We start from the raw sequence: 243,793 nt of genomic DNA on the forward strand, positions 1-243,793 counted from the left end.
TTACTAATTTAAATGTATTATTGTTTGCTAGACTATAACAGAAGATTTTACATAGTTTAAAGAATTCATTGTGCAGTGTTTTCTATATGTCCACAAAAGTTAACTTAGTTTAACATGTTTTCTTGATAAAGTATATAACATTCACCTTAGCTCTAAAACAATCTACATTAACGGAGAGGTGTACTAGATTGAAATGAGCTAGTTCGTGACCAGGGTTTTCGCAGCATTTCTATGATAAGGTATAACATGCACAAAGGTCTTCTTGTCTAGTGCTAGTGTTTTTGTCTTGCTGCAGAGATTTGAAACAAAGTTAAGCGGTGTAACATGATATGCGCTGCCTGTCAAATTGATATGTAATAACCAGATCACTAAACATCTTAGGCTATAGAACATAACAGAAGAAAAAAAAATGTTTTGACTTAAGCCAACAGCTTAAGTTACGGAACATAAATCGATAAGAAAGTACATGTTTATGGATATACGATTAAATGCATCTAAGTGAAAGAAAGCAAATTTTAAGAAAGTAGCTGTTACTATTGGGAAAGGCTTTATGCAACACATTTAGTCAAATGAACAAAGCCCGATCGCATGGTTCAATATATAAGCTGTATTTTAAAGTCCTTAGTTTTGATCTAGAAATACAACTATATTCAAGGAGTTGCATAAGACAACTAAATACGACAAGCAATGGGTTTGCCCGTCACTCAGTACAAATGGCGACGTCTATATGTAAACAGCAATGCACCAAACGGCCGCAAAGTTCCTAGCACTAAACAACAATGCATGTCAAAGTACAATCTAGTCATACGCAAAATGTTTTAAACATGAAACCGAGATAGTACTTAGAAATTTTAATTTACCAGAAAAATATCTCTTTGCCCGTCCGAAACAAATCTTCAACTTTCAACTAATAAGTCCGCACGGCGAAACCATCTTCGAAAATTAAACAATTTGACAACAGGCTAATTAAAGACTTTCCTATGAATCTATGATTTAAACTTAAGATATACTTTATAGATGACAGTAAATATACATATGAACTGAACTGTTATTTTTTAAAAATCGATTTAAAAAAATAATCGACTAAACCGTATGAACCATTGAATTCTAAAAATAACTGGAAAACAAGTTCTATATTGTTGCCGAATCATACTTGATATAACGTACATGCGGAATGTCTATTTGTGTAAAGAAATGGCAAAATGAATAAATGATTCGCACCGCATCAATATAGAACTGTCAGAGGAGTGGGATAATCACGCCATATACATATATTTCAATTTTCATCTTATCAACGGAAAAGAAGCTTAACGCTTCATTCTATTTCTTTTCCTATTGTGGCATTCATATGACTGGTTTGCTATTAAGATTTAGGTCTAACAACTCTCTATTTTAAGACTTGAGTGGTAGTGCAAAAATCTTGATATGAAATAGACAATGACCATCTCAGTTCTTACATGATATTATATACATGTTGATATATGTCAAAAATTACTAGACGGTCTTGTTTTCTTTCGTATTCTTTCATTTTTGTCAAAACAATCAAACATTAATTGTAGTTGTCTTCCATACTTTCAAACCTAAAGCATGTGCGATTCATGTTCAGGAAGATAATATGTTTTTACTTTAAAAGAAAATACATGTATATTGTCAAACTGTCCTCTGTTAAACTGTCCCCTGGTACAATGAAAGGTGTTGGAAGGTGAACTTCATTAACTGAATGGAGAGGTAAACACGAGTTATTTTGTACCTAGAGAGGGTACTGTACATACTAGTAGTATATTTAGCGGTCATTTATTATAGACAATGTAAGATAAAGAATTAAACTTTGCAAAAGTAGTGAAATAGAAATTTGCCGAATGTAACGTGACAGTTCCTAACACGCGTGACTTAGTTAAATAAAGATTAAATAAACATGATTTACCCTATCCAGCATTTGAAAAAAAATCTCTTAGTGCAAAGGTTGACTACATTTATCAAAAAATCAGAATAACGACTCCCCAGTGTTTGTTTGTTTGTTGTTTTTTTTTCAGGGAAATAGCGGCAGAGTCCGCCAGGGCGAAAAAATCACACAGCACCGGAGAATATTTGCGTCGTAAATCTATAATAGATATAGAGGCACATTGTCAAGAAACTTGCATTTCCAATTTTAATTCAGATGAGTTGAAGTAGATTCCCAATTTAGACAGTGCATTATTTCATATCATATTTTCACGTGTAGATGATAAGCTGTATATGCTTAGGTAGAAAATACAATTTCTGTTTGTTCTGTTCTGTTCTTAAATCTAATAAAACTCATCATTGAATAAACTGTTAGAAATACAAGTTATTTATCGTTATACTAGACCCCAGATTTATCTCGGTATATGTGTCACAGTAAAAATTGTGCTAGCTAGGACTCGGACCCGAATCCACAGATCTCATATACCGTTCAATATGCTCTCACGACTGAACGCTACCGCGCCTACAATTTCTCCTCACGTTTAAATATTCAAGTTCTATACCGTGACATATTTCCACCATTTTGAAATCGTCGTCATTTAAAGGTACTTTATATATAACCAATCAGGTCGGAGACTACAGTGTAATGCCGTCACGGCCCCACGTTGGGCGCCAAATGTCACAGGGTGAGAAAAATGTGCAGCCAGACCGGGACTCGAACCCGGGGCCTCGGAATACCGTTCCAATGCTCTACCGACTGAGCTACCCGGCCGCCTACACATTTTCTCCCCGTTTAAATATTCAAGTTCTATACCGTGACATATGTCATATATATATTTTATAATTTGTCAAGTAAGCATTAAAGCCGAACCATAATACTTAATTCAATGACACACCTATATAAATATCCAACAAGATATCTTTCACTCATCCACCCACTCATACAATAACTCATCATTCACGAGTGAAACTCGCTCACTCCTACATTCACACTTGCACCGAAAAGCCGAATACGTGTTTCTTTAAATTATCATTCCTATGGTCTAAAATGTATTTTTAAGATTTTTAACCAAGTGTTGTATTTGTATAGCATCTCTGGCATTTGTGTTTAGTCTATTAAACTCATTAGTGAGTGGCATCTGTGTACCATGTTACATATTGTGTATGTAAATTTATGCATGTATGTTTTTATGCCCCCGAAGGGAGGCATATTAGTTTTCAACTGCCCGTCCGTTCGTTAGTTATTTAGTTCGTTCGTCACAACGTTAACTTTTTGCATGAAGGCACTTTACCCGCGAACCACTGAACCCAGAACCTTCAAACTTTACATGCTGATAGTTCTTATTGAGTACACGACCCCTACTGACTTTGGGGTCACCAGGTCAAAGGTCAAGGTCACCAGGTCAAAGGTCAATGCGCTGTGGGGGCGCTTGTCACCATTAGTGACAGCTCTTGTTGTTATGTGTATCTTATTAACCCTAATTCATTGTTTTCAAATATTCTGTTTTATTCCGCAGCATTTTTGAGAAATGTTGTCTAGATTAATTAGGGTATGCCTTTATTGCAATTAATGCACATGTATACAGTAGTTATAACTCAGGAAGTGATTATTTAGACTTAAAGTTTCGAGACAGCAATTTTGTGAAGATTCCTATTTAAGGTCCTATGTAATGTTTTGAAATGAAATGTTAAATCAGAATCACAAACTCTTATAACATGTAAATGTTTTGTATGTAAAATCCAGTATAAGAACATAAAAACTGTTTCTTTGATATCTGCCTCAACCGAACTGATATAGTATCAGTCTGATCCCTGGATGTTAATTTTGTTACGTTTTCATATTTGTATAGTATTTTCTTTTGTGTGGCACTATATAATCATAAAATCATAACTGCTTTCTGTTCATTTGATATTTCATATTTCGTTGATGATATTTCGCTGCAGTGAGTAATGAATCTCCTGGGAATGATAAATTTAACAATTTATTATTTTATACTGTTATATATCTGAATAATGCAAAGAAGGGAAGGGTAGTTAAAAAACGAAGACATTTCCATACCTGCGTTAAGCAGCCAGTAAAAGGAACAGCACTGTCTGGCTGCTCAACTCTGCTTATTAAATGTTTTGCACCTTGGTGAAATTAAATCGGCATAAAATGAAAGATAGCTTTTGTGTAAGTATGGTCTTGGATGCATATGGGAAAACCAGCAAGATGTTAAAGCTTTTGTACCTTATTTTAAAATAACGTAAAATCGTCTGTTATTTTCAAGACATGAAAACCGTCTTTTGACTGTACAAATACATACACACAGAATCTGGCTATTTAAATCTTAATACGACAAGATTTTATAGACTGTAACTGACAAAACGTAGACTATATGTGTCACAAATTGACATACGGGCCTTATTTTATATGTAGTGTAAATGCAGGTATTGCATCATCTTTTTGTAAATTTTTGAGTTATTGAGGTAAATGTCAGATTTCACGCATGAAATACCTCTCATGTTTTTCTGTATTTCATAACTTAAATTTCCATGTAAATTTCATTAAATTCTGTTCAGTAATAAGAAAGTTGATATTTTATAAACTTCAGTAATTTATGTTTTTATCCCCAAAACCACTATAATGGGCCTCAAATTGTCAATTTAAATTCGCGCCAAAGTAGTTAGATTCCCCGGCTATATCGTGAATCCCGTGAAAATAGAAATAGTAAGAGTCCACGGCTTAGCCGTGAATCCTATGAAATTTAGTATTTGGCGGGACATTATCCTTTAAATAGACTGGACTAGATATGCCTTGCGCACACCACCTTACGACTTTATAGACGAATCTATGTCTGAATTATTTTCTTGCTAGAAATTTATGCTCGATCGAGGTAAGAAATTTATTTGTTAGATTTTTGTATGATTTTTGCATTACGATTTTTATTTGATAAATTTTTGTTCATTCTACAGAATTCTGTAACATTTACTTTTTGGCACATGATTTTGGCTAGTTTCGGTATGTCAGGATAATTTATTAAATTTTTCAGACTTCTGTAAATTATTTACAAAGAGGAGTCTAAATGTTTCATTTATATAAGATGTTAAATTTATACTGAAATTTGTATCGTGATAATTGTAAAGCACTGTTTCAAAAACTTATGTCAAACATTTTGTTAATTATGGAACGCCATTACTGCATTGTATTGTTATGTATAAATCTATATGGCAAGTCTAGTACTGTGTATGTAATATATTATTGTAATTTGTAATTGTGTGCCAGTCTATAGCACATCTAATTAATGTCCGTTGTAGTGTATGGTATTAGATATTATATGGATGCCAACTCTCATATAACGTTTGATTTACATTGAATTTTGTTAATTTGTAGTTGTAAATAATAGCTGCAGTTTATCATTTCCATTTCTATAATGTTTCATCATATACTTTTCATATCTTTTTCATACTTTAACTTTAATCTTTAAGTAAGTAATCTTTGTAATAATGGAAGTAATAAGTGACGTACTTTAATCATGTGACGTTTGAACTTAGTAGCACATATGTTTTGTATAAGTAGCACGTATTATTTATGGGAGCCTACGGAGGTATGGTGTACCCAAAGGAGCAGTTTTATGCCCTGATTTTTTTGTTTTGCTATGGTGCTTACCATATGTTATATATTTTAGCTTCTTCCGCCAGACGATTTTTCCTGGTGATGTCATAACCCGGAAGTACAATGCCCGAGGTTCACTTGTCTTCACTCGCCTGGATGTGATATTCCCAGCGCAGAGCTTTCGTCCCATGGTTGTGCCGTAAACCGCAAAGACGATGATTTTTGTTATCCTCTGAAGTCAGCTCAGGGATGCAATCACCTACCACCATAGGGAGCCAACACGGAATCAACGTATTCACGGTTTAAAGGGACTGAATTTAGAAATCTGTTTTGTTTGTGCTACTTAAAGTTCACAATTACATTAAAGACCTGTGTCACGTCAGATTAGAATGGACTATAAGAACTTTTGTATCTAGAGATACTGAACTTTCTTTTTTTTTTCTTTCTTATAATCAGTTATCTTTTCTTTTCATATCTATTCATTGTTAATAATCATCTTTTGTAAATAAATTTGTAAATATTGTAAAGGGTGTTGATTTGTTCTGATGGTTACTGTCGCCGGTACGGCCTTTCCTGTCACAATATGCACATAAAGTGAGAATAGAAACTGGTTGTTATGGCCGAACCGTAAAGAAATGGACCTAAGTTTTTATCAGTCGTGTGAAAATCGCGAATACAACACTCTCGCTTTAAATACTGAATTACAAAAACACAAAAACGTTTATATCTTCCAAACAATTGAAACTTCGAAACACGCAGCAAAAAATTAAACTAATCAGCGACCTTTAAGAACAGGTCAATTTCAGTAAACTCACAAAAATTGGCTCTGGCGCTGTCAATCAAACTTGACTAATTTCAATTGTCTACCAATGACGCATCATGGTTAAATATTTTTTCGGCGACACCGTCTAAATTCGTTTTCGTTACCTATGCCACGTGACTTCTGTTTGCAAATCAAACTACTTGATAACGCATTATAGATAATTTATCAAAATGGAAGATTTATGTAACACTCTGCCTGATTGGACGAGAGTGTCAATTTCTTTCACTCTGTTGATTGTGCTACGCTGAGTGATATGTAGACAACGCGTTTATCCTAAACGACGCTGTTCACAGTTTTAAAGCTAACTTTGGCTCAGTATATTTAGCAAGAATATTGATATATCTCATAATGATAAATAAGTTTAATAAATATGATAAAAACCTGTTCAAATACCATCATATATCAAATTAAAGAAAGAGCTGAATACGGTCTTCGTATCACATGAATAAGGGTGTGATAAGAGTCTTTTATGTAGAGAAGTGCTTTTTAAAAGATTTTCCTTGTTACAATTGTCGTCTGTATATGAAAACGTTTCTTGCTTTTGTGACTTATTCAGATTGCATATTAAAATGAGTACTTGTTTGCTTTGATATATTTGTTATAAATTATTTAACTGATTTATTATATATGAATATTTTTCTTTAGTATGGTATGCAAATATTGAACTCAGTTGAAATCTGTTTTATTATATATATGCTATATAATGACTGAATCTCATTACACTGAAATGAAGGTACGCTGCGTACAGTTCTATGTGATATGACCTCGGTCAAACTTTGCTTATGAAACAGAAATATTGAAATAATTACAATTGTATGTTTTGCTTGACCTTCACTTTTTTATAGGTGTGACGTCATTGTCCAAAGATTCATGAATAGCGAATATGCTATTTGTTAAAGCGGGATCAGTTGGCCTATTTTAGAAATAAATAAAAATAATAAACAAAAAAATCCTTTTATTGATTTTTTCTCATGTATTCTAATCAAACTTGATTTGTAGCATCTTTATTAGGCCCGCAGCCAACTTTGTTCAGCTGGGACATTTGACCCCTTTTAGGGGCTGCTAGAGGTAAAATTAGAAATGCCTTTATACAGCGTCTCATGAACAGCTTGGTGGATCTTTGTCATACTTGGTCTGGACCATCATTATAAGGTCCTCTTCCAAATTTATTTAAATAGGAACTTGGGCCTTATGAGAGACCACTACAGCTAAACGTAGATATGCCTTCCTTCGCATTAACGACTAAAATGTAATGGATTTTTATCAAACTCGATGTGTAACAATATCGTAAGTTCTCCTGCTATTTTGTTACAAATGGGAATAGGGACCAATTTAGCTAAAAATATAAACACGTTTAATGACCTCTTCTCATGAACCGCTTCATGAATTTTCATCAAACTACTGCTGTAATTATTCGTCTAAGGACAAACGAAACAAAATTGCAACCCTACGAAACCTTTGCGAAAAATTAAAAGAGAACCATTTAAATTGTTAAAGTACGGTGTTTAGTTTTGCACTTTGAAAAATGTTAGATGAAAGATGAATGTTAGATGAAAAATTCATAAACTTTTTTCCTTATTACATTTCGCCGACCATCATTTTTAAAGATATTTCTTGTTTATATGTGGAATTTTGTAAAGTTGTTATTTAGGAAGGTATATTATGTTTAATAAATTGTTGTCCTCTGACTATTGTATTTAATAAATTGTTGTACTCTGACTATTGTATATTGCTATGTTAGAATTGATTATTTATACATATATGATATTGCTCTTGTATTGGTATTAAAGTACAAACTGAGTGTTATGAATAAAATCTTGAACCAAGACTTAAGTCTTGGCACCAAGATTTTTTTTCATAATTCATTTTTCAATCATCATACATTTACAAATATGATGACATGGAAAAATAGAAATAGAACATGTATTTAATGGTCATCTAAACAAATCAAACATTTGTATTATTAGATGTCAAAGAAGATTTTTTATGTATATATGCTTTTAAGTGAAAATTTAGAGAAAAAAGTTTAATGTAAGAGAAAAAAAAAACCCGTAGATGTATGGGATGTTTAGATCGTCTCCAAGTTCATATGATTATCTAAAATTGTAATGGTTATTTCTGCTACAATCATGTAAAAATTTGTACTCACACCTTCTAAAAAGTGTCATTTTGTTGTGTAGATGAAGAGTAAAATATATAAGACATTTTCTTGCTTTTTTTAAAAGAATTACAAGCGGCAGCATCTACATTTATACCTCAGAACCAGACCATTTGATATTATGCTGGTTTATTTTGTCATTTGATAATGCAATTTCTTTTTCAAGTTTTATCCTGATTTTAAGATATGATATGAAACTTTCAAAACTGAGTGTCTGTTTTCTATTTTTCATTTGAAATATATAAGATTACGTTTCTTTCAGCGATACCAAAATTGACTACCTCTAAACTGAATTGTGTTTTTAGATTTTTCTTGTCAAGATAAATATGTAGTTTATTCCATAGTAGTTGTACGCAGTTACATTCCCGAAAAATGTGTTCTAGTGTTTCAACATGCATATTGCAGAAATAAAGCACCAGGTATGAAGAACCCTATTAATTTGTTGAACGTTCGAAATTATCTCATTTCATTAAATTCGTAAGAATTTGTGCACTGTGTTTTTAAAATACGTGAGAATTTGGTGACTTCATATATATTTGTGCAATAGAAAATAGTAGTATGTTCATTACATCATTTATAATACAAAGTGTAACTACCTTCATTGATTCACTTCGATTTCAATTTAAATATGACTTTGGTTTTGTATGTTGTAATTTACATATTTTGGATCAGGATCAGAAACAATTAAAATCTTAAATAAAATGTATGTTCTGTTCTGTTTTTAATGCAGGTGGCTACATAAGGCAATTTGAAATTAGAACAAATTGTCAAGTTTGGAAGTTAGCTGTTTATGGCAAGCGGCTGCTCAATACAGGTGACTGCTGCGGCAGGTTCAGCTGTTCTAATATCAGTTATAATATATTTTTTTTACCAAATATAAAGAAGAAAAAACCCACTGAAGTTTAATTTGTGGGAAATTTTGATAAGTATTTCTCATTTTACATATTTAATTGTCTAAGTTCGTTAATAAAACTTCAGCTAACAGGAAGTACAAACAAAAAAAATGTACAAAAAAGTATATAAGGGTTTTCGTTTAAAGTACAAAAATGATACAGATATATTTGAAATATTTCTTAAAAACTAACTTTCATTGCTTATCTTTAATTATCAATACAATTAATCCCTTCATTTAACAACAAAACTTTTACATTCTATCTTTTATAACTATATATAGATTGATAATCAAATTTACATGTACTTATATTTTCATGAAACTAATTCGTCATCTTTATTGCTATTTATACACTATTAATACACTACGTCAAGGTTATTATACTTGATCAACAAACACATTTAAAAACAAATAAAATTACTAATATTACAAAAAAACACTTACCGCATAAAAGAAATATTACCAAGGTATATGACAATTGCATTTTAGATAAAAGGCCTTCACTTATGTCCAGTTTATACTTCAATGAAATTCAGTAAATGTTTGAAAGAACTGAAATATTTCATTTGTATTTCGAGTGAATGATGAATGGGGCAACTACTGTATTTATATAGAAACAGTAAACCCAACCTTTTCGTAATAGCAAAATCGTTTTTATTCCATCTCCCTTTACCAATTAATTCGCGAGTATCAAGTTAAAATTGAAATTTCTAAGAAAGTGTGTGAATTGACGCGCACACAAGAGACACGTTTCTGAATTGTTATATTATATGTTTTCTAATAACTGCATATACAGAGAAAATGAGTATTACTCTGCTTGTAAAATGACAATTATTTTGTTTAATGTATTGCTTTTGACAAAACTGAAATAATAAAGGCTAACATATATTGGTTATTGCAAGATATCACCTTCTGTTTCCAAACAAATAAATCTAAGAAAAGCACAGAAGTTTTTCTCTCTATGACGTTAAGGTTGCAAAGTAGGTCTCCCTTGGTATACTTTTGAGATACTGAAAAAGCTGAAAATACTGAGCTACTGTACAACCAAGGGCACCTAACTTGTGGGGTCGAGGCTAACTCGGGGTATTGAATTCTTCTGTAGATGTCTCTATATTACATTCTGGTACTTATAACATGTGTAAGTGTTGAGTTCAGCTCAACTCGGGGCTAGAGGGCGTAGACGGGCTTGAACTTCCACTTCCTCCATGGACAGGCTCAATCAAACCGAGTCTACAACATTTTCGTTTATATCGTGTTGGGCGACCTATGATTTTTCACTTTTTTCATGGTTCTACCCAGCTTTCCGCTTGTGATGAAACATTGCACGTAGGCGCACCTGGAGTCTTCCTCCACCATCAAAGTAGGGCAGTCGCCATATGACCTATTATTGTGTCGGTGCGACGTTAAACCAAACAATACGAACAAACAAACTAAACATAGTAAAATGCCCTTGAAGTTGTTTTTTCTCTATAAAATAAATTCTTAAAATAATCCTATGACATTCCTCAAGACGTACGAGACGTTGCAGGTTTTACTGGTGACAACGCAAGAAATTGGTTGTTGTCTTAGGTTATATTCACAAAACAACACTTCAGTACGTATTGTGCCGTGATTTTGATACATCCTTAATTTTTGAAATTATTTATTTATTTTGTTGAGTTTATCGCCACACCGGAACAATTATAGGTCAAATGCCGACTTTCCAGCTTTGATGGTGGAGAAAGACCCCATGTGCCCCTCCGTGCACTATTTCATCACGAGCAGGCACGTGGGTAGAACCACCGATCTTCCTGGATGGCTTCTTCACATGGCGAATTCAACGCCCCGAGTGAGGCTCGAACCCACATCGATGAGGGGCAAGTGATTTAGGTTAGCGGGCCGAACCACTCGGCCACGGAGGCCCCTCATTTTTGAAACGGTTTTCTATGGCAGAAATTTCGTCAAAGTGTGTGTATAATTTAGTTTTTGTGACTTATGTCAACAATTCTTTATTCATTCATTTTACTTCCCTGATTTTAAATTTTACCCCATATGCTGTTGTTAACTTTATTAAGCAGGTTGGGGAGTAAATCCGTGAAAATGTAACTGACTAAGTTAACTTCAATTTTTTTATACACGGTTATACACTATAGCTTACTTCAATTTTCTTTCCTGAATAATGATGATTTATACAAGTAACCGCAAGTGTGATGTTATCATTACTAATTTTGTTGTCTTGTACCAGGTTAATTACCTGTTTATGTGTTAAGGGACATTTCTGACGGTCTGGAAGTGTATGCCTGAATCCCATAGAAATATTGTGACCGCGATTTTTTTCAGAGTCCCACAAATATTTTGTGAAACGTTCTTCAACAATTTTTGTATTGCGTTTACCACACTATTTTTTGTAGATCTCTGCTTAGTATAAACGGCCAACTTACCTTCTGTCATGGACTCTAGCCACAAAAGTCTCGAAATTTGAAAGATATGCTTTATTCGTTTCCTCCTTTTTGGCACTGAACGTATCAAATCAAGAAACATTTAATACTTATTGCATTTTCAGTAGTACTTTGGTGTAATGATATCATTTATTTTATGTTGGGCTCTGACAGTTTGCGTCATTTTATGGTTGCATTGCGAGTGTTTAACTGTAAACCTGTATGCGGTTTGATCAAATACTTTCACTGATTCACTTCAGAGGTTGTAAATGTTTTGAACTGAATAAATTTTAGAAAACTGTTAACGGGTCTTTGTGGTGCTTTCTTAGTTTTAATTATTTTCCAATTGTCGTTTTACTTTAGAAAAAAGATGTTGAAGTCCAAACACTAGAAAACCATTTATGTAGATCCGTCCGATGTTTTAACATACTGAACAACCTGAAGAAATCCAGTGAGCAAGCTACAGATGTCCAGTCATGTTGAACATTCTATGGAGAACCAGTCACGTTGAGCATTCTACACAGCACTTCAGAGTTGCAGTCACGTCTCACGAGTAAAGCGGTCAGTGGCCAAGTCTCGTTGGGCGCTGCTGATGGGTATCAGTCACGTCTACCAGTCTTATGTATTCAAAACCTGACCCATCGGTCCAGTCTAGATCTGTCCAGTCAAAGACCACATCCGAGGGTTTATTAAAATCTTAAAAGACTTGTGTAATTTTCATTTTTTTCTAAACAGTCTGTAAACCTATACATTTTATGAAGACCTTTCAAAAAGTGTATACGTTTATACATAAACATAATAAAACGATAAAACCGCTTGATATCTTAGCGAATAAAATCATTTATCACATGTTTGACGCCGCGGGAGTGTTATAAAGCCATTAAATAAAAATGATAATACACTAGTGTAATAAAGCTTTCACGTCGACGTCGTTTACCGTATAGGATACGTTGGTCAAATTTACTTGTTTATATAGTAAAAGAAAGTTGAATTTTTGATGTTTCGGCAGGAATAGCTAACATGTGATAAAAAGAATATTACATTTGTGACTTTCCACATTTAATTTATTAAACTCGTTGAATAAAATTGATAAAATGCTCGGCAGTACCTCGCATTTTATCATTTTATTCAACTCGTTTAATAAATTCAATATGAAAAGACACTCATATAATATCCTCTATTTATATGTCACCTTGAAGCATCCAGAAACTACAAACCATAATGTACCAAGTAAGAAATTTATCGCTTAATTATAGAGAAATTTATCTCGGATTAAGACATACAGTCCAATACTCTATTCAGCTATTTTTGTAAAGAATCTCAGTACTGTTATTCAACTGACCAGGCATTTGACGTTTTTATAAAGGCTCCTTATATACGACACTTTCTTAAAATACAAATATAAATCTTGTCTCTCCCAAACAGGTCAATAATGTATACAGGAAAGCCAATTCAGAAACGAAACCTGTAAATGAATGGAAAACGATTAATCTGAAAATGCTAAGCTTGATTTTATTAAGAGTTTAGTTATTTAGGTGTTACGTTCAATGGTTACTTGGAGTAGAAGTATGGGTTGTTTTCTAAAATTAAGTATGCAAACTGGGAATTTACAGATCTTTCTACACCTGCAAAATCATTTAAATAATTCAAAACAAACACACCGATACTAAACAATAAAATGATTCTTTGAAAATATTCAGAATAATTATAGTACATATAATGTATCGTTTTTTTTTCAAGCTATGAGAACTAGAACACCAATACCTGCAGTTCACAGAAGGCAAATTGTAATAATAGCACATACAAGACCAGAGCTTTGTTAGACAAAAAAAATGTTATAAAACGGTATAGACAGTCGAAAGAGTTTTGGTACCTGCACTTTGCTTTCTCTCAATGTTCACTTTCATTGTGAAAATAACAGGTGAAAAAACTTGATCTCTTGAATAGGTTTTCAGTTATGTCCCGGACAAGCCTAATATAGCATGATAAAGGAATATGGTTTCTTGGCGTGCAAGTTTTCTAAATTTACTCCTTATATGCACTTATTCTTGTAATGATTTGTTGGAAATCTTTAAACATAACTGGAAAAGGTAAGGCTAGCGGAGAAAATTGCAGGGACACACAGAGTGATAGTTGTTTCAGTTAATGTAAACTATCACTGTCTTGACCATTTGAAGAGTAATGCTTTGGACAAATAAATTTGATAAAGGGAGATAAATCAACAAGTGTGTGCGTGTGTGCGTGCGTACGACACAGGATTCTAAGACAAAATACCAAAAATATAAAAGATATGTATATATACTTTTGTGCGGATAGGTAAGGAGGGTAATGTTGGCTGCGGAGATGATGATGTGATACTCAGAGGCAATAAGATAAGACAAGATAAGATAAAATTTTAAAATTAAACACTTCCGGTCCAATGGGCCGGTAAGTCGCCAGGAAATGCAATACAAAGAACATGCGTTATGTCAAATGAAAAGAATATTCTTTTCTGAAAGCTTAAACAGAGATAATCAATAAGTTCAATATTATACCTAATTATTATAGGCAAGTACTACGTAGTAATAACATGTGGGAAGCACAGTTTGTCAAGCACTTAACAAATGTGAACAGTTATCACATGATCATAGATGTAAAACACATAAATATAACGAAAATGAATAAATTTTCTACTTATATTATTTGGTTTTTATTTAGCTGGGTGTTATATATTGCTTTTATCCTCCTAAAATAGCTTTTAACCTTTTCTAGGATACCTGTTTATGAGATGTACCAGCTTGTCGCTATCACTGAATATGGTAAAGTTACAATTGTTTAGTTGGTCACTAAACACTATATCAGTTCATTCGTCCCTATAATCAGAAAATAAATGACATTTGTATTCAATTGAATGTCACTGATCTATCCGACGGGTGTTCTCCAATGTACCGCCCAGTTTCGATTCAAAGGACAGATTTCCACACCTAAATTGAGCGAGCATAGAACATTTTATATTTTCTATGTATAATTCTCAGCCTTAAAATGTTCTTAAACTTAGCATATGTCATTAGTTTATATACATTCAGTAAACTGTCTCTCCATATGTCGCTGAAGTAATAGTATCAGGCTCAACTTTTTCACTCACTGTCTGTATATTAACGGCGCTTTTGATTTCGTAGTAAAAATTTAGGTCTACTTTGATTAAAGCGTCTTTTGATATTGCGACCGTTTGTATTGTCAAATTTGAAAACAAGTTTAGTTATTAGTTAATCGATGGTCAACAAAGTTTATCAAAGTTTATCAATCTATTCCAGTATCGAATCATGCGGGACGTAGCTTCTTGACAGTTCCTAAACCGTGCGTGAGAAAGATGTTAATTTCGAATTTAAGCAAACATGATTTACCCAATTCATCGTTTGAAAACTATTTCTAGTGGTGCAATGGTTCGCATGGGAATCACGAGTATTCAACAGGAAAAGGTCAAGGTGTAACGACTAAAATAGGGCAAAGTTGTGTCGTTATACCAATAGTATCTTTCAATAGTATGTTACACACTTTCTAGAAGGAAATGACATGAAAACACATTGTACACCAACACAGTGTTCAGTTTCAGTTGGGATGAGTAGAAGGCAGATCAATTCCCGATTTAGGCAGTACCTTATTTCATATAAGTATTCATAGATTGACATTGTCCCATCGTAAGATAATAAAGAGCCTTATTTCAAACATATTTTCTATTTATCATGTTCTTTTGAAGCTTTGCATAAATTCTAAATGATACAAATATTTTTAGAATATATCTGGGGTACAATTTTCCTGATAAGATTAAGTTTATACATAAAAAATACAAGCTACACGGAAAAATCAGAAATAAGAATTTAACAACTTTAGGCAGATCATTACCAAATTAAAATGTTTAAATATAAACAGTGCTAATCATACTCCCTTTCCTCGTGCCCTTTCTCAACAGCATCGTGTTTTCTTTTACTCTACCGTGTTTCAGTATGTATCACTTGGTATTCTATCGAAATCGTCATGTCCCAGTAAAAATAGCAGTGTAAGAATTTTATGTCTCGAAAAGATAAATTGAAAGAAGCGAAAAGCAGTAAACGTACTGTAGTTTTCTTAAACATCCCATTTTCCTTTTGTTTTTCTAAAGTAGCGATATAATTCTTTATGGGAATATAAGTTTTTGAAAATCTGATATCCTAGAAAATGTCGAAAACCGTTTTAAAGTAAATGGATTTTATATTAAATAAATAGCAGTCGGATTTAGTGGTGTTCAGCCCATAATGCCAATGATTTCAGACACAATATCGTTTATCAAACAGTCACGGAGAACATACGCCCCGCCCGAGGATCGAACTCACAACCCTGCGATCCGTAGACCAACGCTTTACCTACTGAGCTAAGCGGGCGGGCGTTTATTAGAAAACTAATCCACTAATCCGCAGTGGGAAAATAGCGTTTTGAAATTATTTTAAATATTTTTCTGGTTTGCTTTTTTTCAAAACGTCTGGTCATTACCGTAATAACAGTTACAATATCCTCTAACTAGAACACACTTAAAACTGTCTACATCATTGAAAACATTATTTTGCGAAACAATAGTGTCTCAAAGATTCAAAGATTTCGTAAAATGAAAATTATTTCCACAGAAATTGTAAGAGATCTGCTCACAATCAGCGTTACGGAAATGACATACTACGATTAATAGGCGCTATGTTTGACGGTAACATTTCGTTTTAAAAGTAAGGTTACCAAAAATATAAAACATAGATTACAGAATCGTTTACTGTAATGAAATCTATGTTTTAATAACAAAATGTCATTTCCATAATGACAACATTATGTGAATGACAGTTTCAAAAATGACAAATTGTTTAAATTTTGTCACATTACTGCTATATTTACTCCAAATAAGTATTTTAATTCAAGATGTGGAACCATGTTTTGCTCTTAAATTTGGCTATAATAAGCGTAATAAGCGTTACGGTAATGACAAATAAAAAGTATTTTTTTTTTTTTTGGAATTAACGTTGCACCGACACATGATAGGTCATTTGGCGACTTTCCAGCTTTAACGGTGGAGGAAGACCCCAGGTGCCCCTACGTGCATTATTTCATCACGAGCGGGCATCTGGGTAGAACCACCGACCTTCCGTAAGCCAGAATTCAACGTATACTCACTAAAAATAAAACATGTTGACCATTAAAATATACATATTCCATTATATTTTATAAAATTTATAGATAGTAACGTCACGTTACGTTGTATGTACACTGATGAGCCGATAGGCTAAACTAGTTTGTATTTTTATAATTAAATACTGTTGGAAAGGCATGTGAAGTCATTTTATTTATTTGATTTATAGACTTCCATCTTGTGCCGAGTCTTTTCATTGTCAAGTATAGGTAGCAAATAAATAAAATGACTTCACATGCCTTTCCAACAGTATTTAATTATAAAAATACAAACTAGTTTCGCCTATCGGCTCATCAGTGTACATACAACGTAACGTGACGTTACTATCTATAAATTTTATAAAATATAATGGAATATATATATATATATATATATATATATATATATATATATATATATATATATATATATATATATATATATATATATATATATATATAAAGTTCTTAAAAGGAAACATCACAGCAATCTTTTATGACACCCCTTGAATGATAATAAATACTTATTTATTTAGATATCACAGGGATTCCACATGTGTTTTGGAAATGACGGAACATTTAGGGACAGATAAAAGTCATATTTTTTTAATATTCTTATGCCAGTTATATTTATAATGTTACTTGCAGGTAGCATATAAACTTATGTCAAGCAAACAAGTCCACTGAAATTGGCAAATGACTGTTGCATGTATGCATCAAATCGATTTGTTGAAGTTGCGCCCGGTTGAGGGACACCGTTGTTTTCCTTATCCCTGGTCATAATAAAAAAGTTTAAAAATTTAAATAAACAACTGGTATCTGTCACATATGTATTACTAAAGGTAACCAACATGCTTTATATTTATTTTGGTCATTACAATTTAAAAACAATACTTTAAAAGTCGGAGGACTGGGGTTTTCTAAAAAGTAGAGTTGGAGACACCTATTAAAGTAACCGGGCAGATTCAAGGTTCAACATGGATATTGTCCCCAGGCTTTTGCATGCCGACCCTCATTTGATGATTTTTAGGGCGCTTCTATCGTTAAGACCACCTGGTTATTATTATGTAAGTATCAAATATTGGAATTAAAAGCAAAAGAATAGGACTAACATAGTAATGGAAATAACATTTTTTAAAAATCTGATATGGTGCCAGATTTTCCCAGTGTTTTGGGAGCCAGACTTTTTGTCCCAAAAAGTTGAAGACCGAATGTTTCTTAAAGCAAATCAGAGGTCAGAATAATTTTATTTCGTTAAATTCCCCGGACCCCACTTCGAATATCAAATTGTCGACCACTAAAACCGACTGTGTAACAGAATTGTTAAAATTAAAATACCGCGGAATTATGGACATATGTAAAAACGTAGTCAAAAGGAATGATAAAACAACAATAGCAAACACAAAAATGAAAAAGAAATCAAACGAATAATGAATAAATAAATAAACAAACAAATAAATAAATAAATAAGAAAATAAATAAATAAATAAATGTACTTACTTGTGATTATAAATAGTAACAGGTTATATGAAAACTGCATTATGATGAAAACAGGTGTTTCTGTCCAAACTATTTCTAAGGAAAATCGCTTTATGAATGGATACACTAATATATAGCCTTTGACACCCAATACTTTCACAATAAATGATACGTTCTATTTATATTCATGTTTCGCCTCTACCACAGATATGATAACACCTTAATAAATGGAATTGGGAACTGCGTTAAAGATGCCACGAATTTCATTCAAAACGTCAAAAAGAATTCAGTACGAAGGATAATTTGCGAACTGAGAGTTCCTCTATAGGTGAAATGACAAAAACAACAATTCTTATATCTCCTTATGATATCTGACACCATAAGAAACTGAATTTGCCTAGAGGTCGGGATGAATCAGGATCATCTCAAAGTATTTACCGAAAGTATTAAATACACACGCTTAAGTCAAACGGCAGTATTCGAACGTCACCCTAGTGAGAGTCCACAGATGCGCAAAACAAATTTCAAGGTCATTTTAAAATTCCATTTTTTTCCTACTATTTATTTTGAAAATAATCTACGCAATAGAGTGTCATGTATATGCACGTTAATCAACATTTGGGACTGAGACATAGTTCAACTCTTCACTATTCCCGAACTAGCACAATGCCTCGTATGAAGCTGGTAGAACTTTGTGCTCAAAGCCATTTTCTTTAGTTTCCAGATCGGCCAGTATTTTACTCATGGCAATCATATTGCATGTGCTCAAAGACTGGATCAAAGCTCTCTTCACATGATGACAAATATGTAGACTACTGTAGGACATACCTTTTGTTTCTACGGAAGCGTGAATGTGCCAAAATCGCAACCAGATCCACGCAGTCTGGTCAGGATCCATACTGTTCGCTTTCAAACCCTATTGCAATTAGAGAAACCGTTAGCGAACAGCATGGATCCTGACCAGACTGCGCGGATGCGCAGGCTGGTCTGGATCCATGCTGGTCGCAAAGCCACTATGTTGGTTTTCTCATGGCGTGGCTCATATGAAGTTTCCGCCTAAGCTGATGCTAAGGATATGAGAAGTATTGCATATTTATTACATTTCATGAACCGACTCAATCAAAGTGTTTGAAAGTTGGTGCTGGGGATGTGAAGAGTACTGAATATTAATTTCCTCTCATGAACCGATTCTATTAAACTGCCTACTTGCTGAACCTGGGGAGGTGAGGAGTATTGAATATAAAAATAAGTGCAACATCGAAACATACAAATATCATACTCAGTAAAAATGGAGACAAAGAATGTTATATGTGCTACAGCGAAACTTTCGCCTTATAATGCAGTTGTATACATGCTTATTGGTTTTCATTATTAATCGATTACAGATATGGATTTGTAAATATTACCAACTGTCACTGAATGCGTCACAATCTTTCTAAATTTGTTAGAAACTGTTATCAGTGTTATACATTGTAAAGTTACATTGCCGAACCGCGGTTTAAGAATTATGAAATATCTCATCAATATAAGACAGTTGTCCGCACTTTTCAAATCAGTCTAACACGACCCTATCATTTCATTTCCCAAATTTCTAAATATATTCTGCAATTCTAAAAGAACAGGGTTTAATCAAATTCTACATTGTAGAAAAAAAATCATCCGAACGTTCAGAACTACCTCAAGAAATTCAGTTCCGAGACTAACCGTTTCCGGACCCCATATATAGTCATTGGTGGTTCCCGGCATGGAGACGAAGGACATTATTCATTCATTTTAACGTAATATTGGGGGCAAATGTATTTTTAACCTGTTTAATATACATGCTTTATAATATCAGTGCGAAACCCAAGACTAAGTGAGGTCTCGACAATACCTTTGACATTATAAATATTGGGGACAAATTTATTATTAGCCTGTTTAATATTTATGTTTTATAATATCAGTGCAAAACCCAAGACTAAATGAGGTCTCGACTATACCTTTCACATTATAAATATTGGGGACAAATGTATTATTAACCTTTTTAGTATTTATGTTTTATACTATCAGTGCGAAACCCAAGACTAAATGAGGTCTTGACTATACCTTTCACATTATAAATATTGGGGACATTATGTTTCATAATATCAGTGCGAAACCCAAGACTTAATGATTTCTCAACTATACCTTTGACATTATGAACACGTTACAGAGTCTAATAAAATAATAAAATCGTTCCCTTTTAAAGGTGTATCTGTCGTTTTTGCATGGATTTTCCAGGTACTGCAACAGCTATGACGAAAAAGGCACGTTTGGTGTAACACTGTACATAGCATTCAGTTAAAGACCACGCTAAGCTGGTGAGTAATGCACAATGGCATAATGAACTCATTTCCATCATAGCAATCACAAAACGTAAGGTCCATGAACCTACCTGGCCTCCTCATATTTCTAAGAGTGCATTGACTTCACATTTACTTTTTGATTCAATGCTGATATTTACGACAGCTGAGGAAAATTAATAAACAAGCTAAAATAATTTCTTTGGGCATTATACTTGTCTTTATAGATATTTATTATTGTTCCATTCAATTTGTTTTATTTCCAAGCAAATATATTGATACATTTTTAGTGAATTCCTTACGCTAAACATTATATATAGAAACAAACATACATACAACTGATGTATGCGTATAATAACTGAGCTTAAAAAAGTCGTCTAACAAGAAAGGACAGCGTTCACTTAAACCTTCTATGGCATACACAATATGGAAAAAATCGAATTGGGGACAATTCAAATAATATAAATTGTGTGATACCAGAATTACTATTTTATTTTATTATTTTATCACTGAGTTTTACTGGAATCACAGGTTTTTAAGGAAATATGTGCTATTGCCATATTTAGATCATATCGGAGTGATTTTGGTAGTGAGCAGAGTTAAGGACCACAAAAATATTTCACATCTTGTAAGGTTAGTGTTTGGTTGTGGTCGACATCTTGTTTCAAAAATTAATACAAAAATGAAGTTTTCCAATATTTTTTTTTTTCATTTGCTTCAGATTTTTTTTTCAAAATTGCCAACTATTGAATTCAGTTTGATAAAACAATAGTTGTCAAAGAGATGAAACATTTGGACAGTTTTAGATCGACTATACGAAGTCTCGACTATCCTACTGCGTCAATCGATGCATTTTAACTTTTTCTCTCTCATTACCTGACGGCTTTGATCCAAACTTATAAAAAAAATCGTCATCATCACACACATCATATGACAGAAGAGTAACAACGCTCGCACTATATTTCATGAATTATCCCCATTTCTACTTAGAATTTATGTCAAAAATTCTATTGCACTTTCGCTGTATATGTCTGTCATTACAAAATAATTTAGATTCAAACTTAAAATAGTTGTTCTACATTATTACCTACATTATATGACGCAATGTCCATATATCTGGCACCAATCATTGATGAATTATACCTCCTTTTTACGAGGATGGGATCAAAAGTAATGCCACTGGCTATTGATAACCGCTATTTTTAGCGCGAGTACAAAATTCACGCCTTGCACGTGTTCCCCGTTGTAGTAGCTTTCAATCGACATATAAGCTATACATGTAGACACAATATCTCGCTCACAATTCACATTTGCACAAACTCTACTCGTAGGCGGTTAGGCAAAATGGTTGGTAAAAGTGTAAAAAAAACGCGAACGAAATTAGGTCTTACATTAAGACTTGTGCTTCACTCGGAAGAGGTTCAAAGGACATTTATGCTGACATATGTGCTGTTTATGGTAGAAATGAAATGTCCTTTTCCACATACAGTTTGCAGATGGGTTAGGAAATTTTGTGCAGGCGTGGAGTCTGTCAAAAAAGCGCCTAAAACTGCACGACCTTAGTCTGCAAGTATTCCAAGGATTGTTGAAAAAATCAAACAAATAGTACTTTCTGACGCAAGATATACTTCTCAGCAGATTGCGGACATAGTTGGCATTTCAAAAGCATCTGTGTTGCGCATTCTGCGAAATATTTTGAAATTGAAGAAGAAAAGTGCTAGGTGGGTCCGGCATTTGCTCACTAATTAGCAAAAACGCACGCGCGTGAAGATGGCGCGCAAGCTTTTTAAAAGGTTTCCAAGATACGATCAAAAACCATTTATGAATGTAGTAACAGGTGATGAGTCTTGGATACATTTCTTCGAACCGCATCGAAAAATTAGTAACCCAGTATGGCTCACCAAAAATGCCAGAAGGCCTTGCATTGCCAAAAGGATTGCAAGTGTGAAAAAGTTTATGTATGCCATATTTTTCACTACTAAAGGTCTCGTCATCCAGGTTCCTGTACCTAAAGGCAAGTCAATGAATGCCAAGTTTTATAAGAATAAAGTTCTTAAGGTTTCGAAGTAGGCCTTGAGAAACAAAAATCAAACAACACCAAATCATAGAAAGAAAGAGTTGTTTGACATGAAAATTGAACAGCATGTAAAACATGTATATTATTTTACGAAACAAGTGTCAGTATACTGATATAAACTTTGAATTCCAGAAAAAGACTGCCTATATGGGCCCCACTTCCGGACAGTCAAATGCCTTTAAAACTCACCATTTTCAAAGAACTGTTACACATGTTCGTTTTGATGCATTTGCAATAGCGTGCGAGTGGTGAAATTTCACATAACAAGGTGGAACATAGTTTTCAACAATTGTTTATCTTTATTTCTTTACAAATGGCATTCATTTTCAAAGGGAGACAACTTTTTCTAGCCGATTACTTAAAATAATCGGAGAAAGTTGTCTCCTTTTGAAAATGAATGCCATTTGTACTTAAAATAATCGGAAAAAGTTGTCTCCCTTTGAAAATGAATACCATTTGTAAAGAAATAAAGATAAACAATTGCTGAAAACTGTTTTCCACCTTGTTATGCGAAATTTACCCACTCGCACGCTATTGCAAATGCATCAAAACCAACATGTGTAACTGTTCTTTGAAAATGGTGAGTTTTTAAAGGCGTTTAACTGTCCGGAAGTGGAGCTCCTTTATGCAGTCCTTTTCCGGAATTCAATGTTTATATCAGTATACTGACACTTGTTTCGTAAAGTAATATACATTTTTTACATGCTGTTCAATTTTCATGTCAAACAACTCTTTCTTTCTATGATTTGGTGTTGTTTGATTTTTATTTTTCAAGGCCTACTCGGAACCTTAAAAAGCTTCTCGAGTATTTCCAGAAACGTCGACCAAAGACGGGTATCCGAGGCATCCATTCGTTACATGACAACGCCTCGAGTCACAAGGCTGGGATTGTGACGTCGTTTTTGAATGAACAGGGAGTATATGTTCTAGAACTTTTGATCCCACCCTCGTAATTACGAATTTAACTTAATTTTGACACACTTTCACTATTTCTCTGTTATTACAAACGGCTTTGATTCAGACATTGACACTCGGACCATCACTCTCTCATCATTATTTCATGAATTATTCGTCCTTTTTACTTAAACTTTTAGGTCATATTTTGATGCATTTCCACTCCGTTATTACAAAATGGATTTAACTCGAACTTAAAATAGTTCTTCCAAATTTTCATCCGCATCATATAACACAGGGACAATGACCATTACACCGATATGCCATGGAGTATGCCCCATTTTTACTTAGGATTTAGGTTAATGTTGATGCACTTGCGCACTATATCATTGTTAGTACATATTGAATTTCATTCAAACTTTATATATAATTCAGATTATTGTCTTCTTCATATGACATAAGTTTCACAACTCTGGCATAAATATTTCATAAATTCTGTTCCCTTTTTATTTCGAATTTCAGTTAATTATGATGTTTGTTTCCCCATATCTTTGTTGTAACTAACATTCGATTTTGATGCATATTCACTATCTTTGTTTTTACTTTATGAATTTGATTCAAAGTTAAAGTTTAATTGTCACATTATCACCCACATCATATGGCACAAAGCCCATAACTCTGGCATCAATATTTTTTTATTGAAATATGCACTGTTTTTACTAAGAACTTCAGGTTAATATTATGACGCACTTTAACACTATCTCAGTTATTGCCGAATGGAGTTGACTCAAAGTTAAAATAATTGTTCCTTATTTATAACAAAATGATACAAAACTTAAATTTTACAGAAATATTCATTGAATTATATCCTTTTACACTAAGCTAATGTTCTGATACTCTTCAACAACAACCTCTGTTATTACTAAATACATGTGTATCGTCCAATGTCGCCGTCCACATTTGAATTTTAAAATACTCCAGTAAAAGCTCCAGCTTCCTCGGTTGTGACCGATTTCGCAATCCAACATCGATAGTGCCGAGGACGCTGTTTTCCCTTGACAGCTCTTGTTTGGCCATTTTATTTTATTTTATTTTTTGGCAAATGTAAACCTTCTGATTTCGAAAAAAAATGTATATTTGTACCGATTCAGTATATTTAATTGCCTGACACGAAGACTTGGCTAACAATATTCATGTATTCGTGTTTTCTTTTTTTTAAAGAAGATTTAGCATATTATTAAAAAATGTTAGAAGTATAATCTAAACGTAAACCGAATTTTTTGGCAAAACATACTCTATTGTGAAACATGACAGAATATATACCTTTATGTGTACAAGTACCAGCAGAAAATGATGTTTGCTTGTTTTAATGACAATAATTTCAAAAGAATACAATATATTTTTCTTTTGCTATGTGAATGATATCATATTTAGATGCTGTTGTATGATTTCTGCCTTCAATGTAGACGCATCACAACAGCCGAAGCAATAACATGAATGCGACAATAGGATATAGCAAAATAATTGTTTCAAATAGTCTTCTATTTTTCTCGGTGGAGTGAAAAATGACTTATTATTATTTAACTGCCGGTATCATTGGCACCAGACCAGACAAAATGCTATTGTACATGTTATACCCTACCCCTAGGTATACTATAAAAACCATAGTCCTCAACGGAAAAATATACTATCCCATTTTAATTGTATAAGAACCATGGTCATCAACGGAAAAATACACTAACCCATTTTAATCGTTCATTTCTCACCTAAAACGCGTAGTTTGGTAAATGGGTACTATGCATACTGAACTAGTTGTAATTTATCTTCCATCGTGTACCACCGCCTCGGTAGCCTAGTGGTAGAGCGTCCGCTTCGAGTTTGGGAGGTCGTGGGTTCGATCCCCGGCCGCGTCATACCGAAGACGTAGAAATGGTACTAGCAGCTTCTTCGCTTGGCGCTCAGCATTAAGGGGATAGTGCTAGGACTGGTCAGCCCGGTGTCAGTATAATGTGACTGGGTGGGGTATCATGCCACGTGTCTACGGCGTGATATTCCAGTGAGGCAGCACTATAAAGTTGGGCATTGTGCTCACTGCTACAAGTAGACACCGTCGTTTATATGACTGAAAAATTGTTGAAAAAGACGTTAAACCCGAACACACACACACACACACACACACTCCATCGTGCACCAGTCAGATTGTCTCAATATTTCATATCACATTTACATTCCGCATATTTTATGCTTTCGTAAAAGTAACAGAAGAAATTTGGTGAACTTATTTGTGATATTACAATGGATACAGGCACTGGTACTAGACCAGACTAAAATGCCATTGTACATGTTATACCCTACCGTAAGGTAAACTATGAGATCCATCGTTCTCAACGGAAAAATATACTAGCCCATCTGAATTGCGCAGTACTCGCCAAAACGCGCAGTTCGGCTTTTGTGCACATTCAACAATTGTTGATTTTTCCTCTATCATGCACCAGCTACATTTTCTCAGCTTTTCTTTTCGCATAAACACCCAGTGTATTTTAAGTTTTCGTTAACGTTTATAGAAAAATACCCCTATGAAATTGAGTAAAATACCATTTGCCACAACGTTGTATAAAAATAGGGTAACATTCATCGATTGTCGTGCATTCGTCTGCAATTATCCAGTATCCAGTGATAAAACCCGAAACATGAGCACACATAGGTAGTCTTTCAGAGAATAGTATCGTCTTCAAGTGTCTCATACATCTTAGTAAAATAGCACTAAACATTGGTCGTATATATTCTTCTTTTGGTATCATTAAATTACCTACTGACACCAAAGTTGTGCCTACAGCTTTGTTTTGTACAAAAACATATTCATTTTGCATCAAGGAATAAGAGCTGTCTTCATTATTATATGTTTCGACTCCATAGACAATACGGACAGACGGAAAAACTATTACATCTGCGTTTATAACTAGGTATATCTGGAAATGAACGTCTTTGTATGTACTTCAATATAAATGATATAAATGATGAACTACTTTGATGATCTCAGACGCAATTATATTAAACGATATTTTTATAATAGACCAAGTATGTATAAGCTAAAATTAAATTGTTGGAGTGCAAAGATAGAAATACTCTTGTCAAGCTAAGTAAATTTATTAAGCTTTCTTTCAATCGTAGAAATTTGTTAATTCAAAGGTAATATTATTGCAGTAACTAGTTCATCTTCTATTTAATATTGTGTGTTTTTTTATCTATTCAACTCGTGACAAGTTGTATGCATTTGTTTATGCATTGTATGCATACGGTTATTTAACGATGTACACGTTGTACAAGTTAATACAGATTATGTTCTGCTCTGTGCTGTTCTATAACATCCTGCATTGGCATATTTCTTTGTTCTATTTTTGCGACCTCTACCTTTCTTTGAAGTCTAAATGTTTTGTTTTTATTTAACAATTAAGTTACACCACGTTAAATTTGTTGCATATGCATACATATATCATTTTTCCATGTAATAGTAATGATTTTGCTGCATTTTAACAAAATTCGCTGTCTGTAAATTCTACACAAAAATGTACATTTTTGGTGATTTTTTTTTTCAAATTCGGTTTCTTATGGTTAAACGTAGTGCTGTCGTAGGTCTTAATTTATTTAATAAGAGAGTGAAATTCTTCTTGATTTATTAAGTTTAATAAGACCACAATGCCGTCTTTCTGTTGTCTTAATTTAATAAGAGCGCAATGCTATCGTAAGTCTTTCTTTGTGTTAACTTAATAAGAGCACAAACCTGTCGTAAGTCTTTCTTTAGTTAGTAAGAGCACAAACTTGTCGTAAGTCTTTCTTTAGTTAATAAAGGCGCAAACCTGTCGTAAGTCTTTTTTTAGTTAATAAGAGCGCAATCCTGTCGTAAGTCTTTCTTTAGTGAATAAGAGCGCAAACCTGTCGTAAGTCTTTCTTTAGTTAATAAGAGCACACACCTGTCGTAAGTCTTTCTTTAGTTAATAAGAGCGCAATACTATCGTATGTCTTTCTTTGTGTTAACTTAATAAGAGCACAATCCTGTCGTAAGTCTTTCTTTAGTTAATAAGAGTACAATCCTGTCGTAAGTCTTTCTTTACTTAATAAGAGCACAAACCTGTCGTAAGTCTTTCTTTAGTTAATAAGAGCACACACCTGTCGTAAGTCTTTCTTTAGTTAATACGAGCGCAATACTACCGTAAGTCTTTCTTTGTGTTAACTTAATAAGAGCACAAACCTGTCGTAAGTCTTTCTTTAGTTAATAAGAGCACAAACCTGTCGTACGTCTTTCTTTAGTTAATCAGAGCACAATCCTGTCGTAAGTCTTTCTTTAGTTAATGCGAGCGCAATACTATCGTAAGTCTTTCTTTGTGTTAAGTTAATAAGAGCACAAACCTGTCGTAAGTCTTTCTTTAGTTAATAAGAGCACAATCCTGTCGTAAGTCTTTCTTTAGTTAATAAGAGCACAATCCTGTCGTAAGTCTTCCTTTAGTTAATAAGAGCACAAACCTGTCATAAGTCTTTCATTAGTTAATAAGAGCACAATCCTGTCGTAAGTCTTTGTTTAGTTGATAGCAGTGCATAACTGTCTTAAATCCTTCTTTTTAAGAATTGCGACAGTATTGCGTTTAACCCTCTTTATGACAGTCGTTAAACAAAGGCAAAAGAAAGGGTAATTTGATTTTATTGAAACATCTATATGTTTGTTATTAATATACTGTTCCAAACATATGCCGGATTCTAAGATTAAACTTTCTGTAGTTTTAAAGGTATTGGAAAACTGTCAAGTGTTGCGCTAGAAGATATATTATGTTTATTACCTGTGATATTCTTGAATTCAGCTTCAAATGTGTAAAAAGATGACTGGTGGGCAGATGGCTATAGTGTGTGTTATTTACTAACATTACAACCTTTCCTTTAGCTATAGCCCTAATTTAAGTTGTTATATTAGAAAATAGCACTCAGGAAAGGAGAACAACACATTTGGACAATGATAACTCACTGTCATTATGATAAAATTTAACACTATCCTATATTTAGACAGCGTCAATAGTAATTGTTAGATTTTCTATCGAATATATTCTTTATAAAGGTGAAAGATGTTATATCAAGTAGTAATTAAAAAACTGAACAAAAGGAATTTTGTTCTGTAAAAGAGGCACAGGTAAGGTGGCGATTGAAATACTAGTGTAGTGCAAACATTTTATTCCCACTCGATAGCAGTTCCATTCACTATAGCCACACCTAATGCAGTGGGAGTGTCTTGTATTCACGTGACATTCAAACTAATATCATATAGTAAAACTGTTTTATTTAAATTTTGCATGAGACTGGATTTAATAAAATTTATGAAATAATATAAAAAAATAAAAGGTAAAAGTAGAGTTCCCAGAAGCACTGTTACAGAGAAATGCATCGCAATGTTGGCCCGAAACAAAAAGAAACTATAACGGAAAAATAGCAAACGGGTTATAAAAATCCAACAATTTAATTATATGCAAAATAAAAAAGGTAAGGGGTAGATGAAAGGGAGGGGGTGTTCAAAAGAAGTACCAGTATAAAAACTTGTTACTATTTTGTTGAGCATAGAAACAAACTTCATTGCTATATATGCATAATGTGTCAATGAATTCTTGATTTGTGCATATTTCCTCAAACAGAAATGTTTAGTTACTGTTGTTTTGCGTATTTCCTTAAACAGGAAGAGAAACAGTGAAAGTACGTTTGTTTGTGGATTTTGCAGAAGATTACTGTGTAAACACAGCCAGCAGAGATTCTGTCAGCCGGCATTTCACTTCATACTATTCGACATCCATTTTTAAAATATGTTTCTATTGTAGAGAGACAGAGGTTTCAGAGGAGGTATGACTACCATGGCGTGAAAATCTATAACTGCGTGTTGTTATTGTAACATTTATATGGAATAAAAAACATTTTTTTTTAAATTCGGATATGACCTATCATGCACTTTCGGGTCAGAGGTAAGAGATTTTTTTTTCGTCTGTAATGAGAATTTCTTCAAAATATGGCAGAAAATAATTATTTAACCACATTAAAACCAGGCTTGAATTGGGAAATTGGGTATTTGAAAGACCGGTGTTTCGGGTGGTCAAAAATGGCCAAAAATAAGGCAAAATTACAGCCAAATTTCCCTTCAGTGAAAGTTCCGAGTATTATTATGTACCCAGATTATTTTATATGTTGTTAAAATGCCATAAAAAGGCAAAATTTAACATTAAAACAGTACAATCATTATAAAGCAATACAAGACTAATGAATTTCCGAATTGTAATATATGGGCGACCAAAAAACCGCCAAAAGGGAAACCGCCGCCCAGAGAGACAGACTGTGACAAAATGTGGATGTTGGCTTAGCCCGAGACTAATGGAAAGGGAAGTTAGATTCTAGGTGAAAAATAAGGTACCATATGCGATAAATGTGCTATACACTTAGTTTAATCGCCGTCACAAGGAAGACAAAGGGTATAAAAATGTATAAAAAGTAAAATGTTATCGGCATAATATATGAGGTACCTGCTGTAATGGCAAGTTTTATACAAAACAGTAAGTGCAGTGTGCCTTGAACAAACTCCAATTAAATATGGATACAAATGATGTAAATGAAATAATACAAATATTTACATGTTTATAGTGCCAATGCTAATTGACAATGATTACCATGTTAATGCAGTGAACACACATATAGTAGTGAACAACATATTGTTGTGAACGATAACAACCTAATGCAGACACAAAAGACTAAAACAAAAGCCTTTTGACCTTAATGTAAAATATTAATGTATCAAAAATACTGCTATAGCAAAAACATATTTACAACAATAAACAAATGCTGACAATTATAATTGTGTCAAGTCATTGAGCGGTGACTTAGATGTGAACCAATTAATTTATCGTACAAATATTAATACATATTGCTTGTAAATACATATGGCTTGTCCTGAGAGAAAAAAACCCGACTTCAGCAAATATGCCGTATACATACAGTTTGAAAATGGCTTTACTGAGAGATAAAAATTATGCAACACATAATGTTTTTCAGCTCTGCTACAAACAGATGCAACAATAAGGTGTACTATCATATTGAAAATGACTTTGCATACAAACAAAATAATGTTGGATGTAGGCCAGCACCCTTGTACCATCGATCCTTTCTTAAATATAAGTTACAGGTAAAAGTTATAATACTGCAAAAACGTTGCTTCAGTTTGAAAATTTCGGCTAGGAATTATATAAATTATGACCATGCAGCAGCCTTATACCGTCAGATCTGTATTAAATTTTTTGTTTACTACAAACCAACATAATATCCTCGGATAATATAACCGTTCAAAATTGACAAGGAAGTAGAATTATGCAAAATGTAGATCTGCTGCCTTGTGCCGTCAGATCTTGTTGGCTACTGACAGAATTATATGTAATCATAAGTTAGGTCTGCTGCCTTGTGCCGTCAGACTAACACAATCATAGCTATTTACAGGTATAAAAATAAAGTAATATAATTCCAAAACAAAACGTATCCGTAAGAGACAGCATAATTATGCAAAATGCAGATCTGCTGCCTGTGCCGTCAGATCTTGTAAGTACACGTGGCTAGTTACACACTAGCATAACAATAAGGTAATATCATTCAGTTTGAAAATGACATTGTAGAAAAAAATCGATCCAAACGTGCAGAACTACCTTTGTAGAAAGTTTCTTAACTTCAGATTTTTCACGTTCCATTACGTTGCTTTTAATATATGATTGTGGGATAGTTTTGCTCTGTTGTTGCCGTTTTAACTAGTTATAATGCGTACGTTAACAAGGAGGTTTTGTGTACTTAAAACACGTGTTCTATGGCGAAACATTCGACTAAGTGATCGTTTATTGAAGCATTTCATTTAATTAAGCTTTTTATGGTTTTGTGTTGTTGTTGTGTGTGTTTTGTTTTCTTTGGCGTTATTGCAATATAGCAATTGATGATATGTTGGTAACTGAGCACAACCTACCCCTCTAGATTTAACAGAGGCTATGACAGGAACAAAAACATACGTTATCACTACATTCGAATGTAAATGATCTTGTAAATGACTTCATAAACTCTACCTCTGATATGTGTCATGGTATTCTAAATGATTGAACATATATAAGCAATTTAAAAGATCAACGGAAAACATTTACTTGAAAGATGCTACCAGACTGACAAAAACGCGTACGAAAGTGTCATAAATAGTTACACTGCTGCCATAATAACATCGAAGAATAAATGATATCAGTCTAAAATCAGTGAATTAGAAAGTTATGTAAAGAATCTGTACTCCCAGTCTGCTCGGTCGCATGAAGAACAACCCACTGCAACCACATTCCAGTGGTGTTACTCTTGCCAATGACTCTTTGCGGGTTTTTTGCGGATAAAATTACCAGGCTGAGAAATGACTTAGATAATATAATTCCTGGAACATCAAAGATAGAGTCCCAAATGTTAAACATGCCAGTGAATGAGTCAACAACATGTGAACTTGATGTTTTTCCAAGACATAAACAGAAGGAACATATTCAATCATTTGCTTCAGTTATTACTGAAATTATCAATAGATCATTATCATCTGGTGTGTTTCCATGTGAGTGGTTTAGTGCAATGATAAGATAATCGTTGAAGAATGGTCTCATCTTAGAACATCAGAACTAAAGACCTGTGTCAAACGTGTCATTTCTATCAGAAGTACTCGAGAAATAAGCCCTGAAACAAATAACTCAGCATATTAAAGTAAATAATCTACTTCCAGCATATCAGAGTGCATATTGAAAAGGTTATGGTGTAGAAACAGCAATGGTTAAAAATCGTATTTGACGGAAAGAACAATGCGAGTGAGTGGTTGTTGATAATGCATTTTCAAACATGGAACCATTAAAATTTGGTGTGTCTCTGGGCTCCTGTAGTGGTCCCGTCATTTTTACCATGTATATCGCTTCCCTCAACAAAGTAGTTAAGAAATACTCAAATAAATTGTATAGATATGCAGATGACTATAAAATGGCATTCAGAATTCAAGTTGGAAATGTGCAGAATGAGGCAAGTGTTCTTCAGCCACAGAATGGATATCTTAATGATGTGATCTTGTGGATGAAAAAATTCGTGTAAATGAACAATTCAAAAATTTAGATCATCATATATGGTACTAAGCATCAATTAACAAAAGTGAGCATCTCAACTGTGAATGTTGGTGGATGCACAATGAAATATGTTGATCATGTTAGAGACCTGGGTGTGATCTGTTCTCTTAATTTCGATATGCATATAACAAAGAAATATCAAACCTCGCATATTCAGCTAAGAAATCTGAAAGACATTCGTAAACATCTGTGAGATCATGGTGCATGGACTTATTCTTTCTCAAATTGACTTTTGCAATGGTCTTTTCGCTTATATCACTGCCTATCAGATCAGAAAAAGGTTCCGATGTGTATGTATTACCCTGATGAAGCCTATCGGCGAAATGTCGGTATATTTAAATTGTAATATTTTTTCGTGTTTGGTGGTATTTTTCTACTATGTGCCTATCAGATCAACATACTTCAGAGAATGGAAAACCAAGCAATCAGAAATGATACCAATGCTCGAGATGGTCATCCTACAACAGAAATTCTAAAATGTCTTCTTTGGCTGCCTGTAAGGGCTAGCATTATGTTCAAAGTTCTTGTTCGTGTATTTCGTACTGTGCAAGGAAAAGCTTCATCTTATCAGAGTATTTTGTTTAAGTGTGCTCAAGGAAAATACAGATTAAGACCTTCGAATGACATTCAGTTTACTGTCCCAAGAACAAGAACGAGAATCGCTGATAGATCCATTGTTGTTGTTGTTGTTGTTGTTGGACAAAAATGGTGGAACAATCTCCCTAGTGATCTTAAACATATGAAAAATGGAAATCTTTCAGAGAAGAACTGAAAACTTGCCTCTTTAGAATGTTTTACGGTTGAACTGCTTAAATTTTTTTATGTTATAGAATGGAATTTGTAAATACCCCAAGCTACGAACTATTGTAAAAATGTTTCTACATTTCAGATTATATTTACTTCACAACAGCGGGTGTTAAGTGCTGTGTGGCGGCCGCAAAAAGTCGCCCTGACTTCATCTCAGTGTTGATATATTTTCTGGTCCTTCGGGGTCATTGATTTCAGTTCATTTAGATTTGAAGATTGAATACTGTTTAAGCCAGTGCTAGGGGGCGCGGGCAGTGTTGCATTTTCCATTACTGCTCATGAACAGACTCAATCAAACCGAGTCTGCAATTTTCACTTTTCTGTGCTACTGAGAGATCTGCTTTTCAGATTATATTATATATCGTGTAGTTTGGTATATTGCTACGTATTCATGTTCTCGAAAAAAAAAACTCGACGTCTCAATAATCTGACTAAGATAAACCGTTTTTATTTAAAAATTGACAGATATCCAACTAGAATATTTATGTTTCAAGAGCACAGCTCCCTCGAACTGCAATCTACAGTGCATGCAAATATTTGGTAACATATTAGCAGACGGTGCGTATATACAGAAAACCCAAGAGTATAAATACAAGAAAAACTGCAAAATATATTGTAAAAGCTTTCTTGTACAGACGAAAAACTTTATACGCCGCTTAAGTACAACTAACAGCTTATGTTTATCTTATGGCCATACATGTGTAAAGAATGAACAATATTGTACATGCGCAAAAAAAAGTACTCGATAAATTATAGGTGCCAAAAACAAATGGAAAACTGAAAGGAAAATAGTGGGACACCCCCTTGGTATGGTCACTGCCAAAACACAACTAGTTAATAGTTAAAATCATATTAATGCATGTACTCAATATCTTTTTAGGGCATCCAGAGAAACAGCATTAAGTGTCGAAGCGGCTCAGTCAAAGTTTATTTGTGTAATAATTGAAAAAGCATCGTGGTATGTTTGCAAATAAAACGCATACTAAATCGAGTACCACCAAAATATGTATACTACATGTACATGACTTCCAAATTAGGTAACATAATCTGGCGTCGATGCTTTCCCAGTTTTTCGTTGCATTCAGTAACCAGAGTTCAGCAAATTTTTATTATCTTCGTAAACTTTCTGTAGTTTAATAAACACATGTCATATTGATTTTGCTTTGTGAACAGATTTTGTTCATCACATTTCATAAATAAGCTCGATCCTCAAATATATTCAAGCTGAATCAAATATGATACTCATCCAGTTTAGGTTTAATATTACTATAACTTGTCACACCTGCGTCATATAAAAAAGCAGTACTAACTTCGTAAGTTATGTGCAATACTATGGAAAAGGACATATATCACAAGTATCACGCTTTGTGACCCTTGTTTTATTCACGGTTAATTATTCTGTTCTGTTTTTAATCAAATACACGTATATTCGCTTACAAATATTGTTTCTGATTCTTACATAAGTCCTTTAAAAGTCATTGATTTTGGACCTTCTATAAGTCCTTCCGAAATATAGCTCTTTAACCTTAGATACGCCCACACATAACTCTGTTTTTGTACCATGCAGAGGTATTTAAATGTCAAGAAATTTACTTTTGCAAAATATTTACTAACTTTATTTTTATCCGGTTCGTGCCTACCATAATCACGAAATTCGTTTTTACCTGGTAGGCCGCTACCTTGAATCACGAAATTCATTTTTACCCGGTACCCGGTACGTCTCTACCTTAATCGCGCCGCGACATTGATCGCAGTCCTGACCAAGGGTCAAAAGGTCAAATGAGGTTATACTGTTTTCGCACAAACAATTACTTTACTACTATTGTAGATATGCTTTTTCTAAGTGCTACAGTATATTTAAGGTAACAGAACACAAGATATATAGTTAGTTTGTTCGGTAACGTAAATTGTAACTTAATTTGATATATTTATACGTGTTTTAAGTTAAACCTTCAGTTTGAAATGCAAAACTACACTGTTGAGAACAGAATTATATTGTTGTTGTATTTTTCAACTGATAAAGTGTGTTTAAAAGAAAATGAAGACATACAATATAATTTGTATGTTTGGTAACGTAAAATGTAATGTAGAATTCAATGTAAGACATCTTACAAGTTAGAGGCTTGTTGATAAATAAGTATATAGTTGTATTACATGTAACTAAAGAATGTCAATATAAAATTGATAGAACATTTTAATGAAAAACATGTTTGAAGTAGGTATGATTGAAAATTAGCATAATTTGGAAGAATGACGTTACATTTTAAGAATCGCTAAAAGTATGCTTTCCCTTAACTTATACTAGCAATCTATATATCATTGTTTTTGCTGAACTTTGAACTTTTTAATAGTAACTTCAATTTCTAATTAACTGGTCATCTAAATTTGCAATAAAAACTTCATGTCAAAAATGTTGTTTTTTTTAGGGTAACGTATCTTTTTCTGATATTTTTCTTCTTTAAGATCACATTTTAGATATTAAAATTTAATCAAATTGCAGCATCTAGTATACACCTTGTAATAAAATATGCAAACTTGAAATGATTTACTAACATAATGGTACCATTTGTCTGTAAAAATTGATGAAAAAATTATTGGTTTTGAGGGTAACGTATTTTAAGGTGTTGTTACGGAGAAAAGCCCCACTCGCCAGTTGCAAACTTTATGCCAAAATGTTCACCACACATTGGAGTTTCAAAAAAATATGGTCCACAAAATTCCCCCTGGGGGGGGGGAGCAAAACCCCTTCTGGCTCATAGTCTATTATTACTTTTCAATAAAGGCTTGATTACATACTTAAACCATCGCTTTGTGTGGCAATGCATCTATAGCAGAAATATCATTTGGTCATTTGCAACTGGATGTGTGCACATGCAAAAGTCCCGTATATATCTCGACATAAAAGCAAGATTAAAGAAAGATAACCACGACGCCAATAATCATCTATTCGACGAAAGTGATAGAGGGTTTTCAACTGTAGCAATGCAAATGTATACAGACATCGAAAAAAGAAAATGAAGTGCTAGCTGTATTTAAGGCTTTTAAATATTTCTTTTAGTGTCGAATTTTTCTCGACAGCTCATTGTTTTATATTACTATGCTTCTGTGTCATGAAAAACGAGACAAACTAAATCAAACATCGCACAACTTGTCCTTGCCACAATTCGGGGACCAGACTGGCAAATACGGATTCTAATGAAAATGCGCACGAAAAACTCGGGATCACCAGTGAATGTTTTATTGTTTGTCTTTCTACTTATTTTTCTATCCCGTGAGCGGTAATGCCATGCCATACGTGATCAACCGTTTGTTAAGTTCGTGGAATTCGGAAATTGTAAATAAACATTTATTACTGTACATGTAAAAACATTGATATTCAAATAATCATGTACTTTTAAAGATGATTACACTCATCCAGAATCGGGTTCCAATGGACCCCACAGTCATTTCACTGTAATCCCCATAATCCCCAGACTGGAATGGAACATTCATTACTTATTTTATACGCGTGTATACGGCATGTAAAGCCGGGGTTTGACGTGTCTTTCATTCCTTTCCATATCATCTGTGATAAACATAATATAAACAAAACAGGAACAATAATAATAATAATAACAACAGCAACAACAAAAAAAAAAGAAAAAAAAAATAAATAAAGAAAATTAGCTTTTGAACACATTGTCATACCTTATCGTATTCGAAAAGCGTAATACGCAGTGTATTTTTCATATTAGAGTTTCAACTAAATTGATCCCGCAGTGTTATTTTCAGTGCATCGAATGTGCTTTGTGAGGTAAAGATTTAATCGTTTGTTCAGTGACGTAAAGTTTACTTACGTTTCTGCCGTCCTAAAAAGTTCACGTTATTCCAAGCGAACGTCGCTTGACTTCCGGCATATCAAAACCAGCCCGTACAAATGAGTCTTGGTTTTTCTTAAGATGGATAATCAGATTTTGGCCATGTAACGGATTTGTTCGAAACTTTAGCATCTGATCATTTACACTCATTTATGTTCACTTAACACTTAATGCAAATTAGATTTTCACTGGAGGTATTTTTAAAATTTCATTTTCCTATCCTGGTTGCCCAACCAAGATAGAGTTATTTTATCATAAGTATAAATTTGATAAACATACTTTGCCTAAGGAAATGTATAAATATTAGACATATTGTAATATATTTGTAAAATATTTGCATTAAAAATTATGTATTTAGATGGAATTCATTAGAAACGCAAGTTTGAAAAATTATTATTACCTCCCTTTGCCTAACTTGGTTGCGCAACCAAGATAGATTGGAAATAAATGAATTCAGAAGCTACACACAGCTTTTAAACTTGCATTTTGGTTCAGATTGTTCAATAGTTGATATGTCTATCAAATGCAAATGTAAAACTAGACATTGTATCGAAATAAAAAGAAATACCCAGCTTTTTATATACTTTCATATTAAAGGGGAGTGATTACAAAATTTTATAAAAATAATTAAATATACATTTCAAGTAGTAATCTAACTCTATGTAATCGGTCTTTTTGTTCCTTAAATAATTCTCTACCAAAAAGTAAAAAAATGTCATTAAATGTTGTTTAAATGTGATTGACCACCTTTAACATCCACAAGCCGAATTATTTCCTTTTTCGCTTTCTCGGTCTCGCGTTTAAGTTAGAACTTGGTTTTTCCCACAGCGGCCTCTATTTCTGAAGGATGATTAAAGACGCACTAGGATGACGTTTTTGTTCTGATAAAGACATCATTATCACCTCTTCTCTGTTTTCTCTTCGTCCCAGTAACCTTCTCGTCTGTACACGAACGGGATATTAGGGTGTACAAGTTCTTTGGGGTATCCTACGGGTTGCAGAAACACGTTAAATATGTAATTATTCAACATTTGGTCAGAGAGCGGTACCCGTTGTACGGGACATTTAGATTGGACGGATAAGCCCTATAAATGTCAGCGAAAGTAATTGTTTTGCCTTCCATCGCTAAACGTAGTACGGGATAAATCGAACGGTTTTAGGTTTTAAATCGCCTTTATATAACACCAATATTAGGCTCTACCCATGCCGTTCTCGACCGATAATGCACATGTATCAATAAATGATCAGCCAGATAAGGTCTACTGACATATACCAATTAATGTCAGATTCTAAGTAATTTGTATCATTATAATCTTGTTAGTACCCGAAAGTCATAGTCAAATGTTAGCAAAGGGTACATTGAGAATGGTTGAGGCTGTGCGTAGCATTGTTATATTGTTTACGTCAATAAAGTAGTTCGACTGTTAGTGATGGGCAAATCGGTTAGATTTGCCAAGTTAGCCAGTTTTTATTAGTATTTTATTATATTCTGATAACTTTAAAGATGCGTATGCTGATCTCATCGATAAAAGTGTACAAGTCAATGTCTTTTTGTTCTTCCTTGAAAAAATATTGGTTATGAAAGTCCCATAAATATGCGCAGTTTCTCTTGATGATGTATACTTAGTTTCTTTCAGTTGCATGGAACTAGCATGACTACGCAGTGTTCTGAAGTTGTTGTAATATTTTAAAGTTATCTGCGTTTTGGACTTCCATTGTATTGATTTATGGCAGGACGAAGTCGCAATATTTCCGGCAAGCGCTTGATAAAGGTGATTAAATATGTTTCAATACATTCAACCCATGTCGTTCAGCCAACAGGTTTAACAAGCCAGTGGACAGAAAGAAACATTACAGGCCTCTGTATAAAACTAATTGCCAGTCGATATTCGACCTTTTTAAAGATAGTTCGTTGTTTTTTTTCTCTGTATATATCAGATGGTCTGTTAATTATTTTTTTAAAACAATATGCACAAAAAGATTATTTTCATAACAAAGTTTTATACATTTACATCATACATATCAAGGAAATGCAGAGAAGGAAATGAACGTATGTATTTTCATTTTGATTGGTATATTCATGAATATATCTATTAATATTTAGTAGATGTTTTCACAAAGAATAGGTAACATTTTGTGCTGTTTTCAAGCACCATTCCGTATTCCATTTGTTAGATATACTAAGTATCCTTATCACCATTTGAGACAGTATTACTTTTCTGTAAAGGATTGATTACATTTTTATATATTGCAATATGACAGGACAGAATTTATTTTCAAATGGGTCATTTCTTATTATCATCATTAATATTATTTCTGTTTTCTTTTTTTTACATTATGTTAGAAGAGCAGTCATTATTGTAATAATCGCACATTATTGCTATTGAAAGCATGAGAAAATTACTCCGGAGAATTATTATAGGTCTCGAAAAGTAATAACATGTATGATAAGCGCACTGCTAAATTTAAGCACGATGCTAAATTTGTCCTATTGAAAATATGGAATGGCGGAACCATTCGGAATATGTTTTAGAAAGATGTGGACCGCGTAAATTATACTGATAGAATATGATTTTGTTATACTTCTGTTTAAAAACAAATACATCCATTTATTGCTGGTTTTTATTACTTTGTAAAAAGAGAGTTCCCACATTATTGACGTAGAAAATTAATCGTTGCTATGACAGTTTGATTGTGTATCTATCAATTTTTCTCTAGTTTTAGTGACTTTTACTAAATTGTAAAGGGGGGAGATGTTTAATCTGACTTTGATGATAATTTCTTCTTCTTTATTTTCATTTGCAAAAACCCTTACGGGTCTCTTCTGCTCTTGGTCGGCGAAATGGCGTAACCTTGGCTACCTTAACCAATGCGGGGCCAAGATATTGTTCTTCAAGGGTCCGTTTGTTTGCTTCTCTTTTCAAGCATACAATTTTCATTCGGTTGTTTTCCGTAACTACCACTTGCGTATTCAACGGTAAATCCATGAGTATTGGCTTAACCTTCTCGAAGAGGGCATCGCAGTAGTATAAAAGTGGTGGGAGCAGAATCCACAATTTTGGAGCCGGATCCACAATTTTAGAGCCAGATCCACAAGAGCCACCCTCCACAATTGAAGTTAAAATGTAGAACGTTAGCAGACTATTATAGTGGGGGACTACTACATAGGATATTTTTCGTACTATGAGCAATGGGTTGTTTCCCTTTGCTTATAGATATATTAACCTGGGGGGTGGAGGGTTTACTCAAGTTGAATTTCACCTTTGATGGGACTCGAACTCGGGTGATATATGAGCACTGAATGATGTCTAGAGCGGGCACCTTTTGCTCTGGGATATTACCTTGACCAGCACAAGCTATGGAGTCATACTTTATCTTCTGGAGTATGTCCTTAAATAGGACAGTGTGTGTAGTCTTACATTCATTCAATTGAAATCAGTCAGCATGAATACGTCTGAAAAAGAGGAGCTATTGAAGAAATACTATTACAACGCCAAAATCCAGCATCTTACAGTGGTGTAGCTAAATTGTTTTATGCACTGAAGAATGATTATCCTGGCGAATTCAGTCTTCAGTTTTATAAAGACTGTTAGATAAGCAGGACTCTTACTCCCTTCAGAAACAAGTTCCTCATCAAATCAAGAGGGCTCAAGTTCGTGTGAGTCATATAAATGAAATGTGGGATATAGATCTGCTTAGCATGGAGAATTTGTCTAAAGAAATGATGGCGTGCGCTTTCTACTATTCTGTATTGAGTGTTTTCCAGAAAGCTACGGGTTAAACCTTTAAAAGATAAAACTGCGAAGTCAGTGACAAAAGCGATGAAAGAAATTCTTAAGGATGTGAAACCATTAAAATTCGTTCAGACAAAGGGTCTGAATTTGTAAATCAGTGGTTTAAAAAGCTCATGAAAGAGAAGGATATATATTTTTTTACTACGCAAATTCACCAAAAGCTAACTTCGTTGAACGCAGTCAGAGAAGCATAAAAACCCGGCTGTACAGAATGATGAGACAAAGACGTTCCTATCACTAATAAGTGATCTGAATAAAATAATAGCCAGCTATAATGACACGCCTCATAGGAGCTTAAACAATTAACGCCCAATCAAGTCAATAAAGAAAATGAAGCTGATTGTGTGGGCTTACATGTACTTGAAAAAATCTGGTGTTCATAAAAAGGCGAAGCCATGTATACAGATTTAAAACAGGTGATCTAGTGCGTATATCTTTTGCTAAGCATCCATTCGCAGGGCCTATCAAGAACAGTATACTGCGGAAGTCTTCAAACTAAGTAGAAGATTTCTACTGCAGGGCATTCCTATGTATAAGTTGAAGGACTTGAATGATGAATCAATCAAGGGTAATTTTTACACGTCCGAATTAACAAAAGTAGACAAAGACATTGACAGTCTATGGTTTATTGAAAAAATATTAAAACGTAAAAGAAAAAACAAGAAGCTTTATTTTGTTCGTGCAGTGGGAGGCTTTCCAAAGCATTTAATAGTTGGATTCTGGCGGATGAAGTCAAAGATACCACAGGAACCTCGGCATAAACACAATGGATCGTTATGTTTATATTAAAAGTGATGAAAGTAACGACTACTTTCCAGATAATGAAGTGTATAAATTTAAGATTGTTTTACCAGCTAGAATGTCCTTGCAGGGTATGTGGAAAGTAGCACTCGTGGAATTTCAAGCGAGTCAAAACTCTAATCGAAGAGAGTTATAGATGATCAGGCCCTTTACATTTAATAGATATATGTGCTGAAAGTGTAGTCCATGGACATAGACTTCCTTTATTGAGACGACTTGAAAAGACAAAAAAATCGTTATGGCAATATAGATTGATTCACCATTCTACCTTCCTATTAAAAGAAGGACTTCAAAGAGATCGAAGTGAATATAAAACTGGCGAGTGATAAGATCCATCAGATTTGATTTCACCTTTGTATATGACACTTCATTTTAAACAGTATCCTTTCTTCAGTGATTATGAATCCTTCTAAACTATATGTACCAAATCCACAAAAGTGGGTCTCATTTTTTGATAAAGTGAGTAAGGGCCTAACATCAGTTAACCAATCAGGAGGCGCCAGACGAGCTCGAGTGATATCAGTGGAGTCTTCAAGTGGGAAACAAAGTACTACTCAATTGCCTATAAAAGTAGTATCACCCTCAGAACAAACTGTACAGCAAGCCAAAAGTGAACTAGAGAGAGAGAATATAAAACCATCTGCTGTAGTAGATATGATTCAGAAACCAAAAAACCGTCGACAGCGAAGGACTGCTAAGAAAATCAAAAAGATTGGCAGACTACAAACGGGAGGTGCTAAAAAGTGGAAACAGAGGACAAATAAAAAGAAAAATAAGACAAAAAAGAGTGGTAGGAAATCTACAACAAAAAAGAATAAAAAGCACAAAACAAACCGGAAGATTAAAAACTCAACTATCAGAAAGAAGGACATCTTTGAAATTAAATTGATTAAAAACAGCAGTAAAATAATACAAAAGAATAATGGCAGTGTTTAATCCTGAAAGTTTTCACGAGGGACTTGTGTCAGAACTGGCTTTGTTTGATTTACCCAGTACACAGACTGGTGTCACAGATATCTACTATGAAGAAATTCGACCCATCTCAAGTATCAGACGGCATAAGTCCTATTGAGTTTAGAATAAGTGGACAAAACTCTATGGACTATTTAGACATGAAAGGCACACAGCTGCATGTAAGTTAAGAGTAAAAAACGGCTGCAAATGCTGCCTTAGTGGCTGAAAAAGTAGGACCTGTGAATTTATTTCTCCAGGCCCTGTTTTCATCCACTGAAGTCACCTTACAGATAAGGCCACAATAACATCAAACTACAATCCTATAGGGCCTACATTCAAACGATTTGAATTATGGACAAGATGCCAAGTCCCAGCTTCAGTCTCAACTCTTTTTCATGGACACTGCTGGAACCTATGGTGTCACAAATCCTGGCGGGCAAATAAAGGTCTTTTGAAAGGGCTAAACGTATAGCCACTTCGAAAGTATTGGATCTTCAAGGGCCAATATTTCACGATATGTTTTCCATGTCACGCTATATGTTAAATCAAGTGGACGTCAAATTAAAGTTCTACAGAAGTTCGCCAGAGTTTTGTTTAATTAGTGATGAAGCATCACCAGCCTTCAAAATAGAGATAGAGGACATTTATATTTTAGCCAAGAAAATACGCGTGAATCCTGCTGTCATTTACGGTCATGCAGAAATTCTAAAAACACAGAATGCAAAATACCCGTTCAACAGAGTAGAATGTCGTACTCAAAGCATACCTAGCGGAAGCTCTAGTTTCAACTATGAGAACATGTTCCCAGGTCAAAGACCTAATAAGGTCGTTGTAGGCTTTGTAAATTCAAAAGCTCTGTCTGGTGACTATAAACAGAATCCTTTTAACTTTCTAAACTGTAACATTCGAAGCATATGTCTATACTGTGACGGTTTACCAGTTAATGGAGCTCCTCTGAAACTTGACTTCAACTCAACCACTGGCGTGACGGATGTGCGGGCCTATGTAAACGCATTTACATCTACGGGGAAATGGAGAGAGGATGAGGGCAATATGTTGACAAGAGAAGGATTTAGCTCTGGTGTAACACTATTCGTTTTTCAGTTGGAACCAAACTTCTCTCATCACGGGGAGTATTTGACACTAGCAAAGACTGGTACTGTGAAATTGGATGTTCAATTTGCTAGCCCCCTTTCAGGTGAGAAAATTATCAAAAACATTATTTATCCACATTGAAAAATAGCTGGTTTTTAAAAAGTTACTAAGTGTAATACTTAAACAGTTATGTTTTTATAAAGATATTACCCTGTCCTATATTTGTTAAAAAAGGAATATTTATTTTTGTATTAATAGATATTGTTTTCATTTATATTTTCCAGACACTATCAGCTGTGTGGTCTTAAGCGAAATTCCTTCCTTTTTTCAAGTGGACTCTTCGAGAGATATTGTATTGGAATAAACATTTTAAAAAAGCAATGGATACATCAGAGCTTCAGTGTTGTATTAGTTGTGATCCTGTTCTAAGTGTAAATGTACTAGGTGTATATGCCGCTGATCAATTACCTGTAGGCTTTTCTACATTACCAACTGCGTTTATAGCTAATAGTGATATACATAGCAGAGAAGGGACACATTGGTCTGCATTTTATATAGACATAAATAGACAAGTGGAATTTTTTGATTCTTATGGTAAAAGTCCAGTCTACAATTCTTCTTATTTTGATAAGTGGATAAAGGACAATGCATCGAGTATAAGATACAATGCCATGCAAATACAAAGCAATTATTCCAATGTTTGTGGACTATATTGTTTATTTTATCTTCGTAATAAATTCAATGGCATGTCATTAACAAATATACTCAACTTTTTTAGCCATACTAATTTTTCTCTTAATGATTATTTTGTATATAATCATATGTCACGCATATATTCAGATTGTTCAAAAAATAATTGTGTGTATAATCAAGTGTGTAAACCTCTAATAAAAACTATATAATTTTAAATGGTTTTTTGTTAATTTATTGTTTATTTAAATCCCATATTTACATAAGCTGTGGAAAAGAAAACAAGAAAAAAGACTATTCATTTTCTATCCTTTTAATATAGGAATAAAGTGTAATCTATTCTTTTACATAAACATATTTTGTATTAGCATACATTCAGTTTATGATATTTTATTTAAATGTCACGGGTGTGACACTACAATCTGCTATAAAAGATCTCTCGTCTTCAAGCAATGTGGGAGTACTTGTCAAATGTTCCAATTTGTATGTCAAAGGTGTGACCTTACAATTGTCTATAAATAAACTTCCTTCTTCTGGTAATATTGAAGGAGTTCTTGCCCTTTCTTCCTCTACCTGTGACTGTCTCAAAGAATAATGACCATAAGCAAGACTGTCTGTAGCATTAAGCAGATACCGTTTGTCATCAAACGAGGACAGTCCAATTTTTTTCATTTCATTACAGTACAACTCGTGATTGTCATTTCTAATTGACGTTATTGTTACAACATTCTGACCTTCTGAAAACAAGATATCTTTATAGTTTGTGAATCTAAGGTCTCTTTTCAAAGTGGCTTTTGCAATTCCTTTTGCTCTTTTCTCTTCTTTGTTATTATCACACTTAAAACTGTACACTTTACTTCTGAGACCAACAAAAGCAGAGATCGGAATTCCAGACATTTCATCCTTCATACTACCCACTTTTTTCTTATTCTCCTCACTATATAGGAAATGATTTTGTGGGTAGTCCGACGTATCAAACAAGTGAATATTTTCTTTCATATACTGGTAAACGTCAAATGATTCCACGTAAAACAAAATAGAATCAGTGTCAGTGAGACACATGGTCATCTGCTCACCAAATGTGTTTTTCAATTTGTTGTAATAGAAGTCATACATGGCCCATTTACTCAAGTCTGCAAAATAGAAAAAAAATGATACATAAATGTAAACGTTATTTAAACTGGGGAAAAGTGAGCCAAATCGTGTCTAGATTATGTAATTCAAGACGATAAAATATCAAAAACTATTTACCTAATATACACATGCCACTGTAGATTGGTTTATTCATTAACACCCTCACTCTATAAAGTTCAACGGCTGTAAGGTCTTCGTTGAATATTGTTGTAGTTTTATAGGTTGATTTTGAACTCAGTTTCAAAAGACGTCTTTCATTATGCACGAGCTCAATGTTTTTATGTTTTCTGACATTTTCCATCGTCTGTTAAAATAGTGGGGAGAAAAAGATAAATAAGAAGCTCAATAGTTATATATTAAGTGTGATAAAAAAAATAATATTTATTAGCGAAAGTCTGTTTTATATCTATCACCCGCTCTTTGAATATCTAATTATAAACACAATGTTACATGTTGCTACAAACTTTAAATTACTGAGGTAAGATCATTGCACTAATCCCTCATTGTTTTAATCATTCTAGTTAAACACTTAAATTATTTTTTTTCGAAGAAATGAAAAGACGAACAAATATACAAACCTTGCCAAAACAGCTGTTATTCATGAGCTTGTAGAAGTTCTTGGCAAAGGCAGACATAGCTTTTTCTTTGTGCAGTGTTGAAGTCAATGTATGGTCTCATCCAAGCAGATTGCGTAATTCAAGTACTCTATGAATTTCCATTATCTCCAACCCCAGCTCTAGGTAAAGCTGAAGATTTCTGTAGTGTACCACGTACTCTCTTTATCCTCTAACGATGTAATCAGTTTTTCAACTTTAACTCTCGGTGGTAATGCTTCATTTTCTGTCTTGTTATGCAGTTTTTTCCATAAGTTTGTGCATATGGGGAAAGCATATCATCTGAGATAGACTTTTCTTTCCGGTGCTAGTGGATAGTCGTTGTGTTTGTCATGAAGTTCAGGGGATACCTCAAATTGACTTCAAATATGTAACCTTTCTCCCATCCGCTGGAATATTCCTAATGTCTAATTGATTTATTTCTCGTTTCTTTAAAAATTGAAAATCTGATGTTGGAAGTGGTTGTTGCATGGCGAATCCATACAAATTGCACATATCTAAATATAGAATATGTGATAATTTCTTTTCACTATCATAATCTGAGAGAAGTGGATTATTTGCTTGTTTATATCTATTCGAAATTTGTGATATTCCACCTCGTATGCCTTTTTCAATGAATAGCACTTGATCTATGTCCGTCATCAGCTCTAGTTGCACACCCGTCATCTTCAAACAACTAGCCCAACTTAAGCCGGGACTGGTATAAAAATGGCATGGATCCAAACCATATTGCTCCATACACATACTTCTAAACGTTTCAAATACGCAACACAGAAGTATTACATCACATTTCAAGTAAAGGTCGTGATAAGACCCCATGCTTGTCATTTCAAAATGGGCAAACACATCACAGGCGTGCTTGTAATCCTGCTCAGATATATGTTGTTTGGTTAAAGCGTTATAAAATGCTTCTGCTGGTGGTAAACAATGTTCATCAAATTTACTTTCACGATCCATATAATCATACGGATACACCCCTTTTCGTAATAGCAACTTGACATCATCAGAATTTGGGAATTCCTCAATAAGGTGTTCAAAGGCATCCTGTCCATCACACTTTAAATTTTCCACCAAACTTTGCAATGAAGAGGGTAGAAACTGTAAGCTGTCAATGAATCTCAAGTTACCTAGGGAAAAACTCACATAGTTTTCTGTACTTTGAGCAATACATTTTAGATTTTCACCCTTAAACTCACCAATACTTTGACAGATGATGTGCGCATCAAACTTCTTCAAGTTGTGAAAAATGACGCACGTATGTTTCGCCTGCTTGCATTCAATGCATTGGTTGTGAGCCATTCCAATAAAGTCTCCCGTTAAATGATCATGATGTCTTACTATAGTGGAGTGCACTTTTTTCATATGGAGATGAAGTCCTTTTGACATAAACAACACTGCGAAGCGCGACTTATTTCCTCAAAATCGTCACTCGTAATGATCATTGGTTCTATATTAGAGAGAATATTTTCAATTTCTTTTTGCTCTCGCAGCAAGCTTGTAATAAATTTTTGTGATGCATCACTCCCCCTATACACCACCGTTGGTTTAGTATATCTATTGTCCGCACAAACTACCTTGTACGCGAAACCGCAAACTTCAAGTTTTGTGGTAGACGTGGTGCTCGAGTGTGTAGGTTCTGGAAGACATGTTGAAACCCGTCTATTTAAAGTTTCAAAATCTGCATAAATCGTGAATGAAACTTTAAGTTCTTTTTCAAAGTCCTTAAATTCCAGTATAGCACTGTCACCGACTGCAGGTAGTTCCACCTTTTGAGCTTCATTTGTACTACAGTATGTGATATGCTTTTGCAGAAACTCATTACGTACAAAACCATGCAAACAGTATGGGCAGAAAAACATTCTTTGGTTATGTGACTTGCTTCTAAAAAGAAAAGTATTCAAGTCTCTTATGAGAACGTAATGAGAGACTTGACCATATTTGATCCATAGCAAATTCACATGATGTAATCTACGTGGATTTGATGTGATTTTCAATGGAACAATTTCATTTTCTTCAAAAGTGAATACGTTTACTGAAATATGTTCGTTTTGTTTTTCAAATCTATCGATTTGTGCTAAAGATACTGGATACTGTATACCACTCATGTTCAGTTCATTTGTAAAGGGACAATAAGTTTCAACTTTTACAGCATTCCTTTCTGAGGGATGTAAAGAAGCTAAAATGCACCACAGGAAACACTTCTCATCCTCATTTTCAATATTAAGCAAACTTGAGTTGTAAAGCAACGTCCTAGGTAAAGGTAGATAACTTGAGCCTGATAACGGTCGATACTTGATGGTGTGAATCTCAAGTTTTAGCACTTTTCTGAGAAACCAGCCAGAGCCATCTCGCATATATTTCTCCAAGCTGGCATACATTTTCTGTAATGCTTCATTTAAATCATGTTCGTTTAAACCATCCAAAGTCAGTGACATATAAGTTCTACTTCTGAAAAAGGGGGTGCTCACACTGCTATCTCCCCCATTATCAGTTCGTTCCATTTCAACCTGAACGCATAAGTTCCATTTAATGCCTCCCATACTTCGTATTCTAGACTGAAGGTAGGTGAGAATTCTGGACCTCACATTTGCAAAAAATGTTAACAAATCATATCTTTCACCACCCCCCGCTCCTGGGAAGGATAATTCTATTTTGCACTGAATTTTGTAAAGCACTCTCATCTCGCTCATTGTCTGTATTAATGAGTCTTGATTATCTTTGTTTTCATTAGACAATTCTATGTTTTCATCATTTCAGACTGATTTGTATTTTGAGTCTCAGCAGTTGATTTGCTTTCAGACTGAGGTGATGCATTTTCAGACTGATTTTTTATTTTGATTCTCAGCAGCTGATTGCTTTCAGACTGGGTGAAGCAGATCTATTAAAGACTTTTCTATTCCCCTATCTCTAACCCCCACTTTGATTGAGTGGATGATTTTCCATGACATGAGCAAACAATGCAGAATACTCCCCAAATTCACTCTCACAGTATCTACAAGTAAACAAATGTTTTTGACCTTTATTTGAATCTTGTTTATGCACAGTGCGCATTTGTCGTTTTAAATTATAAAATTTGTTAAACACTTTATCACAAATGTTACATTTCACGTCTCTCCTTATTATTATCTCGTCTGTTCTCATTATGATGTGTGCGCTTGTGACGTTGTAGACTATCTTGTCTTGAAAATGAGCCACCACATTGCTCACACTTCACCACAGATCTGTGTGAAATTTCATGTCTGCATAAATTTTTGAGTAATGTGAAACGTTTATTACAAACTTTACAAGTGAAACAGTTTTGTTTTTCATTTTTATTATCACTTGTACAATCCTCATTGTCAGTATTGCTGGAGCGTATTTTCTTTTTGTCTTTCTGGCTTTCAAAATCATCCTCACTATCATCATCGCCTGTCCTGTTTTGTCTTTTCATTGCTTCCCCCTTGTTTAATCTAGGAAAGGAAATGAGAAACATAATGTGCATTATTTTCATTTTATTGATATTAAAAAAAGTATAAAAGTGTTATGTATAAAAATAAATACAGCTCACTCAATCACACACTTTACTTGGACCCCAGCTACAGTATTTTAAAAACCAGTTTTAATTCTTACCAAAAAAAAAAATGTTATCAAAACTGTGCTTACATTTCTTTTTTAAATCGAATAATTTATCCACTTCAGCTTTCTAGATTTGTACGATTTATTTTTCCTTTTAATTTCGCCGTTGAAAGGCATTTTTGATAGCGGTTTCTCCACGAATAACTTTGTTTCTACTGTTTTTACATCCTCCTTAGTTTTATCCCCTTCCTTTGCAGAAGTAGGTAAATCTTCTTCCATTTTGGGGGTATTTTCCTTGCTTGTTTCTGGACTTTTTAGATCTGATATACTATCCAACTGCCTTTCACCACCTGTTTGATCATCCTGTGTTTTCTCTTTTATTTGCTTGAGTAGTGACTCATACTTCACTTTAGGTATCAGCAAAAATTCTTTGGCCATGACTTAATACACCTTATTTATAATTCGTTTTTGATAACTTCAATGAAACGTTTTATAATATCAAAGTGTTTTTTCAAAATACGCTTCTTTGCTCGGAGTGTTACTCCTTTTCGTACAAATCGACGAATGATCGTCTTATGCTTCTCTAGCTTTTTATGATACTTGGTGATATAGGTCTATTACCCATCATCACATTATACACAATTTGAACAATTGCCTTAATCTGAGAGGGCTCTATCGTGGTTAATACAACCATGCGCTGCTTATGCGTTGATGATAGTAGAAATTTCAAGAAATCTCCGTGCTTTTTCTTAATCACATTCATGTCTGCCTCTCGGGAAGATATATTAACATTAACTGATGGGGAAAGATGTGTGTACGCAGTTTATATTCCACATCAGAATGTGGACTGATATCAATGACAAGATATCCATATTTTTTAGAGCAATGCTTTTCTATAGGCACTCATTATTACTGGGGCCTGTCCAAGCTGACGAGCTAATGTTTGTATTGTAATTCATCCCTTTGGTTTTTAAACAGAATGAAATAGTGTGTGTTTAAGCTTATTGTACGAAATTCCTTTGTACCATTATATAGGTTTTGACACAAAAACCAACAGGTATATCCTAGATGGTGACTATATTGACAAAATATGTCAACAACATCCACACTTTTAACTCCTTTGCTTAGAAGATCATCTAGTAAAAGCATTTTGTTTTGACCTGGTGTAAATCTGACCAGTTTGAAGCATTTCAATTGTGGGCAATCCTTCATAAAATTCTATATTTGAAATAGCTTCTTTCATTTGATCATACATAGCTGGTAAACGCCATAGCATAATAAATCATCACTGGTGGTTCTTTAAAAACTCCATTAGCATTTTTAAAAATTTCAAAAACGAAGGAAGTTTTGCCAGCTCCAGAGGGGCCCACAACAAGACACGTTGAAGGGGTTTCAAATTTTATTAAGCTTTCCATACTCATCATCAGTCAACTACTCATTAGCAAATGAAAACCTAAGATATAAACTACGTTGTTATAAATAGAAAAGTAACAAATAAAATACCTTTATAATTTTTTTTAAATTCCATATAGATATGAAGATACACACAATAGTCACATTCCTTTTTTTCCCACATACACTGTTGTAATGATACATATGATATATTAAACAGTCTTGTTATTATATAGAAAAGATCTAAATAGTACAATACAGGTCCTATGAATAACATATATAAAAGATTGTAGGTCCTATAAATGAGCCTATGAATAACATATACAAAACAATATAGGCCTCATAAATGAGCCTATGAAATAACTCAAATAATATGAACACACTTTTTTGGTAGTATCCTTTACCTAAAATTTATTTTCTAAATTGGAGATATCACTTGTCATACGCATCATTTTACGTTTAAAAGAAGGAGTCCTTAGTTCAACTGCACGCCAGTCTTTACATTTAAGTTTCAATTGATACATTGCTATGAGTTCTGGTGAAACGTCCAAACATATCACATTGCGATACCAACGATAAATGAGGTCCTCCTCGTCAATTAATTTTAGTATTTCATCAAAATATAAGTCCAACAACTCTGTTTTCCTTCTTGATAGGCAAGAGTGATTCCTTTGTGACAACAGTCCCTCTTGACATCCAACACATTTTCTTTTAATTACGATGGACGCATTTTTTAAAATTTCCTGTGCATAAAGTACGTTAAAATAAGAGTCCAGTAAACTCACACCATTCCTTTCCATGATTTTACTTCTTTTTTTTTAATTTCTCAACTTTATCTAGTTTACGTATGATTTCGTTGATTAAAACTAAAGCCTTGAGATGACTGTTTACACCCAATAGTATTTGAAAAAGATGTTTCATCAAACAGGTCCTTAGTTGAAGAAGATTGTCCAATCATTTTTAAGTAAACACAGTCACGTGACCATTTTCTATGCTCTTTTAACGCAGTATCAGTACAGTTCCACTGGCATAATTCAAGTCCACACATAAAACATTTCACCAAGTCACTTTGTCCCGTGTAAAATAATCCAGCATATGCTAAATCTTCTTTAGACGGTGATATCTGTTTGGGCCATGTTAAAAAGGTAGATAGCCTATCGTCATAATATATGTAATTCTTACAACAAGCACGTGTAAGAGCGACACTATCTGAAACATTCATTGCTTTCTCATGAAAGTTTCACATTGAAATAAGAATATGAAGTCCATGCAGTCATATTTTAAGAGCTGTAAAAACTAGAAATAAAAAGTTTTTTTAGGCCTATTTCAAACGTTTGCCTCGCTTTTTGCTTTCACTCACTTCACAAACAATGCAAAATGTGTTTTTAACATTTGATCTTTTCATTCTGTTCTAAAAAAGATAACAAGTAAGAAATGCTAATTTTTGAATCGCATATGAAATTGAACAGTTCTATTGGTAAAACAACGCGTTTGGTACCCTTTTCAATAATGACAACAGAACTCTGTCTCCCACGTTTTAATATTAATGATACCTTTTGATTTAAAACGCAAGTAATGTTCTTCTTACTACAATCAAAAACTATGTTCTCAAAATCATCATTTACTAGCTTGATTCGTTTCTCGTCAAGTTGCGCTTGTGTCATGTTTTCAAAAAAAGATGTTATTCCAGTTGTGTTTTTTTTTTCTTTTTTTTTCCAATCAATATGTAATTGTCTTAATATTATTTTGTTTTCTTTTCTAAGTCAAACGTCCGTAGGTTCATACAGAAGGTATTTTTCAATAAACAGTACAACTCCTTAATAGAACCTTCACAACAGTCACATTTCAAATGAAAGTCACTTCTGATTAATTTTAAAACTGTTTTTGAGTTTTTCAGTATGGTTTATATCTGGAATATGTTGTGTTTTTATTACCAGTTTTCCCTTCTTTGAAAGCAGCACTGGTGTTGATTGTAGAATAAGCAACAGTAGAGTTGGTTGTAGCAGTTTCGTTGACTTCAACGTCTTTCTTCAATGTGATTCCCTTTTAAAATAATTGCTCAAATTATTCACTGCCACATGTTTGTTAAGATAACAAGATTACATATGGAAAAAAAAATACTATAAGTAAAACAAAACTTTTATTAAGCATAAAAAGTTGTTTTTAACTGATTAAGCTTTGTAAAAAGAAAAGAAATGTATTGGAGAAAAAAAACACTTACCTCTTCAGTTATCACAATTTGTCGTTCCAGCGTGTCAATTGCTCCCCTAAGGTTAAGTGTTTCACTCCACTTTAGCCATAAAGATTTAGATTTTTCTTTTATAAGTTCTCCGTTTTCAAAAACGTTGTCGTTTATGTATATATTTAAATATTGTCCATTTTTTTCGCTGTTATACTTTTATTGTATCCAAAATTTACTCTTATAGGTTGGTCCATAATTTAAAGAAGTTGCTTTTGTTTAAAAAAAATATAGATATTCTAACCTGCATTAACAAGTTCCACTTAAAAAAGTGTTTTGAGCCGTGGCTCAGTTATTTCTCCTTACTCTTTATATACCTTTTTTCACGCCTATGAATTGGCTTAAAGCCAAGTGATTCTAGTTTCAACAAGATGAAGGCAGTTAAAACTGGTTAAATCCAGTTTAATTTTACCTAGTCAGCAATTTTACCTAGAACAGGTTATTTATTAGAACACCATAAATTAAAAAAAGAGAGAAAATTTGACACATGTGAGCAATCTAGAACAACATTTATCTTTTGTCATCATTATTATATTCGCCATTTTCAGATTTATACATTTTTTTACAAATTTTTAACACAGGCTTTTACTTAAAGAATGAATATGTTTGAAGAACTTTGGGCAGAAAAATGCAATGTTTGTTTAGAAGAAAAAGAAATATACTTTATAAATAAGTGTAGTTGTAGAGGACATGTATGTAAAACATGTTTTGAACGCTTAGATAAGTGCCCATTTTGTAGACAAAATTATCATTCGCAGTCTTCTTCCACATGTCTTTCTAATGAAGCAAATGGATATGAATCAGATTTGGCACAAGCTTTGCCATATGGAGCTCATTATATGGTTTTCAATCAAGGTTAAGTGGGGTGAACGCTAAAAGGGCTAAAAAGAACTGGAACTATTGGTTCCACTACTACAATGGACTTGAAATAATGCGCCCACATGTTTCTTTTTTGGAAAACCATGATAGCATTCATATGGTGCTAGGAACGGGTAGATTTGATGATCCTATTTCTGGAGGAAGTGCCTAGTTAACCTCATCTCTTCAGCGAACTTGATAACCTTTTTCCTTCATACTCTATGTAAATGATGCAATCGGGTTAGGAGGGAATTTCAGAATCGTTCTTGAGGAACGTTATCGAGGTAGAGAGATATATTAGGTACACCGATTTAACATTTTTAACTGTTTATTATTTAAACCTTTAGGAGACACATACTAAATAACAGGCATGTTACTAGGTAGCTTAGCCATGCTATGGTACTGAAAACTGATTCAGTGTTTTGAAAATCAGCCAAGGTTACCATCGATAGTTATACAACTCATGTACAGATGTCATCATTTTGTTCAATTAACACTTACATGTAACTACAAACTAGTTTATTATTAAATTTATGTTATGTATTATTTAGTTCTATAGGGAACTGTAAGTTATTGGTTTAAGTATACCCTCCCTCCCTCCCAATAAAATATCATTTTGTGGAATTCCATTTTAAAACTATTTGAAATGCTCTTGGTATAAACAGGTTGCAACCCTGTTAATATCAACAAAGTTTAAACAGTTTAGGAAAGTATCCATCCTTCGTAATATATTACAGTGTTTTTAAATTACTACTTACTTATTATTTGTTACAGCTTATCAACGATGTAACATCATACTACATGTAGCAGTCTACACGCTTTTTCCCCGGTCATTATATATATAATATATATTGTACTTTCAGTAGTGCAAATATAGAAATCGTGTCAAGTTATAATAGTATCAAATATTGGACTTCCTATTAAATATAGTAACAATCCACGGTTCATAACTCCTCATATTTGGTAAACAAGCACGGGTACTAGACATGTACATTTTTACGCAAGTGCCAATTTGATTTATACATAGTAAACTCTTAATAAATATGTAAATAAAGACATTTCACAAGTTAAAACTTTCTTTAATATGACTAAGAGATACATTTTAACAAATATATACTGAAATTTGCATCTACATATTTGTGTATTTATCATTTATTTATATGACATAGTTGCAAAATTAATTCAGTATTGCTGCAGCGAAAAGCAGTTTACGTAGATAACCAATTAAGAAATGTTTTGATTAAGACCTATCATAATATTTTTATGTATAAATAGAGAACGATAACAAAAACATTATTGGAAAAGTCGATTATGTCTTTATTGCTAATTCAGAGTTTTTTCTATAGTCAGAAATAGTACAACTATTTTGTCACGGATAATGGTTTCACTACCCGATTCCCTTAAACGGTTTGTCATTAGTCAAACAGACGTAGCATGATACAGATAAGATTTAACAGACGATAATCTTTTTTTCCCACTTAAATATAGGTTTAATGTTTTGCTACGGGTAATTGGCCTTATTCACTCGACAATGCGATTAACTAAATAGGCGGGTAGTTTGTAGGATATTTTGTAAACGGGGTAAAGAGGTTTCAAAGTGTTATTCTATCTTTCATATTTGACAGGTGGCACGCGCCAGTGTCCTTTTATGGTTTAAACATTCAAAATAACAAGACTGGATATAGTTTATGTCAATATATTTACAAGATATTTACAAGACAAACAATACAATACGCAAGCTATACAAAAGAGCTTCTGTTTAGTAATCAAAATCTGTATATACAATATGTATGTAAAAATCACTGCAGGTCATTAGCTTTCACCCAGCTGTTGAACTTTTTAAGATAATATCTCCATTTTACAAAGTATTGTTTTATACTGTCCTTTGCCTCTAGTTTTGAGAATTTGTTCTATTTTAAATTCCTGGTCTGGATCACAGTCCACTTTCTGTAATTCACTCTGATAAAATGTTCCTTCAGTTTATACATGGGTATGCCCTGTAGTAGAAATGTTCTGCTTAGTTTGAAGACTTCCGCAGTATACTGTTCTTGATAGGCCCTGCGAAATGGATGCTTAGCAAAAGATATACGCACTAGATCACCTGTTTTAATCTGTATACTGGCTTCGCCTTTTATGAACACCAGATTTTTTCAAGTACATGTAAGCCCACACATCAGCTTCCATTTTCTTTATTGACTTGATTGGCGTTAAATTGTTTAAGCTCCTATGAGGCGTGTCATTATAGCTGGCTAATTATTTTATTCAGATCACTTATATAGTGATAGGAACGTCTTTGTCTCATCATTCTGTACAGCCGGGTTTTTATGCTTCTCTGACTGCGTTCAACGAAGTAGCTTTTGGTGAATTTTGCGTAGTAAAAAAAATATATATCCTTCTCTTTCATGAGCTTTTTTAAACCACTGATTTACAAATCAGACCTTTGTCTGAACGAATTTTTAATGGTTTCACATCCTAAGAATTTCTTTCATCGCTTTTGTCACTGACTTCGCAGTTTTATCTTTTAAAGGTTTAACCCGTAGCTTTCTGGAAAACACATCAATACAGAATAGTAGAAAGCGCACGCCATCATTTTCTTTAGACAAATTCTCCATGCTAAGCAGATCTATATCCCACATTTCATTTTATGACTCACACGAACTTGAGCCCTCTTGATTTGATGAGGAACTTGTTTCTGAAGGGAGTAGAGTCCTGCTTATCTAACCAGTCTTTAATAAACTGAAGACTGAATTCGCCAGGATAATCATTCTTCAGTGCATAAACAATTAGCTACACCACTGTAAGATGCTGGATTTTTGGCGTTGTAATAGTTTCTTCAATAGCTCCTCTTTTCAGACGTATTCATGCTGACTGATTTCAATTGAATGAATGTAAGACTACACACACTGTCCTATTTAAGGACATACTCCAGAAGATAAAGTATGACTCCATAGCTTGTGCTGGTCAAGGTAAATATCCCAGAGCAAAAGGTGCCCGCTCTAGACATCATTCAGTGCTCATATTCACCCGAGTTCGAGTCCCATCAAAGTGAAAATTCAACTTGAGTAAACCCTCCACCCCCCAGGTTAATATATCTATAAGCAAAGGGAAACAACCATTGCTCATAGTACGAAAATATCCTATGTAGTAGTCCCCCATTATGATAGTCTGCTAACGTTCTACATTTTAACTTCAATTGTGGAGGGTGGCTCTTGTGGATCTGGCTCTAAAATTGTGGATCCGGCTCCAAAATTGTGGATTCTGCTCCCACCATTTTTATACTACTCATCGCTTTCATTTTTATTTCGTTTTTCTGCGCCGAGTACGCAACTTTTTATAAGATCAGCTGGGGTTGTTGTTGTTGTGGTTGTTGCCGGTGTGTAAACGCTGTTGTTGAGTTTTCAGCCATTTCGAATCGTTGCGATTGTGTCGATGAACAGCAGGCATACCCTTTGTATGCGGGTCAGGTATTGAGAAATCATTCCTGACATGACATCTGCAAAAATTAATTCACTCATTAAATAAAAAATCAAACAGTTGAGTGACACTCGAGTAGTTGTATGTCACATTGTACTATAGAAGCTGTCAGTAAACAAACAAATTCACGCGTGCAACGTATATATCACACTTCTACGAGTCAGTCGGTAAGACAAATATCCACAGCTTGAACGCTCAGCCTTACGTTATGAGAAAAAAATCAAACAACACCAAATCATAGAAAAAAAACAGTTGTTTCACGTGAAAATTGAACAACATGTGAAACATGTAGATCTATATTTGTTTATTTTTATTTCTTTACAAATGGCACTCATTTTCAAAGGGGGACAACTTTTTCAGAATATTTTGAGTATTCGTCGTACGGGACAGTACAAAACATTGGTAAGGATGTTCCTCGTTTATCAAGTATCTCTGTGTTTTGATGATGTACTCATAAACCTGAAGTAAAGTTGTTATTCCGATAATAGTAAAAATAAGAATATATACAAATAAAACTGAAAGACAGAAGTGAATATGGAAGAAGATAATTGTTTGCTGTTGCTGGCTTATTTTTCATGATGAACCAGGCGATACTAAAGTGCCGCCGAACATCGTATGTGTTTAACTTTTAATCCTCGGAATGCAATTTAACCCGATTCCGTTGTATCATGCATTGTTGATGTTATCTTTTTTCATCTACTTTACAAAGAGATGTTTCTAGATATTGACTGAAAAGGGGCTATAAATTCTAAAGATATCTTACATCCTCTTATTTCTAATCTATTTTCAGTCATTACTACAATGTCCAGTATCGCAAGCAAAAGGGAAAACTGTCGACAATTGTTTATTCATTACAGCACGATTAAGACATATTTTAAGTTATCAAAGAAGATGTACGGATATTGTTTATATCGCAGATCCTTTAATCCCTTAATGTAATTCGTAATCTCTAATAGATTAGCTCGCACACGCGTAGCATGGCGATTAAAAATTCCAGTAACAGATTTGCATTCCTTGTGCATTATCGTTTGCAGTTAGCATGTGGTTGATTAATAAATAATAAGTTATTGTAACGATATGCGATGTCCCACGGTTCCATACGATTCTGATGGCGGAATTGTAATTTATGCAACATAAGCAAAAATATGAAAGACCGGGATGCAATACTATTCAAAACCGGAGATAATCACAGATCTGCAAATTCAAACACATATATGGCGTGGGTTTGTTTCTAAACGTTTTCGCTTGTCAGTAACTGCATAAATAGACGAAGACATGACCCTTAAACTGTTACTAACACTAGATCAACTAGTTTTCATAGGTCTACGTACAGTGGCAACGGCAAACGAACACCACTCTACAATTTATTCTTGAAAAGTACACATCGAAAATCCAAATGGCTAGTTTTCTTCAGTGTTTTATGTCTGATTGTGCTGCAAAATGTCTGTTTCGATATTTCCTTGCAACAGATGTAGATTGGTCTGTGAAATGTCATTTTTTGTTGTTGTTGTCTACAAGTCTAGAAACTCCTTTCTTTATCTGGACCACCACAACAAGATAGCTGTCGCATGGCGCCCAACACTATATACATATAATTGCGATTAACGGAACGCACTCCGTTCATACAACGCCTTAGCAGCAGAATATCTTTTACCCAACAAATCTTCACATTGTTCTCATCCGCAACTATGCGCTCTCGCAGAGTTACCCGATATACGACGACTGATCGATTGTTATCGTTTAGAGCCTAAAACTATATGCATAATACTCGTGGTAAACTGAATACAATTTTCGGTCTATACTCTACGTGGCATGGTTTATGCTTCATTGTGTCTGAAAGCGCGGATAGACCGTCATTAAACTTAAACACTGACTGACTGAATACAAATTCTACGTACTGCACCTATTCAAGCTGGTAAATGACGGACAGTTTTTTAGGTAAAACGTTTGAACTAAGCTTGTGATCCGAGAGATAAGATCGATAATCAACGGTCTGAATTGATCCGTTATCGTGGCATTATCGTATACCTGTACGGCTCTGTGCTGTGTTACGCGTATTGAAAGCTTCATGACTATGTTTTGAAAACTGATCAACAATGTGTATGTCAGGCTGTGACACAAAGAACAAACAAATTCAAAACGTCACAAGAATGGATCAGCTTGTATTGCAGGCCGTCCAAAAGTAGATCACAATAGGTTTTTCGTTCTTGGCCCTGGCCTCGTTATCTGAGCGGGATGGATTCGTTTATCGGTGATAAGCAACGATAAATAAACTAAGCGCTGAGCTACATTTGCATATCTTTAAGCTTAGTTGCACGCGTTCTAACATAAAATCAATATCACACGTACAAATTGATATGCCTAACGCACACAGCGGCCTCGTCTTAGCTAGCAATGCGTACGTTTCTTAGATTATAAATATGTAGCTTAGTATTTATTCTGTCAAATAACTTGAAAGTATTATGATAACTTTGGGCGAAAAGATATCCATGAAGGAGCTAATCGCTGTGAAAGTTGAAAGGGTATTATATAGATTTCATTTTTAGTATGATTATTCATTTTTAGTTGCAGTTTTCTAGCGAAAGAAGCCGAAAGCATGAATTGGCATGAGTATGTTTGCTTTCCCCTGAGGTTAGCGTATACAGCATGATAAATGTCAATATTTGCCACCAATTCTTCCATAGAGAAGGTGTTTGTTAGTGAAAGGATGACCAGGTTCTACTTTTTAAGACAATATCTGACGTCTTCGGAAAATACTTTTTTGACTTTCACAAAGTTTACCTCTTGTAAATTATTGTAACTGTATAGTAATTTGTAAAATAGAAAAGCTACGAGGTTACTTCAACAACAGTCCGTGCAGTGTTTTACATATTGTTCTTGTCTTCTACAATATAGCGGAAATTTTTTCTAATATCCGAATGTATTGCATTTTACAATACAACGCTTAATAAAATGTATGCACTCTGGATGATGAAATCAAAACTTAAATTGAATGAAAAGATGTTGTTAATATTTCTATAGGGAGGCATAAAATCTATAAGTAATAGATCTAGAAATGAAACATTCAATGCGTTTTTGACATTTTGTTTTAGTTAGGTTGCGCTGTACTAAATGTGTTTTTCAGACAATCATATAAATGCCACTGGCAAATCAGGTGATATCAAGAAAAGGGATATATATAGGTTTCCTCCGAGGCAGACTTTTTTTGTAAAAAGGCTCGAAAAGCAACCTGTAAGGTCTTAACTTGGTAATACTTAAAGGTATATCAGCTCAAAATTTCGTATTTAAAAACATGAACAATTACTTCCTATAGTTTTATGTTTGTATTAACAGCACTATGCATTAGCTTTAAACTTGTACACACTGGATACATGTATAGATAAATACATAATAAACGTGTACAGCCGCTGAAATAAAGGCTTAATTATGTCTGTGGCTCAATATGTTAACATACAAACTTAATTTGTATTTTTAGTAAAGTTAAATACATTTGAAGCTGATTTTATATATTTCAAGTAAATAGAAAATATAAATGTGAAAGACGGCCATTGGATATTTTTAAAATGTAAGCAAATGACACTTGTTCCACCTTAAACGAGACAGTCATATTTTCTTAATTGTGAACATTTCCCATCAACCAATTATTAAATCTGTAAGAATATCAGCTTAAAACATATAACGCAACCAAGCAATAATAGCAGACACGTCGGGTGGAATCTGAGGTAATAATATATAAGTGCACCATCCCGCATGGCCCGTAATGTTTATCAAAGACGTCATTATGCATATTAAATTATCTTTTGAACAGTTAGTTCGTTAAAGAAACATGTGTTGTTTTTTTCTGAAATCCACATTAAGATTCACGGTAGTCCTTACATTTCACTTTTAACAGAAACATATCTATAACGCTTGCGCATACATGCCCGAAACGTTAAATTAACTTTTCATCATCAGTTTCGTCTATTATTTCGTCGAAGTAAGTGAACAGCTTATCTAAATTCCTGGTACAGCTATTATACTCTCCCACGCTATTGTGAACGTTCAAGCAGGTATATGGTCCCTCTGTGACAGCCAGCCTTCAGTGCACCCGAGACACTTCCGCCAAGCGGAAACTACAAGTTTAGCATACTTTAACTGTAAAGAAAATTCTAATATACAAACACTTTGGCGGTGTCGCAAAACAAAATGCGACCAACCTTCTCCGACTTGTTGGTGATCGCTTTGGCGTAATGTATTTGTGATGAAAACTCTAGCATGCAGACGACCCTTTGCTGAGCTACTTCTAAACCTTTATCAAACTCCGCTGTTGCCGACTCCATGTTTTCTGATCGTCGCAAAATATATTTAATATATAATTACAACTAGTAGCGGCCTGTCCGCAGTCAATTTGAACAATCGATCAGTCAGTAGTCCATTCATTTAATCACTACACGTATTAGCTAGCCCCCTTTGTTACCTGGGATACACAATTCTAAGTATTAAACTTGATCATTTAATCCGATGATTGTTCAATAATGTTTTGATCAAATATTTCAAATTTGTTTGCCAATTGTTTACTAAGTAATCAGCTTTAATTTGCGCTTCAATGGCTACTTAAGTCTCCATGGGGATTAAGTTGCGCAATCAAACCGACTAAAGTGATAATCCGCTTATAATCCGCTTCTTAAATGCGCAAAGCGAATATACGCGTGTGTAGTCTTACAACACCTTACCAATTTGGTACAGTTTTCCCAATCTGAGCATCATCTGAGCAATCCGGGATACACTTCTCTGCCAGCTAACGCTTTTCATAGTTGTCTCCCTGTAATCTCTGCATCTTTTTTTTTGCACGAACATGTCCAGCACGGCTCGTTCGAACCCTGTGCATGTCTATGAGTTATACCAGCTCTCGATTACACGCTCTTCGTCTTGTATTCCCAGAACATCCCAGAAGTAGTGATCGAGTTTGCCCACGTGACTTGGCACGATGCAAGAATGATCGCGCTGCGATAGGTGATTGTACTTGCAGCCTGGACTTGTTGGCGATCGCTTTGGCGTAATGTATTTGCAATGAAAACTCTAGCATGCAGACGATCCTTTGCTGAGCTACTTCTAAACCTTTATTAAACTCCGCTGTTGCCGAATCTATGTTTTCTGATCGTCGCAAAATGTATTTAATATATAATTATACAACTAGTAGCGGCCTGTCTGCAGTCAGTTTGAACAATCGATCAGTCAGTAGTCCATTCATTTAATCACTACACGTATTAGCTAGCCCCCTTTGTTACCTGTGATACACAATTCTAATTATTAAACTTGATAATTTAATCCAATATGATTGTTCAATAATGTTTTGATCAAATATTTAGAATTTGTTTGCCAATTGTTTACTTAGTAGTCAGCTTTAATTTGCGCTTCAATGGCTACTTAAGTCTCAGTGGGGATTAAGTTGCGCAATCAAACCGACTTAAGTGATTAACTAACCCCCCTTTGTTACCTGGGATACACAATTCTAATTATTAAACTTTTTTAAACTTTATGATTTAATCCAATATGATTGTTCAATAATGTTTTGATCAAATATTTAGAATTTGTTTGCCAATTGTTTACTTAGTAATCAGCTTTAATTTGCGCTTCAATGGCTACTTAAGTCTCAATGGGGATTAAGTTGCGGAATCAAACCGACTTAAGTGATTAGCTAGCCCCCCTTTATTACCTGGGATACACAATTCTAATTATTAAACTTTATGATTTAATCCAATGATTGTTCAATAATGTTTTGACCAAATATTTAGAATTTGTTTGCCAATTGTTTACTTAGTAATCAGCTTTAATTTGCGCTTCAATGGCTACTTAAGTCTCAGTGGGGATTAAGTTGCGCAATCAAACCGACTTAAGTGATAATCCGCTTACAATCCGCTTCTTAATAGGATTAAGTTGCGCAATCAAACCGACTTAAGTTATAATCCGCTTATTAATAGGATTAAGTTGCGCAATCGATTACGTCATAATCCGTTTCCTTTTCTGCACATGCACACAAAAAAACGCTTCGACACCCAAACACATCTACTTATAGTGTATGAGGGTCATTCAATATATAATAGAAATTATTAAAAAATATCATTTAATCTGACTTAGTCTTTCCAATCAATTTTGTTCAGTAATGTAAATTGACAAATTGACTTTTCACCATTTTCACACTGTTATGTACGGCGTTCCGTTTGGACAGTCGTGACTTTTTACTTAATACTACACCGCGATGCACGATGGTACGATGATACACTTGATACATATAAAACACTAAAAAATCAAACCTGGGAGTAACAAAAGGGTCATGTCGCAATAGGTATTACAGTATTTTCTCTAGCCAGGGTAGCTAGAACCAATGGACATCTCGGATGTTCTGGCTGTTCTGGCTAGCTAAAGTAGCCAGAGCAATTGCCATCCTGGTTACTCGGCTACTCTGGCCAGCCAGAGTAACCAGATTTCTGGCTACTCTGGCTGAACTCTGGCTATTCTGGCTAAACTCTGGCTGAACTCAGGCTACTCTGGCCAGCCATAGTGACCAGAGTTCTGGCTAATCTGGCTACTCTAAATAGCCATTTGAAAATAGTTATTAACTTGAAATTCAGTTTTAAACATGCTATTTAGATAGAAATGACATATGAGTCGCGCCATGAGAAAACCAACATAGTGGGTTGGAGACCAGAATGGATCCAGACCAGCCTACGCATCCGTGCTGTTCGCTAACAGTTTCTCCAAGTCCAATACGCTTTAAAAGCGACCAGCATGGATCCTGACCAGACTGCGCAGATGCGCAGGCTGGTCTGGATCCATGCTGGTCTCAAAGCCACTATGTTTGTTTCTCATGGCACGGCTCAATTATTAGATTTCATAATCAAATTCAGCTAAGACTGAAAAAAACTTTTGTGAACATGGGACCTGGTTACTCTGGTTACTCTGGCTAACCAGAGTAGCAAAAACATGTTAAAATCCTAGAAACTCTGGCTGCTCTGGCCAGCCAAAGTAACCAGAGTTCTGGCTACTCTGGCTGAACTCTGGCTACTCTGGCCAGCCAGAGTTATGTCTTCTCTGGCTGAACTCTGGCTACTCTGGCCAGCCAGAGTAAACAGAGTTACGACTTCTCTGGCTGAACTCTGGCTACTCTTGCTAGCCAGAGTAACCAGAGTTCTTACTTCTCTGGCTACTTTGGCGAAACTCTGGCTGTACTCTGGCTGAACTCTGGCTACTCTGGCTAAACTCTGGCTGAACTCTGGCTACTCTGGCTGCTCTGGCTAATTTCACGCACATATATTTAAACCTTTTCTCTTATTGTCTTCAAGCTGTTACCATGGCAACGATGATACATGGTCAAATTTCAAAGCAAAGATATATATGTTAAGATTAAACTTGCATCAGGTCAAGGCAAACATAATATAAATACCATACATTTTTGAGAAACATTGAGGAAAGTTAATATTAAAATCAATAATTAAAGCAAATCTGGGATTACTTTCTATTTACCCCACCCACTAAAATGATAATAGACCAAGAGTCAGCCGCATCCTTATACCATAAAAATGATATCAGTGTAAATAGAACTAAATATTTTACACTTTAAACTACAAAATTGTAAATATGACCGAAACTATAAATATGAGCAGTGAAAATATACAGCAGCATCAATTTTTTAGTCTTTTTTTGCATTCTTTTGAGGAACATTTTTCAATTTTTTCAATAAATGTACAAATCATTGAGAGAAAATGACTTAAATGAGTGGCAAAATGTGTTTGCTACATTTTGTGAACATCAAGATTAAAAACTATCCGAATTTCTGTTAAACTCTGACTAAGAAATGATAAATAGTGCTTTTTCATAAATTTGGCGGCCATCTTGGACGCCATCTTGGATTTCTAAAAACGTACCATGATGCGGCAAGTCCACCCTAATTTTTCTGACACTTTCTGACACGGGAGGTCCCCAGGGACTGGAGTACAAAGCACCGGCTTATCTTTAATATTGTTTTATTGTTATTATTATTATTATTATTATTATTATTAGTCTAAATGTCATTTCGTGTTTACGAAAGAAAATGTAATATCTAACATAAAAGCAGACTTTTTTTCGCAGCGAAATGCAATAACGAAATATTATGTTATTCCATAAAATGTGTAAAACTACTAAATAGGGAATCAAGCGGAATTTCCCGGCTGGTCAGATAATGCCTCATTTTATTGCCAGTTAAAACGGCATATTCATGTTTTTGTAAGGTAATTCCTGTTTACATTTCATGGCAGACCTATACCAATTCGTACTAGATGGTAAATGCATTTTGTTCTTTGCATGCAAACTTTTAAAGCTGTCGTACATGGTAATACCCATTGTAGAAAAAGAAAGCGTGCTTGCCAAAATGGTTATGTATACATCCACAATGAAATAAAACTGCATGTAACTGCTTTTAAAAGACATTCAGAATGACACTTTAACTAAGAAAATGAGGTACAATTACCTGCCTATCAGGAAGTGCTGCTTTTTTGTTTCATATATCGATTGAACTATCCGTGTCCGTCTGTACGAACAAGATTTTACCGTTTCACCTACAGCTCTCATTAATGACCCGATTTTGTCCAAACTCACCCTCAACAATCCTTGTGGCAAGACCTACAAACTTACCTGATATAACTGACCTTTTACCTCATATGACATTCACCTTCGAATTGGAAAATAAGAAAACAAGAATTCATTGTCCTAATGCACGCATAAATGACCCAATTTAGTTAATACATAGATGACCTTGACCATTATTTTTAAATTTGAAACCTCAAAAACAATACTTTAGTTCACCTGATTTCGCCGTTTCGCCTGACAGCCCACCGTAATGACCCGATACAGTTCATACATTCAACAACCATTGTGACAATGTCTACAAACTAACCTATATATAAATGACCTTGACTCTCATAAGATCTTCACCTTTAAACATAAAACCTCTAAAACAACATCTTTGGTCATACACCCGGGATATGATTTCCCTATTCCAAAACGCAGCTACTTGTTCTATCAAGTTCCGTTTTTATTCTATGTGGGAGTAATAAAGAATGGGCTAATCAAAACAATTTAGGCGACGATATGAACTGCTTATAGACGGAAATGTAATATGATTTTATTTCATATCATAAAGCAGAAATTGCAAACTATTTTATCCGTAAATAGGCAATAACAGTCGTTGAAAATGCAATAAGAAAGTTTATACCTAAACCGTATAGAGTTTCATGTGCTGGGTGGAAAACAATTGTAGGCAGAGGTCAGTGCCGTAGTTAGGAACTGATTTACCGGAGGCAGAATTCCAATGTTGGTCCTTGCCCTCCATTTGTCCGTCCGTCTGTCATTCCATCCGTCCATCCGCCACACGTTTTGTACTGAACACCACCTACAGTTTTCATCCACTCCAAATGAAACTTGGAATACACCATCAACATGATGTGGAAATGTGCAAATTTTCTGTACTTTCTTGTCCGGTTTTTATTATTTAAGACATGCTCCATTTTGGACTTAGCCATATTTGAATCTACCCTTTGCCTTATTAACTCAAATTCCATCCAGTGCAAACGAAATGTGGTATACACCATCAGCATGAAGCGGACATGAGTGTACTGTTGGGACTTTCATGTTTGTTAGAATTACGAAGGAACTTGGTATCCATCATCAATATAAAGCTGGTATTCACATATTATTAGGACTTTCATGTCAGATTTGTTTTAGCTTGCCCATTTTTATGCCCCCTACACTTATGTGTGGGTGTGTGGAGGGGGTTGGGATATAGCGTTGATTAAAAGTGCAAACCTCTCAACCTGTCATTCTCCATGGCGCTAAAAATGTTAAATGAACTCCATAATCCTAAATGGTCAGGTATATTACAACACTGAGTCCAAGTACATGAAGTTTGTTTGCCACTTTGTCTCTTATTCCTGTAGTTTGTTAAGGCCATCTTTTAGTGACACTACATTTTGTTTCGGCACAGAAAACAGTCACCAGTGAACATACTGACTGAAAATGAAACGCGGGGGTGGGTGGGGGTGCAGGGTGCAGGTCATTTGTGTATATTATTTAACGTCGCTTTGTGACACAATTAACATAAGCTCTGTAGAGCTTTTGAGCGACCCTATTTTAAGAACAATTAAAACCAATTATACCTTATCCCCAGCAATTTGCTGCTACCCATTTACAGCTGAGTCAACTAAGGCAATCATGATAAAGTGCCTTGCCCAAGGACACACTGCAATGGGAGTAGCCAGGATTCGAACCAGGGGCCTTCACCTCCGTAGGAAAGCATCTTAGCCCTCTCGATCACTGCGTCCACGATACGTCTACGTCCGCAATATTAGGAATAGAAGAAAACCTAATACTGTTTCCAGCGGGATTTTAGTGCGTTCAACACTACTGCTGGTTCCTGTTATTATTATTATTATTATTATTATTATTATTATTATTATTATACCTACTAATAAACTTTGATAATGTGGCAGTTGACATCAGTACATCGACACTGTTAATTTTCCAATACAGGTAAATCCAATATTTGCTTTACAATGGATCTATGACGGATTATCTTTGAACACCCCTGGACTTATTGGACTCAACTGTCACGTTATCAAAGCTTATTAGTAACTTATATAGCACCCTTTTCATAAAAAATATGTACGTTCAAAAGTGCTTTACAAAAACATAAAGAACACATACATACACACACATACATGTAAACGCAACCAATCGGGGATGTAAGCTACAAACCTACCAACTGGGAACTTCTTTATTACTGTAGCTACAGTTATCATATTTCTATCAACTCTTATTCTAATGATCTTAAAATTATCCGAGGCTTTAGATTAAAGCTATCTTCAATTGTTTAGCAATGAGATTTTTCACATTCAGAGCGGGGAATTTTGTGTTTAAACCAACTGAGGTGAATGTGTAACAAACCGGGTGTTTGTGTATAGACGAAATGTGGAATTGTGTGTTTCAACAAAACGGGGAGTTAGTGTAAAGACTAAATAAGGTACAAGTGTATAACTAACCGGGTACGTGTGTAAAGTTGAAACGAGGAACTAGCTATTAAAATGGTGAATGCGGAAGCTCCTGTTACATATCATATATATGAGGAAAGACAACCGAGGGACTTAATTTGATTTGATGGGTTTTTCGCCATTTTAAACACTATTTCAGTTATGTCAGGTGGGCAGTCCCAACAATCGTTCCTGGAAAGATCAAGTACTAGTACTCAAGCTGCCATCTTTCTTACATAAAGAGACCTGGTCGGTAGCAAGGTCTGAACCCATGCCCTTAATCAGTGAGTACTTACGAGTGATTTTAAGTCAGCGGTTCTAACCACCCGAAAACAGAGGCGGTCAGACAAGAGAGAAAGTTCTATATTCTGTATGTAGGTACATGTAGCACATCAATCATTCGACATTCAATTAAAAATTGTCTATGTCAAATGTTAACATTAAAATAACTTTTTATGACAAGACATAGAACAATCGAAGAACAAACCGGACTCATGATGCAGAGACATGATAAAAGCACAAAACAGTATCTGGTTTTATCAGTTGTGTGCTTAAATCACTTTCCATTGCCTTCAGCAACTTTTGAACTTCGATATTATAAGATTCTTTCATTGGTTGTAGGTATAGGAATATCCGGCCTCGAGGGTAATTGTTTATGCGGTAACGAGTCTCTCTGCCGAGTAACCGCCTAAACAGTTATCCAAGAGCCGGATATTTCCATCTGCACCTATAACCAGCGGTAGAATCTTTTTCTTGCATACCGGTTTCAAGAAATAATAATAAAAATAAAATCAATTGAACAGCTTTCTTTTTTAGAACTATTTCTTATGGCAGTGTATTTAAACAAAGCGCGGGAAACCAACGTCCGTAAACAGGAAAGATGTCATGACGTTTCAAAACAAACAACAATGTTTAGTTCCGATTTTGTTTAACCAGTTGCAGCGTAACATTATGAATTTTTGATAAAATAACGTGATTTGAATCGAGAAATATACTATCAGGAACCAATAGGAACTGTCAAGGTATTGAATTTTTATTCCGTTTTTTTAAATAGAATATAAATTACTACACAAATCTTTTACATATATGTAGTTCTTATACGTCATTTACATCACGAGAGTCATCTTACACCGCCCCGGGGTGTAAGATAGACTTTTCCAGCACCGGTAAAGATACCGGAAATCCCCGTCTGGTTTGCAAGAATAAGTAATATTGTATGTTTTAGTTCCTTCTTTATGTTTTAATTAAAAAAAATAATTAGGCATTCACAAATCTCCGGGCGGATACAGGATTTGGTGTAAGGGGTGCAAAATATTTGTAGTAGAACAACTAGGAGGGTCCGTGGTCATGTCCCCATCATCCCCCTCCCCACCCCACCGGAACATTTTGAAAACAATAGATCCATCTGGTGCATTCTTAGCGTTCTGAGGTGCTTTTTTGGTATTGAAAAAGGACAGGTTTTAAGATAAAATCAACCCAAATAACATGCTACGTATAGTCCATGCTTTAATGGCTCGTCAGACTTATTCTTGCTTAAGGAGGTAGGTTACCTTCATATTTGTATGTGCGCATGTCCAACCGGAAGCTAACGTGACGATTTACGACGACGTTTACGACAAACTAAATGTGTTTGTATATTCTTTCTTCTGAAAACAAATCATGAACCTGTCTTCGATCTGATGCTTTATGGTTTAATAATGCAGAAATAATGAATAAATTGCCGCAGAAACGCTTCAAAACAATGTTGCCTTAAAATGACGTCATTGACGTCATGACGTTACGTGCCAGTTACCGCGCAAAATTAATAGCTTTTTACCTTGAAAGTACGTAACTCTGTGCATTTTCTTTATTTTAAACTATTTTCAAATAACCATTATTTGCTGAAATATTTTTTATGAGTCTTTTGCTCTGAATAATAATCAATATTTTGCTTCTTTTTATGTAGTTATATTGAAATATTATGCGGAATGTAAGAAAATGGATGATGATAAGCAATGTTATTTGGAATATAGTTGGGTGAAAGGTTACTTGTTACGGCCATTTTCAAATAGAAAATCTAGCAGTTTGATTTGTAATACCTATTTTTCAGGTTCCGTTGATAATTTGTTACTTATGTACTAAAACTAAGATCTAAAATTCTCCAAATTTCAGTAGAAATTGTGGTTTCTTGAATTGAATTGATGTTACCATGGAAACGAAGCCCGTGACCTATGTATCTAAATGTAAAATTTAAAAGCGTTGACACTGGTCTATTTAAGAAACACAGCTTCGGCTTTTTATTTTCATTTCAACAATATCCATGACAATAATAGCAGCATGCTGAACGATTTTTCCATGAAAAATTCCAGACGAGGGGTACTGCTGTAAGTATTCTAAGCTGTGAAATTTGTTTGAATAAATGCAAATAACACGAAAATATAACTTACGTTAGAAATAACATGTTTTAAAGCTACATCAACTAGAAAGACAATCTAATTCAATACTTTTTAATAAGAAATTACGACAAAAAGCAAGATATAAGCTATTTTAAACATCTCTGTTGCCATGGTTACTTTAAACTTTAAGAAAAATAGGGTACCATGTAAAGTGCTTGGTATTTTGCTAATAATATTACCCAAATATTCCATGTTGGTCATTAACAGAATGGCACTGAAGCCGTCGAAAACCCCTATTTTTATACATAGTTGTTTAAAAATGAGAGAAAATGCGTTACCATGGAAACACGAGCCCCGCGACATATACATTTTAAGCTTATATTAGAAAGCTAACGTGCATATTAGTAAAATTATCAATTATGCAGACTTCTACGGATATCAATGAAATTAAAATACACTGAAATGTGTTAAATATCCGTATTTTCCTTCTTCTTTCAATATGAAATACCTTTGGAGGGTCATGTTCTTCAAACCTGGATAAAAAATGAACTTGAAGGGACAGAGACAAACAAAATTGAGATTGTAGCAGTTAAAACTTCATATTACACGAAATACAAAAGAATGCTGCGGTTCAACTAATTTGAATTTACCCTTGTAACAAGGTAACCTACCTCCTTAAGTGTCTCGGAATGGACTTTCTAAGCTCGATTTCTGAGGATTTTTATGGGGAGGGGTTACTAAAGTTTATTAACGTAAAATAAAAAGTTTTATAGTAGCTCATGCCAACTTGTCGGACTTTTATTGTGCGAGCGTAGCGAGCAAGAAAAAATGCATTGTTTTACCCAAACAAAAGACAAAGTGCCTATGCGAGCATAGCGAGCGAGCGAGAAAAAATGCATATTTATATTTTCACCCAGAACAAATGATGAATTACCTATGCAAGCGTAGCGAGCGAGAAAAAATTCCCCAATCCCTGGATCTACCCTTGAATCTGTGTTAAGCAGACAGTTTATTTTTCCTTCAATTCTACTCGTTCAAAAGACAGAATTAACAGTCAAACATATAAGTGTGGTTCCTTTAAAAACCATTCGGATTAACGAAATCATGCATACAACAAAAACACAGACAACTTATTTGGATAATCTCCCAATCGGCGTAATATTCAGTATATTTTTCAGTTGTTGTGTTCCTACATTTAAACTGTGTATTATTATATATACATTGTATACATTATCATGATTTAAACTATAGTACCGTTTGCTATTTAATAATGATAAGTTTCAAAAAGATAAGGCATTACAAAAATGACGTTCCCAGAGTAGGATATCAACTCATGACTCAGGCTTGAGACGAAAACAATAGTAGTAGGTAATTAATTTGAATAAGATAGAACTGAGGCAAACACATGACTCTAAATCACGAAGAATGACAGAAACAAAGCATTTATTTTTATTTGCGCTTTTCTCTCCGATAACAGGTTAACGAAAACTTGAATTTCTTAGAAAAAAGAATTTTGCGCTTATTTAAATGCATTTAATAAAATTTTAGGTTCGATATGCGGAAACAGGAAATAAAAATCGGGGAATCTTAATTCAAACTCCACAATGACTCGCAGTCCCTGACTTTTGCATGAAAATCGTTATTTCTTGCCCGGGAAAATAGCAATCAATATTTAAAAAAGACTTAAACAAAGTTTACAGCATTTCCAGTCATAGTTATTTTGTTTCCAAACTATTTTTCAATATAAAGGTTTTGTTTTTATCTTTTTTTAGAAAACCAGGCTTCAGTAAAACGTTGACTTTACATAGCTAATTTTTCAAAATTTGTGAAGGTCGTGTGTTCGAATCCCACACTCGGAAAGTCTTTTTCCCAATTTTATGACGATTTTTCCCTTAAGAAACTGAACATGATTTAATTGCAAACAAAACTATCTAGAGTTTCGATCACGAAAATGTATATAAAGTAAAACATTACAAAGATAGGAGAATGAAAACTGAAGCAACAGCTGAATTTACTGCAAAGTTTATCAGTACTCTTTCAAAACAAAGTACATGCAGAAACGGAATGCTCGTGTAAAATGAAATCAGTCATATATATTTTAAATTCATGATATTGTTGTTTAAACCAAAACATTTATATCGTAAGTATTTTTATGATTATTATATATTTGTGTTTCCATCAATGCTATTAATACCAGTAAATCATACGTATGCCACTGTCAAAACTAAAGATAAATATACTTGCACCCATAATAAATACTGCGTTAATGTGTCACCGAATAGGGAAATGTCTTATTTTGTGTCGGTCAGTTACATGAGTGAAGTATGAAATAACCATATATGTAACAATAAAATCCTACAATCGCAATAAAATTTCTCTGTTTTCAAGTTTCAATCAAACGATTAGTACATGTATAATAAGTTGTGAATTCATACGATGCGTTACATATTGTATTTTCTAATACCTCGGGAACTCATCTGTAGAATACTGTGATTGTTTCTATTTCATCAGCACTGTCAGTTCAATCATCAATAATTTTCGTTCTTTATTTCCCCTAAATACCACATAAAATGCTACCGCAATAAACGCACGGTGTGATATATCGCTGAATGAACAAAACTGATAAGCAGGTGAGTGAGGTCGTTCCCACCCCGTCCAACAAACAAAATTTCTTAAAACGTTGTTTTGATCAAATTGAACTTCTACGGACCTGAAGTTGAAGAAAATACCATGCGCAGATATAATTGTATGTCATACTCATACTTATTGTAGAATGATAGGAATGTCAGTGACAGAAAAAAACTCCTTTTGGTTAATGAGCATATGCATTGTAAAAATTACCCTTGGTATGTCAGTAACGCACTGAGACTTTGAGCTTTCAAACTTTACACGTCAATGGTTTAACACTTTAATAACTTTTATAATGCTAAAAGGGACAGTTTATGAAGATAAGACGCTTATTAAAATATAGCAAATTCATGATATAAGTTTTAAAATAGTGTGCTTCAGGTTGCAGAATCTGGGGACAATTTTTCTGTAGGATATATCTGTTCGTTATGTGAACATCAAATTTTATTTTATTTATTTATTTAATCTGTTTTTGCATGAGATTGTTTTGCTGTGATTCCCATGTGTTTAATTGATGTCTCACAGTTTCTATATTTTTTGCCAAATGATCCTAAACCCGTGCAGCCGCAGCATTATCATTTTATTTGTACCGTCGTAAACTACAATTATTTCGGACATGTACAACACACTTTATAGCCTATGCTTTGTTGAAACATTTTTCTATCTTGAATTTCTAGACTTGGCGTTCGCGCAAAAATAGCATGAAATTCCCGTGTTAAGGTAAATGCACGAGTTAGCTATGATCTAGGCTTTAGAATTTCCAAGTGTTTAAACAGTTTTAAGAATGTATTGGAGTCAGATCCTTGTGTCATTTTCTTTGATGTGTAGTAGATAAAATCAATCAGATAATGTACAAATGTTATGATTAATGTGGTCTCTAAACTTGACAAATACTTAATAAAATAAAACTGTATTAAACTATTTAGGCTTTGTAGTATTAACTACTCTTCAGCATACGTAGATAATTGCGTAACAAGTTGACAGCTGCTTATACATGTATAAACATCGTAGAAGGTAATGACATAACAAATGCTTTTTCAAATGCAGCACATGTGTTTGAGAGGTATTAGTATCATTTTTACTTTTGGGACATTTTTACATCATAGATTTCAACACATTGCGATTGCTGAACAAAATCAGCGCGAAAATAGCATGAAAATCCTGTGTTAAGATAATTGCATGAGTTAGCTACTGTATGATATAGGTTTTATTATTTTCACGTGTCCTTAATCAGTATTTTAAACGTACTGGAGACAGATCCTCAGGTGCATTTCTTTGATGTGTAGTAAATAATATCAATAAGTTAATGTACAAATGTTGTTGTTCTTTTTTTACAAATAACGAAACTGTATTAAAATTCTCCGGCTTTGCTGTATTAATTACTGCTGAATTTACATAGGTAATTGCATTATGAGCTGAACATCATTGGAGGTAATACTACATTTATTTTTTCAAATGCAGCACGGTAATTCAAAAGGAATTAGTATATTTCAGCACCGCGCCTGAAGTTGAAAGTTTGTTAAATGCGATGAATATATATAGAATGTATATTTTGAGTAGTGTTCCTGTGTATCATAATATTCTCAGTTTAACATAAGTATTGTCAAATCAAGTCATTAACTTAGAAATAAAAGCGCATAACACAATAAGCCGGAAAAGATATGCGGTAACATAAATATATAATACTGTCTTGTGAACGTAAAAAGATATTTAATTGATAATTGATGAATTAATCAACATAATCTTTTCACTCATAAGCTTATAATGACGAAATTATTATGTTAAATTAGTGAAAATAATTTAAACCTTTGTGTGTATGTACTACGAGTTGTATACAGGTAAACTGGGGAACTGCAGTAAATAGCGAAAGATACACACCGTTGTAAAATTCTGATTGTGTGTAAGATATGTGTATGACCAGAACCGGCGTACCGGGGAATAAATTTCTATCGCTCAGAATCAGCTCAAATTTCGAGATATGACTAATTTGAAGGTCAGGAATAACATGAACTGGGGAATTCCCCGGTTCGAGGCGTATCCCCAGTACGTTGGTGTGTATTCATACGAAATTACCCAGTTGGCAGCGTTTACAAACTCATACATACATGAAATATATTGGTAAAAGTTTAAAATGAATAGTAATTAAACAAGATCTTCCATAAATTGTGTTCAACGTTAAATTACATTACGAGACCAATCCCTTTTTAAACACGAAACACGAAACAAACCTTTCATGGGTTTTGGTTTAACGCCATTTTCAACAGTATTTCAGATTTTGTTATTTATGTATAATATATGTGAATGTGATTTGGTTTAACGCCATTTTCAACAGTATTTCGGATTTTGTTATTTATTTATAACATATGTGAAAGAGATGCGTTTTCAAAGATTTTTTTTAATGCGGACAGTGAGCTTCAATCTCTGATGCTTGCTGGGAGGGCATTCCAAAGCTTTGGAGCTGCATGCTTGAAACCTCTGTCACCATACTTTACTGTTTGACTCCTCGGTACAACTAAAGACACCAGGCCATTTGCCGACCTTAAGTCTCTACGAGGCTTGTACATGTCCAGCATATCGACAATGTACTTAGGAGATTCATTGTGCATGGCTCTGTATGTAAGATTTTGAACTCAATGTGGTGCAGAACCGGAAGCCAATGCAACTCCTTCAAGACCGGCGTGATGTGTTCGTATCTTGGAGTCCTGGTTATGATGCGGGCCGCTGTGTTTTGTACACACTGAAGTTTTTGCAGTGAGTCTTTGGAAATCCCATACAGCAGCGAGTTACAGTAGTCTGCTTTCGATGTAACCAGAGAGTTCACAAGAGACTTGGTAGCATCAGCTGTGATGTACTGCCTGATGTGGCCAATTTGCCGAAGTTGTGCGTAACTTGCTCTACAGAGAGTGTTAACATGCTGTGTCATGACCATGTTTGAATCCATTCTAGCACCGAGATTCTTCACACAAATTGATGGTTTAATCTGAGAGGGTCCTACTTTCACGCAGATATCTTCGGGTATTTGTGTGTGATTTGTGTGAAACAAAATGACCTCAGTTTTGTCAGTATTGAGCTTCAGCATGTACTGATGCATCCAAGAGACTATGTCGTTGAGACAGATTTCAATCCGAGATAGGGCTTCGTGTTGGTGGGAAATATTTTTGGCTTAAAAGATAAGTATAGTTGTGAACTTGTGAGTCACCGGCATAAAAGTGATGATTCAGTCCATGGCTTCTGCTGATTGAACCAACGAGTTTTGTGTACATGATGTAGTTTTTCGGTCCTAGGACAGTTCCTTGTGGTACACTGTATTTCATATGGACTGGAGTAGATAGTTCGCCATTTACTGAGACTGTTTGGTAGCGGTCATTCAGATAAGAAGTCATCCACTGTAGTGGTTTGCCAATGATCCCGAAGTCCTTTTCCAAGCGTTTAAGCAATGTTTCTTAATATAGTTCTCTATCCGGTCAAGAGTATGGTCTCTAATACCATTCTGACAGGTAGTGAGGTACTTCGTCGAAGATTTTGTCAAATCCAAAGAGCTGCATGTTCAAACGGTTAACCGACTGCAATGTCATGGAAAGTGTTGATTAACTAGGTCCCGCGGGAAAGTTCTTTTCCTACGGGGTGTTGTTGGTCACGGAGAATGTTGTTAAGTTGCAGAAGCTTTATAAAGTGGCTGTAGACAATATGGTTCGTGACCTTGCAATAGACTGAAGGCAATGTCAAATGTGGTTGTATACTTTATATTTTTCTGATCCACTTATCTCGCGCAGGTCCAAACTCCAGATTTTTTTCCACGCCGTTTTTATAGAAAGAAGAAAAATCACAGCTTGAGACGGGATTGAAAATGGTTGTTGCAGTCTTCTTTGATGAATGTAGACGAAAACTAACTGTTTAAGATCTCTAAATTCTTTGTCTTTGGTGTCCGAAGATGTTATTTTAACTTTGTTCAATGATAAGACATTCAATGTTTTATGTAGTTGTAGAGTTTCTTGTTTGCCCATGCACCCGTGATGAAATAATGAACGGAAGGGCACCTGGGGTCTTCCTCCACCATCAAAGCTTGTAAGTCGCCATATGACCTATAATTGTGTCGGTGCGACGTTAAATCCAACAAAAAGCAGGTCGATTTTGTCTCTCTAAACATTCTTAAATATTTTCCAGTCTGTTTGCATCTCTGATGTGCGAGATTTCCAGCAGTCTTCGATTGCTTCGTTTTCATCAGGATTGGTTGTAGTGGGTTGATGAAATATTTGAATGTACAAAGGTGTCAATTGGATCTATGCATTTCTTTTATAATGTAGTTCATAGAGTTTTAAGAGGTACAGAGATGTTGTTCTGCTCAAAGAAGGTACTTGAAAAAAAATGACTTCGTTGACATGATTAATGTTTCTACCTTTTTCCAGAGGATTCTGACTGTCGAGTAAGACATGGAGGTCTATAAGAACAGTGCCTTGATTACTGCTACCACATCGGATGGTAAGAACATATACGAAATTGCACCATAGTGTATCATTGAAGGTTCTATGTACACCGGTGTATGAACACATCTGCAGATGACCCTATATTCTATTTTATTACTTGTAACATATTAAAGAACATGTTGTATTCTGGTGCTAAATGGCGTAGACGGTGCCATGCATTTCCACCACCGTCCACGATCAGGCTCAAACAGAAACTGCAAAATTTTCATTTTTGTTTTGTTGGGCGACCTGCATAATTATTGTTATTTTGAATTACCGTACAGTTTCAGTACAGTACGGACTTTAAATAGTCTCAACGGAAGTGTAATTTAAACTGACTCACCGTTTGACGTGTGGATTTCGGCCATTGTGTAGCAGCCGAATAAAATTTATGTTTATTTGCGTCATAGGCAGTTTTGTGAAACACTAAAACAATGGTTTGTGGGGGGTTTGGTTGTTCCAAGAATGCGCTAATTACACTGAATGTATTGTACATAGTAAGTTTATATTGTACTTTCTATTTTGTACTTTCAGGAGCGTAGGATTCTGTAAAAATCATTTCTATTTTGGTATTGATTACAATTTATTTCAAACTATTGATTTTAACAAGTGATATTTTTTAATTGAGTGCTTAAAAATGATAAGTACCTAACAGGTCCAGAGCTCTCCTTTTTGAAAAGAGCACGGTCGGACCAATGGTCAGCATAAAATCACAGGAGCCTGAAATAATTTCTATCCAAAAATCACGAAGTCTGATTTATCCATATCAACATTATGGATAAAATCCTGTTTTCCGGTATTAACCACCATTAAATGCCCGTTCCCGGTTTTACGGTGAGGAGGGTATCGGTCATTACGCTACATGGAGGTAGTGTTTAGATTAGGCCTAAAAAAATATATGTCTGTTTCCTGTAACATGATGAAAAAAGGTGGGTCGGTAGGTAGGAATTTTTTTTTTCTTTTTTTTTTTTTTTTTAGTAGGGGTCAGAAATTTCAGTGGTTTTTTTCTGCTTTTTTAATATAAAAGGTAATAGGGGTTGAAGTCCTGGCAATAGTTAACAAATTGTGCTAGATGTGACTTGAGATTAGCAACCACAGCTGATTTTTCAAAGTAGCTTGACCAGTGTTTTAATAACATATTCATATTCTGCTTATCTGCTTAAATAATCAAACAAAGAACTTTTTAAATTTTTGAAATATCTTAAAAAATAAAAAAGTTATCAAGATTTGAAATTTCTTAAAATGTCATTTTTTCTGGAATTTTTCCTCTATATAAATAATAAGGAACCGATTCGCAGTCGCGGACCATTAAAACTCTTATGTTTACATTAATGTTTGGTCTTCCACTCATTTTAAATGATAAGTAGCTGAAATTTGGCATACTTATGGTATTTTTCCTGTAGAATACATTTCTGGTGTCTGTTTTGGCATAAGGTGTATAGTTGCCTTTATATTTCACTTACAATGAGACATGTTTACGATTTTTAAAAAAAAATTCTTGTTATATCTCGACCAACGCTGTCCAAGTTCAAGAATGTTACCATATTCAGGCCCTTCCCCAGAAATTTGTTAAGGCGCTGGGGTAAAGTTTGCGTGGCGGGATAAGGGGTGGGTGCGGGAGGGGTTTCCCCTCCCGTGTTTGATTTAAAAAAAAAATCAAACCCAAATGGTGCTTTTTTAAGTATACCATATGCAAAAAAAACACAACAACATGTATTTCATTACTTCTACATTTTCACATAGTCATATAACCATCAATATATCATATACACTACACAGATGTCCACTTATTTTATAAGTATTTTCGAACAACACATGTCCTTCCACTTCTTTTGTACTAACACTAACAACACATCAGCGATTTTTTTTGCCATTTTGGGAAAGCGTCCGCGTCCGGACGATTTGGGAAAAATAGCGTCGTTTTCATCCTAATTGGGAATTTTGTGTAACATACAAAATTAGAATAACCCCTTTCCTGGATCTAATTGAGTTACACTAGAGCTAGTGTTCTGACCATCACAACATGATACAGTGGCCTGACTCTGAGATAACAAAGGTTGTTCTAAAGGCACACACTCTGGCACAAATTCAACCAGAGTTACACAAGAGTTCTCCTGACTCTGACATGAAAAAGACACCGGTGTCGACGATTCAACGGATGTTTCCTCAGTCAGAACAGGCTGTGAAGATGCCCGTGAGAATCTGAACTCCACAAGGTTTTGCAGCCAGCAAGCTTGGATTTTGTTAGCCTTTGAACATTATATTTGCTGTTGTGACTCATTGTTCGCACAGTTTGTCACTGGTTCTACAGAAAAAGATCGTGGAAACCGATTACCGAAAACAATACATGGTGCGATTGATTAAATTCGCGCTTGTGATGACAGAGAACATGTTCTGAATTTTAATCGGGTATTTGCCCTTTGGTCAAAATTAGGAAACACTCGATTAAAATTCGGAACATATTTTCTATAATCGGCGAATTTCACGATGTCGGGACAGCAGCCGTTTCAAAAATGTTTGTAGGTCATTTTTGGGAATAATTTGGTCTGAAATTGGGAAAAATGGTCATTATTTTCAATTGGGAAAGGGTCCGTAAAACGGACCCTATTAAAGAAGGAAAAAAATCGCTGCACATAGGCATTTTTTTTTCATATAAGTGTCTGTCTTTGGCACTGTGCCATTCCTTTACTGCACCACTGAAATTAAAGTCATTCATTTTTTGTCCCTGCATGGACACCATGACAGGGCCCTCTCTACATTTTGGGGGATTGGGGCCGGGGCCCTTGGAGGGGGGAATTTCGCGTCGTTTTCAAGGGAGGGGGGAATTCATTCTGGAGATATGACATCTGATCATAACCCCTTAAATTAAGGTCAGTTGAGTATTACAGATATCAAACTAATGTGAATATATCTGAAGTATTGTACAGAACATAATCTATTGAAAACAGGCAACTTTTATTTTCTTTTATTAAATCAGTTATGTGACATCCAATCGAGGTTCACATGTCGTCATTATCGGTAGCACTAGCAGTATCCACGGACATTGTCTCAGCAGCAGCCGGAGCAGGGCTTCCCTTCATCGTATCTACCTGATTGTGCATGTCTGACCCTGATGAAACAGCAGTGTCCGTGACAGTATTTTTTTTTTTTTTTTTTGAGAGCATGCTGCTTTAAAAGCAAATCTATTTTTGCGCATTTCGCCCCTGTTGCATCCATGATCTTTTTACAGTATGATGTGCATTATGCGACATTTTTTTTCAAAGGGAAGTAACTTTGCATACACGCATCCAGGGAACTGAAAAACACGCGTATTATACGGATCAGTAAAACCAGGGGTTCCACTAGACCTGAAAACCCAAGAGTCCCGGGACCCTTGGGTCCAAATTTTGAAGGGTCATTTTTCAAAATACAAGAGTCCTGCCCCAACACATCGATACAATTGACTATATTTTCTTATAAAATAATACTAGGTAATTAATAGCTACTACAACCAAGAACATGTTACAGCATAATAACAATTTCTGTTTCAGGTCATATAATCTCATATTGTAAATAAATTTTTATCAAAATTCATTTTAATTTGATGAGGTTTTTCTTCAATTTTTTTGTTTGTTAGCAGAAAAGTGCTAAAACACTGTAAAAATGTATCAAAAAACGTACTATCCGGATACTGGTACACTTTTGGAATGTCGTCTGAAATGTTGTTTTTGCCAGTTAACTTGGTCCACTAAGGTAAACCAGAGATAGTTCCTCAAATAATGATGCTACTTTTCATTAAAAATTGCATTGAAAGTCAAGTTTTTGTAGTGAATTTTGGAAAAATTGCATATGTCATCGGGTGTAATTAGAATCGTGAACGGACATTCTAATCTTTTTTTGTACTTTCCAAATTCATTTAAATTTGTGGATTTTCTCGTTGATATTAAGGTACAATCATTAAACAATGATCTAATTTAAAGTTTGCATGAAGAAATGATGCAGGACACTTTTCACATGCTCGGTAATCAGCTGGTCGCTTAATTACGATAATAATTGGCGCCTTTTTTGACAGTATGCAGGCTCAATACGGGCAACGCTTTATCAATTAATGTTAACACTTCATTGATTCTCATTACCTATGTTCACTCGCCGTGACGTAACTTGCTGATAAAGAAAAATCAGCGTGGCATGTCCACAGGATAAAGGGCGGGAATTTAGCAGCAGATCAAAGGCAGGAGGGCATGACCGCCAGTGTTTATTTTGAATACACGTGTTTATCGTGGACATAGTTTTACTGTAGGAAATGACTGGTAAGAGGAAGGATTATCAAAGGAAAATGTCTCCGGGTCCCGAGTGACGCACGGGTCCTTTGAGCGTCTTTTGAAAATCTCCCGGACCCGGGTTCCCGGGTCAAATGGAACCCGAGTAAAACTTTATCAGGTCCATTAAGTTACGAGACGCTCCTAAGACTATCGGGTATCGATTTTTTTCTTGATTTTTTTTTTTCGAGGGGGAATTTTTCTACACTTGGGGGGGAAAAAACATACTATTTCGAGGGGGGAACGGGGCCGAATTTCGGCCCCAAAAATCGGCAAACGAGGGCCCTGCATGAGTAAGGCATTAAGCACTTTCATGCTCACTGGTGAATGGTGGGTGGTTTTTAGCTCATCTAATTTTTTGAAAAAAAATGATGAGTTATTGTCATCACTTGAGCGGTTGTCTGCGTCTGCGTCGGCGTTGCCTGGTTAAGTTTTATGTTTAGGTCAGCTTTTCTCCTAAACTATCAAAGCTATTGCTTTGAAACTTGGAAGACTTGTTCACCATCATAAGCTGACCCTGTATAGCAAGAAACATAACTCCATCTTGCTTTTTGCAAGATTTATGGCCCCTTTTGTACTTAGAAAATATCAGATTTCTTGGTTAAGTTTTATGTTTAGGTCAACTTTTCTCCTAAACTATCAAAGCTATTGCTTTGAAACTTGGAATACTTGTTCACCATCATAAGCAGACCCTGTACATCAAGAAACATAACTCCATCTTGCTTTTTGCAAGAATTATTGCCCCTTTTGGACTTAGAAAATCAGTTTTCTTGGTTAAGTTTTATGTTTAGGTCAGCTTTTATCCTAAACTATCAAAGCTATTGCTTTAAAACTTGCAACACTTGTTCACCATCATAAGCTGACCCTGTACAGCAAGAAACATAACTCCATCCTGCTTTTTGCAAGATTTATGGCCCCTTTTGAACTTAGAAAATATCAGATTTCTTGGTTAAGTTTTATGTTTAGGTCAACTTTTTCTCTTAAACTATCAAAGTTATTGCTTTGAAACTTGCAACACTTGTTCACCATCATAAGCTGACCCTGTACAGCAAGCAACATAACTCCATCCTGCTTTTTGCAATAATTATTGCCCCTTTTGGACTTAGAAAATCATTTTCTTGGTTGAGTATTATGTTTAAGGCAACTTTTCTCATAAACTATCAAAGCTATTGCTTTAAAACTTGCAACAGTTTTTCACAATCATAAGTGGACATTGTACATCAGGAAACATAACTCTATCCTGCTTTTTGCAAGAATGATGGCCCTTTTTTATCCCCCCGCCAAAGGCGAAGGGGATATTAGAAATGCTCTCCGTGCGTGCGTGCGTGCGTGCGTCCGTCCGTCCGCAACGATCTTTGTCCGGAGCATAACTCCAAAAGTACTGGAGGGATTTTCTTCAAACTTCATACACTGATAGAACACATTGGGAGGAAGTGCAGTGTGCAAGAACAATAACTCTGCCTTGCCTATTTTTTGAGTTATTCCCCTTTATCATATTTTCTTAAAAAAAATTGTCCGGAGCATAACTCCAAAAGTACTGGAGGGATTTTCTTCAAACTTCATACACTGATAGAACACATTGGGAGGAAGTGCAGTGTGCAAGAACAATAACCCTACCTTGCCTATTTTTTGAGTTATTCCCCTTTATCATATTTTCTTAAAACATTTTGTCCGGAGCGTAACTCCAAAAGTACTGGAGGGATTTTCTTCAAACTCCATACACTGATAGAACACATTGGGAGGAAGTGCAGTGTGCAAGAACAATAACTCTACCTTGCCTATTTTTTGAGTTATTCCCCTTTATCATATTTTCTTGAAACAATTTGTCCGGAGCATATCTTCTTCATGCATGGAGGGATTTTGGTATATCTTGGCACAAATGTTTACCACTACGAGGCGGAGTGTCATGCACAAGAACCAGGTCCTAGGTCTAAGGTCAAGGTCACACTTAGAGGTCAAAGGATACAAGAATGAAAACCTTGTCCGGAGTATTTCTTCTTCATGCATAGAGGGATTTTGATATAACTTGGCACAAATGTTCACCACCATGAGACGGAGTGTCACGCGCAAGATCCAGGTCCCTAGGTCTAAGGTCAAGGTCACACTTAGATGCCAAAGGTCAGATACAAGAATGACTTTGTCCGAAGCATTTTTTCTTCATGCATGGAGGGATTTTGATGTAACTTGGCACAATTAATTATACACCATCATGAGACAAAGTGTCATGCGCAGTTCCCTTCTTTAGAATTACTTCCCTTTGTTGTTACTATAAATAGCTTTTATTGTAACTTTTTCATTACTAGTCGTAGGGAAAAATCGAGACCACTTTTCTGTAGTACAACATGCATGCTATATCCAATTTTGAGGTGTATTTTGACCAGTTTCTACCTGATAAAGATTTTTGTGTGGACTTGCATTTTTTTTTTTTTTTTTTTAAGATTAACTTTAAAGCCCCTGATGCGGACCACAACTAAACGGTTCTTCAAAGCTTTCCCCAAAATTAATACTTTCCGACACTAACTTGCCAGGAACTTTAGCCTTCAATTATAATATGCCCGGCGGGGGGATTAGCCATGTGTAACATGGCTCTTGTTAGACTTAGAAAATCATGGGTAGGACAATATTTCTATTATACAAAAAAAATCAGATGAGCGTCAGCACCCGCAAGGCGGTGCTCTTGTTACACTTTCAACTGCTGAGACCTCTCTCACAATCTGAAAGTACAAAAAAAAAAGTATTTGTTATTTTTCAGAGCAAGGATGGATTTGTATTGTAAAGTTCCTAAGATTTGACATTTATCTTGTGTTCTTCTGCACAATGAATTGCAACAGTATTTCTGTTGAATATTTTTGGGTGTTAGCAGCTTTTTTACACACACAAGCAGGTTCTTTATTTCAAGTTTAACTATGTATTTTACTGCAAGCAGCAAATTTCAGAAAGAACATGTATACACACCAGCTGTGGAGGTTGGTAGAAGCAGTCCCACAGGTTTGGGTGAGACTCAGACAGATTACCAATAATCCACTCCATTGTGCTCAAAGTGTTCATCTGTGGTAAGGGTGGCTTTCGCCTGTGCCCATTCATAAACCGCCCAGTCTTCTTCAAGGTAGAAGTGTGATGAAAGAGCCTGAAATGAAACATAAGTTACAATGACATTTTGCAATGACTTGACAAAATGAATCATAACTTTTTTTGTTGATGATAATTTTTTTTATATTTTCTTCTAAAATTCTTTGGACCATACATGATGCTGTAAATATATTCAGTAGATTTCTTAAATAGAGATTCTAAATAAATCAATGTTTATTTAGCATCTATATATAGAAATATTGACTTCCTTGAAATACAGCAGAAGAGAATTCATTCATCCCTTTTACCGACTAGCCCGGTTCTTTACGTGAGAAAGTAGGCAGTTTATTTGGAACTGGTCTTTCCCAGGAACGATGGTGAGGTAACCTGCCCTAAATTTTTCAGTTCATCCGGAACAATGATTTCAAACTTCAAACAGTCAAAGAATCACTGGTCATTTTAATACAATTGCCTTTCTCTGCTAATTATTACTCGATAACAATTAACTTACCCATGCATGCCGCCACCAACTGTTATCCCATTTCTTTGCATAGGCTAATTATAATCCTTAACTAATTATTATTCCAATCACTCCTGTTCCAAGTAACCGCATACTTGTGAAAACACACTTTCATCAACACGTGTCGTATTTAAACCCTTATCAGTACACGGTAAACAGCTAGCTACACTGTGTATTCCATAAACTACCCCAATAGATTTTACCTGAGGTATCTCACGGGGATGAAATCGCTTACTGATTTAAGACGCTGCGCTAATAATTGAGGCACCGCGGGATATTTAAGCGCTGCAGGAAGCTATATTTCGTGTTTTAAGCGCCGCGGTAGCGCGGCGCCTTATGCGGCTGGAGAAGGGCCTGATATTCTCACTGTTTTTTTTCACAAGACATACAAGACATAACGTATAAGACTAGGATTCTAAAATAAAGCATATAAAAACTAAATCTATCATTTTAATTAGGAAATTTAATGAAATAGAAGGGGGGTCTTTTTTCATATTGACCATATCGACATTAAGGATAAATCCTGTTTTCCGGTATTTCCGTAAATAGGGTCAGGGGGGCTGGCGAGATTAACCGATATAAAGACCGTGTACAATATTAGCGATTATTTTTGCCAGAAGATAAGGATTTAGGAAAGTTCTTACTTTCTCACAATGGAAATACTATTCTACGACCTTGGCAACATTTTTTTTGCAAAAATAATCTTTTTACCTTGAAAAATGCGAATAATTTCACACCTTCGGTATTGAGCCACGGAAGCGGCAGTGTAGAATAAAAGATAAAATTTCAAAAATAAAGTAAACTTTGAGGATATTTTTGCTACATCTTAATTACAACAATGTTTAATGATAATCTGCAATACTTTTTTATTCATTTTCTTTGTTTAAAACTTGAAAAAAGGATAAGGCCTAAAAACAAGAGCTGTCTGATGACAGCGCGCTCGACTATTTGAAGAATTGATTGAAGAATGGGGTCAAAATATTTCCACGGATATTTAGACAAAAGAAATAAATAGATTAGACAAACAATGTTCCTGTATTACTTTGATTTCGATAAGTCTTGCACTAAATCGCAATATATGAGCCAATTTCAAAGTCCAAAACGGGCCATAATTCAGTCAAAATAGTTATGTACTCTTGCCTACAGATGGAAATCATAATGATAAACAAGTGTTCGAAGTTTAAAAGCCATATGTCAAATAGTTTTGACAAAACATGGACTTGTATGAAAACAGAACCAATTTCAAAGTCCAAAAAGGACCATAATTCAGCCAAAATAGATGACAGAGTTATGTTCTCTTTCCTACAGATACAGACTATTACAGTCTAACCTGTACTAACGGTCACCTCCGATCAGCGGTCACCTCCGTTCAGCGGCCATTTTATGACGCCCCCGACGGATTTTCCTCTATTTTATCACTTTATTCAGCGGCCACCTGCCGTCCGCGGCCAGCGGCCACCGAAATTGCCTCCCGACCGCCATATCTGACCCCTTTCAGCGGCCATTTTTCTTCCAAAACCAATTATTTTTAGGCAATAATCGCTGAAGATACCAGATTTTGAGAAGCACGTGGTTGCTAAGTTTCGCGGGACTTCACCACAAGAACGACAAAATGACATGAGCTTCTCAATTAAAACTGATAACCAAAGGTGTAATCCCCTTTTGTTATGATCAAATGGCCAGTAATTATCGGTAATTAGCATGTCACCTCCTGTCAATTTTGTTGTTCACAGTCTGACCACGGTTAAAGATATTACTCAATAACTAATTAGTAGCATAATATTTGTGATTTTTTTAATACTTCTGTCATCAAAATACTATTAAATTTATACGAAATTAATTGTGTTTGAAGAAATATATAAACCACTCTATCTTTTACGGAACGTAACGGCAATCTTAGATTTAGCGTAGACAATAAGCGCCGAGAGTAGCTTCCCTTACCAAAATGGCGAAAATTGTAAACAAACTTGTTTTGAAGTTGGAAAATTGTCTGTAACAATTTTTGTAGTAAAAAAAAAAACACGCCGGAGTTTTAGATTGCTAAGAAGACCATTCGTATTGCGAAGGCAAATGCACGTCATTGTATCCTGGTAAAATAATAATGGAAAACCCAAAAAGAAACGGGCCTAAAGGCTATAGACTGGTTAGAAGTCTGAAAAATACATATAATGGCTGCACCTCTGGTCAGCAGTCACCTGGCTTTAGCGGCCAAATTGTCTGCTTCCCTTGGCTGGCTGCTTAAGACAGGTTAGACTGTATCCTAAACAAGTGATAAAAGTTTCAAAGCCATATGTAAAACACTTTACAAAAAATATGAACTGGTACGAAAAACTTAACCAAGATTTCTAAGTCAAAAGGGGCCATAATTCAGCCAAAATCCTTGATGGAGTTATGTACTCTTGCCTATAACTGGACATGGTAACCCTAACCCTAACCCTAAATCGTGGTTAAGTTTTTCGTACCAGTTCATATTTTGACAAAGTCTTTTGAGATAAAGCTTTGAGACTTTCAACACTTGTTAACCACCACCATGTCCAGTTATAGGCAAGAGTGCATAACTCCATCAAGGATTTTGGCTGAATTATGGCCCTTTTTAACTTAGAAATCTGGGTTAAGTTTTTCGTACCAGTTCATATTTTGACAAAGTCTTTTGAGATAAAGCTTTGAGACTTTCAACACTTGTTAACCATCATCATGGCCAGTTATAGGCAAGAGCACATAACTCCATCAAGGATTTTGGCTGAATTATGGCCCTTTTTAACTTAGAAATCTGGGTTAATATTTCGTACCAGTTCATATTTTGACAAAGTCTTTTGAGATAAAGCTTTGAAACTTTCAACACCTGTTTACCATCACCATGTCCAGTTATAGGCAAGAGTACATAACTCCATCAAGGATTTTGGCTGAATTATGGCCCCTTTTGACTTAGAAATCTTGGTTAAGTTTTTCGTACCAGTTCATATTTTTTGTAAAGTGTTTTACATATGGCTTTGAAACTTTTATCACTTGTTTAGTATACAGTCTAACCTGTCTTAAGCAGCCAGCCAAGGGAAGCAGACAATTTGGCCGCTAAAGCCAGGTGACTGCTGACCAGAGGTGCAGCCAGTATATGTATTTTTCAGACTTCTAACCAGTCTATAGCGTTTAGGCCCGTTTCTTTTTGGGTTTTCCATTATTATTTTACCAGGATACAATGACGTGCATTTGCCTTCACAATACGAATGGTCTTCTTAGCAATCTAAAACTCCGGCGTGTTTTTTTTTTTACTACAAAAATTGTTACAGACAATTTTCCAACTTCAAAACAAGTTTGTTTACAATTTTCGCCATTTTGGTAAGGGAAGCTACTCTCGGCGCTTATTGTCTACGCTAAATCTAAGATTGCCGTTACGTTCCGTAAAAGATAGAGTGGTTTATATATTTCTTCAAACACAATTAATTTCGTATAAATTTAATAGTATTTTGATGACAGAAGTATTAAAAAAATCACAAATATTATGCTACTAATTAGTTATTGAGTAATATCTTTAACCGTGGTCAGACTGTGAACAACAAAATTGACAGGAGGTGACATGCTAATTACCGATAATTACTGGCTATTTGATCATAACAAAAGGGGATTACACCTTTGGTTATCAGTTTTAATTGAGAAGCTCATGTCATTTTGTCGTTCTTGTGGTGAAATCCCGCGAAACTTAGCAACCACGTGCTTCTCAAAATCTGGTATCTTCAGCGATTATTGCGTAAAAATAATTGGTTTTGGAAGAAAAATGGCCGCTGAAAGGGGTCAGATACGGCGGTCGGGAGGCAATTTCGGTGGCCGCTGGCCGCGGACGGCAGGTGGCCGCTGAATAAAGTGATAAAATAGAGGAAAATCCGTCGGGGGCGTCATAAAATGGCCGCTGAACAGAGGTGACCGCTGATCGGAGGTGACCGTTAGTACAGGTTAGACTGTAATAGTCTGTATCTGTAGGAAAGAGAACATAACTCTGTCATCTATTTTGGCTGAATTATGGTCCTTTTTGGACTTTGAAATTGGTTCTGTTTTCATACAAGTCCATGTTTTGTCAAAACTATTTGACATATGGCTTTTAAACTTCGAACACTTGTTTATCATTATGATTTCCATCTGTAGGCAAGAGTACATAACTATTTTGACTGAATTATGGCCCGTTTTGGACTTTGAAATTGGCTCATATATTGCGATTTAGTGCAAGACTTATCGAAATCAAAGTAATACAGGAACATTGTTTGTCTAATCTATTTATTTCTTTTGTCTAAATATCCGTGGAAATATTTTGACCCCATTCTTCAATCAATTCTTCAAATAGTCGAGCGCGCTGTCATCAGACAGCTCTTGTTTTTAGGCCTTATCCTTTTTTCAAGTTTTAAACAAAGAAAATGAATAAAAAAGTATTGCAGATTATCATTAAACATTGTTGTAATTAAGATGTAGCAAAAATATCCTCAAAGTTTACTTTATTTTTGAAATTTTATCTTTTATTCTACACTGCCGCTTCCGTGGCTCAATACCGAAGGTGTGAAATTATTCGCATTTTTCAAGGTAAAAAGATTATTTTTGCAAAAAAAATGTTGCCAAGGTCGTAGAATAGTATTTCCATTGTGAGAAAGTAAGAACTTTCCTAAATCCTTATCTTCTGGCAAAAATAATCGCTAATATTGTACACGGTCTTTATATCAGTTAATCTCGCCAGCCCCCCTGACCCTATTTACGGAAATACCGGAAAACAGGATTTATCCTTAATGTCGATATGGTCAATATGAAAAAAGACCCCCCTTCTATATAATAAAAAACTACAGGAATGAAACACATTCACTCCCCACCCACCACGAGAAAACAATAGAATTTCAAAGTAAGCAGTGCAAGTGTTCTCGGGTGGCGTAATTATCTAAAGGCAACTAAAATATATGCGTGACTGTGCTTCCTGGTCGCTTCACTGTATTAACTAACACGAAATCAACAATTTCATCAACATTTTGTTCATCGTCCAAACCATTGCGTGACGTCACACCTTCATGTATATTTCCAGAGAACACTCGCACTGCTTACTTCGAAATTTTCTTGTTTTCTTGTGGTGGGTGGGGAGTGAATGTGTTTCATTCCTGTATTTTTTAGCTCGACTTTTCGAAGAAAAAGTAGAGCTATTGTACTCGCCCCGGTGTCGGCGTCGCCTTTGGTTAAAGTTTTTGATAAAGTCAAATATCTCTGTTACTATCAAAGCTATTGACTTGAAACTTAAAATACTTATTTACCATCAAAGTCTACACCAGGAGAAACAATCCCCATAACTCTGATTTGAATTTTGACAGAATTATGCCCCTTTTTAACATAGAGTTTTTGGTTAAAGTTTTTGGTTAAGTCAAATATCTCTGTTACTATCAAAGCTTTTTACTTGAAACTTAAAATAGTTATTTACTATCAAAGTCTACACCAGGAGAAACAATTCCAATAACTCTAATTTGATTTAGACAGAATTATGCCCCTTTTTAACTTAGAATTTTTGGTTAAAGTTTTTGATAAAGTCAAATATCCCTGTTACTATTAAAGCTATTGACTTGAAACTTAAAATACTTATTTACCATCAAAGTCTACACCAGGAAAAACAATTGCAATAACTCTGTTTTGAATTTTGACAGAATTATGCCCCTTTTTAACTTAGAATTTTTTGTTAAAATTTTTGATAGAGTCAAATATCTCTGTTACTATTAAAACTTTTGACTTGAAACTCAAACTAGTTATTTACTATCAAAGTCTACACTAGGAGACACAATTCCCATAACTCTGATTTGAATTTTGACAGAGTTATGCCTCTTTTTAACTTAGAATTTTTGGTTAAAGTTTTTGATAAAGTCAAATATCTCTGTTACTATTAAAGCTTTTGACTTGAAACTTAAAATAGTTATTTACTATCAAAGTCTACACCAGGAGACACAGTTCCCATAACTCTGATTTGAATTTTGACAGAGTTATGTCCCTTTTTAACTTGGAATTTTTTTTACTGGCAAAGCTCTAATTCAGAGTCAAGCACTGAGAAAAGTCGAGCGCGCTGTCTTACGGACAGCTCTTGTTTATTATATAGAAGGGGGGTCTTTTTTCATATACAGACTTTTCGTGATTTTTGGATAGAATTTCAGGCTCCTGTGGTAAAACTGACAAATAATATTCTGCAGTGCTCTAGAAACATTAAGAGTCAGTGTACCCGGTTTCGCACAGTACGCAGTTTCACACACCCAGCAAATTCATGTACTTTTTGAGGATAAAGCAGAAAATTCAACAATTCTTTGTTATTATTTCAGGAAACTGAGTTATTCCCTACATAATTTGACACAAAGGGTCCAGTTTGGCATAGAATGTTTATATGTCACTGAAAAATGATAAAGTGGGTGAAAATAAAAGTTAGATATTGGTAAAAATGCAAGAATTGTAAATTTTCTGCATTTTAATTCAATATGTTGCTGAAAACATTTCAAAATTTCATCAAAATCAAGCTATGTCAGCATCTTTACTTCTTGTACCACTTCATACCATATTAAAAAAAAACACAAAAAAAACCACTAAAATGTCTAGAATTTACGAACTAGCAAAAAATATTACGGAGGAAGAAAATGACAACATTTTTGTTGTGCCCTATAGGAACGGAGCATTGATTATTTAAATCCATGAACGCCACTTTTAACGTAACTGCTGGCTGTATCAATCAAATGATATGAACTTAGGTGCTACCTAGAAGGCAGAGCTCCCTTGAAAAATCACCAGTGCCCCTTGAAAATTAAAGGAGTGCTGCTGGAATTATCTGGAATTATGGATCCGTTTTAGGAAGTTTATTAAAATTTTAATTCATGATTTCTGAATGAATGTCTTAGAATGCATTAAGATTAAATCTTGACCTGCGAAAACTCTACAAATATGCTATATACGAACTAAAGAAAGTTACGGTTCTTTTTAAAAGGAAGAATGTGTCCAACTTTAAGGCAAAAATACTGCTATGATAGACGTATGGTATGGGAGAATGAAAATCATTACATGTACAAAGCTTGTTTAAAACCCAAAAGACTTTTAAAAGTTAGTGATGAGAATTTTACCCAGAGAAAATCACTGTTTTCTGAAATTCTCGAAAACTCCTGTTTTATTTACTGAACTGCTAAGTTAACAGTCTATGACATTTTTAGCCCACCATCATCAGATGGTGGGCTATTAAAATCACTCTGCGTCCGTGGTCCGTCCGTCCGTTAACAATTTCTCGTTATCGCATCTCTTCAGAAACTACTGGGGGGGATTTTGACCAAACTTTGTCAGAATGATGTATTGGTACCCTAGTTGTGTCCCCCTGAAAATCAGACTGGTTCAACAATTTATGAGTGAGTTATGGCCCTTTGTTTATTTCTATATTTTACATAGATCTATATAGGGAAAAACTTTGAAAACCTTCTTATTCAAAACCACAGAGCCTAGGGCTTTGATATTTGGTATGAAGCATCATCTAGTGGTCCTCTACAAAGATGATTCAAATTATTTCTCTGGGGTCAAATATGGCCCCGCCCAGGGGGTCACATAGTTTATAATGACTTATATGTAGGGAAAAACTTTGAATAACCCCTTGTCCAAAACCACAGGGCCTAGGGCTTTGATATTTTGTATGTGACATCATCTAGTGGTCTTCAACTAAGATTGTTCATATTATACCCCTAGGGTTAAATATGGCCCCGCCCTGGGGGTCATATGTTTTACATAGACTTACATAAGGAAAAACTTTGAAAATCTTCTTGCCCAAACCACAAAGCCTAAGGCTTTGATACTTGTAATATAACATCATCTAGTGGTTCTCTACCAAGTTTGTTCAAATTATCGCCCTAGGGTCAAAAATGGCCCCGCCCAGGGGGTCACATGGTTCATATAGACTTATATAGAGAAAAGCTTTTAAAATGTTCTTGTCAATAACTAAAACATTCAAATTTGGACCACATGAATATTTTTGAGTGGCAAGATGAACCTTGACACGAGTTGACCTTGATTTTGACCTAGTGACCTACTTTCACATTTCTGTAGCTACAGCCTTCAAATTTGGACCACTTGTATATTTTTGAGTGGCAAGATGAACCTTGGCATGAGTTGACCTTGATTTTGACCTAGTGACCTACTTTCACATTTCTGTAGCTACAGCCTTCAAATTTGGACCACATACATAGTTTTGTGCACTGGAAAAAACTTTGACCTTGATTTTGACCTACTGACCTACTTTCACATTTTTGAAGGTACAGGCGTCAAATTTGGACCATATGCGTAGTTCCGTGTTTCAAAATGAAATTTGACATTGATTTTGCCCTAGTGACCTACTTTCACATTTCTCAAGCTACAGCCTTCAAATTTGGACCACATGCATAGTTTTGTGTGCCGAAGAAAACTTTGACCTTCACATTGACCTAGTGACCTACTTTCACATTTTTAAGGTACAGGCTTCAAATTTGGACCACATGCATAGTTTTGTATTCCGAAATAAAATTTGACCATGATTTTGACCTAGTGACCTACTTTTACATTTCTCAAGCTACAGCCTTCAAATTTGGACCACTTGCATAGTTTTATGTACCGAAATGAACTTTGACCTTTACATTGACCTAGTGACCTACTTTCACATTTTTAGCTCATCTGATTTTTTGAAAAAAAATGATGAGTTATTGTCATCACTTGAGCGGTTGTCGGCGTCGGCGTCGGCGTCTGCGTCGGCGTTGCCTGGTTAAGTTTTATGTTTAGGTCACCTTTTCTCCTAAACTATCAAAGCTATTGCTTTGAAACTTGGAATACTTGTTCACCATCATAAGCTGACCCTGTATAGCAAGAAACATAACTCCATCTTGCTTTTTGCAAGATTTATGGCCCCTTTTGTACTTAGAAAATATCAGATTTCTTGGTTAAGTTTTATGTTTAGGTCAACTTTTCTCCTAAACTATCAAAGCTATTGCTTTGAAACTTGGAATACTTGTTCACCATCATAAGCAGACCCTGTACATCAAGAAACATAACTCCATCTTGCTTTTTGCAAGATTTATTGCCCCTTTTGGACTTAGAAAATCAGTTTTCTTGGTTAAGTTTTATGTTTAGGTCAGCTTTTATTCTAAACTATCAAAGCTATTGCTTTAAAACTTGCAACACTTGTTCACCATCATAAGTTGACCCTGTACAGCAAGAAACATAACTCCATCCTGCTTTTTGCAAGATTTATGGCCCCTTTTGGACTTAGAAAATATCAGATTTCTTGGTTAAGTTTTATGTTTAGGTCAACTTTTTCTCTTAAACTATCAAAGCTATTGCTTTGAAACTTGCAACACTTGTTGACCATCATAAGCTGACCCTGTACAGCAAGCAACATAACTACATCCTGCTTTTTGCAATAATTATTGCCCTTTTTGGACTTAGAAAATAATTTTCTTGGTTGAGTATTATGTTTAAGTCAACTTTTCTCATAAACTATCAAAGCTATTGCTTTTAAACTTGCAACAGTTTTTCACCATCATAAGTGGACACTGAACATCAAGAAACATAACTCTAACCTGCTTTTTGCAAGAATGATGGCCCTTTTTAGACTTAGAAAATCATGGGTAGGACAATATTTCTATTACACAAAAAAAATCAGATGAGCGTCAGCACCCGCACGGCGGTGCTCTTGTTAAGGTACAGGCTTCAAATTTGGACCACATGCATAGTTTTGTATTCCGAAATAAAATTTGACCATGATTTTGACCTAGTGACCTACTTTTACATTTCTCAAGGTACAGCCTTCAAATTTGGACCACTTGCATAGTTTTATGTACCGAAATGAACTTTGACCTTTACATTGACCTAGTGACCTATTTTCACATTTTTAAGGTACAGGCTTCAAATTTGGACCACATGTATAGTTTTGTATTCTGAAATAAAATTTGACCTTGATTTTGACCTAGTGACCTACTTTTACATTTCTCAAGCTACAGCTTTCAAATTTGGACCACTTGCATAGTTTTATGTACCGAAATGAACTTTGACCTTTACATTGACCTAGTGACCTACTTTAACATTTTTAAGGTACAGGCTTCAAATTTGGACCACATGCATAGTTTTGTATTCCGAAATAAAATTTGACCATGATTTTGACCTAGTGACCTACTTTTACATTTCTCAAGCTACAGCCTTCAAATTTGGACCACTTGCATAGTTTTATGTACCGAAATGAACTTTGACCTTTACATTGACCTAGTGACCTATTTTCACATTTTTAAGGTACAGGCTTCAAATTTGGACCACATATATAGTTTTGTATTCTGAAATAAAATTTGACCTTGATTTTGACCTAGTGACCTACTTTTACATTTCTCAAGCTACAGCCTTCAAATTTGGACCACTTGCATAGTTTTGTGTACCGAAATGAACTTTGACCTTTACATTGACCTAGTGACCTACTTTCACATTTTTAAGGTACAGGCTTCAAATTTGGACAACATGCATAGTTTTGTATTCTGAAATAAAACTTGACCTTAATTTTGACCTAGTGACCTACTTTTACATTTCTCAAGCTATAGCCTTCAAATTTGGACCACATGCATAGTTTTGTGTACCGAAATGAACTTTGACCTTTACATTGACCTAGTGACCTACTTTCACGTTTTTGAAGGTACAGGCTTCAAATTTGGACCACATGCATAGTTTTGTATTCCGAAATACAATTTGACCTCGATTTTGACCTAGTGACATAGTTTTACATTTCTCAAGCTACAGCCTTTAAATTTGGACCACTTGCATAGTTTTGTATGCCGAAATGAACTTTGACCTTAAGATTGACCTAGTGACCTACTTTCACATTTGTAGCTACAGGCTTCAAATTTAGACCACGTGCATAGGATTGTGTACTGAAACAAACTTTGACCTTGACATTGACCTGGTGACCTACTTTCACATGTCTCAAGCTACAGCTTTTGAATTTGGACCACATGCACAGTGTTGTGTACGGAAATGAAATTTGACCTTGAGGTAGTCAGTAAGTCTTGAAATTTGGAACACTCAAAAATGGCACATTGGTGGGCGCCAAGATCACTCTGTGATCTCTTGTTATGTTTAATCTTTTAGCACTACTGGTATAGAATAGGAATGGTAGTAGGAGCCTTTTTGATGATTATTGGTAATTCATAGCCAATAGTTTTTTTCCTAGTAATAAACTCTGGTCAGTGATTTTTAAGCTTGTGGATGAAATATATGTGAATGGGGAGAAGAGCATTATGTGCTTTTCACAGTTCAGTGCCTGTATATTTTGATCCCAAAACCTTTTTTGAAAATAAGTTTTATCTACAGACAGTAACATTGGAACCTGACATCACTAACAAAACACTTGTTAAATTTCACATGAATGACTTTACTTTTTACAAAGCTTTCAAAACTTATAATAAATAAATAAAAAAAAACTGAAATAAAAAAGAATTTAAAAAAAAATGCTTCTGGTGAGGATCGAACTCTCGACCTTTGGTTTTCAACGTGAACTCGCTAACCACTACACCAATATGGAAGTATGACGTCATCAACACAAATATAAGTATATATAAATTTAGTTATGGCAGCGTGACGAAAATTGTTTCGCATTGAAAATATATTGTATTTTATCTTTTTTTTCTTCGTAGAAAATGTATTTAACACTGAATTCTTATCATCAGACGCTCATTTACATTTTTATTCAACGTTCAAAGCAGTAAGCGAAACGCTTTTGTCAGCTGTAAACAGCAAGCGTCTACTGACATCTTACTGATTAATTACTATGAGCATTATGTACTGGAAGAAACCCGAACAACACCGATTCCAAAAAAGTACCCAATTTTCAACTCGATAGTAATTCTATACACAGCTTTATTCATTTTCTTTTTCACACGTCTAACTGTAATGCGACGCTGTTGGTGCCGCAAAGCGGGGCAGGTAGTTCTGCTATTATTATGTCTCCCCCAGGAGACATATTGTTTTTGCCCTGTCCGTCCGTCCGTCTGTCCATCCGTCCGTCCGTCCGTCACACTTCATTTCCGAGCAATAACTGGAGAACCATTTGACCTAGAACCTCCAAACTTCATAGGGTTGTAGGGCTGCTGGAGTAGACAACCCCTATTGTTATTGGGGTCACTCCGTCAAAGGTCAAGGTCACAGGGGCCTGAACATTGAAAACCATTTCCGATCAATAACTAGGGAACCACTTGACCCAGAATGTTGAAACTTCATAGGATGATTGGTCATGAAGAGTAGATGACCCCTATTGATTTTAGGGTCACTCTGTCAAAGGTCAAGGTCACAGGGGCCTGAACATTGAAAACCATTTCCGATCAATAACTAGAGAACCACTTGACCCAGAATGTTGAAACTTCATAGGATGATTGTACATGCAAAGTAGATGACCCCTATCGGTTTTGGGGTCACTCCATTAAAGGTCAAGGTCACAGGGGCCTGAACATTGAAAACCATTTCCGGTCAGTAACTTGAGAACCACTTGACCCAGAATGTTGAAACTTAATAGGGTGATTGGTCATGCAGAGTAGATGACCCCTAACGATTTTGGGGTCACTCTGTGAAAGGTCAAGGTCACAGGGGCCTGAACATTGAAAACCATTTCCGGTCAGTAACTTGAGAACCACTTGACCCGGAATGATGAAACTTCATAGGATGATTGGTCATGCAGAGTAGATGACCCCTAACAATTTTAGGGTCACTCTGTTAAAGGTCAAGGCCACAGGGGCCTGAACATGGAAAACCATTTCCAATCAATAACTTGAGAATCTCTCGACCCAGAATGTTGAAACTTCATAGGATGATTGTTCATGCAGAGTGAACGACCCCTATTATTTTTGGGGTCACTCTATTAAAGGTCAAGGTCACAGAGGCCTGAACATTGATAACCAGTTCCGATCAATAACTTGAGAACCACTTGACCCAGAATGTTGAAACTTCATAGGATGATTGAACATGCAGAGTAGATGACCCCTATTGATTTTGGGGTCAGTCTTATAAAGGTCAAGGTCACAGTGGCCTGTTCATGTAAAATCATTTTTTGGAAATAACTTGAGAACCACTTGACCTACAATGTTGAAACTTAATAGGATGATTGGACATGCAGAGTAGATGACCCCTACTTATTTTGAGGTCACTTGATCAAAGGTCAAGGTCACAGGAGCCTGAACAGTGACTTGAGAACCACTAGGCCAAGAGTGTTGAAATTTAGCGGGATGACTGGACATCCCAAGTAGATGATCCCTATTGCAGCCAACCATCAGTGTCTCTTTGATTTTTCGCTCCTGACCCCTATTGACTTCTTGCCTATAGGACTTTGCATTGGGGGAGACATGCGCTTTTTTACAAAAGCATTTTCTAGTTTTTATCTGCTTTTTTTTTTCAGATAATCTCAATAATCCTTATTGGTGTGGCAGCGTATTCACGCCTGGCGGCCATTGTTGTCAGTCTTGGTCTGATTGGTGGAATTATTGCATGTGGTGTTTTCCTGTTTTTCATTGCATTGGTTGGGCTGATTGGAGCTGTGAGACATCACCAAGTGTTGCTCTTCTTTGTATCCTTCCAGAACATAATCTGTTTTCTTTATAATTTATTCTGAGTGTAAAGTACAATCATACTTTTTAGCTCAACTATTCAAAGAATAGCCCAAGCTATTCTACTCAACCTGGCATCGGCATCACACCTTGTTCAAAGTTTTGCATGCAGGTAGGTATAGCTATCTTTTAAGAGCATATAGCTTTGAAACTTATTTTTTCTTTTTCTAGGCCAATTACCACTGCTTCGAGTGTGGGAGGTCGTGGGTTCGATCCCCGGCCTCGTCATACCAAAGATGTAAAAAATGGTACTAGCAGCTTCCTCGCTTGGCGCTCAGCATTAAGAGGGAAGTGCTAGGACTGGTCAGCCCGGTGTCAGTATAATGTGACTGGGTGGGGTATCATGTCACATGTCTACGGCATGATATTCCAGTGAGGCCAAAATTAAAAACTGTTTGTTTGTAGTGCTCTGACCAACCCATCAAAATAGTCCCGACCCAAAAATTTTTTTAGGCAATCCAGGGGGCAGAATTTTCCCACTTTGGGGTGGGGGGGGGGGCGCATATAGATTTGCCCTTGTCTGTCCGTCCTTCCGTGCCCGCGAAATGATGGTTTAGTGACTTCATAACGGTACTTTCTCTGATGTCATTCATTCTGTTCTGTTTATGTGACCCTTTTTCTTTTTATGTGACTGATAGAACAATAGAGAGAACAATGGGGGTGTTACATAAATACCGTTTCGTTAGAACGTCCGTCCGTCCTTCCAAGAATGTTGTGTCGTGCCTAGCTCCAAAAGTATTTGACGTAGAGTCACAAAACTTTACAGGAATGTTGGTCAGCATGTGTAGTTGTGCACCTGGGGTTTCGCGTCCGGATTCATTCAGTCATGTAGAAGTTATGGCCCCTGACTTTGTAAAAATTGGTCATTTTAGTGTTGTGTCGCGCCTAGCTCCAAAAGTATATGACTTAGAGTCACAAAACTTTACAGGAATGTTGGTCAGCATGTGTAGTTGTGCACCTGCGGTTTCGCGTCCGGATTCATCCAGTCGTGTAGGAGTTATGGCCCCTGACTTAGTAAAATATTGGTCATTTTAATGTTTGTCGCACATAGCTCCAAAAGTATTTGACCTAGTCACCAAAGTTTACAGGAATGTTGGTCAGCATGTGCAGTTATGCACCTGGGGTTTCGCGTCTGGATTCATTCAGTCTTGTAGGAGTGATAGCCCCTGACTTAGTTAAAAATTGGTCATTTTAATGTTGTGTGGTGCGTAGCTCCAAAAGTATTTGACCTAGAGTCACCAAAGTTTACAGGAATGTTGGTCAGCATGTGCAGTTGTGCACCTGGGGTTTCGCGTCCGGATTCATTCAGTCGTGTAGGAGTTATGGCCCCTGACTTAGTTAAAAATTGGTCATTTTAATGTTGTGTTGTGCGTAGCTCCAAAAGTATTTGACCTAGAGTCACCAAAGTTTACAGGAATGTTGGTCAGCATGTGCAGTTGTGCACCTGGGGTTTCGCGTCTGGATTCATTCAGTATTGTAGGAGTTATGGCCCCTGACCTGGGAAAAAATTGTCATTTTAATGTCATGTAGTGGGGGCATCTGTGTCCCATGGACACATTTCTAGTTTTATATGTTTTGATCCTTTCAGATGCAAGATGCAATTTCTGCAAAATTTAATTTTTTCCTTTCCGTATTTTAATATACAGCAGATCATTCAGCATTTAGTGACCGCAGTCACAGACTGTCGACTTTGTGTGTGTTTCGAAAGTCATAAGATAGGATCCAAGTGAGAAAGTTGCTCAGACCTTCTTGACATAGCCTTTCTTGCATGACCTTTTACGGTGACCTTTGTGTATTTGATAATCAATTTACCAATAAACAATGTCGTCTGACATGTTGCCACGGACCTGACCAATGCATCAGTCAGCATAACTACAGTCTAAAAATTTATTCTCATTTCTGTTTAAAAGTTTATAAATGAAAACAGACATCTAAATTTTTGATCATGCAACGGAAAATCGGCAACTTAAGTGATAAGTATTCACACTGATTTGTATTAAATTAATTGAGACCTTTTTCGAACACTTCAATAAAGCCACTTACCAAGATATTTTTTTTTGTAAATTCTTATTTTCCTGTATTTTCAAACATAATTTAACTTTTAAATCCCAGTATTATCTGACATATGTGGTGACAAAATTACATTAACATCTTGAAATAAACACAGGCACATGGCGGCTGAAGTTCAAAGGAAAGGTGCCGATTGGCGTTTGGCCATTGATGTAGGATGAAAGGAAGCCTTGTTTGACAGCTAAATGTTGTGATGTATGTGATGTAATTTGACCTAATTCTACAAGATCTGTACAATTTGTGTATTACCTAATACACTTTTGATTTAAAAGGACTGCCATGATTTATGGATTTGCATAAGTTGAAGTTCTGTGAACTTTGTTTCTTTTTCCTTACTTTAAGGAACTAAATCACAATTTGACATGCATACACATACTTCAGCTTGTGTTTAAAAGTGAAGCCTTTCAATTTTCAAGCCTTAATTTTCACCAAACAAAGACTAAAGAAAATAAGCATGAGAAGCTCCACAGCTAGTCAAAGTCACCTCGTCTACACAGACCTGGATTCAAAGGTGTGGAGGAGTGGGAGGCCTATGCCGCTCCCCTGCCCCTAGTGGACAGAGTGGTTACCTTTATTTAACAAAGTGCACCAGAACCCTACATTTCACACTTAAAAAATTCCTGGACCCTCGATCTAAACCTACCACCAAATTTTGAACTGTAAGGTGGCTTTTATATGCATCCATCACTCCCTTTGTCCAGATTAATAATATCTAGGTACTTGGAATTTAGACAAAAGGTGTAACAGTTGCCACCATTTCATTCCTAACAAAGATGTAACACAGGCCACCATTTCATTTGGGAGTGTCAAGATCGTTTGGTGCATTCTTGGTCTATATCCACAGTTACTAAGTCTACTGTCTGTAGTCTCATTCAGTTTTACGAAAATTTTGATCAATTATAAAATGAAAGATCTGGTTTAATAAATGTCTGCAGTCATACAAGTTTGTGCTCTGTGAAATTCCTGGTAGAATTTGTCTGCCATGCATGTTCTTTCTCTCTGAGATTCATGAATCTGTTTCAGTGTCTGCTGTAAAAATTTGTGTTTACTGATTTTCCAAAAAAAAAAAACTCCTAAAAATCTGGGTCGGAGCACTAAAAACAAAATTTTTTAATTATGGCCGAAGGCAGCACTATAAAGTTGGGCATTGTGCTCACTGCTACAAGTATACACTGTCGTTTATATGACTGAAAAACTATTGAAAAAGATGTTAAACCCAAACACACACACACAACCTCACTGGGTCAGATCTCTTAACTGTAACATGTATTTTGGCCAAATTACGCCCCCTTTTGTATTGAGAAAATCTTGGTTGAAGTTGTGCATGCAAGTACATATATAGCTATTATTTAAAGGCATATAGTTTTGAAACTTACTTTTTCTTTTTCTAGGTCAATAACCAACCTTACAAGATCAAGTCCCATAACTCTGAAATATATTTTGATCAAATAATGTCCCCTTTTGTATTTAGAAAATCCTGGTTGAAGTTTTGCATGCAAGTTTTTATTTAAAAACCTATACAAATATTGAATTGAAACTTCACACGTTTCTCCAGGTTTATAAAATTAGAAGTCATATTTGCAAAAAAGGACAAAAGAAAACTGATAATTTTTCTTAACATTTACTTTAGTACATGATCATTCTGTTTCTGTTGTTCTTGTTGCAATTTTCTCTTGGCTGTGCTTGTTTGGCTGTGAACCGGGAACAGGAGATCAGTCTTGTACGAAATGGATGGCGCGCAGCAGACATGACTTTTAAAGATACCATACAGAACAAATTAATTTGCTGTGGATTTGAAGATGTAACTTTAAACAAAACAGACCCACTTGGCCATCCATCCTGTGATGCAGTAAGTCTCTTTCTAAAATATTCTTAACTTGTCTTGTATTTCTCACCCCATTTTTCTTTCATTATGCTACAGTAGTAATGCATGTGTGAATTTTGATTTTGTTGTCTGTGAAGCAGAGCTGTGTAAGTTTAACCCTTACCTTGCTAAATTTCTGTAATGAACTTGTCCATCTTAATTGGACAGTACCAGTAACTGTTAAAAGGGGTGCTTACCAAATAGATACTGACTGAATGGCGAACATTGCAGATCTTGATCAGACAGCACGGATATCCAGGCTGATCATGGTCTACACTGGTTGCAACTCAGAATCAATTGGCTTAAGCGGAACTCTATTACACACATGTTGAATGAACTCCATGATCCCAAAGGACCAGAAAATATAACAACCCTGAATCCAAGTACGGGGAGACTTTTTACAGCCGCCACACGGCACTTGAAGATTAAGACTCTTTCTGTATACATTTTCTTGGCTGAGTGGTAAAGGAAGCAGACTTGTAATCGCTTTCTGTCACAGCTGTGGGTTTAAAACATCACTAGTATGGATGTACAATTCATTCTTTGACATTTGGTGGTTTTACCCGGTGTCAGCCTGTTAATGAAAAATGCCCGTAAAGGAACCAGCTTTTCCATCTAGTCAAAAGCCTGAAAGTTGTTTTATATCCTCAAAATGTATATATGGGACTTTTAACCCCTACACAGCAAAGTAAAAAGAAAAGATGCATTTTCACTCTTACTGCGCTGAAACATTCTTAAAGTACATTGTAATATTGTATATTGTCAGCTTTCAACAATCTCTGATTGGAAAATAATGGTCCATTTACTTTAGTGTATTGTTTTATTCTAAAATTTTGGAGGTAAAGATGTCATTTATAATGCTAATCAAGCTGACACCTTATTACATGTTAGTGTAGAATTTCTTCAGAATGAACTGGATACCTGCTGTGAATATGGAATTTTAAGCATTTTAGACAATAGCGAGGCAGAAATTAAATCTTGGCATAAATGTCAAGTCAGGCTTTCAAATGTTAGATATGTCACAGAATTCTGAAATAGTCTTATTTTTAGCTCACCTGAGCCAAAGGCTCATGGTGAGCTTTTGTGACTGCTCAATGTCCGTCGTCCGTCATGCGTACGTCAACATTTTCTAAAAAAATCTTCTTCTTGAAAACCACTGGAAAGAATTACATCAAACTTCACAGGAATGATCCTTGGGTGGTCCCCTTTCAAAATTGTTCAAAGAATTGAATTCCATGCAGAATTCTGGTTGCCATGGCAACCAAAAGGAAAATTTTTAAAAATCTTCTTGTCCAAAACTGCAAGGCATAGAGCCTTGATATTTGGCATGTAACATCATCTAATGGTCCTCTATGAAGATTGTTCAACTTATGCCCCTGGGGTGAAAAGAGGCCCTGCCCCGGGGGTCCCAAGTTTTAAATAGACTTGTATTAGGAAAAAACTGTAAGAATCTTGTCTAAAACCACAAGACCTAGGCCTTTGACATTTAGTATTTAGCATTACCTTGAGGTCCTCTACCAAAATTGTTCAAATTATAACCCTGGGGTGAAAAGAGGCCCTGCCCTGGGGGTCTCAAGTTTTACATAGACTTATATAGGAAAAAGCTTTAAAAATCTTCTTGCCTGAAACTGCAAGGCCTATGCTTTTGACATTTGCATTGCCTTATGGTCCTCTACCAAAATTGTTCAAATTATGCCCCTGGGGTAAAAAGAGGCCCTGCCCTGGGGGTTCCAAATTTAACATAGACTAATATAGGGAAAAAAATCTTCTTGTCTGAAAGTTCAAGGCCTAGGTCTTTGATATTTGGTATGTAGCATTGCCAAGTGGATGTCCAACAAGAATGTTCAAATTATTCCCTCTGGGTAAAAAGAGGCCCCGCCCTGGGTAATTATCAGATCATATTTCCTAGACTGTTTAATTATAATTACCTGATGACCCCAAGTGATTAGGGGTCACCTGACTGTGACCTTGACCTACTGACCTACTTTCTTGTTTTTTATGATACAGCCTTGAAATTTGGAAGACACGTACAGTTTTGCACACCAGTCGTAAAACTGACTTTCATTGACCATGAATATGACCTTCTGACCTACTTTCTAATATTTTAACATCAGTATGCCATTTTAAACATGTGGCTCACATTACTCAGGTGAGTGCTTCAGGGTCATCATGACCTTCTTCAGGGTTTTTTCTTGCTGTTTTGGGAACATAGCCTATACCCCCAAAATTGGGAATTTTGACGTGTAAATGTTCCAGATTGGGAAATAGTCCCATAGAATAAAGTAAGGATGTGTTTAAGCACTTTCTCATACACTTGTTTCACATTGTACAACCTCTTAAACATTCTGTCATTACAAAATTGTCCATAATTTGGTCAATGTTTGTGCAATTTTGATGATTTTTTTTTCAGAATGTAGATTGGGAATTTTTGCACTCATTTTGGGAAAAAAACATACTATTTGGCATTGGGAATATAGCCCAATAACGGCTATAAAAACGGCCGAAAAAAAACCCTGCTCTTGTTTATGTTAAGTAATTACTGTGAAATGAGTCTTAAAATAATGCTATATAATACTGTATTTGGCTTTGTTTACAGCATTTCATTTTGTCATTTAACTAGCTTTGAAATGCGTTACCATAAATGTAAAGGTTCATGACCTTTGGGAGTTCTGCAAGAGTAATATGATCTTGGCTACCTTGTCATTAATTACCCACAGGAATGTAGCTGGACCAATTCCCAAATTACCAAAAAATGCCTAGTTCCCAGCTGTTTGTGTTAGTGATTCAGTTCTTCCCCAGTTGTGATGTTTTTATGACTAATTGTTAAGCAGCAGCATTCTCCTGTAAGCATATTCGGTTGCTTTCTTCATATCATGAAATTTACTGATTTCAGTAACCATAATTGTACTTGACTAAGACTGTAGGAGAGGGGCCTCAATGACCGAGTAGTTACACTTGCCCCACACTGATGTGGGTTTGAGCCTCACTCAGGGCATTGAATTCTTCATCTGAGGAAGCCATCCAGCTGGCTTACGGAAGGTGGGTGGTTCTACACAGGTGCCCATGTGATGAAATAATGTATATAGGGGCACCTGGGGTCTTCCTACACTATCAAAGCAGGAAAGTCACCATATGACTTATAATTGTGTCGGTGATGTTTCACCAACTTCCATCTCTTATGAAAATATAATGCTTTTGTAGGAAATAAATAAATTAGAATTCCAGTTGGTATACACATTATTTTTATGCCCCCGAAGGTGGGCATATTAAAATCGCACGGTCCGTCCGTGCGTCCAGTATTCTTGTCCGGGCTGTAACTCTTCCATCCATAAAGGGATTTTGAAAGAACTTGGCATAAATGTTCACCATAATGAGACGAAGTGTCATGCACAAGACCCAGACCCCTAGCTCCAAGGTCAAGGTCACACTTAGAGGTCAAAGGTTAACATGGTCTGTTTCGTGTCCGGTCCATAACTCTGCCATCCATGAAGGGATTTTGAAAGAACTTGGCATAAATGTTTACCATAATGAGACGATGTGTCATGCGCAAGAACCAGACCCCTAGCTCCAAGGTCAAGGTCACACTTACAAGTCAAAGGTTAACAGGATATGTTTCGTGTCCGGTCCATAACTCTGCCATTCATTAAGGCATTTTGAAATTACTTGGCATAAATGTTCACCATAATGAGATGACCTGTCATGAGCAAGACCCAGACCCCTAGCTCCAAGGTCAAGGTCACAATTAAGGGTCAAAGGTTAACATGGTCTGTTTCTTGTCCGGTCCATAACTCTGCCATTGATGAAGGGATTTTGAAATTACTTGGCATAAATGTTCCCTATAATGAGACGACTTGTCATGAGTAAGACCCAGACCCCTAGCTCCAAGGTCAAGGTCACACTTAAAAGTCAAAGGTGTTTCTTGTCTGGTCCATAACTCTGCCATTTATCAAGGGATTTGAAAATAATTTGACACAAATGTTAACCATATTGAGAAGATGTGTCACACTTATGACCGAGGCCTCTTATGTCAAGGTCACAAAATGGTATGTGATTTTTTGTGAATACAACTGTGGCATTCTTGGGCCTACTTCGGGGGCATTTGTCACCAATAATGACAGCTCTTGTTAGTTTGAGTCATTCTTTAAATTGTAACAAGAGCTGTTCAGTAATGAATCATGCTTATTTCCAGGGTTTCAGAAATCACATGTCTGGAGCCCGGGGTTTACCAAAAAATTTTGTCTGGCTACAAAAAAATTTTTCAGAGCGTGCCCACCGGGCTACCTTGAAACTGTATAGGGTAGCCAGGAAATCGATTCTCTAGTCTTAAGGTATTAGGTCACTAATAGTAATGTTTACAAAATGGCCTTTGCTTGGTATATTCTGAAAGGTAACCGTGTTTTGCACTATTTTGCAAATTTTAAACAACTTTTACCGTGCCGTTTTTAAAATTTTTGGAATAACTTATGGTATCTCCTCAAGCTCAAGTAGAGACAAATTTCAAAGTGATAGCCACTATCCAAAACGTTTGCAGATAACTCATTTTACCATTAATTTCAATAGAAGAAACATCAAACTATTGGTAAACAATTATAAAACACAATATAAAAATGTGAATATCATTTTTTCTGTGGTGCCTCAAGTAAACGGATTTAATGAGACAGAATTCATATTTCAACATTGAAAAAATAGGGTCGAATGATGTGTTTCTGTTTTGAATTTTGCTTACTCCATTTAAAAATAACCTTAGGGAAGACCTAAAACCTACCTAAATTTCTTCCACAATATATAATCTAAGAGTGAAAGCAAAATAGAGAACTTTCACCGTGCGTAACTCAATATTTTTAAAGATTTGTAACTCTACCCCTTCTGTTTAAGTAGTAAATTCTCTTTGAACACCAAGAAATTGCTTATAAGATTCATCTTTGTCCATTTTTGTACAAAACATCAATAATAAGTCTTGAAAGAAGTAAAAACTTACTAGTAAAAAAGGAAAATAAGGGGGAAAAAATTGGTCCCAGTAGGGCTTGAACCTACGCCCCCCTAAGAATTGCAGTAAAAGTATGTTTATGGTAGGAATTGAATACTCTTCAAAAAGGAGGCTCTCTATTAGTGATCTAATACCTTAATGAAGGCAACGTGAAGCATAGTTTTGACAGTTGTAAACAATCCCTTTGTTATCGAGTGATGCACATTGAAGCATTAATTATCTACCACCTATTGATACAGTCTGAAAACAATTAACTGTTTAATTGTACCCGGAGGCAAATATTAATTCAATATTTTACACCAATCAAATATCATTATAGTTATTGATCCATAATGTTCAAAACAATATAATCAAACCAGTCTGAAAATTACATCATTTTACCGCCACCTGCCTAAGTTTGAACGTGTACTTTTGTTTTCGCTGACATCACTATCGAAATTTGAGAGGAAATACATTGGAATCCTTGGATTAAAGACATTAAGTTTAAATAAGTACTTACATCAAGTTTATGCTTTTTAGCTCGACTATTCATAGAATAGTAGAGCTATTGGACTCGCCCATGCGTCCGCGTCCGCGTCCCGATTTGGTTAAGTTTTTGTATGTAAGCTGGTATCTCAGCAACCACTTGTGGGAATGGATTGAAACTTCACACACTTATTCACTGTGATAAACTGACTTACATTGCACAGGTTCCATAACTCTATTTTGCTTTTTTACAAAATTATGCCCCTTTTTTGACTTAGAAATTTTTGGTTAAGATTTTGTATGTAAGCTGGTATCTCAGCAACCACTTGTGGGAATGGATTGAAACTTCACACACTTATTCACTGTGATAAACTGACTTACATTGCACAGGTTCCATAACTCTATTTTGCTTTTTTACAAAATTATGCCCCTTTTTCGACTTAGACATTTTTGGTTAAGGTTTTGTATGTAAGCTGGTATCTCAGTACTCACTAATTGGAATGGATTGAAACTTCACACACTTGTTCACTGTCATGATCTGACATGCACAAAGCAGGTTCCATAACTCTGTTTTGCTTTTTTACAAAATTATGCCCCTTTTTTCGACTTAGAATTTTTTGGTTAAGGTTTTGTATGTAAGCTGGTATCTCAGTATCCACTGATGGGAAAGGATTGAAACTTCACACACTTGTTCACTGTCATGATATGACATGCAGTGCAAAGGGTCAATAACTCAACTTTGCATTTTACAAAATTATGCCCCTTTTTAAACTTAGGAGTTTTGGGTTAAATTCTTATATGTAAGCTGGTATCTCAGTACCCACTAAAAGGAATGGATTGAAACTTCACACACTTGTCCACTGTCATGAGCTGATAAGCACTATGCAGGTTCCATAACCCTATTTTGCTTTTTTTAAATTATGCCCCTTTTTCGACTCGTATTCATTCAGTCGACAAGGCTGTTGAATAGTCGAGCGTTGCTGTCCTCCGACACCTCTTGTTAGCTCACCTGTCACAAAGTGACAAGGTGAGCTTTTGTGATCGTGCGGTGTCCGTCGTCCGTCCGTCCGTGCGTCCGTAAACTTTTGCTTGTGACCACTCTAGAGGTCACATTTTTCATGGGATCTTTATGAAAGTTGGTCAGAATGTTCATTTTGATGATATCTAGGTCAAGTTCGAAACTGGGTCACGTGCCATCAAAAACTAGGTCAGTAGGTCTAAAAATAGAAAAACCATGTGACCTCTCTAGAGGCCATATATTTCACAAGATCTTCATGAAAATTTGTCAGAATGTTCACCTTGATGATATCTAGGTCAAGTTCGAAACTGGGTCACGTGCCGTCAAAAACTAAGTCAGTAGGTCTAAAAATAGAAAAAACCTTGTGACCTCTCTAGAGGCCATATATTTCACAAGATCTTCATGAAAATTGGTCAGAACGTTCACCTTGATGATATCTAGGTCAAGTTCCAAACTGGGTCACGTGCCTTCAAAAACTAGGTCAGTAGGTCAAATAATAGAAAAACCTTGTGACCTCTCTAAAGGCCGTATTTTTCATGGGATCTGTATGAAAGTTGGTCTGAATGTTCATCTTGATGATATCTAGGTCAAGTTCGAAACTGGGTCACGTGCCGTCAAAAACTAGGTCAGTAGGTCTAAAAATAGAAAAACCTTGTGACCTCTCTAGAGGCCATATATTTCACAAGATCTTCATGAAAATTGGTCAGAATGTTCACCTTGATGATATCTAGGTCAAGTTAGAAACTGGGTCACGTGCCGTCAAAAACTAGGTCAGTAGGTCTAAAAATAGAAAAACCTTGTGACCTCTCTAGAGGCCATATATTTCACAAGATCTTCATGAAAATTGGTCAGAACGTTCACCTTGATGATATCTAGGTCAAGTTCGAAACTGGGTCACGTGCCTTCAAAAACAAGGTCAGTAGGTCAAATAATAGAAAAACCTTGTGACCTCTCTAAAGGCCGTATTTTTCATGGGATCTGTATGAAAGTTGGTCTGAATGTTCATCTTGATGATATCTAGGTCAAGTTCGAAACTGGGTCACGTGCGGTCAAAAACTAGGTCAGTAGGTCTAAAAATAGAAAAACCTTGTGACCTCTCTAGAGGCCATATATTTCATGAGACCTTCTTGAAAATTGGTCAGAATGTTCACCTTGATGATATCTAGGTCGAGTTTGAAAGTGGGTCATGTGCGGTCAAAAACTAGGTCAGTAGGTCAAATAATAGAAAAACCTTGTGACCTCTCTAGAGGCCATATTTTTCATGGGATCTGTATGAAAGTTGGTCAGAATGTTCATCTTGATGATATCTAGGTCAAGTTCAAAAGTGGGTCATGTGCCCTCAAAACTTGGTCAGTAGGTCAAATAATAGAAAAACCTTGTAACCTCTCTAAAGGCCATATTTTTCATGGGATCTGTATGAAAATTGGTCTGAATGTTCATCTTGATGATATCTAGGTCAAGTTCGAAACAGGGTCATGTGCGGTCAAAAACTAGGTCAGTAGGTCTAAAAATAGAAAAACTTTGTGACCTCTCTAGAGGCCATACTTGTGAATGGATCTCCATAAAAATTGGTCAGAATGTTCACCTTGATCATATCTAGGTCAAGTTTGAAACTGGGTCACGTGCCCTAAAAAACTAGGTCAGTAGGTCAAATAATAAAAAAAACTTTGTGACCTCTCTAGAGGCCATATTTTTCATGGGATCTGTATGAAAGTTGGTCTGAATGTTCATCTTGATGATATCTAGGTCAAGTTTGAAACTGGGTCAATTGCGGTCAAAAACTAGGTCAGTAGGTCTAAAATTATTAAAATCTTTTGACCTCTCTAGAGGCCATATTTTTCAATGGATCTTCATGAAAATTGATCTGAAAGTTCACCTTGATGATATCTAGGCAAGTTTCAAAACTAGGTCACGTGCGGTCAAAAACTAGGCCAGTAGGTATAAAAATAGAAAAACTTGTGACCTCTCTAGAGGCCATATTTTTCATGAGATCTTCATGAAAATTAGTGAGAATGTTCACCTTGATGATATCTAGGTAAAGTTCAAAATAGGGTCACGTACCTTCGAAAACTAGGTCAATAGGTCAAATAATAGAAAAACCTTGTGACCTCTCTAGAGACCATATTTTTCAATGGATCTTCATGAAAATTGGTCAGAATTTTTATCTTGATAATATCAAGTTCAAAACTGGGTCACATGAGCTCAAAAACTAGGTCACTATGTCAAATAATAGAAAAAACGACATCATACTCAAAACTGGGTCACGTGGGAAGAGGTGAGCGATTCAGGACCATCATGGTCCTCTTGTTAATTTGAATACCAGCATTATACGAAGCATTCAAAAATCAATCATTCACATTGTAGCAAAATTCGGCAAGTTTGTATCAGAAACCATACTGTATTACGGACAATGATAAATTCGGATAAGACTTAGTGAATGTACAGTGCCAAAAAGTGAGAGACGTTTATATTTACTTGGGTTTAGTCCTTTTATAAAACTACTTGTTAAACTATGTTAAGAATCATACAAAATTGTTTATCGAAATTAATTGATTAATTTATTAATTAAACGATTTTATAAGGTGCATTACAATTTGTACTGTAAGGGCTTTGCAAGTTTATAAAATTTGACTAACAATTCTTATTTTATCTGGGGACCAAACGCCGCTTTTCATGGAATTACACGCCACAACCCGTGTATCAGTGAAGGTTCCATGTTCACCGTCGTTTGAATACATCTGCGGATGTCTCTAAATTGCTTTTTGTACTTTTAGCATGTGTAAATGTTGAGTTCTGCTCAACCCGGGGCTAGAGGGTGTGGACGGTAGCATGCATTTCCACTACCGTCCATGAACAGGCTCAATCAAACCGAGCCTGCAACATTTTCATTTTTGTCGTGTTGAGCGACCTGTGAAGTTTCCACTTTTTCTTTTTTATATGATCATGTCATTTAGCAATAATAAAAGGGAGAAGAATTCCCAAATTTCTAAACTCAAATGTAAAATACAGGAGAAAAACTGAGTAATGATGATTGCTATTTTAGAGAACATAATCTATAATAATATATATATGCTTATTGTGAAAATTATGTAACCCTATATTGATTTATGCATTCTATCTGAATGTAGTATACAAGCACAAAGCAAATTTTGCCAAATAAATACATAGAATAGTTAAGGTCAAATAAATCAAAGTGTTTAGGCTACCAAAATTTTTTTTTAGATTTCTGAAATTCTGTTATATCACAAGTGCGTCTTCAGTAAAACACATAATTTCTTCTATCAAAACATCTTCCTTATGACAAGTCTAAAAGTAAATCAAGAAAATTTATTGCATAAAAATGTTTATTTGTACAATATTCCAATGTCGGCAAAATTTTTTATTCAATTTCAGGTATCATGTTGTACACATGACAATACAGATGCACCTTGTTGTAAAGGTGAGGCAAGTGGTGTCACAGATGATCCAGTGAAATGTCCATGTCCAACATGCTTAGAAAAGTTTAAGCCTAGAATACACGATGCATTTTCAATAACTGGTGGAGTTGGCTTGTTTTTTAGCTTTACAGAAGTAAGTTTATTATAGTATTATTTAAGGTATGGGTCTTTCAAATGTTTTAAATTAGATATTTTGGTGTTGCTTTATATTGCAGATTTGCCAGTGAACAGTCTTGTTTGTTTCTGGAGAATTTTGGTATCAAAGCTATATTTTATTTTGGTTTTCGTCAAATTTGTTTTAAATAGATTATGAACATACTGATAAATTTCATCTTACAAACTCAGAGGGTGTTAACTGTAACTTTTAAGTTTTTATATCCCCAGGCATAATATAGCGATTGAACTGTCCGTCTGTCCGTAGGAACCAGATTGCCTACAGCCCACATTAATGACCCGATTTAGTTCATACTCGCACTCAACAATCCTTTTGGCAAAACTGACCTATATATAAATGACCTTGACTCACATATTACCTTCACCTTCAAACTTAAAACCTTAATAAACAGCGTTTTTGGTCCTACAGCCCAGAAAATGACCCAATATTCTGTTTCTTTTGTCCTTCATGAATATAAATTTGTGTTATAGAAGTGCTATTTATACATACACATGTCCATATCCATCTGTCATCAACCCAAAAACAAACTGTCACCCACCCACATTATCCCCAAGTTTCTTGGATGAGTCTGTATGTTTTTTTATGCCACAGGATATATAGTGATTGAGCTGTCTGTCCAACCTTCCAAATCAGATTTGTAGCAGGGCAAACTGACCTATATATAATGACATTGACCCTCAAATGACTTTAACCTTCAAACTAAATAAAACCTTAATAAACAACATTTTTAGTCCTACAGCCCACATAAATGACCCATTTTAGTTAAGGTATTGGACCCCTAATAGTAATGTTTACAAAATGGCATTTGCTTAGTATATTCTTAAAGTTGACCATGTTTCGCACTGTGTTGCAAATTTTAAACGACTTTTACCATGCTGTCTTTTGTAAATTTTGTATAATTTATGATATTTCCTCAAGCTCAAGTAGAGACAAATTTCAGTGTGATGTCCACTATCTAAAACGTTTGCAGAGAATTCATTACAGCATTAATTTTGATAAAAGAAACCTCAAACTATTGTTAAACAATTATAAAACACAAAATAAAACTGTAAATATTATTTTTTCTAAGGTGCCTCAAGTAAACAGATTTAATGAGACATAATTCTAACTCCAACATTGAAAAACTAAGGTTGAATCCTATGGGTCTTTTTTGAATTTTGCTCACTTCATTCAAAAATAACCTTTGGGCAGAAGTAAAACCTACCTGCATTTCTTCAACAATATGTAATCTAAAGAATGAAGGCAAAATAGAGAACTTTTACCGCATGTAACTTAGTATTTTTAAAGATGTCTTACTCTACCCCTCCTGAGTCAGAGGTAAATTCATTTTGAACTATTAAAAATCGCTTATATAATGAAAATTTTCCACTTTTGTACAATGCATCCATAATAAGTCTTGAAAGAAGTGAAAACTTACTAGAAAAAAGGAAAATATGGGGGGGGGGGTGGAAATTTGGTCCCGGTGGGGCTTGAACCTACGCCCACTGAAAACTGCAGTCAAAGTAGGTTTATGGTAGAAATTGAATACTCTTCAAAAAGGAGGTACTCTATTACGGGTCCTTAATACTCACACCCAACAGACCTTGTGACAAGACCTACAAACCCTTCAAAGACCTTTACCTCCATATGATCTTCACCTTTACACTTAAAACCTTGTATAAAAAACAACATTTTTGGTCCTACAGCCCAGATAAATGACCCAGTTTAGTTAATACACTCAGCATGCCTTGTGGCAAGACCTACAAACTGACCTACATATAGATGACTTTAACATTCATGTTATCTTTACCTTTAACATATTTGGTCACAAAAGTGGTTGGGGTGGGGTGGGGTGGGGTGGGGGTAAAATAAGGATGGAAAATGTAACTTTTAAGTTTTTAGCTCACCTGTCACAAAGTAACAAGGTAAGCTTTTGTGATCGCACGGTGTCCGTCATCCGTCCGTGCGTGCGTCCGTAAACTTTTGCTTGTGACCACTCTAGAGGTCACATTTTTCATGGGATCTTTATGAAAGTTGGTCAGAATGTTCATCTTGATGATATCTAGGTCAAGTTCGAAACTGGGTCACGTGCCTTCAAAAACTAGGTCAGTATGTCTAAAAATAGAAAAACCTTGTGACCTCTCTAGAGGCCTTATATTTCACAAGATCTTCATGAAAATTGGTCAGAATGTTCACCTTGATGATATCTAGGTCAAGTTCGAAACTGGGTCACGTGCCTTCAAAAACTAGGTCAGTATGTCTAAAAATAGAAAAACCTTGTGACCTCTCTAGAGGCCTTATATTTCACAAGATCTTCATGAAAATTGGTCAGAATGTTCACCTTGATGATATCTAGGTCAAGTTCGAAACTGGGTCACGTGCCATCAAAAACTAGGTCAGTAGGTCTAAAAATAGAAAAACCATGTGACCTCTCTAGAGGCCATATATTTCAAAAGATCTTCATGAAAATTGGTCAGAACGTTCACCTTGATGATATCTAGGTCAAGTTTGAAACTGGGTCACATGCCATCAAAAACTAGGTCAGTAGGTCAAATAATAGAAAAACCTTGTGACCTCTCTAAAGGCCATATTTTTCATGGGATCTGTATGAAAGTTGGTCTGAATGTTCATCTTGATGATATCTAGGTCAAGTTCAAAACTGGGTCACGTGCCTTCAAAAACTAGGTCAGTAGGTCTAAAAATAGAAAAACCTTGCGACCTCTTTAGAGGCCATATATTTCATGAGATCTTCATGAAAATTGGTCAGAATGTTCACCTTGATGATATCTAGGTCAAGTTCAAAAGTGGGGGGGTCACGTGCCGTCAAAAACTAGGTCAGTAGGTTAAATAATAACAAAACCTTGTGACCTCTCTAGAGGCCTTTTTTTTCATGGGATCTGTATGAAAGTTGGTCTGAATGTTCATCTTGATTATATCTAGGTCAAGTTCGAAAGTGGGTCACGTGCCTTCAAAGACTAGGTCAATAGGTCAAATAATAGAAAAACCTTGTGACCTCTCTAAAGGCCATATTTTTCATGGATTCTGTATGAAAATTGGTCTGAATGTTCATCTTGATGATATCTAAGGCAAGTTCGAAACAGGGTCATGTGCGGTCAAAAACTAGGTCAGTAGGTCTAAAAATAGAAAAACCTTGTGACCTCTCTAGAGGCCTTACTTGTGAATGGATCTCCATAAAAATTGGTCAGAATGTTCACCTTGATGATATCTAGGTCAAGTTTGAAACTGGGTCAAGTGCCTTAAAAAACTAGGTCAGTAGGTCAAATAATAAAAAAAACCTTGTGACCTCTCTGAGGCCATACTTTTCATGGGATCTGTATGAAAGTTGGTCTGAATGTTCATCTTGATGATATCTAGGTCAAGTTTGAAACTGGGTCAACTGCGGTCAAAAACTAGGTCAGTAGGTCTAAAATTATTAAAATCTTTTGACCTCTCTAGAGGCCATATTTTTCAATGGATCTTCATGAAAATTGATCTGAATGTTCACCTTGATGATATCTAGATCAGTTTCGAAACTGGGTCACGTGCGGTCAAAAACTAGGCCAGTAGGTATAAAAATAGAAAAACCTTGTGACCTCTCTAGAGGCCATATTTTTCATGAGATCTTCATGAAAATTAGTGGGAGTGTTCACCTTGATGATATCTAGGTAAAGTTCAAAACAGGGTCACGTACCTTCGAAAACTAGGTCAGTAGGTCAAATAATAGAAAAACCTTGTGACCTCTCTAGAGACCATATTTTTCAATGGATCTTCATGAAAATTGGTCAGAATTTTTACCTTGATAATATCTAGGTCAATTTCAAAACTGGGTCACATGAGCTCAAAAACTAGGTCACTATGTCAAATAATAGAAAAAACGACGTCATACTCAAAACTGAGTCATTAGGGAAGAGGTGAGCGATTCAGGACCATCATGATCCTCTTGTTTAAAATATACTAATTGATTCTGAATATTATAAAAATATTTTTAAAAACCGAACAGTTTTTGGTTGCGGGTTTATCCCGCTACCAAAGTTAAGTGTATTTCTGACAATCATGTAGCATCTTTTTTTGATTCCAAATCACATCCAAAGGAATTTGTTCATGTGCTACACAAAGTAGTCCCATTCATGAACAATGCGGATGAATTATCGGTGATCAAGCAGTTCTTATTCATCCTCTATCCATTCACACTGGCCATTTAGATTATATAAGATCTGTCAATGATTAGGTATTCCAGCCCATGGTTACATCACTGACTTCCAGCTGTTCATGTAAGGTCAGGTAGAGTTTATCTTAGATATGAGGCACATTAGTATTTGTTTCTTAAACATGTATATTTATAGATTGGCATTTAAAAAAAAAATAACTCTAGCAAAACCCTCAACCACCAGACATCTCAAGGCTTTGATTAGAATTGCAATTCAGGCTCTATTTATTATACACCCAAAGGGAGTCTCTTATGTTATGACACCGGTGTCCTTTCTTCCGTTAGCAATTTCGTGTCCACTCTGCAACTCTTGAACCCCTTGACGGATTTCGAATAAAGTTGACACAAATGTTCACCACAACAAAACGATGTGCAGAGCGCATGTTTTGGATGGCTTGCTTCAAGGTCATGGATTGACTTGACCAAGAAATCCATGAAAATTAGCCCCATATGATACGAAAACTAATGAATTGACAGTATTTGCCATGATAACTAGTTTTACCATTTATTGTATAATTTGTATGCCACCCTGGCTTGAGGAACAGTTTACAATGCATGTTTACCAGTACTGAAAGGGTATCCTCTGGTATTGCATTATACTGAAATAACTAACAACATCTGTCAGAACCATATCATGATAAATGTTTCCTGATTCCTTGAGATTTTCAAAATTTTGTACAGTAGAAACCCTCGTAATTAAACAGCCTCCAGTCTAGAGTAGAGGGGTTCTGGTTTACAGGTGTTTTTAAAATGAAATGAAGACCAGTTTAAAGGGGCTTCTGGTATTCAGGGGTTCCGGTTTAGAGGGGCTTTTGGTATTCAGGGGTTCAGGTTTAGAGGGCTTTCACTGTATATTTGATTACTCGCATTCTTTAACCTTTAAACTGTTGTTAATTTATATTGAAATTATGTTGCATAACATCATTTTACTGCAAGGGACATTTCTTCATGACCTGGTTTGAAAGGTAGACTTGGTTAGCAGTTGATTTTGGGAATGGTGAAAATAGCATGCATGCATTTGACATCAACAGTCTGTCCACTCAGTCCCCTACTTAATGCCATACTCTGTCTGAATGAAGGAATTGCAATAATTGGCATAAATCTCGAGGCATGCTGCTTTTACCACAAGTGTGAATTGTTTATGAGAGGCTTTTTCTTTAAAACCTTGAAAGTAGTGTTTGAAATACAGCTTACAATATACCGAGTGGTGGAACCAATGCTCAAAATCTTGATGAATGTTTCTTAAACGTGAAACTAACTTTATAAAGAACTTTCTTTTTCATTGGAAATTTCAGTGTCACATGACTTTTGAAACTTAATGAAAATGTAATTATACCCCCACAAAACGAAGTTTGGGTGGGGAGGGGTGGGGGGGGGGGGAGGGGTATATAGGAGGTTCGTCGGTCGGTCCATTGGTTTTGCATGGTTTCCGGATGATAACTCAAGAAAGGATTGACCAATTGAAATAATTTTTGGTACACAGGTGTAACATCAGAAAACACAGGTCAAGTTCGAAATTGGGGTCAGTAGGTCAAAGGTCAAGGTCACAGTGACCCTCAACATTTGAACAGTTTCCGGATGATAACTTGAGAACGCTTGGACCTAGGATCATAAATTTTGGTACACAGATGTAACATCATGAAATGCAGGTCAAGTTCGACTTTGAGATCTGTAGGTCAAAGGTCAAGGTCACAGGGACTCGGAACAGTTAAATGGTTTCAGGATGGTAACTTGAGAACGCTTGGGCCTAGGATCATAAATTTTGGTACACAGGTGTAACATCATGAAATGCAGGTCAAGATCGACTTTGAGGTCTGTAGGTCAAAGGTCAAGGTCACAGTGACTTGGAACAGTTAAATGGTTTCCGGATGATAACTTGAGAACGCTTGGGCCAAGGATCATAAATTTTAGTACACAGGTGTAACATCATGAAATACAGGTCGTGTTCTACTTTGAGGTCAGTAGGTCAAAGGTCAAGTTCACAGTGACTTGGAACATTTAAACGGTTTCCGGATGATTACTTGAGAATGCTTGGGCCTAGGATCATGAAAATTGATAGGGAGGTTGGTTATGACTAGCAGATGGCCCCTATTGATTTTGAGGTCAGTAGGTTACAGGTCAAGGTGACAGTGACCCGGAACATTTAAACAGTTTTCGGACAATAACTTGAGAATGCTTGGGACTAGGATCAGGAAACTTAATCTGGAGGTTGGTCATGTCAAGCAGATGACCCATATTGATTTTGAGTTCCAAAGGTCAAAGGTCATTTAAACCTTTTACGGACAGTAACTTGAGAACGCTTGGGCAGAGGATCATGAAACTTCATAGGGAGGTTGATCATGACTAGCAGATGACCTCTGTTGATTTTGTGGTCAGTAGGTCAAAGGTCAAGCAAGTTCGGCTTTGACATTGGCTTAGTTCTGTGACATGGCCATATTGTGGGAGTATAATTCGTCACTCTTGTGACAACTCTAGTTTGATTAGGTCCAATAAATATTTTTAAAAAAAAGGCAATTTTGCTTGAATTTATATTGTGCAGAGCACTAGAATACGCTGTGTATAGGTTCTGCCACTCAATTTTTTTTATATATATCTATTTAGGCTTTTGTTGTAATTTGCAATTGACATATTTGTTTTCAGATCATTGGAGTTTGGGTTACGATTCGCTACCGTAACCAGAAAGATCCAAGAGCTAATCCGAGTTCATTCCTCTAATACTAACACATTCAATAGGTTGTATTCTATGTTTAACATATTTTATTTGGGTTCATGGCTTTTTCCCCTTTATATGTTACTATGTTGATGCTTAGTTTTCAGTTCCTCACAAATTGACTGTGTTTATATATGTTGAGTTAAAAACACAGTTATTCCTCTCTGGTGTTATAGTGGTGGAAATTTTATGCTTGTATTTGTACTCTTATCAGCAGAGGAAACTTTTATGTTTCCCACTCAGAAAGTAGGGGAAAACCCTAACATTGTTTTCTAAATGGGAAGTTTCCCGTACTGCTTATATGATTTTATTTGGGAAATAGATTTTAGTTTTGCATGCTTTGTTGGAAAATAAAACACGGTTTTGAGTTCAGATGCATGGTAATTAATCACGATGGCATCTGAACTCAAAACCATGTTTTATTTGCCAACAAAGCAATCAAGCCTAAAATCTATTTCCACTCTAACACTTCCAAACTTCACCAGGAAGGGATACTAATCTGAAATCCTTTTTAAGGTGTAAATGGATGGAGTAAACCATATTAGCCAAAAGTAGGTCATTTTGCGAAATATGTTTAAATCGACAAGACAGTACACAGTAAAATCCTTTTTAGCTCGACTATTCATAGAATAGTGAGCTATTGCACTCGCCCATGCGTCGGCGTCGGCGTCGGCGTCCGCGTCCCGATTTTGGTTAAGGTTTTGTATGTAAGCTGGTATCTCAGTAACCACTTGTGGGAATGGATTGAAACTTCACACACTTATTCACTGTGACAAACTGACTTACATTGCACAGGTTCCATAACTCTATTTTGCTTTTTTACAAAATTATGCCCCTTTTTCGACTTAGAAATTTTTGGTTAAGGTTTTGTATGTAAGCTGGTAACTCAGTAACCACTTGTGGGAATGGATTGAAACTTCACACACTTATTCACTGTGATGAACTGATCTACATTGCACAGGTTCCATAACTCTATTTTGCTTATTTACAAAATTATGCCCCTTTTTCGACTTAGAAATTTTTGGTTAAGGTTTTGTATGTAAGCTGGTATCTCAGTACTTACTAATGGGAATGGATTGAAACTTCACACACTTGTTCACTGTCATGATATGACATGCAGTACAGAGGTTCAATACCTCTACTTTGCATTTTACAAAATTATGCCCCTTTTTCAACTTTTGTATTCATTCAATTGACAAGGCTGTTGAATAGTCGAGCGTTGCTGTCCTCCGACAGCTCTTGTTTTTTTATGTAATAGAAAATCTTAAAAGTGTTAAAATATTAATCTTAAGCCTTTGATGTGTCGAAATTCACTAACCAAATTTACATAACCAAACTGTTCTGTATGGGGAGTGGGGTTGAGGGGGGGTGGGGGGTGTACGTGGAATGAATTATATATTTATTACTAGTAATACTTGCAAATAGATGTGTTGAAATTACAACCTCCCTGATACTGATGTTAACAGTTTGAAGTACTTCCAGTGTCAGACTTTTCTAACTTTCTAAGTTAATGACTGAGAAAATAATTTCTAGCAGTGAATTTATCAAATTTGTACCTATTTTTGTGTTTTGTATGATAACTTTCTGAATTCGTTATAAAATCTATTTACCAGTCACTAAGTAAAGAGATTGAGGTACTTCAGATGTTTTGAAAAAGGCATTGGTTACATCCCTTGGACAAAAGAACCTATTAAACCATTTAACCCACTGCTATAGCATTTAATCAGATCATACTAGAAAAAGCTGTCCTGCCATCAGCAGCCTCATTTGAACTATTTGTAGACATCTAGCACCCAGTTGTGTGCATGCTACATGAAAGATTGTCAGACTATTTTCAGTGGAATTTTAATTATTAAATGAGAAATGACAATACATATACCAAGTCACAATATCCAAACAGGAATTTATTGCATGAATTAAATATGCATGCAATATTACACTTGAAAGCTTTATTCCATATTCTTTGGACACCAGCCCACAGCAGAAATTGAATTTGCAACAAGTGTGGGATGAATCAGGACTGTGTTTCAAGTAACTACCTTCCCTCATTTTCTTGGTGATACCATTTGTTCAAATGAAGGCACTTGGCCACTTTTAGGGACCACTAGAGCTAAGAAGAGAAATGCCTTCTTCCCATTGCTTGATGGATCTTCATCAAACAATATGGGCACTTTGTGTCTTATAGGGGGACACCAGAGCCAGAAACAGAAAAGTATTTAAACAACTTCTAATCTTCAAGTTTGTCTAAAGTTCTAAATGCATTTGTTTTGGCTGTCACAGCAAAATATTGGAAAAAAAAACCAAAAAACCTTTCAGTAACTTTTATTTTAATGAACTATTCACCAAACTTGGTCAGAAGCAAGGTCATATGGTCCAGTTCCTCTTCAGGTGAGCGCCTTAGGCCCATTTGGGCCTCTTTTTACAAGATTTATTTGATTACTCGTAAACATGAAATGAGAACTGTTCAACAACTGATAATGTCACATATTTGAAATTTTGCAATTTCAATGATTTAGTAGTGGTTGACATTTAAATGAATGTTTAGCGGAAATAATGGCAATATTTGTTGTTGTAACAGTTTGAAGATGGAGCACAAATTCTTTATTGTTGCGCTGTCTGAGTTGTTGCGCACATGTTTTGGACCTCAATGAAAACTTAGAAATATTTTTTTATAAATTAATTTCTTGATAAAGATAAAATTCTAGTTTCTTCGAAATAGACAATTTATAATTATGTCTTTGAAAAATAAGTACAATTGAATAAAAATGATTTATGCTGTCTATATTTTTTTTTGGACAGCTCTCCCTATATACAATGTAACATCTTTAATTAACTTTTAGATATCCTGAACTGGCAGAATGCCTCATTTCAAACTCATTTCAAGCTGTTTACATTTGTTCCCAGATTGGCCAGATTTATATTTTCTGCAATGTTAGAGAACAAAACTTGGTTAAGCCCTGTTCTCATTTTGGAAGCAAGTATATGACTAGGCAATAAAAGATGTTTCTATGGAATTGTGAAAACACAAGTGGTTAGTATGTTTGAATATGCTAAGGTGTCCAAAGGATACAGCATGAGAGATACATGTGATTGTTGTGTAACATTACCTGTGTTTAAGTTAATTTACAGCTTCTGTTAGTGCAAAATTGTGCATTAGCATAACAAAGACTGCATGGCATCCACAGCATGTACTTACAGTTATATTACCTTTAAAAACTTTGGGAGAGTTTTGCATATATTGTAACCAAGAATATTTTAACTGGATTTTTACTGTGCATTAGTGTTAGTTCACCTAGTAGGAATGTGAGAGGGCATGTGATTTCTTTGATAACTGAGTCGTTTCAGCTTCTCATTCATTTCATGTTACAAAGTATAACTTTAAAAAGCCAATTATAAGTCCAGTGTTCAGGATACTACACCTTACTTACCTCAGTTACTGTTGAAAACATGGTAATAAATAAACGTTTGCTTTAGGTATTGTTGAACAGAAGTATGGTAGGAACAGGTGTTTGCAACACCCTTTCACAGAATGCAGTAAAATGTCAGACAGTAAGATCTGTTAATAGTAAAAATAAACAAGAAACATGTTGCTGTGACTGATGCACCTGTTTGGGACAGGAGTTCTTTTCTTTTGTTCAATAAAACAAGTTGTAAATGATCTATATAATTATATGTTTTGTGTATCATATACAAAGTTGTAAACTGTCAATATATATGTTTTGTGTATCATATACAAAGTTTGTCAATATATATGTTTTGTGTATCATATACAAAGTTTGTCAGTATATATGTTTTGTGTATCATATATCAAGTTGTAAACTATTTATATGTTTGTTATGTATATCATGAAGCAAGTTGTGAATGAATTATACATTTGTTATGTGTAACATACAGCAAGTTGTAAACAGTCTATAATCATATTTGTTATGTGTCACATATCTGGTTGTGAACTATTTATATGTTTTATGTATCTTATAGCAAGTTGTGAACAGTCTATATATTTCTTATGTGTATCATATAGTCATAGAGGTATTAATCGTCTACAGTAACATTATGTTGTTTGTAAAAGTCACATGGAAAATGTAATGTAAGATGTCTGAAAACTCTAGAGCTAACATCAGTATTCTTCCTTTTAAATCAAGGCTTTTTCAGTAATTGTTAGTTGCATTTCAGTCAGACATAATTCCAGTCAAAGTTTAAAGTTAATGATTGTAACTGAAACATTGTACATAGTGTTAATTGGTCCCTCTGAAGTTCATAATGTTCATAATAAATTAATAGTGTCCAAAATTGTTTACAAAACTTGCTTCACAAACACTCCTCTTGTATTGTAATTTTTTAATTTTTCAGAGTGGTTTTCAAAAAAAATGAGGCATTTGATTTAACATCAGGTCAAGGAAATACTGCAGCCTCTTAATGTATATAAAAGTCAGAAACTGATCTCAGTTGTCTAAATATTGATTCAAAGTTTATATGAACTGAAAAATAACAGCTAAACATATGGTCACATTTGACCCAAGTGCAGTGGAAAAAGTGTGACATTTTAACTTCCATTTCAAATTTACTGTTCATTTTATTACTTGTATATAAAGCATTTGTTTAAACACAATAAGTATGTCAATTGCTTTTATGGGGCATTCTGACTTACATGATTTATTATGTATATCTGTTATATTACAAGTATGAAATGCATTTTAAGAGAGCTAGGGCTAAAATGTCCCAGTTGCAACACATTAAATGGTATGTATGATGGTATTAATGTTATCCAGGAATGGAAAAGGTATTAGAATATAATGCATAAATATTTTATAAAACTCGCATGATATTGATCAAACTAACAGTGTAAAATAATGGCCATTCAGTTGATCTATTGTTCAGTTACACATGCAGTTGATGAACCTATTGGATACTATATTTTCTGAAACATCTGTTACTATGACTGAGTCACCATGTCACATGTTTATGAAACAGCTGCGGTTAACTCAGTTTAGGCCAAATATAACTGAATATTTGTGTCACATGTCGGAAGTTATTATAACTTTGTTCCTGTCTTCAACGTCAATGTCAGGAGTGACATTATGTTGATTTATGCTGCATTTTTATCTAGAACTTCATTTTGCTCTGACATATCGTTATTTAAATTCACAGAAATATTATTCATTCAATTTCAGCAGAACAAAGCATTTTTATTTCAACAGTAAACTACTTAAAATGATATTAATATTATAATGTAATATAATGACTGGTAAAGTACAGTGTAGTTTCATTTGAAATTATATAAGAACTGGTTCACAAGATATTTAAGCTTGATTGAAATTTAGGTAACTTATTCCAGGGTTTTAAAATATGTTTCAGTTGGTTGAAACTGTAGTTTAGTTTATCAAGAACTGATTTTTTGAGATTTTGTATATATCTGTGTTTGCAAATAATGGCAACTCTTGCCTCAGCTAGGTCTGTATCATGTACATACAAACATAGATGTTTTTAATATTAGTTTAAATATATTTCATTTCAGAAATTCATGAAATATTAGTTAAAGAATTGGACAGAAAGCTATAGCTTATAGTTGTCCTCTCCTTGATATTAGTTTTAATATTAGTTTATTTCCCATGCAAAGTGCCTTTTAAGGGGAAAATGAAAACAGTTTTAGACATGGTATTATATACAATTTGTTTTCACAGCAAAGGTAAAATTTTAGGATATATTCAGCTTTGTTATGATCTACCTTTCCATCACTGCATCAGGTGTTTTTGTGAGGTTGTTACAGTAACATTACTCAGTATTTTATTGTGAAGATACTACATTTCTGCATGTAACAAAATGTAGCATTTATGAACAGGTGTTATAATACATATGTCAAATTAGTGAAGGTGTAATTAATTAATTATAATGATCTGTAGAAGTACTATTCCTGCATTAGACTGTTTTTGGGATATTATGAATATAACTACTAGTATAATGTGAACTTGGATTTCAGTAATTTTGCTGCAAAGTTATAAAGTTTAGTTTAGAGATTAGTCCTAAAATGCTGCCTTACCATTGGTTGATTTCAAGAATTGTACTCTGAAACAACCAGTCGGATACAAGAAGCTTGAGACTGGTCTGCAAATTCAATTTTACAACTTTGGAAGTCTAACCAAATGTAAAAATGTATTTATTTAAAACTAAATGTTATATATTTTCAGATATTAGGTGTATGGCTGGCACTGAGATACAGAAACCAAAAAGATCCAGAAGCAAATCCAAATGCATTCTTGTAACAGAGACTACAATAGACAGTTGTCATGTATATATACAAAATGTGTGAATAGATAGTCATTTTATCATTACCGAGAAAAAAGGTTTTGTGCAACAAGCTTGTTGAATTTGCATTACCTTAGTGTAAAAGTATTGTAAATGTTTACAAAAATATCAGGCTCTCACACAAGCGGTTAAGGCACACCAGCAAGAAATATCCCAGAACCTTTATTACACTCTTTCTCAGTGTTTGTTCTCATTTCTAGTTATCATAAGCTTTCGGTATTGAATAGTACTCACTTAGCATGTAGAAAAGAATTCATTAGCAAACTGAAAATATTTTGAGCAGTAAACAGAAAATGTCCATGGTAATATGCAGTTTTTCTGTGAAGGACCACTGTTGCCATGTTAAGGTTGCTGTTTTTAGCTTGTTTAACCCTCATGTGGGGGTGAAGAATTTTTCATGCGAGAAACCATACAGCTTGCTTATGATTAGAAGGTTGATGGTTCTGCCCAGGTGCCCGTGTGTGCCTGAAACAATGTCCAGTGAGGAACTTGGTCCAAAAAAATAAAAGAAAAACATGTTCTGTGGTAAAGCCTGAAAATACAAGCAAGGCATGTACACTATTTTTACACTAAGATTTTGAATTGTATTTATTTAGCTTACTCAAAAATGTTATTTTTAGCTCACATAAGCACAATATGCTGCAGGTGAGCTGTTGTGATCACCTTGTGTTTGACTTTTGTGTCTTCAAAAATTAGAGGCAATGTTTTTGCCTGACTTCATGAAGCCTTAATTGTCAGAATGTATTTTCTTATGAAAACTAGGTAAAGCTAGTAACTGGTTATCTTGCATCTGAAATTAGGTCACTCGGGTAAATCCTAGGAAAACTTGGTTAAATCTCCAGAGTTCATATTTTCGACCAGACATACATGAATCAGATCAGTATGTTTGTCCTGGTGGAATTTAGGTCAGACTGAGAACATGGTCATCTGGGGTAAACACCAGGCAATATGAGCAATACAGGGCCTTAATAGCCTTTTTGTAAATTTTTCAGCCATATTCTCATGTACATCAACAGGTGTTTACATTTCATTTTGTAATTATTATGAAGTAAAATGTCCATAAGGAAGGAATTATTATTCAAAATGCTGTTAGATATTTTTGTTCATGTTGTTACTTTGAAGGATCTGTTTTTAATGCTTTGTCTGCTATATTTGCAGAATTTCATACAAGAAGAAAGCTGATGTATATTTCATTGTTAGATATTTATATATGTATTATTTTAGGTTGTCAGGGTTTGAATGTAATATGAAATATAATAATAGAAGTGTACTTGTTTAATGTAATTTACTTACTTACTTACTGTAGAGACCTGTTTTATTACAAGACTACAAAAAATGCTTTAAAACTGTTGATACAGCTGTAATCAGTGGTTTCAACTATTTTGATTTGTTTTGCCAGTATAAACAATGATTTATCAGATGATGATAAAATTTCAACAACTTGTTCATAAGTTAAGAGCATTTCCTTATTGTCCTAGTGTATGAATAATTCTAACAAGACTTGATTCATTTTCCTATAAAACAAAGAAGGCTGAAAGTTGTGTGTTATTTTACAACAATTCACTGTTCTTACGTCATAGTTATTACATCATAGCGTCAAACGGCATAGTGGCGCGTTGAAAAAGAAATCGAAAAAAAAAAAGCAAATATTTGACGGACGTCTTCAAGGATGTACTTAAAAATCCTTGCTAACGTGTTAGAATAGAAATAATATATCTCATTTAGTGATTTGCTCTTAAATAAAATCATTGTCGTTCAGATGTGTATTATTATATCACTCGGGCGCAATTCCTTTGCACCTGAACTCCAAACAATAATTTTATTCAACGACAAATCACTGGATTAGATATATTATTTCTTAAGTAACCACTATCACCCATGGACAATAAATCTTACTTTTTCATAGGTAGCTAAGCCAGTCCTGAAAATAATTTATCTGGTATTCACCCAATGAAATATATTTAGACCTAACTAAAAACGAACGAATTCCTCATATAGTAGAAGACATTGTTGTAATATTTGCAAGTTATTCATGGTGCATTGTATGTTGTGTTTTCCTATCCAGATGATATGATCTTGTGTGTGTAAAATATTTCTACAAAAATTAAGTGCAATAAATTTTGCCAAAACTGTGCCAAGAATATAAAGTATACCCAGATAATTTACATATAATTGCAAGGACTTTTTTCCAGCATTTTCCAAGTATTTCATACAGTGAACCATGTACTGCTGGTGGGGGTTCATTGTCTGATGAACCACTGTGACCATATGCTTGGCATTTTTTACAGACACAAAGATTTATTATTCATTTTATTAGTTGAATTGGATACTTTGGTCATCTTTTACAAAGTGTGAACTTTACTTAAGGTTTTATGTGAAAAGAATGCATTTTGATACAATGTTAGGTTCCCTGCTACAACACATAGGGCAATTTTTACTTTAAAAATGAAACATGTTGACTTAAAATACTGGAAATTAAACAATATCTGTATATGTTCCTAAAAGGAATGATACGGTATTACTGAACCTGTTTTTCAGTGAGATATAAAAATATAATTTATTTTGTTCAAATTAAAAATGGAGGTCTGTGCTCTCTACTCCTAGTGTGAACCCGCTAGATGTTGTTTACATCTTTGGGAACACTGAAATTTTTTTTTTGCTATCATGTTATTTACCCTTTAGTTTTTAAATGTCAAAGTTAGACAGATTCAGATAGTATTGATCAGTATATAAATAGTGAATGCTATATAAAGAACATTAGCAAATCTTGTTACTGTCAATAGTATGTTTATGATTATATTTTAAATGTGGGAGGGAATTTATCATTTAAATGTGTGGTGTCAGTTATATTATAGTGTTCTTTTTTACATTTTCCCTTGGTTAGTTTACAATTGTTAATTATTAGTGTGTGTATATATTTATAAAAGTTGTTGTTGCTGTTGTATATATATATATAATTCAGTTGTATGTTGCTTTTTAAGTTGTGCAAGCATTAAAATTATAAGCATTAGCAATACTCCCTTGTGTAAATGGAAAAACTTGTTGAAAACATCTATACTGTGAAACATCATGGTAGTTTACAACAGTTTCTAACAGTAAATGTCCCAGCTGACAAGTCAGTTTTTTTTAGGTCCACATAGAAATAAATCTTGTCATCATGAACAATGTGAAGTTAGGAGAACTAGTTTCACAACTTCCTTGCAAATGAATGCAGTAACATAAAATTATAGTTAAAACTGTCACTCGGGGCCTCAAAATTGTGCACTGTCCTGTCAATCAGTATATCCCCTAAGTATCATGAGAAAAGCGATAGTTGGTAGGGATACAGTTTGAATAGAGATATGAGTTTTTGTATTTTAATTTTTGAGAATAAACTGAGTGGGAAGTCTATATGTTCATTGGTACTAAATTTCTTGGATTTATGTAACAATGAAATCCACAAAAAATAGTCCCCACAAATATTATTGATGTAACATGTACAAAACGACAAGTGTTGTGAAAAATTTATGTTGTATGATATCATCATGTCTTACCTAGAACATTTTTAGCTCGACTATTCAAAGAATATTGGACTCGCCCCATTTTGGTTAAGGTTTTGTATGTAAGCTGGTATCTCAGTAACCACTTGTGCGAACACATTGAAACTTCACACACTTATTCACTGTGATAAACTGACTTACATTGCAATGGTTCCATAACTCTGTTTTGCTTTTTTACAAAATTATGCCCCTTTTTCGACTTAGAAATTCTTGGTTAAAGGTTTGTATGAAAGCTGGTATCTCAGTAAGCACTTGTGGGAATGGATTGAAACTTCACACACTTATTCACTGTGATAAACTGACCTACATTGAACAGGTTCCATAACTCTGTTTTGCTTTTTTTACAAAATTATGCCTCTTTTTTGACTTATAAATTCTTGGTTAAGGTTTTGTATGTAAGCTGGTGTCTTGGTAACCACTTGTGGGAATGGATTGAAACTTCACACACTTATTCACTGTGATAAACTGACCTACACTGCTCAGGTTCCATAACTCTTTTTTGCTTATTTACAAAATTATGCCTTTTTTTTCGACTTAGAAATTCTTTGTTAAGGTTTTATATGTAAGCTGGTATCTCAGTTCTCACTAATGGGAATGGATTGAAACTTCACACACTTGTTCACTGTCATGATTTGACATGCACTATGCAGGTCCCATAACTCTAATTTGCATTTTTTCAGAATTATGCCCCTTTTTCTGACTTGTGTATTCATTCAATTGACAAGGCTGTTGAATAGTCGAGCGTTGCTGTCCCACGACAGCTCTTGTTATTTAGGTTTTTGTAACTATGGACCCTTATACACGACAATTATCACAGACCCTCAACATCTATTACATGCATTGAAAAAATACGCTAACATTTCTTAAGTACTGTTCTACTTACTTTGTTTTAATGAGCAAAAATATTTTCTTTTGTCTGTCTGTCATATTCAGTTATCATTCTCCAACTTCATAATTATATGTCTTTAGAGACAGTTGAGCCAGAGATGTAAGCTTCACTTGCAGGATTCCTGTGAAAGTTAACTAAGTGTGAATTAGTTCTTGATCTGGCATAATTTCATGTTTTATCTTACCAGTAGTTTGGATCTGGCAATTCCATGACACTGCTTGTTGGTAAAAAAGCAAGCAATGCCAAAAGCTTTTGTGAAAATTTTGCACTTTCTGTCCATATTGATATGTTGTGTTGGATATAATATGTTGTAAAGCACAGGCAAAAGTCTTTAAACTGATACAGTAAGTAGTCCAATTTGTTGAGGCACACACAAAACTCGACATGTCTGAGTAACACATAATTTAAAAGAATTTATCTGTGAATCAACACCTATTATTCATAATGATTAAGTATCAGTTATTGTACAATGCTCCATCCATATTCTGTTTTCTAATACATTATAGCTTCATTTCAAAGGAGAAACTAACACTTTATTATCTTGCCATTTAAATATATTCTATAAAGAGAAATAAAAAAAAAAGAGTTTATGTTGAAGGTTGTGTGCCTGTTATACAGCTATATATATGTAACTTTTAAATGAGAAAAGTACATGTTAATTTTACTTATATTTAACAATTTGTGTATCCAAAATTTCTGTTTCCATAAATAAATTCAAATGTTTTCAAAAACGGTTTTGTCCATACTATGGTCTGGTTTAAACTCTTAATTGTCAGACATAGTTAAATATTGTGTGTCTCAAGCACTAGAACTGTTCCTTCTTTAAGCGCTGTCTAAATTTCAAAACAGCTTTTGAACTGTCTTACCCGACATTTACTAGAAATTTAAGTGTTGTCTTACTAGAAAATATAAGTGCAATTTTTGTTTTTAAACCATGAATACATTTAGAGCAAATTTCACGAAGGACAAAAGATACAGGGTGCCCAGTAAAGATAGTAGTAATATCTTAAGCGTAACAGGGTTTCATAAAAAGCTTATAATTATGTAATAGTAAAAATCTTTTTAGTTCTCTGCTTTTCCCCATTGTGTTTCTGATTTGGTCACTTTTAATGCACTTTTATAAGGTAATCATTCCAAATAAATTCTCATGAAAGAATAAAGCTGTCTTTGTTTACTTTGTTGAAATGCAATGAATATTTAACTTTCCTAGACCAAATGTACTTTACTGAAGCCTGTAATAGATATCTGTATTATAGGCTTCATTGGTTGGAACAGTTTTTATCCTCAGTATGTCAGGTAATTCAGAGGAGGTAACAAAGGTATTGATCACCAAGAGGTAATTCTTGATTACCTGCGGCCTTCAGGCCGCAGGTATATTGGAATGCAACAAGTAGTAAAGCACATGGAGACTAGGTGATTTCACGTGATATTTTACCGATATGCGATTGGCTTATCGGATTTATGGAACGCTGTTATTGCAATAAAGCTGGCACTCTGTATGATATATATAGAGAAAGTCTTGTGACCTGAATTCCTCATTCATTATTTCATATAATTTATTCAAACTTTCAGCAGTGATCAATATTGATACCTAATTGTGCATAAGGGATTTTTTAGATTCCTCTTTGTTTAATTTCTTGGATTATGGTCTTGAGTTGTTTTGTTTTGCTCTATATGTCAATTAAGTCCAGGTGAAGGCATGAATCACATTTGTGATAGCTCTAGTAAAGTATTTCAATAGTCAAGGAATGTGGCCAGTTGAGCTAAAAGTTATGTCATACATGAAAGGGAAATATAGTTACTTTTGCTCAAAACAATAACTTTCAGAATTAAGAAATATATATTTCATAGGTCTACTTGTACAGCATGTAGAATGGAGTTATTTTTCCTATGTAAAGCGTAATGGTATGGTAAAAAAAAACAAACAAGCACTCATAAGTTTCTTTTTAGCCTGGTATAACTTCTGGCCGCAGGAAATCTTTCGACTTGTTATGTACTGACATGCTGCACTATAAGCTATCTATATAGTAAGCTTTATCTAATGTTGCTATATGATGGACAGACAACATGAGCTACATGGCACCAACAATGGATGTAGTGGTAATTCTTAAACCATTGGCTGCAATTAAGTGAAACTTCATAGGAAGCTTCCCTGCCAAGATATGCACATATTATCCTTGTGTACCTGTTGGATGAATTTTCACTGAGTTATTGCCATTTGATTATTCAACATCAGTATACTATAACACTCTTTCAGGAATATTCTTCTGCAACCACTCGCTGGAATTCGGCCAAATTTCATAGGAAGCTCTAAAAATTGCTCCCAAGAAATGCATGTAATATTTCAAGTTCCTGTCAGATGATTTGTCACTGAGTTATTGTCCATTGATTATTCAATAGTTGTAAACTATATTGCCCTCCATGTCTGGAGTATATCTCGGCATTTAGATAAACTTCATAAAAAGTTTCACTCGCAGTAGGAGGTACACGCATTATCTTTATGTTCCAGTTGGATGAGTTTACACTGAGTTATTGGCCTTTGTTTATCCAACAACAGTTAACTTTAGATTCATCCTTGCGTAGATTATTTCAGGGCAACCACAGACTGGAATTCAGCAAAGCTTTGTAGGATTTAGCTCCCACTCTTCAGGTGTGAATATTATCCTCTTGTTCCTGTCCAATGATTTATTTTTTCACCAAATTATTGCCTATTTGATTATTCAACCTTTGTAAACTATAGTGCCATCCTTGCCCAGAGTATTCCTCGGCATCCGCTGGCTGATGTTTAGAAAAACTTTATCATAAGGAAGCAATTCATTCATCTGTTTTACCGATATTTTCTTGTGTTACCTCTTTGTACAGTCCTTTCAGTGCTAAGCCAGGCCATCTGTACAAATTTGATATTCTGATTACAGATAACTAATTGAATTGAATTGAACTGATCAATGTAGCATATTTTTATGCCCCCGGCATCTACTGATGCGGCAGGCATATAGTGAATGTCCTGTCCGTCCGTACGAGGTTAACCAAATGGGACCGTTTCGTCTAGCATAAATACCCCTTACTAGAATGACTTGATACTAATGCAGATGTAACCTGTGACCATTCCTCATCTTCAGACATCACCTGATCACAGTTTGACCTTGACCTTGACCTCATTTTGGACTTTCGCTGCTTTATATGGGCCATCTCTTGGTTAACCAAATGGGACCGTTTTGTCTAGCATCAATACCCCTTACTAGAATGACTTGATACTAATGCAGATGTAACCTGTGACCATTCCTCATCTTCATACATCACCGGACCTCAGTTTGACCTTAACCTTGACCTCATTTTGGACTTAGGCTGCTTTATATGGGCCATCTCTTGGTTAACCAAATGGGACCGTTTCGTCTAGCATCAATACCCCTTACTAGAATGACTTGATACTAATGCAGATGTAACCTGTAACCATTCCTCATCTTCAGACATCACCTGACCTCAGTTTGACCTTGAACTTGACTTCGTTTTGGACTTTGGTTGCTTTGTATCGACAAGGATGCCACCGGGGTACATCAAGCGTTTATTGAACGCAGCTTCTTGTTTAGTATTAACACAATAACTTTATTTGCAAAAACAATATTTTAAGAAAGACCTAGGGGTTTTTTTTCTACCAAGCTTGTGGGGACCGTTTCTCCTGAAAAATCGTATAGAGATTATGGGAAACGCTTTGGTCTTTTAAGCAGCTGTCTGACAGGTGCTTATAAGTTAGAAAAATTCAGATAATAATGATCTGGGTACTATACCTATCTTCCCTATCTTCGATAACTGTTTTAACACGGGTGGTAAACGCGCAATCCTATTCCCACTGGGAATACGCTTAAAAATGGGTTGCGCGACTTCCGGTGCTGGTGTTGCGCATCAATATATACAAAATCAAGGTAGGTGGGTTTTTGTTTTTGTAAATAATGACACATGAGTGTTTTCGAAAAAAAGCAAAATGCTATTCGACCCAAAAATGAATAAAGATCATATGTTTGAAATATCAAATTATTAATTTAAGAATCAGCCCTGATATCACGAAAACTCTGCTGGCTCGATCTGTCAAAAAAGTATGTTTATTTATTTTGTTGGGTTTCACGTCGCACCGACACAATTTTAGGTCATATGGCGACTTTCCAGCTTTAATGGTGGAGGAAGACCCCAGGTGCCCCTCCGTGCACTATTTCATCACGAGCGGGCACCTGGGTAGAACCACCGACCTTCCGTAAGCCAGCTGGATGGCTTCCTCACGTGAAGAATTCTACGCCCCAAATGAGGTTTCGAACCCACATCGATGAGGGGCAAATGGTTTGAAGTCAACGACTCTAACCACTCGGCCACGGAGGCCCCCAAAAAAGTATGGAATCATGAAAAATGCAAAGGGGGGGTCGTAGTTAGGTGTCTGCGCAAAATGTTTTTTGATTTTATTTATACTTTGTGGTAATATACCTACATGTATTAAGTTTCATTAACAAGTGTTACTGTTACCAGTTTTGACTTACTTTTATAGATATTCACATTTAAAGTGGGTGGGGTAATCTGACATGTGACCAGCCAGGAACACAATTTCTGTTATTTTTTTAATAATGGTTCTTACCTTTTACCTGAAACTTTCATGATAAAATAACTATGCAATGGACGTTCACACAATATGTTGCATTTTAAATTGTACTGAATACTTTTTTCATCACAGAGCCACAAAGTGGTCTAATCAAATTTACTGATTTTCAATGGACGAACTTTACCAGAAAGCTAAAACATTTTTTATAAGTTGAGATATTAAGGTGTTATTATCAGCAGATATTGTAAAACTAAATAAACATAAAATGACAGTATATCAGAAATACTCTGATTAATATTGGAAGAGTGGTACACTCTCAAACTGGGAAAAAGTGGGTGGGGTAAATAAATATTCGAAGCAACACTATAAAAATTGTGCAGTTGTTACAAAATGACCTCAGATTGTCTATTACTATCTTAATTGTGCCCCCCATGAATGGTTGGGGCATATAGATTTGCTCTTGTCCGTGCGTCCGTCCGTCCATCCGTCCGTGCGTCCGTCCGAAGTTCGTGACGCGCCTAGCTCAAAAGTATTTGATATAAATTGATGAAACCTTGCAAGAGTCTTTATCATGATATGAAACTGCGCACCTTCTATTTTTTCGTCTGACTCCGCCCCCTAATTTTAGAGTTACTGCCCCTGAAATAGTAAAAAATGCACATTTCACCTTGTGACACGCCTAGCCCAAAAAGTATTTGATATAAATTGATGAAAATCTTGCATGAGTCTTTATAATGATATGAACTTGCACACCTCCTATTTTTCGTTTGGCTCCGCCCCCTATTTCTAGAGTTATGGCCCCTGAAATAGTAAAAAATGCACATTTTCACCTTGTGACACGCCTAGCTCAAAAAGTACTTGATATAGATTCATGAAACCTTGCCTTAGTCTTAATCATGATATGAATTTGCGCATCTCCAAATTTTAATCTGGGTCCGCGCCCTATTTCTAGAGTTATGGCCCCTGAAATAGTCAAAAATGCACTTTTTCACCTTGTGACACCCTAGCTCAAAAAGTATTTGATATAAATTGATGAGTGTTTATCATGATTTGAACTTGTGCACCTACTATTTTTTATCTGGGTCTGCCCCCTATTTTCAGAGTTATGGGCCCTGAAATAGTAAAAAAATTCACACCCTGTGTCCTACAGACACATTCTAGTTTTATTAAATACAGACTTGGTTGATCATTTTTAACAATACTTTTTTCTCTTTAATAAGACTTTATACATGTGTGCCATGGAAAAATCAATGCAGAAAATTGAATGTTAATTTGAACAATAGCTTTCCTCAAAATATACTGCCTCAGGCAAAACCTTTGTTAAATACTTGAGCTTTCAGGTTAATTTGGTTTGTCTACATGTCATGTTCAAGGTCCATGCTTTTTCCATGACACACATGTATAAAGTGGGAAATTTTTTGTTAAAATTTATCAATCAATGCTGTATTTAATAAAATTAAGATAGTAATAGACAATCTGAGGCCATTGCTTAACAACTCCACAATTTTTGTAGTGTTGCTTCGAATATTTATTTACCCCACCCACTTTTTCCCAGTTTGAGAGTGTACCACTCTTCCAATATTAATCAGAGTAAACTGATATACTGTCATTTTAATGTATATTTAGTTTATAATACCTGCTGAAAATAACACCTTAATATCTCAACTAATGAAAAATGTTTTAGGTTTTTGGTAAAGTTCGTCCATTGAAAATCAGTAAATTTGATTAGACCAATTTGTGGCTCTGTGATGAAAAAAGTATTCAGTACAATTTAAAATGCAACATATTTTGTGAATGCCCATTGCATAGTTATTTTATCATGAAAGTTTCAGGTAAAAGGTTTGAACCATTTTTAAAAAAAAATAACAGAAATTGTGTTCCTGGCTGGTCACATGTCAGATTACCCCACCCACTTTAAATGTGAATATCTATAAAAGTAGATCAAAACTGGTAACAGTAACACTTGTTAATGAAACTTAATACATGTAGGTATATTACCACAAAGTATAAATAAAATCAAAAAACATTTTGCGCAGACACCTAACTGGGACCCCCCCCCCCCCCCCCCCCCCCCCCTTTTCTAACTCTTGTGCCTTCTTTCTGGAAACGTGCCGCTTCTAATGATCAAACATGTGTAAAACAGTCATGAATATTACATACACTTGAATGAAATGTTGTTTGGGGGGGGGGGGGGAGAGATTGCCAAAAACAATCGGGAATGGGGTTGCGCCACGGAAATGGAGTCGCGCGTATACATTATACATTATGATGTATGCGAGCAACTCCATTCCCGGTGCGCAACCCCATTCCCGATTATTTTTTGTCAATTATGTCCCCGTAAGCAGGATTTGAAGCAAATGATTTTGAAATCCGGTACTTCATAACAGTTGAGTTATCATAAAAAGCATCAGATGTCCCCAGATTAGGCATATGAGGTCATAAATGCCATTTTTGTTGATTTCATACTTTTTTCACGCTTTGTGTCGCCAGAGTTTTTGGGATAATGGAGCCGAATCGTAAATTACAAACCAGGTATTTTACATCTATGATGTATCATCGTATTTGTGTCGAATAGCATTTTCCTTTTTTCGAGAAAAATTATTCTAGTCTCATACTAAGCAAAATCATAACTTCACATACCTCAATTTCGTCTTTGTTTACGTGCAACACCAGCACCGGACGTCGCGCAACCCATTTTAAGCGTATTCCGAGCGGGCATTGGATTGCGCGTTTACCACCCGTGTTTAAACTCCGTTTTGGGGGTTTATTAAATGTGCAGTCAGTGCAAGAAAAAAATTAACTACAGAAGTATTGACGATAGGATGACAGAAGTGAGAATGTGGGACTAAAAACAGAAGAATTTAATATGTCATAAATTAGTGAAAATTTGGGGTTAATCAAAGGGGTCCGGCCCATGAGTGGATTGAGTTTAATGACTTATTTTAGTGTCCTAAAGCCATAATTATCAAAAAAAAACTCTAATATTAGTATGGATTTTTTATAATTATGGCTCTAGGACACTAAAATAAGTCATTAAACTCAATCCATTCATGTGCCGGACCCCTTTGGTTAAAATGCACCTTGCTGCAACTAAATGTATGTATCATTGCATACTGCTTTTCAAGGACTCAAACAGAAACGGGAAAACTTTCAGACAGGAAGTTGTTCCACTGGAAAGAATGAAAAAATGTAATAAATGTTCACTGTATGAATTTGCCTATAAGCTTATTGGTATGCATGTCAGGTCAATATCCTTAATCTTTCAAAATAAGATAGTGCAGGGATAGCTACTATATGGTGACAAATTTATAAAACATTATCAATTCAGCGTCATAAAGCCTATTCTATTCAGTAATGTCAGGTAATTTTGGATATCAGATATTGGAGGTCTACACTGTCTTGCTCTATTTTGTTGACATTTATTGGAGAATTCGTCAGGCCTTGACACTAACTTTTTAATTCCCTGCCACAAGTGGTGGGGGTTATAGGAATGGTCTCCGTCCATCCGTCCGTCCTTCTGTCCTTCCGTCTTCCGTCCTTCCGTAACATTGTGTGTCCGCTCTGTATCTCCTAAACTCCTTGAAGGATTTTCATGAAACTTTGGTCAAATGATCACCTCATCAAGACGATGTGCTGAACCCATGAGTCAGCCATGTCGGTTCAAGATCAAGGTCACAACTCAAGGTGAAAGGTATGAGCCTTCCATTTTGTGTCCGCTCTGTATCTCCTAAACCCCTTGAAGGATAATCATGAAACTTAAATCAAATGATCACCTCATCAAGACGATGTGCAAAACCCATGAGTCAGCCATGTTGGTTCGAGGTCAAGGTCACAACTCAATGTCAAAGGTTTGAGCCTACCATTTCGTGTCCGCTCTGTATCTCTTAAACTTCTTGAAGGATGATTATGAAACTTGGATTAAATGATCACCTCATCAAGACGATGTGAGAACTCGTGAGTCAGCCATGTCGGCTCAATGTCAAGGTCACAACTCAAGGTCAAAGGTTTGAGTCTTCCATTTTGTGTCCGCTCTTATTCTCCTAAACCCATTGAACGATTTTCATCAAACGTGGGTCAAATGATCACCTCATCAAGACGATGTGCAGAATTGATGGGTCAGCCATGCCGGCTCAAGGTCAACGTCACAACTTAGAGTCAAGGGTTTGAGCCTTCCATTTTGTGTCCACTCTGTATCTCCTAAACCCCTTGAAGGATTTACAATAAACTTGGGTCAAATGATCTACTCATCAAGAACTCATGAGTCAGCCATGTCAACTCAATGTCAAGGTCACAACTCAATGTCAAAGGTTTGAGCTCTGTATCTCCTAATCCCCTTTTAGGATTTTCATGAAACTTGGGTCAAATGATCACCTCATCTAGACGATGTGCAGAATTCATGGGTCAGCAATGTCAGTTCAAGGTCAAGGTCACAGCTCAAGGTCAAAGGTTTACCCTTTCACTATCCATACCTGTGGCGGGGGATTTAGCTGTCTTTCAGACTGCCTTGTTTCAGTAGTGTCCCAGAGGGCTCTCTACCTGTAGAATTTGGTGTCCCTCACCAATACATGGGATCCCTTCAGTTTGAAAGGATGAAGATGTACACACCCAGAATCTTAAGATTTAGCATTTTTTTTGTGAGATGAAAGCAACAAGGGTTTCATTTTTTTTTTGGTCAAATATTCTGTTAGAATTAAGAAACCTGAATGTAACCCAGAATTTAATGTGGCTATTACACTGACATTATTTAAAATAGCTTTGAATAATGGATGTCCCTCGCTAGAATTTGGGATCCTCGGGATCCCGGGACACTGTTAGTGTCGAGGCCTGACCCTAGCTCTTTCAACTGGACCCTTTGGTGGCTTAACATACTTGATGCAAATCTATCTATCTATCTTCCATAACCGTCCAACCCCTTGCGGGGACGTAGACGTTTTGCGCGTCAAAATCATAAAGAGAAAGAATATAGTGATACAAATTTAGAGTGGAAGAAACTAAAACAAATAACTTTGGTGAAATAAAAGGTTGAGTTAGCAGGATAACCAGGGCGAGACATGTTCAAGGCTGCAAACTGCGGCACTGAACTGCTCTAGGGTAGGGAGGTGGGCGACATAGGGGGGAAGTTGGTTCCAATGGTACACCGTTCTCGGAAAATAAGAAAACTTGTAATAGTCAGTGGTTGCAGTAATTAACCTGTAACTTATCATTGTGTTTTAAGATCATGTGGAAGACACTCAAGGCCATCTTAGAAATTTCCATTGCCAGTGACCAGGATTTGAGACCACTCGGGTTAATGTATCCATGGACTAAACAAGATGACGACAACATTAGTGGTAATTCGTATGGAACGTAGGAAGGCCACGTAATTTTCCATAACTTCCGGTTTCGCAAAAAGTTTTGTTTTCAAAAACACAAAATGAAGTGGTTCGAAGGAAAGATACCAGATGCCATTCAAATATCAAAACAGAAGGCTTCTTTGTTCATAGTTTATGTATATGGTAAGTATCTCGCTACAGTATAAGCTTCGAAATATCAGAATATAATATAATTTCGCGACACAAAAATATAAACAGGCTGGTAACATTGCCCGATCGGGCTTTAGACATAAAAACTAATGTTTTTTGAAAAATAATGAAGATATTTTTTTCAAACTTGGTCCATCAATTAAGCATAACATATGACACATACTAAGTAGAAATAACTTTGTTGCCTTCAATTTTGTTAGTATCGTCGCACCACGTTATTTTACGCACACCTATTTCGACGCCATTTTTGTTTTGACCTCGTTCTCGATTAACTTGGGGTTTCCGATGACGTAATTACTCGGTGTAATTGCAGAAAACATCATGGTTACTTTTACCGATAAAAAAGTTGGAAAGTTCAGGATTTGAAGATATTGATCAACTTACATTTACCCTATACATGATTTTTAGTGTTTCTACTAATGCAAATTTTCATCCATTTTAAAAACGTCCCAGTGGAAGCTTAGATTAAAAAAGTTACTGGAAATTTTGTTGTTCGTCTGCAGCCGACTTTAGTGCTATCAAGGTCACATCACTGCCATGTGACATATGTAGTCGTACTATTTTATGCACTGTTTTGGAAGGTGTACGCATTATATATCAGTGCCATCATTACTACACACTTCATTTTTTTTTCTCTTGTCATGTAGGCTGCGAACACTGGGTTCATCTAAAGTTTTGTATAAAACAAAATGTGCCAAATTCCTCTGTAAACACTGCAGTCCAGAAAAATGAAAGAAAAAACATCAGACAGTGTATTAAAAATGCAGAGTGATTATTTATGTTCTTAGCCCCTTATGTTCACGAATGTTAAAATGTTTTCAGATTTATTTATATCATTTTTGGCCTCAATATTGATTATCTACTTGAACCAGCTTTTGTGTCAAGTTTTATTGCAGCATCCATGACAGTTATGGTGTAGCACATTACTTATAGTGATTGCACAAATATTTAAGCCAATCAAAAGCTTCGTAACAAGTATCATGTAAGATGCGTCGAAATAGGTGTGTTAGAAAAAAGTATGGCCGACCACACTAGTTGTTGTTTACCTTTTGATTTCTGGCAGTCAATTGTTTATAATAAGATGTTATTGGTATGATTCAATGCATAAAAGGTTAGTGCACATGCAACATCTAATGGAGTCACGTATGTTACTGAATGAAAAAGCGCGGCCATGTTGCTTGTTATGTGCGTCGAAACCGGTGAGTCTGGGATATTACTTCCCTTTTTCAGATTTTTATGATGCATATCCTCACATGACCAGTTTTGATGCCCTTAAGGAATTATTTGTCACCTTACAGTGCTAATACCTAATTTCAATTAATATAAAATTAGGTGCTACCTAAAAGGTAGTCCAAATAATTGTACTGGAGAGTTGAATATCGTTATATTATTTTGACTTGTCGATATCCGCCTCCGAGTACAAACCAGAAAAGGTAAAGAATGTGGTAGCACTGTCCTCTTCTTTGCGTAAGTAACACCCAATGGAATCCGTTGGGCGGGAATTATGTTATAATAATGCAACGGATAAAAAAAAGAAATACATACATAGAAAGCCTGTAATTTTTCCTTTTCAATGATGTATATATTACCGAGATTTCTTGAGAAAAATTCAAACTATGGCAGTTAAAAAATTGCCAAGGTTTAACACGAGTGTACTACATATTGGAAAATGGCCGATCGCCGGTAAACACATTACTACACGAAGCGTTTTCATTGGTCACGCCTCCGACCGCCATTACATGAAGACGATTGAAACGTTAGAGGTTTAAATTTTTTACAACAGAAATTCTTGATAAATATGTCCTGTTCTTATGTTTTTTATTTACTATTTATGATTTAAAACAACAGGTAAGCAGTTAGGGCGAAAGAAAAATCGTGACTACTGATAAATCGTAATTTCAATTGACCACAGTTTCCACCACAGTTTTGATTGTTTCTGGTTGAGACCTCTAGGTAGACAACGTAAAATATCAAAATGTAAAATCGGTCTGCCCGAGGTCTCATTATTTAGACTACCTAAAAGGCAGAGCTCCCGTGAAAAATAACCAGTGCCCTTAAAAATTAAAGGAGTGTTGTTGGAATTATCTGGAATTATGGATTCGTTTTGGAAGATTATGTTCTATTAGATCTATTAAAATTATAAGTATTAATGATAATTCATGATTTCTGAATGCATGTTTTAGACTGCATCAAGATTAATTCTTGACATGGGAAAACTCGAAAGATATTATATATATAATCAAAAGAAAGTTCGATATAGATTAAAATCGGCACCAAGATAAAGAAAAAAAAACGTATTTGAATAATTTTTGTTATTCTTATTAAAACGTACTGCATCAAACATTTTACATATATTATTATCATACTGGAAACCAGTCACACATGATAACTCCTTCAAATTGAAAAGCTTGAACATTGAAAATTTAAAACCTAACAGAATCTCATTAGGCCAATAGCCAAAGGAATTCTGTCTCTTTGCGTGTGAATGTTTGGCAATGAGGACTTAATGTAAAAAGTTAATGTTCCAATTCCAAAGTTAATAGAAATTAGAATTTACGTAATACTGGAAATGACTATTGTAATTCTTTTAAATGTCATTATTGTCAAATTTTGGTTCTTTTTGGAAGGGAGAATGTGTCCAACTTTCAGTCAAAAATACTGCTATAATAGATGCCTGGTATGGGAAAATTATAATCATTTACATGACTGTTACAAAGCTTGTTTTCAACCCAAAAGACTAGCAATTTTTAAAAGTTAATGATCAGAATTTTACCTAGAGAAAAACAGCGTTTGCCGAAATTCTCGAAAACCCCTGTTTATTTACTGAACTTCTAAGTAACAATCTATGGCTTTTTATGGTTAATCTTTTAGCACTAGAGAATAGGGATGGCAGTAAGAACCTTGATAGTTTTAGTTTTTTTAGAAACTCTGGTCAGTGATTTTAAAGCTAACGGATGAAATATATGTGAACGGGGAGAAGAGCATTATTTGCTTTTCACAGTTCAATGCCTGTATATTTTGATCCTAAAGTTTTTGGTTTTTTTTTAAAAAAGTTATGTCTCCTACATTGGAACCTGACATCAAAACTATAAACACTTGTTAAATTTCACATGAATGACTTTAGTTATACAATATTTTCAAAACTCATAATAATACAAAAAAAAACCTGAAATAAAAAAGGAATTAAAAAAAAAAATCTGGTTCAGGTGAGGTTCGAACTCACGATCTCTGGATTTCAATGCGAACTCGATAACCACTACACCACTGTGGACTTATGACGTCATCAGGGCAAACATAAGTATATAATAAAGTTCAGTAATGGCAGCGTGACGAAAGTCATTTCAAAATGAAAATATTGTATTTTATTTCTTTTTTCGTCGTAGAAAATGTATTTAGCACTAATTTCTTATTATCAAATGCTCATTTACATTTTTATTCAATATTCAAACCAGTAAGCGAGACGCTTTTGTCAACTGTAAACAGTAAGCGTCTACTGACGTCTTTACTGATTAATTACTATGTGCATAGTACACATGAAAAAATCCGAACAACACCGATTCCAAAAAGTACCACGGATTTTCAACTCGATAGTATACACAGTTAGGTCTCTCTATTCATTTTCTTTTTCATATGTCTAACCGTAATGTGACGCCGAAGCGGCGCCGGTAGCTCTGCTAATAAATGCCTTATTCAGACTTAACAAACTTTGAACTAAAGAAAGATATTACAATCTAGCCAAATTATCCATTTATTTTTCATTGAGCTGACATATTCAGCCATGCATGAAAGCAGCCATATTTGTTGAGAGGGACCTGAAACGACGCCTCTGATTGGTTGCCTTATAATATCTTTGTAACACAGTGTTGGATCAAGTACAAGATAAATGTGATGGGCAACCTGTCTCTGCAATATGTAAACTCATAAATAAATGGGTTTTCTTAATTTTATTTCTATGTTTACCTCATAGTTACAACATAGTTATACAAACGGGTACATGATTTAACTATATTAACTTGTGTTACTGTTCATTTACTCTTCAGTAGAACAGTGTTTACATAAAAATTCATTCAGGTTGGGGAGTAACATCTGTACTTCCTCTGTGGAACCTGAAATAAATAAATCATATTTAAACTAACTCATCCCCAACCATTCATGAAACTACCAGCTATATACATCCAATTAAATTTCAATTAATAGTATTATAACGCACTTAACAGACATAGCGCGTACCATATACTTAAGGGTGAAAAAATACAAAAATAGACTAGCTTGTCACATGACTGTCATGTGACCAAATAAAGAAAACAGTGAGCGTAGCAGACGGAGGCCATGGATTTTCCCACGCTCATTTTTGCAAAGAAAATAGCTTTAAAAGTTTAAGAAATTTTTGCATTAGCTAAAACAGGTAAAAATCTAATGGATTAGATCAAATTTGATAATTCTTACCTTTGCATCCCTCATTTTCCACATAATTTTCGGAAGCAATAGATATACGTGTGTACTGTAGTAATGTGTATAGTAAGTGACGTCAGCGATGTCGCTTGTGCGATCAGGAAAGAAAACAAAGATGGCGTCAAAATAGGTCATCGTCAAAACAGGACCCGCGACGATAATTTTTGAAGTCCAAAAAAATTATGTTTTAATGCAATTTTTAAAAACAGAAAAGGGTTTAATGGGTTTCTATTGCTCAAAACTTGTGCGCCAATGCCTTTATTCTATGTATTTAAGGTTAATACTTTGTTTCTAGTGAAGATGTATGAACATTTTTTTTACAACTAACATTTTTCTATAATGTTGTTAGTGAAAGCACTGTAAAATGTATACAATAATACATTCATGTACTAGTGCAATAATTTAGAGCATTAGAAAGCCATTGAACCCTTTTTTGTTTTAAACTTAGCATTAGAACATATTTTGTTTGGACTTCAAAAATTATGCGTCATAAAAATCTGAAAAGGGGAAATAATTCTACCAAAACTGAAGGCAACCAAGTTATTTTTATTTTAATTTGTGTCATATGAAATGCTTAATAAATGGACCAAGTTTGAATGAAATATCTTTACTATTTTTCAAGAAATATTAGTTTTTATGTCGAAAGCCCGATCGGGCAATGTTACCAGCCTGATAAAAAGAAGATTCTTTTTGGTCAGACACTCCTATTACTTTTCCCATAGACTCCCATTATAAGATAATATGAAAGTAGGTGCTACCTAAAAGGCAGAGCTCCCATAAAAAATCACCAGTGCCCGTTAAAAATTAAAGGAGTGGTGCTGGAATTATCTGGAATTATGGATTCGTTTAGGAAGTTTATGTTCTTTAGATCTATTAAAATTATTAATGATAATTCATGATTTCTGAATGCATGTTTTAGACTGCATCAAGATTAATTCTCGACATGTGAAAACTCTACAAATATTATGTATATAATCAAAAGAAAGTTTGGTATAGATTAACATCTGCACCAAGATAAAGAAGAAAAAAACGTATTTGAATAATTTCTGTTACTCTTATTAAAACGCACTGCATCAACAATATTACATAACTTATTATCATACTGGAAACCAGTCACAAAATGATAACTGCTTCAAATTGAAAAGCTTGAACTTTGAAAATTTCAAACCTAACAGAATCTCATTAGGCCAATAGCCAAAGGAATTCTGTGTCTTTGCGTGTGAATGTTGGGCAATGAGGATTTAATGTAAAAAGGTAATGTTCCAATTCCAAATTTAAGTACAACAGACTTTAGTTATACAATATTTTCAAAACTCATAATAATACAAAAAAAAAATGAAATAAAAAAAAAAGATTAAAAAAAAAAATCTGGTCCAGGTGAGGTTCGAACTCACGACCTCTGGATTACAACGCGAACTCGCTAACCACTACACCATTGTGGAGTTATGACGTCATGAGACAAACATAAGTATATAATAAAGTTCGGTAATGGCAGCGTGACGAAAGTCATTTCAAAATGAAAATATTGTATTTTATTTCTTTTTTCGTCGTAGAAAATGTATTTAGCACTAATTTCTTATTATCAAATGCTCATTTACATTTTTATTCAATATTCAAACCAGTAAGCGAGACGCTTTTGTCAACTGTAAACAGTAAGCGTCTACTGACGTCTTTACTGATTAATTACTATGTGCATAGTGCACATGAAAAAATCCGAACAACACCGATTCCAAAAAGTACCACGGATTTTCAACTCGATAGTATACACAGTTAGGTCTCTCTATTCATTTTCTTTTTCATATGTCTAACCGTAATGTGACGCCGAAGCGGCGCCGGTAGCTCTGCTAATAAATGTCTTATTCAGACTTAACAAACTTTGAACTAAAGAAAGATATTACAATCTAGCCAAATTATCCATTTATTTTTCATTGAGCTGACATATTCAGCCATGCATGAAAGCAGCCATATTTGTTGAGAGGGACCTGAAACGACGCCTCTGATTGGTTGCCTTATTATATCTTTGTAACACAGTGTTGGATCAAGTACAAGATAAATGTGATGGGCAACCTGTCTCTGCAATATGTAAACTCATAAATAAATGGGTTTTCTTAATTTTATTTCTATGTTTACCTCATAGTTACAACATAGTTATACAAACGGGTACATGATTTAACTATATTAACTTGTGTTACTGTTCATTTACTCTTCAGTAGAACAGTGTTTACATAAAAATTCATTCAGGTTGGGGAGTAACATCTGTACTTCCTCTGTGGAACCTGAAATAAATAAATCATATTTAAACTAACGCATCCCCAACCATTCATGCAACTACCAGCTATATACATCCAATTAAATTTCAATTAATAGTATTATAACGCACTTAACAGACATAGCGCGTACCATATACTTAAGGGTGAAAAAATACAAAAATAGACTAGCTTGTCACATGACTGTCATGTGACCAAATAAAGAAAACAGTGAGCGTAGCAGACGGAGGCCATGGATTTTCCCACGCTCATTTTTGCAAAGAAAATAGCTTTAAAAGTTTAAGAAATTTTTGCATTAGCTAAAACAGGTAAAAATCTAATGGATTAGATCAAATTTGATAATTCTTACCTTTGCATCCCTCATTTTCCACATAATTTTCGGAAGCAATAGATATACGTGTGTACTGTAGTAATGTGTATAGTAAGTGACGTCAGCGATGTCGCTTGTGCGATCAGGAAAGAAAACAAAGATGGCGTCAAAATAGGTCATCGTCAAAACAGGACCCGCGACGATAATTTTTGAAGTCCAAAAAAATTATGTTTTAATGCAATTTTTAAAAACAGAAAAGGGTTTAATGGGTTTCTATTGCTCAAAACTTGTGCGCCAATGCCTTTATTCTATGTATTTAAGGTTAATACTTTGTTTCTAGTGAAGATGTATGAACATTTTTTTACAACTAACATTTTTCTATAATGTTGTTAGTGAAAGCACTGTAAAATGTATACAATAATACATTCATGTACTAGTGCAATAATTTAGAGCATTAGAAAGCCATTGAACCCTTTTTTGTTTTAAACTTAGCATTAGAACATATTTTGTTTGGACTTCAAAAATTATGCGTCATAAAAATCTGAAAAGGGGAAATAATTCTACCAGAACTGAAGGCAACCAAGTTATTTTTATTTTAATTTGTGTCATATGAAATGCTTAATAAATGGACCAAGTTTGAATGAAATATCTTTACTATTTTTCAAGAAATATTAGTTTTTATGTCGAAAGCCCGATCGGGCAATGTTACCAGCCTGATAAAAAGAAGATTCTTTTTGGTCAGACACTCCTATTACTTTTCCCATAGACTCCCATTATAAGATAATATGAAAGTAGGTGCTACCTAAAAGGCAGAGCTCCCATAAAAAATCACCAGTGCCCGTTAAAAATTAAAGGAGTGGTGCTGGAATTATCTGGAATTATGGATTCGTTTAGGAAGTTTATGTTCTTTAGATCTATTAAAATTATTAATGATAATTCATGATTTCTGAATGCATGTTTTAGACTGCATCAAGATTAATTCTCGACATGTGAAAACTCTACAAATATTATGTATATAATCAAAAGAAAGTTTGGTATAGATTAACATCTGCACCAAGATAAAGAAGAAAAAAACGTATTTGAATAATTTCTGTTACTCTTATTAAAACGCACTGCATCAACAATATTACATAACTTATTATCATACTGGAAACCAGTCACAAAATGATAACTGCTTCAAATTGAAAAGCTTGAACTTTGAAAATTTCAAACCTAACAGAATCTCATTAGGCCAATAGCCAAAGGAATTCTGTGTCTTTGCGTGTGAATGTTGGGCAATGAGGATTTAATGTAAAAAGGTAATGTTCCAATTCCAAATTTAAGTACAACAGACTTTAGTTATACAATATTTTCAAAACTCATAATAATACAAAAAAAAAATGAAATAAAAAAAAAAGATTAAAAAAAAAAATCTGGTCCAGGTGAGGTTCGAACTCACGACCTCTGGATTACAACGCGAACTCGCTAACCACTACACCATTGTGGAGTTATGACGTCATGAGACAAACATAAGTATATAATAAAGTTCGGTAATGGCAGCGTGACGAAAGTCATTTCAAAATGAAAATATTGTATTTTATTTCTTTTTTCGTCGTAGAAAATGTATTTAGCACTAATTTCTTATTATCAAATGCTCATTTACATTTTTATTCAATATTCAAACCAGTAAGCGAGACGCTTTTGTCAACTGTAAACAGTAAGCGTCTACTGACGTCTTTACTGATTAATTACTATGTGCATAGTGCACATGAAAAAATCCGAACAACACCGATTCCAAAAAGTACCACGGATTTTCAACTCGATAGTATACACAGTTAGGTCTCTCTATTCATTTTCTTTTTCATATGTCTAACCGTAATGTGACGCCGAAGCGGCGCCGGTAGCTCTGCTAATAAATGTCTTATTCAGACTTAACAAACTTTGAACTAAAGAAAGATATTACAATCTAGCCAAATTATCCATTTATTTTTCATTGAGCTGACATATTCAGCCATGCATGAAAGCAGCCATATTTGTTGAGAGGGACCTGAAACGACGCCTCTGATTGGTTGCCTTATTATATCTTTGTAACACAGTGTTGGATCAAGTACAAGATAAATGTGATGGGCAACCTGTCTCTGCAATATGTAAACTCATAAATAAATGGGTTTTCTTAATTTTATTTCTATGTTTACCTCATAGTTACAACATAGTTATACAAACGGGTACATGATTTAACTATATTAACTTGTGTTACTGTTCATTTACTCTTCAGTAGAACAGTGTTTACATAAAAATTCATTCAGGTTGGGGAGTAACATCTGTACTTCCTCTGTGGAACCTGAAATAAATAAATCATATTTAAACTAACGCATCCCCAACCATTCATGCAACTACCAGCTATATACATCCAATTAAATTTCAATTAATAGTATTATAACGCACTTAACAGACATAGCGCGTACCATATACTTAAGGGTGAAAAAATACAAAAATAGACTAGCTTGTCACATGACTGTCATGTGACCAAATAAAGAAAACAGTGAGCGTAGCAGACGGAGGCCATGGATTTTCCCACGCTCATTTTTGCAAAGAAAATAGCTTTAAAAGTTTAAGAAATTTTTGCATTAGCTAAAACAGGTAAAAATCTAATGGATTAGATCAAATTTGATAATTCTTACCTTTGCATCCCTCATTTTCCACATAATTTTCGGAAGCAATAGATATACGTGTGTACTGTAGTAATGTGTATAGTAAGTGACGTCAGCGATGTCGCTTGTGCGATCAGGAAAGAAAACAAAGATGGCGTCAAAATAGGTCATCGTCAAAACAGGACCCGCGACGATAATTTTTGAAGTCCAAAAAAATTATGTTTTAATGCAATTTTTAAAAACAGAAAAGGGTTTAATGGGTTTCTATTGCTCAAAACTTGTGCGCCAATGCCTTTATTCTATGTATTTAAGGTTAATACTTTGTTTCTAGTGAAGATGTATGAACATTTTTTTTACAACTAACATTTTTCTATAATGTTGTTAGTGAAAGCACTGTAAAATGTATACAATAATACATTCATGTACTAGTGCAATAATTTAGAGCATTAGAAAGCCATTGAACCCTTTTTTGTTTTAAACTTAGCATTAGAACATATTTTGTTTGGACTTCAAAAATTATGCGTCATAAAAATCTGAAAAGGGGAAATAATTCTACCAAAACTGAAGGCAACCAAGTTATTTTTATTTTAATTTGTGTCATATGAAATGCTTAATAAATGGACCAAGTTTGAATGAAATATCTTTACTATTTTTCAAGAAATATTAGTTTTTATGTCGAAAGCCCGATCGGGCAATGTTACCAGCCTGATAAAAAGAAGATTCTTTTTGGTCAGACACTCCTATTACTTTTCCCATAGACTCCCATTATAAGATAATATGAAAGTAGGTGCTACCTAAAAGGCAGAGCTCCCATAAAAAATCACCAGTGCCCGTTAAAAATTAAAGGAGTGGTGCTGGAATTATCTGGAATTATGGATTCGTTTAGGAAGTTTATGTTCTTTAGATCTATTAAAATTATTAATGATAATTCATGATTTCTGAATGCATGTTTTAGACTGCATCAAGATTAATTCTCGACATGTGAAAACTCTACAAATATTATGTATATAATCAAAAGAAAGTTTGGTATAGATTAACATCTGCACCAAGATAAAGAAGAAAAAAACGTATTTGAATAATTTCTGTTACTCTTATTAAAACGCACTGCATCAACAATATTACATAACTTATTATCATACTGGAAACCAGTCACAAAATGATAACTGCTTCAAATTGAAAAGCTTGAACTTTGAAAATTTCAAACCTAACAGAATCTCATTAGGCCAATAGCCAAAGGAATTCTGTGTCTTTGCGTGTGAATGTTGGGCAATGAGGATTTAATGTAAAAAGGTAATGTTCCAATTCCAAATTTAAGTACAACAGACTTTAGTTATACAATATTTTCAAAACTCATAATAATACAAAAAAAAAATGAAATAAAAAAAAAAGATTAAAAAAAAAAATCTGGTCCAGGTGAGGTTCGAACTCACGACCTCTGGATTACAACGCGAACTCGCTAACCACTACACCATTGTGGAGTTATGACGTCATGAGACAAACATAAGTATATAATAAAGTTCGGTAATGGCAGCGTGACGAAAGTCATTTCAAAATGAAAATATTGTATTTTATTTCTTTTTTCGTCGTAGAAAATGTATTTAGCACTAATTTCTTATTATCAAATGCTCATTTACATTTTTATTCAATATTCAAACCAGTAAGCGAGACGCTTTTGTCAACTGTAAACAGTAAGCGTCTACTGACGTCTTTACTGATTAATTACTATGTGCATAGTGCACATGAAAAAATCCGAACAACACCGATTCCAAAAAGTACCACGGATTTTCAACTCGATAGTATACACAGTTAGGTCTCTCTATTCATTTTCTTTTTCATATGTCTAACCGTAATGTGACGCCGAAGCGGCGCCGGTAGCTCTGCTAATAAATGTCTTATTCAGACTTAACAAACTTTGAACTAAAGAAAGATATTACAATCTAGCCAAATTATCCATTTATTTTTCATTGAGCTGACATATTCAGCCATGCATGAAAGCAGCCATATTTGTTGAGAGGGACCTGAAACGACGCCTCTGATTGGTTGCCTTATTATATCTTTGTAACACAGTGTTGGATCAAGTACAAGATAAATGTGATGGGCAACCTGTCTCTGCAATATGTAAACTCATAAATAAATGGGTTTTTTTAATTTTATTTCTATGTTTACCTCATAGTTACAACATAGTTATACAAACGGGTACATGATTTAACTATATTAACTTGTGTTACTGTTCATTTACTCTTCAGTAGAACAGTGTTTACATAAAAATTCATTCAGGTTGGGGAGTAACATCTGTACTTCCTCTGTGGAACCTGAAATAAATAAATCATATTTAAACTAACGCATCCCCAACCATTCATGCAACTACCAGCTATATACATCCAATTAAATTTCAATTAATAGTATTATAACGCACTTAACAGACATAGCGCGTACCATATACTTAAGGGTGAAAAAATACAAAAATAGACTAGCTTGTCACATGACTGTCATGTGACCAAATAAAGAAAACAGTGAGCGTAGCAGACGGAGGCCATGGATTTTCCCACGCTCATTTTTGCAAAGAAAATAGCTTTAAAAGTTTAAGAAATTTTTGCATTAGCTAAAACAGGTAAAAATCTAATGGATTAGATCAAATTTGATAATTCTTACCTTTGCATCCCTCATTTTCCACATAATTTTCGGAAGCAATAGATATACGTGTGTACTGTAGTAATGTGTATAGTAAGTGACGTCAGCGATGTCGCTTGTGCGATCAGGAAAGAAAACAAAGATGGCGTCAAAATAGGTCATCGTCAAAACAGGACCCGCGACGATAATTTTTGAAGTCCAAAAAAATTATGTTTTAATGCAATTTTTAAAAACAGAAAAGGGTTTAATGGGTTTCTATTGCTCAAAACTTGTGCGCCAATGCCTTTATTCTATGTATTTAAGGTTAATACTTTGTTTCTAGTGAAGATGTATGAACATTTTTTTTACAACTAACATTTTTCTATAATGTTGTTAGTGAAAGCACTGTAAAATGTATACAATAATACATTCATGTACTAGTGCAATAATTTAGAGCATTAGAAAGCCATTGAACCCTTTTTTGTTTTAAACTTAGCATTAGAACATATTTTGTTTGGACTTCAAAAATTATGCGTCATAAAAATCTGAAAAGGGGAAATAATTCTACCAGAACTGAAGGCAACCAAGTTATTTTTATTTTAATTTGTGTCATATGAAATGCTTAATAAATGGACCAAGTTTGAATGAAATATCTTTACTATTTTTCAAGAAATATTAGTTTTTATGTCGAAAGCCCGATCGGGCAATGTTACCAGCCTGATAAAAAGAAGATTCTTTTTGGTCAGACACTCCTATTACTTTTCCCATAGACTCCCATTATAAGATAATATGAAAGTAGGTGCTACCTAAAAGGCAGAGCTCCCATAAAAAATCACCAGTGCCCGTTAAAAATTAAAGGAGTGGTGCTGGAATTATCTGGAATTATGGATTCGTTTAGGAAGTTTATGTTCTTTAGATCTATTAAAATTATTAATGATAATTCATGATTTCTGAATGCATGTTTTAGACTGCATCAAGATTAATTCTCGACATGTGAAAACTCTACAAATATTATGTATATAATCAAAAGAAAGTTTGGTATAGATTAACATCTGCACCAAGATAAAGAAGAAAAAAACGTATTTGAATAATTTCTGTTACTCTTATTAAAACGCACTGCATCAACAATATTACATAACTTATTATCATACTGGAAACCAGTCACAAAATGATAACTGCTTCAAATTGAAAAGCTTGAACTTTGAAAATTTCAAACCTAACAGAATCTCATTAGGCCAATAGCCAAAGGAATTCTGTGTCTTTGCGTGTGAATGTTGGGCAATGAGGATTTAATGTAAAAAGGTAATGTTCCAATTCCAAATTTAAGTACAACAGACTTTAGTTATACAATATTTTCAAAACTCATAATAATACAAAAAAAAAATGAAATAAAAAAAAAAGATTAAAAAAAAAAATCTGGTCCAGGTGAGGTTCGAACTCACGACCTCTGGATTACAACGCGAACTCGCTAACCACTACACCATTGTGGAGTTATGACGTCATGAGACAAACATAAGTATATAATAAAGTTCGGTAATGGCAGCGTGACGAAAGTCATTTCAAAATGAAAATATTGTATTTTATTTCTTTTTTCGTCGTAGAAAATGTATTTAGCACTAATTTCTTATTATCAAATGCTCATTTACATTTTTATTCAATATTCAAACCAGTAAGCGAGACGCTTTTGTCAACTGTAAACAGTAAGCGTCTACTGACGTCTTTACTGATTAATTACTATGTGCATAGTGCACATGAAAAAATCCGAACAACACCGATTCCAAAAAGTACCACGGATTTTCAACTCGATAGTATACACAGTTAGGTCTCTCTATTCATTTTCTTTTTCATATGTCTAACCGTAATGTGACGCCGAAGCGGCGCCGGTAGCTCTGCTAATAAATGTCTTATTCAGACTTAACAAACTTTGAACTAAAGAAAGATATTACAATCTAGCCAAATTATCCATTTATTTTTCATTGAGCTGACATATTCAGCCATGCATGAAAGCAGCCATATTTGTTGAGAGGGACCTGAAACGACGCCTCTGATTGGTTGCCTTATTATATCTTTGTAACACAGTGTTGGATCAAGTACAAGATAAATGTGATGGGCAACCTGTCTCTGCAATATGTAAACTCATAAATAAATGGGTTTTCTTAATTTTATTTCTATGTTTACCTCATAGTTACAACATAGTTATACAAACGGGTACATGATTTAACTATATTAACTTGTGTTACTGTTCATTTACTCTTCAGTAGAACAGTGTTTACATAAAAATTCATTCAGGTTGGGGAGTAACATCTGTACTTCCTCTGTGGAACCTGAAATAAATAAATCATATTTAAACTAACGCATCCCCAACCATTCATGCAACTACCAGCTATATACATCCAATTAAATTTCAATTAATAGTATTATAACGCACTTAACAGACATAGCGCGTACCATATACTTAAGGGTGAAAAAATACAAAAATAGACTAGCTTGTCACATGACTGTCATGTGACCAAATAAAGAAAACAGTGAGCGTAGCAGACGGAGGCCATGGATTTTCCCACGCTCATTTTTGCAAAGAAAATAGCTTTAAAAGTTTAAGAAATTTTTGCATTAGCTAAAACAGGTAAAAATCTAATGGATTAGATCAAATTTGATAATTCTTACCTTTGCATCCCTCATTTTCCACATAATTTTCGGAAGCAATAGATATACGTGTGTACTGTAGTAATGTGTATAGTAAGTGACGTCAGCGATGTCGCTTGTGCGATCAGGAAAGAAAACAAAGATGGCGTCAAAATAGGTCATCGTCAAAACAGGACCCGCGACGATAATTTTTGAAGTCCAAAAAAATTATGTTTTAATGCAATTTTTAAAAACAGAAAAGGGTTTAATGGGTTTCTATTGCTCAAAACTTGTGCGCCAATGCCTTTATTCTATGTATTTAAGGTTAATACTTTGTTTCTAGTGCAGATGTATGAACATTTTTTTTACAACTAACATTTTTCTATAATGTTTTAGTGAAAGCACTGTAAAATGTATACAATAATACATTCATGTACTAGTGCAATAATTTAGAGCATTAGAAAGCCATTGAACCCTTTTTTGTTTTAAACTTAGCATTAGAACATATTTTGTTTGGACTTCAAAAATTATGCGTCATAAAAATCTGAAAAGGGGAAATAATTCTACCAAAACTGAAGGCAACCAAGTTATTTTTATTTTAATTTGTGTCATATGAAATGCTTAATAAATGGACCAAGTTTGAATGAAATATCTTTACTATTTTTCAAGAAATATTAGTTTTTATGTCGAAAGCCCGATCGGGCAATGTTACCAGCCTGATAAAAAGAAGATTCTTTTTGGTCAGACACTCCTATTACTTTTCCCATAGACTCCCATTATAAGATAATATGAAAGTAGGTGCTACCTAAAAGGCAGAGCTCCCATAAAAAATCACCAGTGCCCGTTAAAAATTAAAGGAGTGGTGCTGGAATTATCTGGAATTATGGATTCGTTTAGGAAGTTTATGTTCTTTAGATCTATTAAAATTATTAATGATAATTCATGATTTCTGAATGCATGTTTTAGACTGCATCAAGATTAATTCTCGACATGTGAAAACTCTACAAATATTATGTATATAATCAAAAGAAAGTTTGGTATAGATTAACATCTGCACCAAGATAAAGAAGAAAAAAACGTATTTGAATAATTTCTGTTACTCTTATTAAAACGCACTGCATCAACAATATTACATAACTTATTATCATACTGGAAACCAGTCACAAAATGATAACTGCTTCAAATTGAAAAGCTTGAACTTTGAAAATTTCAAACCTAACAGAATCTCATTAGGCCAATAGCCAAAGGAATTCTGTGTCTTTGCGTGTGAATGTTGGGCAATGAGGATTTAATGTAAAAAGGTAATGTTCCAATTCCAAATTTAAGTACAACAGACTTTAGTTATACAATATTTTCAAAACTCATAATAATACAAAAAAAAATGAAATAAAAAAAAAAAAATTAAAAAAAAAAATCTGGTCCAGGTGAGGTTCGAACTCACGACCTCTGGATTACAACGCGAACTCGCTAACCACTACACCATTGTGGAGTTATGACGTCATGAGACAAACATAAGTATATATAATAAAGTTCAGTAATGGCAGCGTGACGAAAGTCATTTCAAAATGAAAATATTGTGTTTTATTTCTTTTTTCCTTCGTAGAAAATGTATTTAGCATTTATATCTTATTATCAAACGCTCATTTGCATTTTTATTCAATATTCAAAGCAGTAAGCGAGACGCTTTTGTCAACCGTAAACAGTAAGCGTCTACTGACGTCTTTATAGTAGAGCAGCAAAACCTAATAAATGGCTTAGTTAATGAGTAACCTAGCCACAAAAAGTTACAAAACATGTCATATACCAAAATGTTTGGCAGGGTCTGAAGTTTATCGGACTGCCGGCATAAATTGCGAATTTTTGGTGCGGACCGAGAAATCCAAGATGGCGTCCAAGATGGCCGCCATTTTAAGAGTTTATAGGTAAATTTAAAAATAAGGATGTAAATAATTTATGAAGAAAAACCATGTAACTTAGCTGTATACAAATATTTAAACTAACAATGTGTAAAAACATATTATATTTTTGAGGTCACTCAAGGTCAGTTTAAGGCCGTAGGCAAGGTCAAAAGGTCAAAAATGTCTAAAATTACTATTTTATCTGCAATTGTTTTACATTCTCTCCAAATTCTATGACATAACTGGCCATTTTTCATTTTAGAACAAGTTTGTGTGCATGACAATTTCGTTTGTAATATTTTTAGAGGAGTACATTTGGCTAACATGGTTACCATGGTGAAACAAAATTGGTTCTAATATATCTGTTAATATGATCTAGTTGGTGGAATCACATACAAATGTGAAAAAAAAAAAAAACACATTTTACAAACTGCTTTTAATTGTTTGTAGTGAAAGGTTCTTTTATATGTTATATTGTTGGGAGTGATTGAGGTCATTCAAGGATAGTTGGTCAAAATAACAAAACAGGATACATAAAAAAACACTTTTTAATATACCATTGTCACAGGGTGAGATAAATGTGCAGTCAATCCGAGGCTCGAACCCGGGACCCACCGCTTACAGGGCGAGAGCTCTACCGACCGAGCTAACCGGCTACCTGAAACATCTTCTCCCCTAACGTGACCAAGTTCGTACCTTGACATACATCCCCACAAATTGGAAATTCGTCCTCGAATTCCGGAGGTATATAATATTGCAAGCGTTGTAAGACTGACCAAGCAAGCATGCCACGGTCCAATGTTGGGCGCCATATGTCACAGGGTGAGATAAATATGCAGTCAGTCTGGGGCTCGAACCCGGGACCCCCCGCTTACAGGGCGAGTGCTCTACCAACCGAGCTAACAGGCTGCTGGAAACATCTTCTCCCCTAACGTGACCAAGTACCGTGACAATTTCACACGTTTTCATTTTTTTTCAAATGGTACAAATTTTCATTTCAGAATAAACCTATGGTTTTACAATTTCATTTGCAATCTTAATTAAGATATATTTGCAATATACTCAAATGTTTAAAATATGTTATAGTTTAGGTTTATCAAGATAATTTTTAAGGTCCTACATATAAAGGTTAAAATGTTAAAATAACCATGATATCATTTTTAACTATACAAAATGACATTTATATCATTTTTTTATCTATTAAATTGTTTCGATTCCAAAAAGACATATTCGTATTTATTACCTACATTAACAAACAAACTTATTCTAATATGAATTCAGTGACAAGATCAATATTAATACCTGTATTTAAATCATCTTTTCTTTGTAGTTATAAAATACTTAAACAGCACTTGCATGAACATCTTAATTACAGTCGCTGCATGTTTCATATTGAAGCTTTATCTAAGTTCCAACGCTTAAAATTGACGTAAACATTTTTTTCTGAATTTTGAAAAACTACTGCCAGTAGCGAGACAAAAAATAAGCTAACCAAGGACTGGGTTTATGCGAGATATAAAGAAATAAAGCTGTTTTGTAACGTAACTCTGAAAATATTTCTACGCTATTTTCTATCTCTGTGGTAATGCCAAAGTTTCTTTCAGACATTAGTTATGGGTCTAACATCAGATATAAAGTGAGAATGTGAAATAACTACAATTAAAAGATAAAAACATTGCTTACAATGCAGTGTTTTTTTTAATTTAATTTTTCTATTTTTCAAACAACATGTTGTTTTTCCTTTAAGAAAGTATAGCAGGAAAATACTCCAAATGGGGATGTGGGGCAATTTCAATTTTGTGTGGTTTGACTTGAGTGTATGGATGCAGATGGTAGGTGTATATTCCAGCTATGTCATGTATGGATGGATAAGAGTTTTATATGGTAGAGTTTTGACATTTTCACTGGCGTTGTGATGTTCTTTTATGAAGCCTAAAGTTAAATTTGCATTAGAAGCTATTCTAATTATAAGTCAATGTTTTCTAACAACTATTTGACATTTGGCTTTAAAACTTTGAACGCTTGTTTATATATATTAGTCTCTACCTGTAGGCAAGAGTACATAACTCTGTCAAGTAATTTGGCTGAATTATGACTCCTTTTGGATTTTAAAATTGGTTCAGACTTCGTACAAGTCCATGTTTTGTAAAAGCTATTTGAAATGTGGCTTTTAAACTTTGAACACTTGTTTATTATAACAGTATCTACCAGTAAGCAAGAGTAAGTAACTCTGTCAAGTATTTTGGCTGAATTATGGCCCGTTTTGATCTTTGAAATTGGTTCAGACTACGTATAAGTCTATGTTTTGCATCATCTATTTGACATATGGGTTTGAAACTTTGAACACTTGTTTATTATATTAGTCTCTATCTGTAGGCAAGAGTACTTAACTCTATTACGTATTTTGGCTGAATTATTCCCCTTTTTGGATTTGAATATTGGTTCGGTTTTCGTACATCGTACATGTTTCGTCGAAACTATTTGTATTTGACATGTGGCTTTGAAACTTTGAACACTTGCTTTTCATCATGATTTCCATCTTTAGGCAATAGTTCAACTATTTTGGCTGAATTATGACCCTTTATGGACTTGGAAATCAGTTAAATTTTTCATACCGGTCCATATTTTGTCAAACATGTTTGTCAAATGGCATTGACCACTTGTTTACCATCATAGCTACAAATGTAGGCAAGACTACATAACTAGGATAAGTACTGTAGCTCAGTTATGGCCCTTCTTTGACACAGAAATTAGTTAACTTTTGCAAACCATTCCATATTTTGTCTAAACTTTTTAATATATAGCTTTGGTGGATTCATGTACAAGTTTTGAAAAGAACAAATGTTACAAACTTATTTCTATTGTGTGAAGTAAGAGAATCTATTGAGTAGGAATGCCACAGGCCACTCGAGAAATTGTGGGCAAACGCCTTTAGAAGAAGTTTGAGTGGTTTACCTTTTCAAAAACTAAACTTAGGTCTAGCAAGATCAAGTTAGTTTGTTTATAAATCGTTATGTTTCTAGTCATTTCATCTGTTAAATTAAATACAATCAGCTGAGTCAGACAAGACTTTATCATGAAAGCCATGTTGGAGGTCATGTGGAATGTTGTGTTACGTAAGGTGAGCTAAAGCTTAACCAAAACATAGGCATAAGCCAATAGTCTGCTAAGTTACTTGGGTCTCCCTCTTTGAGCAGCGGGACTAATCTGCTAGGCTAGTAACCAAAGGAGATAGGTTTGGAAAATTATTACCAGAACATCAACAATTTCTACCCAAAGCGCCTAAGGACAACTGGGTGAATACAGTCTTATTCTGAAGCTTTGTCTGATTTAAGGTTAGCTAGCACTTTTAGACCATGCAATTCTCCCAATTAGGATTTAAGAAATATTGGGATACTGGCAATGTTACAATAGAAAGATATAGACCCTCTGTTTTTGAAAACCTTTTCTTGTTTGAAAGTTTATGGTGATTTGTTGGCCAATACAAATTGAAACTTGGTATCTAATAAATTTGCTTTAATGTCTGATTTCATGGTTCCTGCAAATTTAAGTTAGATGTAAATATCTACCAGAGTTTAACTATAAATATAATAAGTTTATATAGAAAAAGTGGCAATTTGAAGGTGAAAAACCATTAGCAGTGTCATTTTCCAGTGACTTTCAAAACATTTTGTGCTGGTGGCATCCGTTACCACAAAAGATCTGCCTTTGTACAACCATTTTACATGTGTAGATGTTAAAGCCGACGGAAATTGATAGATATCAAAAAGATTTGAAGATAATGTTTATTCTGAGATAAAATATTAACTAACTGTACAAAGAAATACTTCCTTTGGATTGGAAACGTTTTTTATAATATGTGGTTAAAATGCTAAAGGAAGTGTTATATCTGCAATATTTTGTAATATATTTTAATGATTAAGACATTTGAAGAAGACATGATAACAATAACAATCGGATGTAGATTATTTACCATACCAATTACAAAATCAAATGTTGCACACGTAACTAAAGTAATTATGTAATTTCTGTTATACAATTTCCAACTTTGAAATGGAACATCTGTCAATATTGTTGTTAACTCAGGCGTGTGACGTCACTAATGACAGCCGTGGTGTTGAAACGTATTATATACTTAGTATGAATATTACTAAATTTACGTTAAAAGTTTACAAAAACTGTTTGGTACATTTGTCGATAACATGATATTGTCAATAAACATATTAGGTGTGCGTTCTGCTCTAAGTTGCAGTGGTTTATGGTGAAGGTATCAACCGCTCAACCCGGGGTCTCTGAGTACAAGCCCTACTGAGGTCATGACCATGCAAACTCATATGGCATCGGTACTAGTTTTTCCAGGAGACGGACTCCAGATTGGTTCAAACTTTCATCATAATCAAGCTGAAAAAAGGACATCCTAATGGCACATCTAGTTTTACAATGGCCCTCGGGTCATTATAGCCAGAACGCCCACCAAAACCATATATTAACTTCGTGATCTGGACGTCTACAATTGTCTTCTACACAGCCAACCAAGCAAAATATGTATCATTATATATGTTTTAACAAATATACAATCTTTAATATGAAAATTCGTGCAATTTAAAATATTGAAAATGTGTATATGGTTTAGGTGGTTTACGGCTATTTTCACCCTTTGACTTTGAATATGACCTTGAAAATGGCCGTGACCGGTTTCCACTAACTAGATCTAAACTAGTGGTTATATTGAAACGCATTTGGTTTCACCATGGTTACTGTATATGGTAACAAAGTTTTCTACCCTAAAATAGTGCAAATGAATTGTCATACACACAAGCCTAGTCTGATATATGAAAAATAAAAAGTAATGATATTCATTTTGGAGTCTCAGAATGAAGAAAAGTTGCAGCTGAAACGGTGATTTTAGACCGTATTTGACCTTGTGTATGACCATGAAATGACTATTGGTGATATAACATTTATTTTAAACTTTATTTAGTTCGAATACCTGTATGCCATTAGGCCACATGTGTTTTCTTCATTGATATTTAATAGCCTTACTTTTGACGCGACCTAAAAGGACCGTAATAGCAGTCATTTTAAAACACTGCAATGACATTGAACATGGACCAGAATATTTTGTATGTTAAAAACTGTCTTTCAGAAAAAAACAGGTTTTCTGTTACATGCGTTTTCTTCATAAGTATATCTAAATCTGCCTAATAGAGATAAAATTCCGGCCATAGTAAAGAACATTTAGGTATTACTATAGTTACTAGATCTATCCTCTCAATTTGTCAGTGAAAAAGTCATTTTGGTCTATTTTGACCTTGACCTTGGCCTTGAAATGACATTGACCAGTACCAAAATTATGTCTCTTCTTTTTACTACACACAACAGAAGTAAATTTGTAACATTTGTTCTTTTCAAAAACTTGTACATGAATCCACCAAATAGATCTGAAATAATGGCTATATTGAAACGTTTTTAGTTCAGCTATGGTAACCATAGTAACCAAATTGTACTCCTGTAAAATAGTGCAAATGAAACTACAGTACACACAGATCTACTCTGATATGAGAAATGACAGATTACCTTATTCAGTTTGGAGAAAATAAAAAAGATTGTAGCTAAAACAGTGATTTTAGACCGTTTTTGACCTTTTGACCTTAAGTATGACCTTGACATGACCTTGAGTGACCTCGAGAATATAACAATTATTTAACACTTTCTTAGTTTAGATACTTGTATGTGGTTAAGTCACTTGTGTTTTCTTTATAAATATTTACTAGCGTTATTTTCAAATCTACGTATAAAGACTAAAATGGCGGCCATCTTGGACGCCATCTTGGATTTCTTGGTCCGCACCAAAAATTTGCAATTTATGCCGGCAGTCCAATAAACTTCAGACCCTCCCAAACATTTTGGTATATGACATATTTTGTAACTTTTGGTGGCCAGGTTGAATGCTAAAACTGGGGGTTTGCTGCTCTACTATTACTGATTAATTACTATGTGCATAGTGTACTTGAAAAAATCAGAACAACACCGATTCCAAAAAGTACCACGAATTTTCAACTCGATAGTATACACAGTTAGATCTCTCTATTTATTTTCTTTTTCATACGTTTAACCGTAATGCGATGCTGCGGCGCCGGTAGCTCTGCTATTATCCTGTCACATGTCCCAAAATTGAGAAATGACCATTAAAATGTGATTCTTTCAGTAAGACAGCATTTCAGACACATAAAGATAGCAATTTTATATAGGCTTATCCGATCCAATTTCTTACAATTTTTCTTCAGACAAACCTACCCCCTTTCTTGAATGGCATTTACAGGCAAAATTCCCACTGTCACCTACTTTTCTAAATACTGAATTGTAAAGTCTACCATTCAGCCAGACACTAGTAAAATATTCCAAATTTCTCAGAAAACATTATATTGCTTGATTTTGACACAAATTTTATAATTGTAAACATAACCTTTTTATCCAATCAGCTTACGTCTCATTGAATCTTACGGGTTTCCCTACACTTTTTTCAACCAATCCAAAGCTGGCTTGTAATAACAATCTCTGACCTTTTGCGGGAACTTTCCTTTGAGAATCTTCATAAAACAATTCAGCTTCAGAGATGTTATAGGAGAGATCGTGTTTGTACACAAATCCGTTATATATTCTATTTTTAGAACTGATAAAAACAAAGATCGGGTGTCTGTAGCTGTATCTGTATCAGTTACGTAGTAGAAGTCTAATTCTGGCACATTAACTACGGGTTTGCACGTAGGGAAATTAGTCCCTTTTCTGTAAAGCACATTTAAAGCCGTGTAGTGTCTCTGCGCGTATTTGATTGTCATTTAGGGCATTCCAGTCAGGTATTGTTTTTAAAAAGAAACTGTTTCTGTAAACTTCAGTTTTAGCAAGTTCCACTTTATAACACTGAGAATTATTTGTTTGAAATTTGGACAAAATATTACTGGTTTTAAAGTCGTCAAATGTTTTCACTTTGATTTGCCTTTTACCTGGAATTTTTTGGAGGAACTCATCAGCCTTGATTGCTGGTACCATACCCCTGGTGATCTTGAATAGCATTATAAGTCATTTTTCTTTCCTTCTATCTTGAAGAGGTGGTAAGCCAAGTTAATTATCCTCTTTTTCAATATACACAACTGACTACTATTAATATAATAATGGATTTAATTCAGGTGCATCGACACTTAATATAACAAGTTAAAGTAGGTCATTTAATTACAATGTTGAACTTCAACAATACAACAACAGTCCTACAATTTATGACTCACTTGTTAAGTCTAATATGCCTTTAGGCTAAAGAAATACCTGCACAAAATGCCCCAAGGCTTCAACACGCCTTTCACAAATGCATTTTGACTATAACAGATATAACATCTAATCTTCATCAATTCAAAGAAAATCAAATTAAAATGCAAACATAATTCAAGCAATGCAAACATAAATAAGCCATGCTCAAGATATGAAAGACAGACGAAGGGAAAAACAAAAGGAATAATAAAGAGAGGAAGAAAAGAAAAATAAAAGGAAGAAAAACAAAGAATGAAAAGACTGAAAGGAAAGAAGGCAAAAAGGGAAAGAACATTAAAGAAAAAGCTCAAATAATATATGCAATACAAACACATTCTAATCTTAAGCATGATAAGGGTGGGTGGGAGTGGCAAATTAAATCAATGTCGACTGTTCAACAAAGTGTCGAAAAATGTTGGTCTAAAACGCGCGAAATTCTATAAGTAATTCTCGCGTATTAATACTTCATAAACAACTTTGGTTTGACCAATGAAAAGCAAAGGAATGGCATAGTGAAGTGACGTAAAAATGTAAACAAAAAACAGCTGATGAGGGTTGATAAAAATGTTCGGAAAAACAGCTGATTGAGGATTGATAAAAATGTTCAGAGACAGGATATTTAGAATTCGTATAATTAAATGATTTTGTGTAGCCAAAATGCAATACATTATCCTCTTTTTCAATATACACAACTGACTACTATTAATATAATAATGGATTTAATTCAGGTGCATCGACACTTAATATAACAAGTTAAAGTAGGTCATTTAATTACAATGTTGAACTTCAACAATACAACAACAGTCCTACAATTTATGACTCACTTGTTAAGTCTAATATGCCTTTAGGCTAAAGAAATACCTGCACAAAATGTCCCAAGGCTTCAACACGCCAACTCCCAGCCCAAAAATTAAGCATAATAAAAGCAAATAACAAAACAAACTAAATACACAGATAAACAAACTTTACAAAACTTACATTATCTGTCATCAAAAGAAAACCTGTGAAAACACAAGATATTGTAATAAACATGAATAATCAAATTTATCAATTACATATCTATCTGTACTGATGATGAATAATCCCCTACCCTAAAAAAAACCAAGAATTCTAGAGAAGTGTCACATACTACATCCACTAGAAACAGACTCTGCCGGAGTAAGATACCTCCTTTAAAGAGTCCCCTGACTAGAGAGATTAATTACTCCCTCTGTAGTCAAACCTCTAGGAATTGATGCACTTGCTAAGAAGTTAAAAAACCCAACCCTTATATAACCTCTAGGAATTTTGACATTAAAGTTTGCACAATAACTTGAAAAGATTAACATGAACACAACACAAGTTAAACAATATATATGTATATATGAAGTTGGTGATCTTGAAATCATCTCCCTTTACACATCAACAATGCTTTTGACAATTTGAAAAAAGAAATTCCAAATGGTAGCAACGTGTAGGCAGAGCTAGTGAATATAATATCAGTCCTTAATTTTGGGAATTCTTGTTTTTGTTCTTTTGTCCTTATCAAGTATTACTTAAAAAGATGAACAATTGTATTGATAAAACACTGTCGAAGTCGACGTGTGCCTTCTATGTTAAGATGCAAACCCCCATCTCTAATGGCAAACAACTCTCTAACTGGTTTACCAAATCTAAAAAAGCATCTGAAAGATGAAACAAACTGACAATTCCTGTTGTCACATAACTTTTGCAACTGTACATTAATTGATTTTATTTTTTTTACCCGAAACTTTATGATCTAAAGGTCTAGGTAAAATGCTGGAAAAAATTATATATGTATTGGAGTTGCTACGTACAGTTGATATGAGGTCGTTATAAGCACTCATAATACTACCTTCTGAAAAATTAGTTATGTCATTGGTGCCAACGTGAAATATTGTACACGGAGATGACACTAAGTCTATATTCTTTGCAATTCTTGTCGTGAGACGAGTAATATTTATTCCTGGAAAGGGAATTACTTTTGTCTGGCGAATATCTGTCACGTATTTCGCTATGGAATCTGACAAAATGGTGACTTTAATATCTGTAAAAATATATAAACATTGATACTAAAATTCTCAGCGTCCTTGTTATACAACAATTGTTTTTTGTTGTTGATTAGACAATTTTGGAAAACATCTCCCGAATAATATTAAGTTTCTCTACCCACGAAAGTTCTAAATAGCACTTATATGCATCAGATTTCCAGTCACCTAGTAACTGAATGTGTTCTGGAAGAACATTAGACTGAAATGCCAGAGTAGCAAAACCTCTTCTGAAAGATTGCGTAGAAAAGTCTCTTGGATTTAAATTAATTTTGTAAATGCATTCCCTAAACTTTTTGAGAAAAAGCCGATATGTGATGCTTTTACCGCCTGGCAGACAAAATAACACACCATATGAGTTATTAATATTCAATTTAATTAGCTTCCAGTATGTCGAAACAGGGCATAATTTGGATGATAAACGTAATAAGGGAGACACAACTTCCCTTTCTCCATACTGAATTGTTTTTGACCAGCGAAAATGTACTAAAAGGTAATCAGGAAATATTTCAATATCGTCTTTGTGTAAGAACTTGCTATTAGCTAAATCATGTCGTGTAGTTGGTACTAAATTAGACTTGCGAGCAACCAGGAAAAAGGCAAAAACAAACAAGCACCAATAAACTATGTCATTTGGATCCGAAAAGTCTAAAATTTCATAAATATCGTTCAGAATTTGAATGGTGACTGGTTGAGCACTATGTACTGTGTGTTGTTTTAATCTGGCCATTCCTCTCAAAGACAATTTAAGCAGATATATGTTAATATGTTCAAAATCATACCCCAAAAGGGCATGCATAGTTTTGATTCCCGAAATGTAATTTCGTATACTGGCTATAGATTTAAATGTCCTGCTCAAAAACTGAGCGTATAACTGTAATGTTTGTGTTGAAGTAGGTAAAAATTTAAAATTAAAAAACAAACAAAACAATAAAAAACTCTCCCATTGAACTTTTAAGTTCTTATTTGTACCTGAAGCTGAAGCTGTGGATATCTTCAGTTCCGGTCTCAACTTGAGTAATTCTGAAACAGAACCAATTTCTAATTACAGAAATTACCACTCGTGTGAAAACTGAAAACAACTATCTGTGGCATTTAATTCTGTTAATTCACGCAACTGTGCACATAACCTTTGAAACTCCAGTTGATAAGAAGAGTGTAAATGCCATCTTGATAAACAGTCAGACAACCTATTTGCTGAACCTTCTAAATGACACGCCTTAACCTGAAACTCATGTATTGATGCTAGAAAACAAATTTCGCGAAGACACTGCTGCAAAAATCTGCATCTAGCTTTACCTGAATTGACTACTATACAAGCCGCCTGATTGTCACAAAAAATGATGATCTTTTTTCCTTTCCACTGTGAACCCCAAAGTTTTAGGCACACTATTACAGACAGGAGTTCTAAACCGCTGATATGTATTTTTTTTTCCATAATGAACTTTGGAAATTCCCTGTGAAAAAACTGGGAACCAAACATACCACCACAGCCTGACAAGCAACTGTCAGATAAGAATATTCCATCACCAACAGACCATTCTCCATAATCTATTAAGGATATTCCATTATACAATGGAAGAAATTTATCCCACCAACATAAATCTTGCTTAACCTCTAAAGGCAGTGGAAAGCTGAGATCATTATGTGCATAACATTCTCTGAGCCAATTTAAAATCCGATTTATGAAAACTCTACTGGATCGAACACAAGCTCCAACAAAATTTAGTTTTCCTAGCAACTTTTGTATATCCTTCAAGGAAGCGTGTGTTCTGTTTAACCATTCCTTAAGGTAGTTCTGCACGTTTGAAAAACCGGAAGTGATGGCGTATCGTCACTTTTCCGGAAAACGTAGAATAATGCCTGGATTCGGCGTACGGAAACGAAAATCAGTTTATGAATTAAGGGCAACCTGTGAGTAAATGTATTAAAATGACACTGTTACTATCTTTCTAAAGTTAAAGTATGATATAAAAACATCTTACACATTAAATAATTCAAAATAATGTCTTAAAATAGCTTGAAATAGGCGGTTCACTTAAATCGTAGCCAAATATCTCAAAAATAAGCACACGGACCTATACATTTTAGTTCACCATATTATAGGCCATATCTTTATTTACGACTGTGAGAGGTTTCGTTAAAATCTACATTGTAGAAATATTTCTATTCGCGAAAATGTTTTGAAAATTGCGTTTTTCCCAAAGACTCCCATTATGAAAACTTGCGTGAGGTCGAAATTTTTCAAATCAGTGTAGCAAAAAATCAAGCACACGACCCTATCTTTTTTATTTGCTGAATTTTCTTAGCATATTCCGAAGTTTTGAAAATACAGAGTTTAATCAAATTCTACATTGTAGAAAAAATTTCGATCCTAACGTGCAGAACTACCTTAATTAGTAACTTTATCTCAGAAAGCTTATCAGGAGTAACCTGCATTGCCATGCTTTCACTATCAAAAAGAACTCCTAAAAATATCATAAGGGTGGATGGAGAACAAGCTTTTTCCATCGCTTCATCAATTCCACTCTTGACCAGTAAACTACGCAACAGTGAAAAGGCAAACGGTGCAATAACCTTATTTTCTGCACCCGCAAAATCATCCAAGTAATTTAATACAGCTACCCCAAAGTTCCACATCATATTCGCAAAAGCGTTTGTAACACGTTGACAAATTTGAGCTGCCGACCTTAATCCCATTGACAAGACTGTGTCACAAAATATATGACCTTTCCAAGAAAAAGCTACCAAGTTATAGTTAGATGGACAAATACTGATCTGTCTGTATGCTCTACTTAAGTCTAACTTATACATTAAGCAACCCTGACCTTTACTTTTAATTAAAGCAACAAAGTCATCAATTTTAGGAAAAACCAATAGTACTTCTTCTCCGAGATAACTATCTTTAGAAATATGATCATTAACAGCTGAACCATCTTTTGGAAAGCTAAGATCTAGGATAACTCGTCTATCAACTTTATTGGCCTTTGGTACAGTGTTTAGTGGACTAATTTTTATTTGCTCGGCAAATGGATTCTCTGAAAAGGGTCCTATGATTGCTTTATTTGTTGCCTCCTTAATCAAATATTTCTCTAAGTCAGTTGGAAAATCTCTTGCTCCTTTGTGATTTTTAATTCCTAACTTATTATCCGAACTGCTTGATTGTACTTGTATTTCTGATTCATCATATCCGATAGGAAAACCATACTTCAGTAAATCACAAACCATGAGATCCGAATAATTATGTAACATTTTTTTCATAAATTCTGTATCTATTTTTGAATTAACTGGAACTTTACAACCCTCAAAATTGTATTTACCAGACTGTTTTACTAAATGATGTACTCTTAATTTTGTTTCAGAATCTTCATTTAAAATATTTTTAACTCCTTTACAAATTTTACATCTATTACCATGTTTACAAAACCCTGTTTCTTTTATGTACGCATTATTTTTGAATGAATCAATACAGAACTTTGGTAAAAAAATGTCTACAACAGTTTGGTTACTTTCATTTTTTGGCAGTCAAGCAGAGAAATGTGGACAGGCCGACGAACATTCAGGATGGTTCAGTTCCTTATGATCAGTTTGCCAACAAGTTGCGCATATGTGCTTTGCCAATCTCATTTTTCCTTTATAAGCCATTATATGTGAATTATTGCTGGAGCACTTGTTTCTTTGAAATTTAGAACAAAACCACAACTTTTCACTTTCATTGCTGCCTGCCTGAGAAGAGAAACTTTTAGATTTAGAATTATTCTCTGATGATTTGACCTTTGCTTTATATCTGGACAGTACTGCATTTTCAACATACTGAAAATCACTGTCCCACTTTTTGTGACCTAATTCTACCTCTCTCAGAACTGCCGCATAAAGTGTTCTTATCACGGAAAAGTCATACACACTATTCAAGTACATTAACCTTTTTAACAACTCAAGCCTACCTTGCTTCTCAGTTTTGGAAGTTTTGCTACTGGAAATGATTTCAATTTCACCAGCTACAAACAAATTTATCTCTAAGTTATTGAATTCTATATTATGGCTTACAAAGTCAAATCTTAAATGAGCCTGAGGATATCTTTGTTTATAGGTGACAGAATCAGAAGATTTTGATTTAATACCCGATTTTTTCTTTTTACTCTTAGATTTTTTCTTGTTTGAAGAAGAACTTGATGAGTCTGATTTTGATTCACTAGAATTCAACGAGCTACTTTCACTAGAGCTTAAAATATCAGAGTCACTAGTACTACTGTCTTCTAAAATCCCTAACTTAGACAATTCTTGTATTGTTTTTTTCTTCAAACCCGGGATTTTTCTCAAATCATTTATATTTAGTGTGTCCATACCTTTGTCTTCTTCTTTTTTCTTCTTCTTCCCGCCAGATTTGTCTTTCTTTGACCTCTCCGAATTTTTGCTAGTTTTGGTCGTTGTTGAATTGTCCGAATTCTCGGCAGTTTTGTCTTTCCTTGGCTTATCCGAATTCTCGGCAGTTTTGTCTTTCCTTGGCTTATCCGAATTCTCGGCAGTTTTGGTCGTTGTTGACACTTCTGATTCTAGTTTCTCTAACTCCTTTTCTCTTTCTATCACCTCCTGTCGGAGAGCATCAAGTTCCTGTTTTTTACGCAGTCGCTTGGTTTTTTCTTCTATTTCTGCCAATTTCTTCTTCAGATTAGCAGTTTCTTCGACATCTGAATCACCCGGCGCATTTTCAGTAATCGAGGGTTTCAGATGCACGCCTTCTGGACTCAAGGGGTTACCCACGGTTGATGGTAATGGCAGACATTCGTGCATTTTTTTTTATAATCAATCTCCGGTTTGCTCCTGTCCGACTTTCTTTCCGCCATACCCACAACTTCACACGTCAATTCAAATAAAGTCACAAAAAACACAATGATATAATAATTTAACATTCAGTTCTCCTCAAGGAGCCTCTTCACTAAATATAGCCTCTAAATCAATAGTCTCTATGTCATTGTTATAATTAAATTCCTTTCTAATTATCCATAAATTTATCAATATCGGGTCACATCTAAACCCTCAAATTAAATCAGTGTCGACTGTTCAACGAAGTGTCGAAAAATGTTCAGAGACAGGATATTTAGAATTCGTATAATTAAATGATTTTGTGTAGCCAAAATGCAATACATTAAGCATTTCAGTTACACAACCCTCATGCCGAGATTTATAATCGTTTTTAGCTCATCTGATTTTTTTGAAAAAAAATGATGAGTTATTGTCATCACTTGAGCGGTTGTCGGCATCGGCGTTGCCCGGTTAAGTTTTATGTTTAGGTCAGCTTTTCTCCTAAACTATCAAAGCTATTGCTTTGAAACTTGGAATACTTGTTCACCATCATAAGCTGACCCTGTATAGCAAGAAACATAACTCCATCTTGCTTTTTGCAAGATTTATGGCCCCTTTTGTACTTAGAAAATATCAGATTTCTTGGTTAAGTTTTATGTTTAGGTCAACTTTTCTCCTAAACTATCAAAGCTATTGCTTTGAAACTTGGAATACTTGTTCACCATCATAAGCAGATCCTGTACATCAAGAAACATAACTCCATCTTGCTTTTTGCAAGAATTATTGCCCCTTTTGGACTTAGAAAATCAGTTTTCTTGGTTAAGTTTTATGTTTAGGTCAGCTTTTATCCTAAACTATCAAAGCTATTGCTTTAAAACTTGCAACACTTGTTCACCATCATAAGTTGACCCTGTACAGCAAGAAACATAACTCCATCCTGCTTTTTGCAAGATTTATGGCCCCTTTTGGACTTAGAAAATATCAGATTTCTTGGTAAAGTTTCATGTTTAGGTCAACTTTTTCTCTTAAACTATCAAAGCTATTGCTTTGAAATGCAACACTTGTTCACCTTCATCAGCTGACCCTGTTTAGCAAGCAACATTACTCCATCCTGCTTTTTAGCTCACCTGTCACATAGTGACAAGGTGAGCTTTTGTGATCACGCAGCGTCCGTCGTCCGTCCGTGCGTACGTGCGTCCGTGTGTCCGTAAACTTTTGCTTGTGACCACTCTAGAGGTCACATTTTTTGTGGGATCTTTATGAAAGTTGGTCAGAATGTTCATCTTGATGATATCTAGGTCAAGTTCGAAACTGGGTCACGTGCCTTCAAAAACTAGGTCATTAGGTCTAAAAATAGAAAAACCTTGTGACCTCTCTAGAGGCCATATATTTCACAAGATCTTCATGAAAATTGGTCAGAATGTTAATCTTGATGATATCTGGGTCAGATTCGAAACCGGGTCACGTGCCTTCAAAAACTAGGTCAGTAGGTCTAAAAATAGAAAAACCTTGTGACCTCTCTAGAGGCCATATTTTTCATGGGATCTGTATGAAAGTTAGTCTGAATGTTCATCTTGATGATATCTAGGTCAAGTTCGAAACTGGGTCACGTGCGGTCAAAAACTAGGTCAGTAGGTCTAAAAATAGAAAAACCTTGTGACCTCTCTAGAGGCCATATATTTCATGAGATCTTCATGAAAATTGGTCAGAATGTTCACCTTGATGATATCTAGGTCAAGTTCGAAAGTGGGTCACGTGCCATCAAAAACTAGGTCAGTAGGTCAAATAATAGAAAAACCTTGTGACCTCTCTAGAGGCCATATTTTTCATGGGATCTGTATGAAAGTTAGTCTGAATGTTCATCTTGATGATATCTAGGTCAAGTTTAAAACGGTCATGTACGGTCAAAAACTAGGTCAGTAGGTCTAAAAGTAGAAAAACCTTGTGACCTCTCTAGAGGCCATACTTGTGAATGGATCTCCATAAAAATTGGTCAGAATGTTCATCTTGATGATATCTAGATCAAGTTCGAAAGTGGGTCACGTGCCGTCAAAAAGTAGGTCAGTAGGTCAAATAATGAAAAAACGTTGTGACCTCTCTAGAGGCCATATTTTTCATGGGATCTGTATGAAAGTTGGTCTGGATGTTTATCTTGATGATATATAGGTCAAGTTTGAAACTGGGTCAACTGCAATCAAAAACTAGGTCAGTAGGTCTTGAAATAGAAAAACCTTGTGACCTCTTTAGAGGCCATACCCTTGAATGGATCTTCATGAAAATTGGTCAGAATGTTCACCTTGATGATATCTAGGTCAAGTTTGAAACTGGGTCACGTGCCTTAAAAACTAGGTCAGTAGGTCAAATAATAAAAAAAACCTTGTGATCTATCTAGAGGCCATACATTTCTTGGGAACTGTATGAAAGTTGGTCTGAATGTTCATCTTGATGATATCTAGGTCAAATTTGAAACTGGGTCAACTGCGGTCAAAAACCAGGTCAGTAGGTCTGAAATTATTAAAATCTTTTGACCTCTCTAGAGGCCATATTTTTCAATGGATCTTCATGAAAATTGATCTGAATGTTCACCTTGATGATATCTAGGTCAATTTCGAATCTGGGTCACGTGCGGTCAAAAACTAGGCCAGTAGGTTTAAAAATAGAAAAACCTTGTGACCTCTCTAGAGGCCATATTTTTCATGAGATCTTCATGAAAATTAGTGAGAATGTTCACCTTGATGATATCTAGGTAAAGTTCAAAACAGGGTCACGTACCTTCGAAAACTAGGTCAATAGGTCAAATAATAGAAAAACCTTGTGACCTCTCTAGAGACCATATTTTTCAATGGATCTTCATGAAAATTGGTCAGAATTTTTATCTTGATAATATCTAGGTCAAGTTCAAAACTGGGTCACATGAGCTCTAAAACTAGGTCACTATGTCAAATAATAGAAAAAAACGATGTCATACTCAAAACTGGGTCATGTGGGAAGAGGTGAGCGATTCAGGACCATCATGGTCCTCTTGTTGCAATAATTATTGCCCCTTTTGGACTTAGAAAATCATTTTCTTGGTTGAGTATTATGTTTAAGTCGACTTTTCTCATAAACTATCAAAGCTATTGCTTTAAAACTTGCAACAGTTTTTCACCATCATAAGTGGACACTGTACATCAAGAAACATAACTCTATCCTGCTTTTTGCAAGAATGATGGCCCTTTTTTGACTTAGAAAATCGTGGGTAGGACAATATTTCTATTACACAAAAAAAATCAGATGAGCGTCAGCACCCGCAAGGCGGTGCTCTTGTTAATAAATCTAGCTGCTTGTCATTGAATTTTTTCAAGATTTGTAATATCACTTTGTTTATAGGGGTCCCATACAATAGCCGCAATTTCAAGTGTTGACCTTATTAATGCAACATATGCTAGTCTTTTACTTTCCATAGGGGCATGCTTTAAGTTTCTTTTTAAGAATCCAAGTGTTGAATTTGCTTTTTTAGAGATGTTTCTTATATGGGTGCACCATTGTAAGTCATTTGAAATAGTAATTCCTAAATACGGGTTTGTTTCAACCTCTTTCAGGATTGTATCGTCAAGCTGATAAAAAAATGAAGAACGTGACTTTACACTTAATATATAACATTTTTTAGCATTAAAACGCACTCCCCAATTCTTTGCCCAGATTTCTAGGTTGGATAGATCGTTCTGTAGAGTTTGATGGTGGGCAGACGCCGAGTGTCCATGTTTTTTTTGTTAACAGTGATGTTTTTCTAGCGGCTTAAACTTTCTTAAAACACAAATGATATCAATATTTTTTGATCAGTGGAAAGGATATAAAACAAGCAATTTATTGATAACTTTTAATTATTATTTCGAAATAAAATGAATTATGAACACTTAACTTGCAGTGTTTTTTCTAAAAGCATCGCTACACCGCTATTAAAATCATATGTCATTTAAAACGGTTATTCATTTTCAAAAGATATTTGAATAAATAAATATGAAAATCGTAAGCATTTCAAAACTTTCTGAATTTTTAAAATCCACATATGAACGAAAAAGTTGTTAAAAATTCTGATTCCATACACAAACAATGTAAAAATATTTTGTTTTGCTCATCACCAGATAAACAGGTGTTGATGTGTGACATAGGGCGATCTCTCCTATATGCTGTTTTGGATCTCTGAGCTGAAACGAACCCCGTAATTGAAACCTAACCAGAAGTTGTGCCAGAAATCTGTCACGCTATAAATAATTTCATCAAATCAAATGCCACATACTTCCCTTTTAATTCAGTATATTTTAAATCAATTTTTCTTTTAATCTGGTATAAAATGAACAATGCGGAAGTGTGTTATTGTTGTGTTATCAATCCACCATTTTGGGTTATTGACCTTTAATTGTTTTAAAATTCACAGATGTATCTGGAAATTAAATGTCTTTCAAGATATATTCCCCTCATTCACAAGACAACCTATTTGACAGAGGATATCCGATATAGAATCATTGATAGGGCTGTAACGAGTATCCGAGTACTCAGATAATCCACGAATTCGACCAAAAGTTCGAGTATGGATATTCGTCATTGTCAAGATCGTTGGATCGCGATCTTTTTCTTTAATACATGCAGTACGTAAAATTCTATCAATAAAACTAAATAAAAGCCACACTGAACGTCTTTAATGAATTTTCTTGCACATCTAAGATGATTACGCGTTGTCAGATTCTTAACCGGTGTAAACAAATGTCTTAGGTAGAGTTAGCATCGGTCTTATATTCGAACCAAAATCAATATGAAATCTGTCATAACAGTGAATAAACATTTATCATTTAAGAAATTAAATTCAATAAAAAGTTAAATTACAAAATTTCTTTCCAACAAGTAAAGTTTTCTTATCAAAAAATGTGAAACTGTTACTAAATATTGTGATATTAATGACCGACGTCATATCGTTCACCTGCAAGAACAAGAATGGTCGAACATTAATGAAGTCCACCAGCTAAATCTGACTTTATTTAATGAGCAAAACATTAAACATAAGTCATAACTGTTAAATTGAGCACTATGAGAACTGCAAAGTTTAAATTCCATAAAGAAATGGTACTTATATAACAGTCTTGCATTTTTGTACCATTATAAGTTGCTGGTGATCCGTGGTTCGAATCAGATCGGATCGCCTTTTGTCTGACGATCCACAGCCCTAATCATTGAAGGATCACAGGGAAGATTAGGCAAACCTCAAATATGCCAAGTTCTCTATAAATAAAGTTATTATTATTATTTTGAATTTGCTTGATTTCTGTTGTATTTGTATTCTAGAAATCTATATCAGTTTATATTATATCTTTTTGGATTTTAAGGAAAAGATGAGCTTTCTCAGCAGATGAATGCCACCTGGGACAGTGAGGTTGTGTCACAATATATTGAAGAAAATGATGCAGTTGCTGTCAAAATTGAAAGTACAAGGTAAGTAAGCATTATCTAGATATGAAAGTATAATAGAATGTAACAGACGTTAATTTTAAAGCTATCACATATTAACAGTGAGAATGTGATAATTATGATAGAATCTCAATCTAACTTCTTAATGGCAATGTTATTTTTTCTGTAGGTTTTCTTTCTGCAAATTAGATTTGTGGCTTTAAATGTTCATACAACATGTTTAAAATTTACTGTTGTCTCTTCATTAGTATTATACTTCAATATGGATATAAATAAAAGTAGTCCAGGAACACCATTTCCACTTGGTGTAATACAGATTTGAATTCTGTCAATGTTTGTGTGTTGTTTTTTTACAGAATAATTATTGGTATATAAATATACTGTGCAGAGGACCATCACTCACTTAACCTTTTACACTGCTAAATTTCTTATTTAAAAAGTGGACTGGTCTGGTAAAATTTATTATTTGAAGAGGTGTTTACTGAAAATTTACCATCTGAATAGTGAACAGTGCAGACCATGATCAGCCTGCACTTGTTTGCAAAGGTAGACTCAGTTGCTGTCAAGCAGACTAAGGTTAAGCATTGATGACTTCATGACATAATATTTCCTTGCGTATCGCTCTTCCCCTTGCAACCACAAGGGATTGGTGCTTTACTTTATTTGTTATAAATACTTCACAAGTGTAGTACTACCACTCTGTTATTTTAACTGTATAGATAATTAAAATGAAATGTTCTAAAGCAGCTCTAATGCATCTGAACTTGGTAGTAAAATTTAATTTCTGTTTCTATTTTCAGCGAAGAGTGCAAATTCTTTTCACAGATTTGTATCCTTTTGCATTTACATAGATATTAGAATTTAGATACAGTTATAGTCATATATAATAGAAATTTATTGAAATCTTTTATATCATTATATTATCTTTATGGTGACAAGTTGATCCGACTTTCATGCATGACTGAGGTGACTGTTTCAAATGTAGTCACAAGAGTGTGTGTGTGTTAGCTTACTGTAGCCTGTATGAGCAGCTCCTCTTGAAGGTTGGAGGTGAAATTTAGTGGGAGGTTAGGGCAGTATACAAAAGATGCTTCCCAGGATTTAGCATGCCAGGTGTAAAGCACCTATTCAAGGAACTCTTTCAGAAAGTTAGTATTTTTTTAGTTGGAGAAGCAGAAGATCAAACTCAGGAAACCAAACAGTAGTACTACTGGATCACTGTATCAGCTCTTTTATATAGTCACAAAACCACCAGGGTCTAAGGTTATAAACTAAATTTTGAGACCAGCCTCAGAAGGCAGCCTTGCCATTGGTCAGTTTCAAAAATGGGCTCACTATCGTCCAATCAGATGCCGAGACTTTTGGGCTGGTCTTTATACTTGGTGTGATAACCTTGAAGCCAGTAGTGGTTTTTACAGGAAGTTGAGTCAGATGTGATTGAAAAAGAAAACTTCATGTTCACAGCCATGATAAAATAGGTAAATATCAACTTCTAATTGTATATTCTGTCTGAGATGCTCTGTAAATTTTTTAATTTATTCAATGGGATTTTATTTTGTTGATTGGCACAAGGTAAATGATACAAAAATTTCACATATAGTTCTTAACCATATATAGATCCTGTTGTTGTTGTACCGTCGGTGTTCTGTATAGGGGAAGGTGGAGTTCCCCTAGAAGTGATTGGTGGACATGTCCAGCCAGATGACTTTCTAACCAAACTGAAACAGGTCGAACAGGTAATAGTTGTCTTTTTTATGGACACATTGAAATAGTAACATTACATGTAGCTCAGGCTCACTGTGAAATACTTTTTCTCTGGTTAAATCAGTATTAATGTTTTTATTATGGCAAACTTTTCAAATTTGTGTAAATTACTGCTAATGTGTCTGGAAGCTATAAAACAAAAACCATGCAGAAGTTACTGGATATTCTTGTATGTCAGACAGGATTTTCCTGTGTTTTAGCCAATACTGGAAAAACTTGTCTTACACCCCAGGCTGTAAAGATGACTTGCATGCTGTAATTTATGTTCATATGCTACTAACATAAAATAGTGCTTGAAATTTTTTAAAAGCATTATTTTATTTCATTTCTTCTATAATTTTGAGAATATGGTAAGCAAGAAAAAGAATCAGTCACTAATAAAAAGTTTTATAATCCTGACATGATCAATGTATCTTCTGCACTGGAAGAGATGTCTACCATTATAATTATTGAAGACAATAAGCATTTGCCATTTAATAGTATAAATTGTCATAAAATGAACATGTGTTCCATGATAGACATATATATTGATTGCCAGCTGTCACTTATGTGTGATTATTTGGAGTAAATGTTTTCTCTATACTCTAGGAGTGCATGTATATGACGTAGTAGTGAAGGTTTGTTGTTAATTCTTCAGCATACAAATTTTATTCTGTGATTTGGTCATTTTAGTGTTTTAACAATATTATAAGCCATTTTTATTTTATTGCTGAGAGTTGCTTTAGGATCCTTTTAAATATCATTGAAGAGCTGGACCCTAAACAGCACATTTAAATCCAACTTCTGGTATTGAATTCTGTGTCTTAAAGTTAAAGATAATGGATAAATTGATGAAAATTAAGAATAAATATTCTTTAGCTCATCTGATTTTTTGAAAAAAAAAATGATGAGTTATTGTCATCACTTGATCGGCGTCGGCTGGTTAAGTTTTATGTTTAGGTCAGCTTTTCTCCTAAACTATCAAAGATATTGCTTTGAAACTTGGAACACTTGTTTATCATCATTAGCTGACCCTGTACACCAAGACATAACTCCATCCTGCTTTTTGCAAGAATTATGGCCCCTTTTGGACTTAGAAAATATCAGATTTCTTGGTTAAGTTTTAAGTTTCGGTCAACTTTTTCTCTCAAACTATCAAAACTATTGCTTTGAAACTTGCAACACTTGTTCACCATCATAAGCTGACCCTGTACAGCAAGAAACATAACTCCATCCTGCTTTTTTGCAATAATTATTGCCCCTTTTGGACTTAGAAAATCAGTTTTATTGGTTGAGTATTATGTTTAAGTCAGCTTTTCTCATTAACTATCAAAGCTATTGCTTTAAAACTTGCAACAGTTTGTCACCATCATAAGCGGACGCTGTACATTAAGAAACATAACTCTATCCTGCTTTTTGCAAAAATGATGGCCCTTTTTAGACTTAGAAAGTCATGGGTAGGACAATATTTCTATTATACAAAAAAATCAGATGAGCGTCAGCACCCGCAAGGCGGTGCTCTTGTTTCTTCCTTAGAATCATTATTTTGTGTAATGAGCTTTGCATTTGTATCTGTTTGAAGATGCATGCAGCCCAGAAGGAAAGTAATACCCAACCCACTCCAAACACAGGTCAGCAGGCTACAGCAGCGCCCTCTACCCAGGGGCAAGTAACTCCGACAGCTGAGAGTAATGGAGCATCAACTTCACAAGCTGGAGCCAGTGGGGACCCAGCAGTACGATTAGAAGAGAAAGTAGAGAAGTAAAAAGTTTATTTGATCAGTTAATTAGTATAGGCAGAATGTTACCATTATTACAAAATGCTGTGTATACAAATGTACTTCTGTCTAGTAATTAATGCATGTCTAGTCTAATCAGATCCTTTGATAAAGCTATGGTGTTAAAATTTATTGTTAAAAGTTGATATAGTTTAATTCCTGTGCAAATGGTATCGTTCATACATAAAACAAATTTTGACCAAATGAAAGGTAACTGTAATACAGGTAAATGTAATAAACAGTATGTTTACTTCCATAAGTTTGAAGACTTCATGTTATTGTTTTGTAGAGCAAAAGAATTGCTGGAGAAAAAGAAAGCAGAAAAAGCACAGAAAGAGTTTGAGGTTTGTATCTATCTATCTGCCTACTATGTAAGCCTTTACAGGACTTTAGACAATTTTGTGCATGTCAAGCCATCACATAGTTATAAAAAATGAAAAGAAATCTAGCCAACGAAAAGGGAAGGGACAATGTATCAGTGATTAAAAGATGAAAGTAGGGGTGAAAAGCCAGTTTATGATATATCAAAAACATGGAACTGTCATGGGTTAGATAGAATAGAATATGGTATGGGAGACTTTTTCATTGGACTAAAGTCATAACGAAAAATTAATATTTATTATAGACAGTGGTTTTAGAGATTAACCTGTAAGATAGTGGATGATAATGTTGTGGTATCCTTGTTAGAGAAATAGATAACCTTCAGTGGGATAGCAACCAGATGATTTGAAATTTTATACATATTACGGGAGTCTTATGCGGCGATCCAACCTGCACCCATGTACACTAGATAGCATTTCTGCGACACTTGAAGTGGGGCCAAACTCAGACATAGCCCGATGCAGTGCCCATCTTTGAACTGTTTTTCTTGTGTTGTAGATCACAAGGAATTATGATTTAGCTTTAGAGACTTCAAGTTCCTTTTAAAGAAATAGAAGTTCCTAATTGACACAAACAGAAACAAGTCACCTAATTCACTGGATTCAAAACCCCTTCAGATGCCAGTAATGGGGACCCTGTGTGTTTTTAGCTGACCTGAGCACAAAGTGCGCAAGGTGAGCTATTGTAATCACCCTGTGTCCGTGGTCATGTGTTTTGCGTCGTCAATAGTTTTGACTTTTAACACTCACTAGGTCACAATCTTAATGAAACTTGTTCAGAGTATTACCCTCAGTTAAATCTCTAAGTTCTTTACAGGGTCATCTGGGGTCAAAAAGAGTAGATCACTAGGTTAGTTTATAGGAAAGCATTGTTAACACTCCAGAGGAAAATTTTCTACCTCATCTTTTGGAAACATTGGCAGAATGTTAGTGTCTGTGAAATGTATGGCAAGTTTAAAACTGGGTTACCTGAGGTCAAAAACTAGGTCACAAGGTCAAAGCATAGAATAACCCTGTTAGCACTTCAGAGGCCACATTTCTGTTAACTTTGTCAGATGTTTGTCTCTGGAATCTAGATTAGTTCCAGAACTGGGTTACACAGTCAGAAACTAGTTCACTTGGTCGAATCATGGAAAGACCGTGTTAAAACTGTAGAGAACAAATTTTCTTTGTCTTCCTGGTTGTCATAAATCTTTGTCAGAATGTTTTTCTGTATAAAATCTTTGTCAAGTTCAGAACTGGAGGTCGTAAACTAGGTCACTAGGTCAAAAGACATTTTCCTATTCAGATTGCCTATCTGTAAAAACTGACCTAGGGCTAGGCTTCTGAAATAGCATGATAAAGATAGTTAAAGATCATTTCTTGATATATTCGAATAAATTTTACAAGTTTGTGAATAAAAAAGATTACATTTCTCATTATCATTTCTATTGAAACATGAACATTTAATCATTCTTCCGTTTTAAACATCTTTCCCCCCAGTGACGCAACAAAATATTTCACATGCTTTTGTAAGTAATTATTATATACGTATGCTGCAAAAATGGTACTTGGTCACAGGGGGGATAGTGTCAAAAATTGAAAAAATACATACAGGGTGTCAGCAAATGAATTTTACATAAAATAATTTGACACTTATTGCATAGGTTTCTTTAACCTTATATAGCTACAGCTTTATTATTATTATTACTTATTATTTAGTATTGATTTCTTGACAGTGATCGAAATAAGTTTTAAGGAGCTAACCTAAACACTTCCACTACTATGCAGTTACCACTGTTCTCAAATAAGACTGATTCTTCAAAGTGGAAAAAGAATTTTGAAATTGTCATATTGGCCAAAATTTAAAATATTTGGCTCCAGAAAAGCTACAGGCAAAATTGAAGAATTTTTTCATTCTCAGTTGGATGCCAAATATTGAATGAGTGAAAACTATATAATCGTTGGTGTCTTATTTTTTCTTAGAAAAGTAGAGAAGAGGAGATCAAACGTAGGAAGTTAGGGTCTGATTTACAAAAACTGAAACAAAACCAACAAGAAATACAGATGAAAGAATTGAAGGAACAAATGAGAAAGGATAAAGAAGAAGAAAAGAAGGCTAAAGAAAAAATAAAACAACAGATTGCTAGAGATCGGTATGGAAAAAGTTACAAAATTCTAGTTACCAATATTTGTATTTATGCACATTATCTTAAATTACCTTTTTCCAGTCGTATAGTTTCCTGAGCCTAGCATTCCTGTTTGAAATGTTTAAATTTTCATATTAAAATTTTCTTACATTATGATTTTCGCAGGAACTTACTTAAGTCAGACTTGAAGTACTTACTAGTAAAATGTTATAGAATTAGTATGATGTTTGTCAACATATTTAATGTTCACTCAATGCTGTTCATGAATATAGTTCCACAACACCAGTGTAATAGATAGGGTCTATGTGACCTAGTAGTTTAGGGTGCATACTTGTACTTACTTGCCTCCTGCCAATTTGGTTTGGAAACGTTTCTTGTGCGTACATTCGTTTCAAATGAGGAAGCCATCCGGCTGTCTTATGAAAGGTTGTTGGCTCTACCTAGGTGCCTACACTAGCCTGAAATAATGGCCTGAGGGGTACCTGGTTTCTGCCTCCAACTTGAAAAGCTGGAAAATTGCCATATTACCTATGATTATGTGGGTGTGGTGCAAATCCAACAAAATAAAATGATAAAATGATTTTTTTACATATAGAAGTAAATATTGTTGTTTTAGAGAAGAAAGACAGGCAAAGTTTGAGAAGGAGAAACAAGAACGAGATAAAGCTGCAGAGGAGAAAAAACGTGAGAAACTTGTGGAGCAACAGAGACTGGCTGCTGCAGAGGAGGCAAGAAAAAGGTGAGAGGATAATATGTGAGGTGTGGATTGATAGGTGACAGGGCCCATCTGGGAAGCTCAATAGGCTGAGAACAAGACTTACAGTCGGGATGTTGACAGTAAGATTCCAGTATTTGGCATATGTTCTGAGTCTGAAGAGTCTGAAGTAATTTGTCCTCCATCTCGTGAGTCTTGTGGAGAAATTGTCATTTAATTGCAGAGAACATGTCAGCGCTTGTACAGAATCTGGGAACACTGTTCCTATTATCTGACCAGCTTTACATAACTGAAATACTGTTGAAAATGTTAAACTGAGTCAGATAAATAAAACAAGATGTTAGGACAAAAAGGAAGGAAAAAACTAAGATGTGGGGTTTCTCATGCAGAAATTGGCTCAAATTGTAGAAAAAAATTTAGTCTAATAAAACTGAATCATTATCATATCATTATCCTATAAATGGTGTTTATTTTATTTTTGGTGTTTTGTTGCCCAAGGCACATTACCTATATACAATTACTAGCAATCAAGACATAACTATAGTTTTCAGCCTGTTTCCAAAGTCTGAAATCTCATTGGGACCACAAACATATTAAGCTATAAGCTTATTCCTTTTTTATATGTACTCTTTAGCTCAGTGGTAAATGCAATGGCTTCTCAGGTCATAGGTTGGGGATAAAACCCTACTGGAAGCTGGAATCTTCATGAAAAGAATACTTTTGGTCTTTCAGAGGACCTATGTAGGTGCTTTACAACTTGACAGCTAACATTTCTGGATGAGTCGCCAATATTGACAGCCAGTTGCAACTTAAAAAAAACTTTGATACAAACTAGAGATGTTAATTGATTGAATGGTTTACCGTTAGAACATCTAATTATCAGTTAGTGAAATCAAAAACTAGTTAATCACATTCTTTCTTTAAGATAATACATGTAATGGCTTAAAAATTGTATTCAGTTGTGGTCATAATTTCAAATTTTAATTGTGACAAAATGGTCAATGACAGTCTGTCGGTTTGATAGACGTTGATCATTAAAACACTCTCCGAGGGTGTGCAAGTCACTTATCTTATGACTTAATCTGTATCTGTTAAAATACAAATTACTGAGCAAACTTACACACTTAATAACATAATATTTTTAGCTGTAAGTAGACCTCCTCTTTTGTCAGTCTTTTGTCATAAGACTTATTATTTTTGATTAAAAAATAATAATATTTATTTTTGCGACAGAAGCGTTTTTGTTGAGTTATCACCATAAAAGCCAAGGGGATAACATTGTTGTTTTGTTTCTATTTCGCTGACTTCCGGTACTGGCTAATAAATACCAGTCTTCGGTTTTCTCCATCCTTTTCCGTTCTGATCAGCTGATCGAGAGTCATCATATTAAAAGTTTATAAATCTAGAAACATCGTTCTTGATAACGAATAAAAATGCCAGGCAGATCGAGGTAGAGGCGTAAAGCGGAAGGTGAGGAGCGTCAGCCAAGCTGCAGATGATGGTTCGAGGTTGTTTCAACCCGACCCAGGTAATTTATGTACAGATACGCCAAATTCTAGTTTGATTGATTTTGAAAAAATAATGAGAGTTTCAGTTTATATTCCTTCTTATCTGTCTGATAAAGGGTGTGGTGGCAAATCTTAAACGACCGACAAGTGTCATGTACGGAATCAAATCCAGCCTCAGAGTCTAATGAGGTCATAGAACAGTCGGATAAAACTGATAAAAATATGCAGGATGACTCGAAACACAGTCTAAATCTATCTAATCCTTTTAATTTTGGCAATGCAGTAAATATTTCTAATGCGCCTGAAATGGTACCTTTAGCTGATGATGATATTACGGCACACGTGCCAGCGATAATAAAACAGCAAATAGCTAAGAACGAGTATGTAAATATCGCACTGTTACTAAAAAGTGCCGTAGAATTGTCGGAATACAATAATACTGGATTGCTGAGCGTGTCGCTCGATGGCAAAATCGAGGCACGCTCAAATCAATGTAAAGAAAAGATTCCAAATATTGAAAAATGGACAGATGCATTAATAATTTTTGCCTCTATTTACCTATCTTCTCATACGGACAAAGTATACGAGATGTTCCATTACATGTGGTTTATAAGAGAATGTGCCGTGCGACAAAGTGGCACGGGTTGGAGAGAGTATGATGAACAGTTTAGGCTTAGGCAAGCGTTACGCCCATCATCATGGTCATGTATTAATAACGATCTGTGGTGGAGATGTGTCCAAACGCGGCGTGCCGCCCCATTTTCGGGAACATCTACGCTACGCTCATGTAATCAATTCAATCAAGGCACGTGCCACTGGAGAATGTGTAAATATCCACATATTTGCTCGGAATGTGGTGCTCATCATCCAGCAGCACAATGCCCCAACAAAAATAATCGTAGATTTGATCTGCCTACATTTCAAACAAAAGTGTGCAAACATTTCGGAGAAGGTTCTTTCAAAATTCACAAAGAGCTTGAGGCCGTGGATTATTCAGGGGCACACCTTCCAAAAATCAGTAACGCCGCAATCGATTTAACTTCCATCCCGAACAATTTTGATGTGTTGAATTTAGCAAAAACACCAATAAATGAGGATGCTCTATATAGAAAGTTAGCAAATTACAGTCATAAGGATGCTTCAGTTTTAGCAAACGGTTTTAAGTTCGGTTTTGACATGCATTACTCGGGTCCACGTTTGACAAGGGAATGTAAAAATTTGAGATCGGCTTTAACAAATCCAAAGATAGTTCAAGAAAAACTTAGCAAAGAAATTTTACGGGAGAATGGCCGGTCCGTTTAGAGTTAAACCTTTTAAAAATCTCATTGTTTCACCAGTTGGTTTAGTACCCAAGAAAAATCCCGGTGAGTACAGATTAATTCATCGTTTATCCTTTCCCGACGGCGAGTCGGTAAATTCCTATATTGACAGAGAATTTTGCTCAGTTACATATACGAATTTTGATGAAGCTGTGAAAATGATTCAAAATTTGGGTAGACACTGTAAACTTTTTAAAATGGACCGGAAGAGTGCATTTCGTTTGATTCCTATTAGACATCAAGATTTTGAGCTGCTAGGTATAAAATTAGGTGATTTTTATTTTGTTGATAAGGCTCTCCCATTTGGTGCAGCTGTAAGCTGTAAAACATTTGAAAAATTTGCTACGTTTTTGGAACATGTCGTTAAAAAGAAAAAGACTTCGGGCCAACTTACTCATTATCTTGATGACTTTTTAGGCGGCGATAGGTCTTTTCAATTGTGTAGGTCAAATATGAGCATTTTTAATGACTGTATGAAAGAGCTGAATGTCCCGCTAGCAGACGAAAAAACAGAGGGACCATCAGAAATAATAATATTTCTTGGGCTTGAACTCGACTCGAACAAAATGCAGGTTCGAATTCCGTTAGACAAAGTCAGTGAAGTTGTCAAAAAAAATAAATGACATACGGTCTAAACAGAAAGCAACTCTAAAGGAAATTCAATCATTGATTGGCTCATTAAATTTTTGTTGTAGAGCTATTACCGCCGGCCGCCCATTTTGTCGTCGGTTGATTAACGCAACGTGCGGTCTGTCTAAACCATACCACCATTTAAGAATAAGTAACGATATGCAACTCGATCTGGAAATGTGGCTTTCCTTTTTTAAGCACCACAATGGTATTTCCGTATTCCATGACAGGTTTTGGGTGTCAAATGACGAAATGCAATTATTCACAGATAGTGCTGGAGGCCAAGGTTGCGGGTTCGGGATATTTTTATAAAGGTCATTGGTGTCAAGAGCTTTGGCCGCAGTCGTGGCGTCAACAAAATATTACGGCTGACATTACAGTTCTGGAACTATTTCCTATTTTAGTTGCGGTGGTCATTTGGGGACAGGAATTGAAAAATAAGAAAATAAGATTTAATTGTGATAATGAAGCGGTAGTGTGCATTTTGAATACTTTAACATCTAAATCGGGGAAAGTGATGTGTTTGGTTCGTGCGTTAACTTTGAAGTTGTTAAACTTAAACATTTTGCTCAGAGCAAGTCATGTTCGCGGCGTGCATAATACCATTTGTGACGCTTTGTTCCGTTATCAGAAAGCAAGGTTTAGAGAACTAGCCCCCGACGCGGACAAGTATCCAGTTCAAGTACCAATGCACCTTTGGAATGTCTTCGAGTCACAGCAAATAATCTAATAAAAATAGCCTAGCTGGAAACACAAAAACTTACAGTTCAGCTTTAAATGCCTTCAACAAGTTCAGGAGTACTTATAAATTATCGGAAAAATGGCCTTCAAATCCGCAGTAAAATTTTATTGTTTGTCGCCTATTGCTACGATAAAGTATTATCGTTATGGTCAGTCAAAACGTATGTAGCGGGTCTTGCATATTTTCACAAGATCAATGGCTGGTTAAAATTGATGTAAAACTTTATTATCACCAAACTGTTAGGGAGATGCTCCCGATTAAGAAAGGCTCGAATAACAAAAGCTTTCTCCCTAAAGTCATTGAAGAACGAAAAGTGTGCAAATCTCGGTATGAAATAACAGTATTTTCGGCGGTTTGGGTATTAGCTTATTTCGGTCTTTTTCGAATTAGTGAATTGGTAGCTTGTTTGCCTATCGGTTTAAATTATAATAATAAGACTGATGACGTAACAGTGTCATGAGATAATCATTCCATAATTGTTAAACTTGATAAGTACAAAACTAAGCAATCTGGTATTTCCACACTTATCAGGATTCCTGAAGAAAGTGATTCAAACTTATGCCCTGTTAAAACTTTGAATAAGTTTCTATCTATAAGGCCCAAAGTAGGCGGTGCCTTGTTTTGTCACGCTGACGGTAAAACTGTGACAAGATATCAATTTACAGCTCTCTTGAACAAATATATTTCAGACTTGAACTTAGAGATTTACAAATCCCCCAATTTTCGTATAGGCCGGGCAACAGTCTTAGCAATCGAGGGAGTGCCTGTATCTGTCATTAAGCAATTAGGGCGCTGGTCTTCACATTCCTATAAAAATATAGAAGGTAGTGTCAATAGTAAACGTTATGGTAAAATAGTGCTTATTACGTCTGTACTTGCTAAGTTATAGTCTATTTTCACATTGTTTTTAACTCAAATATTTTAACTGTCATAATATAGTGATCTGCTTCCCTGAATTTTTGGGGAAATAAATTTTATCAATTTATTGTGGCAGAAAAATTCATCCGGTCGTATGAGCGGGCAAGCATATGTATTGTGACTTACGGATAGCTCATAATTTTTATATACACCGAAGTTTCATTAGGTGAGTTGCGGCTCGTGGCTTCACTTAAGGTGCTCCTTTCAGGACACAGATCTTGGGTAGCCCAATGCCGTTATTCACTTGCTTATATATCATTACAAGTATTTTCAATCCTGTTACGAAGTTGACGTACTCGTCATCGTGATGGTATGTCGGTTTAATGTATATGGCATCAGTATAAATAGGTTATGGTAAATGTAAGTTATCAATTGCTCGCCACGGTCGACTCCAGTCATCGGTGTATACGTTCACTGTATAAATTGTTAAATTAATGTTGGTTCTAGTCAATCAGCGATTGACTGTGTATGTAGTTATTCTAGTCAATCAGCGATTGACTGTGTATGTGGTTATTCAATCAGTGATTGATAGTGTATGTAGTGATTGACTGTGTATGTAGTTATTCTAGTCAATCAGTGATTGACTGTGTATGTAGTTATCTTGACTGTATAATGAGTTTAAGTTCCATGTTCATGAGGAACCGTGTGGCCTGTTCTAGTCAATCAGCGATTGACTGTTTAATAAATTCATGATCATGAGGAATCGTCCACTTGCACTTGCACCCTGTGGACGGTACTGATCGATCTGCGATCGATCTGTTGTCTGTGAAGCTAATATTATATAATGTACAGGTGATATCGTGGTGAAGTTTTGTTATTACCTGTTGACTGTAATTTTATGCGTCCGCGGTATGGTTAAATGTGTTTCTAACATAATTTGGTTTTATGACACGGTTCGTATGGTTGTGAACTAGGTTTTGCCCGTAAATAGAAACAATCTAGTGTAATTCCTAGTGTCACGATTAAAATGTTTCCATTAAAACCTGGAATCTTGAAGAGGTGAAATAATACATATGCTTGCTTGCTCGACGTCGGTTTTTACAATTTTGATATAGCCTGGGGTTTACAATTTACGAAACATTATCCAGCATATCATTTCACACGGCCATATCTGCCACTTACTAATACTAAGGATTGTCTTACTGTCTGATTGTTGGTGCCAATGTTGATGTTAGATAAATTAAACTCGGTAGTATCGTTAAAGGTGTTTATTGTCTTTTTAATTCTAGAGTCTTAAAATAAGACTTATTATTTTTGATTAAAAAATAATAATATTTATTTTTGCGGCAGAAGCGTTTTTGTTGAGTTATCACCATAAAAGCCGAGGGGATAAGATTGTTGTTTTGTTTCTATTTCGCTGACTTCCGGTATAGGCTAATAAATACCAGTCTTCGGTTTTCTCCATCCTTTTCCGTTCTGATCAGCTGATCGAGAGTCATCATATTAAAAGTTTGTAAACACGCCCACCACACCCTTTAATAATTAAAGAAGATTAATTTAGTTGTTTTGTAAATTTTTAATGTGTCAAAGTACATATATTCATGAAAGTTAGTCTTGTATAGGTTGTTAAATACAATATTATGTAACAATGTGTTCTGCCGAAGTTAATTTACATTGCAGACTGTACAGTATGATGAATTGAGATGGCACCATTTATAGACAGTTGTAAAGAAGCTACACCTAAATCAACATCATTATGTTAGGATTTCTTTCGGGAACAGATACTCCCATTCGGGAACAGATACTCCTGCAAATTGTAACTGACTTGCATATGATAATGGTGTGATGGCAAACAAGTGATGTTTCGCAGTCTACTTTCGTTAACTTCATACGTAACATTCAGACAATCCAGTTTAAAGGTGTACTTGCTTCAAATATATTATCTGTGGGTCATTATTATGTGCTTGAAGTATGAACTGTGTGTTTGGTCGAGATAATGTGCTTCAACTCTATGAACTGTCGACCAAGACTAAGAGAGTGAAATTTTAACTGATGGTTTAGTTTATGTCTTAGACAAATATGAACTATGGATCCAAATGGTGCTTGAAACATATGTCACTGAAGTGTTGGTTTGGACTATATATCGGTGGAAAATATAAACTGTTAGTTCAAGCTATACAGGTGCTTGAAGTGTATGAACTGTATCAATTTTGTATATTTCTGTAAACGTATATTTTGAAAACCATGAGATCAATTAATTTTACTGTGTAAATTTTGTAAATCATATGATGTAATTCTTAATTATACATCTAGTCGTGTGATAATTTTTACTCGAGCAGGCAAGTGTGGTTTGGTCGTTTGATAAAAACATTAGTATAAGTTTTCATTAGGTGAGTTGCGGCTTTGGAATTCACTTAAGGTGCTCCTTTCAGGACACAGATCTTGGGTAGCCCAATGTCTTTATTCACTTGCTTATATATCATTACAAGTATTTTCAATCGTGTTACGAAGTTGACGTACTCGTCATCGTGTCGGTATGTCGGTTTACTGTATATGGCATCAGTATAAATAGGTTATGGTAAATGTAAGTTATCAATTGCTCGCCACGGTCGATTCTAGTCATCGGTGTATATGTTCACTGTATAAATTGTTAAATTAATGTTTGTTCTAGTCAATCAGCGATTGACTGTGTATGTAGTTATTCTAGTCAATCAGCGATTGACTGTGTATGTGGTTATTCAATCAGCGATTGATAGTGTATGTAGTGATTGACTGTGTATGTAGTTATTCTAGTCAATCAGTGATTGACTGTGTATGTAGTTATTCTAGTCAATCAGTGATTGACTGTGTATGTAGTTATCTTGACTGTATAATGAGTTTAAGTTCCATGTTCATGAGGAACCGTGTGGCCTGTTCTAGTCAATCAGCGATTGACTGTTTAATAAATCCATGATCATGAGGAATCGTCCACTTGCACTTGCACCCTGTGGACGGTTCTGATCGATCTGTGATCGATCTGTTGTCTGTGAAACTAATATTATATAATGTACAGGTGATATCGTGGTGAAGTTTTGTTATTACCCGTTGACTGTAATTTTATGCGTCCGCGGTATGGTTAAATGTGTTTCTAACGTAATTTGGTTTTATGACACGGTTCGTATGGTTGTGAACTAGGTTTTGCCCGTAAATAGAAACAATCTAGTGTAATTCCTAGTGTCACGATTAAAATGTTTCCATTAAAACCTGGAATCTTGAAGAGGTGAAATAATACATATGCTTGCTTGCTCGACGTCGGTTTTTACAATTTTGATATAGCCTGGGGTTTACAATTTACGAAACATTATCCAGCATATCATTTCACACGTCCATATCTGCCACTTACTAAAACTAAGGATTGTCTTACTGTCTGATTGTTGGTGCCAATGTTGATGTTAGGTAAATTAAACTCGGTAGTATCGTTAAAGGTGTTTATTGTCTTTTTAATTCTAGAGTCTTAAAATAAAGCACTTTATGTGAAGAGAAGATGGTGACATTCTAAACTGAATTACAAATATCATCCTTTTGTGATAATAGAGGCTGATATCAAAATTAATAGTTACATTTGAACACACATATAGTTTAACTTGTGTCAATGTAAAAAAGTCAGCTGTAAAGAGAGAGAGAGAGATGCAGCTTATTTTGGTGGGTTAACTGTTTGGAATATTTGAGAGTTAACCACCAATTAAAATAACCAAATACAAACATGTTTACATTCCTGATTTGCTATTTTACAGCGAAACAGCCAGAATCCAGGTGCGATTACCCGATGGTTCATCAGTTACACACAGTTACCCTTCAACAGAAACCTTACACATATTACACAGTGCTATCACACAGGTACTTTAATATGTATTATAGAACATTTATATACCACCAGATAAAAAATATTTGTGGCTATATTGGAGTCGCTCATACAAGTGGGTTCTGTCTGTGTCCATAAGCATATTTCCAAAACTGTTCAAAGAATTTTAAAATAACCACACAAATATTCACTCTTCAGAATACATGAACCAGGCCATTAGATTAAGGTCAGTGTCACGCTTGGAGGTCAAAAGTCAAATTCATACTGTATCTTATAATCTACTATAGTCTATAAGGAATTTCATAAATATATTAAGTGTTATATTAAGCCGCTGCTTGATACAGGTGGTCTCTTAGGCAAACTCAGCTGTGACTTCAGAGTTGATCAGAATTACATAATTCTATTAAACAGGCTTTTGCAATAATATTGAATTAAAGCTTGTAATAATGATACACTTGCACATGGCAGTCCTAGATCTAAACTTGTTGTTGTTAAGGAAATTTTTATTGCCTTTAAGTGCCAGAATATTTTAAGTATGTTCATTCTTTTTTTGTAGAAAGTTGGAAGAAATGTGACACTTTCTACCACATTCCCAAAACGTCGTTTCACAGAAGAGGATATGTCGAAAACATTTGCTGATCTTGAACTTGCACCAACAGCTGTTTTAATTGCCTTACCTGTAAGTTTTATAATTGCCATACCTGATAGCTTTGTACTAGCCTCACCTGTAAATCATGCTGTAGCTTTACAAGTAGATCATGCTAAATCTTACCTGTAAATTAAAATGTTGCCTAACCTGTAAGTTACACTTTAGCCTTACCTGTAAGTTACGTTATAGCTTTAACAGTGAGTTACCTTGTAGCCTTGCCTGTAAATTATGCTTTAACCTTACCTTTAAATTATGCTATAAAATTGCATTAGCTTTACTTGTAACTTACACTGTAGTCTTACCTGTAAGTAAAGCGATAGCTTTTTAGTCCCCTATCGGTGGAACACCAGAAAGGACTTTAGGAATGCTGTCTGTCTGTCCATATGAAATCTGATTGTGCAATTGCTCAAAACGTATTCAAACTAGGTTAAAAAAAACTTGGTATGTGAATAGAGGGCAATATGTAGATTATGCATGCTTGTAGGCCAAAAGGTCGAGGTCATGAAGGGTAAGTAGAATTGTTTTCGCGCCATGATTTTTATATGCATTGATGGATAATCTTAGTGCTTCACACAAATGTTCCCCTTGATTAGACAATGTGTGAAAACATGATTTATGCTTGTTGTTAAAGGTCAATGTCACTGTTTAAGGTCAAATAAAAATGTGTTTCCATTCCATAACTTTTAATTGCATTAAAACATTTTTTATTTGCTACACAGTAACACAGAAATATTCCTCTGGATTAGACTATGTGCCGCACACATGACCATGGTTCTTGGGGAAAGGTCAAGGTCACTATTGAAAATTTTCCACTGATAGTGGACATCTGTATTGCCACTGCAATGCTCTGTCACTTGTTTCGTAAGTTATGCTATAGCATTGCGTGTAGGTTATGCTATAGTCTTTCCTATAAGTTATGCTATAGTCTTCCCTATTCCATAGCCTTACCTGTTAGTTATGTTACAGCCGTGCCCATGAATTGTGCACTTGTTTTATTTAGAACATTATTACTCCATGCTGTTAAAATAACTCACGTTTTGCTGTGTTTATACAGAGAAGATTGATAATTTAGCCAAGGGATTTTTCTTGAGATATATACATTTTACTGGATGTTTTCCCATGGAAAGTGTCCCTTGTGACACTGTGTCACTTAGAATGTTGGTTATTATGTCTCCCCAATAGTTTTTGCCTTCGCCGTCTGTCCATCTGCATTAAGCCTTTTTGGCTTTCACATTTAAACTCCAAGCCAAATTTCGATGAAACTTCACAGGAGTGATCAGTACCAAGCCTAATTGTGCATATCACCAGCACGTTCCGCTTCGCTGCACAAAATGGCTGCAAGAGCTTAAAATAGAAAAATCTTGTCTGGCTTTCACAGGTCAAACTGCTGGCTGGAAAATTCGACGAAACTTCACAGGAGTGAACAGTGCCAAGCCTAGTTGTGTATATCACTGGCACGTTCTGCTTCGCTGCACAAAATGGCTGGGGGTGGGGGGAGTGATATGTTTTTGTGACAAAAACACCTTCTGGTTCAAATAACTACAGTTTTGTCGTTTCAGAGTTTTAATATTGCCTGCTCGGTCAATGTAAATTTAAGAAAAAACAAATCTGTAAATAATAAAATGAGTCAGGATGGAGTTGTTAAGTACTTCATATCCAAGTGGAGACTACTAGAGTACCATTTCTGTCCTTAAAAGGTACATTTACCCCATCAAACCATAGGAGAAAAGAGTTCATTTAAAATATCTTTATTACATACAGTATAGTTATTCAGTATTTACTGTATAACATTGCATTTATTTATTTGTATTTCAGAGTGGCGGGACTGCCAGGCAAGCTTCATCATCATCATCAGCCTTACAGTTTGGTGGAATTATCTCCCTTTTGTTTTCTCCCTTTATTTTCTTATGGAACTTTTTATATTCTTTACTGTTTGGAGGTGGAAGTAGTGGTAACCAACAGGAACTGTCTAGTCAGTCTTCCTCCAGTGCACAGGCATACACAAGAGTTAACAGACCTACCACGTAAGTTGTATGTCCTCATAAGTCTTTGTGTTAAATATTGAAGATTTTGTTATGCCCCCCTTCGAAGAAGGAGGGTTATATTGTTTTGCAGATGTCGGTCGGTCGGTCTGTATGTAGACCAATCCGTTTCCGGATGATAACTCTAGAACGCTTGGGCCTAGGATCTTGAAAGTTGATAGGAAGGTTGGTCATCACCAGCAGATGACCCCTATTGATTTTGAGATCTGTATGTCAAAGGTCAAGGTCACAGTGACCCTGAACAGTTAAACAGTTTCTGGATGATAAATCAAGAATGCTTGGGCCTAGGATCATGAAAATTGATATGGAGGTTGGTCATCACCAGCAGATGACCCCTATTGATTTTGAATCAGAAGGTCAAAGGTCAAGGTCACAGTGACCAGGAACAGTAAAATGGTTTCCAGGTGATAACTCGAGAACGCTTGGGGCTAGGATCAGGAAAATTGATAAGGAGGTTAGTCATGACCAGCAGATGATCCCTATTGATTTTGAGGTCATTAGGTCAAAGTTCAAGGTCACATTGGCCAGGAACAGTTAAACGGTTTCTGGACGATAACTTGAGAACACTTGGGCCAAGGGTCATGAAGGATGATAGGGAGGTTCATCATGACCAGCAGATGACCCCTATTGATTTTGAGGTCAGTAGGTCAAAGGTCAAGGTTACATTGACCCAGAACATTTAAACCGTTTCCAGACAATTACTTTAGAACGCATGGGCCTAGGATCATGAAACTTGATAGGGAGGTTGGTCATGACCAGTAGATGACCCTTATAGATTTTGAGGTCAGTAGGCCAAAGGTCAAGGTCACATTGACCCGGAACAGTTAAACCCTTTCTGGACAATACCTTGTTCGATAATGGTGGTAAAATAATGTTGAAGTCCTATCAAAACAAATTCAGATTATACACTTACTGAGCTTATCAAGAATAAGGAAGAATTTCTACCATTTTGTCACAGTCAGAGACAGTATATGAATAAAAAGGCTGTCAACCTTTTCCAATAATGCTGTATTTTGCTGCTTTTTAAAAAAAAATCCTGTTTTCTGGGACCTCCAAGGTTGCCAGATCTTGTCAGTTTTAATATGCAAAAATAATCTAAACAAACCAATTAAGATTTAGTTTACTGTGAAATCATACTATTTGTGGGGGACTAATTTTCGTGGATTTGGTGGTTGAGTCAATCCACGAAATTTAATCCCAACGAACAAGTAAAATTCCCATTCATTTTATGTTCAAAAGTTGAAATCCACAAATTCATATCCCCACGAAATTGCCGTATTGACCAAAACCATGAAATTTCATTCCCACGATATTAAATGATTTTACAGTATTCACTTTTTAGCTCACCTGAGCACAAAGTGCTCATGGTGAGCTATTGTGATCATGCTGTGTCTGCTTCCATTCTGCTTACGTCAAGTTGTCCATCCATCACCAACATACGTGTTTTAACAACACCTCTTCCAAAACCAATAAATGGATTTTGATGAAACTTGGCCATGATGTTCCTTGGGTGGTCCTCTACCAAAGTTGTTCAAACGGTTCCACTTGGTTGCACATAGGGGCTGCCAGAGCTAAAAATAGAAAACACTTCAAATGACATCTCCTCCTAAACCAATGGTCTGATTTTTAAATAATTTCACACAAATGGTCCTTACGTCACTCTCTACCAAGATTGTTCAAATTATACCGATTCATGTATACGTTTATAGTGGAAACTTTAAAAATCTTCTTGTGTGAAACTGCCGGCCCGATTTTAGAATAATTTTACACAAATGGTCCATGTGTGACCCTCTACCAAGACTGTTCAAATTATATGATTTGTCAAAAAACATGGCTGCCTGAGGGCGTGGTCACTTTTCCCTATATGTATATAGTGGAAACTTCAAAAATCTTCTTGTTTGAAACTGCAAGCCCGATTTTAAAATAATTTTACACAAACAGTCCTTGTGTGACCCTCTACCAAGACCAAGATTATTCTGATTCGTCAAAAAACATGGCTGCCAGGGGGGCGTGGTCACTTTTCTTCTCTGAAACAATGATAGCTAGAGCCTTGGTATTTGGCATGTGATATCAGATTTGTAATGTTCATCATAATTGTTCAAATTATTGCCCTAGGTTCAAAAGTGTGTGTGACAAGTATATAATATAGGCTAACATAGAAGAAACCTAACTCTGTACTTATAAAAACACACTTGAAGCCTTGTACACAGGTGAGTGCTTTAAGGTCAATGACCGTTTTGTTATTAATCCCCCACCATGGCAGAGGGATTATAGGAATGGTCTGCGTCCGTCCTTCCGTCCGTCTGTCCTTCCGTCTGTCCGTCCTTCCGTCCGTAACAAAATCGTGTCCGGTCCATATCTTTTGAACCCATTGACATATTTCCATTATATTAACAACAAATGTTAAACTCACCAAGGCGATGTGCAGAACCCATATTCCAACTGTGCTGGGTCAAGGTCAAGGTCACACTTGGGGATCAAAGGTCATGGGGTGATATTTCGTGTCCAGTCCATATCTTTTGAACCCCTTGACATATTTCCATTATATTATTGTGTTTGTTAAACTTACCAAGGCGATGTGCAGAACTTACGAGTCAGCCATGTGGACTTAAGGTCAAGGTCACAACTTAGGGTCAAAGGTTTGAGCCTTTCATTTCGTGTCCGCTCTATATCTCCTAAACCTCTTGAAGGATTTTCATCAAACTTTGGTCAAATGATCACCTCATCAAGAGAATGTGCAGAACTCAAGAGTCAGCTATGCCAGCTCAAGGTCAAGGTCACAACTGGGGGTCAAATGTTTGAGCCTTCCATTTTGTGTCCACTCTGTATCTCTTAAACCCCTTGAAGGGTTTTCATCAAACTTTGGTCAAATGATCACCTCATCAAGAGCTCATGAGTCAGCCATGTCAACTCAAGGTCAAGGTCACAACTCAAGGTCAAAGGTTTTAGCTCTGTATCTCCTAAACCCCTTGAAGGATTTTCATGAAACTTGGGTCAAATGATCACCTCATCAAGACGTTGTGCAGAATTCATGAGTCAGCCATATCAGTTCAAGGTCAAGGTCACAGCTAAAGGTCAAAGGTTTACCCTTTCACTATCCATAACAGTGGCGGGGGATTTAGCTGTCCTTCAGACTGCCTTGTTATACTTGCACAGCCATCCAGCTGGCTTACGGAAGGTCGGTGGTTCTACCCAGGTGCCCGCTCTGGATGAAATTATGCACGGAGGGGCACCTGGGGTCTTCCTCCACCATTAAAGCTGGAAAGTCGCCATATGACCTAAAATTGTGTCGGTGCGACGTTAAACCCAACAAAATAAAATAAATAAATATACTTGCACAATCATTGTTTTTACAGGTATCACATGTCAAAGTACTGATAGTAAATCAAAACTTTATTTCAGAGCCTATCAAAGACGTACAGGGAATACTGCAAGACCTGAAGGCAACACGAGACGACTGACAGACTTGAGGGATGACGATGATGATATGTCCACATACAACGGAAACTCAACACAACAGTTGTGAAAACTTGTTTATACAAACAATTTTGATGATGTGTCATGGTATAGCAACAATTGAACTTAACAAATGTATAATTATGTGATAGAAAAAAAATGTGCAAATATTTTAGAATGCTTTCTGTGCTAGACCAGAAATCCGAGTCTGAGGACATATGTTTCTTTAATGTATAGGAGATATAAATGTGAAAATGTGTTCATATTGTTCTTGAAATCTCACCAACAGGCAGATGAGTGTTGTTAACTGACAGTTGATTGGTTATTTTCCCATAACAGATGATTTGTCATTGTTATCTGTGTTTTGATTTGTTAATGTTATACAACAGATGATTGAATTTTATTGTCTGACTGATGAGTGATGATTAGTTCTGTTAATTGGTTATTATTGTGTAACAGTCAGCAAACAATTTGGCAGTCAACTTTGTTGAATATATAAACCTATAATTGGTTGTAGGTGCTGTCTTTGTAATTTGTTTTTATTTTCTGTGTTTATGAAGCACAACTCAAAAAAATAATACTGTGAAATCATTTAATTTCAGGATCACAAAATTTTGTGGTTTTAGCCTAAATGGCTTTTTCATGAGGATGTAAACTAATTCAGATTTTTATTGTTTCTTTGATTAACTTTTGTAGACTTGCTCAACTGCAAAAGTCACAAAAAATTAATCCCCCATGAAAATAAATGATTTAACATTTCTCTCTGTAAAGAATTTTATGCCATTAGTTTTTTGACTTTATAAAATCTCAGAATAATTGTTTGTTTCGCAAATTGCATTTTAAAAAGTTAGCACCAGATGTAGTATTTTCACATGTATGTGAAATGAAATGTTAAAAAAGATAAGAAATTCTATAAGAAATTGATTAGATTTTCTTTTTCAAATCTTAATACAAGGGATGTGTTTCTGTACTTAAATATTGCTATGTAGTTGCAAGGCTAATTTGGAAGTCCAGGATTTCTTTTGCTAACTCAACTGCGTTTTCATCATTGTATGCAGAATATAGGAAATATTGTAGTTTGGGAAATATTTGCAATTTTTTATTTTCGCCAGTCAAAAATAATGCCAGTTGGTGAATTCAGAATATTCCTGAATATTATTCTTAATCATGTCTTAACCTTTAGCCTTCTATATTTTTACAATGGACCAGTCCATCATTCAGTTTGGGCAGTACCATTTATTATTCAAAGGGGTGTTCACTGAAAATTTACTGCCTGAAAAGCGAACAGTGCAGACCACGATCAGCCTGCTCAGGTGTGCAGGCTGATCTTGGTCTGTACTGGTTGCAAAGGCAGAATCACTCACCACCAGCAGGCTAAAGGTTAAAATACAAACAAAATTACCTAATTTGTGGTATGCATTTCCATTTAAAGTAACCTGCCTTAACTAGTGTTCATTTGTATTTTACTATGGGTACACTGACTATGGAGTATGTATTAAACCATTTAACTTTAAAACTGAAAGTAAAACTGTTTAAAAGAATTTCTTACAAATGAGAGAGGGAAGAAACTATCAGTTAGCTATTTTACGTTAGCTGTGTATAATGTGGGTAAAAGTGTTTATTGTGCATTACAAATATTTGATAGCTTGCTATTTGTCATGACTGAAAATATTTGATTTAAAGTGTTCGTGTCATTCATGTTTTACTATTTTAAAATAAGTATATGACAAGATGTTTATTGATATCACAAATAAATAGTTCCGTGTCCTACAGCTTTGAAGAAAATTTGTATGGAAAATTGTGTAAATCTTTATAGTTCAGTGGGTCTGTAATAAGGTATGTGATATATATATGATAGTTCAAAATTTGTCTCAAGAACTTGAGTAAATCGCATTTATTTGGTGATAGGTTAGATATTTATGAAATTCATCAGTTAAAACTGCAAGAAGAATTGTTAGTTGCTTCATGAGCAGAACCTAACCAGGGAGGCAGAAATAACGAATGCAGTGCAAGAAATAAAACACATTGAAATGAAGCAGCAGTGATCTGTATATTTTTTACCCTCAAAGAATGGATGAACTTTTCATCTTGATACAAAGTTTTTCTGTATATTTATACATTAATGTTGAATGAAAGTATTATAACAGAATGTCTGTCTTTGTTAATGTTGTATATTTATGTCTTTATTTATCAAAGATAAAAGATGGATTTAATATGTATAGCACTTTTTTATTGGTTTTCATATTTCTAATAAGTAATATGATAAAAAGATAATAGGTGTGGGATAAAAATAGTGTGGAAAAAAACTGGTGTGGAATGATACTAATTTTGGATAAAATTGGCTTGGAATAAAGCTGGTAACATTTAAATAAAACTGATATGGAATAAAAGCATCATGGGATAAATAGAATAAAACTAGTACAGGATAAAATCAGTATGGGATACAACCGGTAAGGAATAAAACCGGCATGGGATAGGGGTGAAACTGGTATAGAATAAAAGTAGCATGGGATGATAAAACTGGTATGGGATAAAACTGGTATGGGATTACAACTAATATGGGAAAAAATGGTGTGGAATAAAACTACTATGGGATAAAGAAGGTATGGAATAAAAACTTGACCTAAATTTCATAATAACAAAATATTACAACTAGGCGAAGATGCTGAGAAAGTTTTTTTCTGTGATTTTGTTGATATGACCCAACTGGAAATTGCAAGACAAAGTGTCTGTTTTATTTGGCAGTCTGTTGCCTAAAATGATACTGTTAACACTAGATGTCACAGTCAAAGAAAAACCTTGTGTATGCAATAGTGGCTGCATTTTACACTGATATTCATAAAATTTAGTCAGAATGGTCACCTTGATGAAATCTAGGTCAAGTTCGAATATGGGTAATCAGGGGTCAAAAACTAGGTAGCAAGGTCAAATCAAAGAAAAACCTTGTGTATGCAATAGGGACTGCATTTTACACAGGATCTTCATGAAATTTGATAAGAATGTTTGTCTGGATGAAATCTAGGTCAAGTACAAATATGGGTCATCTGGAATAAAAAAAACTATGTTACCCAGTCAAAGCAATAGTGGCTGCATTTTACACTGAATATTCATAAAATTTAGTCAGAATGGTTGCCTTGAAGAAGTCTAGGTCAAGTTCGAATATGGGTAATCTGGGATCAAAACTTAGGTCACTAGGTCAAATCAAAGAGTCCTTGTGTATGCAATAGGGACTGCATTTATGACAGGATCTTCATGAATTTTGGTCAGAATGTTTTTTCTGGATGAAATCTAGGTCAAGTTCAAGTATGGGTAATCAGGGGTCAAAAACAAAGCCGCTAGATCAAATCAAAGAAGAACCTTGTGTATGCAATATGGACTGCATTTTACACTGGATCTTCATGAAATTTGATCGCAATGTTTGCCTTGATGCAATCTAGGTCAAGTTCGAATATGGGTCATGTTGGGTCAAAAACTAGGTCACCAGTTCAAATCAAAGAATGACATTGTGTATGCAGTAGAGGCTGCATCTTTCACTGGATCTTCATGAAATTTGATCACTTGCCTTGATGAAATGTAGGTCAAGTTCGAATATGGGTCATGTTGGGTCAAAAACTAGGTCACCTGTTCAAATCAAAGAATGACATCATGTATGCAGTAGGGGCTGCATTTTTCACTGGATCTTCATTAATTTTGATCAGAATGTTTTGATGGAGTCTTGGTTTAGTTAATCCCCTGCCTTGGCGGAGGGATTATAGGAATGGTCTGCGTCTGTCCTTCCGTCTGTCTGTCCGTCCTTCCATCCCTAACACTCGTGTCTGCTCCATATCTCCTAAACCCCTTGAAGGATTTTCATCAAACTTTGGTCAAATGATCACCTCATCAAGACGATGTGCAGAACCCATGAGTCAGCCTTGTCGGTTCAAAGTCAAGGTCACAACACAAGGTCAAAGGTTTGAGCCTTCCATTTTGTGTCCGCTCTATATCTCCTAAACCCCTTGAAGGAATTTTATAAAACTTGAGTCAAATGATCACCTCATCAAGACGATGTGCAGAACCAATGAGTCAGCCATGCCAGCTCAAGGTCAAGGTCACAACTCAGGGTCAAAGGTGACAAGGTGAGCTTTTTTGATCGCGCGGTGTCCATCGTCCGTGCTTGCATGCGTCCGTAAACTTTTGCTTATGACCACCCTAGAGGTCACATTTTTCATGGGATCTTTATGAAAGTGGGTCAGAATGTTCATCTTGATGATATCTAGGTCAAGTTCGAAACTGGGTCACATGCCGTCAAAAACTAGGTCAGTAGGTCTAAAAAAAGAAAAACCTTGTGACCTCTCTAGAGGCCATATATTTCACAAGATCTTCATGAAAATTGGTCAGAACGTTCACCTTGATGATATCTAGGTAAAATTTGAAACTAGGTCATGTGCTTTCAAAAACTAGGTCAGTAGGTCAAATAATAGAAAAACCTTGTGACCTCTCTAAAGGCCATATTTTTCATGGGATCTGTATGAAAGTTGGTCTGAATGTTCATCTTGATGATATCTAGGTCAAGTTCGAAACTGGGTCACATGCGGTCAAAAACTAGGTCAGTAGGTCTAAAAATAGAAAAACCTTGTGACCTCTCTAGAGGCCATATATTTCATGAGATCTTCATGAAAATTGGTCAGAATGTTCACCTTGATGATATCAAGGTCAAGTTCGAAAGTGGGTTACGTGCCCTCAAAAACTAGGTCAGTAGGTCAAATAATAGAAAAACCTTGTGACCTCTCTAGAGGCCATATTTTTCATGGGATCTGTATGAAAATTGGTCTGACTGTTCATCTTGATGATATCTAGGTCAAGTTCGAAAGTGGGTCACGTGCCTTCAAAAACTAGGTCAGTTGGTCAAATAATAGAAAAATCTTGTGACCTCTCTAAAGGCCATATTTTATATGGGACCTGTATGAAAATTGGTCTGAATATTCATCTTGATGATATCTAGGTCAAGTTCGAAACAGGGTCATGTGCGGTCAAAAACTAGGTTAGTAGGTCTAAAAATAGAAAAACCTTGTGACCTCTCCAGAGGCCATACTTATAAATGGATCTCTATAAAAATTGGTCAGAATGTTCACCTTGATGATATCTAGGTCAAGTTTGAAACTGGGTCACGTGCCTTAAAAAACTAGGTCAGTAGGTCAATTAATAAAAAAACCTTGTGACCTCTCTAGAGGCCATACTTTTCATGGGATCTGTATGAAAGTTGGTCTGAATGTTCGTCTTGATGATATCTAGGTCAAGTTTGAAACTGGGTCAACTGCGGTCAAAAACTAGGTCAGTAGGTCTAAAATTATTAAAATCTTTTGACCTCTCTAGAGGCAATATTTTTCAATGGATCTTCATGAAAATTGATTTGAATGTTCACCTTGATGATATCTAGGTCAGTTTCGAAACTGGGTCACGTGCGGTCAAAAACTAGGCCAATAGGTATAAAAATAGAAAAACCTTGTGACCTCTCTAGAGGCCATATTTTTCACGAGATCTTCATGAAGAATAGTGAGAGTGTTCACCTTGATGATATCTAGGTAAAGTTCAAAACAGGGTCACGTACCTTCGAAAACTAGGTCAATAGGTCAAATAATAGAAAAACCTTGTGACCTCTCTAGAGACCATATTTTTCAATGGATCTTCATGAAAATTGGCCAGAATTTTTATCTTGATAATATCTAGGTCAAGTTCAAAACTGGGTCACATGAGCTCAAAAACTAGGTCACTATGTCAAATAATAGAAAAAACGACGTCATACTCAAAACTGGGTCATGTGGGAAGAGGTGAGCGATTCAGGTCCATCATGGTCCTCTTGTTCAAATAGGGGTCATCTGGGGTCAAGAATTAGGTCATCCAGTAAAATCAAAGAAAAACTTTGTGAATGCAGTAGAATCTGCATTTAAGGCAGGATGTTTATGAAATTTGATGAAAATGTTTGCTTTGATGAAATTTAGGTCAAGTTCAAATATGGGTCATGTTGGATCAAAAACTAGGCCACCTGGTCAAATCAAAGAATAACCGTGTATGCAATAGGGACTGCATTTTTCAGTGGATCTTCATGAAATTTGATCAGAATGTTTATCTTGATGAAAGCTAGGTCTAGTTCAAATATGGGTCATCTAGGTCACCTGGTTAAATCAAAGAAATACCTTGCCTATGCAAAAGGGGTCGCATTTTAAGCAGGATATTCATTAAATTTGATCAAGCTGTTCTCAGGTGAGCGTCCTAGGACCATTTGGTGCTCTTGTTTGTTAAAGTTTATCTGTACTTCTAGATTTCAATGAAACTAAGGATTATCAGTACGAAGCCTAGTTACGCTTATTGTATGGGTTTTTAGCTTACCTGAGCAATGCTGCTCGGGTGAGTTATTGTGATCGCTCTATGTCTGTCTGTCAACATTTAGCTTGTGTACGTGATAGAGACTGTATTTTTCAATTAATCTTCATGAAATTTGGTCAGAACGATTGCCTTTATAAATTCTAGGTCAAGTACGAATATGGGTCGTCAGGGATCAAAAACTAGGTCACTAGGTCAAATCAAAGAAAAACCTTGTTTATGCGATAGAGGCTGTATTTTTCAATTGATCTTCACGAAATTTGGTCAGAATGATTGCCTTGATGAAAACTAGGTCGAGTTAGAATATGGGTCATCTGGGGTGAAAAAGTAGGTCACTAGGTCAAATCAAAGAAAAATCTTGTGTCTGCGATAGAGGCTGTATTTTTCAATTGATCTTTATGAAATTTAGTCAGAATGATTGCCTTGATGAAATCTCTGTCGGGTTCTAATATGTGTCATCTGGGGTCAAAAACTAGGTCACTGGGTCAAATCAAAGAAAAACCTTGTGTATGCGATAGAGGCTGTATTTTTCAATTGATCATCATGAAATTTGGCCAGAATGATCGCCTTGATGAATTCTAGGTCGAGTTCAAATATTGGTCATCTTGGGTCAAAAACTAGGTCACTAGGTCAAATCAAAGAAAAACTTTTGTATTCAACAGGGACTTCATTTTGCACTGGATCTTCATGAAATTAAGTCAGAATGGTTGCCTGAAATCTAGGTCATGTTTGAATATAGGTAATCTTGGGTCAAAAACTAGGCCAATAGGTCAAATCAAATAAAATCATTGTGTATGCAACAGGGACGATCATCATGAAATTTGAGCACAATGTTTGTCTAGATGAAATCTAGGTCAAGTTCGAATATGGGTCATCTGGGGTCAAAAACTAGGTCACCTGGTCAATTCAAAGAAAAACCTTTTGTATGCAATACGGGCTGCATTTTACACTGGATATTCATAAACTTAAATCAGAATGGCTGCCTTGTTGAAATCTAGGTCACGTGGGGCCAAGAACTAGGTCACTAGGTCAAATCAAAGAAGATAATTGTTTGAGACCACATTTTTGATCCAATCTTAATGAAAAATGGTCAGAATATTCGTTTTCATGAAATCACTCGGACAAACATGTTTACACTGTTATGGTATGTTTCTCAGGTGAGCGACCTAGGGCCATCTTGGCCCTCTTGTTTTAGCTCACCTGAGCACAAAGTGCCAGTAGGCCAGATCAAAGGAAAATCTTTTTAACACTCTAGAGTCAACAGTTTAAGTTTGAAACTCATGGGAATCGGTCAGAATGTTTGTCTTGATGACCTCTAGGTGAAGTTTGAATTTTGGTCATGTGGGTCAAAAACTAGGTCACCGGTAAAATCAAAGAAAAAGCTTGTTAACACTCTAGAGGCCACATGTATGACCCTATTTTCATGAAACTTGGTCAGAATGTTTATGTTCTTTTTGTTTTTCCAATTTTTATTTCACTTCAGTACATTGACATTACGGTAATACATACATGATCATTATATGGATATATTACTTATTAACATTATATTTTAACATATTTATCCATGTAATTTAACATAGTGAGAGGAAAAAGTATACATTTAGTACATAATATCAATCCCTGAAATGTTTTTCAAATATTGACGAGTGGATGGAAAAAGATAAATTAATAATGAGATGATGGAGTGTCCTTTATAGAAACAAGAGTTGTCTGAAAGACTTTCAATGAATGTTTATCTTGATGATTGCTAAATCAAGAACGAAACTGGGTCATGTGGGGTCAAAAACAAGGTCACCCAGTCAAATCAAAGGAAAAGCTTGTTAACACTCTAGAGGCCACATTTATGACCCTATCTTCATGGAACTTGGTCAGAATACTTATCTTGATGATCTTTAAGTAAAGTTCGAATCTGGGTCATGTGGGATCAAAAGCTAGGTCGCTTAGCCAGATCAAAGGAAAATATTGTTAACACTCTGGAGACCACATTTTAAGTTTGAAAGTTGATAAATGGTCAGAATGCTTGTCTTGATAAAATCTAGGACAAGTTTGAATATGGGTCTAAAAACTAGGGGTCATCTGGTCAAATCAAAGAAAAACTGTGTGTGTGCAATAGCGGCTGCATTTTTGACTTGAAATTTGGTCAGAAGTATCTTGATGAAAAATAGGTCAAGATCGAAAATGGGTCATCTTGGGTAAAAAAACAAGGTCACCTGGTCAAATCAAAGAAAAACCTTGTGTATGCAATAGGGGCTGCACTTTTCATTTGATGTGCATGAAACTTGGTCAGAATGTTTCTCTCCATGAAATCTCAGACGAATTTTTATCTTGGTCACGTGGGGATAAAACTATGTCACCAGGTCAGATCAAAGGAAAAGCTTGTTTACATTCTAGAGGCCACATTTTTGCTCCAATCTTCAGGAAACTTTGTCAGAATGTTTGTTTTCATGAAATCTTGGGCGAGTTCTAAATCTGGGTCACATGTTCACCAAGTCAAAACAAAGAAACACTTTTTTACACTCAAGAGGTCACAATTTTGGTCCAATGAAAATTGGTCAGAATATTTGTCTCTATGAAATCTCGGACGGATTAAGATTTGGCTCAGGTTGGGTCAAAAACTAGGTCACAAGGCAAATTTGAAGAAAAATCTTGTTAACACTCAAGAGACCACATTTTGCTCCAGTCTTCATGAAACGTGGTCAGAATGTTTATCATCTTGACTCGGACGAGTTTGAATCTGTGTCATGTTGTGTCAAAAACTAGGTCACTTGGTCAAACATATTTACACTGTTATGGTGTGTTATTCAGGGGAGCCACCTAGGGCTATCTTGGCCCTCTTGTTTGGTTGACTGGTTCCGAGTGTAGTTTCGGGCCTTAGAAATTAAACTATATATTATACTATAGCACCTCCATTTCTTCATCAATCCGTTACATACACAGAGTATGAGTCTCTCTAAGAACTTGTTAAAGATTAATAACGGGCATGGTGGGATTAGTAAGTCCAGAGTACAATGTCCTTGATTTGTAAAAACTGCTATTATTTCACTATGTTTACACTGAGCACCTTCACCTTCGCTGCTTTGGATCGAAACATCGTGTCCCATGTGGTTCTGGGACGACAATTTATGTATGAAGAGTTGGAACCACTGCCTAACTTTGCATGATCTTAAGATGCAGTTACTAGGGTTTGCACTTTGGTTTGCTGTATTCTGTGAGGTATTAATGTTTTTATTACATACCTCATATTTTTATATCAAAGTAAATGGGATGTGAAACCAAAGTTTTTAGTCCTGTTTGGCGCCATATAACCTGTACTTCGTTGATGCGCCGTAAACCCCAGATTAAATTAAATCAGAATACAAGTAGTCGCTTGGAACATAGAACTCATTATTTTGTTCCTAGATAACGTGACCTAATGACTGAAAAATTGTTGAAAAAGACGTTAAGCCCGAACACACACACATACGTTGTTGATCTGACATTTTAGAGAATAAGGTGGTCATTTTAAATGTCAAATTCTTAGTTACGGCAAAAAAAGAAAGAAATGCACTTCAAAAATCTCTCACCGACACAGTAATTGACTTTCCTCCTTACGCAATGCAGACATATGCAGGGCCTGCCCTGGCCAATAATTAGCTGTAGCCAAATAAAGAAAAAGCTGATAAAATCGTACAAAAAATATGTTTACAATTGCAAAATGGACCGTCAATTTTGTAGCCAAATTGAAAAATTTGTAGCCGAAGTGGCATTTTATTAGCCATTGTAGCCAATGGCATGCCGGGCCCTGATATGATAATGCTGTATCAGTTTCCATAACCAAATTCAACTCTCGATTTCCTGAAATGTTCAGCCATAAACTTACAAAAGTTGAATGGCATGCATATTTGTTGCTAGTTTTAAGTATCAAAAGTATTGTGTTTCAATGTCACAAACTTTCATTCTTAAAACCCAAGTCTTGGACGAGCTCTCTGTTTCAGTTACATGGCAGGCGTAATTAGAATAAAAAAGTCGGCAACAAACTTTAAACAATAACAAATATATTTACTCAAAGTATTTTACAAAAGGCAACATTAGAGTACTTTAAACAAACTTCTGAAGTATATGATAAGCACCTAGTCAAATATTAACTGATCATGGCATTTAATACAGGTCTACAAAATTGAAAACATTGCTTGAACACTAATACTCAAGAACACTTTCTAAATGATTCTCACAATTTGTCTAAAATATAATCCTCACACAATAATAAATCCATTTTTTTCTGGTGATACTCCCTCAACACTGTCGTAGTGGAAGTTTTAAACTTTTTAAAAACCATTTAATTGTAACCGAAGATACTTAGATCAGGCTAGCGTACCTTATATGAGGGGTGATTCGGTTATACATTAACTTTTATCATAGCTAATAAAACAAGAGCTGCGCACAGCAAGACTGAACTAGTCAAAAGCCTTGCTACAAACAAAGGTTCAAAGTTACAAAGTTTCAATCCATTCCCACTAGTGGTTACTGAGATACCAGCTTACAAACAGAAAGTCGAGAAGATGTCAAACTAGGGAGGTTAGTACAATAGCGTCTTCGAATAGTCGAGCTAAACACTAGAAATGGTACTTCAGTAATGTATTATATCTAAATAATAATGATATAATATTGCACCTAATATATGTGCAAAATTTTAAGTTTGTATGCGAGATACTGCTACATATCGGCAATGCTATAAAAAGTTTGACGTACAGATGTGTCGTAGATACCGTTTTTTTTTGACAAATTTAGTTTACGCATACGTTAGTTGTCACTAAATGTTTATTCCTCAAAATACGTCAAAACGCAATTGATCACTTTGATGCATGAACAAAGGACAGAGAGAATCCGCTATGTTCATATTCTCACATTCTAAACACCTGGATAAAATTGTCATGCTTGTCTTCCCCAGTAGAACTACTGTGGTACAATTTATTTTCTTTGTTGCACCAACAGACAGCTAAAGGCCCCGTCAAAACCTTTAACACGGTCTTTCCATGGGTGCCATCTTCTGACATTAGGTGTATCGCATTTATACCACAAGCATAGAGAGATCCATCCGGATGTACAGCGAGTCCTTCCGGACGAGATATGTCAGTGTACTGGCAAGTCACCTGACCCTGCCAGTCTAACATTATAACTGCTTTATTTCCACTGTCAGATACATAAATAAAACTGCTGCTAGTTTGGATATAATTTGGCCTCTTAAAAATATCTGCGCCGCTAGAACTAGTTTTAACTGTTGTAAGTATCTTGCCCTTTATATCAAGGATTTGTAGTTTTCCAGGATTGTCAAATGAAACAACTATTTTATCTTGGTAACAGCTGATACCTCTACATTTTCCATCAACCTTCAACGTGTGTAATTTTGCGAGAGATATGATGGAGGCTGATATAAACTGGATTGTTTGTTCGGTTGGCATGGTAACAGCAAGCTCATTACTGGTAGCCAAACTAACATTGTAGGGCTCGCTGCTTAGCTTAATTTGGTCTTTCACAGATTGAGTTAGAGTATCAATCAGTTTTAAAGAACGGTTACGATAGTCAGTTACAACAAGACGAGCTGGAGTAAGCAATGTCATTCCTGTTATCCAGCATCTTTCTACATCTTGTGATGTCTTCACAGAAATTTCACCATGATGCACTGGTTGTCTAGAATTCACAGCCGTGTCTTTCGAACACGACGGTTGTTTGGGCAGTTTTGCAACATTTCCCTGTTGTGCCTGTTGATTTGGTTTGATAGACATTCCCTCATGATATGGAGTTTGTTTGGAATTGGAAGACAATGTACCTCCAAGATGTGATGTTGGTTTAGTTAGTAATGTGCTGGAATAATGTAATGCATTGCACGTTAATGTGCCAAGCAAATTTTCGGTGTCAAGTAAACTAGATATATCTTTGTTTGGTTCGATTTTGTATTCTTTTATGTATCCAGATGTAAATACTTGAGAAATTTTATCTTCCTGGTGTTTAATTAAGTTTTCGGCCTTTTCCAATTCCACGAAAAGTCGCTCTGCCTGCCTTGACGTGTTTAGTAAATCAACGGAGTCAGCTGCTATTTTTAAAGATTTAGTTGCCTCCTCATAATTTGTTTCTATTGCCTTTAGACTCTTGTCGTTGCTTTGACTGATGTCACTTACAGCGTCCACAGCTTGTTTTTCCAGTTTATCAATCTTTTGATTTATTTCCTTTCTAAACTTCTTTATATCTTCCAACACATTTTTAATAGAATTGTTGGATTGCACGATCATTTTCCTTGTGTCTTCAGTTATATTTTTCCAATTTTCAGTAACGGTTTTTATATCTTGGAGAGTGGCATGATACTGTTGACTGTTTACTGTCTCTCTTGATATGTCAGGGATGTAATCGACTTTGCAAGTGGTAACAGTATGTTCTAAAGGTACACATTCTCTGCAGAGAAGTGCTCTATGGGCGTGACAATAAAACGTGATCATTTCGTCCTTGTGTCTTGCACATGGTTCTATAAAAACATCCGCATGTCCCGCATTGACAGATGTGATTGGACGCTGCTGAGTTTGTGGCATGTTGCCTTTATCAAGGAGGGTATGATATCTAGACAGTGTTGCTCTCTTATGATGGTGGAAACACGACTCGCACAGATGTTCTTTGCAGTCTTTACAGTAACCGTAAGCAGGTAGTCTTGGCCCTCCTCTGTCACATGGTTCACAGAAAATGTGAACGTCTTCATCTGAAGCTAGAAATACCGAGGATGGAGGTATATGTCCTTCTCTGTTCCCTTGTACGGCCATGTTTTCTCTGAAATATAGATCAGGATGACCATTGTTTAATATACAGCATAGTATCCTTGCATCCCAACATATAATTAGTGAAGTATTTTTAAATGGTTTAATTATTCTTATAATTGTGCGGTTTTACTAATTTTAGGGATGTCATGTTTGAGGATAGACATAGATTTGTAATTGTATTTTCATATCAAAAAAAATTAACGAAAGTATTACGTAAAAGGAAAAAGGTATGCTTGCTTCTTTATGTTAATATATTTGTTTATTTGAGCATTAGATATATTAAATAGGTGAAAGTCTGTACCAATACTGTACCAATAAGACATAATTGTACTCACATTGATAATACATATATAACAACTTAAGATTTTCTCTGCCTTTAATAAGACAAAAGTAATGTTAGTTTTAAACTTGCAAAATAATTATTATTAGAACTTTCCATAGACTGCAACCTATCAAAATAATAACAGACACAGTTTAAAGTCACTTCTGCGAGACAGTATATCATGGCATTTTGTTTACAAATTTCGCATGACTTTAGGTCGTTTTCCAACTGTGTTTGGCAAGTTGCTAACTGCATTAATTAAAAGAGGTTGTGACCAAACTGTTTTGAGACACATAGCATATGTAACGTTTTCGCCACACAAATCCCGTCGGTGAAAAGCTACCTCATCACCAAAGGTGATTTAATGCGCATATATACTGTCATTTTACTCCAATGACAATTGACAGGTTTACAAATTTGCATATTAATGGAATTACTTCCCTTTATGCATTCAGTAATCGTTACATTACTTTCCCCTCCGAGAAATCTCGTCCCGAGATTTGGCCTACATGGGTAAGGCAACTCCAGTCCGGCAGTTGACTTCATCCCACCGCTGCCACCATTTGTAACGTTTTAGTGCCACACAAATCCCGTCAGTGAAAAGCTAGCTCATCACCAAAGGTGATTTATTGCTCTTATATACTGTCATCTTACTCCAATGACAATTGACAGGTTTGCAAATTTGCATATTAATGGAATTACTTCCCTTTATGCATTCAATAATCGTTACATTACTTTCCCCTCCGAGATTTGGCCTAGGAAATTCATGGGTAAGGCAACTCCAGTCCGGCAGTTGACTTCATCCCACCGCTGCCACCATTTGTAACGTTTCAGTGCCACACAAATCCCGTCGGTGAAAAGCTAGCTCATCACCAAAGGTGATTTAATGCGCATATATACTGTCATTTTACTCCAATGACAATTGACAGGTTTACAAATTTGCATATTAATGGAATTACTTCCCTTTATGCATTCAGTAATCGTTACACATATTTGGTTTTTAACCCTTTTACGATTCGACGATACTTTTACCCTTTAGATTATGTGAAAGACCCCTAGATAGACAGTTCAATTTTGAAAATTAGTTTATGTTATCCGTGTAAAAACAAGGACAAATATAAACAAGGAATATCCGCATTCAAAAAACACGGCCTCCTGGAAAGGGTACAAAACGGATATGTATGTGTTTGAGATAAAAATATAGACAGAGTAAAACAAAACAAAACCAAAAACAACAACAAAAAAAGAAGAAAAAAACAGGACCAGGACAATACAAATAAAGGCAAATACATTGGCACAGTCGCCAAGGGTCAGTGTTTTTTTCAACAACTGATCTGGCCCCGTGTTCACAAAACATTTTAGTCTCAGCTGAATTTGATAATGAAACTTTATTTGTCATTTATATCTAAATAGCATGTTTAAAACTAAACTTAAAGTTAATAACTATTTTCAAATGACTATATTCAGTATTGATGGTCAGTCTCAGTTGGAAATTGACCTTGAAGTTGTATGTATGTATCTATACTGCTTGATGCCCCTTTCTGATATAACTTTAGCAGGTAATATTAAAATTTCAAACTCAAACTTAGCTGAGACACACAAATGTTTTGTGAACACAGGACCAGGAAGTTTAAAATATGAAATGAGTACAGGTCAAAATTGTAAGCAGACTGTAAGCCTAAATACGTCATGTATCATCTAGGCTTAAATTCTGAAATAACCTGCAGGCATGTTTAAATTTAGCCATTCCACAAACAGAAACTGTTTACTAAAAGGTAAAGGTATCTTCATCAAACTAAATATTAAACAGCACCAAGTTGTTGACTTTTTCAATACGCTGAATTACTTTACTTGTGTTAGAGCTAATTTAGAATGTATTATTAGATCAACTTTTAAATATTTGACAGGAGTATGCATATCCAAGTTTGATCAGAGACAAACAAATATGGAAGACTTTATTTCAGAGGCGTCGCGACTGGGGCGGCAGGGGTGGCGATCTCAGCCCTAATCATTCGGCCAGTATTAATGGCAAGACGGTGTTTTATTTTTATTTTTATTTTTTTGACAATGTCCAGTTTTTTCATCAATTTCCTACGCTCATGCAAAACTGAAGAGGCGAAACGGCGGAAATCGATATAGAAGTAAGTCTCATTCATTTATATAATTGTACAAAGTTCAGCATAAGTACACTGTCACTCCTCTACGGATAAGAGACTACAGTATTGTAATGTACAATAATACATGAACCTGAAACATCACTTATCTAAAAGGCTGAAAATATCTTTGCTAATCTGTTTATTAAAACTGTCATAAAATGAAAAGTGTAAGAAACTGAAAACAGGAAATAAGTACTAATGCACGCTAAAATATCAGTACATTATTTACAAGGTATGAATTATTTACAAATTTAAAGTTGCAGTCCCTGCAAAATAAGAAAAAGGTTTCGGCACAAAGTCTTACTAAATTACAGTTAGACAAGGCAGACTGAAAGACAGCTAAATCCCCCGCCACTGTTATGGATAGTGAAAGTGCCAGCCTTTGACCTTGAGCTGTGGTCTTGACCTAAACTGACATGGCTGACTCGTGAATTCTGCACATCGTCTTGATGAGGTGATCATTTAACCCAAGTTTCATGAAAATCCTTCAAAGGGTTTAGGAGATACAGAGCTCAAACCTTTGACCTTGAGTTGTAATATTGACCTTGAGTTGACATGGCTGACTCATGAGTTCTTGGTGAGGCGATCATTTGACCAGGTTTGATGAAAATCTTTCAAGGGGTTTATAAGATACAGAGTGGACACAAAATGGTAGGCTCAAACCTTTGACCCTAAGTTGTGACCTTGACCTTGAGCCTGCATGGCTGACTCATAAGTTCTGCACATCGTCTTGATGAGGTGATCATTTGACCCAGGTTTCATATGAATCCATCAAGGGAATTAAGAGATACAGAGCGGACACAAAAAGGAAGGCTCAAACCTTTGACCGTGAATTGTAACCTTGACCTTGAGCCAACATTGCTGACTAATAAGTTCTGCACATCCTCTTGATAAGGTGATTATTTGACCTAAGTTACATGAAAATCCTTCAAGGGGTTTAGGAGATACAGAGCGATCACAAAATGGAAGACCCAAAACGTTGACCCTAGGTTGTGACCTTGATCTTAAGCCGGCATGGCTGACTCATACGTTCTGCATATCGTCTTGATGAGGTGATCATTTGACCCAAGTTTCATGAAAATCCTTTAAGGGGTTTGGTTGATACGGAGCAGACACAAAATGGAAGGCTCAAACCTTTGACCCTAAGTTGTGCCCTTGAACTTGAGCCGGCATGGCTGACTCATAAGTTCTGCTCATCATCTTGATGAGGTGATTATTAGACCCAAACTTTATAAAATTCCTTCACGGGGTTTAGGAGTATACAGCGGCCACGAAATGGAAGGATAAAACCTTTGGCCTTGAGTTGTGACCTCGACTTTGAGCCAACATGGCTGACTCATGAGTTCTGCACATCGTCTTGATGAGGTGATCATTTGACCCAAATTTCATGAAAATCCTTCAAGGGGTTTAGGAGATATGGAGCGGACACGAAAGTGTTACGGACGGACGGAAGGACGGATACCATTCCTATACCCCCCCCCCCCCCCCACCCCCACACACATACCACCACCACCACCACCACCACTCGTGGCGGGGGATTAAAAATAAAAAAAATACCCAACTTTTCTTCTTCTGACAATATATGAAAACTATTTGAAACAGCTGTCTGGAAAATACCGTTATAAGTGTTGCACTGTAAAACTACACGATGTTCACTTTCTAGAGCATTACAAAACGGAGATCTGAGATCTGTCAAACCTTCATTACGACCAGTTTCAATGAGGATAAGAGCAACTCCGCACCTAAATTTACTAAAAGCCGACCGATGTTTACTCGGTAACATAATTTTACAATATTGCTCAGCTTGAAACGTTTATATAATCTAAGCTTATTTTCTCCCTCTTCCAGATGGACCAATAACATTATTAACTCTATTAGACCAGTTATTTAAAAAATCGTTAGAAAGTGCATTCTGAACCTGTTTCATAAAAGATAAGGAATTGTTTCATTTGAATCAGTAAACATATCTAACTGATTGCTATTTAAACATTCTTTAACAAAAATATCCAATTTTTACAGGAACGAGATGCTTTTGATGAAACCCAGAGTGTTATTCGTTTTTTGATTTGATCTACCAAAAGAAGCTAATTTTATTCAGTATAACGAAATACTTTTCCATTGACAAGCACAGGGAGGCGTCCACCCGACTGCACCCGAAACAGTGTCGTTGGGTGTATATTTTCCAACACCGAGAAAGAAACGCATTGTCCTACAATGTACGACTTCAATGCAAGAATAGGTGAAATCGCATATGTCCTTTTGAACAGTTCAGCGTTCAAACAAAGATTTTACAGTTACTGGGAAGGGGAAAAGGGCATATTATGAGCAAGGTTTTACATGAATCCGAATTATAATTAAATCTTGAATAATGCCAGGTACTAGGTGTGTGCCTTGTAGAATATTGTTCAGACATATTCACTATAATGTCTCTTATTTAGTGATAACTCGCCGTCAATATAACACACGCAAAACTACGGTGTTCCGTTTGGATCATGGATATTTTTATTTCTGAACCCCATATCTCGAAAGTCGAAATCACAAAACTACGATTATGGAAGTCGAAAACATGATTCATGATGGTGAAATCTCGAAACTAGGATGGTAAAAGTCGAAAACATGAAACCACGTTGATGAAAATACGATATCATTTTGCGTTTTCACCATGGTGGTTTCGTGTTTTCATCATCGTGCTTTCGACTTTCGTCACCGTAGTTTCGACTTTCAACATCAAAGTGGCGACTTTCATCATCGTGCTTTCAACTTTCACCATTCGATTTTATCAAAATCGAAAGTCGAAAGCATGATGGTGAAAGTCGAAAGTACGATGATGAAAGTCGAAAGTTTGATCTTGAAAGTCGAAACCACGATGATAAAAACACGAAACCAAGATGATGAAAATGCGAAATTATAGCCTTAAACATCTGTACATCTGTCTCAGAAAATCCTAAAGAAATGTCAGGCAGTGAAATGCATGTCAGTTTCAAAATACACTATACTTTCGTTTTCAAGTATAGCTCGGTAAAATTCAATTTTTAATTTTATATGGAAGATAGCTTGCAAACAATCTATTTGCACATAAGTTTCTGCGGTTAGCTATGACTAACTAAAGTTGACTGAACAAACGTTATTGAAGTCAATAAAACGTATACAATAATTGCCTTATTATGAATACTTAAATACAAGATCTGTTTCTATTAAAATGAAGTTTAACATAGCCTGCTTCCACGATATAGAATAATAAAGCTAATATACTTTACCTAATATTGGCGAAATTAATGTCCAACCTTTACATATACGCAAATCCGGGATCATATTATTGTACAATTCATCTCAATTCTGCATTTAAGTTTAAAGCTAATCTTATGAACGTCTGTCTCACTGTTGGAGGTCAGTCATTCGGGCACTTGTAACCCAATACTGGATATGAATCATTATTATTACTTTTTACCATAGTCACCGTGTCTAATCGTAACTTTGAAAAACCGTATCAGTAACGAAAGATCTCGGATCAAATGGAGCGGTTTTGGTAAGAAAATTGTCTTTTCCAGTTATCAGAGACGGCATATAGCGCGAGATGTGCTCTGAATATTATGGAATACTCGTTTCTATTTGTTTTCCAGCAAATCTAAGCACTTTAATTTCTCAAATACTTCGGGAAACCATGCCAAAATGGCAGGTAAATAATGCCGTGACTCAGAAAATACGTTATTTCCAGTACGTTCCCTGATAAACATACAAGATTACCAACTTCATGTTATCACTGATACATAAATTACTTGGAAGGTCGATATACGGCGATCTATCATTGAACTGATCAGTAACGCAGGAGCCAAAGGTTCAGCGGCAACGCACGAGCCAAAGGATCAGCGGCTGCAAAATGCAGTAGCGCAGGAGCCAAATGATCAGCGGCTGCAAAATGCAGTAGCGCACGAGCCAAAGGATCAGCGGCTGCAAAATGCAGTAGCGCACGAGCCAAAGGATCAGCGGCTGCAAAATGCAGTAGCGCACGAGCCAAAGGATCAGCGGCTGCAAAATGCAGTAACGCAGGAGCCAAAGGATCAGTGGCTGCAAAATGCAGTAACGCAGGAGCCAAAGGATCAGCTGCGGCAAAATGTGGTAGCGCACGAGCCAAAGGATCAGCGGCTGCAAAATGCAGTAGCGCAGGAGCGTTTCAGATTTTTCGTTCTGTGTTCGTTTTCATCAATTTCCATGGGAAATGTACCTTTATTATCTTTTAGAAACTGTAATCAGTATTGTCTCTTGATAACGTTCTAGTCTAAACAGCAATTTATTGTTTTTTTTATATAGTTAATCATTCTTCTGATGAAACCCCGTGTTTTACTATTGATATAAGGGCAGGAATTCGGTCGCACTGTGGTAAAAATGTTTTAGACAGAAAAGGGCATGCAGGTACTAAAGCCTGTTGTCTAAGTGAAAAAAATATGTTCAGGTAGCTTGCCCCATGTCAAATTATAAGCACGATGGCAAGAAAGTCATTTTCGGTATTTAAGAATCAGTACTGATTTCAAGTTCTTAGGCAAGCTGGAGCCTTCCTATTTGTTCTAACTTCATCTATTCAGTTTTAATATAATTCATTTAGTAGCAACATGGTGATGTGACTATTACCAGAGTGGAGCATTAAACATCTTTTTGATCATGTTGTTCTTCGTATTGCCACGACTTATATTTTGATATATAAATAAAGTGAATAATGGTATGTTTCCCTTGTAAATTGATGAAACCGAACATAGAATAAAACTCAGAAGCTCCTATATTATTGCAATTTGCAGTCATTGATCCTGTGTCTCTTGCGTTACTGACCAGCACGGTCATGAATCGCCTTATATAATTGGTCTTCCAAGAAATATAATTCATCATTCATAATAAAATATGTTACAAGAATGTGTTAGTGGTTTCGTGAAAGTGGTAATTTAGTGTTTTTGCCGAATAGCGTACTGAAATAATACTTTTTCTAAGTCGTGGCATTGTTTACCTGGTATTTTCGCATGCTTTTCCAAAGTAATTGATAAAAGTGCTTAGATTTGCTGGAAAATGAATAGCAACGAGTATTTCATAATATTCGGAGCACATCTTGCGCTATATGCCGTCCTTGACAACACATTCTGAGTAACAGAAAAATATAAATTTCTTACCCAAAATCACCCATACCGCTACATTTGATCCAAGATCTTACGTTACTGTTCCGGTTTTTCAAAGTAACGACTGGACACGGTGATAGTAAAGTAAAGTAGATGCACATAATCTCTCTGCTTTTGAAAAGATATATTCTATAAAGATAACAAATAAAGTAAAATACACGTCATTCATTCAGCAAATCACATAAAGATAAAAAGCCGCTGAAAAAGTAAATGAGAAACATTCATTAAACGTACCTTCAGCACACAGGTATATGAATCATTATTTATAATTTACATTAAAACTTAAAACACAAAGTTGACTTATCAAAATAATTCTGTCTAAATAACAAGAAAATTAGGTATATGTAAATAAAAAAAGAAATAAAGCATAGAGTAGAATGACAAGCAGTATGATAGTATCAAGCTGGTAGTACAGCAGAACACAAGAATGATACAAAGAATATGAAATAATACTTCTACAAGGAAGTAAAACAAACAGAAATAAATAATAAAAGCAATTAAATACGGAATCCTGTTCGTGCCACTTAAATTGTCGCCTCGCCAACACGCGACAACGCGATAATTATCGCGTTGTCGCCCTGTCCAAAAACATATGTACATGCGACATTTAACAATCATCGCGAGGTTAAGAGGGCGATAATTATCGTCTTAATTGTCGCTTGTCTTTCTTAATTCTCGCGTCGTGAAATTGAACTCTAACAGACATAGTTGCGAGAATTAGTAAAACCTCGCATTGTCGCACTGTCGCTTGGGATTAAATTTCCGGACAAATTGATCGGTGTATTTCTTCCTAATGGCATATAACTGATAACGCTTGATATTCCGCAAGGTGTGAAGAACCAGTCTGTCAACTTTGATTTTTAAATCAAGAAAAATAACGAAAAGTTCAAAAGAATGACAGAAAGTGTGTACATACCCTGAGTCAGACAACATCTAAACCTAGAACTCAACCAAGCAAAATAATATGACAGGCTACGAAAACTTCCACCGTTTTAAGCGAATCTAATATACATATATTGAATAGACGCCAAGATCCATAGGGAACAGAAAAGTATATCAATTATACTCAACAAAACTGTGCGATCAACGTGGTTACACGGCTCTCATTTTGTTTGTCAGTTAGGACATCAGGAGGTATAATTTGTGTTTTACGATTTGAAGGATTTCTTTTTAAGGATTAAAAAAACAACTGTTTTCAAGGTCTACAAACAGAGCTTAAGGAATGATCACAAATAATTTAAGCGATAAGAGAATAATAGAATACTCACCAATTAAAATCACCAAATGAATATAATATCAGCTCCTGTGAGATAATACACATTAAAAGATGATAGCTGCATGTTGTCATTCAGCCTAACGAAATCAAGCAAAGTGAAGCAAACTATAAATTATTTCAATCCGCTTCATTCAAATGCCTACGTCTTGCGGTTTTACGATATATGCCATATAAATATTTTTACAAAGTAAACAATTTTACGCTGCATGAACTTCAATAGGGCTTTAATACAGGACAGGTAGGATAGTAAACAGGTACAGGTGCAATTTCATTGATGATTGATTGAGAGCTGCGGTGGCCTAATGGATAGTGCACCTGCCCCGCGATCCGGAGATCGAAGGTTTTAGCCCTCTCAGAGCGAGTCTTGTTACTGAAGAGAGACCGGTTGGTGAGCCGCCAGCTAGTTAAATAATGTGGGGAAGTAACGCTGCTCAATATATGAAGGTGTCACATAATTACGTAAATCTAGATCAGAAGCCATCGTTAAGCTCGTAGAATGTATCATTCATTCGCACCGACACAATTTTAGGTCATTCAAGCTTTGATGGTGAAGGAAGACCCAAGGTACCATTCCGTGCATTATTTCATCACAATTGGGAACCTGGGTAGAAGCACCGACCTTCCGTAAGCCAGCTGGATGGCTTCCTCACATGAAGAATTCAACGCCCCGAGTGAGGCTCGAACCCACATCGAAGAGGGGCAAGTAATTTGAAGGCAGCGACCTTAACCACTCGGCCACGGAAGCCCCTGGAATGTATCAAAACCACATAAAGACTATGAAATTTCAAAATGCACACCACTGACAACCTGTTAAAAGTATTAAAACAAACAACTAGCAGGGTCAAATGCATCCGACATAGAAGCGATAGTGTTTGAACGGTGTTCCATTCTTAGTCACCGAAAATTGTTTTTCGAGTTTGTCTTCTTTACTTCTTAAGATTCGTGCAGAATGGATCTTTATTGACATTAAATTATATTATTATAGCTATATTTTTTTTATTAAATTCAATATCAAAAAAAAACGGAATGTAATTGTACATAGTTGCCTATCTATGTTGCTTCTTCCAGAAACAATAAAAACAACATGGTAGTTATAAACTTAATTACCAAGATTTGTTAAAAGACATGCAAGAACTAATTTCTTAAACACCCCTTACACAACATGGCCCTAATATGAATATGAAATGGTATCACTACATGCATTGTGTATTGACCCGTTTTAAGTCAATGGCTTGATTGTTTTGTTTTTAACTGACGAGTTAATTACACGCGTCATTATTTAAGTGTAAAATATTTGGATACCGGGCTTTCTTTTATAAATTTTAACAATTCTTTCTGTAACTTACAGACTGAAGTGAATATTTTGCTGAATTATTTGCAGTCATATAGAGGTATGTTATTAAAAAAACAAAAAACTTTTAATATTGTTTTATATTTCAATAATGTTAGCTGATAATAATTTATTTTTATTGCTATAACTTCTTATAGACTTAAGTTTCTTTAAAAAAACTATCTTCATATATAATAAATTATTGATATGTACAATAAAGTTAAATATACTGTAACTTTTTTGTCAGAATATGAGATTTTTAAAGGCGACGGCGTTAGCCGAAGCCGTTAAAAGAATTTACAGCCCAAAACTAAAATATCGTCAGAAATTTTAAAACTACTGAGTGCTTGACCTATTCCAACGCTCTTATTCTGTTTTTATAGATAATTTTTCAATTACATTGATGAATGTAAGACACGTTAATCCTCGCATATATTGGCGGACTATAATTTATGTGACATTTACTGCAATAACTTAGCGCAATCTAACCGGAATGCGATGACACAACCCTTGATACCTCAACAGCATGATGCTGTTGCGCCATATTAATGTCGCACTGTCGGCAGCAACACCACGATAACACGTTGCGACAGTACAACATAATGTGACAACACGACATTACGATGCGATACTATGATGTTAATGTCATGCTGTCGCATCGCGTTATCGTGCTGCCGCATCGTGTTGTCGTGCTGTCGCATCGCGTTGTCGTGCTGTCGCATCGCGTAATCGTGCTGTCGCATTGTGTTATCGTGCTGTCTCATCGTGTTGTCGTGCTACCGCATCGCGTTGTCGTGCTGCCGCATCGCGTTATCGTAATGTCGCATTGTGTTATCGTGCTGTCTCACTGTGTTGTCGTGCTGCCGCATCGTGTTGTCGTGTTGCCGCATCGCGTTATCGTACTGTGTTATCGTGCTGTCTCACCGTGTTGTCGTGCTGCCGCATCGTGTTGTCGTGTTGCCGCATCGCGTTATCGTGCTGTCGCATCGTTTTGTCGTGCTGTCGCATCGGTTTTGTCGTGCCGTCGCATAGCGTTATCGTGCTGTCGCATCGTGTTGTCGTGCTGCCGCATCGCGTTTTATCGTGCTCTCGTATCGCGTTATCGTGCTGCCGCATCGTGTTGTCGTGCTATATCATCGCGTTGTCGTGCTGACTCATCGCGTTGTCGTGCTGTCGCATTGTGTTATCGTGCTGTCTCATCGTGTTGTCGTGCTGCCGCATCGTGTTGTCGTGCTGCCGCATCGTGCTTTCGCAAAATATTGCTCTTATCTCTGCAGGGGTCGATAATATGAGAGTACGATGGCTGTAGTGAAGTGGACCTAGACACAGTGTATGCTTTGTATCACAAAAATATACGGAAGAAAGTTATTAGAGAGGTAGGAGTTAGTCACTTTTTATACGTTATAAAGCTGGATGTGTTATGGAATGACATTGTCCGTCTGTCCGTCTGTCAACGTTTTTTCGTTTCCGTACTATAAGTCAGAAAGTGTAACAGTTACAGCTTTCAGACTTTATACGGGATAGCTCCGTTTGTTCAGCATCCCTATTGCATTTTGGGTCAATAAGTGAAAGATAAAGGTCACAGTGACCTGGATACTGAATATGGTTTCCGGACTCTATGCCTTAATGTACAATAGTAATGACTTTCAAACTTAAGGTAGTGATTAAGTACCACTAGAGAAAGATGGATCAGTAGCTTAAAGGTTAAGGTTACAGGGACATTACACATTGACTAAGTACCATTAGAAGAGGGGGAGAAGAGGTGCACTATTAATTTGGGGATCATCGGCACACAAATCAAGGTCACAGGGATACTAGTAACCCACCTCATTTTTTCTTTCTCTTACTTTCAGTTCAGTTGCTTGACATTGTATATTAATATCCCAATCCACATTCCGCCCCACGCCAAATGTACCCTCTCTCCACTGATTTATTTTTTGTTTTTAAACTTTCAGATCATTTTCTTGACATTGTATTGAAGCGTCTCTCTATTTGACTTTCAGATCATGCTTTTGGTATTGTATCTTAGTATCTATGATACTTTAATTTTCAGGAAGATGGACGACACATCAAATGACTGGCAATCCGGGAAGAGCCTAGCTGAAACAAATCTGTATATGTTAGATAATGGACTCGGCAGTGATATTACATTTTTCGTTGGAAACAAGGGGGAGCGGGTTCTGGCACACAAGTTCATGCTGGTATGATAAAGGCGTATTTATTTATAAAAGAAAATTGGATTTCGTGCACATGTTTGGATAAGCAATAAGATTATATTATATGAATAACAAAAATGGATATCTGTAAATGTTTGAATGCTGAAGTTTGTTTTATCACGTGTTTGATGTCTTGGGAGTGAAATAAAGACATAAATTTGATTTTACTCTGGTGTAATAAAGGTTAGACGTCGATGTCGTTTTAGGTATAGGAGACGCTGGTCGAATAGACTTGGTCTTTAAAAGGTAAAAAAGAGGATTTTTCAGCAGGAAATGCTTACATGTGATAAAAATATTATAATAATATTTTCCCTGCCTACCTTTCCGAACTCTAACGTTATGGGTCGCGGGAGGGGTGATATTTGTAATGGACTCAATTACTCCAAAACATGACAAAGTTTTATATTCAATGTGCAGACAGTTTTCATTTTTTCAGACGAGTAGAAGTCAAGTTTTCTATGCAATGTTTTATGGACAACTAGCAGAGACAGGTCAAGGGGTTATTATTCCCGATATAGAGGCTGAAGTCATGAAAACATTTCTCAGGTACAAATGTAATTATGTACACTTTGCTAGTATAATAATCCTGTATAACAGTTCTGAAGGAATAGGAAAATGATTGCTCTAATTGTTATATAGAGATTGATAAAACAATTTAACTCTTGGGTCGTTAAAATACGTATTCTTCAAGGCAATAACTGCTCATTTCTCCTCAAGATATTATGTCATTCAAAACTACGAGTATAATACTATTATGAGAGACGGTCGACCAAAAAAAAAAAAGAAAAAAAAAATGAAAATATTGTGGGAGGCAGGTCAGTTTCGTTATGCACACCATTAAATTCCACACAAGTCATCATAAACTGAATCTGTTTCCACATCGAAACTGTAGTTGGGCTGATTCGTTGAATTTGGAAATTTTGGCCTGTTTCGTTGAATTTTGGCCTGTTTCGCTGAATTTAAAATAATCGGAAAAAGTTGTCTGCATTTGAAAATAAATGCCATTTGTACTTAAAATAATCGGGAAAAGTTGTCTCCCTTTGAAAATGAATACCATTTGTAAAGAAATAAAGATAAACAATTGCTGAAAACTGTGTTCCACCGTGTTATGCGAAATTTCACCACTCGCACGCTATCGCAAATGCATCAAAACGAACATGTGTAACTGTTCTTTGAAAATGGTGAGTTATTAAAGGCGTTTGACTGTCCGGAAGTGGGGCCCCTATAGGCAGTCATTTTCTGGAATTCAAGGTTTATATCAGTATACTGACACTTGTTTTGTAAAGTTATATACATGTTTTACAAGCTGTTCAATTTTCGTGTCAAACAACTCTTTCTTTCTATGATTTGGTGTTGTTTGATTTTTGTTACTCAAGGCCTACTTCGAAACCTTAAATGGCTTGAACTACCGAACGGTGTTTTATCAGTGAGCATTCTTACGCAATGCCCAACTATGTTCATTTATTTGTTTGTGCTGTCCATCTTGTTTAATAGTTCAACTGCAGTAGGATTTCTTTTTGATAAAGCTTCGTTCATGGTATCTGGATACATCTACTTGATAATTATACAGGTTCTGTACGTATAAATTTGCAGGTTTCTATATACAGAAGAGGTTGACATAACCCCTGACACAGTAATGGCGCTCATGTACACAGCCAAGAAGTATGCTGTCCAAATATTAGTAGACAAATGTCGGGATTATCTTGAAACAGAGATAAACAATGACAACGTCTGCACTATCTTAGAACAAGCACACCTATTTGATGAACAGAATCTTCGTAATAATTGTTTCACGACAATTTTCTCTAACAGCACGGATGTGTTGAAAAGTCCACTGAAGGATTATCAGAATTTGTGCTATACGTGCTTTAAGGAATTACTGCAGTCTGACAAACTGAGAGCGAGAGAAGAAACTATATTCATGGCTTGTCTGAATTGGGCAGAAGAGCAATGTCGCTTGAAAGACATTGATACAAGTGACACAAACTTGCGAGATTTGCTCGGTGATATGTTATTCCTTATACGATTTCCCAATATGGATCAAAGAGCATTTACAGAACTTGTTTCGAATAGGAAATTGTTAACAACTGATGAAAAACTAGCTGTATATCAGCAGTTCAACAGATCACCGCGTGATGGAGATGTGACTTTGATGGGATTCAGATTTTCTTCAAAGCCTCGAAACTCTACTGAGATATTCCGTGCAAGCCGTTTCAAAGACGTGTTTGGTGGAATGATTGATTTCTGGGACAATGATAATGACTGTGATGCTATATCATTCAGCGCATCTCGAGATATAAATCTTTTTGGCGTATCAATATATCGTCCATTCCCGGATGGAATAATTCGAGGATGTGTAAAGCTTTATGACGAAACCAACTGGTGCATGACAAAACTTTATAATCTAGAAATCCTGTGCATTGATGGGGATGAAACAACTGTAGATAAAAAATTCAAAGGAAGCGTGAAAATCCACCAGAATAGATGGTACACTGTTACACAACAAATGCAAGGTTCGAAATCATTTTATGGTATGAATGGTCAGAAGCAAGTCCAAGGGAAAGGTGTGGTTATTACCTTCAGACGGAGTCCAATGGACAAAAACAAAACCAATGTTGAGTCAGGTCAAATACCTGCTCTGCTGTATTCATAGAGTACATTTAGCTGTATTCCGACTAATCTGGTGAAGAGCAATTTTGTGAAGGACGCATAGGACAATTGTGTCATTTGTTGAGATATCACTCAAAAAGACATCAAGACTTTCAGATTGAACGATTATGCGTTTAATTTGATTGTAATTGTAACTGGTGAACCAGCCTATTTAAATTTGAATATTGATAAAAAGATCAAAACGGAAAACTAGAACTAGGTTCAAACATTATGAAAGAACAGTGAATAAACTATAAGGAGTATTTTAGTAGAGTCCATTATAATATTTTGAAATTTTCTTGAATTTTTTTCAACACCAGTTCTCGAATGTTACATTCGATTTATACTTATGTTTGGAAAGAAAACATAATCTAATTTCGGTTATGTTTAAACAAGACATCCATAAAACGGGAAAATATAGGCCCGAAGTTCGAGATCTGGAGGATGCTCTATAAATCATACGAGCACAGACTTCAGACCAACTTTTGTTACTGATGCATCATTACATTAAATATAGTCTAACTCTGATACAGTGTTTTTTATTATCATACTGGCACAGTTAGTCATATGGCGATTTTCCAGCTTTTCATGGTAGTGTGCCCCTCAGTACATTATTTCATCACGGTCGGGCACCTGGGTAGAACCACCGACCTTCCGTAAGCCTTTTTTCTAGCAGAATTGATGCGTAGTGTTCTTGTTTAATAACGATGATTTCCCTCCAAATGTGATGAAACTGTAAGCATGTTTGTTATCTTAGCTGGACCTTCAAACAGCTATAAACTGACGTAAAATGAATGTTAACTCTACTTCGCGAATATTTGAACAATATAAACAAAGCTTGTACTCGCGGTTATCATACATTTCATTAAAAACTTACTCCTTAAATTCAACTAAAACGCCATTTGTCTTTCTGATGGATAAAAACCAAACTTACTACATTTTATAAATATTGATGTAATTGTCATACTTTGCTTCTCTGGTAAAACTACTGACGTACAATTTACTCTCTTTGTTGCACCAGCAGAGAGCGAAAGGACGATTCAGATCCATCAGCACAATCTTACCTACTATACAATCACCTGATAATTTGTGTATAGCATTTTTAACAGCATGATCACATACATAGAGAGATCCATCCTCATTCAGAACAAGTCCTGCTGGAAAATCTATGTCATTATATTGACCAATTATATGACCCTGCCAGTTAAACCTTACAACTGCTTTATTGTCTCTGTCAGATACATAAATAGAACTACCGTTAGTTCTGACATAATTTGGTACCTTTACAGTCGATGTTGTTGTTTGTAATTTGCCGCTCATATCAAGTATTTGAAGCTTCCCAGGATCCTCAAATGAAACGACTATTTTATTTTGGTAACAGCTGATGCCCTTACATTTCCCATCAACCTTCCAAGTGTGCAGTTTTGCGACAGAACTTGACAACGCTGATATAAACTGGATTCTTTGTTCAACAGGCAGTGTTATAGCAAATACATTATTGGTAACCAAAGCGACATCCCAGGGTTCACTTGTTAGTTCTATTTGGTCCATGACATATTGTGTTTGTGTATCAACCATTTTTGCAGAAAGGTTAAGATGATCAGTGACTATAAGACGACTAGGAGGGAACAGGGCCATTCCCGTAATCCAGCATCGGACTTTGTCTTTTGACGTTTTCACAGGAATTTCAACCGGATACAAATATTGTCCAGATTTTACGGCACTGTCTTCCAACATTGCTGGTTTTGTTGGCTTTGGTGTTGTTTTTTCTTGTTGAGACATTTGTTCGGATTTCACGGACTCCTCATCCTGATGTAAAGTTTGTTTCAACTTTGGGGACAATGCACCAGTAATATGTGACTTTTGCGTACATTTTAAGGTAATAGATTGTGAACTAGAGCAAGGCGTTGTGTTGAACAGTAAGGTAGCGAGCGACACCTCAGTTTCAAGAAAACTGGAAATAGCTTTGTTCGGTTCAAAATGATATACTCCTATATATGCGGATGTGGACAACTGAGATAGTTTGTCCGTCTGTTCTTGAACTACTTTTCCAGCATGTTTTAGTTCTATGAAAAGTCGTTCTGCTTGTTTTGATGTATTTATTGTTTTAATGGCTTCAGCCGATGCCTTCAGAGATTTAGACACCTCAGCATACGTTTCTTCCACTGTCTCTAGTCTTTTGGCGTTGTTTTTCTGGATATCACTGACAGCGTCCTCAGCTTGCCGTTCGAGCGTGTCCATCTTTTTATCTATTTCTTTTCTAAACTTCTTAATATCAATCAAAACTTCTTTTGTAGAATTGTCAGACATAAAAATCATTTTCTTAGTTTCTTCAGTTTTGTTTTGCCATTTCTCAGTCACTGTGTCGATATCTTTAAGAGTGTCATGGTATTCTGGGCTGTTTACTGTCTCTCCAGATATGTCAGGAATGTAATCAATTCTGCAAGAAGTAACCGTGTGTTCTAGAGTCACACATACACTGCATAGAAGAGTTTTATGGTCATGACAATAAAATTTGATAAGTTCTTTCTTATGCTTTGCACAATGTTCTGTAAAGTCATCAGACTGACTGGCATTGACAGATGCGGTCGAAAGCTGCTGAGTCTGTGGCATGCTGTCTTTATCGAGGAGGATATGGTGTCTGGACAGCGTGGCTCTATGGTGGTGGAAGCAGGACTCGCAGAGATGCTCTGTGCAGTCTGTGCAGTAGCCATAAGCAGGAAGCCTTGGCCCATCTCTGTCACATGGTTCACAGAAAAGTTGAACGTCTTCATCTGATGCTAGAAATACTGTTGATGAAAGCCTCTGTCCCGACGTTTTCCCAGGCACAGCCATGTTTTACCTGTAATTATTCAATAGTAACATGCTAGATATAATAATTATGTAGTGCCTTAATACTGCAGTTATAAAAAGGTTGACTTTCCTTTTAACTGCATTATTTTACTTTTATTCTGGAATGACCCACAACGTGTTCGTGTATTTGAGTACGTAAGACAAAGTTGAAATAATTATGCTCTCTTTTCGTAAAACGTATTGTGTTCAAGTCAGTATTACTGTAAAGTATTATTGTCATCACCATGACCTGTATCAAATTAAAAACTACAATACTGAGACCAATCCAACAACTCAATGCATTTTAAGTCATATGCGGTGTATAAGCACTAGCTTGTAATTCATTGCCAGTTTTATTTTCAAAAGTAAATAGAAACCTTGACCAATGTAAAGTTATGTTAACTTTAAATTTCCATGTTTTTACAAACGCATTGTTGTTTGACTAAAAAGCTAAAACTCTTCGTCAGAAAACAACACTATTCATTTATTTTGTTGGGTTTAACGACGCACCGACACAGTTATAGGTCATATGGCGGCTTTCCAGCTTTGATGGTGGGTGGAGGAAAACCAAAGATGCTCCTCTGTGCATTATTTCATCAAGAGCGGGTACCTGGGTAGAACCACCGACCTTCCATAAGCCAGCTGGATAGCTTCCTCACATGAGAATTCAACGCCCCGAGCGAGGCTCGAACCCACATCAAACAATAATAAGTCTATTAAAAGAGGCAACTTATCAGGGCACTCTCACATAACTTTTCACTAACACATAAGTTGAAATCAAACACAAAATGACTGGGAGTTGAGTAAAAGATATAGGAAGTTAACAAATAGTCCATAGGAAATTAGTGCTTTTCAGTTGTCTAAATTGTTTAAGTAGATAAGTGTAGTGTTACTTTACAGATGTATTGTTTGTCATGTTCTCGTTGATGTATAATGTCTCATTTTATATTAAACAATCATTGAATGTCACACGTGCTCATTTTATTGGTGTAATGCAACTCAAGAAAAGTGGCATATAATGTTAATTCTTTGCCATTTCTGTATAAATACATACAGGTTAATATTAATGGTCACTTCCCGCACTCCAAACACTAACTGTTTAAAACAGATTGATGTACACTGTCAAGTTTTGGGTTAACTATAATGGTGACAATATCTGAGGTATCTTCCAAGCAGTATACACGATGAAGGGTTCCTAGATATACTTGACTTGCTGTACACCTAGACTTGCTTCACGTCTCAGACTTGCTTCGCTTCTTAGACGTGCTTCACTTCCTGGACTTGCTTCACGTCTTAGATTTGCTTCGCTTCTTAGACTTGCTTCGCTTCTTAGACTCGCTCCTCTAATTTAAATTGCTCCTCTGACTAGACTTGCTGCGCAACCTGGACTTGCTGCACTTGGAAGACTTACTCCTCCGAATTAGACTTGCTCCTTTTACTGGACTTGATGCGCAACCTGGACTTGCTGCACTTGGAAGACTTACTCCTCCGAATTGGACTTGCTCCTGTTACTGGACTTGCTGCGCAACCTGGACTTGCTGCACTTGGAAGACTTACTCTTTCCAAATTGGACTTGCTCCTTTTACTGGACTTGCTGCGCAACCTGGACTTGCTGCACTTGGAAGACTTACTCTTTCCAAATTGGACTTGCTCCTTTTACTGGAATTGCTGCGCAACCTGGACTTGCTGCACTTGGAAGACTTACTCTTCCGAATTGGACTTGCTCCTCTTACTGGACTTGCTGCGCAACCTGGACTTGCTGCACTTGGAAGACTTACTCTTCCGAATTGGACTTACATCTTTTACTGGACTTGCTGCGCAACCTGGACTTGCTGCACTTGGAAGACTTACTCTTCCGAATTGGACTTGCTGCGCACCTGGACTTGCTGCGCTTGAGAGACGTACTCCTCTAACTGAAACTCTTAAGTTTTCGTTAATGACAATACTGAAGGTTTCTTTCTAAACCTTATTTTTTTTCTCTCCTTTTTTTTTATTTCTAATCCATTTCAAGTATATATACAAAACGCGCGAACCGGATAGAGAGACGCCATTGTGACGTCACGCGAACAAAATAGCATACACAAAATGGCGGCAAATTGTGTTTGTTTTATACAAATAAATTGATATTTTTGACAACAGCCCTCCTCTAAAGAAATATTCCATATTTCAAAATCATGGCTAAAATATCTGATTTATTCTGTCTGCATATCCTCTGTTGATATTGTAATTGGGGACTGTCTTCATCATCTTCATCTTGTCTGCTCAGATAATCTGCAAAGATGTTGTCTGATCCCTTTATTGCCTCAATCCGGAATTTATATGACTGCAAAAATAATGCCCATCTCACTAATCTTCCATTATCTGGTGTGGATTTCTGGATATATGCTAAAGAATTGTGGCCCTGTTTGTATGACGAATTCCTTCCCATAAAGATACTTCTGGAATTTTTTTATTCCCGAATACTATGGCAAGGCACTCTCTTTCTCCAACTGAGTAGTTCTTCTCACGATCGAGCAGCTTCTTGCTGGCAAAGGCAACTGGAAATAAACCCTCTTCATACTGCTGCAGTAACGCCGCTCCGATCCCGTACTTGAACCATCACACTGTAAATGAATTGTTTAGAAAAATCTGGTTAGTCGAAGAATAGGCGATCTGGTAGTTGATCCTTCAAGGTATTAAAAGCACTATCTTGACTTGCTTCCCATTTGACATAATTCGGCTGTCCCTTTTCCGTCAAGTCTGTTAGAGGTGCTGCTATTTCGGCAAATGAAGGTATGAATTTTCTGTAATAGCCCGCTAATCCTAAAAATGCCCTAACTTGTCTTTTGGTTTTTGGAACTGCTGCTTGCCTTATGCGATTAAGTTTCTCCTCTTGCATCTGAACTATTCCATTTCCAACCATATGTCCTGTAAATCCAATATTGCTAAACCCGATAAAACATTTTGATGGTTTAACTGTAAGACATGCTTCTTTAAGTCTTTGGAGGAGGTCTCGTAGCATAACAAGATGATCATTCCAAGTTGGAGTATGTCCTATCATATCGTCGATATAATTATCAACGTTGTTACATCCTGCTAGCAGCTTCCTCATCATACGATTGAAGGTCGCCCCAGAGTTGACCATTCCAAATGGCATTTTCTTAAACTGGTAACTCCCTCTGTCTGTAGAAAATGCTGTCATTCTTCGGCAACTTTCAGCAACTGGAATCTGCCAGTAACCTTTACATAAGTCGATCTTTGTAAAAAACTTATCATCTTTCAGTCTTGCCAAAATATCATCCACACTAGCCATAGGTTCGGTATCAAACTTGGTCACAGAATTAAGGCGTCGAAAGTCAATGCAGAATATATTGCTTCCGTCTTTCTTCTTTACAATTACAATAGGTGCATTGTACTATTGTAACATCAGCTTCCAGCATCTTTTTAATTTCATCTTCCACATCTTGACGCTTAGCGTATGGTATTGGGTACTGCTTCACTCGGATAGGTTTCTGGTCAATCAGTTCGACGTGGTGCTGTATGAGAGGAGTTGTTCCTGGTTGTTCGGAGAACACCTCACTAAATTCTTGAAGAAGATCTAAGACTTGCTTTCTCTGTTCCTGAGTAAGTCTTTCACAGATCTTGACATCACAAAATGTTTCACCACTTGTGTATCCTGGAAACTCTAGACGACTTTCATCATCTACCGCTCCACCTTGAATATGGTTGTCATCTTCTAAAATTGCCACACTTGCTGCAATCGTGTCTTTGCGTTCTTCGTACTTCTTTAGCAAATTGATGTGATATGTTCTCGTTCTATCACCAACATTTATTCTATAGTCAACTCCGTTGATAGCCTCAACAACTTCATATGATCCTTTCCATTGTAGCATCATCTTATTCTTATCTGTCGGAAGCAGGAGTAGTACTTTGTCGCCAAGTTTTAATACTCGTTTGCGAGCTTTCTTATCGTAATGATGTTTGTATATCTTCTGAGCTCTATTTAGACTTTCTCTTGCTATCTTGCACGTTTCTTCCAACCGCTGCTTTAAATCAAATGCATATTGATATGTGTTCTGTGTCTCAGGATTTTCTTTCGCTGTCCATATTTCTTTCAACACTTGCAATGGTCCCCGCACTGTTCTTCCATATAAAAGTTCAAAGGGTGAGAATCCTGTACTTGATTGTGGTACTTCGCTATAGGCAAATAATACTGCCGAAAGGTATCTATCCCAATCTTTGGGTCTTTCTTGGCACATCTTCTTTAACATGCTCTTCAGGACTCCATTCATACGCTCACAAAATCCATTGCACTTCGGGTTGTATGGTGTGGTGAAGAGTTGCTTCACTGATATAAGACGACTTACTTCTTTCATCAGGTCAGATGTAAATTGGCTGCCTCTGTCACTTAAAACTTCACCTGGAAGACCTACTCTCGAAAAGATGTCAAGAAGTGCTTCTGCTACTCTTTCTGTGTCAATTCGTGGTAATGCTACCGCTTCTGGGTATCGCGTGGCATAATCAACCACTGTTAATATATATCTGTTTCCACTGTCTGACACTGGTGCAATAGGTCCTATTAAATTATGGCTATTCTGTGGAAGGGTTCTTCAATCACTGGCATGTCTCCTAAAGGAACCTTCTTAACTCGGCCTTTCGGAATGGTCTTTTGGCATTTGTCACAAGATCGGCAAAATCGTCCAACTTCACTTGAAATCCCAGGCCAATAAAACTTGACGTGATCCTGTCCTCAGTTTTCTTTGCTGAAAGATGTCCTCCAACGATCGATTCGTGAGCAAGTTCCATCACTCTTTGCGTTTGCTCGCTGGTACGACAATCTGTTTGGTCTCGTAGTCATATGCCCCTTCGTCTGAAGATAAACTCTATACAGCACTCCATTTCTTATTGCAAATTTGTATTTTGCACCACCCTTGGTTTCGAGCATGTCTTCTGTCTTTGCTAAATCCACAGCTTTTGCAATGCTTTATGTTCCTTCTGTGATGCCTTTAACGTCTCCACATTAACTTCTGTTTCACAGGAGGGTTTCGGCACATTCAGTGCTTTCATTGGTAGCTCTGCTTTTCTACTCTGTGATTTTGTCATAACCGCAGCTACTGATGTATAAGCAATCTTCTTTTTCCATTCAGGATCAGGTCTATCAAGTACACCAGGAACATTCCCAATGACTTAGTCAAAAATCAACGACTTTGGTACCATTGCCTCAAGCCCGCCCGCTTAGCTCAGTAGGTAAGAGCGTTGGTCTACGGATCTCGGGGTCGCGAGTTCGATCCTCGGGCGGGGCGTATGTTCTTCATGACTATTTGATAAACGACATTGTGTCTGAAATCATTAGTCCTCCACCTCTGATTCATGTGGGGAAGTTGGCAGTTACTTGCGGAGAACAGGTCTGTACTGGTACAGAATCCAGGAATACTGGTTAGGTTAACTGCCCGCCGTTACATACCTGAAATACTGTTGAAAAACGGCGTAAAACCCAAAACAAACAAACAAAACCATTGCCTCAATTTCCCCAATGTAATACGGAGTATCAACCCATATCTTCGCCATAGGTACAACTTTGGCGTCCCCATCTATTGTGATCATCACTATTTCTTTGCCTAGAAATTGCTCTTCTTTGACTAAGTCTCTTCTTACAGCAGCGGATTCGCATCCAGTGTCCCTTAACACTTTTACTTCTTCTGTTCCTACGAATCCTCTCTGTACCTCTAAGTTCCTCTCCCCTTTTAAGCTGTCAATGGTACAAACTCCTGCAAGTATTGGGACTGACTCCCCACTTGCCAACTTCAATTTTCCTCCTTCAGTATTGTTTTTCAATGGACTGTTTTCTACTTCCGTTTGAACACACACTGCTGCTAATTTCTGGTCATTCTTTGCTGGAGCTGATCTCATCTGCTTACAATCTCTGGCTAAGTGTCCTGCTTTATTACAGATAAAGCAACTCTTTGGAGTGTTACTCCTTCTGTTTTGTCTACAGTCACGCGCTAAATGACCTGCTTTATTACATATAAAGCAGGTTTTCCGCAACCCATTCTTCTCTTCTGTCTTTCGACTGGACTGCTCATGACTGGTGGAGTTGTGCTTCCTTTGTGGCGCAACACTCTTCGACAATATTGAAGGTGTTCCCTTATGTGCTTCGATGTACTGCTCTGCAAGACGTGTTATCTCGTCCATCGACTTTGGTGTTCTCTCTTTCAGAAACACCGCTAATTCGGCCGAACAACCTTCAATAAACTGCTCTCTTATCATTAAATCACATAAGGATTCATACGTCTTTTCTATTCCAGCCAGTTCAGTCCAACGACTCAAGTATCTCTTTATTCTTGACACAAATTGGAAGACCGACTCTCCTTGGTCTGGTTTACTTTGTCGAAATTTAGATCTGAATCCCTCTTCAGTCAACTGATACCTCCTTAGGATCGCTTTCTTGAGAGAATCGTAATTACAGGCCTCTTCTTGTGGCATGCTTGTGTACACCTCCAGTCCCATTCCTGTTAAAAGCGAGCTAAGACTTATGGCCCAGCTCTCCTCTTCCCACTTTTGACTTTGAGCATATCTCTCAAACCTTTCCAGATATGCGTCAATGTTATCGTGCTCTTCATCAAACTTTGGAATCTTAGGTCTGTACGCCTTACAAGTATCAGTACTGTCTACTCTGTTGACCCTCAAACGCTCAATCTCTAAGTCTCTCTCCTTCATTTGCAGTTCAAAGTTCATCTCCATCTGTCTCCTTTCTTCATCACGTCGTTGGGCTCTCTCTTCCCTTGCTATACATACCTCTTCCTTATCTTTGATGAAAAGGATCAAGTCTCCACCGGACAATCCAAGTCTCTCGCCAAGTCTCAACCATTCATCGTAATACATCATGCTTGTTATGATAGCTGCAATATTATTATAGTAAATCCCGGACGAGCCCCCAATTTGTCAAGTTTTGGGTTAACTATAATGGTGACAATATCTGAGGTATCTTCCAAGCAGTATACACGATCAAGGGTTCCTAGATATACTTGACTTGCTGTACCCCTAGACTTGCTTCACGTTATAGACTTGCTTCGCTTCTTAGACGTGCTTCACTTCCTGGACTTGCTTCACGTCTTAGATTTGCTTCGCTTCTTAGACTTGCTTCGCTTCTTAGACTCGCTCCTCTAATTTAAATTGCTCCTCTGACTAGACTTGCTGCGCAACCTGGACTTGCTGCACTTGGAAGACTTACTCCTCCGAATTAGACTTGCTCCTTTTACTGGACTTGCTGCGCAACCTGGACTTGCTGCACTTGGAAGGCTTACTCCTCCGAATTGGACTTGCTCCTGTTACTGGACTTGCTGCGCAACCTGGACTTGCTGCACTTGGAAGACTTACTCTTTCCAAATTGGACTTGCTCCTTTTACTGGACTTGCTGCGCAACCTGGACTTGCTGCACTTGGAAGACTTACTCTTTCCGAATTGGACTTGCTCCTTTTACTGGAATTGCTGCGCAACCTGGACTTGCTGCACTTGGAAGACTTACTCTTCCGAATTGGACTTGCTCCTCTTACTGGACTTGCTGCGCAACCTGGACTTGCTGCACTTGGAAGACTTACTCTTCCGAATTGGACTTACATCTTTTACTGGACTTGCTGCGCAACCTGGACTTGCTGCACTTGGAAGACTTACTCTTCCGAATTGGACTTGCTGCGCAACCTGGACTTGCTGCGCTTTGGAGACGTACTCCTCTAACTGAAACTCTTAAGTTTCGTTAATGACAATACTGAAGGTTTCTTTCTAAACCTTATTTTTTTTCTCTCTTTTTTTTTTATTTCTAATCCATTTCAAGTATATATACAAAACGCGCGAACCGGATAGAGAGACGCCATTGTGACGTCACGCGAACAAAAATAGCATACACAAAATGGCGGCAAATTGTGTTTGTTTTATACAAATAAATTGATATTTTTGACATACACATGCAGAATTAAACTAAGTAAGTATTCAGACTAACTGTTTGTTCTGCTTTACTAACATATTTAGGAATTATTTCAATAAGGTTAAAAAAACCCCAATATAACAGAACTAGCATTTAAACCAGATGAATGTCGTTACAAACTTCCGTGATAATGGTGGTCATGTATCACTCAGATAATAACAAAATGGCGCGTTACTTCTTTGTCAACGTCTGAACATGAATCTCTCTTACTAAATATTATAGTGTTGTTTTTTGTTGTTGTTATTGTTGGAGAGAAATTAAACTTACTTCCTGATCCGCCTATTTTCCATTTAATTTCTTTTTAAAGTAAAAATATCACTATCGTTATTATTCATTGATAACCGGTTTCACCGCTCTATTTATACTATTGCCTTTAAATACGTCATGGTTGGCGAATCATTTATATCAAAAGTTCAATTTAACCCTTTGCGAGCAGTGCAGATCATGATCAGCTTGCACATCAAAAATATTTCATTTTTATATACTGACAGATCATTATCAGAATGATAAATATGTTCATCGGCTGAGTTATGAATAACAGAAATGCTCAGTTGCAACATTTTCTTAAACTATTAGTACCAAGTTTAAGTGAACATGAATAGGTCAAATCAATAAAAGTCTTTAAATATAATTAATTGAAAAATGATACGATACAAAATTAAAAACGGAAAAAGGAAAATACTGTCGCTAAAAATTTGAACAATAAATGTTTTAAACAAAATTCTTGTCTTTAGAAAGATTGTTTTCTTTGTTAGATAGCTGATACACCTAAAATGTCAGTGATTGTCATGTACCATAAACCGATGGTTCCAAGGACCATATTGTGAACACGAAACCATTGTTGTGTTGAATTAATGGTATTCGCATTTTATCTAAGAAAATATATCAATAAATTATTACTAATGATGACACATCAAAATATTGGCAATCCGGGGGAACCTAGCTGAAACACATTTTATAGGGATAATACACGTTACTGAACAGTCATCTTACTGTGGACTAGATTGCATCAGTTTTATGCTTTATTAAAAGAAGCTATTATGGAAGAAACAAGGCACAGATACTATAGTTGTCCATCTGCGTAAGAATAAATATTCGGCCCTGGCACAGCATTGCAAAATCAAAATTACGTGTTAATAACTGTACGTGAATCGTCTTGCTAACAGGTCAATACGCGATTTTTCTCCCGTTAATACATGCCCTGGTCCAGTCAAAATAGTTTTTATGCAAGAATAAATATTAGATAATGGACTTGATAGTGTATAAGACAAAGGGAAGCGCTTTTCAAGTTTGTAAATAATATTTCAATGATAAATGACATTTTGATTTTAATAATAATTACTGGTGACATCCCAGGGAGGATAGCATAGTTTAACTGGTCTACAGAAGACTGGGTGTATGTATCAATGTATCAATCACTTTTACAGAGCGGTTACATTTAAGGAGGTAGGTTACCTTTATATTTGTATGTGCGCATGTCCAACCGGAAGCTAACGTGATGATTTACGACGACGTTTACGACAAACTAAATGTGTTTGTATATTCATTCTTCTGAAAACAAATCATAGACCTGTCTTCGATCTGACGCTTTATGGGTTAATAATGCAGAAATAATGAATACATTGCCGCAGAAACGCTTCAAAACAATGTTGCCTTAAAATGACGTCATTGACGTCATGACGTTACGTGTCAGTTACCGCGCAAAATTAATAGCTTTTATCTTGAAAGTACGTAATTCTGTGCATTTTCTTTATTCAAATTATTTTCAAATAACCATTATTTGCTGAAATATTTTTATGAGTCTTTTGCTCTGAATAATAATCAATATTTTGCTTCTTTTATGTAGTTATATTGAAATGTTATGCGGAATGTAAGAAAATGGATGATGGTAACCAATGTTGTTTGGAATATAGTTATGTGAGAGGTTACTTGTTACGGCCATTTTCAAATAAAACATCTAGCAGTTTGATTTGTAATACTTATTTTTCAGGTTCCGTTGATAATTTGTTACTTATATACTAAAACTAAGATCTAAAATTGTTCAAAATTCAGTAGAAAATTGTGGTTTCTTGAATTGAATTGATGTTACCATGGAAACGAAGCCCGTGACCTATGTATCTAAATGTAAAATTCAAAAGCGTTGACACTAGTCTATTTAAGAAACACAGCTTCGGCTTTTTATTTTCATTTCAACAATATCTGTGAGAATAATAGTAGCATGCTGAACGATTTTCCATGAACAATGCCAGACGAGGGGTACTGCTGTAAGTATTCTAAGCTTAGAAATTTGTTTGAATAAATGCAGATAACACGAAAATATAACTTAAGTTAGAAATAATATGTTTTAAAGCTACATCAACTAGAAAGGTAATCTTATTCAATATTATTTTATAAGAAATTACGGCAAAAAGCAAGATATAAGCCATTTTAAACATCTCTGTTGCCATGGTTACTTTAAACTTTAAGAAAAATAGGGTACCATGTATAGTGCCTGGTATTTTGCTAATAATATTACCCAAATATTCCATGTTGGTCATTAACAGAATGGCACTGAAGCCGTCGAAAACCCCTATTTTTATACATAGTTGTTTAAAAATGAGAGAAAATGCGTTACCATGGAAACACGAGCCCCGCGACATATACATTTTAAGCTTATATTAGAAAGCTTACGTGCATACTAGTAAAATTATAGATTATGCTGACTTCTACGGATATCAATGAAACTAAAATACACTGAAAAGTGTTAAATATCCGTATTTTCCTTCTTCTTTCAATATGAAATACCTTTGGAGGGTCATGTTCTTCAAACCTGGATAAAAATTTAACTTGAAGGGACAGAGACAAACGAAACTGAGATTTTAGCAGTTAAAACTTCATATTACAAGAAATACAAAAAGATGCTGCGGTTCAACTAATTTGAATTTACCCTTGTAACAAGGTAACCTACCTCCTTAACAGTAACTACAATTTGATCTGAAGTAAGCAAGGTAATGCTTATTACTAGTATCATCTTGTGATGTCTTAGAGGAATTTCTCATCAACACTGTAAATCCTGTCATCCTTTGAAGTTTGAATTTTATGTCAAATGGTTCTCAAGTTCTTGACCGGAAATGGATTTCCATGATCTGTCCGCTGCGACCTTGACCTTAAATGGAGTGATCCCAAAATCAATAGGGGGCATCTACTCCACATGTCCAATCATCCTAACATTATGAAGTTTCAACATTCTGGGTCAAGTTGTTCTCAAGTTACTGACCGAAATGGTTTTCCATGTTCAAGCTCCTCTGACCTTGACCTTTAACAGAGTGACCCCAAAACCAAAAGAGGTCATCTACTCTGAATGACCAATCATCCTATGAAGTTTCAACATTCAGGGTCAAGTGGTTCTCAAGTTTGATGGAATGACCCCTAAACCATTAAGTGTCGTCTACTCCATAAGCCCTGCCATCCTATGAAGTTTGAAGGTTCTAGGTCAAATGGTTCTCCAGTTATTGACCGGAAATGAAGTGTGACGGACGGACAGACAGGGCAAAAACAGTATGTCTCCCCAAGAGGGGTGGGGGGGGGGGGGGGGGGGGGGGGGGGGGGGGGGGGGGGGGGGTAGGAGACACAAATATAATTGTAAAATTATTATATATATTATTGTAAAATATTTTGTGCAGTTTCATAAAACAATATATCTTGATGAAAGGAAACATATTCTTTACTCCATTTAGAGACTTTCAATTTCAGACCATTTTGGGGCAAAAGTGAACTTTCTCCAAATTCGAGACAAGGCAGATTTGCACTGCCTTTGTCCATTGAAGTTCTACATTTGCATATACTACTGTCAGGCTGGGTTGTTTTAGACGGAGGATTTGGAAAAGCAAAGGGCAATGGTTTCATTCGTGAACAGAAAACAATACATTTTAGATTTTGAACAATCATGCTTTTAATCTTTTTACTCGTAAAATGTGAACCAGCCTATTCATAGTTGAATATTGATTAATAACACCAAAAAAGAAAACTAGAACTAGGTTCAAACAATATAAATAAACACAAAACTGAATAATCTATAATTCGATCTTTTTGCAGAGTAAATCATTGCTTTATAACTTCCTGAAACTTTTTCAGCAGCAGTTCTGGTATGCTAGATCACAGATTTTAGAATCTGAATGGATTAAATAACGTGTTATTACTAATGTCTGCAAACGTAAACATAACTGATACACTGCCAAAGCTGTTATTTTGTTATTTTATGTTGTGCTTTCGTTTTAACAAGAGGGTCATGATGACCCTATACCGCTCACCTGTTCAACTTGGCCTTGGAATCATCAAGATAAACATTCTGACCAAGTTTCATGAAGATAAGGTCATAAATGTGGCCTCTACAGTGTTAACAAGCTTTTCCTTTGATTTTAGTGGTGACCTAGTTTTTGACCCCACATGACCCAGTTTTGAACTTAGAAATCGTCAAGATAAACATTCTGACCCAGTTTCATGAAGATATGGTCATAAAAGTGGCCTCTAGGATACTAACAAGTTTCTCCTTTGATTTGACTGGGTGACCTAGTTTTAGACCCCATATGACCCAGTTTTGAACTTGGCACAGGAATCAATATTCTG

At 35.4% G+C, this 243,793-nt stretch overlaps 9 protein-coding genes across 13 annotated transcripts; 4 read left to right on the forward strand and 5 right to left on the reverse strand.

Annotated features, from left to right (window-relative positions):
* Positions 1–43,674: 43,674 nt before the first annotated feature.
* Positions 43,675–44,394, forward strand: LOC123562086 (uncharacterized protein F54H12.2-like). The gene has a single exon (XM_045354738.2). It carries the CDS (start codon positions 43,675–43,677, stop codon positions 44,392–44,394), a length of 720 nt encoding a protein of 239 aa, XP_045210673.2.
* An 861-nt stretch (positions 44,395–45,255) lies between these two features.
* LOC123562085 (uncharacterized) lies at positions 45,256–46,712 on the reverse strand. Its single transcript, XM_045354737.2, has 3 exons — positions 46,656–46,712; positions 46,195–46,381; positions 45,256–46,076 (listed from the first exon to the last, which is right to left on the reverse strand). The coding sequence occupies exons 1-3, from the start codon at positions 46,710–46,712 to the stop codon at positions 45,334–45,336; spliced, it is 987 nt and encodes a 328-aa protein (XP_045210672.2). The 3' UTR covers positions 45,256–45,333.
* Positions 46,713–49,788: 3,076 nt separating this feature from the next.
* LOC128546471 (PR domain zinc finger protein 15-like) lies at positions 49,789–50,684 on the reverse strand. Its single transcript, XM_053517023.1, has 2 exons — positions 50,386–50,684; positions 49,789–50,140 (listed from the first exon to the last, which is right to left on the reverse strand). Exons 1-2 carry the CDS (start codon positions 50,682–50,684, stop codon positions 49,789–49,791), a joined length of 651 nt encoding a protein of 216 aa, XP_053372998.1.
* A 28,364-nt stretch (positions 50,685–79,048) lies between these two features.
* On the forward strand, positions 79,049–133,029 carry LOC123561046 (tetraspanin-13-like). 2 transcript variants are annotated; one of them, XM_045353198.2, is made up of 6 exons: positions 79,049–79,214; positions 100,019–100,186; positions 103,927–104,145; positions 114,024–114,200; positions 121,069–121,161; positions 127,324–133,029. In XM_045353198.2, the coding sequence occupies exons 1-5, from the start codon at positions 79,152–79,154 to the stop codon at positions 121,141–121,143; spliced, it is 702 nt and encodes a 233-aa protein (XP_045209133.2). In that variant the 5' UTR covers positions 79,049–79,151; the 3' UTR covers positions 121,144–121,161; positions 127,324–133,029. The 2 variants fall into 2 exon arrangements, with proteins under 2 accessions (XP_045209133.2, XP_045209134.2); XM_045353199.2 differs by lacking the exon at positions 121,069–121,161.
* A 5,160-nt stretch (positions 133,030–138,189) lies between these two features.
* Positions 138,190–202,365, forward strand: LOC123561047 (UBX domain-containing protein 4-like). The gene is made up of 13 exons (XM_053516634.1): positions 138,190–138,283; positions 141,667–141,946; positions 178,276–178,381; positions 179,158–179,186; positions 179,975–180,093; positions 181,683–181,861; positions 182,167–182,221; positions 184,223–184,392; positions 185,003–185,125; positions 193,932–194,034; positions 194,556–194,678; positions 196,464–196,672; positions 200,093–202,365. Exons 2-13 carry the CDS (start codon positions 141,865–141,867, stop codon positions 200,214–200,216), a joined length of 1,422 nt encoding a protein of 473 aa, XP_053372609.1. The 5' UTR covers positions 138,190–138,283; positions 141,667–141,864; the 3' UTR covers positions 200,217–202,365.
* LOC128546268 (uncharacterized G-patch domain protein DDB_G0278987-like) lies at positions 169,121–173,441 on the reverse strand. Of its 2 annotated transcripts, none has more exons than XM_053516632.1 (2): positions 170,504–173,441; positions 169,121–169,898 (listed from the first exon to the last, which is right to left on the reverse strand). In XM_053516632.1, the coding sequence occupies exons 1-2, from the start codon at positions 171,371–171,373 to the stop codon at positions 169,167–169,169; spliced, it is 1,602 nt and encodes a 533-aa protein (XP_053372607.1). In that variant the 5' UTR covers positions 171,374–173,441; the 3' UTR covers positions 169,121–169,166. Both variants share the same exon structure in this region, with proteins under 2 accessions (XP_053372607.1, XP_053372608.1).
* Positions 202,366–210,520: 8,155 nt separating the features above from the next.
* On the reverse strand, positions 210,521–222,345 carry LOC123561048 (uncharacterized). 3 transcript variants are annotated; one of them, XM_045353202.2, is made up of 2 exons: positions 222,194–222,345; positions 210,521–213,298 (listed from the first exon to the last, which is right to left on the reverse strand). In XM_045353202.2, exon 2 carries the CDS (start codon positions 213,289–213,291, stop codon positions 211,387–211,389), a length of 1,905 nt encoding a protein of 634 aa, XP_045209137.2. In that variant the 5' UTR covers positions 213,292–213,298; positions 222,194–222,345; the 3' UTR covers positions 210,521–211,386. The 3 variants fall into 3 exon arrangements, with proteins under 3 accessions (XP_045209137.2, XP_053372611.1, XP_045209136.2); XM_053516636.1 differs by lacking the exon at positions 222,194–222,345 and adding an exon at positions 221,842–221,990; XM_045353201.2 differs by lacking the exon at positions 222,194–222,345 and adding an exon at positions 219,024–219,186.
* A 1,132-nt stretch (positions 222,346–223,477) lies between these two features.
* Positions 223,478–228,924, forward strand: LOC123561049 (BTB/POZ domain-containing protein 6-like). Its single transcript, XM_045353203.2, has 5 exons — positions 223,478–223,592; positions 224,809–224,907; positions 225,585–225,732; positions 226,184–226,293; positions 227,341–228,924. The coding sequence occupies exons 2-5, from the start codon at positions 224,864–224,866 to the stop codon at positions 228,398–228,400; spliced, it is 1,362 nt and encodes a 453-aa protein (XP_045209138.2). The 5' UTR covers positions 223,478–223,592; positions 224,809–224,863; the 3' UTR covers positions 228,401–228,924.
* Positions 228,515–239,579, reverse strand: LOC123560085 (uncharacterized). The gene is made up of 2 exons (XM_045352346.2): positions 239,456–239,579; positions 228,515–231,238 (listed from the first exon to the last, which is right to left on the reverse strand). Exon 2 carries the CDS (start codon positions 231,229–231,231, stop codon positions 229,330–229,332), a length of 1,902 nt encoding a protein of 633 aa, XP_045208281.2. The 5' UTR covers positions 231,232–231,238; positions 239,456–239,579; the 3' UTR covers positions 228,515–229,329.
* Between the last annotated feature and the right edge of the window lie 4,214 nt (positions 239,580–243,793).

Source organism: Mercenaria mercenaria, chromosome 10 (assembly GCF_021730395.1).
Source record: "Mercenaria mercenaria strain notata chromosome 10, MADL_Memer_1, whole genome shotgun sequence".
Taxonomy (NCBI): domain Eukaryota; kingdom Metazoa; phylum Mollusca; class Bivalvia; order Venerida; family Veneridae; genus Mercenaria; species Mercenaria mercenaria.

What these genes read in the sequence shown, in the direction of transcription:
- LOC128546471 (XM_053517023.1), bottom strand. Translation starts at nt 50,684, where the DNA reads ATGGCCAAAGAATTTTTGCTGATACCTAAAGTGAAGTATGAGTCACTA. An exon ending in ATTAAAAGGAAAAATAAATC is followed by an intron (nt 50,141 to 50,385) that starts GTACAAATCTAG and finishes TTCCTTTCCTAG; the next exon opens with ATTAAACAAGGGGGAAGCAA.
- LOC123560085 (XM_045352346.2), bottom strand. Translation starts at nt 231,231, where the DNA reads ATGGCTGTGCCTGGGAAAACGTCGGGACAGAGGCTTTCATCAACAGTA.
- LOC128546268 (XM_053516632.1), bottom strand. Translation starts at nt 171,373, where the DNA reads ATGAAAAAAATGTTACATAATTATTCGGATCTCATGGTTTGTGATTTA. An exon ending in AGATAAAGTTACTAATTAAG is followed by an intron (nt 169,899 to 170,503) that starts GTAGTTCTGCAC and finishes AACTACCTTAAG; the next exon opens with GAATGGTTAAACAGAACACA.
- LOC123562085 (XM_045354737.2), bottom strand. Translation starts at nt 46,712, where the DNA reads ATGTCTGCCTTTGCCAAGAACTTCTACAAGCTCATGAATAACAGCTGT. An exon ending in ATAACAGCTGTTTTGGCAAG is followed by an intron (nt 46,382 to 46,655) that starts GTTTGTATATTT and finishes CTATTTTAACAG; the next exon opens with ACGATGGAAAATGTCAGAAA. An exon ending in CAGTGGCATGTGTATATTAG is followed by an intron (nt 46,077 to 46,194) that starts GTAAATAGTTTT and finishes TCTATTTTGCAG; the next exon opens with ACTTGAGTAAATGGGCCATG.
- LOC123562086 (XM_045354738.2), top strand. Translation starts at nt 43,675, where the DNA reads ATGTTTTCCATGTCACGCTATATGTTAAATCAAGTGGACGTCAAATTA.
- LOC123561047 (XM_053516634.1), top strand. Translation starts at nt 141,865, where the DNA reads ATGAAGTGGTTCGAAGGAAAGATACCAGATGCCATTCAAATATCAAAA. An exon ending in TTAGAAGAGAAAGTAGAGAA is followed by an intron (nt 181,862 to 182,166) that starts GTAAAAAGTTTA and finishes ATTGTTTTGTAG; the next exon opens with AGCAAAAGAATTGCTGGAGA. An exon ending in GCAGAGGAGGCAAGAAAAAG is followed by an intron (nt 185,126 to 193,931) that starts GTGAGAGGATAA and finishes GCTATTTTACAG; the next exon opens with CGAAACAGCCAGAATCCAGG.
- LOC123561049 (XM_045353203.2), top strand. Translation starts at nt 224,864, where the DNA reads ATGCTTTGTATCACAAAAATATACGGAAGAAAGTTATTAGAGAG. An exon ending in GGAAGAAAGTTATTAGAGAG is followed by an intron (nt 224,908 to 225,584) that starts GTAGGAGTTAGT and finishes TTTAATTTTCAG; the next exon opens with GAAGATGGACGACACATCAA. An exon ending in TGGCACACAAGTTCATGCTG is followed by an intron (nt 225,733 to 226,183) that starts GTATGATAAAGG and finishes TCATTTTTTCAG; the next exon opens with ACGAGTAGAAGTCAAGTTTT.
- LOC123561046 (XM_045353198.2), top strand. Translation starts at nt 79,152, where the DNA reads ATGGTTTGTGGGGGGTTTGGTTGTTCCAAGAATGCGCTAATTACACTG. An exon ending in GCCATCCATCCTGTGATGCA is followed by an intron (nt 104,146 to 114,023) that starts GTAAGTCTCTTT and finishes ATTCAATTTCAG; the next exon opens with GTATCATGTTGTACACATGA. An exon ending in TGTTTTTTAGCTTTACAGAA is followed by an intron (nt 114,201 to 121,068) that starts GTAAGTTTATTA and finishes ATTTGTTTTCAG; the next exon opens with ATCATTGGAGTTTGGGTTAC.